General features: G+C 38.3%; 4 protein-coding genes, 1 long non-coding RNA gene and 1 other non-coding gene across 18 annotated transcripts; 3 read left to right on the top strand and 3 right to left on the bottom strand.

Moving 5' to 3' along the window:
• Positions 1–44,101: 44,101 nt before the first annotated feature.
• On the bottom strand, positions 44,102–126,239 carry TRAPPC8 (trafficking protein particle complex subunit 8). Of its 5 annotated transcripts, none has more exons than XM_053902531.1 (30): positions 125,743–126,239; positions 117,401–117,595; positions 113,330–113,419; positions 111,647–111,821; positions 108,963–109,116; positions 106,356–106,449; positions 104,794–105,053; positions 104,326–104,441; positions 103,482–103,632; positions 98,677–98,777; positions 92,873–92,978; positions 86,445–86,462; positions 85,204–85,335; positions 81,280–81,504; positions 80,358–80,466; positions 78,140–78,334; positions 77,591–77,721; positions 75,151–75,225; positions 74,467–74,593; positions 73,887–74,041; positions 68,400–68,842; positions 64,254–64,401; positions 62,820–62,916; positions 61,597–61,665; positions 61,450–61,508; positions 59,074–59,247; positions 56,148–56,249; positions 51,711–51,856; positions 46,080–46,169; positions 44,102–45,144 (listed from the first exon to the last, which is right to left on the bottom strand). In XM_053902531.1, the coding sequence occupies exons 1-30, from the start codon at positions 125,897–125,899 to the stop codon at positions 44,910–44,912; spliced, it is 4,329 nt and encodes a 1,442-aa protein (XP_053758506.1). In that variant the 5' UTR covers positions 125,900–126,239; the 3' UTR covers positions 44,102–44,909. The 5 variants fall into 5 exon arrangements, with proteins under 5 accessions (XP_053758506.1, XP_053758504.1, XP_053758505.1 ...); XM_053902529.1 differs by having other exon boundaries at positions 86,445–86,465; XM_053902530.1 differs by having other exon boundaries at positions 86,445–86,465; positions 104,794–105,050; positions 125,743–126,238.
• LOC109276436 (uncharacterized) lies at positions 126,180–181,586 on the top strand. 4 transcript variants are annotated; one of them, XR_008422258.1, is made up of 3 exons: positions 126,180–126,291; positions 127,470–127,530; positions 181,428–181,586. It is a non-coding gene; the product is annotated as an uncharacterized LOC109276436 (long non-coding RNA). The 4 variants fall into 4 exon arrangements; XR_008422255.1 differs by lacking the exon at positions 181,428–181,586 and adding an exon at positions 176,848–181,426; XR_008422257.1 differs by lacking the exon at positions 181,428–181,586 and adding an exon at positions 145,705–146,776.
• A 41-nt stretch (positions 181,587–181,627) lies between these two features.
• Positions 181,628–233,982, top strand: RNF125 (ring finger protein 125). Of its 2 annotated transcripts, none has more exons than XM_053902535.1 (6): positions 181,628–182,433; positions 198,290–198,443; positions 202,089–202,183; positions 204,267–204,357; positions 214,316–214,423; positions 233,879–233,982. In XM_053902535.1, exons 1-6 carry the CDS (start codon positions 182,270–182,272, stop codon positions 233,900–233,902), a joined length of 636 nt encoding a protein of 211 aa, XP_053758510.1. In that variant the 5' UTR covers positions 181,628–182,269; the 3' UTR covers positions 233,903–233,982. The 2 variants fall into 2 exon arrangements, with proteins under 2 accessions (XP_053758510.1, XP_019321012.1); XM_019465467.2 differs by lacking the exon at positions 233,879–233,982 and adding an exon at positions 217,546–219,082 and having other exon boundaries at positions 181,632–182,433.
• Positions 230,577–230,686, bottom strand: LOC128777189 (U6 spliceosomal RNA). The gene has a single exon (XR_008422375.1). It is a non-coding gene; the product is annotated as a U6 spliceosomal RNA (small nuclear RNA).
• A 2,719-nt stretch (positions 233,983–236,701) lies between the features above and the next one.
• On the top strand, positions 236,702–271,333 carry RNF138 (ring finger protein 138). 5 transcript variants are annotated; one of them, XM_053902537.1, is made up of 8 exons: positions 236,702–236,801; positions 238,234–238,427; positions 250,054–250,219; positions 251,398–251,513; positions 264,616–264,666; positions 265,507–265,618; positions 267,153–267,260; positions 269,062–271,333. In XM_053902537.1, the coding sequence occupies exons 1-8, from the start codon at positions 236,799–236,801 to the stop codon at positions 269,128–269,130; spliced, it is 819 nt and encodes a 272-aa protein (XP_053758512.1). In that variant the 5' UTR covers positions 236,702–236,798; the 3' UTR covers positions 269,131–271,333. The 5 variants fall into 5 exon arrangements, with proteins under 5 accessions (XP_053758512.1, XP_053758515.1, XP_053758513.1 ...); XM_053902538.1 differs by lacking the exon at positions 236,702–236,801 and adding an exon at positions 237,431–237,707 and having other exon boundaries at positions 264,610–264,666; XM_019465459.2 differs by lacking the exon at positions 236,702–236,801 and adding an exon at positions 237,846–237,914 and having other exon boundaries at positions 264,610–264,666.
• On the bottom strand, positions 258,134–259,580 carry LOC109276430 (dnaJ homolog subfamily A member 1). Its single transcript, XM_053902536.1, has one exon. The coding sequence runs from the start codon at positions 259,479–259,481 to the stop codon at positions 258,288–258,290; it is 1,194 nt and encodes a 397-aa protein (XP_053758511.1). The 5' UTR covers positions 259,482–259,580; the 3' UTR covers positions 258,134–258,287.
• Positions 271,334–288,358: the final 17,025 nt, after the last annotated feature.

A 288,358-nucleotide genomic window follows, 5' to 3' on the forward strand; every position in this document is an offset into this window, starting at 1 on the left:
ACTCAGTTGGACACCAACTGAACCACCCAGGCACCCCCACATCTAGATATTTCTAGTGAGTCTGCCTTTTCCCTCTTTCAGTTCTTCTTGAAATCACCACATGGTTTGCTCCCAAAATGTGACTTGGCTGCAGATATTTTGACAAAGGATACATTTTGCCATTTTGCCAAATCAAGGGTCATAAAACATAAAATCATTTTAAAAACATTGCTCTGTGCTAAGTACAGAACTTTACCAAGCATTCCTGGCCCCAGTCCATACCTAATCTTCAACAAAGTAGGATCAGTCCTATCCCAGCTGTGGCCCCTATTCCCTTTTCTGACCCATTAGTATCTGTAGCTCCTTCCCTAATTCCATCAGGAGGCACCTCATTCCTCACTTCATCACTGATCCCCCCCAGCCCGCCCCAGAGATACAAATCAGCACTGGTTTGGGGCTCGGGGCTAGGGTGAGGATTGATAGTCTGCAGATTACCTGGTGACCTAAAAGGTTGGGATTTTACTGACTTTTTCTTCCCTGGATCACACTAAAATCTCTTCACCCACGAGGTTTGGACTCCACTGCTCTATCAAAACCATCTGTAGCTCAAGGAATAATTCCAGATGGCATTTCTGCCACTCTTTGGGGCACAAATTGAGCCATGGGATTGGGTATATCTGGTTGCAGGAGTTGAAAGGGACATTTTCAAGGGAGAAAAGGCTGGTGGAGCATGGGAATTCAAGCTGGCCCTTGCTACAGAAGGCTGTGTCACTGATAGCTCATTGCAAAGGACTTGCTTGGGCGTTGTCACCGTGGGGAGCCCTGTGCTCTTGTGGGCCTCCCACTCTGGTCCAGCAGCTTCCGGGTGCTGATCCAATGTCTCCATCACCCTGGCTGCCCCTTTACTTTTCAGACTTGCACCCCCATTCCATGCAAACTCCCTGTAGGACGTGATGTCTTATTTCCCTTGAGTAGTGAGTGGCCTTCTCTGCTTCTTCTCCGCTTATTTCTTTTAGCACACAGAAATTGCCCAGTTGCAAGATTGCTATATTTTCTGCCCTCGTGTGCACCTATCCCCCCATCATTTCCTTCTGCAAAAGCCTTCCCACTATGTCCTTGAATTAATATTTTCTGATCTGCATTCTCCCCCAAATTTCTTCACTGCTTTGCTTAGTCTTGGCAGAGTTATCTGTATAATAAGACGGATGGAACCTAGTAGTCTCTCCTACACTGATTTGGATTGTATGATTGAAGCACATTTTATCAATTTCACTTCATCTGCTGACAAGATACAAATTCTGTCAGTAAGTGACTGAGAAGAGCAAACAGTCTGTTCTCTTATAATAAAAACATATTATACAGCATTTCATACCATAGTTCAATTTTGCAAATATAGCATATATTCTGTATGCACAGGCAGGAAGAGAAGTATATTTTTATCTAAAGTAAGTCGATACTATTTCCAAAGTACTTTTCACGGCTTATAAACCTCCAAAATCATCATCAAGATCGACCGCAACATATCTGTCATTGAGAAATTTCTCCATTACAAATGAAGTTCATTATTAGATCCCACAATAATTGCCCTCTGGCATTTTATCATTCAGGGGCACAGAGGAGGAGAATATGGAGCCAGAGTGTTAGATGTTAATTCTTTCTTGGGTACACTGCTGTAATTTCGGACCCTAACAACTTAAATTGACATGCAGTTGAAATGACACTGCAGGTTTCTTGAAAAATATAATGATCCCTAACAATGTTCATCTCTTAATGAGCATTCATTCATCTCTTAATGAACATTTTTCTCTTAGAGAAAAAAGAATGAACCATCTTCCATTGTTGGTGCCCAGTACACTTAATAATTATTTATCACACAATGTGTTGAAGCTTGATGCTTGCCTTAGGGTCATGCCATTGTCCCTAGAATAGTCACATGAGCCTCACCTCTTTCTGGGACTAAAACCTAACTCTTCAAGGACAGAGAAATACAGGCAATGGGAAATCATAGAAAAAGAGAGTAAGACAGTGGTTGCCAGGGGCTAGGGGCAGGGGGGGAGGATAGGTAGAGGTTCATAAAAGAGCACAAGCTTTCAGTTACAAGATGGATAAAGTCTGAGGATCTAATGTATAAATAACATTGCATTGCTTAATTGAAATGTGATGACAGTAGAACTTAAATGTACTCACCAAAAAATAAATATGTGAGGTGAAGGATGTGTTCATTAATTTCATGGGAGAAATCTTCTCACAGCGTATCTGTGTATCAAACCACCACATTGTCTGCTTTAAATATCTGACAGTTTTACTTGTCATTTTACCTCAATAAGCCTGGTGGGAAATGTAACACATGAGAAAAACCATCATATTGAATATGAGGGACAAAAAAAAAACTTAAATAAAGCATTTACAGAAAACTATTTTAAAATTAAAAATAAAAGCAATAAAGCTTGCAAGTCACCCTAAGTCATCCTTCAATAAAAATGTGTGATTTTTGTAGCATTGACTTTCATTAGAAATTAAATTTCTGTGTACAAATAGTAGCACTGTTTGGGCTAGAAGAATATATTTTGTTTTCTTTTGTTTTGCTTTGATTGTTCCCTAATGTTAATAGGGATTTCTCGCTTTTACTGTAACCCTTTTTTTTTTTTTTTTAATGTTTTTATTTATTTTCGAGACAGAGCGACAGAGCGTGAGCAGGGAAGGGAGAGAGAGAGGGAGACACAGAATCCGAAGCAGGCTCCAGGCTCTGAGCTGTCAGCACAGAGCCTGACACGGGGCTTGAACTCACAGACTGTGAGGTCAAGATCTGAGCTGAAGTCGGACGCTTAACCGACTGAGCCACCCAGGCGCTCCTTACCATAACCCTCTGTTGAAGTATTTGGCAATTGGAATGTTGTGAAAAACAAAATGACTTTTCTAGCATTTATTTTCTTAAAAAAATTTTTTTTAATGTTTATTTTTTTGAGAGAGACAGAGGGACAGGCACGAGCAGAGGGACAAAGGCACAGGGAGACACAGAATCTGAAGCAGGCTCCAGGCTCTGAGCTGTCAGCACAGAGCTGTCTGCGGGGCTCAAACTCACAAGCTGTGAGATCATGACCTGAGCGGAAGTCAGATGTTTACATGACTGAGCCACCAGCTGCCCCTCTAGCATTTATTAAAGAGAAATTCTCACAGCCCCATGAGTATGATAACATTGCCCCTTCTCAATCTATCCTCCTCACTGGAGCCAAAGCAATCATCTTATTAAGGAATCTGACCACATTTTCCTCCTATTTAAAATTTTAATTTTTTTTTTGCATTTATTTATTTTTGAGAAACAGAGTGAGACAAAGAGTGAGCGGGGGAGGGGCAGAGAGAGAAGGAGACACAGAATCTGAAGCAGGCTCCAGGCTCTGAGCAAGCAGTCAGCACAGAGCCTGATGCAGGGCTCAAACCCTCGAACTGTGAAATCATGACCTGAGCCGAAGTTGGACTGAGCCATCCAGGCGCCTCACCCCTATTTAAATGTTTAAATGATTTTCCACCTGAAGGATAAAGGTCCCTCATGATCTGACATCTTATTACCCTTGGGCCTACCTGCCAACTGTTCTCCAAAGGCACTCCCTGCCCCAGCCACATGAAACTACCTGTGGTCTGCACAATTAAGGATACTTCCAGGTCAAAAATATTAGACTTTGATTTGGGGAAGTTTGTCAAAAATATCAACAAGGTTTTAAACCATTCGATTCGATAGGATCATAGGTCACTGTGAAACAATACTTAGTTATCCATTTAACCAAAGTGACAAAGACTTCCAGGAAAATACAGAAAGTTACATAGTTGGGAGGGGGGGGGCCCAAAACACCTTAGCTCTTTAAATAGAGAAGACTCGGTCTTCCTAAGTAATCAAAGACCTGATAAAGAGCAAGCACAGAAAATTATTTTGATGAAACATAGAATCTTCATTTTCTAGGCAGATTACATAAAAGGCAAAGAAAAACCTTTCATAATCTCTTATCAGGCGCACATGAATAGTCCAAGAAAACTTTGTCCTTTCAACAAATGAAAGGGAATTAAGTTCTGGTTTTACACAAGTACCACTACTGATCTTAAAGCTTATTTCTAAAACCTTGATGGTAACCGGTCAACTCTAGCCAGCTCAATTATACAAGGTGAAATTTTCTCCCTCTGTCTCTTCTCCCAACTTTCTGTTTCCATAATTTGTCCTTTATTTTCATCCTTCCCTTCCTGAAGGATGGGACAAAATTACTTTCTTTTCCCTTAACAAAAATGCATTTCCATACCTCAAGCCTTTTATTAGTGAAAAATACCTTTTATTTCTTTGCATACAGAGTTGCTTCCCTTATTATTCCTAGTAGCTTTAATTATATATATTAATTAAAATTCTTAAACCTTAGAAATCTTACTTTCTAGTGAAAACTGATAATGGACCAGAAGGCAAGCTGAGGGCCAAGCACACGCTAGCACAACCATCCCCCTCTAAGGGGGGGGTGTGATATTTCGCAGGCATTCCTGGCTGCCCAAGGACAAAGGAAAGGACAGGAAACAAATGGTTAAACTGATAGTCACCATCAGTTTACAAATATCTCAACAGTCTAATCAGGAACTCCCTAGTATCTTAATGATAATGCTTCGCTAGAGGGAAAAACCACCTTAGCTTGACAATAGCTAGGCCTCTAGTAATCTATAAATCCTCCTTAGCATATGGAAATCCCTTTAAGAAACTTCCTCTTGACTTTACCTCCCCAAACTCCACAGTATGTAAGCAGTCACTCTGCACAACCCCAGTGCAGCTCTTCCTGCCCACGGGTCCTGTCCCTGTGCCTTAATAAAATCACCTTTGTGAATTATTATACTAGCATTCTTTTTTTTTCTAATAAACTTTCTGTATTTTAATTTTGAGAGAGAGAATGAGAACACGTGAAGGGGGAGAGCAGAGAGAGAGAGAGAGTGAGAGAGAGAATCCCAAGCAGACTTCATGCTGTTGGCACAGAGCCTGACATAGGGCTCAAACCCATGAACCATGAGATCATGATTTGAGCCAAAACCGAGAGTCAGACGCTCAACCGACTAAGCCACGCAGATGCCCCATTCTACTAGCATTCTTTACATTGACAAACTGATGAATACACTTCATGACTTCTAGAAGCATTATGCTTTCTCATTGTACTATCTTTTTAAAAAAAAATTTTTTTTAACGTTTATTTTTGAGACAGAGAGAGACAGAGCATGAACGGGGGAGGGTCACAGAGAGAAGGAGACACAGAATCCGAAACAGGCTCCAGGCTCTGAGCTGTCAGCACAGAGCCCGACGCGGGGCTCAAACCCACGGACCGTGAGATCATGACCTGAGCCGAAGTCGGCCACTTAACCGACTGAGCCACCCAGGCGCCCCTGTGCTATCTTTTTTAATGTGACACAAGACAGCAGCTTTACACCTTTTGGACAACGAAACAATACATTTATGAAGAACTGACAAGACAAAGAAGTTTGGACTTGTGGTAGCAAATTAATGAGGAAGTAACAAGGTTTGTTTATACAGCCTTCTCAGCCTTGAAGTCCCTATCTCTGGTGATAAGGATGCCTTTACCCTCTTGGTAAAGAGGTAAAGAATGCCTTCACATGGGAGATTTATTTCCTGCTTTCAGGGGGACAGAGGAGAGTCAGACTGTCCTTCTTACATAAGTTGTTTCTCAGGGAACTTTAATTTAAAATAATTAATATGCCAAAGTGGCAAATTTTGGGGTGGCATTTTCTACTCCCCTTCATCAGCATAGCTTCAGCTTGGCATTTATTTAATTAAAACCATGTTTTTTGGGGATTCCTGGGTGGGTCAGTCAGTTAAGTGTCCAACTGTTGGTTTCAGCTCAGGCAATGATCTCACGGTACATGAGTTTGAGCCCCACATCAGGCTCAGTGCTGCTGGTGCAGAGCCTGCTTGGGATTCTCTCTCTCCCGCGCTCTCTGCCCCTCCCCTGCTCTCTCTCTCTCAAAAATAAACTTTTAGAAAACATGTTTTTAATTAATTTCAAAGCTAAACAAAGTCACCAATGGTGCAATATTTTATTTGAAGCACTAAAAATCTCTCTCAAACTGGATTTCCTGGTCATCCATCCTTAGGATTGTCAATATTTAAATTTTTTGAATTTTAAATTTCAGTATAATTCCACACATCACCCAGTGCTCATCACAAGTGCACTCCTTAATCCCCATCACCTATTTCACCCGTCCTCCCACCTACCCCCCCTCTGGTAACCAGTTTGTTCTCTACAACTGGGAGTCTGTTTCTTGATTTCTCTCTCTCTTTTTTCCTCCTTTGACATTTGTCTGGTTCTTTCTTTCTTAAATTCTACGTGAGTGAAATCACCTGGTGTTTGTCTTTCCAACCGACTTGTTTTGATTAGCATTATACTCTCTAGCTCCATTCACGTTGCTGCAAATGGCAAAATTTCATTCTTTTTATGGCTGAATAATATTCCATTGTGTATATATACCACATCATCTTTAGCCATTCATCAGCCAATGGACACTTGAAAATATTTACATTTTTTAAAAAAATGTTTATTTATTTATTTTGAGAGAAAGAGAGAGAGAGCACATGAGCAGGGTTGGGGCACAGAGAAGGAGAGAGAGAGAATCCCAAGCAGACTCTGCACTGTTAGCACGGAGCTTGATGCAGGGCTCAATCTCATGAACAGTGAGATCATGACCTGAGCCAAAATTAAGAGTCAGTGCTCACTCAACCAAATGGGCCACGCAGCTGCTCCAGAAATATTTGCATTTTTAATAGAATCCCAATTTGGGAAAATGACATCTTTGTGAATGTGAAAGGGTGAACCTCTCAGCCCCTCCTCTAGGAGAATGGGTTGACGGTGTTACAGGGACACATTTAGATCTGTAGAATGGGAAACCCTGTTCACACTTCAGATCCTGATGAAAGTTATTCTTTCCCACAAAGACATAATGAGACTTAGAAATAGAAGAAAAAGTTAGCACAGGCACAAGAAGACTGTGACCTTGAGCCTCCTTGAGTAGTTAAGAAAGCGGATAACTAGAATTTTGAAAAGCGTATTGGAAAGAAGCAAAGACTTCTAGGTAAAAATAAGATAAAGATTCAACTCCTAAAGTAAATATTAGTGTTTGCAGATGTCAAGGCTAAGAACTGACTGCAAATACAAATCCATAATCTCTTATTTGAAACCCTGGGGGTAGTTGAGTTTCAGGATTCAGAATTTTTCAGATTTTACAAAGGAATACAGTGAAAACCCAACTAATATAGAACATTCCTAGCAGGATCCATAGCAATGTCTCATATTAAAACACATTAAAACTTGCACCGTGAATTATTATTGCTCTTTGCACTAACTGGTAAGGCATGTACAGACCCTCCCCTGTGCTCAAGCACGGTTGTGCAGTCACGTTAGGTCAGGATAGGGCAGTTTTGTTGCCAGATGGGTTTTGTTTTAAGAGTGTTTTGGACTTTGGAGTTACGGATAGTGGACTGTTTACCTCTGTCATGGAGAGACCTAATACAAGAAAGTGATAAATTAGTGTAGCCGAGAGTAGGGAAGGATGATGTGAGAAACAGAAAAATATTAGTAGAGTCAAAAAGAGGAATGCAGACCAGAATGAAAACCTGACCATTTTCTTAGCCACAGTGGCTGAGTTTTCATGATGTGGAACTGAAAGTTGGTTTCAGGGGTGCCTGGGTGGCTCAGTGGTTTAAGCGTCTGACTCTTGATTATGACTCAGGTCATGATTTCACGGCTGGTGAGTTTGAGCCCCGAGCTGGGCTCTGCACTGACGGTGTTGAGCCTGCTTAGGATTTTCTCTCTCCCTCTGTCTCTCTACCCACCCCCCCCCCACTCTCTCTCTCCCTCTAAAAACAAACTAAAAAAGAAAAGAAAAGAAAATTGGTTTCAGAAACAACTGCATTTCCTTAAAATTACTTTACAACATGAAGATGAAAATCAAGCCCTCTCTCACACATGTGGGGGCCTGACGTTAATAGACGTCCACCCCAGCTTTCTTGCTTTTACAGAGCTTACCCTAAAAATTGCATGAGCGTTTGACAAAACCCCCCAAAATAGAAAAACAAAAACACCCTTTCATTTTAGAACATCTCCTGGGCGTTTGATGAGCTTACGAGTGAGCATAACTAGATGCTTTGCTCTTGAATATAGTCCAAGGCAGAGTCTGAAAATAGCAAGTAGAACAAAGGGACATAACCTCCATTGCTTACTCTTTCATGACTCTATTGTGGGCTGGAGCCAACATTCTGAGTATTTTGCAGATAGGAGAAGGTGTATGGATTCATACTGACATATCTGTGAGAATCTGTTTGTCCTTGGGAGCATGGTGTGTGCGTGAAAGAAATATATTTCCTAGTTACCCACTGGAAGGTCTGGAAGGATGAGACCTATATCAGTGTCTACCTAGCATAGAGACCACAGAGGGGACCTGATCTGAGGTGACAAAACCCACAACTGACAGTTCTGCAGGGCTGAGGGTTGCAGAGTATGCCTCGGCTTGTGTTGCTCAAATTCCAATTCCTCCACTCCATCCCATCACCGGTGCCCCTGAAGAGTGAATAGGTTGACTTGAGAAATCTGCTGATAATCAGGATTATCACATCCTGCAGTATGCTCTGGAGGGCAAGGCGAGGGTCAATTAGGGTGCCTGGCTGGCCCAGTCAGTAGAGCATGCAATTCTTGATCTCAGGATCATGAGTTCAAGCCCCGCATTGGATTAGAGTTTACATTAAAAAAAATACTTATAAGACACCTTGGTGGCTCAGTTGATTAAGTGTCCAGCTTCAGCTCATGATCTCATGGTTCGTGAGTTCAAGCTCTGCATCGGGCTCTGTGCTGACAGCTGCTTCAGATCCTCTGTCCCCCTCTCTCTCTGCCCTCTCCCTGCTCTCTCATGTACAAATGCACAGGCGCAATCTCTCTCTCTCTCAAAAAAAAATATGTTAAAAAATTCTTATTACACTAAGAATTGACACTAATATAAAACTATCATAGCACAACAATCATAAAATCCAAATGTCACTCTACTTTCAAAGATTTAGACAAAATTAGCTGAAATCTACTTTCCCACAATTGTGAGAGGTCTAATGGTCTCCATGTGTTCCTGCAAATTCTCCAGGGCATATATTCTCATGGGAAATTCTGGCTCATGGTTCCTGTTCTTTCAGGACTTGTGAATCTCAAAGATATCTCCTGTGTGCCAGTCTACATGTCAAATTCAGCTTCTTGCCCCTGGTTTAGACACACACACACACACACACACACACACACACACACACACACAAACAGGGCATTCGTGTGTCTAAGAGTTTACTGACATTTGGAGTCGACAGAGGTATTGACAAGACAGTAATTCCAAAACCTAACAATTAAACAAAACTTGTTCTTAAAATTCCTCTCACTACCCAGGCACCTGGGTGGCTCAGTCGGTTAAGTGTCTGACTTCAGCTCAGGTCATGATCTCACAGTTCATGAATTCGAGCCCCACGTCAGGCTCTGTGCTGACAGCTCAGAGTCTGGAGCCTGCTACAGATTCTCTCTCTCTCTCTCTCTCTCTCTCTTTCCACCCCTCTCCCACTTGTGCTCTCTCTCTCTCTCTCTCAAAAGTAAATAAACATTAAAAAAAATTTTTTTTAAATCCTTTTGCTACCTTGACCTGTTGTTCACCTGCCTCATTCTTCCGCCATTCTCTCTTCAGAGGAGGCATCCTTCCTCAGATAATCCACACTTTATTTAAAACAAGTAAACTCTCCCATGCTCTTTGATGGCATCAAAGGGAAGAAAATAGTCCCCAAACTAGGAAATGGAAGAACTGTGTATTCTGCATCTTTGTTTGGCTCCTGGATGAAGAAAATCATTACGGGCAATAGCCTGTTTAACATTCAACTGCATTCCTCAGTGCCCCACATCCGTCCGCTCTCTGGCTGACCCCAGTTCACCTTTTCAGGTGGATTGGACTAACCAGCACCTCTGGTGGGGGTGACATTGTGTTATTCCAGGGATTAGCAGCACAGATGTATCTTCCTCATTTGCTTGGAGATGGCTTTTCTTTCTTGTCTGGCAGGCAGCATATCTGGCATCTGGAAACACATTGTCACAGACATTTTGGGGAACCACTGACAGGGTCATGATGTGAAATAAAACTGCAAACTATTTTTCACTTGAAAAAACATTAGCTCCTTGTGTATTCATTCTCTTTCCCATCTATTTAATACCTCTATTTCCATTTTCTCTCTCTCTCGCTCTCTCTCTTTTGAACTTTACTGGCTCCTTTGCCCCTAGCAAGTTTATGAATTTTGACATAAACTCAGGATTAGATTTGTCTAGGAAATTTTGTTTTGTTTTGTTTTGTTTTGTTTTGTTTTGTTTTTATTTTTTTATTTTTTTTTTTTAATTTTTTCTTTACATTTATTTATTTTTGAGACAGAGAGAGACAGAGCATGAACGGGGGAGGGGCAGAGAGAGAGGGAGACACAGAATCGGAAGCAGGCTCCAGGCTCCGAGCCATCAGCCCAGAGCCCGACATGGGGCTCGAACTCACGGACCGCGAGATCGTGACCTGGGCTGAAGTCGGACGCTCAACCGACTGAGCCACCCAGGCGCCCCTGTCTAGGAAATTTTGTTTCATCACCAGTTTTTTCTAAATGAATGACCAAAAGGCACCAGAAAAGATGCTGGATGTCATTATTTATGAAGGAGATACAACTGAAATCCATGGTGAGTCACTACACCACACCAATCAGAATGGCTAAATTTAAAAAACTGACCATACTAAGTGTTGGTGAGGATGTGGAGAAACTGGACCTTTCATCCACTGCTGGTGGCAATATAAAATGGTGCAGATACTTTGGAAGACCCTTTGGTAGTTTCTTAAGTGGTTAAACTTATACTATTATGTGATCCAGCCACTCTCCTCCTAGGCATTTTACCGAAAGAAATGAAAACATATGCCCATAGAAAGACTTATACACAAAAGTTCATAGCTAATTAGATATGTGCATTATAATAGCCAAAATCCAGAAAGGACTTAAATGTCCATCTACAGGTAAATGGGTAAACTATAGTATATCCAAAAATCAGAATACTATTCAGCAATAAGAAGAAATGCACTATTGATACAGACGACAACATGGATGAATCTCAATATAATTCTGCTGAGTGAAAGAAGCCGGACAAAAAAGAACACATACTTATGATTCCATGTGTATAAAAGTATAAGAATGCAGGGGTGCCTGAGTGACTCAGTCAGTTCAGGCCATGATCTCAGGGGCCCGTGAGTTCAAACCCTGTGTCAGGCTCTGTCCTGCCGGCTCAGAGCCTGGAGCCTGCTTCGGATTCTGTGTCTCCATCTCTCTCTGCCCCTTCCCTGCTCATGCTCTGTCTCTCTTTCAAAAATAAATAAACGTTTAAAAAAATAATAAAGTTTTAAAAAATTATAGGAAATGCAAACTAGTTATGATGACAGAAAGCAGATCAGTGGTTGTCTTGGGGATGGATGGGTTGAGGAGGAACAGAAAGGAGAATTGACAAAGGGGCCTGGGGAAATCTTGGTGGAAGGGGGAAAAGATATGTTCATTATCTTGATTCTGGTGATAGTTTCATGGCTTCTGTAGACATATGTCAGAGTCAAAAATTTATCAATTGTACACTTTAAACATAAACTTCTTTTTAAGTTTATTTTGAGAAAGACAGAGAGCAGGGAAGGGGCAGGGAGAGAGAGAATCCCAATCAGACTCTGTGCTGTCAGCACTGAGCCCAACAGAAGGGCTCACTCTCACAAACTGTGGAATCATGGCCTGAGCTGAAATCGAGAGTCCGAAGCTCAACTGACTGAGTCACCCAGGTGCCTCTAAACACAAACTTTTCAGGTATGAACAGGTGTTGGGCTCTGTAAGAGTTCTCAGGAAGTTTAGAAACTAACACTTGTTATCAGTTGAATTGTGTCTGCTCCATTCATATGTTGAAATCTTAACCCCAGTAACTCAGAAAGTCAGCTTTGTAGATAGGGTCTTTACAGAGGTAATCAAGTTAAAATGATGTCATTAGGTTGGCCTCTAATTCAGTACGGCTAGTGTCTTTATAAAAAGGAGAAATTTGGGGGTGGCTGGGTGGCTCAGTCGGTTAAGCGTCCGACTTCAGCTCAGGTCACAATCTCACGGACCGTGAGTTCGAGCCCCGCGTTGGGCTCTGGGCTGTTGGCTCAGAGTCTGGAGCCTGCTTCCGATTCTGTGTCTCCCTCTCTCTCTGCCCCTCCCCCGTTCATGCTCTGTCTCTCTCTGTCTCAAAAATAAACGTTAAAAAAAATTTTTTTTAAAGGGAGAAATTTGAAGTCAGCTAGATACACACACACACACACACACACACACACACACACACACACACACACACGGAGAGGCCATGTGACATGAAGACAGCCATCTACAAACCAAGGAGGAAAGCCAAAAACAGATTCTTCTCACAGCCCTCAGAAAGAACTAACCTTGCCAACGCCTCGATTTCAGATTACTAGCCTCCAGAATTGTGAGACAACAGATTTTAGTTTTTGAGCCACATTGTTCGTGATCCTTTATTCCAGCAGCCCTAGCATACAAGTACAACACTATTGTGTGATAGAGAGACAACATTCTCACCTGGAACTTATGACCAGTAACGGCGTTTTTTAAAGAATCTGTGAGGAAAATATCACTTGGACCAACTAATTGTAACAAAAAAGAATATATTTGGCCTACGGAGATTAACAGCACCTCAACTAAGTCATAAGGCAAAGGTCAGCGAAGAGTAGCTGATCCTCTGGGTCTTGTTGGTAGTTTCTCAAGACACTACCAGGGAAAGAGGCACTGGAAAAGAGAGAAGGAAGAGCACCAGCGGACAGAACTTTGACTTATAAAGAAACGTTTTTTAAAAAGTTATTTTTTAACAATGTGAGTGCGTTAGATAGATAATGCTAGTGAAGTTTTTTTCAGGGGGTTATTTTTTTTTTAAGTCTGTTTATTTTAGTAATCTCCACACCCAGTGTGGGGCTCAAACTCAAGATCCTGAGAGCAAGAATCGTATGTTCTTTCAAATGAGCCAGCCAGGATCCCCAGTATTAGCTAAGTATTTTTTTAATGTTTATTTAGTTTTGAGAGAGAGAGAGAGAGACATAGAGTGTGAGTGGGGGAGGCGCAGAGAGAGAGGGAGACAGGGGATCTGAAGCTGGCTCTATACTGTCAGCACAGAGCCCAACGCGGGGCTCAAACTCACAAACTGTGAGATCATGATCTGAGCCGAAGTTGGACACTTAACTGACTGAGCCACCCAGGCACCCCTGATAGCTAAGTTTTAATTTGATTTGTTCTCTGTATTTCATATAACATTATATTACTTGTTTATAAATACTGTAATGTATATTAATGTAAAAAAGTGTAATTTAAAGTAAATTGAAATTAAAATTACAACTAATTAAAAATTACTGATTAGCAAAGGCCAAATTGCATTGTATTTCTAACACAAGAACAGTCAAAGAAATAAAAACAAAAATTTTAACTTACAAAAAAGGCTTTTCTATCCATTAGTATTACTCTTTAATATTTAAAATAATTAGCCCAAATAGATAAAATTATTAAAATAAAAAAACTCAACACAGATGACAATAGTAAATCATAAATGGAGAGCTTCATGACAGCTGGCTTTTTTTTTTTAAGTTTATTTTATTTATTTTGAGAGGAGGGGAGGGGCAGAGAGAGAGAGGGAGTGAGAGAAGGAAGCCCAAGCAGGCTCCGTGCTCTCAGCACAGGGCTCCATCCTACAACCCTGAGATCATGACCTGAGCTGAAATCAAGAGCTGGAACCTTAACCGCATGAGCCACCCAGGTGCCCCTGGCAGCTGGCTTTTGAGACAAATGTTCTTCTCTGCGTGTTTATTCCACTTTCAGTGGTACCAGGGAGCTATCTGAATGCTAAGCATGGCTCTCTTTGACACGAGAAATTCAGCCTCATGGCAGTCTCAACACCAGAAAATCTATCAGGTAGTTCAAAACAATAGCCATTAAATTTATGAGACACTTAATGTAACATCTTTACAATACACTTCTGTGAATCTCATCTTCTTTGTTTCAGTCAATGACTTTTGTTTGGAAAATAAAACAGAATATTTCAAAGTACCTGCCACTTCCTCGCACCCCCAGCTTATATCTGTTGTTGAATTATGGCTCTGAAAGGGAACAAATAAAACCCGGAAACATCCAAACCCTTCTCTAATCAGGTGGCCACTTAGTCACTCCCCACACTCATAAGGATATTCAAAAATAAAAGAAAGTGAAATTTTCTAATCTTGCGTTTTCTCTGGTCATTCCCAGAAGCTAGTGTGGTTTGGACACAGACTAGGTTTTTCAAGAAGTCTGAATGCATTAAGATTTGATGAATCCCAGGAAAGAGTCATACCCAAATTTTCTCCTACATGGGTCTGCTATTGATGAATTAATTTTCCACTACTAAAGAAAAACTATTTTGGCTAAAACAATGCCCTTTTGGGGGCACCTGGGTGGCTCAGTCGGTTGGGTGTCCGACTTCAGCTCAGGTCATGATCTCACAGTCCGTGAGTTCGAGCCCTCTGTCAGGCTCTGTGCTGCCAGCTCAGAGCCTGGAGCAATCTTCGGATTCTGTGTCTCCCTCTCTCTCTACCCCTCCCCTGCTCATGCTCTGTCTCTGTCTCAAAAATCAAAACATTTTAAAAAATTAAAAAAAAAACAATGCCCTTTTTAAAATGTAAAACAAAACACCCAAGAAGACTAACTAAACGAAGATCCGTATTTAATGCCTTAGTTGATCATTGATGGCTGACAGAAGACATTGATTGGATGGAAGGACAAATGATATTTTATATCTGGCCAAAGCAGGGTTTCTCAACGTCACAACTATTGACATTGGAGTTGGATGATTCTTTGTAGTAAGGAGTGGGGAGCGAGCTGTCCTCTGCACGATAAAATGTTTAAAAGCATACCTGGCCTCTAACCACTAAATGCTTGCAGCAATCCCACCCGTCCCCCCAAAACCAGCTGTGACAACTAGAAATGTCTCCAGACATTGTTAAATGTCTCCTGAGGCCCACTGGACTACAGTTTCATTTATAGTAAAGCCACTAATACGTGCAACAACATGGACATATCTCAAAAACATTATGACAAAAGCCTTGCATGAAAGAGCACATACTGTGTGATTCCATTTATATGACATTCTAGAACAGGCCAAAGTAGTCTATTTGGGGGGAGGGGCGCAACAGTGGTCACCTAGGGAGGGGGTACAGGGGTTGATGGGACGCCACATGGGGTGGTGGTAATATTCTATATCTTGATCAAAATTTGGGTTCTGTGAATATATGCATTTGTCAAAAATCAGCAAATGTACACATAACATTTGTGCATTTCATTTTACTTTCAGGAAAAATAAACTAAAAAAAAATTGAACGTATGTATATGGAAGTATTTAGGGCAAAGTATTCTAAAGTCTTCAATGTACTCTGAAATGCTCAAAAATAAATAAATTAATTAAATGACTTGATGGACGAATAGAGGATGCGCAGAGAGATGCGCCGTAAAGGAAAATGCTTACGGTAGAGTGTAGGTGGTGGTATTTGGTGCTCATTGTAAAATTCTTTCAGCTTTTCCAAATGTTTATTTTTTTTTTTTTTGGTAGTAAGATATTAGGGGAAAAATTACGTGGCTGGTTAGTGGTGTCATATCCAGAGCCAACAGCTTCATAAACATTCGTGCTGATAAAGCCAGGCCTCTGTTCCCTCACCTCACCTGGGTCTCCATCAAATATCACCTTATCAGAGCTGTCTCTGACCCCTTCCTGTAAAATAATGCACCCCCTCTCAAGTCCCTAACACTGTCTTCTGCATTATTTTTCTTTATAGTTCATATTATAACCTGACATACATTTCCTAATTGTTCATCTCCTTCCACTAGAACGTAGGCTCTATTTGATCGGATTCATTGTTTTATACACTACTCACTCCCAGAACAATGTCTGGCACATAGTAGCAGCTAATAAATTTGTGTTGGATGAAAAAAGTGCCTCAAGAATCAAGTGAATTCCTTATGTGCAAAGTGCTAGGCCAGGCAAATAAAGTAAGCTTGGATATAATCTCTGTTCTCAAGGGACCTTGTGTCTACTTTAGTTGTCACAGGACAGTAATACATAAGACGATAACAATGCATAGTAGCATATGGTAAGTGCCAAGGAGAGCTAAACAACAAAGCAGAAAAAGCCTCATGGAAGAGATGAGATTTGAGCTTTGTCTCAAAGGAACAGTAATGACTACTTGGCTCCCTTGGAAGTGGTGCTTGTCACTGTATATGGATACATTGGGATGCCACTTTTCAGGGCTGGGTGATACATCAGCTATCGTGAGCTTACTCAACTGGACGGGTGCTGACACAATTGGGCTCTGGGGACTTCCAAAGCTGGAAAGAGCCAATGAGAGGAAGAATTTGAAGGCAGGGAAAAACTGAGAGAAGCAGGTCTCAGAGGAAGGAATATGACTTACAGCTCAGGTGGAAGAATTTACCTGGGACAAGAGAAAAAGCATCTCTCGGGGCACCTGGGTGGCTCAGTTGGTTAAGTGTCCGACCTCGGCTCAGGTCATGATCTTGCACTCGGTGAGTTCGAACCCCACATGGGGCTCTACGCTGATAGCTCAGAGCCTGGAGCCTGCTTCAGATTCTCTCTCTCTCTCTCTCTCTCTCTCTCTCTGTGTCCCTCCCCTACTCATGCTCTGTCACTCTCTGTCTCTCAAAAATAAATAAATAAACTTGAAAAAAAAAGAAAAGAAAAAAGCATTTCTCTCTCTGAGCCTAGAGAGAAAGATTAGGATTAAGTATGTGGAAGACAAGAACACAATGCCATTTATGCCTTCACTTTCTCTCTGAAAGGGTAAGGACCTTGGTGAAAGCCTAAGCATCCTGGAAGCAATATCACAGAGTGGCTCAGAGGTTCTGCAGACAGGATGCTTGCCTTCTGTCTAGTATCTAGGTCTAGTACTTAGTAGCTGTGGAAACCATAAGCAGGTTCTATAACTTCTCTGTGCCTTAATCTCCATCTATTCAATGGAGGGCAGAGATGAATAATAGTATCTACCTCACAGGGGTGTTAGGAGAATTAGATTTAAGTGAACTAATACATGAGATGTGTGGGGAATGGGGAATGTGCGTTCATATTTGGAGGCCTAAGAAGAACAAGGTAGTTTGTCAGAGCTGCTGCAAGAAACCAGACAGAGAGGAAGGTCAGATAGATTTCCACTGATGCCCAAATGAGCTGGCCGACTAAGGATTGATTGTTGTACTAAAGACTTTTAAATTGTTTCCTAGAAGCCTCCTGGTGTTGGAGAAGAAAACTGGACTCTAGTAGAACATTTTTAAGGTTGAGGGCCTACAAAGTGAGTCGGGTGGAACCAGTGTAGGTCTACAAGCTGAGAATTCTGGGAAGAGAATAGTTCAGTGGGTTGGCGTGAGCACACAGGTCGAATGGGGGAGCTTGTAAAGATGTGAGTTCAGGGTGCTGAGCCCCACACCCACTGAAGTCACCCAGGGTGACAGCAGGAAGAAGAGGGAGAGGAATCCAGGGGTGAGAGTCAACCTGTGGAGGGCCATTCATGATAGTCAATAGCAACAATAAGGAAAGTATGGGGAGGTGATGAGGTTGGTGGAGAGGGGTCAATAGAAAAGTCACCTGGGGAGAGCAGTTGGATCTTTGGGCCTCACAGAGCGGTAGTGTTGGGATCAGGGGAGAAAGGAGGGAGGATATTGTGGACTGAACTCTGTCCCCCCAAATTTGCATTGAAGCCCTAACACCCAAGGTGACCTCTGGAGATAGGGCTTTTAAAAAGGTAATTAAGGTTAAATGAGGTTATACGGATGGGGCCCTAACCCAAAATGACTTGCATCCTTACGAGAAGAGGAAGAGATGCCAGGGATGGGTGGACAGAGAAAAGTCCACATGAGGACACAGCAAGAAGAGCGCCCTCCGCAAGCCAAGGAACGCAGCCTCAGGAAAAACCAAACTTGATAAAACCTTGACCTTAGACTCCCCTTTAGAAGATCAATTTCTGGGGGCACCAGAATTAAGTGTCTGACTCTTGATTTCAGCTCGGGTCATGAGTTTGAGCCCCACATCGGGCTCTGTGCTAAGAGCATGGAGCCTGCTTGAGATTCCTTCTCTCCTGCTCTTCCCGTCCCCCCTCCCACTCGCTCTCTCTCGAAAATAAATAAACTTAAAATTTTTCTTTTAGAATATAAATTTCTGTTTATTGTGAGAAAACACATTCCTATCGTTGACTCCACCCCGTCTGTGGGACTCTACCACAGCTCTAGCAAACTACTGCAGAGACTATAGCCTAAGACCTCACCCTCAGCTCTGCAGGCCCCCGAATCTGATGTTGTTCTTGGGAGCACTAGGTAATCATTTAAGGACTAACGGACATGTGCCAAACTCCCAGAAGGTTGCTTTGTGGACAGGAAGAGTCATACTGATTAATGAAGCAAAACAAAGCTTGCTGAACCACTGAACGACTGGCCGCTGCCAGTATATTCTCTCCTGCTGGCAACTGTTTGGGAAGCTGAATCCTTATTTGAAGGCCACTTGGCGAGCATAGTTTTAGAAGAAAGGGAAGTGGGGAATATTTAAAGAATTGCTGTAATTCACGTCGCCAGTGGCACACGTCCCACGGCGAGCTTACGTCCCCTTTGTCCATTCGACTTACTGGGACGCTATCACCCACGGGCCTATTTCCTTCCAAGGGCCTTCCGCCTCTTTCCAGCCTTTCCGAGGACCTGCCTCAGGAGAAGTGTAGCACAGGTCCCTGTTTCTTCCAGTGAGCCTTGCAACCTAGCCCTCTGTTGGGGTCAGCTGTCCCCATGATGACCACTCTGATGCTCCTGCCTTGTCCTCACCTGGAGTGTGCTGAGGCCACTAATTGCCCAGAAGACAGCTGAGACCAGACGGTGGCTTTTATTCCTTTTTAGTAAGGTAGGAGTCAGAAAATGGGACAACTACTGTGCAACAGCTATTAACCTACCCCGAGAAGTCCTGAGCAGACTGCAACACACCGCCATGCAGAGGGACGCGCTCCACCCCCCGGTGGGGACCCCGGGCACCCCTAGGCACCTCACGAGTCCAGACCCAACCGCCCCAGAGGATGTCCCCGAATCCATCCCGTCCTACCTCAGGATGACTGACAGAAGAAACATGTACCGTCTTTGTAGGGAAAGCCCCGCGCACTACAATGTGGTGTGGGCTCCATGACTCAGAACAGCAATCAAACAGACAAGTTTGACAAAGTCCAAAACCCACCTTTCTTCCCGAAGTCCCGCCTCTGACAATGCCATATATATGGCCGTGACTGTGAAACAGCCCCTAATGCATTTTAAGGAGATACATATTGCCCTCTGAGTGTTAAACCAGTAAACCACAACATAGCAGACATGATTCATTCAAGAGTTCTGTTAGAGGTTGTGCTTCCTCCCAGGCTGGAAGACAAGCAGGAGGCAACTGACGATTGGCTGGAAACAAAAGGAAACCAACGTTCTCACTACCGTGGATGCACAGAAGGCAGAACAGGTGAGCAGACGATGCTGTCTGCATGGAAAGGAAGAAATGGGGATCGGTGATGAGAAGGGTTGCTTCAGGGCTCAGGCGGGAAGAAGAAACATTGGCTCTGAGGGACTCAGTCATCAGAAAGTACTTTTCTGGAAGCTACAGCTTACAGAATATCCGGGATGCAGGCTGGAAAAAACAAGAAGGGATTGCAGAGGAAAGCAGTCTCCCCAATTCTAGGTGGGACGCCCTCTTCCGCCTGTGACTCCTGTTAAGTTAGACAAGGAGGCCCCTGGACTGAGGTGGCTCTGATGGCCGACCGCCTGTGAGCAAACCAAAATGGAACCCTGTGAATGCCTCAGAGTTACAAAATCAGATCACTAGGGACAGCCAATCCCAATGTGAGCTCTGAGCAGTAGCATTCAAATAATCCCGTCCCTTTGCTTCCTTTCCCTTGGCTCCTGTCAGTGGACCGCTCCTACCACTCCCAGTGCAGCACTACCTGATTCCAATCAGTTTTGCTCAAATTTAAGTTCTTAAAATGTTTAATGTGCCTCAATTTATCTGTAATGTTCTTGAGACCTCATACTTATTTGCCTTCTGCTTTACAGCTCACAGAGGATTTCATTTGCAGCTTCTCTGTTGCCATTCCCTGTGAGGGCGGCAGAGACGGCCCTGGACGCTTCTTGGGGCCCCTAGTGCCAGAACTGGTGGGAAAACCAGTTAGGACCTTTGGTCCAAAATCGATGCTTGTCTCACCAGATCTGCCCTTTCTTCTCAAGCTTCGGCTTGTCGTCTCTCTTTCCTGCTTGCTTCTGGATCCTTCCCCTTGCATTCCTTCCAGTTGGGCTCAGTTCTTCCTGGTGCTGTGCCTGGATCATTGTGGGGAATACACAGCAACCTCACAATGTTGTTCTCTCCCTTCACCCTTTGTGATACAAGCACTCTTGGTCTTGCGGCTTTTTCATTTCAGGCAATAACTGAACTACAGAATTACAGCACCTGTTTCTTGCCTCTTTGGTTGTTGTTGTTGTTATAAACGATTGTATAAAATAGTTTAGGTAACAATATAACATTTCAAAATAATATGAAGTACATGATTGTCCCTGTTTCCACTTTATTTTATTAATTGAAGTGTAGTTGATGCACAGTGTCATGTTAGTTTCAGGTGTACAACACGTTTCTTTCCTCTTTTAGCCAAAGAGTCTTCAGGAGAGATAACACTGTAAGCTGGGGCGCAGGAGTGCCTGAGCCCCTGACCCCGGGGGTCCCAAACAGACCAGATTTGGCCACTCACCTCTGACAAAAGCCAAAAGCAGAGAAAGGAATTTTGGAAAATAAGAAAGGAACTCATTTCAGTGAGGCCAATACCAGGAAGACAGCAGACTAGCACCTCAAAGACTCACTCCAAAGTGCCAAAAATACTTCCAGGGTTCTATAAGGAAAATGTGGGGCAAAGGTAGGTGGGTACGTGCAGGTGGGAAGTGAAGGTCAAATCGATCCTGGTCTTGGATTCAATCATAGCGGGGTCCTGGGCTCCCGGCAGTCCTGACTGCTGAGGGGGCTGTTTCAGTTCCCACCAGGGGATGCTTTCCCCTCAGCGTCTTTCACCTGAGCCAAGAGACAAGCTGGAAAGAAGAACCCCACTGGAAAGCTTGAGGTCAAAATGGAGGCAACCAAAGTTCTCTTTCAACACTAAACCAGTCCAGGTCTTAGGGAGAGAAGAAGGAGAAAGAGGAATCACAGCCATTGGTCATGATCCATTGAGCAATGAGGAGACAATGGATCCACTTTCTCGGCAAACACGCATTGTAGTTCATACGATGTAAAATAGGTAGGAAATGGACTATGCTTTTCAAAGATGATTTTCCTTGCTTTTTTCTTGGGTCTCCTTGACCATGTAACTTAAGGGGGAAAAAAACCATCAAAGTTCAGAAGAAAGATACTGGATCCTGAGAAACTTAACAGAAGACCATGGGGGAAGGGAAGGAAAAAAAAAGTTAGAGAGGGAGGGAGCCAAACCATAAGAGACTCTTAAAAACTGAGAATAAACTGAGGGTTGATGGGGGGTGGGAGGGAGGGGTGGGTGGGTGATGGGTATTGAGGTGGGCACCTGTTGGGATGAGCACTGGGTGTTGTATGGAAACCAATTTGACAATAAATTTCATAAAAAAAAAAAAAAAGAAGAAGAAGAAGAAGAAAGATACTGAGAGGAGGAGAGCAAACCAGCATGTGAAATGGACATCATTTCCATCAGAAATCAGCTGCTGGTCTTTGCTGTTCAGCAAAATTTGTCAGCCTGGTGGAACAAGGACAGCCTGGGTCTTAATCTGGTGAATTGTGCTGAAAGAAAACATGACGCATTCATCTTCCCTTCTTTTGGGTCTGAAACAGGTTTTGACATTATTTATGCGAGGAAGACCGGCATTTGATGGCTCTGTATTTGCATAATGACTACCCTTTTGTAGCTTCTGCTGTCCCAGCTAATTGCTTTAGAATATTTCTGCTACATCTGTTGGGTTTTACCGCTTCCTAATAGGATCAAAATCCTCAATCTCAGCCAAATCCACATGACTTAAATAAATTTTGAAACATGGGGTTTTAGGAAACATCCAGAATTCCCATGATTTGCCTGGGGACATATGTGATGTTCTACCAGAAAGAAGGGAACAATCCAGAAAAGACACATAGTCATAAAAAACATTCTGAGTTTCTATGCCCTCTGTACATCTCTGGGATGAGCTTTCAAACATAGTTTTGTTCCCTGGTGGTAGAAGCATCTTTCTATAGATAGAAGCTAAAAATCTGCATGCCACAATGGTCTCAAACATGTCCAGGTAACCCTGACAGCTGTCCCAGACTACTGGGAGGAAGGGTTTTGATAACTACAAGAAAATTCAAATTCTGGACTAATCATGGTCTTTTCCATTTGCCATTTTGCTCTGTCCCTGGAGCAGTGTGTGCACAGAGCCCTAAGCCCCACATAGACTGGGTTGGTGCTATTCCATGACCAGTCAATTTCCCCATTAGGTGGAACTGGGGCTTGTCTCAGGAACCGACAGGAAAAAAATTGTATCTTTTCTATCATATTATTCCATTCCAGAAAAAAATGAAAGAACTAAAAATACTATAAAATATGAGAGTTGTGATATTTCCATTATAAGTAAGCGACTAAAGGTAAAGCTACTTTAGCTGCAAGAATTTAAATTCTCTATAATATCACACCATCTCACATGGGGGAAGAGTCACCTAAATATAGAACATTTTGTTTGTTTGTTTTTTATTTTTTTTTTAATTTTTTTTTTAATGTTTATTTATTTTTGAGACTGAGAGAGACAGAGCATGAATGGGGGAGGGGCAGAGAGAGAGGGAGACACAGAAACGGAAGCAGGCTCCAGGCTCTGAGCCATCAGCCCAGAGCCCGATGCGGGGCTCGAACTCACGGACCGCGAGATCGTGACCTGAGCTGAAGTCGGAAGCTTAACCGACTGAGCCACCCAGGCGCCCCTAAATATAGAACATTTTGAATGCATACAAAGCCAAAATAGGAAATAAGAAAAAGGAAATAGTAAGCTGTCAACTTCCCCAAATGGAAAAGTTTGTGTGAGCATTGGGAACCCCGGAATTGCATTATCTGTCATTTGAGAACATACAGTCTACAGAACAATGGCCTTCATCTGCAAAGGATTTCTGATTATCATCAATCGAGCTGTGATACCAAGAAATAAACGGCTAACACAGATTTTATGATGTAACATGAGAGGCTACAAATATCGTTTCCAAGGCTATCCATATTCCTAGTATCTTGGCTAGCAATCCTAATAATTCCTTGATATAACACTTCCTTTTTTCTTTAAGATTATATGCTATGGATTATTTTCCAGGTGGAGTACATTTTAGAAGTGTTTTACTACTCTTAACGTTACTTAAGAAAGCTTCTTACATGTTCAGTGGTATCTCCAAGGGACATAACGGCCTTCTGTTGGGAGACAGTTTTCCATGGGTCTCGTATTTCTGCAGGTCTTATGAGCATTAGGGGCCTTTTGTTTCAGACCATCTTCTCCAGAATAGCTGTATAGTGAACAGCCTTTGAAGCCTGCATTCAGGATAACAAAGCTAATGTCCCTGTCTGCAGTGAAGGTCAGGTGGGTTTGCTTAAAGCCCGTTACAAAAGATATAAATATTTTATGAACGGAAGTTTGAATCTAAGTTACCCCACAGTCAGTAAAAAGCCCACTGAGACAAATCCATTGGTAAAGGCTGGACTTTGTTCAGCATCTGGGCAATTTTACTCTGTTTAGAAAACAGATTCTAGTTGGTGGTCTTGTTTTGCTTTAATTTTAATTTTTTTTAATGTTTATTTATTTTTGAGAAAGAGATAGAGGACAAGCAGGGGAGGTGCAGAGAGAGAGGGAGACACAGAATCTGAATCAGGCTCCAGGCTCTGAGCTGCCAGCACAGAACCTGATGCCAGGCTCGAACCCACAAACTGTGTGATCGTGACCTGAGCTGAAGTCAGATGCTTAACCGACTGAGCCACCCAGATGCCCCTAATTGGTGTTCTTGTTACCAGCAAACCTTCAGTTAATTCTTGTTCCAGTGCTATAGCTTAGTATAGCTAAGGGCCAAGTAGCATGGAAGAAGCTGCAGCCAGAGAAGTGTGTTACTTGCCCAATGGCCAGAGGTGTCCCCAGAAGTGAGAGCAGCAGCTATCCAGACAAGCAAAGCCAGGATGGACTTAATAGTGGAATGAACCTGCTCAAAGACTAGACTTTAAAAAACTGAATATGGGGATGGCGCCTGGGTGGCTCAGTCGGTTAAGTGTCCAACTGTTGATGTTGGCTCAGGTAATGATCTTGCAGTTTGTGAGATTGACCCCCAAGTCAGGCTCTGTGCTGTTAATGAGGAGCCTGCTTGGGATTCTCTCTCTGTTTCTCTCTGTCTCTCTCTCTCTCTCTCTCTGCCCCTCCCTCTCTCTCTCTCAAAATAAATAAAACACATTTAGGGGTGCCTGGGTGACTCACTCGGTTGAGCGTCCAACATGGTCTCACTCATGGGTTCTAGCCCCACGTCGGGCTCTGTGGTGACAGCTCAGAGCCTGGAGCCTGCTCTGGATTCTGTGTCTCCCTCTCTCTCTGCCCCTACCCTGCTCACTCTCTGTCTCTCTCTCTCTCAAAATAAATAAACATTTAGAAAATCTTTTAAAAAATACTTCATTAAATAAATAAATAAGTATGGGAGATGGAGAATTTGGAGGAATAATTGGTCAATAAGAACAATGCTAACCCCAACCAAATTAACTGCTATATTAGAAATTGGGCATAAACAATAAAATATGGCATGCCAAACCAGCCTGACTGGCAATGGCTATACAGTTTTATTAGGGTTATGTTCAGTAAAAATACCAATGGCTTAAATAAAAATAAAGTTTATTTCTTTTTCACAAAACTCTTTTGTAGACTACTATGTAGATGCTGCAGTCATTAGAACTATGGACTTCTCTAACTTGTTGATCCATTCTCAATACGTGGCTTCTACCTCGTGGCTGAAGACGGCTTCTCTGGCCCCAGCCATCCAGTCATACATCCTGGCCTTCCACCAGAATAATGAGAGAAGGAAGGCATATCCCCTCCCTTTAAGGACACTTCTCAGACATTATACATAACACTTCCAGTAACTTGATCAGATTTGCACTTTAGAAGGAAACTCTGGATGTAATTTGGAAACTAGATTGCATGAAGGATGACATGAGGATTAAACCCATTAGGTAACTCTTGTAGTAAACCAGACTAGTCTCACAGAAGCCCAGACTCTGGAAGTAGCAATAGAAAAGGAGAAAAGTAGACGAATTCATGTGATTGGTGATAGTATTAACAAGACATGACAATTTATTGGCTGTGGAGGATGAGGGAGAGGAAGAAGTTAGGGACAAATCTCTTGTGTCTTGGCTTTGGTATGTGGCTGAACTTCAGTCAACTGAGATAAGGAAGTTGGTAGCAGCATCAAGGCAGGGGAAGGTGGGATAGCTTAGAACATGCGGAGTTTAAATGTCCAGGGCTAAAGTTCAGAGAGAAATTTTGGTTGGAGATATAAATTTGTAAATGATCAATCATCATGTTCAAATGGTGTATCTAAGCTTACATGTAAAAATAATTATAACTGGGGCACCTGGGTGGCTCAGTCGGTTGAGCCTCTGACTTCGACTCAGGTCATGATCTCGCAGTTCATGAGTTTGAGCCCCACATCGGGCTCTGTGCTGACAGCTAGAGCCTGGACCCTGCTTCGGATTCTGTGTCTCCCTCTCTCTGCCCCTTCCCTGCTCGTGCTCTGTCTCTCTGTCTCTCAAAAATGAATAAACGTTAAAAAAATTTTTTTAATAAATAAAAATAAAAATAATTATAACTGACAAATGTGTTTGTGAAAAGTATCCAATTCCAAATTCCTATATGGTAGATCTAAATTTACATTTTAAAATAACTATAATAGGCACTTGAGTGTTTGTATAAAATAGCCACTCCCAAGTTCCTATATATAAGAACATAAGAATTGTTACATTAGTTATATTACATTATTACATCAGCAGTAATCATTTATTTTACATATAATAAGTGACTTGCAATTATCCAATTTTCTGATTGATTCAATACATTAATGTGAAATATGAAGTGTAAAAAATTTACTAGAAAGACAGTCCTAATTTTTAAAATATTAAACTTATCAAGGAGTTTTGCATCTCCCCAAACTACAATTCATTTTAGGCTAACAGTTCCAGATTTTAATTACTTTTCCTTGAGTTGACAATTCTATTTTTTATAACAGAGGAATAGCTTTCTAAAGAATGGCATCAGGCTTACCTTTCATTTATTATGTAAGAATATTTTAAAAATTTATTTCACCTTGTTACTCTGGAATTTTTTTTTATCATAAAGCCATTTCTGTGTTGTCCTATTTATTAATTCATCTAGTCCTGAGCACTGTTAATTTTTAAATGCTTAATTATGCATCCCAAAAATTCAGGAGAAAAGTCACTTTCCCTATAATTGTTTATGATTACTAACCCAAGATTCCATGGAAGTGCAGAAAATAAAAATAGGAGTAGAATCAAGCCTCTCTCTCTCTCTTTTTTTTTTTGTTAATTTTTTAATATTTATTTACTTATTTTGAGAGAGAGAGAGAGCAAGTGGGGGCGGGAGAGAGAGGGAGACAGAGGATCCAAAGCAGGCTCCAGGCTCTGAGATGTCAGCACAGAGCCTGACATGGGGCTTGAACTCACAAACTGTGAAATCATGACCTGAGCCAAAGTCGATGCTTAACTGACTGAGCCACGAGGAGCCCCAAGTCTCTCCTTTTAGTTGAAACCTCATGCTTTGCCAAAACTAGTCCACCCTTCAACAAACAATTAGACCCAACTGTTGATGGTTGAATAAAGACAAAGGAGCTTAAAAAGGAGTATCAAAGGGAGCATGGAAGGTATTGGAGAACAACCAGAAGTGTATTCTGCCGTGAAAGTCAAGATGAGAGTCTCTCTAGTTTGAGTTTGAACATGAGAAAAACAGAGAAGGCAGGGTGGGACTAGAAATACATGGATAAGCCTTTTTTGTAAGAAAAAAATCTTTCAATGAGGCAGAGTGAAGCAAATATTCACAAGGAACTTCTACAGCTATTCATTGTGGTTGGCAAAAAACTAGCAAAGGCTAAAATTACTCATATATATAACCCTCGATTATAAGGAAAATTATTGGAACACACACACCAAATTATTGCAAGCCAGCATTATCAAACAAACACAAACCTCTTGCAACCTGGTTGGTTAAGGAACTCATTTCTTTTGAGGGTGACTTTAGAAACCAGACCAGAATATATATAAAAAATACTATATGGAAAAAGGAAAAACAATAAAAAGTATTGAATAAGGTTGCCATAGAGAAGACAGAAAAGGTGACCAGAGATCTATTCATCAAATTAGAAAAGAAATACTTAATGAAGCAATCCCCTCGAGGATCGACATGAGCACGAGGCCAAGAGATATAAGATCACAAGAACAAGATGAGAATGACATGAAAGAAGAAAAATATATATACTTTTACGTATATAAAAATATATAAGTGAAGTCTATTTTGGAAGCAGCACAAAAATGAGACACTGCTGAAAATACAAGGTTATTGAGAACAAAATTGAAAAAAGTCAAGAGAAATGAAATAGAAATGAATAGAGCCAAACTCTATGAACAACAACGTCAAAAACTTTGCCAGGTCATTTTGGTTGTATCACCTTTTGGAAATGGCCAATATACAAGAATAATGACACACAGAAACCTAAATTGTCCCATACGATGAATGAAATGGGTTTTTAAATGGGACTCCTTCTGTTTTCGTTTTCACTGGTATCCCAAATTCTGAGAATAGCACAAAAGGTGTAAAGTACTCCCATATTCCTAAGTAAGGCACCAAAACAGCCTGTGCAGGGTTCACAGTCCAGTTGACTCGACATCCACCTCAAAAGTGTAAAAAGAGGTAAGTCTAGAGGGCCTTGGTGGAACTTCTCAGACAGTTTGACCTGGGTCTCATGGAGACAGTGGGGATGAGAAGTGAGTGTCGGGCCCATGGACGGAAAAGCCTAAATGCAAGAAACTGTGGCTTGTTCCTCCGGTAGAAGAGCCAAGAGAGGTGGCTGCATTAGGAACAGTCCGTCTTTGCAGTTTGTTGGCATGAAGTACCAGATGTGGGCCATGGTCAAGAGACAGACCACCTGCAGCTGTAATTAAAGGGGTTCAAGAGAGGGAAGTGGGAGCCCAAGGGAGGAAGCAAGCCATAAACAACCACCCATGGAGGTATGCCCACATTCGAGGAACTTTAGATGAGAGATCTCCAGCAATGGCAGTTCTCCCAAAAACACAAACATTCCCTGATAGGGTCTGTGTTAAACAGCTACCGAGAGCAGAGAGCCGGGAGGACATCAATGCCAAATGACCACAGTACCAGTGAGGGGAGACCTTCCTTAACCCTTGTGTCTCCTACCTCTCACCAAATCCTGGAAGACTCGGAGGCAGCCAGGTATACCAAGACAGAAGGGAAGACTCAATAGAAAACAGGGTAAGTTGGCCATGTTCCTCCCCATTTTAAGGCTTCTTAGTAGAGAAACAAAGGTTTAACTTTGTGAAATTCAGCCTGCTAGTTATCAAAGTGCTTGGAATAGCATTGTTGAGTCAGTATATTGTACACCTGGAACTAATATAACACTGAATGTTAACTGTACTTGAATTAAAATAAAAAATTTAACTTAAATAAATAAGGTTCTTGGAAATTTTAATTATTTTTTTTAAGGCCATGTTCACCAAGACAGTTTTTGTTTTTTTTTAATTTTAAGTAAGCTCTGCATCCAAAGTGGGGCTTGAACTCCCAACCCAGAGATCAAGAGCCACATTCTCTACTGACTGAGCCAGCCAGGCACCCTGGAAATTTTAATTGTTGGAATTAAATCTGTTCTTGAGATTTAAGGTGAATGGCAGGCATTGACTGAAAGCAGTATGGTGCCCGAATTTCATTCCATTCTCCGGTTTTGGTGCATGTATTGGGGAAGGGAAGGAAAAGAAGAAGAATTGTTTTCTGCTGCATCCTATGGAGTCCATAAGTACATAAGACATGAATACTGCATTCCAGGAGGCAGATGGGAAAAGGGAGAGAGCGAGGTTTGGTGGCCAGATGATGGGAAACTGGGAAAACAGGTCAGCAGAAAATGATGCCTGGGGTAAAGGTCATCAAAGGACTGCTGCCTGGATGTCTGGTGTTGAGTTTCCAGTTTCTGTTGTGTTGGGGTGTGCTCCAGTGTAACAACGCTCCATTGCCACAGACCTTTGAGCTTCCGTGAAACATAGAGTTTGGGTCACTGGCACTTCAGAAAGTGAAACGATTGGTGGAATTTAAATTTTTTTTTTTTTTTCAACGTTTTTTTTTTATTTATTTTTGGGACAGAGAGAGACAGAGCATGAATGGGGGAGGGGCAGAGAGAGAGGGAGACACAGAATCGGAAACAGGCTCCAGGCTCCGAGCCATCGGCCCAGAGCCTGATGCGGGGCTCGAACTCACGGACCGCGCGAGATCGTGACCTGGCTGAAGTCGGACGCTTAACCGACTGCGCCACCCAGGCGCCCCTAATTGGTGGAATTTAAAATAGGTAAGAATCCCTTTCTGCAGAGATAAAAGAAGTAAAAAATAGCCAGAATGAAATTAAAAATGCTATAACTGAGCCACAATCACGGATGGATGCAACGGCGGCAAGGATGGACGAGGCAAAACAGAGAATCAGCGATATAGAGGACAAATGTACAGAGAATAACGAAGCAGAAAAAAAGAGGGAGAGTAAGGCAAAAGGGCACGATTTAAGAATTAGAGAAATCAGTGATTCATTAAAAAGAAACATCAGAATCATAGGAGTCCCAGAAGAGGAAGAGAGAGAAATAGGGGTAGAAGGGTTATGTGAGCAAATCATAGCGGAAAACTTTCCTAACCTGGGGAAAGACACAGACATCAAAATCCAGGAAGCACAGAGGACCCCCATTAGGTTAAAAAAAACCCAACCATCAACAAGGCACATCACAGTCAAGTGCACAAAATACTCAGGCAAGGAGAGAATCATGAAAGCAGCAAGGGAAAAAAAGTCCTTACCCTACAAGGGAAGACAGATCAGGTTTGCAGCAGACCTATCCACAGAAACGTGGCAGGCCAGAAAGGAGTGGTGGGACATATTCAGTGTGCTGAATCAGAAAAATATGTAGCCAAGAATTCTTTGTCCAGCAAGGCTGTCATTCAAAATAGAAGGAGAGATAAAAAGTTTCCCAGACCAACAAAAATTAAAGGAGTTTATGACCACTAAACCAGCCCTGTAAGAAATTTTAAGGGGGACTTTCTGAGGGGAGAAAAGATGAAAAAAATATATATATATATATATATATATATAAATAAATAAATACCAAAAGCAACAAAGATTAGAAAGGACCAGAGAACACCACCAGAAACACCAACTCTACAAGCATCATAATGGCAATCAATTCATATCTTTCAGTAATCACTCTAAACATCAATGGACTCAATGCTCCAATCAAAAGACATAGGGTAACAGAATGGATAAGAAAACAAGACCCATCTATATGTTGTTTACAAGAGACACCTTCATATTTAAAATAAGGGGATGGAGAACCATCTATCATGTTAATGGTCAACAAAAGAAAGCCGGAGTAGCCATACTCATATCAGACAATCTAGATTTTAAAATAAAGACTGTATCAAGAGATGCAGAAGGGCATTATATCATAATCAAGGGGTCTATCCACCAAGAAGACCTAATTGTAAACATTTATGTGCCAAAGGTGGGAGCACCCAAATATATCAATCAATTAATCACAAACATAAAGAAACTCATCGATAGTAATACCATAATAGTAGGAGACTTCAACACCCCACTCACAACAATGGACAGATCTAATCCAAAAATCAACAAGGAAACAATGGCTTTGAATGACACACTGGACCAGGTGGACTTAACAGATATATCAGAACATTTAATACTAAAGCAGCAGAATATACATTCTTCTCCAGTGCACATGGAATGTTCTCCAGAATAGACCACATACTGGGACACAAATCAGCCCTAAGTAAATACAAAAAGATTGAGATCATACTGTGCATATTTTCAGACCACAAAGCTATGAAACTTGAAATTAACCACAAGAAAAAATTTGGAAAGGTAACAAATACTTGGAGACTGAAGAACATCCTATAAAGAATGAATGGGCTAACCAAGAAGTTAAAGAGGAAATTAAAAAGTATATGGAAGTCAATGAAAATGATAACACCACAACCCAAAACCTCTGGGACACAGCAAAGGCAGTCATAAGAGGAAAGTATACAGCAATCCAGGCCTTCCTAAAGAAGGAAGAAAAATCTCAGATACACATCCTAACCTTACGCCTTAAGGAGCTGGAAAAAGAACAGCAAATAAAACCCCAAACCAGCAGAAGACAGGAAATAATCAAGATTAGAGCAGAAATTAATGCTATTGAAACCAACAAAACAGAACAGACCAATGAAACCAGAAGCTGGTTTTTTGAAACAATTAACAAAATTGATAAACCACTAGCCAGTTTGATCAAAAAGAAAAAGGAAAGGACCCAAACAAATAAAATCAAGAATGAAAGAGGAGAGATCACAACCAACACGGCAGAAATAAAAACAATAATAAGAGAATATTATGAGCAATTATATGCCAATAAATTGGGCAATCTGGAAGAAATGGACAAATTCCTAGAAACACATACACTACCAAAACTGAAACAGGAAGAAATAGAAAATTTGAACAGACCCATACCCAGTAAGGAAATCGAATTAGTAATCAAAAATCTGCCAAAACACAAGAGTCCAGGGCCAGATGGCTTTCTAGGGGAATCCTATCAAACACTTAAGGAAGAGTTAACACCTATTCTCTTGAAACTGTTCCAAAAAATAGAAATGGAAGGAAAACTTCCAAACTCTTTCTATGAAGCCAGCATTACCTTGATTCCAAAACCAGACAGAGACCCCACTAAAAAGGAGAACTACAGGGGCGCCTGGGTGGCGCAGGTTAAGCGTCTGACTTCAGCCAGGTCTCGATCTCGCGGTCTGTGAGTTCGAGCCCCGCGTCAGGCTCTGGGCTGATGGCTCGGAGCCTGGAGCCTGTTTCCGATTCTGTGTCTCCCTCTCTCTCTGCCCCTCCCCCGTTCATGCTCTGTCTCTCTCTGTCCCAAAAATAAATAAAAAAACGTTGAAAAAAATAAAAAATAAATAAAATAAAAAATAAAAAATAAAAAGGAGAACTACAGACCAATTTCCCTGATGAACATGGATGCAAAAATCTTCAACAAGATATTAGCCAACCGGATCCAACAATACATTAAAAAAATTATTCACCACGACCAAGCAGGATTTATACCTGGGATGCAGGGCTGGTTCAATATCCGCAAAACAATTAACATGATTCATTACATCAGTAAAAGGACAAGAACCATATGACCCTCTCAATAGATGCAGAGAAAGCATTTGACAAAATACAACATCCTTTCTTGATAAAAGTCCTCAAGAAAGTAGGGATAGAAGGAGCATACCTCGAGATCAAAAAAGCCATATATGAACGACCCAATGCTAAGATCATCCTCAATGGGGAAAAACTGAGAGCTTTCCCCCTAAGGTCAGGAACAAGACAGGGATGTCCACTCTCACCACTGTTATTCAACATAGTATTGGAAGTCTTAGCCTCTGCAATCAGACAACACAAAGAAATAAAAGGCATCCACATCGGCCAGGAGGAGGTCAAACTTTCACTCTTCGCAGATAACATGATACTCTATATGGAAAACCCAAAAGAGCCCACCAAAAAACTGCTAGAATTGACTCATGAATTCAGCAAAGTTGCAGGATATAAAATCAATGCACAGAAATTGGTTGCATTCCTATACACCAACAATGAAGCGACAGAAAGAGAAATCAAGGAATCGATTGCCTTTACAGTTGCACAAAAAACCATAAAATACCTAGGAATAAATCTAACCAAAGAGGTGAAAAATCTATACACTGAAAACTATAGAAAGCTTATGAGGGAACTTGAAGAAGACACAAAGAAATGGAAAAAGATTCCATGCTCCTGGATAGTAAGAACAAATATTGTTAAAATGTCAATACTACCTGAAGCAATCTACATATTCAATACAATCCCTATCAACATAACACCAGCATTCTTCACAGAGCTAGAACAAATAATCCTAAAATTTTATGGAACCAGGAAAGACCCCGAATATCCAAAGCGATCTTGAAAACCAAAGAAAACCAAAGCAGGAGGCATCACAATCCCAGACTACAAACTGTATTACAAAGCTGTAATCATCAAGACAGTATGGTACTGGCACAAGAACAGACACTCAGATCAATGGAACAGAATAGAGAACCCAGAAATGGCCCCACAAACATATGGCCAACTAATCTTTGACAAAGCAGGAAAGAATATCCAGTGGAATAAATACAGTCTCTTCAGCAAGTGGTGTTGGGAAAACTGGACAGCGACATGCAGAAAAATGATGCTGGACCACTTTCTTACACCATACACAAAAATAAACTCAAAATGGATGAAAGACCTAAATGTAAGACAGGAAGCCATCAAAATCCTCGAGGAGAGAGCAGGCAAAACCTCTTTGATCTTGGCTGCAGCAACTTCTCACTCAACACGTCTCTGGAGGCAAGGGAAACAAAAGCAAAAATGAACTATTGGGACCTCATCAAAATAAAAAGCTTCTGCACAGTGAAGGAAACAATCAGCAAAACTAAAAGGCAACCAACAGAATGGGAGAAGATATTTGTCAACAACATATCAGATAAAGGGTTAGGATCCAAAATCTATAAAGAACTTCTCAAACTCAACACCCAAAAAACAAATAATCCAGTGAAGAAATGGGCAAAAGACATGAATAGACACTTCTCCAAGACATCCAGATGGCCAACCGACACATGAAAAAATGCTCAACATTACTCATCATCAGGGGAATACAAATCAAAACCACAATGAGATACCACCTCACACCTGTCAGAATGGCTAACATTAACAACTCAGGCAACAACAGATGTTGGTGAGGATGCAGAGAGAACAAGGATCTCTTTTGCATTGTTGGTGGCAATGCAAGCTGGTGCTGCCACTCTGGAAAACAGTATGGAGGTTCCTCAGAAAACTAAAAATAGAACTACCCTATGACCCAGCAGTTGCATTACTGGGCATTTATCCATGGGATATGGGTGTGCTGTTTCGAAGGGACCCATGCACCCCCATGTTAATGGCAGCACTATCAACAATAGCCAAAGTATGGAAAGAGCCCAAATGTCCATCGATGGATGAATGGATAAAGAAGATATGGTATATATATATAAACAATGGAGTATACCTCGGCAATCAAAAAGAATGAAATCTTGCCATTTGCAACTACGTGGATGGAACTGGAAGGTATTATGCTAAGTGAAATTAGTCAGAGAAAGATGAAAATCCTATGACTTCACTCATATGAGAACTTTAAGAGACAGAACAGATGAACATAAGGGAAGGGAAACAAAAATAATATAAAAACAGGGAGGGGGACAAAACAGAAGAGACTCATAAATATGGAGAACAAACTGAGGGTTATGGGAGGGGTTGTGGGAGGGGGGATGGGCTAAATGGGTAACAGGCACTAAGGAATCTACTCCTGAAATCATTGTTTCACTATATGCTAATTTGGATGTAAATTTTAAAAAATAAAAAATAAAATTAAAAAAGAAAAGAAAGTGAAACGATTGGCATTGCATGAGCAAATGGCACATGTTTTGTCCATAAGTCATATATGAGTGATGTAAAATAATTCCTGAAAAACAAAACAAAACAAAACTCACATAGATACAGAGAACAGCTTGGTGGTTGCCAGAAAGGAGGGGGTTGGGGTGGGTGAAATGAGTGAAGGGGATCAGGAGGTACAAAGTTTCAGTTGCTGAATAAATAAGTCATGGGGATGTAATATACATCATGGTGAGTAGTCAGTAATATCGTATTGCATATTTGAAAGTTGCTAAAAGAATACAGTGCAAAAGTTCTCATCACAAGAAAAACATTTGTATAATTTTGTATGGTGACAGATAGTAACTAGACTTACTGTGATCATTTTGCAATGTATACAGATTTTTTTATTGAAGTATAGTTGGCACACGATGTTACGATGTTACATTAGTCTCACATGTACAACATAATGATTTGACAGACAAGTTTATACATTGACCTGTGCTCACCACAAGTGTAGCTACCATCTGTCACCATAAAACGCTATCTCGATAACCATTGACTATATTCCTTTTGTTGTACCTTTTATCCCTGTGACTTATTCATTCCTTAACTGGAAGCCTGTAGGTCCCACTCCCACACGTATACAAATATTGAATCAGTATGTTGTATACCTGAAACATAATGTTACATGTTAATTATACCTCAATAAATAATTCCTGAGAATCTCTGTGAGAATACTCTAGTTCCTTGTTATCAAGGGGAATGGATCCAAAATGTCACTTATAATGTGAAGACTATGGTACTTACCAGCAACAAATGGTAAATACTGATACTATACATTCATTCAGGAAATAATTCTAAATTCTATCATTATACTCATAAAAATGTCACATTCCCGAGAAACCTAAGACATGAACATTTTTGCTGTTAAATACGTACATTCATGGTTCCTATTCAGATCTGTCTAGGCATAGGGGTTGGAAATTAGTTTTTAAAGTTATTTGTTTTGGGGTGCCTTGGTGAGTCGGTCGGTTAAGCCTCTAGCTTTGGCTTGGGTCGTGATCTCATGGTCCGTGGATTTGAGCCCTGCATCGGGCTCCCTGGTGTCAGCACAGAGCCCACTTGGGATTCTCTCTCTCTCTCTCTCTCTCTCTCTCTCTCTCTCTGCTACTTTCCCACTTGCACATGCTCTCTCTCTCAAAAATAAACATTAAAAAAATAATTTTGTTTTTAACTATTGTAATTTTTAAGTAAAGGTATTTCCATGGTTAGATGTATAAATGGTAACAAAGAATATCAAGTAAAAGGAAGCCTGCCCCCTGCTCCTGTCCCACAAGCATCCACTTTCCAGTCCAGAGACAACCATCATTATTACCAGGTTCTTCTGTTACCTTCCAGAAATACAACCCCAATAAGCAAACATTTTCCCAAACATGTACTTTTGGGCAACCGTGAGATAACTCAGAAAGCTGCCCCAATGACTGAATCCAGCTCGTAAGTTTTCCTGTTCTCCCCAACAGCCTGGGGGGACTTCCAGTTTCAGTCATCTCACCCTATGGTATCATATCCCACTGGGAGGACTTCTACAGGTACACTGAAACTCCAACACATAGCCTACCCAAATATGACTTAGCAAATTATGTATTGGACACCAACCATGTTTCAAACACCTTATTTTTTGGTTTGTTTATTTATTAATTTTGAGAGACAGAGAGAGCAATTGGGGGAGGGGGCATAGAGAGAGGGAGAGAGAGAATCTGAAGCAGGCTCCCCACTGTCAGCAAGGAGTCCAATGTAGGGCTCGAACTCACATCCATGAGATCACGACCTGAGCGGAAACCAGAAGTTGGATGCTTAACTGACTGAGCCACTCAGGTGCCCCATTTCAAATGCTTTAAAACTCATTATCTCACTTAAATATACCATAAAAGAATACCACGTTACAAGGAAATAAAGAGGTTAAGAGATTTGTCCATGACCAACAAGTGGGGGTGGAGGAATTTTTTTTCTAAAATTTTATTTTTTAAGTAATCTCTACACCCAACATGGGGCTTGAACTCACAACTTTAAGATCAAGAATCACACACTCCGTGACTGAGCCAGCCAGGTGCCCCAAGATGGAGGAATTCTTACCATCATCGTTTTGTTGATTTAACAATTTCCCAATGTAGCCTCCATTTTAGATTGCACTATGACAAATTAAAATGACTTTCTGATCAGTAAAACTTGTTTTATTTTCAGTGCCTTAAGGCAACTTTCAGTGCCTTAAGTTATTAAAAGTTTCAAGAAAATCCATCCATCTTGATTCTCTGGATGAGGTAAAGGCTACTAGAAAGTCAATTAAGTTTTAATTATGAAGTATATACTGGCTTAATATCGTTAATGTTAGGTTGGTAAATTATTAATTTGCCTGATTCTAATTCTCTGTAGCAGAAGGAAGAAGGAAAATGCTAACCTAAACTCCACTAAGTGCTACCTCATAAAATGATAAATTTCAACATTGTAAAAGCAAATGGGAAGGATGACACCAATGTAAAATTGCAGTCCTGGTGCCCTCTAGTGGACATGGTTGGTTTCAGGAATCACTTGCTAAATTCTAGCGAAACCTGCCAAAGAGGAATGAAGCATTTCTTCTCACTATGCTTTGTCCTCTCCCCTTTCTCCTCCTTTATTCTCTGGTCTTGTCCAGGTTCCCCAAATATACTGATGATATCACTCAGTGTCAAAACTAATAAAACTTTACTTACAGAAACAGGTGTTTACAAAAATAGCCACACCTTTTCATTTACATCCCATGTTTGGCAGCCAGAGACTGTATGATCCCCAACACATGAAAGGCTTACTGTCTGCTACTGAACAGAAAAAGTTTGCTGATCTCTGGTCTGTAAGCATTATCACTAGCTCTGAAAAACGCTTGGCGAGGAAGGGCTGTTCCTCGTCGAAAATGTCTGGGAAACCCCCATGAATGCACATGAGCAGTAAAGAAACCTCTAATTTTAATTCCCTCATTCCCTAATTTGTTCAGTCAGGGAACTCTTTTTTTCATCTAATACCTATTTACATCCTATTCAGTGGAAAACATTTTGGGAAATACTATTTTATAATATTGTGCTTAAAGCATTAAGTCTTATTACAGTTCTTATCAGTCTAAGAGGAAATATTCCATCTTGGTGCATCTGTACTCATTTCTTAAGTTATAATTAAATGTTATATTGAGTGTAATTTACTTTAAAATAGTTCACCAACGGGGCGCCTGGGTGGCTCAGTTGGTTAAGCGTCCGACTTCGGCTCAGGTCATGATCTCCCGGTCCATGGGTTCAAGCCCCGCGTCGGGCTCTGTGCTGACAGGTCGGAGCCTGGAGCCTGCTTCCGATTCGGTGTCTCCCTCTCTCTCTGCCCCTCCCCTGCTCATGCTCTGTCTCTGCCTCAAAAATAAATAAAAACATTTAAAAAATTAAAAAAAAATAGTTCACCAACATAGGGGATATATAAATTAAGTTCGTTTTAACCACCTAGGAGTAGTTAAAAAACACTTGAAGTACCTAACCCAGGAATGGTTATTTAGCCATTGAAAATATCTCCTCAGTCCATAATCCAAAAATGTCTACCAAAACCTTTCAAATTTTTTTTTTTTTTAACGTTTATTTATTTTTGAGACAGAGAGAGACAGAGCATGAACAGGGGAGGGGCAGAGAGAGAGGGAGACACAGAATCTGAAACAGGCTCCAGGCTCTGAGCTGTCAGCACAGAGCCCGACGCGGGGCTCGAACTCACAGATCGTGAGATCATGACCTGAGCCGAAGTCGGACGCTTAACCGACCAAGCCACCCAGGCGCCCCCCAAAACCTTTCAAATATCAGTTATCTCACTTAGCAGTAGTGAGTTTAATCAATGTAAGGTGACTGATATAAGTGGTGTTCAAGATATGCATATTGGCCAGAGATATTCTACAAGGTCCTCCATGCTTACATGAAGACGGTTTAAGGAACTAGATAGGCCAGTAGCCGATTCCCCTTGGAGGGCTAAAATTCAGTCCTGGTTCTGGCCACTAAGTATCAAGAAATTCTGTCACTTGATTCCAATCTGAAGATTAGCTGAATCTTTGCCACTCACCATCACATCTGAATTGAGTAAACATCTTAATTTTTTTTTTTTTAACATTTATTAACTTTCGAGAGACTAGGCGTGAGTGGGGGAGGGGCAGAGTGAGGGAGACACAGAATCTGCAGGCTCCAGGCTCTGAGCTGTCAGCACAGAGCCCAACGTGGGGCTCGAACTTACTGACCAAAGAGATCATGACCTGAGCTGAAGTCAGACGCCCAACTGACTGAGCCACCCAGGTACCCCAAGAATTGAGTAAACATTTCTGCCAAAATGCAGGGAGCTAGAACTTCTCCAGCATCTAGGAAGGAGTCTTTATGGCTGCTTTGTGAATTGCAGTACTTATGTGTAGCAGAATTCACTGTAACATGTCAACCAGCAAATAACCCGAGAGGAAGGAAAGCTGAGGCTGATATGAACACACATCCCGGTGAGCCTGGAACAGACCCAGTTTATGCCTGTTTGTCCCACTGAAATTAACAGCGCCCCCTTTCACTCTCAAAATACCTCATTTTCAGTGAAAACCCATGTGGCTATCCTATTTATAGCTCTCATCTACCTATGCCTAGTATTTGTGAATGGCAAAACTGACAACGTCAAAAGCTACTAAGAGTTAATAGTTATGGATGATCAATGGCCAAGAAATAGTGAAGTTGACAGGCAAGCTGGGATTGAACATCAACCACAGCCTAATTGTTTACTTTAACTAATTGAGCATAAGAGCTATTGTAAACTGAATTTTTATTTCAATATCCTTAAGTAGAAAACTAATCTTTGAACAATTTGCCATATTTTAGGGGCTTATGGTTAAAAAAACTGGCCTAGCCACCTAGAACTTTTAAAGAATAATATTTCTATGATGTGACTAAAAATTAGATAGAAACAAACTTGATAAAAAAACAGTGCTTTGCAGGCTCCCTACGGCAATGTTTCCTAAAGTGTGGTGGACAGGCCCCCTCATTAGCTTCAGGACTTGTTAAAAACCACAAGATTAAAAAAAATTTTTTTAATGTTTATTTATTTTTGAGAGAGAGAGAGAGAGAGAGAGAGAGAGAGAGAGAGAGAGAGACGAACAGGGGAGGGGCGGAGAGAGAGGGAGACACAGAATCTGAAGCAGGCTCCAGGCTCTGAGCTGTCAGCACAGAGCCCAATGTGGGGTTCAAACTCATAAACTGTGAGATCATGACCTGAGCAGATGCTTAACTGAATGAGCCACCCACATGCCCAAAACCACAAGATTTAAAAACAATAAACAAACAAACCTCAACAACAAAAACAAGATTCCACACTCAAACCAAACCAACAAAATTGGTCTAGGCAGGTAGACCATCGATTTCTGGGGAAGTAGTGTATGGAATTCCATTTTTAGTAGTGACCAATGATTATGCCCATACACTTTGAGAACTGTTGCCCTATTGAGTCCTAAAGTCTGGAATATTCCATAAGACACCTTAGCTCTTGGCTAACTACAATATAGAACTTCTTTATGTCTATGCCCATACCCAGAGGTCTGCTGGTAAATGTTTATCAACTTACAGGAAAAAAGTTTCTAAGCAGATATTAAGTCTTTGCAGCACAATTTACAATTAATAAAATATGTAATATTCTGTATTATAAATTCTATATAGCTCACTGATCCTCACAGAAGGCTTTTGTTGAGTTTTGCCAAACTCTTACACAACCAACTTATGTTGCAATCAACAAATGAGAATAATTCCAATGAGTGTTGGTTGATATTTTTGTTTACGTTGAGGAAGAGGAAAGTGAGAAGACATGCCATGCCGGGTCCTCACCTGATGCTGTTCGTCAATGACATGAGCAACTTCTTTGCTGATCTGGATAATAGTTTTCAGATTCTGGAGGGATATTTCCTCAAATATTTGTGCTATTCATAATGTAACAGCTACCTGAATGCAACACTTTTAACCTACATTATTATATTCCCCATTGTTCTCTGAGAACTAAACAGCAAAAATCAATACAGCAAGTCCTAATGTGTAGCATCTGATGCCTCTGGGGTAAATATTCCCACTACGGATAATTTCAAACTTCACCAGAGCAAGACAACATTGAATGCAGAGTCAGGAACAGATGAGCAGTAGCCTAAGACCCAGAAGTGCTTTGTTTTGTTTTGTTTTGGGAGAGAGGGAGCATGTGCTCGACTGGAGAGGGGCAGGAGAGAGAGAATCTCAAGCAGGCTTCACATTCCGTGCGGAACCCAACATGTGGCTTGATCCTACAACCCTGGGATCTTGACCTGAGCCTAAATCAAGAGTCAGGTGCTCGACTGACTAAGCCACCCAGGCGCCCCCCTGCAACCCTAACAGAAATTGCTCTGTGGCCAGGTTTTGAATCTTCAAAGTTATTGAATCTGGAAAATGAGGTATTTTGATCTCTCCTCACTTTTGTGCAGTTCCCCCTAGAAGGTTGCCGGGATACATACTAGAATAAACTGTGGCAACCGCCGAAAGCACAGGGGCTGAGGTTCCACCTGTTTCAGACTTGGCTGAGCCTGGCTCCCTCTGACCCACACCACAGCCCGTCCTCCTTCAATTACAGAGGCCAGCCTTGGAAAGAGCTCCTCCTCTTCCTTTACTGCATGTATCAGGGTTTTGTGGTAAAATTCTGGGAGTTGCCGGTCCCAGTCAAATGAGCCTCTCTGGTTAGTAAGTTATTTTGAAACCAGACTTTCTAATCAACAGATAATAGCCTTGAAATAATCCTCCTGGAATGTTTGCTGAACTAACACATACCATTCAAATGCAAAAAACGAACTGGGGAGGGGGGTGCCTTTCACAAAAGCATCTAATTCTCAGATGTGTCCCTTCCTCCCACCAAGTACAGCATAATTAATTCAACAGCTAAGGAAGTGTAAACTGTTGGTTAGTAAAGCTGACTTCTATCACAGCTTAAAGATCAAAACAGAAACCTGGGGAGGAGGGGGGAAACACAGGCATGCAAACTCTTCTGAGGCCCAAAACTACAGCCCAATAACCCTGGAAACAAGCAATGGGATATTATCAAACAGCGCTGACCCTAGCAAAAGCATCAGATGGATCAAGTTTCTCTTTGGCTCCTCCAATCCCTGCCCCCACCCCTGCACCTCCCACCAGCACTCCTCACCTTCCTTCTAGGCACTGTTCCTGTGTCCCCTGCCACCGGGAGCCGAGACCTGCTCTTACAAGCAGCCTGACGAATCTTATCGATTTGGTTATTACGGCACTCACAGGTTATTTGCATTTTAATGGAGTCTTCTGGAAATCAGGCCTAAGGGTGTGAAACTTAATGAAAAAATTTCTGTTGAGATTGAAAGTTCTTTGAGCTGCACAAGCCTCATAATACTCAATACTCTCCTAAGTAGCCAACTGATAAGGTTATTCCCGTTTCCTTAGCTGCCTGATGAATGGACCCTGTTTCTTGCTGCTCCTAAGAGGCCCCACTGCAAAGCCTGTCATCAGAGCTCCATCTGCCAGATCTCCTGTTAAAAAAAATTTTTTTAACGTTTATTTTTGAGAGAGACAGTGCGTGAGCAGGGGAGTGGCAGAGAAAGAGGGAGATACAGAACCTCAAGCAGGCTCCAGGCTGTCTGCACAGAGCCTGATGCGTGGCTCAAACTCAAGAACTGTGAGATCACGACCTGAGCCGAAGTCGGGACACTTAACCGCCTGAGCCACCCAGGTGCCCCTCTTGCTGAGTACTTTTGCAGTGAGGGTAGACATTGTTTGAAAGTGACTTCCGCTGGCCCTTAACCCCTGTGTTCTCTTGGCTCCTTTCCACAGTTCCTTCTGGATTCCTGTCTTCCCCACCTCCTCTCTACAAAGGCTTGTAGTAGATGCTTGAGACAGTTTGCTGCAATTCAGTGCTAGATTCTCCATGTACAGATAATTTCAAGTTAGTAGTATTCTCTGTCTAGTTATGCTAAAAGTAGGAGTTGGGTGCGGCTTCACTTGCTCTTCTTGATTTGTATACTTAATTGCAGAATGAAGGGAAAGGTGAAGATTTAGGTAGACATCATTATCCTAGGGCCACCTGGAAATAAACTCTCTGGTTTTGTCTTAAAATATGTTTCATTTCCATTCTTGAAAGTATTCTTGCTGAGTTTAAATTCTGGCTTAGCAGTTAGTTTCTTTCAGCCCTTTGAAGATACCCCCCCCCCCTTTTCTGATTTCCATTATTTTTATTCCGAGGTATGCTATCAGTTATGCTACCAATTGTCTTCTGTATTCAAGATTGTATTCCCCTTTTCTTTAATTCCCAGCATTTTCACTACGTGGCATCCAGATATAGGCTTCTTTATATTTCTGTTGTTTGGGATTTACTAAACCACTTGAATCTGTAATTTGGTGTTCATCTTGGAAAATTCTCAGAGATTCTCTTCAAATACCACTTCTGCCCTACCCTCTCTCTCCTCCTTCTGAGACTCCAGATAAACATAAAATTTTCTCACTGAACCCAGTAGGTCCCTTAGTTTCTTGTGCCTATTTTCCAAATACTGTCTCCTTGCTTCAGAAGTTCCGATGATTTCTCCTGACCTGTATTTGTTTCAAAATATGTCAAACATAAGGCTCTGTGCATCGGCTGCTTCTTCCTAAGTAGATAAACACTCCCAAGGCAAAGTAGCCTCAAATGTTGGTCTCTCCCCTCTAGACTTTCTTCTAGATTTTGGTCCACTAATAACTGACTATACTGTTAACACTTTGTTTTTTGTAAGAGGTTTTCATCTCTTTTGTCTAGAGTCTACTTTTCTTCAGCAGGAAGGCTAATCACCTCGTCTACCATACCCAGCATCAGAGTCTGCAATGTGGTTATTTTCAATAGTTCAGTAGGCATGATCTTCCTTTCTCCCAGGATATTAAAGAATTCTCCAAATTTGTAACTGGGTGTCAGACATGACATATTTAAAGACAAAATTTGTTTGCTCATGTAAACATGGCCACCAAGGACTACTGGAACAAAGCCTTGTACTTCATGTTTGGAAACAAGGCTTTCTCAGGAAACTAGTTTCTCCTGCTATAATTAATATGGTTAGCATTCATTTTAAATAAAGAATATATTATGTCCTCAGAATTAAAAAAAGGCATCTAATAAATCTATACAGTGAATAGCATGTCTTTATTCTATTTACATTTGTTATAAATATAATACATTTTTGAAAAGCTTATTTTTAATTAACTTGAGATTCATATTTTAAACAGATCAACTCAAATGTTAAAGTTACATAATAAAGAATATGATAATTTAAATGACAAAAAATCTCATATTGTGAAATAGTGCACCCTATACTGAGATGAATGAGGAAAAAAAAGTCAAACTCCTTTCAAAACTATATTCAAAGCATCAGAAAAAATTTTTTTCTTTTTACAAAGTTATGTATAAGCCATAGGAACCACCAGATACTGAAGTATGAAGACTCTATAACCAAAGTTCAAAATGTATTTTAGAGAATTGTGTGAAGCAAGACAGGAAAATCCGTATTTAACACTCTATAGAACTTCACAGTAAAGCTGGAATTTATAGACTAATGGCTTAACAGGAGTATCACCAACAAGGCCTTTCCTTCCTCAAAATCATCTGGTAATATTCATATACCATCAATATGTTGTAACAGCAGACTTAGACACTGGTTTTTAAGACAGGGCTTAATAAGGTGCGTGGCTATGTTGAAATTCCGTATTATGAGCATGTAAATTATTACCAGGGTTTAAAGAAATACAAAAAAAGAATATGAGTATTCTCAGTCCAACGTGCTTTGCATCATCAACAGATTGACAAGTCGAAAGTATTTTGCAGTGACCCGACACCAACCTCCATAACAAGTTAGGTATAACAAATACTGCTGTTAAAACCCATTCAGTAAAATAAAACTGATTCTTGTGGATTTCAGTACAAATTTGCAAGTCATCACACATTATTGATGATGATCAGGGCAGGCATGGAGTTCTGCTGACTCGTTTCAAACACTGTAACTTGGTCCGATAACTTGGCAAATACCCTAGGTGTTCCAAGGTTATAAACACCTGTATGGACAAAGCATGCCTTCAGCTGCAAACTGTGAATCTCCTGGCTTTTAAGCTGAAGTTTATATTGTGTTTGTCCAAGCCATGTGAATGATCCATGGATTTCCAATGCTTCTGGACTATGTGGGAGAAGGAAAATGGTAAGTTGAAGGGTTTTATAAAAATTTTCCCCAAGTCTCAGTAACACATCCCTTTCATCTAGCAATTCTACTTCTAGAAACTTTTTCATGAAGCCAACTGTTTCTTAATAACAACAATGACAACAGCTACTATTACTATTGCTCTAATAGTCAACATTTATTAATAGTTACTATGTTGTAGGCACAAGCATTATTGCATTTAATGCTCACAACAGCAGGTGGGAAATAATGGAACCTGATTTCAAACCTCAGCTTTTAACCAATTGGTTATCTGTACCTAAAAAAAATTCATATACAGGAATGCTTATAATACTGAAACCATTTATAATGCTGAAAAATGGAACCCAGTATCTACCAATAAGGCATCAATTTATGACACACATAATCATACATAGGACGTGTCTGGATTCCATACAGCTGCCCCAGATCCTATTTGGAGTTAGTTTATACAGTAGTAATCCATTCACGTTTCATATTACTTTTCCAAAAATCCAAAAATTTCTGAATTCCAAAAAGCATCTAGCCTTGAGGTATCAGATATGGAAGTATGTACCTGTATTTTTGGGGTATTATTTTACAATCATACACGCACAAAAAAAAAAAAAAACTTAAAAAAACTTCTATCACAAACTTGCTGATATTCAATTTTAGAGTTTTTTATCACCAACAAACTTTTCTGAAAAATTCTGTCTCCAATCAAAACAATTTGCTGCTTTTGGAAACTGCTTGTTATTTTATCACTATTGTAATGCTGAGACAACCCTCTGTAAGTCTTCTGTAACATTTCTGTAAAACCAAACACCCAGGGCACGCCTGAATAAACTTTCTCTATCCACATTAGGTAATTATATCCATAAATTGTTCTCAAATCAATCTTAAGCCACAAAACAATCTTGCACTAAATACATCTTTACCTTGTTGTTTTATGCCGAAGATCAACTATTACATCAACATCAGCCTTAGAACAATTGGAAAGTAAAAGGGTGACTGGTACTAAACAAAGGCTGTGGAAGAAAAATGAAAAGGTTAAGCTGTGTATTTTCTTTTTTAAACCAGCTATCTTGAAAATAACACTTAAGAATACCTAACAGTCTCCTTAAAACTAATTAGATTCAAGTAGGGAAAAAAACTGAGTTCCAAAATCACTCAAGACAAATTATTTGTGTATATAAGAAAAACCTGTTACTACAATACTTGCATACTAAATCCCAGAATATATGCATCCACAAAACCATCTTATTTCCATTTATTATAGCTACTACTAAAAAAAAAACAAAAAACAAAAAAAAAAACCACAACAACAACAACAACAAAAAAAAACACCCAAGTGTTTCTAAGTGGTTATTTCTCAAAATGAAAAACAAAAGTAAAACTCAGATCAATGAAGAAAAAAATAAATCATGAAAATGCCAACAACTAATCCTGTTCTCTTTACGTTTCTTGAAAGTTACTTTATTTTGGGAACTTGGACTAGATTGACATTTGCTTTTCTACCAAATTTACATAAAAGCCATTGTGTTACAGAGAATATGAAAATTCTTTCTATAGAACAAATTATGAGGAAAGCCTTTTTAAGTGGACACATTTTCTCAGGTAACCTAGTTTCTCCTATCACTTTAGAATTAATAAATTACTAAAGTATTACTAAGCACAGAAAGGACAGGCAGTGACAGAAGAGGATATATGAATAGACTGGTGTTATGTTCAAATCAAGAATATAATAAATGGACATAACCTGGGCACAAATGAAGCCTGCTTACATACTAGTATTAATATTTTATTCTATAAACACAAAGAATAAAGAGATAGTAAAAACTAGGTGTGCCTGGGTGGCTCAGTTGGTTAAGTGTCCAATTCTTTTTTTTTTTTTTTTTAATGTTTATTTATTTTTTAGAGAGACAAATGCAGAATGCAAGTGGGCTGGGGTTGGGGCAGAGAGAGAGGGAGGCACAGAATCCGAAGCAGGCTCCAGGCTCCGAGCTGTCAGCACGGAGCCTGACGCGGGGCTCGAACTCATGAGCTGTGAGATCATGACCTGAGTTGAAGTCGGCACTCAACTGACTGAGCCACCCAGGCGCCCCAAGTGTCCAACTCTTGAGTTCGGCTCAGGTCATGATCTCATGGTCTCTCTCATGCAGAGCCTGCTTCGAATTCTCTCTCTCCTCTCTCTCTCTGCCCCTCTCCCTGCTCCCTTTCTCTCAAAATTAATTAATTAAAAAAAAAAAAAACACTTTATACTAATAGTCTTTGAAAAATGCTAATCTGATGAGGCACAAACAGTCCCTAGAGACCAAACTGCTGACAACTATCCCCCCACCACCAAATTTAGCATTAATAAAAGCATACTACAGTTTGACTAAGGTTCAAATATCTACTCAATAATTCTGTACTCAGTTTTCTCAACTGCAAACTAGGAACAATAATTGTACCTACCTCTTGGGTTTGTTACGATGATTAGGTGAGATCAAATATGCTAAGTGCTGAGAATAATGCTCAAAAGCTCCATAAACAATGTCTAATGTGACTTCTTATTTTGAAAACTATGGCAGCTAAACCCAGTGTTTCACCTCTGTTATCTCTGGTCAAATATTCTTCCTCATATACTTGTTCCTGTATGATCCGTGTGCTACTGCCATAACCAAACCTCCTGCTGTCGCATTCCCTCCCACATTTCTATGTTACATTAAGAACACTCCCCTAGACCCTTAATCTCTATGTTTCTATATCTTGCTTTAACTGAAATTTGGCTGAATACACGGCTTCCTCTACAGTCCTCTCAACATTAGATGCTGTGTTTCTTCCAACAGCTTCCATATCTCGGGTCAGAATGTATCATTAATGTAGTTCTCAATGCCACTTCTTGACGATTTCTTCCTCCTACCCCTTCTGTCAAAACATCCATTTTTTGGTCATATTACTCCATGGTTTTTAATCTTTTTTTATGTCCTCATACTAAAATACTAAAACCAAAAATAGTAACTCAGTACAGCAGATTCTTTGGGGGAGGGAGAAAGGATGAGTATTTTGAAATATCTGAGGTAAAGATGAGGGAACCATCTGCTTGACCTCCCACCTCCCATTCATCTTACACGTCTGGGAAGCAGAGGCATACCACCTACGTGAGAGACACTGCCCGAAGGCTTCTCTTCCAGATCATCTACTGGCTTCAGTTAAAAGCTTCAGCAGGAATTTGCTTTCTTCTTTTCAATCCTGACAACTTTACTAAGTAGATAACTCATTCGACACCTTCCCAAATTCTTACCACCTCATAACCATCAGTACTATTCAAAACTCATCCATCTACCTTCCTTAACCATATTGTAATTTTTTTTAGTCACCTAAAATAGCTACCTCTGAAATAATACTGTCACTCCACTCTCTGACAACCATCTCCCATTTCTCTAGCTCTCTCACTCAAGTACACTTCTATTCTTAGTTTTGTAAGGATGACCAACCACTCTGGCCCTCTACATCAGTGCGTCTTCATCTTGGTGGCTGCGGTGTAACTATAATTACTGTTTAGCCATTATTTACTCCCCTCACTTCATTATTTACTCCCCTAGCCATTATTTACTTCCCACTGTGGGACTAGGAGTCATTCTTGTTGATGTGAAGGTGAGGCTAATTGGCCAATGGAATATTAATGTCTTTGACGCAAACAAAAACCTTAAATGTGCTATCTCAGTATAACTCACCTTTGTACTCCAGAGATATGCCATAAGAAGAACATATCCAAGTAGCTGCTGCCCATTGCACTGAGCCCAAAATATATGTGGTACAGACATGAACCCAACCAACCACAGCTTGAAGGTGAGCTGCAGCCAAACGGTAAGCTGATCTGCGGATCCATGAGTATAAGAATGCCTTATAAGCAACTAAATTCTGGAGTGGTTTGTTGTGAAGCATTTCTGTGGCAACAGTGATGGATACAGGTGCATGCTGGTATCATCTGAGGACATTTAAATTATACAGATGCCTGGGACCTACTCCCAAGAGATTCTGATTTAACTGGCACTGGAATCTTTAAAAATTCCCCAGGTAATTCTAATGGGCAGCAAGGGCTGCAAAAAACTGCCACATTTCATCCTTATCTAGCCTGCCTTGTTTTCACATACTTTGTGTACAGTTTTAATTCTGTGATGTTTTATTTTTAACCCACCACTCTACTCTAGTTTGATCAAACCTGCCCTGCTTCACATAATTCCATGCTAGATTCCCAGATTCTGTGATGCTTTTTAGCTCCAATTGAATCATGTGGACAATTCCTAAATATCCTTACCTCTAAAGTACAGCCAAGGTTTTAACTGCTACGGTTAAAAAGAAACACCATGGAATCTAAGATATGAAGCAGGATAGGTCTGATAAAGTAGAACAATGGGTTACAATGAAACATCGGGGCGGGGTGGGGGGGGGGCCCTGGGTGGCTCAGTTATTAAGTGTCTGACTCTTGGTTTTGACTCAGGTCATGATCTCACAGTTCATGAGTTCAGGCCCTGCATCAGGCTTTGCACTGACAGCGTGGAGCCTGCTTGGGATTCTCTCCCTCTCTCCCTCTCCCTTTTTGTCCCTCCTCCACTCTCTCAAAAATAAGTAAATAAACATTAAAAAAGAAAAAAAAAAGAAACATCAGGGAATCCAAATTTCCCATGAAAGTACATGAAGTCATGACAGACTTGATAGGGATAAAACATACCATCTTCCCCCTCAACTACAGCTGCATATTAGAGCAACATTAAGACCTGGGCAAAAAGAATTTTATAAATAATTTAAATGGTTAAAATTTTTAAAAATCTGACAACAGTGGTGGTAAAGATATGAAGCAAAGGGAACTGCTGGTGAGTTGTACAAGATGGTCAAACTATTTGGAAAAATTCCTAGATAAGCATGCAAAAATAAGGGGGGCTGGGCAAGTTCACATAAACCAAGAGATTATACACAAGATTATTCACAGCAGAATTCAAAATAGCTCAAATATGAAAATAATCCCAAAGTCCATCAAGAGAGTAAATTATTCCAGTGCATTCAAACATATTCATATGGCAATGAAAATGCTATAGCTTCATGCAGTGGCTGACAATTACTAACATAATATTAAATGAAAGCAGCTGGACATAAAAAGAAGATACTCTGTATAATTCCACTTATATAATAAAGTTCAAAAAATGCCCCATGAAAATCAAAATTAGAGATGCATATAAACTTAGTTGGGAAAATTATAAAAAGCAGCAAAGAAATGACTACCAATATGGGGGGGGGGGGGGTGCAGGGTAGTGACTGTGAGGGAGTACCAGCGGGCTTCTGTGATGCTAGCAATATTTTATTTCCTGAATACAGGTAGTTTGGTTATTTGGGTGTTAATTTTGTGGGGGGTGGGGAGGAAATGACTGTAGTCACTCATTGTCAGATCCAATAAGTAACCTTTTCATCCTTTTACTATTTGACATTTTTGCAGCATTTTAAACAGTTAACCCATTTCTCTCTCACTGAACTTTTGAGATATCACTTTCTCATTGATCTTTTCTTCCTAATTACTTCTCAACCAGTCTTTTTCACGGATTTCTTTTTCCTTAGCTTTTCTCTCAGATGTCACTGTTCTGTAGGTCACTGTTCTCTTTTTGTTCTATCCCACCTCATCCCCACCCTACCCAGGGTGACTTCACCAAAATTCATACCTTCAATTTTCACTTATAGACTGATTCTAATAGACTTCTCTCCATGTTTTTATACCTGCAAACCAGCAACTTTTTGAAGTGTCATCTGATTTAGGACTTTTTATTTACAGAACCTTAAGTTTATATAATCAACCTACTTACCAAAATTGCAAATACAGATGCCCCTTGAACAATACAGGGGTTAGGGGTACAAACGCCCACACGATCGGAAATCATATACACCTTCTGACTACCTTAACACTTAACTACTAATAGCCTACTGTTGACCCAAAGCCTTACCAATAACATAAACTGTCTATTAATGCATATTTTGTATGGTATATGAATTATATACTATATTCTTATAATAAAAGAAGCTGAAGAAAAGAAAATATTAAGAAAACCCTTAAGAGAAAACACATTTACAATAAAAAAGATCATGTATAAGTAGACCCACACAGTTTGAACTTCATCGTTCAACTGAACTGAACATCATTCCCCAAGAAGTTTGGCACTTAGTAAATCTTAAGTAAATGATGCTATTAAAGCTTGAACTGTTTGATGAGTCTATACTATAGTCATTTCTTACAATTAATTTGTGTCCAACACAAAAACAAATAACATATTTTTTCCTTGTTTTTGACTTAGTGATGAACTTGCCCACCAGAAACTTTTGGCAATTGAGGTGTCTAAGGCAAATAGCCATCTCTAACCACAGGTGCAACATACAGTAATCAGAGTAAAGGGTAAAATATTTAAGAGCACTTTACAGATACTCAATATTATTCTAAATTTCTTCATCAATATTTGGGTTAATGCTATAGTTTAAATAAATAAGAGTCTCTGCGTGGGTGTGCGCATGTAGAAAAATTTTAACAAAAATAAGCCTCAGACCTTTTTTGATGAAATGGATGATTAAATGATTCTGGATAGTGAAGACTCGTTTTAATGAGATTAGAAAGCTGCTCTACTGACGGTCTTAAAGGAACTGTAGTGTTTTCTGGCCTGAAAAATTTTAATAGTTCCATTTCTGGTGGTTCCTGAGAAAAGAAAAAAATATACATATGACAATAAAAACACTGTCTTGTTAAAATATAGCATAAACAAAAGTAGTAAAAAACAGCTGAGATAACGGAAAGCATGAACAATACTTTCTGCTGTTATTTAAACCAATAGAATCATCTGCGATATAATCTAGGATAAAGAATTTAGACTCAGGGGCGCCTGGGTGGCTCAGTCGGTTAAGTGTGTGATTCTTGATCTCAGCTCAGGTCATGATCTCGCAGTTTGTGAGTTGGAGCCCCATGTCAGGCTCTGCACGGACAGTGTGGAGCCTGCCTGGGATTCTGTCTCTCCCTCTCTCTGTCCCTCCCCTGCTCATGCTCTCTCCCTTTCTCTCTCAAAATAAATAAATAAACTTAAAAAAAAAAAAAAAAAAGAATCTAGGATCAGAATCATTTATTCATTCCTTATTTATTATGTGCTGGAGTTAGACTTGAATTCCAACAACTTCACATATTAGCTCTGTGATCTTGGATAAGGCATTTAATGTCTTAAGACTTAATTTCCTCATTTATAAAAAAGTCTCATAATAATTTCAAAATCTGTTGTGGGTCTCATCTAGTAAATTCCTTATTACTTAGTACTTAAGCTACAGACATTCAATTGTATAGCATCTGTTTTAATAAAAAACTAAAGTTGCCTTAAAATTTCATTTTGAAAATAGACTGCTGTGTTTTATAGATTGTAATCCTTCATCTGTATTAACTGAAGGTTAACACACATGTAAAAGTCTCAATATAGCCAATGTCAGGCATACTGTAAACATTTCAATATCATTATCATCTAAATGAAAACAGAGAGTATTGTCCCCTTTCTAGTGGTATTTTTTTCTTAGCCATTTTTTCTCCATTTCCCTTTACCATCCAGGAAAATTTTGATTTTTAATTTCTTGCTAGCCTAGCTGGACATTGATCTACACCAGGGATTGGCAAACTACAGCCCATGGACCAAATTCAGCCTGCCTCCTGGGTTTTTTGTTTGTTTGTTTGTTTTTTGGAAAGAAAGTTTTATTGACCCATAGCCATATCCATTTGTTTACATACTGTCATACGGTTACTTCTGGACTTCACCAACAGAGATGAGTAATTAAGACAAAGACCTTCTGGCCAGTAAAGCCTAAAATATTACCTACCATCTGCTTATTCTTAGAAAAAGTTTGCTGATCCCTGATCTATATAGCTGTAAAAGTAAGACCTAAATTTGCTTTTGATTTGTAAGTCAGAGAAAAGTGACTAGAGGTTTACGCTGGAAGAAAGAAGAGAACGGAAGCAGAATTTCTGGGGTGCTGGTTATGTTCTATTTCTTTATCTGGGTCCTGGTTATACTGGAGTATTCAATTTGTGAAATTCAATGAGCTATTCAACTGTTCTGTATTTATCTTACACTTCAATTGAAAGTTCAAAAAATGTATTTTTTAATATATTCCAATCATCGAAAAATAAGCTATTATTTGAGACTTCTAAGTTATACTAAATAAATTTCTATATGCCACTTATTAGGAGGAAAATACATGAACAACAGCCATGAAAAGGATACCAAAGGCCCAAGCTAATTTACTAAGAGAATACTTAAAAGAGTTTCCCCCTCTCGCAGCTTTAGAGTAGCAAAAAGTATTTTCACAATCAGCACTAAATATTTGTGCAGCAGTTTGGTAATAAGGATTTGATTCTACCTTATGACATTTCTACCACAAGACAGACAAGGTGTAAAGAATTATCATCCTGGTTTTACAAGTGAGTAGTAAGCTAAAGTTCATTAAGTTATGCAAGTAATTTATACTAGATCATCAATCTGAAAGTTTTGGGGCTCCAAATCTATCATTCACAGTATGATGAAACCGCTTTATGTCCCAAGCTCAGTTAACCATATAAAGAGAATATAAAATATTTCAAAAGTGAAATACGGAGAAATAAAAAGGATATGCTATTCATGGTACATAAAATGAAAATATCACTTTTTTTTTAAATGTTTATTTATTTTTGAGAGAGAGAGAGAGAGAGAGAGCAGGGGAGGGGCAGAAAGAGAGGGGGACAGAGGATCTGAAATGGGCTCTGCATTAACAGCACAGAGTCTGATGTGGGGCTCAAACTCAGGAACTGAGAGATCATGACCTGAGACAAAGTCTGATGTTTAACTGACTGAACCACCCAGGTGCCCCAAGAATAGAAATATATTTTATATAAATCATTTCTGGGGTACCTGGGTAGCTCAGTCAGTTGAGCATCTGACTTCAGCTCAGGTCATGATCTCACGGTCTGTGAGTTCAAGCCCCGCGTCAGGCTCTGTGCTGACAGCTCAGAGCCTGGAGCCTGCTTTAGATTTGTGTCTCCCTCTCTCTCTGACCCTCCCCCACTCATGCTCTGTCTCTCTCTCTCTCTCTCTCTCTCTGTCAAAAATAAACAAACATTAAAAAAAATTTTTTTTAATCACTTCTTCCTTTTCTAAATACTTATTCTGCCTATGTTTGAGATATTCTAAATTATCAAAAGTTTGTAACATAGACAACCAAAACTTGGGACTTCAAAGGGGAAAAAACAATTTTCTTATATTAAGAAATAGATCCAGGGTTAAATTTGATATCTTCATTAAACCTAATGGAATATTACCATTAGTAATCATCAAAGTAAAAACTGATTCAAGTTGTAGAACAACCAGTGAATGCTAAAACTAGTGGAACTAGGTTTAACAAGAAATCAGACATTTACATAGGCCCAAATTATTTCTCCACAAATTACTTATTAGAAACAACAGTAATTTTACTGTAGAGAAATAAGGTGGACCTTATCAGTGTGACCCATCACTGATAATGAAACAAATTAATATCAAGAGCTTTCTGATGTAATTCACTGGCAGGGACATAACATCACTTCTGTAGTATCCCTGCCAAAAATGTATAACCTTAATCTAGTCCTGAGGAAACAAGAAAAAACCAAAGAGGTATTATTTTACATTAAAATAACTTGCCCATGCTCTTCAAAGATATCATATGACACAGGACAAATGAAGGCTCAGAAACTGTCCCAAATTAAAGGAGACTAGAGAAACAGGACAAGTAAATGCAATGTATGATCTTGGACTGGATCCTGGTAAGAAAACACAAACTGTTACAAAGATAAAATGGAGAACTCTGATGGCATTTGAATATGGACTATACAGGAGTACTGCATCAATGTGAAACTTCGTGAATTTAATAATGGTTTTTGTGATTATTTGAGAGATTATTCTTTTTTTTTTTATGATTTGGGAGAGGATTTTTTTTTTTTTAAATGTTTATTTTTGAGAGACAGAGAGAGACAGAGTGCAAGCAGGGGAGGGCAGAGAGAGAAGGAGACACAGAATCCGAAGCAGGCTCCAGGCTCTGAGCTGTCGGCACAGAGCCTGATGCGGGGCTCAAACCCACCATCCGATCCGTGAGATCATGACCTGAGCTGAAGTCGGACACTTAACTGACTGAGTCACCCAGGCACCCCTATTTAAGAGATTATTCTTATTCATTGCAATACTCAATGAAGTAAATAGGGGCAGAGGAGAAGGATGTCTGCAAATTTACTTGAGAGTAATTACTTAAGAATAATTAAGAAAAAAATCAATGTGTACATAAACAGAGGAAGAATGATAAAGCAAAGAAGGTAAAATGCTAACCACTGGTGAACCTTGGTAAAAGGTGTAAGAGAGTCACTCTTTACACAATTCTTGCAGCTTTTCTGCAAGTTTGAAAATTATTTCAAAATAAGTTTTCAAAAATAATGTAAGAAAGCTTGAAATTAAGATTCATTATTTAGAAATGCAATACAAGGTCATGGTTCAAATTACTGGAAATTTTGTTCATATATACGAGAACTTTTTGGTAAGATGAAATAGTATTTTATGAGAAATGAGAAAACATATTAAATACTATTCCCAGCTGCTGCACAACTCCAGGGGCCATCTTTACATTTCACGATATGCCTCCTCTGGAGTTCTGCAGTGGCAAGGGCATGTTTCCCTTCCTCTCAAGCAAATCAATTCTTTTTGTAACTATGAATTCTAGATTCAATACAGAATATTAGGAAACCTCAAGATCACAAGTGTATCTAATACTCTTACAAGATGCTAATGAATTTTATTTATGTTCATTTCTCATTCTAATTAGTTGTCTGCCACCAACCCCCCACTCAAATCTCAATATAAAAGCCTGCATATACCAGCAGATCCCTTTAAAAACCCAAAAACCAACCAAACAAAAAACCCCAAGTTCACAAGAAGACCCAAAGCAAACATTACTATTACCTGTTTCTGAGGACATGAAAACGCTTCTTTTCCTATAGTGCGAAGAATAACATGATGCTGACCTTCCAAAATTAGTTGCTTACTATCTTCCACTACATAAGCCTAAGACATACAAAGCACAAAAATGTTACCTTGCTTGGCAATACCTCAAAAGTAATGAATGCAATTATTTGATGGAAGGTAGAAATATCATGGCTGTTTATCAATTATCAACACGATGGCTATGTCAGCATTTCTACTTTTATTTACTCATTCAATCAATAAAGAATCTGTCAAAATCTGTTTGCCTCAGTATAATACAGTTGGGCCTGGATATTTGAAGGATACATCTTAAAATCTTTCTTCAGTTTTCTCTAGAGCTCTTAAGAAACTAGTGCTATAACACAAGTCTTTTTGTGATTGAACTACCAAAATACAGGCAAAACGTACATGCTTCTGAAATGCCACAGGGTTTATCACCTAGAAGAACATAATCGTGAAAACAATCATAAATCTTGTAAGTGGAAATGTCACACCCTTGGAGATATCTTAAACATAAGTACATATACTTTAAAAAAAAAAAAAAAGGCCAATTTCATCTATATCAAAACACTGGTTCCAGCATATAACTCATCTCCCTCTTGAACCGCTTCTGTCCCAGAGAAAATATAATACGTAAATGGCTCTGATACGCTGTTATTGCCACATTATGCAAATACAAAGGTTTAAAAATTTTTTAACAAGCCCAATTTTTTTACTATTAGATTCAACAGACACCAAATTTCTCAGCCAAAATGCTATAGAAGTTTCTAAATGTTTATGTTCAATTTTTGTACTCATTTTATCATGACCAGTGACAGCATGTCATCTGCAGACCAACTTGGGAGTAGTGCACTAAGGCATTGGACAGCCCAGGACCTGCTCGTGTGAACCAATACATAACCCAAAATGCTGGACTTAAACACCTGACGGGGTGGACCTTTGATAGGTTGAATACAAGGTTGGGAGACATGTCACGTTTTTTCCAATGGTCTCATGGGATCGAACAAAAATCACCCCTAGCCATGTCTAATTCTATAAATAACATTCTCCTTTCTGCACAAAGGCTTCGCTTTTTAAAACAAACATTTATACTTGGTTAAAACTGCTGAGTTGTTCTGTGCCTCTTTTCCAATTATTTTTCACAAAGATGTTGTCTGAGCTCGGTTTTTCTCCTGAATTATATTTTATTAAAAGAGTCCTAGGCATCCTGTGTTTCCTCCTCCACAGCTTAAATGACTTTTCAAATTTCATTTCATTCAGTGTGTCATTTCTGCATTATCCAGAGACCTCACTAAAGGAACTCTACCACTTTCTCAAATGAGTATGTGATAAACACAAATACGAGCCACTACCAACTTCATATCCCATTCTTCATTCTATTCCAATTTCCATTTTCTAGCCACGGAGCATCACAATCTTAGTTTTCTTCTTCATGTGATCAGCAGTACTACTAGTAGTGGGATTTTATTCCGGGCTGTTTTTTAAAAGGTAACACTTTCACCCCCAGCCAAAGTTACTGTGGACTTAACAATGAATACAGAGTACAGATTACTCAAAATCTTGTCTCAGTAATATTACAAAGTGTTACACGGCAGGAATCTGTGGAGTGACAGCCACATACGCCACGGTTATAGTATATATTTAATGACTGGTTGGTTTACATTAAGAGGAAAATACTGCTAAGCCTGAAAATAGAATCCTCTTGATTCTAAGCCCCAAGAACATCTGATTTCAAGCTAAAAATGTGTAACTGACCTTTTAAATATTAAACATCTATAGTCAACAAAAGTACCAATTTGTTTAAGCAGTTTTATTAAAACTCATGCAAAAAAATAAAAAACTCATGCCAGCTTAGTTTCAAGAAAGTTTATTTAAAAATGTGTGATTTAGTAAAAATAATAGTCTAGAATATCTGAACCAATTTAAAAATACATATATTGATCATCTACTATGAAAATACCTCTATGTGAGAGAGCTCTTGTATCAGACAACACAAAATGAAACCTTTCCACACAGTGCAGGTGAATATCCTTAGGCAAGATCCTTAATTTCACTGTAGAATTGTTTTTTAAAAAGTAATATATAATTGTATCATATATTCTATGTAATGTATACAATTTATATGCAATTATAAATTTCTAAGATACAGAGGGTACACTGTGCGAAACAAGCCTGCTCTGTATAACAGGTAACTCTAAGGAAGACTAATGCCTAAGCAATCTCATTTTGCTCTGTCGTGTGTGGATCTTATTTGGATATGATTTTTAAAAAATTAAAATATTTTAAAATAATCTGGAAAAACAAAAACAGACCAACAAATAGATCATAATTAAGAAGTACTGTTAATTTGGTTGGATGAGATAACAATATTTTGGAGATGTTAAAGAAAGTCTTCATCTGCTAGAATACAGAGCATTTACACGTAAAATATTATGTCACTAAAAAAAAAATACTATAGCAAATAATAAAGGAAAGTAAAAATAAAAGAAAACAAAGGAGAGGGGCTAATGGAATAGATGAAAGATGAATAGCAACAAATTAGTGACTGTGGAGTCTGAGTAATGGGTACCTGAAGGTTCACAGTGCTATTTTTTTCCATTTTCAGTTTCTGAAAATGCCAATAATAAAGAATTTAATAATAACAGTTGTTTTCATGGAGGTTAACAAATCTAATATTCTCAGTACCACTTAGAAGTAACAATAACAAAGAAGAAAGCTATCTAATTTGAATTCTTTAAGTAAAAAAGTCATTATAGAACTATTAAATAAAATTATAAAACAACTTTAATATTGAAACTGAAAAACTTAAGCAGAAAAAATGCAAATACCAGCTTACATTTGTTCTTTAGCTTGAGGCTCAAGTATCCGTAAGCAAGGCTTGCTGAAATAATTTAGTAACACATACCTTCCATAATACGACAATATTCAAATCCACCTCACTGCACTTCTGAATCAATCTCACAGCATCCTCTAATGACTGTTTTTCAGTATGCACGGACGGCTGGGCTTGTGGTTTCTTTAATTCAGAAGATAAGCTTCGATAAAAGAAGTCTGCACATGGACTTGCTGAACTTATTATCTGTCAAAAGAAAATCACTTATCTACATAAATGTTTTCAATTAAATGCACCCTACCAAAATTTGTATTTCTCTATATATTTCTGTATAACCAAAATGCTTATTAAAAAATTTCTGGTCAAGTATCCAGGGAAGATGATGGGTAGCTCTAAGAAAATGAATAAAAAATAAATTATTGAAAAGTAATATTTTTTGTGCTATTAAAATAACAGAAATAGTTCTCATTCGAATACTTAGAATACTAGACAACATCTAGTGAAACAGAATGCAAACTGAGTAATTGGTCTTAATGTGGCTCTTCTACTTGAAGGAAGAGAACATGAGAAAAGAATTTTTTAAAAACTTCTTAATGGAATCAGAAGTACAGGATTTCCTTTAATGGGATATTATGTTTCACGGTAAACTGTCTACACTTAGGATTCCCTTCATTATAGGCTATATTATATAGATGCTAAGTTTCAAGTTAATTATTAAATATTAATAAATACACACATTTTCCCTTTAAGAATAAACTATTTTCTGGTAAGCAACTGTCCCCATAGTTTTCTCATTAATCTGTAGTGCTTGGGGAGTTCTATTTACTCAACCAGATTCATCAAAAGGGAAAATGTCCTTTTTTGTTTTTACTTTCTTCAGTACTCCTATACAAAATTATTTGCTAATAAATACAATAAAAATTATACACTTAATACGATTTAAGGGTCTTGATTATGTCTCTAGGGATTTTAAATTTAAAAAAGAAGTGAAAAGGACAAACAACTGAAATCATGAAACCTAAATTCAGTCATTCAGGAGGCATGGCATTGCTAAAAGTATACTTGTTTTGGAATTACTGGGCTTTTGGTACTCTGAGATATTTCTAAATAACTGCTTCTTCAAATAGTCAAAAGATAGCCACAAAGAGTGAGTCAGATGAAGGCCAATGATAAGAGAAATACAAAAGCATAAGAATGTCTAGAATTATCAAATCAAAAAACACAAAGAAGAAACAATAACACAAACAGTAACATTGTTAACAGTACCAGGGCATGCCTACGTGGAAGTTTACACCCTTGGTCCAGCATTTCTCAAAGCAAATCACCACATCACCTCGTCAGATTATATGCAGAGCTGGTTGAAAATGCATATTCCTGGGGTTAAGCTTCCAACTCTCTGATTTCAGCTTGGGTCATGATCTCACAGTTTGTGAGTTCTAGCCCCACATCGGACTCTGTGCTGACAGTGTGGAACCTGCTTAGGATTCTCTCTCTCTCCCTCTCTGCCCCTCCCCGACTCACGTTGTCCCTGTCTCTGTGTCTCTCTCAAAATAAATAAATAGGAAGGGAGGGAGGGAGGGAAGGAAAAAATGCATATTCCCAAACAAATGCATACTCCCAAATTCCCCCCAAGACATAACAAATCAAAGTTTTGGAGGCGGGAAAGCAAAATTTTCATTTTTACAAAATTCTCAGATCAAAAAGCGGGTCTGAAAAAAAAAAAAAAAAAGAGACTAATAACCTTAACATCATCTAGGAGTAATTTACACAAATTTACAGTAATTTAGTATACATATTTTTTATTAAGTAAACTATGCCCCATGCAGGGCATGAATTCACAACCCCCAAATCAAGAGTCACATATTCTACCAAATGTGCCAACCAGATGCTCCAGCTTATAGCAATTTAGAATCTCAGGTCCCACCCTAGTCCTACTGAAATAGAATTTGCATTTAACAAGAGCCCCACATGTTGTGAAAGTTTGAAAACCTACTCTAAGTGATTCTTACAAATAATTAACTTGAAATACCACTGTTTTGGAAAATACATTTAAAACTACAAAAGAGCTTGTTAGTTTGGTCTCAGAACCATATGATACACCAAAATCCAGAGAATTATCATCTTTATGTTCCACTGTAACCACTTTCCCTAATAAATTGGTTCCCTTGTATAATCTGGTTTCTTTCTTTAATACCAAGGTTTATACTTTTTTCCTGTGATACCCTCAAAAGAAAGTTAGTTTTGAATAACTAACTAAAAGGGCATAATCCACATAGTATTTCTGGTCTGTTTTAGAGCATGAAGGGAAGCAGCAAAACCCAACGATATTGACATATTCACCCACTAAAGATTTTGAGGATTACTAAAGCAATAGTTTTGCCAAAATAGATATTCAAGAACTGTGACTTTGATCCAGAAGATCAAATGCTATTGTGCTTATTTTCATACCTGTTCATTTCCAAAGATGATATCTGCAAAGGTGTATTTTTCTGAGGACTGTGTGGCAACTAAAAAACAGGGGAAAACAAACTAATCATATCGTTGGAATGAAATATAAAATACCATTAAGAAAGTCTGAAAATAAAATGAATTTACCTTCTTTTTCCTTACATCGTATTGCCTTAAAACAAAATTTTCCCTTCTCCCTGCTGGCAAGTTTGGCATCTAGAAAGAAAAGAAAGAAAAAATTTCAAAGATCTTTCTCAGCTTCTGACATGGTAAAACCTAATTTATTCTTCAGACTTCCTTAACAATACTGGAAAATAATTCATAATTATAAATAATGTTTAATGAAAAACATCTTTGTTTTCATCTCAATAAAGCAAATTTCACTCAGCCCATAAAAAGGATGAAATTCAATTTTCTTGAAATACATGGTCACACATGTGCTTGTGTGTGTGTGTGTGTGAATAAATAATACTCATTTTATATTTATATTTATGTGTGTGTGTGTGTGTGTGTGTGTGTGTGTGTGTGTGAAATTACAGATAAAAGTTTAAAAGATCCGAACCTGGGAACCAGGGAGCCCACAACCAGGGAGCCCACTATTTTTTAGTGACTAAAAAATAGTCTGTTATAATTTACATTAAAGCCACACTGAATTTCTCCCTGTTAAACACAACTTTGCAATTAACTGCCCTGCTCTCAGTATACAGATTTTCCTATGTTTTGAATTAATTCCTTTGTACAAATTCCAAAAATAAGGATTACTGAAAGGCTAAGTATGAGTTTAAATATTTTTATAGCTTCTGAAATAATACTGTACAATTTTTCTCCAGAAAGAGCAAATATTTTGTCGGCTTCCCTCCACTCTTAAAAGCACTGGCATTCTCATATTACTACCAGGATAACTGACAGAAATATTCTGGAAAACAATCTGTCAATATATATCACAAGTATGTATATTCTTTTAAGTGTTATATGGGTATAAAGTCAGTCACTACAGAGGTATGGTTATACACAGAAAAAACAGCCTACCAATGGCAAAGGACACAAAAAGAACCTTCCACATTCTAGTCTATATGTTTCTGTACTGTTTGAAATTTTGAAAGTGATCATCTACTCAGGCACTGATTTCCCAATTGAATAAAGAAAATGCAAATAGAAATATGTGGAAGGGAATAAAAAGATGGGAAAGAACGGATTAAGATAGGTAATTTGATTCAGTCACTTGCACTAATGAAAACACAACTTAATGCTTAAAAAACTTAATTATAAAAAAGGTACCAACAATCTTCTGATATTATAGTACTATTCTGAAAAATATCAAGCAATGAAGATTTGAAAATTTACTATGAAAAGGAAAATAAAGCACAAACCTTTGTTTTCAGAGAGATTTACAGATTTCTGGAATTTCCAGTGTTTGCTACTACTCGATACTTGTACTATATGGAATTCCTTAACACCTGCTTCACTCTATCAAAAAGAAATAAAAGAGTCATTTAAGATTTAGGGGCATGAACTTAGAATATTCTAATGTAAATAATATTCTGACTCTTCTACCAAAGTAAGTATTAATTAACATAAGATTAAATTTTTATTTTGAAATAAATAATATACATTTCAGAATGCTTACGTTATTTAAATCCCTCCTTAAACTTACTTAGAGAAGTCAACATTTTATATGAGAACTGTATTTAATATGATGTACTCCCACTGGAGTATTCAGTCATTAGAACCTATCATAATGAGTTACTGATAGTATTTAATCAAACAGTATTTGTTGTCAATTTTGAATCAAAACTGTAGCATTTTTTTTTATTCCTTCTCATCTTTCTGAGATATCTCATTGTCATTAAGGCAAAAATAAACAAAAATTGAACAAATCAGAATCTCCATACACAGCCAATGTACATAAAGTTAATCTGTACACAATTTTTTATTTACCTGGAAAAGAGCTAATTTGAAATTATTACAATTTTCTTACTTTTACAAATGTTATTTTCTTTAAAGATCACCAAAGTATTAAGCACATAAATCCTAAATATCCTAAAAGGCAACCTTACAAATTTATGAAGCTAAAAAAAAGGACATTACAGAATTCATTACAGAATAAGCAACACTTCATGTAAGTATCTGAACTGAATCAATCTGATGCTAAGATGCTATCTTATTATTATTAAGTAGGCTTCACGCCCAGAGTGGAGTGCAACGCAGGGCTCGAACTCACAACCCTGAGACCAAGACCTGAGCTGAGATCAATGGTCAGATGCCTTACCAACTGAGCCCCCCAGGTGCCCCACTAAGATGTTATTTTAATAATGAGATCACATTTCCTTCTTTAATACTCATTTTTATATATTTAGAGTATATAAATAAACAGGAATGATAAAATGTTTGAAATGCTTTATATAAGGAAAATGGTACTCTCAGAAATATGTAAGTGACGATTATCAAGTTAATAATACTGAATGGGAAATCCTAATACAGAACTTTGTAAATTTAATTACATCAACAGATTCTGAATGGTGAGACTAGAAAGCACTCTATCAGATCTCTTTTGGGTTTAATTACTCACGTATAGGGCTACCCTTTCATATGATATGTACCATATTAATGCCACCAGGTCATTTTATTTGAAGAGACTTAAAATCACAAAGCTGATAGAAAATTAAGATGTTTTCACACTGTTGTATATGAATATTCCTAAATTCCTAGCTTATGCTATCTTGTGAAAAAAGAATCCTTTACTAAAAACAAAGGAAACACTTCCACTATAATTAAAAATAAAATTTAGTTTTAAACCAACTTACAGTATTGGTATTTTCCACATCCACAAAGACTAACATATTGCCCCCTCTGCCCTCCTCATCTTCAAGAGAATTACTTCTGCAGACAGTGGCCCGTACATTCAAAGATCGGCTGGTACAAATGACTGCAGTGTGTCTTAATATTCTGTGACTAAAGAAATAAAAAATAGCAAGTTTAATGTAAGAATCTCTCCATGTGTTATGATTCTCTAATTCCAAATAAAGCTTTTAAAACCTAATTGCTCTCAGGACCATTTATACTCAGAAAACAAAACAAAAACAGAATAATAAAGTAAAATTATGTAGTGTAACTTCAGTTCAATTCTTCTCAGTTCAGAAGGAAACTAATAGTCACCTTGACTCTAGGCATGTCTGCTTACCAAACTCATCAGTCTAGCACAGGAAAATAATTTTCATGCAGCAATGTCCTAATTATGCTTCTTCTCTGACAGTGGTTCCAAAGTAACTGATCCCCTATCAAGTAAACTTCAAACTTTAACTTGGCATTTAAAGCCCTCCACAATACAGCTATTTACATTTCCATGTTAATTCCCCTTTACTTTTTTTTTAACATTACCTCCTAAATTTTTTTTTAAATGTTTTCACATTTACTTATTTTTTTAATTTTTTTTTTCAACATTTATTTTTTTTTGAGACAGAGAGAGACAGAGCATGAACAGGGGAGGGGCAGAGAGAGAGGGAGACACAGAATCTGAAACAGGCTCCAGGCTCTGAGCTGTCAGCACAGAGCCCGATGCGGGGCTCGAACTCACGGACTGTGAGATCATGACCTGAGCCAAAGTCAGACGCTTAACCGACCAAGCCACCCAGGCGCCCCCACATTTACTTATTTTTGAGAGACAGAGAGAGACAGAGTGTGAGTGGGGGAGGGGCAGAGAGAGAGGGAGACACAGAATCCAAAGCAGGATCCAGGTTCTGAGCTGTTAGCACATAGCCCAACGCGGGGTTAGAACTCACGAACTATGAGATCATGGCCTGAGCCGAAGTCAGACGCTTAACTGACTGAGCCACCCAGGCACCCCATAATTTTATTTTTTTTTAAGTGCAATTGAAATACAATATCCTATTAGTTTCAGGGATAAATCATAGTGATTCAGTATTTTTATATATTATGAAATGATCCCTTTCATAAATCTAGTGACCACCTATCATACAAAGCTATTGTAATATTACTGACTATATTCCCTACACTGTACATTGCATCCTCATGACTTCTTTTATAATTGAAAATTTGTACCTCTTAATCCCCTTCACCTATTTCGCCTACTCCACCAACTCCTCCCTACTCTGGTAACCAACAGCTTCTTTCTTCTATGAGTCTGTTTCTGTTTTTTTTGGATTCCACATATAGGTGAAATAATGCGGTCTGTCTTATTTTACATAGCATAATACCCGTCCAGGTCTCCACCCATGTAATCACAAATGGCAAGATTCATTCCTTTTTATGGCTGAGTAATGTTCCTCTGAGTGTGTTTGTGTACACATGCGCATTGCACATCTTCTTTATCCTTATCAACAGGACACCTAGGTTGCCTCCACAACTTGGCTAATATTATAAATAATACAGCAGTGAACAAAGGAATGTATGTATCTCTTTGGATTGGTGATTTTGTTTTCTCCAGATGAATACCAGAATTGAAATTGCTTTATATGGTAGTTCCATTTTAATTTTTTGAGAAACTTCCATACTGTTTTTCTAAGTGGCTGTACCAATTCACATATCCACTAACAGTGTATATGTGGGTTCCTTTTTCTTCACATCCTCACCAATATATATTACTTTGTGTCTTTGATAACAGCCAATCTGACAAGTGTGAAGTAATATCTCATTGTGGTTTTGATGTGCATTTCCTTGATTAGTGATGCTGAGCATCTTCTCTTGTGCCTGTTGGCCATCGGTAGGTCTTCGGAAAAATGTCTACTTAGATCCCCTGCCCATTTTTAAATTGGGATTTTTTTTATTTTTAAAATTTTTTTTAAAGTTTATTTATTTTGAGTAAGTGGGGAAGGGGCAGAGAGAAAGGGAGAGAGAATCCCAAGCGGGCTCTGTACCATCAGTGAGGAGCCCAACGTGGGGCTCGAACTCACAAACTGAAATTCATGACCTGAGCCAAAACCAAGAGTTGACACTTAACCGACTGAGCCAACCAGGCGCCCCTAAATTGGGGTGTTCTTAATATTAATTGTGTAAGTTATTTATATTTTTGGATATTAACCCCTTGTTGGGTACATGATCTGCAAATACTTTGTCCCATTCAGTAGGATGCCTTTTTGTTTTGCTGATGGTTTCTTTGTGCAAAAGCTTTCAAGTTTGATGTGATCCATTTGTATTCACTTTTGCTGCCCTTGCCTGAAAACACTAGTCCAAAAGAATATTGCTAAGATCAGTGTCAAAGAGCTCACTGCCTATGTTTTCTTCTAGGAGTTTTATGGTTTAAAATCTTGCATTCTAGTCTCTACTCCGTTGTGAATTATCTTTGTTTATGGTGTAAGGTAATGGTCCAGGTTCATTCTTTTATATGCAGTTGTCCCATTTTCCCACCGTCATTTATTGAAGAAACTATCTTCTCCATTGTATATTCTTGCCTCCCTGGTCAAGATTAATTGACCACATATGCATGCATTTATTTCTGGGTTTTCTATTGTGTTCCACTGATGTGTGTCTATTTTCGTCCCAGTATCATACTGTATTGATTACTATAGCTTTGTAGTATAGTTTGAAATCAGGTAGCATGACAGTTCCAGCTTTATTCTTCTTTCTCCAGAATGCTTTGGCTATTTGGGGTCTTTTGTGGTTCAACACAAATTTTAGGATTCTTTGTTCTCATTCTGTAAAAAATGCCAATCGTATTCTGATGGGGCTTGAACTGAATCTGTCGATTGCTTTGGGAAGTATGAACATATTAACAATATTCATTCTTCCAATCCATGAACACAGTGTATCTTTCCATTTATTTATGTCATCTTCAATTTCTTTCATCAATGTCTTACAGTTTTCAGAGTACAGGTCTTTTATCTCCTTGGTTAAATTTATTCCTAGGTATTTTATTCTGTTTTACGCAATTGTAAATAGGACTGGTTTCTTAACTTCTTTTTCTGATAGTTCATTATTAGCATCTAGAAATGCAATCAATCTCTGTATGTTAATTTTGGATCCTACGACTTTACTGAATTCATTACTTCTAACAATTTTCCCTTCTTTTACACATATTTTACACTGTGACCAAACTAACTATATTCAGTTTATATTTTCTAATTTGCAAATCTTCATTCATATATACAGCCACTCCCTGGAACACCCACTACTCTCTTGCCTATCCCCCTTGATATCCAAATTTTGAAATCTTTCCTTTCCTTGGAAGGTCATTTCACCACTACTATATTCTACAAAGCCTTCTCTGACTGCCTTGGCCAGAGTATGCTCTATTGTACTCTGAAGGAGAATATTATTGAGTATCTAATATGTCCCCGTTATAAATACTGTATCATTTTGTCCTCAGAAGTCTTAGATATTTTAGATATTCTATTAATAAATGGAGTAATACAATTATTCCTAGTTAATTTTATAAAAATGACAGCAGCATTATCACAAATAAAATAACCTGTTGTTTAATGATTTATAGGCCACAGACCCTTGTGAGTGCCAAGGTAAATTTCTTCAGTGACCCTTATTATAACACCACTCTAATCATCTGTTCTGCAAATATATATCTTCCCCCCATACATTCCCAGGAGTCAGGAGAGGGCACAGGGAAAAGGAAAGGTAAAACAAAGTAATTTTCTTGAAACAGGATGACTATCGACAGGTTGTTTTCACATACAAATGGTACCTGTGAACTTCATTATTATGTGGTAACTTTGGCCCTGGTACTTGGTCGAATCAGAGAATCATGAAGTTAACAGACAGAAGCCACTAAGAAGATTATAGTAGCCTAATTTTTTTTCACTTTTGGCTACTTAGAACTTAGATTAGGGACAAACTCAATTATAAACATCATGCATAATATAGAAGGGGGTAATTTTTTAAATAAACAATGACAGATGTTAACAAATATCAAAATGTTTATTTGAATTTGTGCACATACATTAAACACAGAGCTTAAATCAAGAAAGTTTTATAATACTCACCGGATCTTAGGCTGCTTTTTAACACTTTCATAGTAAAACAAAAAGTTAATTTCATGGACACCTTCTTCATCTGGCCCACGTAACCACATTGGTAGCTGGACTGAAGCTCCAGGTAGAAGAACAGTGTCAGGAAGGGGAACAGGAATCACCTCTGGCTGACTCCCTATGCCAATGCCAAAGTCTACAGAGGAAGCCGATGATATGAGTGCTGTACACACAGCGGTAGAGTCTGTCGCAACAGTCTTGTAAGCACTACAGTTCTCAGAAGCTGAAGGACTTAGTGGTGTTAGAACAGCTGTGTTACCACCAAAAGTAAAGAACTCTGGACGTTTAGAAACAACCTTCAATCCAGTAAGAGGACTTTTGCTGACATTGACAAACTCTACATATGCTTTTCGGATTTCTCCACAGAGGAGCCCTGTAGGGAAATGTATAAAGAATACCTGCATTGGAGGGAAAAAATATTATTTTATTGTCTGTTAAAAATTCTGAACCTCTAATGAATAATAAGTTAAGATGTTATATTTCTTTATAAAGAGAATTTCATTAATTCTCTTTGATATCTCCCTGAATATGTGGCAATTAACAATACCATTTTAGAAAATGTTATTCAACAGCAGATGTCAGAAGTATGAATTAAAGACAAAACATCAGTGACAAGTGAGTATCAGCAAAACTCTGACGACTGTGTAGACTATGGGTAAGAGAAGTTATAAGAAATTTAACATGACTATGTGAATTAAATAATTGTCAGTTGAAAAGCCCTTATCAATGTCAACTTGAAAAGTAGCTCAACTATTTATTTACACATCAAGATGAAAAGATACCCCATAAGTCTTAAATGGGAGGAATGTACAGATCCATGATTCCATATCCATAATTTTAAAACCAAAAAGCTCCAAACGACCTCAAACGTTTAGTAACTCACATGGGAACAAAACCCGATCTAACAGAGGCTTTTTATACCCTTTCCCATTTAGTGTGATAGTCCCATGGTTCAGTCACACAATATTAATTTGCTTGATTTCCAGATGCTACCACAAACCCAACAGGGGTTACATAACACTTTATATAAAAAACCACACACACACACACACACACACACACACACACACACACAATTTCTAAAAATTAAAGGAGAAACAGATTTCCAACACACATCTGGCCTCAGGATTTCAGATAAGGGAATGTGAACCTGTATTACAGAGGTAGAAATATGGGCTACCAACCATCTAGTAAGTTATCTGCATTTCCCCTTAAGTCAGGCGCCTGGGTGGCTGGGCATTTGACTCTTGCTTTCTCCTCAGGTCATGGTATCATGGTTTGTTAGTTTGAGCCCCATATCAGGCTCTGTACTGGCAGTGCAGAGCCTGCTTGGGATTCTCTCTCCCCCTCTCTCTGCCCGTCCTCCGTGCATATGCGCACTCTCTCTCAAAATAGATAAAGTTAAATAAAATTTAAGAAAATAAATAAAAGATCCTTAAGTGTAAATATCAGAGGTACACTGAAAGTATCCAAGAAAAGAGGAACATAAAGGTAAAAGTGTAAGAAAAAATGTTCTAATGAAGTTATGACTAGTAGTCCCAGAGGAGTTATAAAAATCCAGTGGAAAAACCTGTTTCTTAATCTAAGTTTGAAAGGAATTTCACTATGGCCATAGTCTTAAGGAAAGCAGATAAATTCTGTGGATGTCAGAAGCTTTAAAAGTGGGTATGAAAATGGGGTATGTGGATGGCTCAGTTGGTTAATTAAGTGTTCAACTTCAGCTCAGGTCATGATCTCACAGTTCACGAGTTTGAGCCCCACAGTGGGCTCTGTGCTGACAGCTCGAGCCTGGAGCCTGCTCCAGATTCTATGTCTCCCTCTCTCTCTGCCCCTCCCCTGCTCATGCATGTTCTCTCTCTTTCTCTCTCTCAAAATAAACAAACATTAAAAAAAATTTAAAGAAAAGAAAAGGCCTCTGACCTAAATCCTCCCCCCACCCAAGGTAAGAGGATGGCAAGACAGTGAATAAATGTACATTTGTGTATTTTCTTAAGGCAAAATATTTATGATATGGATCTATTGTGGGGTTTTTTTGTTATTCACTACAAGCTTTTTTGTTTAATCAACCAAACACCAGTTGTTACTATGTAGAATAAGAGGTCCTCTACATATTCTACCTTCTGCAAGGAAAATTACATCTATAACAATAAAGTTTTTTTTTAAACCACCATGGTATGCAAGAAGAAAACTTAAATACAGAATGAGCAATATCAAAAACAAAATAATTTTAAAGACTACTCAGTTTAACATTTAAAATTAAACATCATCTGGTTCAATTTTCCTCATTTCATAAGAGAAGAAACTGTCCAAGTTCAGATAATTAGAGATGGAGCTTAGAAAAAAGTCTAAAAGAAAGGCTCTATACGTAATAATCTATCATCTGAGAAGTACCGCACTTAAAAACCATTTGTACTTTTACCAATCTTAGTAACAAAGAACATCTTAATCATCAGATACAATGAAAAGTATAAGCTGGGTGGCTCAGTCAGTTAAGCATCCAACTCTTGATCTTGGTTAAGGTCGTGATCTCATGGTTCAGTTCCTGAGATCAAGCCCTGAGTCAGGCTCTACACTAACAGTGCAGGGCCTGCTTGGGATTCATTCTCTCTCCCCCTCTCTCTCCTCTCTCTCATTCTCTCTGCCCCTCTCCTACTCATGCTCTCTCACACTCTCAAAATAAATAAATAAGCTTAAAAAAAAAAAAGGGTAAGCTATAAAAACTGAGTATTCTGGTGTCCTCAATGGACTGATTTCAATTAACCAGAGGGGTCAGAATCTTCCCTTTCAAAAGTAAGCTCTAGGAAATTCTTATGTATAGAATTCCAAGCAAACTGTATAAATTAGTGACTTCTAAACTATAATGATGGGGGGCACCTGGATGGCTTAGTCGATTATGCATCCAACTCCTGATTTCAGCTCAGGTCATGATCTCACACTTGTGAGATTGAGTCCTGTGTGCCTCTGTGTGGACAGTGCACAGCCTGCTTGGGATTCTCTCCCTCCCTCTCTCTCTCTCTGACCTTTCTTTCCCTGCTCACACGTGCACTCTCTCTCTCAATACATATAAACTGAAAAACAATAAATAAATAAATAAATAAATAAATAAATAAATAGCTAGCTAGCTAGCTAGCTATAATGATGAATAGCCCTAAAATAAAATTTGGATCCCAACTCATTTCAATCCATCTTCAGCCTTAGATTCAGCCTAGGTGTAGCAATGCAAATCCTAATAAAAATCCAATGCATTACTACGGGAACTTGACAGGCTTACACAAAAATGGCACAAGTATAAGAAAAAAGAAAAAAATTAAAGATTAATTTTTAATCTGGTTTGTCAGATTCAAAAAATTATAAAGCAAGAATATAGTATTGACAAAGAAAGATGAGGAATTATTATCGGCAAGAATAGGTAACCACAGAAAAAAATAAAAATAGGTATACACACTTTAAGGATATTAGTATATTAGAAAGATGGTATAATGAGTTGCCAATATTCAATTAACGGTAAAAATAAAGTTTGACTCGCTACCCCTTGACATTCGGAAGAGTATTATTCCCTTGGATTTAAAACAGAACACAGACATTAAAAAATAAAACAGTAAAAGTTTTGACTATAGAAGTCTCTTAAAAGTGTTTGTAAAACTCAGACGCAACAAAGGACAATCAGGCCTTCATATATGTTAAAAGCCTTAACATGGTGAAAGACACCAAATCAAAGTTAAAATATATAAAATATTTATCAAGCAGAAGCTAGCACTGAAGTCAGTCCCTAAGTCTTTTTTTTTTGCCCTACATAACTCTTTAAGTGAACCATAATTAACCAAGTGTAAAACTTGGGCAGAATACATGTGGCTCAGCAATACGCTCCCTCAAACACAACCCTCCCCTTCACTTTTTTAATGAGTATAACTCCCCCTCCCCATACAGGCAAAGGATTAGTGCCCATAAAAACCATCCAATGAGAAAAGGGAAATGGTACCCAATTCAAAGGGTATCAACAGGTAATCATATAAACATATAGAAGAAAAAAAATCATATGAACAAAAAAACGTATGAAGATTGATCAATCTTATCAGACATCAGAGAAATGTAAATAAAAAGAATGTCATTTTTCACCAACCTGATTTGCAAAAGTAAAAAAAAAAAAAAAAAAAGCGATAATACCCAGTATGTCATAAATGTGAGACAACGGATATTCTCATACTCAAGTAAGTGCAAATTGCTATAGCCTTGCTGAAGGTAATTCTGTAGTATGTTACAAAACATTTTATTTATATATCCTTTGACCCAGCAATTCCACTTTAGTCTAAACTAGAACACAGAGTATATACATAATGTGATTTACTGCAGAACTATCAGTAATGATGAAAAACCAGAACCACACTCAACAACAGACAAATGGTTAAAATACATTATGGTATCTAAATAAAGGAATACCATATACAGCTGTAAAATAAGGAATTTTTACTGAATGAAAACAAGACCAAGTTATGTTGTTAAAGACAAAAAGTAAGGATAAAATGTGCAGTATGATTCCATTTATAATTACTAAAACTATACATAAGTGTTCAGTGAAAGGTCTGAAAGGAGAAAACGCCAATTTAGTATCATGAGCACTTGTAGAAGGTAAGTGGCTAAGCTTCTAACTCCCCTACTAAGAAAACTTGAGGATGCAGGAGGAAAGACCTTCTGCCAGTGTCTGTAATACTATACAACCCTGCCACTGGTCTGCCTCTCAGGTAGACAACTGATCCAAGGTAGGCCAGACTTCTCTCCTAGAAACTTGAAACTAGTAATAAAGTGGCACAAAGACTGGAAAAGTTGTTAAACTAAGGTCATATCAAAAGCAATGCTTTCTAAAGGCTCACAAACATTTGCTGCTAAATTTCCTGGAGGTGCCAAGTCCTTATTTTTCTGAGACTTACTGTTCTAGAATACTTCAGTTTCCAAGAGATGTTCCAATATCCTTTAACTAAATAATACATTTTCTCTTTTTTGGCTTATGCTCCCTAGCATCAGTTTCTATCTTCTGCAACTAAAAAAGCTGGAACTTATATGGCATAAAAGTAGGTTGGGGTAGGAAAACAGAGAGAATAAAGGGAATATTGTTTCTTACGAATATATTTATCTATTTTGTGTAAACTTTTTACAACCATTAATTCCTATATTATTTGTGTACCTTATCAAAAAAGAGCCACTGATTTTAATAAAGTGTTCTTTAAATGCATTTTCTCAATTTCCATCAATATTTTGAGGTTTATATTTTATAACCTGGCTGTGACTTATCTTTGTAAATTAGACCTATTTAACCCTAGCTTAGCAATAATTAAAAAGTATGGTTCAATGTAACATCAGTACCTTCAAAGTCTACAATTAATTTACTGAAAATATTATCTGACCTTATAATTTATTAAGTCCATGAAATTTTAAAAAGTGAAATACCTCCAACAGTGGCATTTCCTCCGTGATAATGGGATCTAAACGTCGATCAGGACCATATTTGATAGATGTTTTCTCTTCTTTTGTATTGTTAAGTCGAGGACCTTGAATTTCTAAATCTTGTCTCCCTCTGACTGACATACTCAAGGAATGTTTTCCTGAAACAAAAAATAATCAACGCCCTAAAATAATTTGATATGTTAAGTGACATAAATTTAGCTTGAATACTGTAACTTTCATATTATTTCTAGAAAAATTCTAGACAATTACTGAGTAGCATGATTAATCAAAGAATTAGGCATATTTTACTTTTATGTTTAACCATACCTACTGTATGCTGCTCAATTTCTCATTTAGGAGAAATGAGACTTACTTACTTTGCAAATACAAAATACATTAGAAAGGAATACAGTTGTTTATTTTTGAAGCAATGGCAGAGTTTAAAATAATCCAAATAATCTGACTAACTGCCTTTGTTAAAGGTACATTAGACCTATTTTTCAAACATGCTATTTTCATTCATTTTATTTTATAAAGATTTAACTACTAGTTTTGTATCTGTTTAGCAATGCTATGGTTTTACCTGTGTGACATCCAGGAAGAGAACCAATGCCATCTACTGTCATGCAGCCCTGAATAGTGCCAAGATTATAAACAACTCCGAGAATATGCAGCTCCCCTATGTGATGGGGAAAGAGCTTTAGTCTTGCCTGTGGAGATATTTAAGTCACTCTTATTATCTGTTTTCATAATATCTTAAATAGTGCAATACCTAAATTCTGCAATATTGCAGAAATTGAAAGTCATGACCTAAGCTTTTGAATAATGAATTAATTTATTAGACTGGAAAGCATTTGCTTCAAAAGAAAAATCTGTAAATTCTGTAAATTCTACAATTACAAGCACAGATCTTAACTAATACTTCAAAGTCAACAAAAACCAAAATATTCTGGTCAACCAAATGTCATATGAAATTACCATACTGACCACCCCACAAAAAAAAAAAAAAAACAAAAAAAAACAAAAAAACCACAAAAAACCAAAAACATTGCACCAGGCTTCTTTGAAAATTAACAAGCCAAATTAACAAACCAGACTACTCTTCTCCCACCAATTTCCTCTTGTGCAATTCCTGTTTCCAAATCTTCCAAATTTTAGCTTTTAAGAAAATTAAAATATAAAATAAACCTAACAAACTGGTTTTTTAAATTTGTTTCCAACTTACTTTTTTGAAAGGCTTAAGACATAAAAATAAGAAAATAATTACCACTTTAGATTCTTCACTATTAATTAAAAATTCTGAAATAACTTCAGTTCCAATCATTTTAGGTTCACCTGTTACCTGAAAAATATTTTGTAAAATACATATTCTAATGAAAAGTATCAGAAGAATATTAACATTCCTATACATCAATATTTAAGAACAATAACAATAATTACAGTTAGCATTTACCAGGTTCTTACTATGTGCTAATCAATATACAAAGTTGTTTTTTTTTTTTTTTACTTTCACACCTGGAGTGATCTAACATGTGATATATTTTTCTATTTCATTCAGTCCAATTCAAGTGAGGAGGATAAGTGATCTACTCAAAGTTGCAGCCACCAAGAGGATAAAACTTCAAGACATAAAGTTCAGCTACTAATTGTCAACAATGGCCAAAATGGCCGCTTAGTTTAATTTTGCAGTAAGAGCAAATTTCTCCATCTTTTACTCTGACTGGTCTCTTTTTCCACATTGTCCAATTGTATCGAGTAATGGCAGCCTAAGCAACATGCATAAAAGACTGGTGGACAATATGGGCAGTAGGAGAGGACAAAAAAAAAAAAAAGGCCTCCTCCAAATCAATGACTTCTGTAAGAGACTATAATCTTTGGTCATGTAACAAAGCACAGTTAACTGGCTCACACTTGGGGTAAAGCTGGTCCTCATAAACACTGTTTTACTTTTACCATGAAGTTAGTTATTTCATACAATAAATTAAAATTACATTTCCCTAAATTTCAGTTCAGTATCTTAATCCATCAGCAGCAGAAAGTTATGAAGAAATCCAAAGAGTTTGAAATTTACAGGATAAAGTATAACTTAATTATACACAAAGAAAAATCTCACTTTAATAAACCTCCTTTAAAATTTAATATATTAAACAGACTAATATACTAAAAAGCTAATGGATCTTTTAAAAAACTCTACCAAGAGTGAACCATTCATAAGCTTCTTATTTGTATTCCAGGCATCAGAAAAAAAAAATTAGAAAAATTCATGGAGTTGCTAAAATTCAAGTCAGAATAGAGCCTACAAAATCTCAATCTTTGGAACTATCCACAATGAGTTTAATCACAACACGTCTTCAATGAATTTAACCAACAAGACTTTACAGAAGGAAATCTTTAAAAATCAAAACACTCCAAGAGAAATAATTTAATAGTAAAGTTTAGTACAACATACATCTCTTTCCAGTTCTCCCTTCATAAATCAATGCCAAAATGTTGGGATATTTCCCAGTTCCAAAATAATGATTAAAGCATATATCAAGGTAGTACAAAGAAGTAAAAGTTATATAGTAGGTAGTGGTGAATAGCCCAGTAAGTGGAAAAAAATATTATTTCCCAGTTATTTCTGTTACAATCAGCTTGGTAATAAAGATTATTTGTTCAAGTCATTCCAACTTCAATAATAACTATCTTAGGGGTGGGTGCCTGGGTGGCTCAGTCAGTTAAGTGTTCAACTCTTGATTTTAGCTCAGGTCATGATCTCATGGTTCGTGAGCACAGAGCCTGCTTGGGATTCTATCTCCGCTCCTCCTTGACACGTGTGTGTGTGCTCTCTCAAAATAAAAAAAAAAAAAAAACAAAACTATCTTAGATAAAGAGCTTATTACAGACACGAGTAAGAAAAAGATAAAATACATATAAAGATAATCCAAAAAAAGGAAATCCAAGATCTTCAACTTCACCAGAAATTAATGAATGAGATGGAAAATAATAAAGTAAAACAGCATTTTTCATACCTAGTAAATCAATTAAGATGCTTTTTTATAAATAAGAATGCTTAATGTTGCAAAGATGAGATATCCAATCCCATGTGTTGCTGGTAAAAAGCTTTGGTATGACCTCTTGGGAAACCAAAAGAGCACTAACATACTTATTCCCTAAAATTTTTTAACTTCATGCCTAGGAATCATTACTACAGAAATTATCAGGATGAAAAAAGTATACACCCAAATTTAACCATTGAATTATGAGGATAGTAAACAAATGGAAACTTCTAAAACAACTATCAATGGAGACACAGAAGAGCTTATAGATCATCCATGATGGAATAATTACACAGAAATGAAATATTAAGACATGTTAATATCAAGATACACATACAAATCAACAGAATGAAAAAAAAACAACACACACAATATTTTTAAAATCCCATATATGAGAGAAAACATACAAATAGAAATTACTGGAAAGATATATAGAAAAGTGTTAAAGTGGTTATTTCTAAATACTGAGAAGACAGATTTATCTTTATTCTGTATGTTCTTTGTATTCTCTATTTTCAACAATATGCATATATCATACTTTTTATAACTACGGAAAACAGGCATAAAAAAGAATAAGTGTAGTTCACTGAACAGAAAATATTGAAATGTTATGTATCTGCTAGGCTATTACTGAAACATGCTTATTACAAATACCTTTTAATAACTTACTAGTTCTTTAACTTCTTCATTATCCTTTCCACTAGTATCTTTAGGTTGAAACTTCCATAGCAATGACAAATCAGTCAACAAAAGTGGAACCTTCAAAGGATTTCTAAAAGCCACTTCCACTGTTATTGGTTCTACAAAAAGAAAGGCCTAAATTAGTAACTTCAATAAATCCCACCTATCATCCTATGCTTCAATTCTCTGAACACACCTTACTTTCACAGCTCTGCATTTCTGCCTAGACTGTCCTTTACCAGCTTATAAATGTCCATTTATTCAGGATTCAGTTTTAAAACTACTTCCTCTAGAAGATTTCCCCAATTCCTATGTGCTAACGAATGTCACTCTCTCTTCTATATTCCAATAGCACACTTATATACTAGTATTACATCTCATACATAGTGCCTGGTTTTATACATACAGCTCACTAAGTTATGATTCCTAATTTATTTTTTGCATGCCTGGCTTCCAGTAATTTTTGGCACATAGAAAATTATCTTGCATCTACTGTAGGTAAACAAAAAACCATGAATAAAAATTCAAGTATATCACCTTCTACAACTGCCAGTGGAAATCTTGAGTTATCTGAATAACTATTCAAACAATATTGTGTGGGGTAGAAATTGGATGGAACTACTCCTCTGTTAACCACAGCTACAACTTGTTCCTCAAGTTCTCGCCACTGCTGAGAGGATTCAGAGTCATATTCCTGATCGAGACTTACATGAGTAGCTGCTTGCTTTTCACCTAAAAAAAAAAAGTGTCACAATTAAACACGTTTATTAACACCTGCCTTCAATGAGACATATTATTATTATTATTATTTATTATTGTATTTGAGAGAGAAACAGAATGTGCACGCAAGCAGGGGACAAGGGCAGAGGGAGAAGAGGTGGGGGTGTGGGGCGAAAGAGAAAGAGAGAGAGAGAGAGTGAGAGTGAGAGAGAGTGAGAGAGAGAGAGAGAGAGAGAGAGACAGAGAGAGAGAGTCAGTCTTAAGCAGGCTCCACGTTCAGCACAGAGCCCGACACCGAGCTCAATCCCACAACCCCGGGATCATGACCTGAGCCAAAATTGAGTCGGACACTCAATCGACTGAACCACCCAGGCACCCCCGAAACTTATTTTAAATAAAAATATGAGGTATCCGAATAAATACATATACATATACACTCTTGCCTATAATTATCTGAGAGAAGAATATCCTCTTATTAACCCTAGTCTAACTGGAACTTGGCTTATAACATTGATGTTCTTTTCCTCTTGACTCTGAAAGAATATATTTTTCCTAATATTCCAAATAATTTTATATGAAATACTTCAAACATACAGAAACACATGGGGAATAACAAATATTTATATATTAAAATTTAACAAATGCCAATGTTTGTTGTAAGATCCCAAATACTCTTCATAAAATAAATGTTACAGATAGAATTATTGCCCTCTGTGTAACCCTCCCAAATCCTACTGCTCTCCTTCATGTCCACTAGCCCTTCTTCCCAGGGCTATTCCAAAGCTGAAATATAATGTTTTCATCCATATTTGCTTTTTACTTGATCACATGAATGTATACATAAACAATGCATAGAATTGGCTTATATGTTTGAAATTTATAGAAATGGAATTACATTTGACTGACTGTTGTGTAACTGTTTTCACTCAACATTATGGTGTATTATCCATGTAGAAACATACAGAACTATTTCTACAGCATGAATCCATTGTATAAATATGCCAAAATTTATCAATTCATTTCCTGCTACTGTTTCACTTTTTTTTTTGCTGTTAACATCAATGTTGCCATAAACATCTTGATAAATATTTTTAAATAAAATACTAAATTAAATCTCAAGGAGAAATATAGTAAGCTTAAATATAAGAATACACAGAATCACAAATTTTACTCTAACATACATCAGTATATTTATACTCTTGGCCCAGTATACCATTCTAAGGTTCAATCCTAAGAAAATAAGCCTATATTTTAAAAAGTCTTACAACAAGGACAGCAGAATATTGGCAATTGTTCTCTGCTTCTGTGTACATTTGAAATTTCCATAATAAATTTAGTAAATTAATAAATTATAAATTAATAAATAATAAATTTCCATAATAAAAAGTTAACAAGTTTTATCCACAAGAACATCCATCACAATGTTTATATAAGAAAAAGAAGAAAATAGTCCAACTATATAAGACGCGAACATTACAGTACTTTGCAAGTACTGAATAAAGTATCTTACAGCCATTAACATTGTTCATTAAGATTACATAATAACATGGGAATGCCTGGGTGGCTCAGTTGGTTAAATATCTGATTTCGGCTCAGGTCACGATCTAATGATCTCATGGTTTGTGGATTCGAGACCCACGTCAGGCTCTGTACTCAGAGTTCTGAGCCTGGAGCCTCCTTCGGATTCTGTGTCTTTCTCTTTCTGCCCCTCTACTGCTTGTGCTCCCTCGCTCTCTCAAAAATAAAAAAACATTAAAAAAAAATTTTTTTTTAAGGTATGTAATAACATGGGCATTTTTCCTATTATGTGAGAAAACCCATTATAATTATAGCTATTTTGTTATTTTTAGCTTTTAGAGCCGGAAGAAAAACCACTGAAGTAGTGGTTATCTTCAAGGTGGCAGGATGGTGACATGGTACAGAGTTATTTATCTTCAAACATTCTTTAACAATTACAACATCATTTCTTAAATAAAGAAAAAAGCACTTAAAAAAATAGTCACTAGGTAAAAAGGCAAAATAAAATTTTACGAACCATCTGCTGGTCGTCTGTCGTGGCCAAAGAAAACCCGTGTGGCTGAACTGTTAATATACGGTAAAGGTAGCTGCGGTAAAGGGCCATCTGGTGACAGCTGACTTACGTTCTAGGAGAAATACAAAAGAAAAAAGTTTTTTTGAGAAAATTCCATTTCCTTCATATTTGCCTCCTCATTTTTTAATATGCAAGGTATTAAAAACATGTTAAGCAAGAATATTAAGGTTAACAATTAATAGTTTCACTTAATACATCAGTCATAAAATTTTAGGTCTCATTTATTCTGGCCCAAGAGAATCTTCCTAAAGTTACTCAGCTAGCTATTAGCTCTCTTTGGAAGTTAAAACTTCCAAATATTATTTTGGTGCACTTTACTTCCTGTGACTCATTACAGCATCCTATCTGCCAAAATTCTAACCCATATGATCTCAAATTAATAAAGTTTCTTAGAAAGAGGTATTTTTCTGCAGGACAGATAAAATATTCATTATCCATAGGTCTTGAGAAAAAAATTCACAACTTTCCACTTTTTCCGTAAAACAATGTTTTGTATTTTCTACCCTCTTGTCTCAGTGAAGTATTTTCTCACCAAGGGATGGTATGAGGACCCAATATAAAAAAATTTGCATGATTCAAAAAAAAGAAATAATGAAGAAATAGTCCAGAATGTTTTTAATTCCAATATAAATCAAATGCTTAATGAAATATTAAAATCCTCTTTTAAAGAAGTGTAGAAGAGCAATGCAACTCAGTTCTATGACCCAAGAGCATAGCCTGCCACACTTTATTATGGCAGATAAGTACATAAATTCTAAGAAAGCCATTTTATTAAACTCCTACTAGACACCACTGAATATGCTTTTTGCTGAAAGTAATAACTTAAATATAATTTTAATATCTAGTCCTGAAAATAAGTATTCACCTTGTAAACATAAAGATACTCTCTGAGGAAGGCCCCTTGTTGAGCAGCAGATTGTTTACTTTCATTGATTAAAATATGCCTAAAAGCAGACACAGCATTGTCCAGTTGCCTAAGGGTATAGGACTGGCGCCCAATAGTGAAGTTAATGTGATCCTCTGCCAGAGACCAGCCTTTTCCTTTGTAAACCTGCATGGCTTGACAATAACAGCGTAAAGCATGCTTTTTCTGTAAAAAAAAATAAACAAAGTATTACAATCTGAATTTCTCTTGGACTAGAAAAAACAAATACACACACGCATAATCACGTAACTGTTAATTGGTACTTCCTCTAACAGAGACTGGAATGATGAGGAAAATGAAACTAACATTTATGAAAACCCCGTTGCAATTATTACTAAAAACCAAGAGATCCTGAAGCAGGCAAGTTAATTGCTTTGTCCAAGGGCAGGAAGTCTAAGAAGTCAGAAATAATAAGGACTTTATAAAAAACCATCTGGGAGTTCTCAGAACGGCAGTATATGCAGTCATGAATCAGAGGCTTGGTTGTTAATGTTTTTTTTTTAATGTTTATTTATTTTTGAGAGAGACAGAGACAGAATGAGAGTGGGTTAGGGGCAGAGAGAGAGGGAGACACAGAATCCAAAGCAGGCTCCAGGCTCCAGCTGTCAGCACACAGCCCGAAGCGGGGCTTGAACTCACAAGCTGTGAGATCATCACCTGAGCTGAAGTCGGCCACTCAACTGACTGAGCCACCCAGGCGCCCCGGTTGTTATTTTATAACTGAGAACTATCTTACTAATTTTGTTATGATCATCTCTATACCACTGCATTGGGCTGAATGGATACCCCATATGTGTGTATATATGTATTTATATGTGTATACACATTTTTTAACTACTGTTTCACTTGGGAGTAAGAGTATGATATATTCTTTTTTTTTTTTTTTTTTTTTTTTTTTTTTTTGCCCACTGCTGCATCCTGCCACACCCGTGAGCAATTATTTGGCATTAATTACCTATCACTGCCACACTCTGAACTCAGACAACCTTTATCTTAAAACCTGGATTTGGTACCAAGGAAGAGGCTTCTCCCCACTCAACCTTTTGCTTCAGAGTATACTCTTATACCTCCTCTCCTCTCCAGGGTGGATTACAAACTTTTAGTATGTATATCCAAGACTGCTCGTTTTTTAAAAGAAATGTTTCCTTGTAAATAATTAAAACAAATCAAAATCATCTGCCACTTAATACCATAGAATTTAAGAACTCAGTATCTCTTTTGTGATATTCCTACAGAGATACCCAATTTGAATCTCATCATGAGGAAACACCAAACAAACCTAAATTGAGGGATACTCCACTAAAATAACTGGACTGTAATCTTCAAAACTATCAAGGTGATCAAGTCAAAGTATCTTTCTGAACAGGATCCTTATGCTATAAAGGACCATTTTTATGGGACAACTGTCAAAACCCACATGGGGTCTAAGGATGGGTGGTACTGTATTAGTACTAAGTTCTTGATTTGATGGTTGTATTATGGTTATATAGTAGAAAAAGTCTTGTTTCTAGGAAACAGGAAATAATGTCCTAAAGTATTTGGAGGTAATGAGGTACCAGGGAGACAACTATCAAACACTCAGGTAAAGTTTCTGAACTGTACTTGTAACATTTTTATAAGTTTGAGACTATTTCAAAATAATTTTAAAGTGATGTTTCTTGAAAACACCCCTAATCTCCATACTGCATTTAGTAAAAAGGAATACAAACAAGTCTTACAAACTAAGAGATACAGAGAAAAAATTGAATATGTCAAAATGCTGAGTTCAAGTACATTTTTAGGATTTCTTGGAAAAACACCCAACGAGATTTAAAAGGTAAAAAGGATTTAAAGTCTGCTTTTTAAAGTAAGAATTGAAAGACTGTCTAGGGGTATACTTGGACACATATACATATACCCTCCCCAGCAATTTTTTTTAAGTGTATTTATTATTCTGAGAGAGTGAGAGCAGGAGGGGCAGAGAGAGAACTGGAGAGAGAGAGTCTCAAGCAGGTTCCACACTGTCAGCGTGAAGCCTGAAGCCAAGGCTCGAACTCACAAACCCATGAGATCATGACCTGAGATGAAATCAAGAGTCGGACACAACTGATTGAGCCACCCAGGCACCCTCTCCCCAGCACTTCCTTAAAAATTTTTTTTTTACTAATTATCATAAAAAAAATTTACTAATTTTAATCTTTGGTAATGCCAGTTCCTTTTTTTTAAATGCCTTTCACTAGTTGATAATCATAATGGAAATCTAATGGGAAAAAAAACCTATAAAAAATTTCTAGGGGCGCCTGGGTGGCTCAGTCAGTTGAGTATACAACTCTTGATTTCAGCTCAGTTCATGTTCTTGCAGTTGTGAGATCAAGCCCCACGTCAGGCTCTGCAATGGGCATGGAGCCTGCTTGAGATTCTCTCCCTCCCTCCCTTTCTACCTCTCCCCAGCTTGCGCTCTCATGCATAGGCTCTCTCTCTCTTAAAAAATAAAAAAAAAGGAAAAAGGAAAAATTTCTAGGGACAAGATAAGCAATCCAGCACAAATTCTCAGGGAGGACTGAGAAATGGCATTACTATACACACATACCTCCTCTACTGTCCTCTCATCCTTGCCAACAACACACATTTTAATGGAAATGTCATGAAAAGTTGGTGCTTCTCAGAAACAATTTGGCCTCAGTCACAACTGTTTGTGTTCTACGTCCTACCTTCCCAGGAAGATACTGTTCTTGACCAACTTCAATAGGATATGTATTTGCTTTTCCAACAGAAAAGCATTTCTAGTCATGCTTTCAGCTGCTACATACTGTCTGAGAAAGAGGTTCAGGGTCTATATAGAATGTTCTCAAAATACAAAACCGGGTACCCTGGAATCATTAACTCCACGATATAACTATAGTTAGATTACTGAGCCAAATAGTAAATGTATGTCAACCTACCACAAATGTAGCCATTTTTAATTTGCTATGCATTTCCTAGAAGCAATATGCCCTACAATTTCAGAAGATGAAATATGTGTGGCTATTTCCAGTTCCAATGACATCATCATGTTCACAAATGAAACCATTCACAAAAGTGGACAAAGATGTGGAAAAAGAATGACTTGTTTTTAATAAGAGACAATGGACCATTCCCAATGAGGTATATAATTTTCCTCCCAAGCAAAGGGAACCACATACTTTATACATTTTGTAAATTTTTTAACTTTTAACTTTTTTATTTTGAAAGAGAGACAGAGACAGAGACAGACAGGAACACAGGGAGGATTCTTCAATCCACATTTCTATCCACCATTTACTACTGCTACCACTCTGCCTCCAGCAAAGTCCCTCCAACTAATGCTTAAAGAGGCAACTGGGGCTGGAGAAACTGCTCTAAATTAATCGATCTAAATTAAAGATCTCTCCAACCCAACTGCTTCCAGGTACGAGAGAGAGATGATTTCTACTCATTAAATATTTAGTAAATATCATTATAAGGCACTTTGAGAGGTAACAGGAGACTAGAGCTGAAGTAGGGACAGTCCAACCACTGTGAAGGATAATTAAAACTGGTTGAATACATTCAGTATATTGGAACTTTCACATATATACTTTGATTTAAGCTCACAAAACTTTGGGAGAATTTTCAAATTTTATAAATACAAAACCTGAGGCTCAGAGAAGTAACCCAGGTCATGTTGTGAGTAGAAGATCAAGACTGAAGCCCACATTTACCTAAATCCAAATCTCATGCCCTTACCAATATAACAAAATTTACTTCCATTTTTAGGATTAATTTTAAATCATAAAAAATTGACAAATGACATATATTTATAAAATACATAACAAACTGTAACAAAAATTAAAATAATAATTTATTTGTTAAATAAAATGCACTCACTTGCCCTGCTTTACTAAACCGATGTCCTGCCAGTATCATATGAAATGCGTATTTTCTAACCATGGGGCTCTTCATGTTTATAAAGCAATGTGCCGCCTGTTCCAAAAGAAGTGCACTTCGAAGATCAGAATCCTATTGAATGTTTAAGAGAAAATAAGGTTAGTTTCACAAAATTAAAAGTAAAAAGATAACTGGTAAAAAAATATTTACTTTCTAAAAACAATATAAGCATATGCACTTTAACTTAAGAGTATCTGAGGGTAGAGATCAAGGGGCAATCTAATCTTGATGATTCTTTCTTCCAATAAGCATGAACTTTTCTTAAAATCGTTCAAAACATTCTCTACCATGAAATATTTTCTTTTGTTTTTCATAAAGCCAAATGTGTGGTTATGATATGTACCCTGTAATAAATCTCTGAAGAAATGTAATCCCTTTTCGGGGCGCCTGGGTGGCTCAGTCAGTTAAGCGTCCGACTTCAGCTCAGGTCATGATCTCACACTCCGTGAGTTCGAGCCCCACGTCAGGCTCTGTGCTGACAGCTCAGAGCCTGGAGCCTGCTTTGGATTCTGTGTCTCCCTCCCCCTCTGCCCTTCCCCTGCTCATGCTCTCTCTCTGTCTCAAAAATATACAAAAGAAATGTAATCCTTTTTCAAATGGCAAAGAAAAAAGTATATAAACTGAGAATTTAATACAGGTATACTGAATAAAGATAAACCAGAAAAGAGAATGCAGAAAACAATAGATTCACAATTATCTAATTTCTTCCGGAAACTGATCTGTGACATCCAATAGCCTATTTCCATCCAAGAAAAAAAGGAAAGATAAAAAGAGAATGTGTATAGATTATGAAATAATCCAATCTACTACTTTATCCTCTATTAACTTTACTGGATTTAAAAGCAATTCTCAATTTTTGCTTAATTCAAGAATGTCAAAATGACTGCTTTTCATTAAAAAATTTAGAAGGCTTTTCCCTTCAAAGATTATCACCTACTATTAGTATTATTAGTAAATGGTACAACTCAAATTAGTTTCCGCTTCAACAGACTCTTACAACAGTGTCTACAAAAACCACATACCGCATTTACATCCTCACCCATAAGGACAACCTTTCAAATGAAAGAGCCATCATCACTTTACAAATAACTGAGAAAGTAGTGAAGGTTGCTGATCAAGCATCAACAACATTTTCACCAAAACTTTCTCTAGGTTTTCAGCTGTTCTCAAGCTGAACTTACCATGCCCTTCCATGTGTTCTGCTGCCATTATTTTCCCCAGGGAAAGTTGAAAACAGAAAACATTTACTTTAAATGCAATAATGTCAACAAATTATAGTTACATCAAATAGTGCTCATAATCAGTGTAATCAGTGATTATAACTATCTCTGCAGCAATCACAAAATTAGAGTGGAAACAGATCTGAGGGAAAAATCTAGAAAGCATCCAGTAAATGGCAGATATTATTTCAACCCCCTTGTGACAAAAACTAAGTATCTGATCAGGTGTTTTTTTCTAAGTAAGATCCCAAAGCTAGTAAGTGGGAAAATCAGGAACGTACAATTAACAAGCAGTTCTTATCCAAGGGTTTACATCAGAATTACTTAAGGCAGCTAGGGAGTATACTTTTTTTATTTTTTAGGAAAATGTTTTCTTTAAAAATACTTTTTTCTAAAAGAATAAATGTTCAGAAAAAAAAAAAGTGAACATCTTTCTTTCCTACCCCATGCCTCATCTGACTTTCCAGAGGTACCTACACAGTTACCAGCTTGGTGTTGGTGTTTGTCATTTCTCTCGCTCCATATTTGTTTTTATGTAATACATAGTTTTCTAAAAATGCAATACTTTTTTATACATAAATGGTATTATACAGAATATTCTTTATCTCGTTTTTTGACTTACAATAATATCACGGACATTTTTCCAAGACACCTACATCTCTTATTTCTTTTAAAGCTACATTGTATCCTGTTATATAAATACACCATAATTTTATTAATACAGTGTCCAACTGATTTAATATTGCTTCAGAATTTTGTTACTACAAAAAAATACTTTGATAAACATCTTTACAAAATCATTTTTGAGTAATTATACATTTTTATTAGACACATTTCCGGAAGTAGAACTGGTTAGTTAATGAAAGCTATGTATATAGTTCAAATTCTAGCCAACAGAACCAAACTACTACAAAAAAAAGTAATACCAACATATAGTCATCTCAACAGAGAATGAGTGTATGTTTTCTATTCCACTCAGCCAAAAATCATTTAAGTTTTTTTTTACCTCTTTAATTAAAAAAAAAAAAAAAAAAACACTTTGCTCAACATACATTGACTACTAAGGCTGGTAATCTTTTCATACGTTTAAGGATCTTTGTATTTTTTCTGTGAATTACCCATTTATACTCTTTTTGTGAATGGGTTTTTGTGATTATGGGGTTTCTAAAAGCCCTTTGTATGCTTAATCAATATTAGGTCTTTGTCATACATTTGCATTAATATTTCCCAGTTTTTACATGAAAGAGTTTATTTAGTAGTCAAGCATACTATCTTTTGCCTTTATAGCTTCAAAATACTGCATCAAACTAAGAAAGGATGGTATCATTCCTAGATTAAAAAAAAAATGTTTTCCTACATATTCTGTTAGGTTGTTTTTCTATATTATAACTTAATCAAGCTATAATTATATTATCATGTAACAAGTAAGACAGGAATCCAACCTCAAACAGTTAGATGTCACAATACTATTTGGTGAATAACCTAACATTCCCCACTAGTTTTAATGATACCTAATCATATGTTGTATTTAAATTCTCATTCTATTCCATTACTCTGTCTCTTTTTATCACTGTAAAAAGTTTCAATTTCTGTAGCTTTGTAACATTTTAATATCTGGAAAAGCAATTCCCTCTAATTACTTCTTCTATTTCAGAATTTTATTTAGGCTTCTCAATAGTATTTCACAGGTTTTTTTAAGTGCTATAAATTAAGTCTATACCTAGTAATGTGCAAGTGAACACACGCTGGCACATACAAACATACAGCATAAATACATATATATGTTTTTTAATTGCCTATGAGGCTTCATTAAACTCAAAAACTTGGAAGGGCAGCAATCCTGGACATTTTGATTAAGATAAGGAACACGCCTTAGAATCTTTGATGGTATGTAAATGATTCTAATGTATAACCCAATTGAGACCAGGACAGTAAACCCTCAGCACAGTCAAAATTAATACTCAAGGGCTGACCAATTTAGAAGAGACCTGGAAGTCCATGGCATATTATTAATTTAGTTGAAGCAAAATTTGACTCTTGAATCCAGTATGGCAGTTGTCTGAAAAAGAATCAGTCTGCTGTGCTGAATGCCCTACACTCATGACTCACTGCAACTTTGTTCTTTAGTAGTCCCTATCGCTTACAGTGACACCTAAAGGAGAAAAAACATTCCCCTGAAACCAAAAAAATAGCCCCGCAAAGAATCACAACTGCCATCAGTGTTGATGGAAGAAAAATGAAAGGATTTCACAGAGTGACAGTTTTATCTAGAAAGCAGAGGCTTTGAATGAATTGAATAAAATTTTATTTCAGTGGTAGTTCACATCTATGATATGAACAAGTCTATTACATACGCTCCATAAGGAACTAAGAAAAAAATATCTGATACTACAGAACTGATACAGGTACTGGTGGCACAAACTTAAAGGAATCAAATCTCAAGGATGGCTTTCAGATTTTTTCTTTGGGTAACTATGAAGTTAGTAGGAAAGGTGCTATAAGCTGATGAGTTTACCACAGGAACAGTTCCTGCCAAGGTGAAGAACCTTGTAAAAACTATTAACTATCCCAGATAGTAAAAAAACAAAAAAACAAAAAACTGATTTACTGTGTTTAAATGCAGTAACAGACAAAGGGGCTATTAAGACCAGAATAAATGTTCAGCACAGAAACAAAGACATAAGTAGAAGAAAAGCATCATATCTTAAGCACCAAATTCAGACACGCTGTCCTGTGTGGTGGTAAATGTGGCATATTATATCATTAGCTGGGTTTGCTCTGTCATCCTGAGAATCCCAGGGCATAACAATAGTAAGATCCACTTGCCCATAAATTTGCAGTCCAAAAAATAAAGCCAGAAGAATTTTCGCTAGATAATTTTTATTCAAGCTCCTAAAGCATAAATTCCCTTTATATTCACTGATAATTCCTAGACTGAAAAACAGCAACATATTCAAACCCACATTAAGATTATTTATTACAATACAGAACATCATCGCCCTCAAGCGTCTACATGTTCAGCTCTACCAAATAATTTATGTCTAGCAACTATTCATATTGATCAGTTGTCAATGCAATATCAATTACTCAACATCGTTAATATCATCCCTTAACCTAATTAGTTAACCTTTTTAGAGTAATTAATGGTTCAGCTCAACAAATACAGGTAAATTATATACCATGTGCCAAGGCCAGTGCTAGGCACAAAAGACAAAAATGTAGAAGACAACACAGTTCCCTACCCTCAGGAACTTAAATATGATTTCCAGTATTACATGACAAGTCAGGTCTTCCAGCATTATATGAGAGGGGAGGATAGAGACACAGGATAACCTGGGGCACTGCAGATAACTATCTTTAGGACAAGACTGATATAAGGACTTGTAGACAAGGTGAACAAAGAGGAAAAGGGCCACAGTCCAGAAGGACATCAAGGACATGAACCAAGACAGCAGTAGGAAGGACTTAAAGTAGAGGGAGTATATTATTTGGAGATACGGAAAGAAAATAACAAAAACAAAAAACACCCAACTGGATTAGTGATAGGACAGGAGAATACAGGCACCTCTCAGTTTCTGTGCTGAGCAAACAAGGACTAGATGGTTATACCATAATTTTAAATCATGATCAACAAGGTAAGAAGGTTTCTGTGTTTAGATATGTTAACTTAAGGTGTTTTAGAAACATCCAAGTAGGTAAGTCTAAAAGGCAGCTGGCATTACAAATCTATAAACCTCAAAGAGATCAGTGTTGAAGACAGATTTAAGAGTAAAAATCATCACTAAGAACTGACCACACCCAAAAATGTGTAGAGTAAAAAGTACAGCAGTCCAAGGATTAAAACCATAGGGTATATTAACATTTAAAAGGCAAACAAAGGAGGTGCTTGATTTTGTTCTTTTGCTCTTAAGCATTCATCTAAAAAAAAAAGCCTATCTTTAACCATACTCACAAAATCACTACCATTGTACTTTACAAGCCAGGAGTCAATGCAACTTAATAATATCTGTTGTAAACCTTCACCAGCAACTATAAATGGATTACTTTTTCTGTCTTTTGAAATATTCATAATATAGATTATTTTCAGTGCTTAAGATTATTGTTTTTAAAAGTTCATACTAGTGAAAACAAGATTAAAAAGTCCTCAGTGATTACTCATTTTAAGTATCAACTGTATATGAGAATGATGCACATGTATGTTGCTTTAAATATTGTTATACATAAGAAAACAATTCCATTTACAACTGCACCAAAAAGAATAAAATACCTAGGAATAAACTTAACCAAAGAGGTGAAAGACCTGTACTCTGAAAACTGTAAAATACTGATGAAAGAAACTGAAGATGACACAAACGAATGGAAAGTTAATCCATGCTCATATACTGGAAGAATTACTGTTGTTAAAATTACCATACTTCCCAAAGCAATCTACAGATTCAATGCAATTCCCATCAAAACACCAATAGCATTTTTCACAGAAATAGAACAAACAATACTAAAATTTGTGGAACCACAGAAGACCCTGAATAGCCAAAGCAATCTTGAGAAAAAAGAACAAAGCTGGAGGTATCACAATCCCAGATTTCAAGATACACTACAAAGCTTTAAAAATCAAAACAGCACGGTACTGGCACAAAAATGAGATATACAGACCAATGGAATAGAATAGACATCTCCAAAATAAAAGCCATCCTTATATGATCAATGATCTATCTATTTAATCTATGATAAAGGAGGCAATAAAATACAATGGGGAAAAGTCTCTTAAATAAATGCTGCTGGGAAAACTGGACAGCTACATGCAAAAAGAATGAAACTGGACCACTTTCTTTACACCACTCAAAAATAAACTCAAAATAGATTAAAGACCTAAATGTGAGATCTGAAACCATAAAAATCCTAGAAGAGAATGCAGTAATTTCTCTGTCATCGACCATGACAAGGTTTTTCTAGATATGTCTCTTTTTTTGTATAGGGCAAGGGAAACAAAAGCAAAAATAAACTATTGGGACTGTTATCAAAATAAAAAGTTTTGCACAGTGAAAAAACTGTCAACAAAAAGGCAAGCTACTGAATGGGAGAAGATATCTGCGAATAATATAACCAATAAGAGGATAATAGCCAAAATATATAAAGAACTTACACTAACTCAACATCAAAAAATAAACAATCCCATTGAAAGTGGTGTAGAGGACCTGAACAGACATTTATCCAAAGAAGACATACAGATGGTCAACAGATACTTGAAATGATACTCAACATCACTCATCATTAAGGAAATGCAAATCACAATTACAACGAGACATCACCTGTCAGAATGGCTAAACTCAATAACACAAGAAACAACAAGTGTTGGTGAGGATGTGGAAAAAAGGGAAACCTTGTGCACTGTTGAGAATGCAAACTGGTACAGCCACTGCGGAAAATAATATGGAGTTCCTCAGAAAGTTAAAAATGGAACTACCCTATGATCCACTAATCACACTACTGGGTATTTATTTTCCCAAAGAATACAAAAACACTAATTTGAAAGGATATATGCACCCCTTGTTTATTGCAGCTTTACAACAGCTAAGGTACGGAAGCAACCCAAGCGTCCACTAGTAGACAAATGGATACTTATATACAAAAGGGAATATTACACAGCCATAAAAAAGAATGAACTCTTGCCATCTGCAACAACATATAGATGGACCTAGAGGATATTATGTGAAGTGAAAAAAGTCAGACTGAGAAAATCAAATACCATATAACTTCATTCATATGTAGAAACTTAAAACAAATGAATAAATAAAAAGCAGAATCAGAGCTATAAATACAGAGAACAAATTGATGGCTGCCAGAGGGAAAGGGTTGGGGAAATGGGCAAAAATGGATCAAAAGGGATGGGCGATACAGGCTTCCAGTTATGGAATAAGTCATATCATAGGGAATAGTCAATGATACTGTAATAGTGCTGTATGTGACAGATGGTAACTACACTTGTGGTGAGCACAGTATAATGTATAGAGAAGTTGAATCCTGTGTTGTATATCTGAAATTAATGTAACATTGTATGTCAGCTATACTCAAAGTAAAAAATTTTAAAAGAAAAATAATCTAAATAAATAAATAGTAATACATAAGTCAGAATCTAATTCACAGAAGATGGACAATATATGTTTGTGGTTAATAATAGCATAGACTTAAAATTTAGAAATAAAATAAATTCTCAAAATATTTATGAAATATCACATTTAAAATTAATTCAACAAATAGCTAAAGTAGCATAGTGTAAATTCCCAAAAGGAAATTCCCCTCTACTTTTATGTTTTGCACACCCTTTCAAGAAAAAAGACACACTTTTTAAAATTTATAAAGTGTTATTAAAGTAAATACATTTTCAGTACCTCACTGGTCAACCGTATTAGGAGAGCTGCGGCCTCTGAATATTTGCTTTGGCTTTTTAAGATTTCAGCACTAAGCAATACACATCTTTCAGCCAATACCATATTCCTAAAGAAAAAAAGACAAGAAAAATATAATTAGCACTACAATAATATCTTAATACATCATAGTAACCATGTGTTAAATAAAAGTTCCAATTCTAGTTTTTGAGTAAAAAGAAATCCATGTTCTTGTTTTCCACTTACCAAAAGGTTAAAAAGAAAACTTCAAAGAATTCTCATAAGTATTCAAAACTTTTGATCATCATATAATTTCATGGTAAGAATACAGTGCAAAGTCACATTTTCTATACACAAAACACTAGAACCTAAATGGTATATTTGAACCAGCTGCTGGTTAACAAATAAAACTTGCTATGAACACAAAAGAATACATACATTTCACCATATTTCTTTCTCTTTCCTCATTGCAAACTGTGGTTATGTGTGTTTTAATTTACGGCTACTTCTGGGAATACTTAAGTGTTTTCCATCTAGTAGTACCATTGAGATATTTCAATTGGAGATAACACGAGGGGCAGTGATGCCTAATTGATTCTTAAGCAAAATCTTTGTAAAAACACACAATCAGCTGATTTTTCGTCATGGACTACTATCATCAATAATTAAAAATAATAAAATATCATTATTAAAAATAATAAAATAGAGGCGTATGAGTGGCTCCATTGGTTAGGCGTCTGACCCTTGATTTCGGCTCAGGTTATAATCTCATAGTCATGAAATTGAGCCCTGTGTTGGCCTCTGCAGCAGGCGTGGAGCCTGCTTTTAAGATTCTCTCTATCCCTCACACTCTGCCCCTCCTTCTCTGTCTCTAAAAAAAAAATAATAATAAATTAAAATATTCTTACTATGAAATTATAAGATGGAATGCTTCTGCTGGGAAATAGCAAAGTTTTTTATTTTAATTTTCTAATCCTTATATCAAAATTGGCCTTAAAATTGCACAGATTACTAACTTGAAGGTCATTCTGAACAGTGATATTTTAAAAATACAATTTTCTACTTCCAAAAGTTATCTGCCTTAAGCTTACTACAAATCATGTTTTCTTAGGTATTTATAAACATCTAAGGTTATTTTAATGAACACAAAAGACTAACTCCTAATTAGTAACATCTACTCATATATAATATGCTCTCTTCTTTTTTTTTAAGTATATTGATTTTGAGAGAGAGAGAAAGAGAGTGGGAGGGGGGCAGAGAGAGAGAGAGGAAGACAGAGAATTCCAAGCAGGCTACACACCATCAGCACACAGCCCCATGTGGGGCCAGAACTCACAAACCATGACATCATGACCTGAGCCGAAGTCCAATGCTTAACCTACTGAGCCACCCAGGCACCCCTTAAATATGCTCATTTCTTAACCAGTTTTAAGTAAACTTTATAAACACTCTTACATCTTACACTATTGTTTTACTTATTTTTGTTTGATTCCTCACCTATGTTCTCCATGTGGTCAGTTATTAGGTTACAACGCTACCAAGTCCAAGATTTGATTAATTTGTTTATTCAAGCAACATTTAAAAAAATCATTTTGGGGGTGCCTGAGTGGCTCAGTCGGTTGAGCGTCTGAGTTCGGCTCAGGTCATGATCTCGCAGCTTGTGAGTTCGAGCCCCACGTCAGGCTCTGTGCTGACAGCTCAGAGTCTTGAGCCTGCTTCAGATTCTGTGTCTCTCCATCTCTTGGCCCCTCCCCTGCTCATGCTCTGTGTCTCTCTGTCTCTCGATAATAAACGTTACAAAAAAATTTTTTTCTTTAATCATTTGTGTTCATATTTGCAAATCAATCAATGTGATACATCACATCAACAAAAGGTATAAAAACCATGTGATCATTTCAATAGATGCAGAACAAGCATCTGACAAAGTAAAACGTCCAGTCACGATAAAAACCCTCAAACAAAGTAAGTTTAGAGGAACATACCTCAACATAATAAAGTCCTTATATGAAAACCAACAGCAAACATCACACTCAGTGTATGAGTTTTTTTCCTAAGGTCAGGAACAATACAAGGATGTCCACTCTCACCACCTTTATTCAACACAGCAGTGGAAGTCCTAACCTCAACACTCACACAACAAAAAGGAATAAAGGGCATCCAAATAGGCAAGGAAGAAGTAAAACTTTCACTATTTGCAGATGACATGATACTATACATAGAAAACCTGAAAGACTCCACCAAAAAACTACTAGAACGATGAATGAATTCAGTACAGTTGCAGGATATAAATCCACTGCATTTCTATACACCAATAATGAAATAGCAGAAAGACAAATAAAAAAAAAATCCATTTACAACTGTCACAAAAATAATAAAATACCTAGGAATAAACTTACCCAGAGAGATAAAAGACCTGTATTCTAAAAACTGTAAAACACTGATGAAAGAAAGTGAAGACAACACAAACAAACGAAAAGACAATCCATACTCATGGATTGAAAGAACAAATACTGTTAAAATGTCTATACTATCCAAATCAATCTACAGATTTAATGCAATCCCTTTCAAAATACCCACAGCATTTTTCATAGAACTGGAATAAATAATCCTAAAATTTATATGGAACAGAACCTGAATAGCCAAAGCAAGCTTGAATAAAGAGGAATAAAACTGGAGATATCACAATTCCAGAGTTCAAGTTTTATTATAAAGCTGCAGTAATCAGGGTGGCTGCAGCCTGGGTGACTCAGTCGGTTAAGTGTCTGACTCTTGATCTCGGCTCAGGTCATGATCTCACGGTTCATGTGTTCAAGTCCCATGTTGCACTACGCACTGTCAGCGCAGAGCCTGTTTGGGATTCACTCTCTCCCTCTCTCTGTCCCTCCCCAACTCACACTCACTCCCTCTCTAAATAAATAAATAAATAAATAAATAAATAAATAAATAAATAAATAAATAAATAAGAAAGAAAGAAAGAAAGACTGAAAAAAAAATAAAGCTGTAGTAATCAAAACAGTATGGCACTGGCACAAAAACAGACACATGGATCACTGGAACACAACAGAAAGCCCAGAAATAAACTCACAATTACATGGTCAACGAATCTTTGATAAACGAGGCACGAATATGCAATGGGAAAAAGTCTCTTCAACAAATGGTATTGGGAAAATTGAACAACTACCTGCAAAAGATTGAAACTGGACCACTTTCTTATACCACACACAAAAATAAACTCAAAATGGATTAAGGACCTAAATGTAAGTCCTGAAACTATAAAAATCCAAGAAGAGAGCATAGGCAGTAACTTCTCTGACACTGGCCACAGGAACATCTTTGTAGATATCTCCCAAGGCAAGGGAAACAAAAGCAAAAATACAATATTGAGACTACATCAAAATAAAAAGCTTCTGTACAGCAAAGGAAACCAACCACACTAAAAAACAATCTACTGAATGGAAGATATTTGCAAATGACCTGATAAAGGATTAGTACCTAAAATATATAAAGAACATATATAACTCAACACCAAATACAATTAAGCATCAATCCAATTAAAAAATGGGCAGGAGACATGAACATTTCTCCAAAGAAGACATCCAGATGGCCAAAAGACACATGAAAAGATGCTCAACATCACTCATCACCAGGGAAATGCAAATCAAAATCGCAATGAGATATCTCCTCACACCTGTCAGAATAGCCAAAATTTTGAATTTTTAACAAAAATATCTACATTTTTTAAATAAATAATTTTTTAAAAAATCATTTGGTTCAGGCATTGGAAGTGCTACGAACTCAAGTATTTCCATGACACAATCCCTAACTAAAAAAGGAAAGTGGTATAAAACAGGTAATGGACACCTGGGTGGCTTAGTCAGTTAAGCATCCAGCTCTTGATTTCAGCTCACATCATGATCTCAGTCATAGATAACCAACAGGGAATACTTGATATTTACTATGATTTGGGGAGAGAAAGGGAATGGATGGCATCATAAAAGAATATTTAAGAAAATCTTTTAAGGATAAACAGGATCTCATCAGTTAAAAGGTGAAGCATGGTATTCTAAGAGGAGAGCATTGTAAAAGTAATATTGCATTTCCTGTACTTTAAGAAAATTTATTTACATTTTAATATTTCTGAGATCAGGGAGCTTCTTAAAATGCACATGTATAATGAATGTAGTGTTTCTCATTTATCCCAAAATATATATTAAATTGATGATAAATCTTATCAATTATGATAACTTAAAATGAAGATTATAAAGTAAATTTTTTGCAAAACAATAAGTGTAGACTTAGAAAAAGATGATAGTCTATTGCAAACAGGAGGACAAAATTGGATTGCCAGACATATCTGGCTATCTGAGTCACTAGGTATTATGCCTTCTCTTTTGCATCATTCCATGTGCCTCTCACCGAAAGCTATGTACCTTGTGAAAACAAGAAAATCTTCTCAGAGAAAGAATATTCAAACTTCTTGAAAGTTTTTTACTACTCTAGTTTCTATGACACCTCACTCTCCTAGTTCTTCTACCTTCTGAACCTCACCTTTTCACAATCCTTCAATGTGTCCTCCTTCACACAGGGCATATCTCCTGCCAAACTCTCCAAACATATACATATATATGTTTTTTTGTTTTTTTTTTTTAAATATAGTTTCGAACAGACTGTAAAAGGTAAGAGGTGGGATCCAAAATTGGCTCCACCACTTATTAGCTGCGGCCCTAGAGCAAGTTAAACTCTAAGTTTCATTCTTCTAATCTATAAGTGAGGATAATGATAGTAACCACCATTTCACAGATTTGTTGTAAAGATTCAATGAGCATGTAAATTACTTTGGCATAGTGGCAAATGCTGGGCACACACAAAAAAGTTAATGCTTATTAGTGCTGTTAAAACACTAAAAAACACACTGCTATTACTAATCCTTAAACAACATTATAAGAGACAAGACTGCCTCTTTATCTGTCTTCCAACCCATTCATTCTACATAGAACAGTCAGATCAATCTTCCTGAAAAATCACTTTTATTATGTCAAGGTTCTATGTGAATATTCAGGAACTCTCCATTGCTAATACATAAATCTTAACTACAGCTTAAGAATAACAATAATAAGTGAGAGTGAAGGCCCCCCCACACCAATGTCTCTCAAAACACCTTTTCATGTACACCTTCTAACCTAGCCAAGGCTCCATTTCCTTTCACCAGTGATGTTCAACCAAAACATTATTCCTGCCAATCACAATTCCTGAAATATATTCATGGCTGTCAAATCCCCACTACCTTTCTTCTAGATTCATTCTTTAAAAATACTACGAAACCTCCTCTGAACACTTTCTGCACCGGTTCATAGTCTCCTTACAGGTGGTGAGTTCTAACTACTATAGAGTTCCAAGAGAACTCATTATGTGTGAAGAAAACACTTCTCATTTTCTTCCCTGGACTACTATTTAATTCTCTGTGTTCTGCCTATTTAACAAGAAAAATTCAAAATGGCTAACCCCTGGCTTAACAATAGTTTAGGTTAGAGCTATCCTCACAATAAAATCATCCAATGTAACATATAACCCCAATTTTACATGTAACAAATTCTTAACCACAAATCCAAACAAAAGAGGAAAATAAGGGATGTAAGAAAACACGGACTTTTAAAAAAATCACCTCATCTTATCTGAGTATACTGAGTTGATTTGGGAGCTTGTTTAAGTTTAAAGCCTGAAAAACAAAGAACCATTTACATCTAATAATGATGTAAGTGTTAAATTTACCTCTAAATGGACAGAACATAAACATTCTAGTCACCTACTTGCAGATATCCCTGTATGTCTGGATTGCTGTATCCATGTAATGCGCAGGGTATGGCCTAGGCGCTCCTGGCTGAAGGAAAGCTGACACTGCTGCCATTTCCTAAAGAAAAAGATATTTATACTATTTCAAAAAGAGGAATATTCTTATAGTTTAGCATTTGGAAACCTAAAAATTGGACTGAAGTTTGCTGGGGCTTTTTATGTAGGATATAGAAATTTCATGGGTTAATGCAGGCTTGAAAAATATATTTATATGCTTTTTGTTTTTCAATTCTACAGTCAAATACCAAAGTCTGTCATTCAGAATTTAAATGAGATTTTCAAGAAGACCTGAGAAGCATTTTGAATTATGGTGTATATATACAACTACCAAGTACACCTAGCTTAAGATTCTGCTACCACTTCCTCTCTGTTTTTCCCTATTCCTCAATGAGGAAACAGACCAATGATAAGACCATATAAAGCAAGACAAAATAAAGCACGTCTCTTTCTAATTACTGGCATCAGAACAGGCGAAGAGAGCTCTCAACAACTTGAACTATATATATTTTCAGCTATTTACACACTCTAATGTATATCCTATACCATACAAAAGGCACAAAGACCTTATTTCTTAGACTTAAATTACTGTCAGTTTTCTAGATCTTTGTATTTCATTTTTAAAAGCCAATCTATTGTCAATGTGTATGCTTTCAGTTAATAATGCAAAAAATATACAATAGTCCTAATGAATTTAGAAATGATGATCCAAATATGGGTTTTGGCTTTCTTAGTAAAATATCCTATGTCCTTTTATAGACCAAGTTTTAATAAAAACTAAAAATAAATGAAACCTTCATAAATTGGGAAGGAAAACTGTTAATGCCAACACTTTTAGGATGAACATATGTATTTATCTGCAACTTTTAAAATAGAAAAAAATACAAATAATTACCTAAAAATCAGAGAATAACTAAAACCTTTAACGTGACAGACTATAGGTTTCATGACAATATAAAATGTATCTGTTTCAGAATGTCTTTCCATCCTCAGTACCCAGCAGTGTTTGCTCCAAAATTTACTGAAAAGCTGAATGAAAATACATTATATCCAGGGGCACCTGGGTGGCTCAGTCAATTAGGTTAAGTGTCTGACTCTTGATTTTAGCTCAGGTCATGATCTCGGTTTGTGAGTTTGAGCCCCACGTAGGGCTTTGCACTGACAGTGCAGAGCCTGCTTGGGATTCTCCCTCTTCTTTCTCTGCCCCTCCCCTGTTCTCTCTCTTTCTCTGTCTCTCTCTCTGTCTCTCTCTCTCTCCCTCCCTCTCTCTAAATATAAATAAACTTAAAGAAAAAGCATTATACCCATGTGACAAAGTATACTACAGCTCTGAAACATGGTTTCTTAACTACTTTATATTTTAACTAATGTAATGAATACACATATGCTTCTATATTATACAAAAAAGCAAATATGCATTGAACATATGGTATAATACTATATTGTACAAAATACCTATTTACTACATACAAACAATATATATTACATATATTAAAGGGTACTAAGAAAAAATCCTGTGAGAAAAATATGCCCCCAAATTCTAAGTTATTTTCTAATTCTGCAAGTATTAAATCAATATACATTCAAACAAAACCGACATAATTTTTACAGATCTGGTGAGAACATTCAGAATGATCACCCCCAGCTATTATATCAAACCATTAAATCATTTCTTATAGTCATCAATAACAGATCAATACTTTTTACAAAAATTTTCATCAAGAACCACAGTGATCTACTTACCCTTCAGTTAGTTAAGGTAGTTATATAACTGAACTACAAAAAAACAGTATTAAGAATTCCTATTACTGGTTTTGCTATGATACTTAATTTTAAAGATAGCATAACTAAATACCTTCTACAATTTTCAGCTAAAAAGGCAAGCAATATAGTCTGTTCTACTACAACATATTTTGACCTTATCAATTAGCTAAATATGTGAATGGTAAATAGGAAAGTGGTATCAACACAAATAAAATTTGTATTCATTTATAAACAATTTTTCTTGGGCAAGGGGATCAAAAATAGCAAATATAAAATTATAACCTTCAGCACGAAAGGAGCAAGCCCTAAGCTCAGCTGTTGCACAAGCAGGAGCTCCCTTTATCTGTATTTTACAGAAAACGAATGCCTGAGTTTTGGTGCTCACTGACTCTCTCTCTAGAGAAGTACATGCCCAGTGTAAATGCACAGTTCTTGGCTCAAGACAGCTTCACTTCCCTCCACGCTCCCCATCATGGCACCATAACGGATTAGGAGCTCTTCTTCTCCCAGCCAGTACTGATATACTGGTTTTGTGTGTGTGTGTTTTTTAATGCCTTTAAGTAACTTCTAGGCATGATGGAGCAGCCTCACTAGATTACATATATCATCTCTCAAGGTATAAATTTTGTGTTCTTATTTGTACTTTGTTTTCAAAGATACATACATAGGTTTTGAGAAGACTTCCCGACCCTATTTTTCTCCATGGCCTATTATTTTTAGGACAGTTTTATAGACAAGGATTTTCAGGTATACATATATTATGTTATAGCAGATATACCTTTATTTTCCATTGCTAAACTGTTTTTTCTCATATAGTTGCTATTAATACCACCACCTAAATGGCTTAAATACAGTATTTATCAGATTATAGATAAAAATGAAAAAGCTTACACACCATAAAACCACTGACATTTTTTTGCCATACCTTTATAAAGACCTACCTAAATACAAGCAATGCATTAGCAAGTACATAATGTAAAATTTTATCAATTCATAAATATGTTATATTTATGAAATAACATTATTTATTATTTCATATCCATATAGTCGTCATTTTAGATGACTATAATAAAAGATTACAGAATGTCTGGCCAAGGACAATTCATGTAAGTTTTCAAACACTTCAATTTATAAAGATAGCATATTTTAAGTTCCTGAACAAGGTTTTCAAAAGTTAGATGTTTTTCATTAAAAATATTACAGGAAGGGGCACCTGGGTGGATCAGTCAATTAAGCATCTGACTCATGATTTTGGCTCAGGTCATGATCTCACAGTTCATGGAATTGAGCCTGCACTGTCAGCACAGAGCCTGGTTGGAATTCTCTCTCTCTCTCTCTCTCTCTCTCTCTCTCTCTCTCTCTCAAAATAAATAAATATTTTTTTCGCTCTCTCAGAAATAAAGAAACTTTAAAATTTTTTTTTTTTTTTTTTTTTTTTTTTTTTAAAAAGGGGTGCCTGGGTGGCTCCATCGGTTAAGCGTCCGACTTTGGCTCAGGTCATGATCTCGCAGTTTGCTAATTCGAGCCCTGCGTCAGGCTCTGTGCTGACAGCTCAGAGCCTGGAGCCTGCTTTGGATTCTGTGTCTCCCTCTCTCTGCTCCTCTCCCGCTCATGCTTGCACTCTCTCTCTCTCTCTCTCTCAGAAATAAAGAAACTTAAAAAAAAATGTTTTTTTTAACATTACAAGGGCACCTGGGTAGCTCAGTCGGTTTAGCATCCAACTTCACTCAGGTCATGATCTCAGAGTTCATGAGTTTGAGCCCCACATCAGGCTCTCTGCTGTCAATGCAGAGCCCGCTGCAGATCCTCTGTCCCTCTCTCTCTCTGCACCTCTCTGCTCATGCTCTCTCTCTCAAAAGTAAACATTTAAAATTACAGAAGTGAAAAGGAAAAGTAATATAATTTTGCAATTTTAGCTTTACATTTTTAACTTGCCTATTTTAGTTTTATACACACATAATATTAAAATAAATGCAAAATAAGTGGCAATTTCTAACAAGCACCTACATGATAATTCCCAATGAAATATTTATTCTCATACTTTTTTGTTCTTCGCACTTTGTTTACAAGCTTACATACTTTTAAAGTGATTATGTAGAATGCAACAGTGCTGATTTTACTCTTTTCTACACACAGAAAGCAAATTACGCATATACATACGACAACTTTAAAAGAACATGAAAATGTTATAAGGCAACAAGTATATTAAATTCTCTCTGGGGATGCCTGGGTGGCTCAGTCAGTTAAGCGTCCGACTCTGGGTTTCGGCTCAGGTCATGATCTCGCAATTTGTGGGTCTGAGCCCCGCATCTGGTTCTGCACTGACAGCCTGCTTGGGATTCTCTCTCTCTCTGCCCCTCCCCTGCTCATGCTCACTCTCTCTCCCTTTCAAAATAAATCTCTGACACACCAAGGTTTACATATCAATTATAAAAACTAACATAGCTGATGCTTACTGACAGCTTATAACATACAAGGCAGTGTGCTAGGCACATCACATGCCCTTATACCTCTTCATCCAACCCTATGCCGTAAGGGTTCACACTATACAGGCGAAAAAACTGAGGCTTAGAGATGTTCAATACATGCCTAAGATGACAGTTTGTCTCACACCAAAGTACATGTTCTTAACCAATGTATAGTCGTACATCAGAAAAAAACATTTAAGCAATTTTAAAATATTTTTCAGTAGATCTAAAAGCATCTGCTAAAAAAAATTTACTCAATATAATAACAGAAACTCAAATTAAATTTTGAAAGCATGCACAAAAATTAGGTACTAGACAAAGCTAAGACATCAACCATTATATCTGACCACGTTTAAACCAGTTTGAGGAAAATCCATCAATTCAGCATAAACTAATTCAAAACCCATAAAGCATTATGTCCTCTTTGAGTACAACTTTATCTCTAGGTTTTTTGTTTTCCATTTCATAAAGAGAGATTTCTAAATCATTTATGACAGTAGAAATAAGAAATTGTAATATTACAGAATACCAACCAATGCACCAGCTGCATAAAGCATTGCTTGATCATTAAGAAAATCTTTCTTTGCAGTATGATAGCAACTATAAGCCAAATCATAATGCTGCACCAAAAAGCATAAGTCAGCCATTTTTCGGATTTGAAGCTCTGGTGCTTCCGGCGGATACCTATAAATATAAAATGAATTAAGAAAGGAATTTGTAATTTATAACCCCTGAACCATCAAATATTATAAAATGTCTAACAAGCTAGACAACTGAGTCTAAAATATTAGGAAAACTAATCTGATTCAACAAGAATTCTGTCTCCAGTGGGAGACTGTCATTTCTCAAAGACATTTGGAAGCATTTATATTTATATAATTTATAGCCCTATACTGAGAACTTCTCAACAAGAGGCAAGAAATTTTTCCATGGTCAAATTATGAGGCAAATGGTCAATTCTAGGTAACTCACTATACATACAACCACAAAAAACATAAAAACCCAAAATGAACTTTATTTTCCCTTGAAACAAAATTTTCTAGATATATGCCATGGCTCAGAACCACTAGACCACAATATTTTATTTAGATGAGTTATTAATGAATATTTGTTCTAATTCCATCTTTTTACAAATAGGGAAAGAAACCCAAAGTAAGGGACTTTCTCCATTGTTATTTATTTTTAGATACCCAATTCCCTAATGGTTTAAAAACATTTTTTAATATAATTAACTTATAGTCACTGTTCTTATCTACTGAAGTTTTAACCAATATGAAACTAAAAAACTAAGGAGATCATTTTTTGCAGGACATCACACAGTCACACACCAATCAGAGTTAAACAGAGGAAAAACAAAAACAATAATATTTTACTCACAGCAATCCAGATGTATTTTTCAGCTCATTAATGCTTTTTTCTGGAACTTTACTGCCACTAAACCATTTTTTAGTTGCAGAAAATAGAGATCGACTTAAACCTTTTCTTGATATTAGCTACCAAAAAAAAGAGTATACGTTACAAATATGAGATTTAGTATTTTACTTTTATATACAATATATTCTAAATAACTAAAAAGCTTTAACAGTGAGCAAATATTCATTTTAACAACACTGATTTAAAGAAAATTGTCCAATATGCTGGCAAAATTGCTAATGTAAATAAGTATCTTCTAGGATTTAAGAGAATTTCATCACTGACAGTGATGCCAATAAATACTGGCATTAGTCTATCTTAAAAAAAAAAACAAAACAACTTCAAGTACTTTAAATAACTTATACTACTATATTCCCAAATTTACTCTTTACTGAAAATTTAAAAGTACTAATCCGAACAATTAAATCTTACCTGATCATTTAATTGCCGAATTGTTTTCTCTATATGTGGCAAAAGGCCCCGAAAAGTGAACTCTTGTATAAACTGTCGAATTCTATCATGATCAGTAAGGGTTAAACATGCACCATGAATAATTCCAGTATTTGCTTTCTTTGTTTCATGTAATGATGAAGCAGATTTTACATGATCTGGGCCATCAATGCTGTTAGAAGCGTCACTGGATGAATCCAACTGAAGTGGGTGAGCTCTAAAGTTATTTGGTAAGCCATCTACTGAAAAACAGATCTTTCTTTTACTTTCAGAATGCAACAGAAAATTGTGATATTACTACCATACTGCTAAAGAAAAAAAAAAAGAATGTTGGAACCCTTCATCTTTCTGTATATCTCAGAAGTCTAAGATACAATAACATTAACATTTTCCCTCCTAAAACTACAGGACTTGAGTTAATATTTGTTACATGTAATAGCAATTTAAAGATTTTAAATAGGGGAGCCTGGGTGGCCCAGTCAGTTAAGCATCCAATTCTTCATTTCGACTCAGGGCATGATCTCAGGGTTTGGACAGCACAGAGCCTGCTTGGGATTCTCTCCCACCTCTCTCTCTGCGCCTCCCTCTCCCCACCCCTGGCTGGCATGTGAATGCATATGCTCTTTCTCTCAAACTTAAAAAAAATTAGATTCATATAAATAAATGAAGAAAATTACAGTGTTAAAATAATATAACGAATAAATTTAAATAACACAACTAAGCAATAACAAAAATTTTAACAAAACAATTTTAGAGGGACGCCTGGGTAGCTCAGTCTGTCGAGCATCTGACTTCGGCTCAGGTCATAATCTCAAGATTTGTAAGTTTGAGTCCCGTGTCAAGCTCTGTGCAGACAGCTCAGAGCCTAGAGCCTACTTTGGATTCTGTGTCTCCCTCTCTCTCCACCCTCCTCTGCTCGTGCACTCTCTCTCTCAAAATTAAACATTAAAAAATTTTAAAAAACATTTGTAGAACTATCACCATCAAAAACTGTAATTTAGGGGCGCCTGGGTGGCTCAGTCAGTTAAGCGCCTGACTTCAGCTCAGGTCATGATCTCGCAGTCCGTGAGTTCAAGCCCCACATCAAGCTCTGTGCTGACCGCTCAGAGCCTGGAGCCTGTTTCAGATTCTGTGTCTCCCTCTCACTCTGACCCTCCCCCATTCATGCTCTGTCTCTCTCTGTCTCAAAAATAAATAAAAGTTAAAAAAAAAAAAATTAAAAGAAAACAACTGTAATTTAAAATACAGAAATAAAGCTCTCAAAATCATGTCAACTTTGGGAATAATTAATGCTGCACACAGTATCTTTCCCCTTGCCTCCTAAAAAATTTTTAAAAGAAATAGTATATATTACTCTCGGTAAACAAATTTTTAAATGTCAAAAAACGTCAAACTCAAATGACTCAAAAAACTCTTCAAAGGAGAAGCCCATTTTATTTTTATTATGAAAATTTCCCCCATCTTTTATCTATGAAGATTAGCATGCTTTGACAACAGTGCAGATTTTCAACTAAAAGAGAAACTTAGAGAAAGTATATCAAGACCTTTGACTTCGTTATCTAATCCATCCAATGAAAGCAAGTTACTATCAGAATTCTTATTTGAAGTTATAGTACAAGGGCCATCTTCATATGATTCCTATCAAAATAAAATAAAAAAAGCATTAGCGGTTAGTTAATTAATCATGTTTAAGATATCACCAAATCCATCAACAACTGTGGTTTTTCTGCTGACTATAAGCCTCATTTATTTGTTTTAGCAAGACACTTTCTTTTTAGTCCTCCAAATTCTTAATTTCTTTCATATATTTTACCATTCTAATCCACATCTACTATATTCCTAAACGCCCTTTCACGTTCAATCTACTATCCTAATTCTTCTGAATTCAAATGATCTCTACCTCAGTTTACCTGTTTATATGTAATAAGTACATGAATACCTGCAGAGTTGTCTGAAGTAAGAAATAAATGCCAAGAGAGAAGGACTACTAGAGTCAGGCAGGGGAAAATAAGAGGATGGTATGAAATTTCCTGGGTTATGGACATGTGTTAACAGGTTGGAGTAAATTCTGAATATATCACAGTGCATTAGAAATATATCCAATGCAGTGTTTATTTGTACAAAGGCTCTGGTTTCTCAGTCACAAAACAAACTTAAAAATACCCAGACTACTCTGCGAGAGCAATAATTTGAGGTATTATTCTGAGTGTCATGCTTTGAGGGAAATTACAAACTAGTACTTTATAAGATAAAAGCGATCAGGACAAGAAACTGCCACTCAAGAAAGAGTTGAAAAAAGTGGTTATATTTAGCCTGGTAAATACAGAAGGGGACACAAAAACTATCCTTCTATATTTTGAAAGGTGACTTAATGAAAAACTGGTCCCAAAGGACCAAGGAGTATAAGCTAAGGGACATAATTTTTGGTTGATCCTCCAGCTGTTCAGACATGAAGAGAGTACTAGATGAGGTTATTCACAGGTAAAGGAAATTAAAATAGATTAGGGGTTAGGTTTGATAAGCTTTAAAACTATCCTCCAGGAGTGCCTGGATGACTCAATCTGTTAAGCGTCCGACTACTGATTTTGGTTCAGGTCAAAATCTCACAGTCATGGGATTGAGCCCTGCATCAGGCTCCATGTAGAACCTGCTTGAGAGTGTCTCTCTCTCTCTCTCTTGCTCTCTGCCCCTCTCCCCTGCTTGCTCTCTCAAAATAAAAAATAAAAACAATAATAAAAAATAAAAAAGCTATCCTCCAATCCTGGCTATCTAGCTATAGAATTTCTGATACCTCTGTCTTCTTTAAAAGTTCTCAAACTGGTCAATTTGACTTATGTTTCCCTTCCTTAGAATGATTGGACTCTAAATTCCATTTTTGGGGGGCACCTGGGTGGCTCACTTAGTTAAACATCTGACTCTTAATTTCAGCTCAGGTCATGATGTCACAGTTTGTAAGATTCAGCCCCACATCGGGCTCAGCACTGACAGTATGGAGCCTGCTTGGGATTCTCTCTCTCCCTCTCTCTCTCACTGCCCGTCCCCTGCTTGCTCACACACCCTTTCTCAAATAAACACTAAAAATAATAATAAATTCCATTTTTCAATATTGCCCCTATTCTGAGTGTGGCCCTGAAAGACCATTTTTTTTAATAAAACTCCTTCATATGCAACTGGTTTTTCTTTTTTCTCACTTTTTCCCAGCATTTTCTTAAAGTGAGTAAATATCAGTATAACACTATATTTGGACCAAAAATTCCATATATTAGATAGAAAAATAAGGCAAACAGATTATTAAACAATATTTATATTAAGACATCAAAAATTACAAACTTTATAATTGTTATTTTAAAAAGAATATCACAGAGTACCCAATGTAATTCAAATGTACAGAACACAACTATATTTTCATTTACTTACAAAATCCCCCTTCTACACACACACACAGAAAAGTCAACTCCTGATTATCTGAACTAAACATGGGAACTTCACATTTGACTACTACCAAGTGGCATACAATTCTATCTTAGAAGTTCAACAGACCATGAAACCTTATACCTACCCACTTCAACTAATAGGCAATTAACATTAGACTAGGACTCTAGATTAAGAAAGGAGAAAATTAGGAAGAAATAACACTTCCTGAAAATTCAGAAGGAAAGGAAATCAAAGGAAAGTTAGGGAAAAAAGCCCACCCACCTAAAAAGTATGAGCTCCAAAAGGTGGCCATAAGAACAGCATGTTGAAAATGAAGGAAGGCAACCCCAGAGCATGTGGATAATAAAGAATTGACTGTAAGCATTCATAAGGAATTATATGTACAAGTAAAAACTTCTATTCTCTACATGTCTAGCCAATCTCATTCAATTCTTATGTAATTCACTTTTCATTTTTTTAAGAAAAGATCAATTAATACGGATATTATATACCTGAATGGAATACATATAAGGGATTATGTGTTAGTTAAAAACAGTTTTAAACCACTGAATTAAGAGCTCACATGTTGATAGATCAGAACTAGCTAGATTCCACAAAATAAATAAACAATTCTACTAGTTAAATGAAGACTTAAAAAATTCTACAATGATGCCATTATGTCATAAAACTGAAATACAGCTTTTGTGGTTTGCTTCATGGTTGTTTTTTACATATACCTGGTTTTGAATACTATTTTTCTGAAGATACTGACTCCAAGGATCTGGTATCTGTTCATCTGATGCTCGATTAGATGTTCGAGAATTAATTTTAAGTAAATAGCAACCCTGAGTTCCATATTTCTGTTTCATTTCTTCATAAATTGATTCAGCTCTAAAATAAAAAATGGAAAAAAAGTTTGTAGTAAATGGAGAGCATACCTTAGGCAATAACAGATATTAAAATAATGCAAAAATAATTCCCAAAAAAGGCAGAACAGAAAATCAGATATAAAATAGTAAAAAAATTAAAACAAAGATCATGATCCTAACTGAAATTTAGCTAGCTTGGATATCACCTTAAAGCAGAGTTAACAAAATGTGCTTCAACGGTCAAAGAGACCATTCTGGTGGTCAAACTAGTTGAACTACAGTAAACAAAACCAGCAGACCACCTCCAAGCCTTCCATTTACTCATGTGCACTGTAAATTTCCAAAGAATGGCTTCAAACTTCTAGATCAAGAACTCTTTCAACTGTAAGTACCAGGCTTTAGGGAAGAAGATTTTGGAAATTCCATCTGAGAAAACAAACATTTATCAAAAAACGTAAGCGCCGAAACAGAAAAGTATAGCACCCCAAAACTTACAAAACATCTTTCACTGCTACAGTTTATCCTTCCCTTAGCTGTCTTCAAAGGGACACAGTTCAAAGACAGAAAAGGAAAGAAAACTCAAGAAGAGCAGCTGACTTATTTATTACATGAAATCAACCCTTTTTTCTTGCAAAATTTATAATAGCTGAATCCATGAGTTACATCTTAGATGCAATAAAAAGTAGTTTTATTGCCATAGTTTAAGTTAACTAAGCTATGCTAGCTGGTAGGTGAAAAAATAATTCAAGTGATAACACAGCCTAGGAAGCAAACAGCATATTCTAATGAAAACTGAAATTTTAGTACATAGGGCTAACCTAATTTAAATGGTATCTTTTTAAGTCAATCAGCCATCTGGGGGGGTGGGGGGGGGAACAAAAAATTTTGTATTATATATAAATGCAAGATAATACTATACAAGTAACATGCCTGCCAGACTACCAAATCATATTTACACACTATAAAATTAAGGCTGGATTAATAAAAGTTATAAATGTATACAAGCAGATATAAGTATATGTATGTGTATATACACTCAAGTACAATAAAATAAACTGCTCACTTTACCAGTGATACTGCTAAAGATATGAACCACTGATCTAATACCTGAATTACCACTTAAATATCCTAGTTACAACCCTTCAATATGAAGGATACATATCATATTCTATAGATAGAAACTAATTTTAATAGCCAGTTCAAATTATTTCTATTTACATAGTATACTTCATCCACAGGCTACAGACTGTTTATGATTTCAAAAAAAATCCTAAATATTAATTATTCCTCAGAAAAGTTCTTTGGTTATAAAGGAAAATTTATGGGGTGCCTAGCTAGTTCAGTCAGTGGAGCATACGACTCTTGACATTGGGGTTGTAAGTTCAAGCCCCAAGTTGGGTGTAGAGACTACTTAAAAATAAAATCTTTCAAATAAATTAATTAAAATAATAAATACATAAAAGGAAAATTTATTTAAAAGATAATGATATGTGCTCAAAACAATGGCAAGAAATGATTATTTGTATATCCTAAATGGCACTGATTTATCAGACTGACAATTTTAAACAAAAAATTAATTTGATCCACATCCCAAATCAAAAGTCAAAATAAACTCCAAAATCATAAAAATAAAATTGCTTTTTATGTTATCTTATTTTTTAAGAACTTACTATATTTTTAAAGATAAGTTAATCATTTGTTCCAAAGATAAAAGGACTATGGCAAATCACTAATAATGAATATTAAAGGACATGTAAGAAATGTCTGGGGACACCTGGGTGGCTCAGTCACTAAGCATCTGACTTCAGCTCAAGTCATGATCTCATAGTTTCTGAGTTCAAGTCCCGCTTTGGGTGAGCTCGAGCACCACTTCAGGTGAGCATAAGGGGAGCACAAAACCCTGCTTCAAGGTGAGTTCGAGCCCCAAGTGAGGCCCGCTTCTCTCTCTCTCTGCCCTTCGCTCACGCTGTGCCCATTCTCAGAAGGAAAGACAGAAAGACAGACAGAAAGGAAGGAAGGAAGGAAGGAAGGAAGGAAGACAGAAAGAGAGAATGAAAGAAAGAAAGAAAGAAAGAAAGAAAGAAAGAAAGAAAGAAAGAGGAGAAGAGTAGAGAAAATAAAGAAATGTCTGCATGTTTTTGAGACTATGAAAACATCAAGGCTAAAAATACAAAGTGACAATAGGGTAAAGAGTGGAAACAGAAATGCCCTTAAAAAAAGTCAAGAAGTGAAAAGTTAAAAGGAAAACTGAGAAAAGAAAAAAAAATGAGAAAGTAAGAAATAACAGCTAAGACCTACAAGTGTAAAATGGCAGGCACTTTGGTACAAAGATTGTAGTAACAGATATATATTGAAAGCAAAGTTTGGATAAGCATATGAAATCAAACATAAAATAACTTAGCTGTTGAACATAACAAAGATATAGTTAAATGTTTTATTAGTATTTTTACTTTCTTAGATAAAAAAATACATCTAAAATTTAAATAAAACATGCAAACTAATATCTAATCATATAACAGGGAAACATTTTTAGTTAAAAAAATAAAGCTTACCTCTGTTCATCTCCTGCACTTACATCATGTAAAAGTACATAATATTTAAGTGTATTTGGTATAAACCACTTGGGGTAGGAATAGTCACTGTTGTGCTGAATTCGATGCTGTTCTTGTGATAACTTTGAAAACTGTTCCACAGGTTCAGCTTCACTAGATGATGCTACCAACATACCTTGTAAACCATATTAAGGTAATTATCACTTATCACTAAATGATACATATTATCCTATTAAAATAAACTTTGAGGAAATTTTCTAAGCTAAAAAATCTGATTTCATAGATTTTCACTGCAAACACAAAATAATTTCTCCAGCATTTCCAAATAACTCAAGGTTTTAAATCTCAAATACTTTTTTGACAATGGCTTTTAGGTCATTTACATACATAAGGAAATCCATGAACATAAAAATGGACAATATCAAAGTTACACATCAACACAATGAACAATTCTGCTGAATCTTGCTCCTCTCCATTCCATCTCACTGCGGCTTCATACTCTATCCTACCTCTTAACTTTCTCTGCAACCTCATTAAGAAAACTAAAAAGTCATAAGCATCAAAAGAGGTTAACAGCTATAAAACAGGTTACTAAAATAATGGAAATCTGCTTTTATATATGAGATCTTGCATAAGAAACTAATCTTGAGGCAATTAGCAAAAGCAGTTAACAATGACAGTTCACATTTACTCTTTGGTTCAGAAACTTACTAAACATGAAATATTTGAGCTGGAGAAAAAAGAAAAACAGTAAGTAAGCCATCAGTATTCTTACTCTGTAATAAAAATTAATTTATTAAAACCAGTCTTGTCTAGGATGTCATTTAACAAAAACAACAGTTACAAAAACTTGAAGCATCATCAATGAAAAATAATTTTTCTATTCTCCCATGTCCTCTCAAAAAATTTGCCTTCATAGGGGACACCTGGGTAGCTCAGTTGGTTAAGGGTCTGACTTCAGCTCAGGTCATGACCTCGCAGTCTGTGACTTTGAGCCCCGCGTTGGGCTCTGTGCTGACAGCACAGAGCTTGGAGCCTGCTTCAGATTCTGTGTCTCCCTCTCTCTCTCTGCCCTTCTCCCGCTTGCACTCTCTTTCTCAGAAATATACATTAAAAAAAAAATTAAAAATTTGCCTTCATAGAACTATTTCTGAGATTACTAATTTCCAAAACATTTGATTTTAAGAAAACACAAAGGTCAGGGGGCGCCCAGGTGGCTCAGTCAGTTAAGTGTCCGACTTCGGCTCAGGTCATGACCTCATGATTTGTGAGTTCAAGCCCTGTATCAGGCTCTGTGCTGACAGCTCAGAGCCTGGAGCCTGCTTTGGATTCTGTGTCTCCCCCTCTCTCTGCCCCTCCCACATTCATGCTCTCTCTATCTCTCAATAATAAATAAACGTTAAAAAATTTAAAAAAAAAAAAAAGGAAAGGAAAGAAAACACAAAGGTCAGGCACCCGGGTGGCTCAGTCGGCTAAGTATCTAACTCTTGATTTCAGTTTGGGTCAAGATCTCACCGTCATTAGATCAAGCCCTGCTTCGGGCTCTGCACTAAGGGAGGAACCTGCTTAAGATTCTCTCCCTCCTTCTCCCTCTGTCCCTTCCCTACTTGTGTACTAGTGCGCTCTCTGTCAAAAAATAAAAATAAATTAAAGAAAAAAGAAAACACAAAGGTCAAAGGATACATGCTAAATAGTGGTTCAGAAATTCATGATCTGATGCTGGCATCGACTGAAGAAAGGTCTCTCTGTAAGACTCAAACCATGGAGTGGTAGCTAAAATAAACAAGATATACAACAGTTAAAATTCCTCAACAGAATCAATTTACAACAAAAAAAATGTCAAGTCCATACTCCTAAAAGGTGTGAAATAAGCATTTTTCACTTGTACTTAAAGATATAAACAAGCATTTTCTACCTCTGCTTTAAAATTAGTGTCTGTGCCATACACACAAATATATTCAAATATAGGAATATACATTTGCAAAAATAAAACTGACTTATTCCTAAACCTACACAATGATCCACAACCTACTTACCTATTAATCCTTTAAATATTACCTACATGAGTAAAAAGATTCTGAAACTAAAGTTTTGTGCTCCTCTCCTCTTCATAAACATCATTTCAAAACAATGGTTTCTTAACCAACAGTGATTTTGACCTCCAGGAAATATTTGGCAATGTCTGGAGATACTTTGGGTTGTCACAGTAGGGATGGGGTTGTGTGCTACTGACTTCTAGGCAAATACGTCCAGAACAGTGCAAAACATCCTACAATGAACAGAAGACAGCTCCCCACAAAAAAGAATTATGTGGCTCAGAATGTCAATAGTGGTAAGGTTGACAAGATCTACTTTATAATTTGATTACTTGAGTATGACAATAACAAAACTTCTTTAAATGAAATTTCAAAGTATATTTACCTTGTAATCAAATATAAGGAGGTGTGTTTTCACATTTTTATAAATGTATATAATGTAATTCTTAAAATGTCAAACCTCTCTTGCTCCATGCTAAGCATTTTACAACTATTCTTTATTTGTTTTTAAACTAACTTACAGTTAAGTCATTAGACAGGTCATTTCACAAGGTTTAAACAGATTATATAAATCACAGTTTTACTAAAGGACATTCTATTCCTAGCTATTTATGCCGACTACCAAACCTTTCACCTCAATCACTGAAAAACCTAATATACTTTGTTCACATTATAATACTACATTAACCAACTGGAAGGTAAAGGGGAAAAAAAACCATTCAATCTTGGCCAAATAGTAGTATCTAACCTGGTGCCATATATAAATATATAAAATTTTAATTCCAACAAATACCTTATGAGAATAACCCATATATTGTTTAGGAGGGCTATCAATGTAACAATTTCATGTTCATTGCTATATGAGAGGAAAAGCTTTCTTAGAAATATCATAATCTATATGAAAAGTGACAAAAATTGGAGAATAAATGACAATACTAGCCAATGTTATAACCCATTTTCTTTCTAACCAACCAATAACCTATATCTTCCCCCCAAATCAGTCAAAATCAGTCTAGCTAGAAAATTAATATGTATTTTCACTCAGCACCAAGGACAAGAAAATAAAAGATAATGAAAATTTGGTTAAATAGGAAGGAATCTTCACAGACTTGGGGAAATGATGTTCTCTATCTACCAAACTACTTTAATAGACTGTTAAAAAACAAACAGTCATAAAACAGCCCCCCCCCCCCCCCCATTTTACAGATAGTCAGACATCAGACTTGAGCATCTTTCTCTGGAGAAATGAAATGGCCCCAAATAAAAGAACCATAAGTACTGGGCAAATCTAAAGCCTATTCACAGCCTCACCACCCAGTACAGAAGTCCACTAGATAACAAGAGTTTATTATGCCCAGCGGGGCTTTTAATTCTCAGTTTGAAATAGAAAATAATGCCACGGGCTCAGCAGATATGTGAGAAAAGTTTCCAATGTGAAAAAGTGACCAAAACAAACTGAAAAAAGTAATACAAATGAGAGGAAAACACAGGATAAAAGAAAACTTAAATACTAAAAGAAGCCAACAACAATTTATTAATTTCCTGAATTAAAATACCACATGACACAAGAACTGCCCAGTACAAATAGGAAAACAAAGAGAGCAAGGCAAAGTTTCAAAAAAAAAAAAAAAAAAAAAACCACATACACACACAATAAACATTAAAATTTCAACGGAAGGTTAGGAAAATAAAGCCAGAGATAAAGATATCACCCAGAAAGTAAAACAAAAAGACACAGAGCTGTAAATGAACAATATTTATAAAAAAAGGAAAGAACACTAAAGGAGCAACTGAGAAGTTCTACATCCAATTAACAAGTAGTTCCAGAAAGAACAGGGAAAAACAATGAGGAAGAAATTAACCAAGAAACAGTATAAAAAAATTTGTCAAGTTTAAGAGTATGTATGCCCAGGGCACCTGGGTGGCTCAGTCAGTTGGGCGGCCAACTTCGGCTCAGGTCATGATCTCACTGCTGGTTCGAGCCCCGCCTGCATAGGGCTGCGCTGACAGCTGACAGCCTGGACCCTGCTTCGGATTCTGTGTCTCCCTCTCTCTCTCCACCCCTCCCCTGCTCATGCTCTGTTTCTGTTTCTCTCTCTCTCTCTCAAAAATAATAAATCATTAAAAAAAAATTTTTTTAATAAAAGAGTATGTATGCCCAAATTATCAAAAGGGGCTGCTGATACGAGTGAAAAAAAAAAAGTTAAATTAGGCCCAAAATGAAACTTCAAAACAGAGATAAAGAGGCTCTAAAAGCTTCTGAAGGCTGGAGGGAATGAGGGGATAGGTATCCTAATGTCATCCAGCTTCTTTACAGCAATACCAGAAACTGAAAGTGGAATAAATCTGAAGGAAATTATTTCTAACAATATATATAGCCAAACTATCAAATATAAAAGCTAAAAGCATTTTCAGACATTAATTGGCTCAAAAACTTTACCTTCCAAGTGACCTTTCTCAGGAAGCTACTGGAGATGTCCTTCACCAAATTAAGAAAATATACCAAAAAAGATAAAACTGAGAGTCTACAGAGAAGAGAAAGGAAGGAAATCCCCAGGCTGACAGCTGTGGAACAGACCTTGAAAAGTAACTAGTCCAACGTGCAGCAGAACAGTGTTTTGCAACTTTTATTTTGTAATCTCCCCTATGAGCCTTTTAGACATTTCTAATTAGTCTTCACAGATACATACATGTACCGTGCACCTATTTATGTACCATGGTCCTTTGGAGAGTCACAAACCATTGTAATATCTAGGATTTTTGCACCACTGAGAACCAAATTTTCTCCCCCACTGACAGATGATATCATTCCTCACTAAGAATGCAGAGAGAAAACTTCAGGAAGGAGATCCTGATAAACAGATTATCTGATAAATTAATGTCAATCATGAAATCTTATCAAGAGGCTATTGGAAGTTTAAAAGACTAGGAAGAGATACAAAGAACTCTAAGCAAGTTTGCTTTTTAAAAAGGCAATTGGGGGAGCGCCTCCTAGGTGGCTCAGTTATGCATCCAACTTCGGCTCAGGTCATGATCTTGCAGTCTGTGAGTTCGAGCCCCGCGTTGGGCTCTTTGCTGACAGCTCAGAGCCTGGAGCCTGCTTCGGATTCTGTGTCTCCCTCTCTCTCTGCTCCTCCCCGCTCATGCTCTGTCTCTCTCTCTCAAAAATAAAATAAACATTAAAAACAATCTTTTTAATAAAAAATTAAAAAATAAGCTCTTACAAAAAATTAAATATTTACTCATATATTAGAAAAATGTCTTCAACTTAACACCAAGCAGGATAAAAAGTAAAATAAACTTAATTCTTTTTATTTTAGTATCACTTATGTCACAAAAGAATATATTGCTTTTTATCTACTGCTAGTTCTTTCACTCTAGATTTATCATGCATAAGTTTTAGGCATTACTTTAAGTACTGGAAAGAAAATAAAGAGCCAAAGTTCCTGTCCTCATGGAGCCTTCTATTAACTTTACAATTAGAACTATAAAAACATTTTCATTATAAAAAAATAAAATGAAATGATGTAATTCATAGTTGGCTGCCTACTTGACTATAATCTCTGTAAAAGCAAGGATTGGTTTTTTACAATACTGTATTCCCAGGCTCTAGCACCCAGTAGGCATTTAAATATTGAATGATTTCCAAGATACAGAATTACTTTTTCTAACAAAAGAAAATTTCATTTAAATAGTAGTAATAAAACTTACTACATACCACTGATGTTGAGGTCATAATCTCCTGCTGTAATCACATTAGCTACTAATCCTTCCGCAGGCTGACTGCCAGAAACAACATCATTCAAAAGCTTCCGAATGGCTCCGGGTTGAGGTGGTTGGGTGATAATGTTGCTTACTGCTATCTTCAGATTTTTGATTATGTGAAGTTGATTATTAGGATCTCTCATATGTACTTTAAAAAAAAAAAGGAAAAAAACTTGAAATTAATCCTACACAATAACAATCCAACAATAAACAATTGGGTTAATAGTTTACAAAAAGAATGCACAAATCAAAAACCAGGAATTCCAAGTGGAAGTCTTCCAGAAGTACAACACAACTGACTTACTTATATACCAAGAGGGCTAGGTAGAGTCTAACCTTCTCCCTCAATGCTACTACTCACAACTTTGCTATTTGTAGGTCCTTTCCTTCCCCCTATTTTCTGGAGTTGCCAGGAACCAATCCCCATCTATATCAAATCCCTAATTCTCACTCACCCTAAGGGCAATCCCCAGGCAGTGTGACCTGTGAGATCTGTAGTAGCAATGCTGAAAATAGTAAAGGGGAAGAAAGGGGAATTAAGTGCTGCATGTGGGTTTCCTCTGCTTCTCCTAGTATACTGCCTGCATTCTCAGCCCTATTCTACCATCACAAAACTCAGTGCCCACCCCGGAGAAAGATGTTGATAGTAGTAAGGCTATGTTCTGGAACATAAGGTATATGAAAACTCTGTATTCTCTGCTCAACTTCACTATGAACCTAAAAAAGAAAGTCTGCTCTAAAAAAGAAAGTCTACTTTAAAAAAAAAAAACAAGAAGAAAATGCCCAGATCCCTTCCCCCACCCCAAAACCCTGACTCCACCCTGCTATAGGCCTTGCCAAGGCGACAGGATTTATAACCAGTGTTTCAGAACTTTAGGTCAGGGGATAGGTTTGCAGGGGACTGTAACAAGACGGTGTCCACAGTGCACAGCAGGAAATGTGAACATATTCTTTTCACATAAATATAATCAAAGAAGATCATTAGTTTCCATAACAGTATTAAAAGCAGTCCATTATATTAAGGACTCAACTTTTATTTTTATTTTTTTTTTAATTTTTTTTTAACGTTTATTTATTTTTGAGACAGAGAGAGACAGAGTATGAACGGGGGAGGGTCAGAGAGAGAGGGAGACACAGAATCTGAAACAGGCTCCAGGCTCTGAGCCATCAGCACAGATGCCCGACGCGGGGCTTGAACTCATGAACCGCGAGATCATGACCTGAGCTGAAGTCAGACGCTTAACCGACTGGGCCACCCAGGCGCCCCTGGACTCAACTTTTAAAGTCAGACTTTACTTTAAATCCTAGCCCACCACATGTTATCCTAAAAACTTTTCAACTTTTCTATGCTTCAATTTCCTCATCTATAACATGTAATTAATGCCTTCTTCAAAGGGTTACTTTAAGAATTTAGATGAGATATCGTTAGATGAGACAATTAAGTGAAAAGCACTGAGCACCAAACCTGACATATACATAACTATATAGTTAGGTGCTTAAGAAAAAATGAAAGCAGCAGGTATCACACACATTCAAGTACAGCATGGATCATCATTTTTAAATAAGAGGCAAATTGGAAAACTGGCTTTGGATACCTACCCATTAAAAAAAAAAAAAACAAACACTTTTTTTCCTCAGAGGAGAATCTTTACATCAAACTTTTTTTTTAAGTTTACTTATTTATTTTGAGAGTGTGTGTGTGTGTGTGTGTGTGTGAGAGAGAGAGAGCAGGAAAAGGGCAGAGACAGGGAGACAGAGAATCCCAAGCAGGTTCCGCACTGTTAGCATGGAGCCAGACGTGGGACTCAAACCCACCAACCGTGAGATCATGATCTGAGCCAAAATCAAGATTCAGACACTTCACTGACTGAGCCTCTATATGAAGCCCATATTTTAGAATAAAGTTACATCAAATGTCTTCCTAAAATTTCCTATGTGTCCTCTCTGTTGACTTCTCAAGTTTTAATTAACAAACATAAGACGATAATCTTTTAAAAATACTATATATGGCATAAATATGTACACTTGTATTATAAAAATAAATATATGTATAGAAAGTATACATGCAGGGGCACCTGGGTGGCTCAGTCAGTTAAGCGCTCGACTTTGGCTCAGGTCACGATCTTGCGGTTCATGAGTTCGAGACCCACGTCAGGCTCTATGCTAACACCTCAAAGCCTGAAGCCTGCTTTGGAATCTGTCTCCCTCTCTCTCTCCCCCTCCCCTGCTCACGCTCTGTCTCTCTAGCTCTCTCAAAAATAAACATTAAAAAAATTAAAATAAAAAAAATTTTTAATTAAAAAAAAAGAAAGTATACATATAAGTTCCATTATGACTGGCTATGATTAAAAAAGGAAGAAAGGAAAGGGAAACTCAAATGTATAATATTTGATTTCTTTTTAAAGAAAAGGAAGAAATACAATGTAAATGTAATAAGATTAATATTAGTTGGTTCTGGGTAGTGGGAAGCTTAGTAGGAAATTCTCTGAATTCTTCAATAATTGTTTGTTTTCTAATTTAAATAAACACACACAAGCCTTTTTCCCTAATTAAATTTCCCAGCTGGTCTAACTATGAAATAGAGAAAATGAAAAGCATGAAAATACTATGCTGCATTTCTGATATCTTTTAGAAAATACTGTACAAGTATTCTCCCTAAAGTTGGTCTCTAATTGTCAAAAAACATAAAAGTGTCTCTCAAAATTTTAAACTGGCTAATTACTGTTAGTATCAACACAAAAAAGTGTCAACACAAAAAAGACATTCTAGGGTCGCCTGACTGGCTTAGTCTGTAAAGCACATGACTCCTGGTCTCAGAGGTCATGAGTTTAAGCCACACGTTTGGGGTAGAGGTTACTTTAAAAAAATAAAATAAAATAAATAAAGACATTCTAGTTTTGCCCATATTCAGAATGAGTTTATCATTTATTAGGTAATCCTACTAATACATCCAGAAATGAGTTAACAGATGTGACAGCCAGCCTCTGAAACAGTCTCCAATAATCCTGTATTTTGAGTTATGCACACACTTGTGTAATCCCTTCCCACCCAGGGTTGTTATATGTGCCCAACAGAACACAGCAAAAGCAAGAGTACATCACTTCTGAAATAAGGTTATGAAAGAGTACAGGGTCTATCTTGGGTTCACTTTCATCACTCCCTCTTAGCGAAACTAACTGCCGTGCCATGGGGATACTCAAGGAGCCTATGGAAAAGCCTACACTGCACACAACAGAGATCTCAGGAAAACATCTAGTGAGGAAGTGAGACTTGCCAACAACCACATGAGTGAGCTTGGAAGCAGATCCTCCAGCCCTGATGACTACGGTCTAGGCTGACAGTACCACTGCAACCTCAAGAGAGACCCTGTCCAAGAGAGACCCTGGGACAGAACTACCCAGCTGAGCTACTCCCAGATTCCTGACAAACTGAGAGACAAGATAATGCTTTTGTCCCCCCTAAAGTGCTTAATTTTGGAGTAATTTGTTATGCAACAACAGAGAAGTAAAACACTGGAATATCCCAAAACTAACCTAATAAAGAGGAAGATAAGAGCTAAGAACGATTTAAAAAAATACTCTGAAAAAACTCACACAGTTCTAAAGCTTGGCCTCATTAAGAGTATATCACAAAAGGTGACATCATAATCACATGACATCTCAATTTCAAAATGAATTCAGCTCTACCATTGTCTTACTTTTACAAGTTACCATATAAATATAATTTTTTTGTTGTTTTATATAAGTAACCTCTACCCCCAACATGGGGCTCGAACTCACGACCCAGAGATGAAGACTTGCATGCTTTTCCAACTGAACCAGCCAGGTAGCCTCATAAATATAATTTCTTGAATATTGTATTATGAAGTAAAATTTCCCAGTATGTGCAGGTCCACAGACTACTGTTTTCTCAAGCTAATTAAGAGTTGTTTCAGAAAAATCAATTTCATGTTCAAATAAATTTGAGAAACATAGGATTAAGTTTTTAAAAAGTCTCTTTATACCAGGTCTTCCCAGAGCCTTTAATGTGCTCAGTGACACTGTAATTCTTCCAAACACATGCTATTTGAAGCAAACTTATTTGATCATAAAACTCATTTGCAGGGCATGTATAACACATTGGGTGTCCTATGGAATATATTTTTAAAAATGATAATATCTTCTATGTTTTTACCTAGCACACGAGACTTTACTATATACAGGAAACCTGAATTGCTGGAAAAATAATCATAACTTGTACAAAAATGACACAAACAACATATGTATCTAAATTTTAAGGGGTGCCTCGGTGGCACAGTTGGTTAGGCCATCTGACTTCGGCTCAGGTCATGATCTCACAGTTTGTGAGTTCGAGGCCTGCATCAGGCTCTATGCTAACAGCGTGGAGCCTGGAGCTTGCTTCGGATTCTGTGTCTCCCTCTCTCTCTGCCCCTCCCCCGCTCACACTCTGTCTCTCAAAAATAAAAACACTAAAAACAAATTTTAATTTTGAAACTTGACTTGAATTCATCCAAAGTTTGGTACTTGAAAAATTTGTAGGTTAATTATCTAGTCACACTAACATGGTAGTTAAAATTAATGAAATATTTCCTTTTAAAGAAAACTAGAGGCAATAAGTTTCCTTCAAAGGTCCTTTAGAAAATACTCAAGATTTACACTGAAGATTTACATTCTGTTCTTTTTAAACCCTTAATTTACTCCAGTTAAAAATAATACTTTTTGAAAGTGACAGTCAAGTACTTTCAAAAGTTGATGTTTAAGTGAAATTTTCTTAAGTCTTATAAATGTCTAAATGATATGTTGAAATACTATTTAAAATTACTGAAGAACTATCACTATGACAGCAAAAACAGTGAAGTCTGATTAAGTAATACTACCACCACTATTCTTTGAAATAAATGGCCAGTAGAAATTTCTCAAGCAATATTAAGATTACAAACTTTGTGTTGAAATGACGAATATATATTCTTTTAGGTCTCAAACATCTATCTAGCATAACGATAAGAAAAATATATATACTCATCATTACTTAATATAAAGAAATACTTGTTGGATTTTAAAACATGTATCCAAGAAATCTAGAATGGCTCTCCACTGACTAATACAACAAGTCTAAACTTTTATTATTTTTATTTAAACTCTATTTTTAAGGCCCTACACATGCATGGTATTCAAATTTGTTTTATCAACCCTCCCTCACTATTCACTATAGCTTTAAACCATGGGTTTTTCTACTGAAATTGGAAAAAAAGTGCACTGTACATTGGTATCTCAATAGTCAAAGCAAGTTTTGACCTCAAATAACAATATACCCGCAGGCCAGAATGGAGTCCAATTATTTTTTTTTAACACTCCTTTCTCCTTTTAAGGAAATTTTAGCTGTTTTAGTTAGTTGTGTTCTTAAACTATGTGCCTGAAGTTATATTCTCATGCCTCAGTGCCTAAAGATACGCTATCTTTGAGGAATCCCCACACTTGAGACAAAAAACAAAAACAAAAACAAAAACAGTAGCCTTTTCTGGATGGCTAAGAACCCCAAAATTTATTTATCAGCAAAAAATTAAACTACAGAAAATTATGTCCTTTTCACCAAATTTCTAATGCCACCACCAAAGTCCAATGTCCTAATCACCTTAAACTTTGAAATGTTTATCAACTCTTATTTATCATTATAAACCATACAATTCTAATCTCCCCAACTTGATACCCTTGCTCAAGAATCTATGACTACCACGCATTTTTACCATTAGATATGAAATCCAAAATCCCATTCCCAGAATTCAAGATCCTTCCTTACCTAGGAATCATCTTCCCTTACTATACTGTACTCTGATGGGGCAGTTTCCTCACTGCTCAGAAAGCACTCAATCTTAACTTCTAGCTTTTGCCATTCTCACCTCATCCCCATCCTCAACGGGAATGCTGGCACTCTTCCTTTCCATCAACTCTCTACCTAACCATGAAAGTCCAATTCATTTTGTTTCTTCCTAAATCTTTCGCAGTTTACAGAAGGAAATCAGAAAAATCCTGAGGTGGGCCCCTATTCACTGCACTATTCAATACAGAAAGCACCAGCCAGATGAAGCTATTGGGTTGGGCACTTGAAATGTCTAATCCAAACTAAAATGTAAACCTTATAAATGTCTAAATGCATACCAAAGTTCAAAGACTTAGCCATAAGAACATAAAATACTAAGATGTTTTATACTGATTACATGTTGAAATAGTAACATTTTGGAAATATTGGGTTAACTACAATACTAAAACTAATTTCACCTGCTTTTTACTTTTTTTATAGTGTGACTTCTAAATAATTTTAAATTATATATGTAACTCACATCATATTTCTGCTGGACAGCACTGCTCTCTGGTGTGAATAACAATCCTACTGCCAAGAGATAAGATGACTTAAGAATACTTTGAGTCACATTGCCTGTTTTTAAATCTTTCCCACATATAGGACTGTAGACAAGTTAACATCTTTATGACTCAATGTTCTCAAATTTAAAATGGTGAGAAGAGTTATCTACTCTATAGGATTCAACGAGAACTAGAAGAGAAGAGCTAAATAAAGCAGGTATCAAGTAGTAGCATTATTCCTCATCAACAAAGCAGGAAAGAGCATACACATCAAAGTCAAACTGATTCTCACACTTTTTTTTTAAGAACGTAAGAATGTAGGGCACTTTAAGGGCCCCTGGGTGGCTCAGTCAGTTAAGTATCAGACACTGGATTTCCACTCAGGTCATGATCACAGTTTGGTTCGTGAGTTCAAGCCCCGCGCAGGACTCTGCACCCACAGCATGGAGCCTACTTGGGATATTCTCTCTCTCTCTCTCTCTCTCTCTCTCTCTCTCTCTCTGTCTCTTCCTCTCTGCCCCTCCCCTACTCTCTCTTTCAAAATAAATAAACATTTTAAAAACAAAACAAAAACAGAATGTAGGGCACTTTGTTGTTCTTGATTTAGTAGAACATTGGAGGAGCTGAGCTTGATGGCTAAAGTACAAGCTGAAGAAAATCCAAAGGTTCCCAAACTTTGTTTTTTTGGACAGCTCCCACTCTCATTTAAATAATAAAGTGAACTTACGGAGCTATTCTCTCAAAGAATACCACCTGTGGCACATAAATACATACATGTATAGCACAGCACTTTCTGTGAAGAAATCATCATAACCAAATAAACATCATAGTCATTTGCTTGATACAACCTCATCATAGAACCCTTCATTTTATTCGGACCTTAAGAAGAAAGAACTTTATTTATACTTTGCTATGTTCTATTTGCAAAGGTAAATATATTGGTTAAATACTCGGGAGTTTTATTATGCTTATTTTTCACTAATAAAGAATGTAAAGGTGATGAAAACAGGCGGCTCTTCAATTAAAGACACATTTCTCCTGTTGATTAAACTTTTATCTGAAAAACTGAATCTTACGACTTTTCCATTCCTATAAATCTATTTAATTCCAACCATCCAAATTACAACTTGTCCTTACTTCTTCATCCATCAGGCAAAAGGCTGTTGCAAGTTTTATTATTTTTATAACATTTTTTTTCACAAGAGGTTAAATAAAATACTATATGCCTAAGAAAATGTTTACATTTTCAAAGAAAAAACATAACTAAATAGAAGCTTAGAAAGAGGCCCCAGGAGGGCACCCGGGTGGCTCATTTGATTGAGCATCCAACTCTAGATTTCCGCTCAGGTTCATGAGATCAAGTCCAGCAGCAGGCTCTGTGCTGACAGTGCAGAGCCTCCTTGGGATTTTCTCTCTCTCTCTCTCTCTCTCTCTCTCTGCCCCGCCCCTGCTCTCTCACTCTCAAAATAAATAAACTTAAAAAGAGACAGAGCTAGGCCCCACTACCAGAAGAATACTACTCAAAACAACTTTGAAAGTCCAGTTTAACACCCAGGAGAAGATGATTCGCCTTCTTCATTAAGACTTCAGCATCTTCCTACCCTTACCTGCCTTGCAACTTCCTAATTCCCTCCCTATGGTCGTTGAAAACAGTCTCAACGCCCTTCTCTGGGGCTCTCCCCCCCCCCCCTCCCCCAATTACCCAGCAGCCCGGCTGGTCCGGGGAAGAAGGAAAGTGCCTAGAGAAACTAGAGGTTAGGACCGCGCTGTCTTGACAACCTCACTCATGGCCCCTCCCCCAGCCGCCAGTGGAGACACCCCGGGGCCCCAGCCGCGGACGCCACTCTACCGGCTCCGAGATGTAAACATCGCCCTTTTCTTCCCTTCCCGGCCCGGCTTTGAGGAAGCACAGTGAAAAAGGGAGGAGACCACATACCCTCCGAAGTGAGGCGAGAGAAGGGCTTAAGCAACTCCGCGAAGCTAAGGTGATTGAGGCGAGTGAGCCGCTCGGCTTCGTCGCTGCACAGCGCGGCGACACAGGGGACGAAGGAGTCCGGGATTAGCTCCTGCACTGATTGTACACACTGGGCCATCGCCGCGGCACAAGCAGCGGCGGCGCCCGCCCTCCGGCCCGCTCTCAGAGACTGATCCTGCGGCTGCAGCAGCTACTGCCGCCGCCCGCCGGCCTAGCCCGGCCGGGCGGGGCCCCACACTGAAGCCTTGAGACCAACAGAAGGAACAGACGCCGCTGCCTCGGCTCCCAGGCACACACCACGGACCCCTCCCCTGCACCGCCGCTCCTCAGGGCTCGCCCCGGCGTCCTCGCATTCCACCGTGATGGGTGGAGACGCCGACAATCGCCAGTTAACCCTCCAGACGGTAAAACCTTGGTCACTGCTCGACCGGAACCGCCATGTTGAGGCCGAACCCTGACCCACCGGCAGTACCCGTCCCAGCAGGCCCCGCGCTCGCCCCTCACGTGACGGTATTAAAGGAGGCGATGGGGCGGGGAAAGAGCAGAGGAGAGGGAAGTGAAGAGCGACGGAGGCCGGTTGGGAGGCTGGCGCCGGAAGTGGTGCGATGGGTGGGCCCCTACGGAGTGAGGCGGGGCTACAAGCGCGGTGGGCGGAGCCAAACGAGACGCGCGACTTTAGGCCTGATTCTCACACAAGCCTTTCGCAAGCCGAGCGCGGTGCAGGCGCCGAGCGTGTGCGAGATCCGTGCTGTCACAGTGGTGCGGGAACTCGCTCGCTTTCCACGCGGGTCGGGCCTATTTGGAGCCCCAAAGCCTCTCCCTGGAAACAGTAGGCAAAATAATGTGGCTGTTCGCGCTGTTTCCCACGCTCCCCGTAGAGCAGCAAGGGACACCTGCTCAAGGAAAAGTGTGCTGCCCGTGCGATGTGTGCTTGTTTCTCGTGGCGCGGGCCTAAGCAGACCTTGTATCGTTTAAATACAGCCATGCTTTTAGAAATGGACTACCACAAACGTGGACCCAACCAGTGAGCAGAAATGTGTGGTCTTGTGGGTACTGGAATTAACACGCGTGTAAGGGGAAACTCCTGGCGCTACTGTATGTTTGTTGGTCGCAGGGAAGTGGTGTGCTTGCAAACATCTGAGTCGTTCGCCGCCACGTTCGTTTCTCCACTATGCTTGGATGTTTTCTTCACAGTGATGGAGTTGCGGGAAGCCAGTAATTCCTTACCAAATGAAGTCCTAAACTGGCTTCCGTTCTTAGTTTGCCTTTTTAAAGATTGTTCGGTTACGTAAGTAGAGGTGAATGAAAGGGATTCTATTACAGTGTCACTCAATTGTTTGAATTCCTTCTGAATTATAAGCCAAAGATACAAGGCAAGGAAAACTGCAATGCTCTATCATGCTTTTATGGTACCTTAATTTAAAGGAGGCATCACCAACACCAGTATCTCAAATTGTCGGATTCTTTGGCACCCTGAGGTTTTTACCTTGTAAAAATTTATGACAGGCAAGAGGTATGCCTTTCTCCTGTAAATTGATGGAAGGTAGGAAAGGACGACAGGACCTAATGACGTGACATTTTAGCCACAAATCAATTTAGAACACATAACATGCAAGTTGAGGATCTGGGAATTCATTTCCTTAAAACTGTGCCTGAGCATCTCTTGGAAATTCTTCTTGTATCCCCAGGAGTACACATCCCCTTTTGAATACCTTGGACCTCAATCCCTTATGTGAGAATCCTATAAAAGTGAGTATGACTCAAGTTATACATTTTTTTTTTTTTTTTTTTTGGTAACAGGGCTCCTCAATGCAAGCATACAACTATATTTAGTACTCAAAGTAATTAAAAAGGCAACATATTTTTTACACTAAAATTAAAACTATTTGCATTAACCTCTCTGAGGACTCTTATTTTTTTCACTTTTTTAAAAAGTTTGTTTGTTTATTTATTTATTTATTTATTTTGAGAGAGAGAATGAGTAGGGGAGGGGCAGAGAGAGAGAGAGAGAGAATCCCAAGCCAAGCAGGCTTGCCAACACCAACCCAAAGCCTTACACAGGGCTTGAACCCATGAACCTCAAGATCATGACCTGAGCTGAAATGACGAGTCAGACACTTAAGCAACTGAGCCACCCAGGCACCCCTGAGGAGGACTTTCAAATATTTTAGCCTGAATGAATTTTTTGAGATATTCACATTCCATAAAATTCACCCCTTTAAAGTATACATTTCTGTGGCTTTTAGTGTATTCAAAGTGGTACAACCATTACTACTATCTAATTCCAGGACATTTTCATCACCCTAAAAAGAAGCTTGGTACACATTAGCAGACACTCTCTACCCCTATACCTTCTCCAGCCCCTGGCAATCACTAATCTACTTTCTGTCTCGATAAGATTTACTTATTCTGAACATTACATATGAATGGAATCATAGAAGATGTGACTTTCTGTGTTTGGCTTCCTTCACTTAGCGTGTTTTCAAGGTTTATTCATGTTATAGCATATTATAAGTACTTAATTCCTCTTTATGGCTGAACCTCAATGGATTTGTGTCTTATGCACTGACTTTACAATCTAACACCACATCCACAGAGTGGGTGAGTAATTCACTGTAAAAATCTATTTCTTTCTTCGTCTATCCTGATCTTCTAAGGTGTCCTCATCTAAAGGTTAAAGCTGAGTCACTGCTTTCCAGGCTACAAGAGTAGACAAAAGAATGGAAAAGCACATGATTAATAGTTTAAGTTCAAATTGTATTAATGGCACTCAATAATCTCACTCACATACTACTGGCTTTAATGAGTCTCACAATCTCATGTATCTCTCCAAAAGAGACTGAAAAACATAGTCTTCTGTTGTTAAATGAAGAGGAGGAGAGGGAATATGGGATGGAAGTCAAGGTGTCCACTACATTTCATTATTTATTATTAATGAGATACCCTGCAGAATGTATTTGTATGTAACTGAATGTATTATATAGGGTCCAAGATATCACACATCTCTCATTTCTCTGATTCCTCTGGACACCGGAGCTTTTTGTATCTCATGTCCTTGAGACTATTCACTGTGTCCAGGAAAAATGAGTTGCTATGATTGGCAGGCTTTGGTCATGTGCCCAACCTCAAAGTCAAGAGGATAGGGTCTATCACTAAAAGAGGAAACTTGCTGGACAAAATAGTAACAATAACACAAACAACTAAGAACCTCTTTTCCAGTATTAAATATGAGGACTATCTTCCTTCTCTCCCCAAAATCAAAGAATGACATAAAACTTCTGCTAAGCCAATGGGCTTATATTTTGGTATACTGTGCTATCAAACGTTCATTGATTATTTTATTTGGTGTGTATGGTATTGCTGATCTCTTCTGATGGCTGGTGAAGTCAAGTTTAAAGAACAGAGACACTGGAGTCAGAGAGGCCTGGGTGAAAAAGTGGTTCTACCACTTGTGAATAGAAATAATATCATGATTATTGGTCACTATCCACCAGGCATCATGCTTTACATTCTCTACTACTTTTGCTTGTCAACAAACCCTTAGAAGTATTTGCATCGCCAATTTTTAGATGTAGAAACTGAAACACAGAACAGTTAATTAACTTGCCCAAAGATAATCAGCAATGGAGCATGGAACAGGACCAGTACAGTTTAACCTAGAGACTTGATCACTAGGGTAAATTGCTTTTCCACGTCTCCTTGCTTTGAAAGCACCTATAGAAATTTTCATTTGCATAGTTTCGTATGCATAGTTTTAGTAAGAAATCTGTGGCTTTTGACAAGTCACTTATCTTTCCTGAGCCTCACATTCTTTATCTGTGAGCTTAGAAAGTTGAGACTAGAAGATTTGCTGCATTCATCTGAAGGTGAAGATCTGAGAATCTATTCTTTCCACTATTATTAAATTTCATTGTGTAAACAGTAGATGGTGCTATTGAGTATTGGCTTTTAAAACCCAGTAAAAGCAGTTCTAATTCCTGGATACATAGTTTTCATTAGGAGACACTTACCTGTATATCAGAGCATTGGAGATCAGGGGATGACCAGAAAATTCATACACGAAAAGTTTCTTAAGCTCAAAGATTTTACATTATGTTGCTTTGAAACGCTAGGGGGGAAAAAGACTTAAATATATAACCCATATGTTGGCCCATATTTTCTATTTTATTTACTGCACTGGATGTTTTAAGATTATTTATTAACATTCTAAAACACATGACATCCATTTTCTAATTATTTTAAGGATGAATCATAACCACAGTTTTGTACTCCAAAGCTCATAATTCTATTTTATACTTATTACAGGTATTTACACTCCATATAAATCTTCTCTAATTAAATCTGCAGGTAAAAATCTTTTGTAAATATTTTTCTCCTTTATGCTTCTAAAATAAGAGATTGTATCAATGCTTGATTTAATTTTTTTTTAATGCTTGGTTTTAGGAGCACCTGGGTGGCTCAGTCAGTTGACCATCTAATTCTTGATTTTGGCTCAGGTCATGATCCCAGAGTCATGGGATCAAGCCCTGAATCAGGCTCCACAGTGAGCGTGGAGCTTGCTTGGGATTCTCTCTCTCTCTCTCTCTCTCTCTCTCTCTCTCTCTCTCTGCCTCCCTCCCTCTGCCCCTCACCCCTGCTTGTGTATTCTCTCTCACTAAAATTTAAAAAATATAGTAAGGGGCACCTGTTTGGCTCAGTTTGTTAAGTGTCCAACTTTGGCTCAGGTCATGATCTTGCAGTTCATGGGTTCAAGCCCCACGTCAGGCTCTGTGTTGACAGCTCAGAGCCTGGATGCTGCTTCGGATTCTGTGTCTCCCCTCTCTCTCTCTGCCCCTCCCCCACTTACGCATACTCTCTCTCTCAAAAACAAACATTAAAAATAATAATGATTTAAATGCTTGCTTTTCAGTTATATATAAATACTTCCCAAAACTGGATAAAAATGTAGCAAAAATCCATAATATTATGCCCAATGGTGAAATATAAGAAGCATTTACTTTAAAGTCAGAATAAAACAGGATTATCACTGTTGCTATTCAATACTTTTCTAGCTTCCTACAAAAGCAGCTAGAAAAGAAAAATAAGCAAAATTTATAGGCTTTCAAAAGGAAGAAACAAAGCTGTACTTGGTTGGAGATGATATAGTGGAGTAAATATCCAGTGCACCTTCATCATATTCATGTGGCTGTTCATCTTCTCTTCAGTTGCTCTCTCACAAGTGGAAGGCAGAACTCATATTTTCAGCTCTTAGAGTTAAGGCATCATCATTTGACTTGGCTTTGGTCAGCTAGGCGTATACTTGCAAAAATCCTATCTGAAAGTGAATTACATGAGAAGATATGCTTTTGGAGAACTTTAACTTCTGCTCTCCCTGGTAGTGGCAGAGGCACCACAAAGATGTCAATTCTACTGAAATTAATCTACAGGTTCAATGCAATTTCCATCAAAATACCCACAGAGATTTTATGGAATTTGACAAACTAATTCAGAAATCAACATTTAAGAACAAAGGTCTAAGAATAGATAATTTTGAAGACAAATTCCAAGGTATTTACTCTACCAGAAAGCCAGCCATACCAAGGTCATAATACAGTTGTCAAAAGACAGCTGTAGACAAATAGGCCAATGGAATAGAATAGAGAGCTGCAAGATAGACCAACTTGAAACAAAGCAATATAGAAAGGATGGAGTATTCAATAAATGGCGCTTTAATAATCAGTTATCTCTTTGAAACAAAAATCCAATTCATTAAAAAAGTTTAGGTAGGGGCACCTGGGTGGCTCAGTCCGTTAAGCTTCTGACTTTAGCTCAGGTCATAACCTCGTGGTCCGTGAGTTCGAGCCCCACATCAGGCTCTGTACTGACAGTTCAGAGCCTGGAGCCTGCTTGAGATTCTGTGCTCTCTTCCCCTCCCCCACTCACACTCTGTCTCTCAAAAATGAATAAATGTTAAAAAAGATTAAAAAAAATAGTTTAGATAGAATAAAGATGCAAATAACAATAGCAAACACTTACTTGATGCCTATTAAAAAGCTGGTATTTTAAGCCTTTTACGTATGCCACTTATTTATTCCTCATAAGAACCCTATCAAATAGGTACTGTTAATATCATCTCATTTTATAAATGAGGAAACTGAGGCAAAAGAAGTTAATTAAATTGTCTCAAAGCCACTAAGTAGAAGAACTGTGATTTGAACTTAGGTAATCTGCCTCTTGAGACCATTTTAATATGCCATATGTTAATGCATTATATTGTCTCCCTTTCGGACAGAGGAGGGACAGATTTCTTAAACAAAATTCCAAAAGTGCATATCCTGACAGAAAATATTGATAATTAAATTTAAGATCTTCTAGGGGCGCCTGGGTGGCTCAGTCGGTTGAGCGACCGACTTTGGCTCAGGTCGTGATCTCACAGTTTGTGAGTTTGAGCCCCACATCAGGCTCTGTGCTGACAGCTCAGAGCCTGGAGCCTGCTTCGGATTCTGTGTCTCCCTCTCTCTCTGCCCCCTCCCCCCAACTCATGCTCTGTCTCTCTCTGTCTCAGAAATAAATAAACATTAAAAAAAATTTTTTAACAAAAAACCAAAATAAATAAATAAATAAATAAAATTTAAGATCTTTTCATCAGAAGACCACAAAGATAGCAGAAATACAAGCTACAGATGTGAAAAGATATGTATCTACACTAAGGAATTATGTTTAATAAGGAAAAGGGGAAACAATACAATGGAAAAATGGACTAATGACAGAAAGTCATTTCACAGAAAAGGAAACTTGAACTGTCAATAAACATTTAAATATTCTCATAGTTAAAAAAAAATGGGCAAAGGATACAAATAGATGATTCTCCAAAGAAAGATAATAAATAGGCAATAAGCACATAAAAAGATGTTCAACATCATTAACCATCACAGAAATGAAAATCAAAACCATAATGAAATACGACATCACACCCACTAGGATGGCTGTAATCAAAAGAACAAAGAATAACAAATGAGACAAGGATGTGGAGAAATTTGAGCCTTCCTCTCCTGCTGGTGCGAAGGTTAAAGGGGTGCAGCAGTTTGGAAAACAGCTTGTTAAACAGAGTTTCTCAACTATTAAACATGGAGTTGCCAGGATGCCTGGGTGGCTCAGTAGGTTAGGTGTCAGACTTTGGGTCATGATCTTGCAGTTCACAAGTTTGAGCCCCACATTGGGCTCTCTGTTGTTCGCACCAAGCCCGTTTCAGGTCCTCTGCCCCTCTCCAGCTTGTGTTTTCTCTCTCTCTCAAAAAGAAATAAACATTTTTTTAAAAAGTAAAAAAACAAAAAACAAAAAAACATAGAGTTACCATATGATTCAGCACTTTTACCCTTAGGAGAGATGAAAATGTGTGTCCACACAAAAAGTGGTATGTGAACCTTCATAATGATATTATTCATAATAGCCCAAAAGTGGAAACAGTCCAAATGTTCATCAACTAATGAACGAATAAGTAAGTATATACCATGCGACAAAATATTATTACTGTTAATATTACTGATACATGTTACAACATGGATGAACCTTGAAAACATGCTGAGTGAAAGAAGTCAGTCACAAAGGACCACATATAATTCCATTTATATGAAATATCCAGAATACATTCATAGAGATACAAAATAGGTTAGGGTTGGGGGGAGTGAGGAGGAGGAGTGGCAGAGTTGGAAGCTTATGGCTAAGGGCTGCCAGGCTTCTTTTGGGGTGATAAAAATATTCTAAAATAATTATGATGATGATGCCCAACTCTGTGAATGTGCTAAAAAGCCACTGAATTGTGTAATTTAAGTGGGTGAAATTGTATGGTATGTGAATTATATCTCAATAAACTTGTTACTCAAAAAGTGCAATTGCAATAATTTGCAATTAAAAAAGATCAGAGATGAGGAAAAGCATTACAATTTGTGTTGTAATGTTTGGTAACAACAAAACCATAAATGGAAAGAAATTCTAGTCATGGTTTTTCCACTGCCTAGTTGTAAGACCTTGGAACACTAGTCACTTAACCTTTGTGATCTCAAGAATCATCATCTGTAGATTAAGGATTGTACAAATGCTAAGAACTTAGGATTCTAGGGGAGCCTGGGTGGCTCAGTCAATTAAGCGTTTGACTTTGGCTCAGATCATGATCTTGCGGTTCTTGGGTTCAAGCCCTGCGTTGGGCTCTGTGCTGACAGCTCAGAACCTGGAGCCTGGAGCCTCCTTCAGATTCTGTGTCTCCCTCTCTCTCTGCCCTTCCCCCCCTCACCCCCGCCATGCTCTGCCTCTCTCTCTCAAAAATAAGTACACGTTAAAAAAAATTTTTTTTTTTAAAGAACTTATGATTCTAAACAATGGTTCTTAATTTTTAGGATCACAGATCTCTTTGAGAAGTTGATAAACATCAGGGGCATTCTGGTATAAATCATAAGGCACTGTTAATTATTATTAATGTTTAATATTGTTTTGAAATTTGGACAAATGAAATAAAAATAACTGGTATAAATATTGAAAAAGGAAAAACAGGCTGTTATATATTCAGAAAACCCGGACAAATTTAGAAAAAAAATCATGAGAACTAATAAAAATTATTCAACAAAGTGTCCTAAATTCATAAAAATCAATAGAAATGAACAAGAATAACCTAATTGGAAAATACAATTTTTTTAAAAAAAGATGTCACATTCAAATCTATACTCCTGAATTGGAAGGTTATCTCAATCAATGAAAATTTCAGTTATTTTTCAAATATTGAGGACTTTCCAGATATGTTTCTATTATTGATTCATAATTTAATGCCTTTGTGATCAAACATACTTTGTATGACTGAATAATTTTAAATTAGTGAGAGTTGGTTTAAGGCTCAGAATATGGTCTATCTTGGTAAATGTTCTGTGCATACTTGAAAAAAAATTATGCATTCTGCTCTTGTTGGAAGGTTGTTCTCTAAATGTTAATTAGGTAACATTGATTGGTCATGATCTTCAATTGCCTTGTACTCTTACATCTATCTATTATATTTATCTTTTACCTTATTAATATCTTTTTAAAAAATTTTTTAATGTTGATTTATTTATTTTGAGAGAGAGAGCACTCAAGAGCGAGGGGCAGAGAGAGAGGGAGAGATAGAATCCCAAGCAGGCTTAGCACTGTCAGTGCAGAGCCTCACGTGGGGCTCAATCTCATGATGATGAGATCCTGACCTAAGCCTAAATCAAGAGTCAGACACTTAACCTACTGAGCCACCCAGGCGCCTCTATTATCTGTTTATTCTTAGGGCTGCTGTAGCAAAAATTGCCACAAACTGAGTGGCTTAAAATAACAGAAAATTATTTATTCACAGCTTTGGAATCTAGAAGTCCAAAGTCATGGTGTCAGCAGGGCCGTGCTCCCTTAGAAGACTCTAAAGAAGAATCCTCTTCCTTTTCCCTCTTCTAGCTTATGGTGAATATTGACAATCCTTGGCATTCCTTGGCTTGTGGCAAATCTAATCTCTGACTTTGTTGTCACTTGGATTGCTTTCCTATGTCTCTGTCTCCAAATTTCCCCCTCTTTATAAAGACACCAGTGATTGGATTTAGGTCCCACCCTCATCTAACTTGATTACATCTGCAAAATCCTTTTTCAAATAAAGTCATATTTATACATATGGGGGTTAGGAATTCAGTACACCTCTTTCGTAGATGCAGTTGAACCCACAACACTATTCTTATATCTATTCTTATATCCCTATATCTATCCTCATAGAAAGATATGTCATTCTGTATCTTTAGACTTACAGTGGATTTTTTGATGTACATCTATTCATTGAGAGAGAAGTATGGAAATCTCTGTCTATAATTGTAGATTGGCCTATTTCTCATTTCAGTTCGATGAATTTTTGCTTCATATAATCTGAAGCTCTCAATTTGGTGCAATAATGTTTAGTATTGCTAAGTCTTCTTGAAGAATTGGCTTTTTTAGTGAAGAATGAACACTATCATTCTCCCATGCAGCATAATACTGAAGGTCTTAGTTTGCATAATATGGCAAGAAAGAAATATATGGTCTATGGATCAGAAAGAAAAATAAGTAAGTCTCTCATTATTTGACAGATGATATTACTTAAGGAGAAAATTTACTTTATTGTCATAGAAAAGTTATTTACAACAGAGAGTTCTAGAGAATTTCTAGATAAAAGATCAAAAAACCAATTGTGCTATTACATATCAGCAACAGATACCCAGAAAATAGACATTTAAAAAGATAATTCTTCAACAGCAATTAAATATTTGACCTGATTGGAATATATATAATGTATTTTTATATGTATGATATACATGTAAATTTTTTTTAGCTTTTTGAAATTTTATTTTTTGTATTATTTTTTAATATGAAATTTATTACATGTAAATTTTAAACATGAAATTATTTTGTGGAGAAAACCTTAAAACTTTATTGAAAAAGTAATTTTTTTTAAAAACTAAAAAATTTAAAATAATACTTAAGTAAATAGATACACTTTGTTTATGGACTCAACACTGTAAGGATGGCAGTTCTTCTCAAATTAATCTGTAAATTCAATTCTAAATTTAATAATATGAGGAATCAGGGGCGCCTGGTTGGCTCAGTTGATTAAGCATCCGACTCTTGATTTTGGCTTAGGTCATGATCTTCTGGTTCATGAGTTTGACCTCTGCACTGGGCTCTATGCTATCTCTCTCAAGATAAATAAATAAACTTAAAAAAAAAAAAGAATATGAGGAATTACAAAAGCAGAAATAAGTAAATTTTACTACTTCAAAATTTAAAACTATTATTTACAAAAAAAGGGATAATCAGAAAATAACCAAACAGGAGGAAAGGTATATCATAAATATAACAAAAATAAAATGTTTTTCATATACAGAGTTTCCTTTCTAGGAGAAACATATTTGCTTTTTGTTATATTTATGATAAATCTTTGCTCATATCTTTTTGTTCTTATGCATCTCTCAAATTAGTCCCACTTCTTTCTATCCTCAGGTATTTCCTGCCTTTACTGTTTTATTATACCTCACCTCAATTTTTCAATAGCCCATTAATTGCTCTTTCAGCCTCCAATCTTGTTCAGCTTCAATGCCATTCTCTAGAGTGAACTCTCTAAAATGCATATCTAAACATGTTATTCACTTCTGTAAAAATTTTCAGTGACTCTCCATAGCCCAAATCCCTAACATGACATGTTAGGATATATTTTTACCCAGCCATTGTCCTCTCCCCAGCCTCTTCCTCCACAAATGCATTCTGCTCAAATTTCATCTTCTCGTGAGATAGAATTCTCTTTCAAGTTTAGCAATGTCGTGTACTTCTACGTGTCTCATAGCAAAACTTAATATAGACTGTCCCATTGTAATATAATCATTTGCTTTCTTATTTGTTCTCACATATAAATTTTGAGTTTTTTGAGAGCAAGTACACAGTAGGCACTCATTTCATCACCCGTGTAAGATAAATGAAAGAAAGATATAAAGAGAGAGGTCATAGAAGTTTTACTTGGCAGCTCTGTAAATTAATGTCTCGCTTTTCAAAAGCAATTTGGTGGCATGTATCAAGGGCTATGGAAGTGTTCATAGCCCTGCCCCAATTGGTTTACAACAAGGCATACAATCCTTCTATAATAATATCTTAACTGCTAAAAGTTTAAACCATATGGGCTGCTCTCCATGGTTCTGAACTATACTTGACAATCAAGACACTAATTTAGTTCACTAATATCTCCTGTGTAATTTTTCCCCCAGATATGTGAAGCAGAGTAGGGAAGAGAGGGTTATTAGAAAGAAATGTAAAAGAGGAAGAGAGATTATTCCAAAGGTTAGAGTTTCAGGTGGAAAAGGAGATTCATTTTGAGATTATTTTCAGGTGGTTTCAGCTGCAAAATTCCACAGCAAAGGAATCAATAGAATGAAAAGGCAACATACAAGATGGGAGAACATATTTGCAAATCATATATCTAATATATCCTACAACTCAATAGCAAAGAAACTAATAACCAATAAAATGGGCCGAGGACGTGATAGACATTTCTCAAAAAAATATATAAATGATCAACAGGCATATGAAAAAAAATGCTGACTGTTACAAATCATCAGGGAAATGCAAATCGAAACCGAAATGAGGTAACATCTCACACTTGTCAGGATGGCAATTATCAAAAAAATAAAAGATAACTGTTGGCAAGGATATGAAGAAGTTGGAGCTCTGTACATTGTTGGTGGGAATGCAAAATGGTGCAGCCACTATGGAAGACAGTATGATGTTCCTCAGAAAATTAAAAACAATTACAATATGATCCAACAATCCCACTTCTGAAAAATTCTACAAAAAAATTAAAATTGGAATCTTGAAGAAATGTTAGGACACTAATGTCCCACACAGCACTATTCATAATAGCCAAGATGTAGAAACAAACTAAATGTCCGTTGACTGATGAATGAATAAAGAAAATGTGGTATATACATACATGCAGCAGAATATAATTCAGTCCTTTTTTTTTTAATTTTTTTTAACGTTTATTTATTTTTGAGACAGAGAGAGACAGAGCATGAACAGGGGAGGGGCAGAGAGAGGGAGACACAGAATCTGAAACAGGCTCCAGGCTCTGAGCTGTCAGCACAGAGCCTGACGTGGGGCTCGAACTCACGGACCGCGAGATCATGACCTGAGCCGAAGTCGGCCACTTAACCGACTGAGCCACCCAGGCGCCCCTATAATTCAGTCTTAAAAAGAAGAAAATTCTGCAATCTGCAACAACATGGATGAATCTTGAGGACATTTTGGTCAATGAAATAAGCCCAACACAGAAAGATAAAAACTGGATGATCTCTCTTACAAGAAATATCTAAATGTTCATACAAGCACAGAGTGAAGTGGTGGTTGACACGGGCTGAAGGGAGGAGGAAATGGAAAGTTACAAATAAATGGGCATATCGTTTCAGTCAAGCAGGATGAATACGCTCTAGAGATCTGCACATATGGTCATCAATTGTATATTGCACATTTAAAAATAGGTTAAGAGGATAGATCTCATGTTAAATGCTCTTAATATAAAATTCAATTTAAAAATAAAATCAAAATGTAGTTTGCCTAATAATATAATCTCAGAATATACAAAGCTAATATTTAAAGGATTAGGGGAAAAAGCAGACAAATCTTTTTAATAATTGATAAACAAGCAGAAAAGAGTCCATAAGGTTATTTGAATAACACACTTAACAAAATTGACCTAATCATTATATAAAATATAGTTCAACAAGTGTAGAAAACACATAATTTTCAAATACACATGGAACAATTATTCAAATAAATCATATGCTAAGTCATAAATCAAGACTAATCAAATATCCAAGATTACAATCAGAGAGAGTATGTTCTCTAACTATAAAGAAATTAAGCTAGAAATAAATAACACGTAACTAGTAAATCCACAAATGCATGGAAATTTCATACTTCTAAATAACTCTTGGCTAAATAAGAAATCAGAATGAAATTAGAAAAATTCTGAACTAAATGCTAATGAAAACATATCATTTAAAGTCATGGAACTCAGTGAAAGTAGTGCATAGAGGAAAATCTAAGACTTAAATATTTATGAATAAAAAGAAATGGTATCAGTTAACTGTTTATGCAATAAGAGAAAATTAGCAAATTAAATCTAAAGAAAATAAGAAGGAAATAATACAGATAAGATCAGAAATCAAAGAAATAGAAAACAAATTGAGATAATTCAACAAGGCAAAATACTTTTTCTTTGAAGTTTTTATTAAACCCTTTGTAAGGCTTAACAGGAAAAAGGTAGAAGTTTCAAAGACAGGCATGAAAAAGAAGACAAAAAGATGCCAAAGACATTAAAAGGATAATAAGAGAATGAACTATTTATGTCAATACATTTGAATATTTAGATGAAGCCGACAAATCCCTCACAAAAAGGAAACCAAAAGAAATAGGATAGGTGAATAATACTATACTATTAAAGAAATTGCATCTATAATTAAAAAAAAAAAATTCTCACAGAGCAAACTCCAGTCCCAAGGGGTGTCATTAGTAAATTCTATCAAACATGTAAAAAAAAAAAAAAAAAAAAAAGTATCCTAAACTCTTCCAGATAGGCAAGGGAATACTTCCCAACTCATTTTACCTAACCACCATAACATTGATATCAAAACTTAACAGTAAATTACAAAAACAAGTTATAGGTTTACTCATAAACATAGGTACAAATATTATAAATAAAATATTAATAAATTAAATTCATACAGATATACGTGTTACATAATGACCAAGATGCTTTTATTCCAGGGAATATAAAATTCATTTAAACATTTGAAAAACCAATCATTGTAACCTACCACAATAACAAAACAAAGGAGAGAAATCATTTAATAATTTCAATTGATGCCAAAAAGCATTTGGTAAAATTTAATATCCCTTCATATGAAAATACCTACTGATCTAAAAATTCTCAGCAAATAAAGAAAAATAATACAGTCTATCTGAAAAGAGGTATCTACAAAACTCATACAGAAAATACCTTTGATGATGAAATCTCCAAAGCCTTCCTGGGGAAAAAAAAAGGATATCCACTATCACCACTTTTATTCAACATTTTATTTGATATAAACTATGCAATTAAGCAAAAAAAAAAAAAGTAAATCTACAAAGAATGGAAAGAAAGAGATAAAACAGTCATTATTCACAGATGATACAATTGCGCACATGAAAATCAGGAAGAACTTTGCATCAGCCAGTAGAATTAATAAGTAATTTTAGCAAGGTCACTGGATATAAGGTCAGTATATATAAAAATCAGTTGTATTTCTATAAGCTAGGAAAAAAACTACATAACAAAATCTAAAAAATTAGATAATAAAATATTAAAACAGTGTAACTTAACATTGCATCAAAAGACATCAAATACCTAAGGGAAAAAATTAATAAAAAATATCCAAGACCTATATTCAGAAAACAACAAAACATCACAGAGAAAAATTAAAGAAGACCCAAATAAATCAAGGTTGTGTTATCTTCACGGATTTGAGAAGTCCATATTTTAAAGATGACAATTCTTTCCATATCAAAGAATATTTTTGGGGGGAAAGGAATAGAAAATTTAGTAAAACTGATTCTAAAATTTGTATCAAAATCTAAAGGATAACAAATTCCATATTGAAGAAAAAGGACAAAATTGAGAATTTACACTATCAAATATCAAAAATTATTTTTAAATACAGGTATAAAAACAGCATGGTATTGATTCAAATGTAGCAAATGGATCAGTGGATCAGAAAACAAATTTCAAAAACAGACATCAAAAATCTATGCCAGATGCTCATACACTTAAGTGTCTAAGAAAAAAACTTTTGTTTTCAGTTTCTTTATCTTTTAGAGACAGAGAGAGAGAGAGAGCTGAAGCATGAGCAGGGGAGGGGCAGCGAAAGATGGAGAGAATCCCAAACAGGCTCCGTGCTGTCAGCACAGAACCCAACGTGGGGCTTGATCTTGTGAACTGGGAGATCATGACCAGCGCCGAAATCAAGTCAGATGCTTAACCAACTGAGCCACTCCAGTGCCCCAAAAACTTTTTTAGATATAACATAGGAGAATATGCCCATGACTTTAGGATATGCAAAGATTTCCTAAACATAACACAAGACACATAATGAAAGAGATTGCTAAATTGGACTTGACTAAAATTAAAATTTCTGTACAACAAATGTACTATTAAGAGAATGAAAATGCAAGCTACAGAATAGGAGATGATATTCACAATATACATATTTGACAAGAAAAAATTTGTATCCAGATTCTACAAATCAGTAAGAAAGACAGACACTGCAATTTTTAAATAGGCAAATGATTTGAACTGGTACTTGACAAAAGAGGACATCCAAATGCCTGATAAGCAAATGAAAGGGTGCTCCATATCATTTGTCACACACCATAATGGCGAAAGTTATGGCATGGCCAATACTCAGTGTTCACAATAGCGTAGAGTAACTGGAACTCTCATATTCTGCTATGGGAGTTTAAGTTGATTCAGTCCCATTGGCTTCAGCTGCTCTTTACATTTAGAATTGTGGAAACTAAATAAATCCACTACTGTCCTGCTTATCTGGACCAGATCCCTCTGAGAAACACAAATTATATCTCATTTATCTAATAAAGCCAAGCATACTTTAACAGACCCAGTAATTCCATTCAGATATTTAACACATAGGCATATATGCTCCAAAAGATTTGTATAAGAAAGTTCATAGGAGTTTGTTGATAATAGCTCTAAATTCGACAAACTCAAAATGACTATTGACAGTAGAGTGGATAAATTGGGGCATATTCCTATGATAGAATATATACAAAAGTGATGAACCAATACTACATGTACAAAGACATCCTATATGAGTCCACATTTATGGAATAAAAAATAAGTAAAATTAACTATAATGACAGATGTCAGAAAAGTGGTAAACTTTGGTGGAGAAATATTGACTAGAAAGGGGCATGAGATAGGTTTCTGGGGTGTTGGTAATGTTCTTGATCCTGATATAGGGAGTGGTTGCATAGATATATTCGCTTATAGGAATTTAGTGATCTATAAACTTAAATTTGTATATTTTCCTTGATATTTTATAATTTTGATTTTTTTAATTTACCACCCCCAAACATACCAAGGTGACATAAGTTTTTTCCAAGGTTTTCCCTTCAAGTTTTATAGTTTTTAGCTTTTATGTTTACATTTATGATCCATTTCAAGTTAATTTTGTAAATGGTTTGAGAAAGAGTCAACACTAACTTTTTTTCATAAGGATATCAAGTTATTACAGCATCATTTGTTAAAAGTATTTTCATTCCTATTGAATTGCCTTGACACCTTTGTAGAAAACCAATTTACCATGTATCTGAAGTCCTAATTCTGGATTCTTTATTCTACATCTATCCTTTTTTTTTTTTTTTTAACGTTTATTTATTTTTGAGACAGAGAGAGACAGAGCATGAACAGGGGAGGGGCAGAGAGAGAGGGAGACACAGAATCTGAAACAGGCTCCAGGCTCTGAGCTGTCAGCACAGAGCCCGACGCGGGGCTCGAACTCACGGACCGTGAGATCATGACCTGAGCCGAAGTCGGACGCTTAACTGACCAAGCCACCCAGGCACCCCTCTACATCTATCCTTATACCAGTAATACATCATCTTTTTGTTTTGTTTTGCTTTGCTCTGTTTATTTATTTTTATTTATTTACTTATTTTTAATGTTTATTTTTGAGAGACAGAGACAGAGACAGAGACAAAACATGAGCAGGGGAGGGGCAGAGAGAGAGGGAGACACAGAATCTGAAACAGGTTCCAGGCTCAGCTGTCAGCACAGAGCCTGATGCAGGGCTCAGACTCATGGACCATGAGATCATGACCTGAGCCGAAGTCAGATGCTCAACTGACTGAGCCACCCAGGCACCCCTTGTTTTGTTTTGTTTTGTGTTGTTTTGTTTGTTTGTTTTGTTTGTTTGTGGTTTTTTCTCCTTCATACTACACCTCTTGATTACTATAACTTTATAGTAAGTCTTGAAATCAGGTTGCTTAAGTCCTTCAATTTTTGGTGTTTTTGCTTTGAAATTACTTTGTTTCAGGGGCGCCTGGGTGGCCCAGTCGGTTGAGCATCTCACTCTTGATTTTGGCTCAGGTCGAGATCCCAGAGTCATGGAATTGAGCCCTGTGTCTATGCCTAGCATGGAGCCTACTTGAGATTCTCTCTCTCTCTCTCTCTCTCTCTCTCTCTCTCTCTCTCTCTCCCCCTCTCCCCTGCTCATGCATGCTCTATCTCTAAAATTTTTTTTAAAAACACATAAATAAATAATAAGAAAAAAGGGTAAATACAATAAGATATTTTGGGAGAGACCACATTCATAAAACTTATGATATCATTGTAATTGTTCTACTTTATTATTAGCATTGTTATTAATATCTTACTGTGCCTAATTTATAAATTAAACTTTATCATAGGTGTGTGTGTATAGGAAAAAACAGGATACGTAGAGCTTGGTACTATGATCAGTTTCAGGCATCCACTAGGATCTATGGTAATAATTCCTGTATCATTCTTGTTAACTGGCGATATGTATTATTTTTTTCCCTTGATTCCTCTTCTAAGGCTTGACTATTTATGCTAATATTTTTGTATTTTTTTCTAATATCTTGTCTTTTTCTTTAATGTTTATTTATTTTTGAGAGAGAGAGAGTGCAGGGGAGGGGCAAAGAGAGAGGGAGATGGATTATCCGAAGCACGATCCACACTGTCAGCACAGAGTCCATGAGATCACGACCTGAGCCAAAGTTGGACACTTAACCAACTGAGCCACCCAGGTGCCCCATATGCTAATCTTTTTAGCATTACTAGTGAATAATGTAAAATCAACTCTTATATTTACTAATTTTCTCTATTGTTTGCTGTTTCCTATTACACTGATTTCTGCTCTTTGCTTTATTTCCTGCCTTCTACAATTTGAGTTTGCTTTGCTCTTCTGTTTTTAAGTTTTTTAAGGTAGAATCTTAGATAATTGATGTAAGACCTTTCTTTTATTTATTTATTTTTTTAAAGTAAACTCTACCCCTAACATGGGGCTTGAACTTACCATCTAGAGATCAAGAGTTGCATGCTCTACTGACTGAGCCAACCAGGTGCCCTAGGCCTTGCTTCTATTTAATATAAGAATTTAAAGCTATAAAGTTTTCTCTGAGCACTGCCTTAGTTGCATCCTCCCCAAAATGGATATCTAGTATTTTCATTGTTATTCAGTTTGAAATAGTTTCCAATTTCTCCTGTCATTTCTTATTGATCTATGGATCGCTTAGAAGTTTGTTGCTTAACTTCTAAATATTTGAACTTTTCCACGTGTTATGGATTGAATGTTTGTGTCCTTCCAAAATTCGTATGTTGAAGCCCTAACCTCCAGTGTAGTTACATTTGAAGATGGGACTCTAGGAAATTAATTAAAATTAAATAAGGTCATAAGGGTGGGGCACTGAGCCGATAGGATTAGCATGTCCTTATAAGAGACATCAGAGAGCCCTTTCACATCTCTCTTTCTTCATGTACCCATGTGAAGACATAGCAAGAAGTTGGCTATGTACTAGACAAGAAGAAAGCACTCACCAGAAATTCACTGGCACCTTAAATCTTTAAGCCACCTAGTCTGTGGTACTTTGTTGTAGCAGCCTGAGGAGCCTAATATATCAAGATATCTTGTTTGTAACTTCTAATTTAATACTGCTATAGTCAGGCAACATATTCTACATGATTATGATTTTTTTCATTAGGTATTTTTAATGAGTCAACATCTTTGAGTCAAAATTCATGAGTAAGCATGAATTTGAAAAGAAATTTGAAAATTTGGAAGGTGCAATCAAAGGGGACAACTCTATAGTTGTTAAGTGTAGAGTTCTGTCAATATCAGTTAAGGTAGTTGATAGTTTAATTCACATCAACTATGATGACAAATACTTTTAGAGGTTTCTAATATTTTTAGATAGTAGCAACTGATAATTGATTTTGCTCTAGCTTTTTCATTTCTATTTTTTAAATTTTTTTAATGTTTATTTATTTTTGATAGAGACAGAGTGCAAGTAGGGGAGGGGCAGAGAGAGGGAGACAGAATCTGAAGCAGGCTCCAGGCTCTGAGTTGTCAGCACAGAGCCTGACGCGGGGCTCAAACCCACAAACCGTGAGATCATGACCTGAGTTGAAGTTGCACGCTTAACCAACTGAGCCACCCAGGCTTCCCTTTCATTTCTATTTTTTAACTATTTTTTAAAATTTATTTATTTTGAGAGAGAGAGTGCATGTGTGTGAGTGGGGGAAGGGCAGAGAGAGAAGGAGAGAGAGAATCCCAAGCAGCCTCTGCTCTGTCATTGCAGAGCCTGGCATGGGACTGGACCCCATTTGAGATCATGACCTGAGCTGAGATCAAGAGCCGAACACTTAACCAACTGAGCCACCCAGGTGCCCTGCTTTTTCGTTTCTATGTGTAATAACTCAATTCATACTGATAGGTGATCCCGGGGTTTACATTTTAGACTAAATCCAAGTCATGCATATTGGAAAACTGAGTCCTCATGTCTAAGACCTTTTCTTCTCCAAGACAAATATTTAGAAACCAATGTGCTAACCTTGCTTTCTGCTGATGGGCAGTGGCGACACTGCACTATCAGGTTTTGGCCGAGAGCAGCTTAGAGTAAACATCTTAATAACAGCAATGCTTTTTAAACATAAAATTTAAATAGAAATTATGCATAATAGTGAAATGACAGGATCTAGGGTTCTTATTTTAGGGCAAAACACTTTCATAGCACGTCCTGTTATCTATTTTAAGGGTCCACAGTGACTGTCCCTGAGTAGAAAATTGAGACAATTGTTTGGATAATTCAGTTCTTTCTACATCTACTTTTTTGCTGATCCTCCAGTTTCCAAAATGAAGTAAATAAAAAAACAAAAAAATAACCACATTGTTTATAGTCATAGTTATTTGGATAGTTCAGACCAAAGGGGTCATTTGGTTTGAATTATACGGTTTGCTTTCCCAGTTAATCTTTCTACCTTGCCTATGTATAGATAATTGTCTTAAGGTTGCTAGCATGGAAAAACAAATGAGTACATTTTCCAGAAGGTAAGATGACTCAACTCACTCATTTCAACTCACCTTGGAATAAGTCACCTTGCATTTAAAGCTGTGTACATAAAACACCGAAGGGTACAAGTGTTAATAGTATCTGTGAACCAGAGTTGGCTCTGGGTATTCATTTACTTTTGCTTGCAATGCTCTAAAGATTATAAGAAGACTGAATTCCTAATATAATCTTTGCCTTTCACATCTTGGGCAAGTCCCTTAATCTACATATATCTAAATTCTCTCACTTTTTTAAATGAAATTCTTTCATTTTAAATATCTAAACAATACTATATTTACATTTATTCATTGATTTGGAATCCCGAAACAGTAAAGTGTATAATTTCTTCAAAGGTCTAAGATCTTTTTTTTTTTTTTTTAAGATTTTATTTTGTAAGTAATCTCTATATCTGATGTAGGGCTCAAACTTACAACCCTGAGATCAAGAGTCACATGCTATATCGACTGAGCCAGCTGGGCACTCCCAAAGCTCTAAGATATAAAATTCTTTCCCAATACTTCTAAATACATGGTAAGATTAAGGAAACTTTTGCTTGAATTCTTAGAACTTCAAGTAGAAATCTCTGACTAATGGTAGCTACCACTTACAGAGCATTTGCCAAAGGCTAGACACTGTTCAGAGTATTCTATATATATTAGTCCATTGAAAACTTTCAGCAATTCTAAGAAGTGAATCCTATTATTAGCCTCACTTCACAACTGAGGAAACCAAGTCACAGAGAAATTGACTCACCCAGGAAGTCCCATGTAGTAAGTGGTAGGGTTAGAATCTAAACTCTGACAGACTCTGACTCCACATTCTTATCTATTATATGCTGTACCCCTTCTATTGCCCTGACTCTTTATAATGTCATAACTTGTATTTCAAGTTTCTCCTCAAAAAATACTCAATAAATGGATGTGAGTAGAATTCTTAATATTGTACTTGAGAAATAATAGAGTTGGCATTTTCTTAAAAAAGACCACAAAGTATGAAGAATATTGATTTGAAAATAATACTCAACATTTCTGCTTTAGTTTGAGGAATCACTGGTACAAGCCTTAAAACCATATGAACATAAGGTTTATTAGAATAAACCAGAATAAACTTATAAAATGCATCTTGGATCTGTTGTCCATGCTTTTAAGCAATCGAGTCAATGTCCTGGCCCAGTTTCCCTCTGGACAGTATTTTGCATCACAAAAATAATTCTAACCTTCCGAAATATACAATGGACCAGAATGTGAAGTTGAAGACATGATCTTTGTATTAGTTACTACAAAAATAAAATGCAGAAGTTATTATTGATACCCACAAAATTCACTGGCCTTACAGAGACATTCGATAGCCTGAATTTTGCAGTCATTAAGCCGGTTTGGAACTCCAAAAATATCAAGCATATTTTAAAGTTTCTACAGTGTTATATCTGGTTCCATTAAATGAAAAGAACTTTGGAAAATAATATTTCAAATACTCTTCAAAATCCTATACTATTCAAAATAGTATTTCAAAGATAGTATGCAAATATAAAGTAGTACTTTTACCATCAGAATCTGTAGGCTTCTCTATTCTTCAACACCAATGCATTGAAATCTGAGAGTATACAATTCTCCTTTCATCCATCTGAGTGACCTTCTGGAAAGGAAAGGGGACTCTTACTCTTTCCAGCAGCCTTGAATGGATCTGTGCTTAATCTCATCTGCTTTGCTAAATGCTGAAACCCCTGACTGCAGTGGCCCTACCAGTCCTTCCTGTTTTCTCCTGCAGAGCCTCGTTCTTATGTCATGGCCGCCCCCTCTCCCACCTCAGGCTACATGCATTCCTCGGCTTTGTTCTGTCACCCATTTCCCAACCCCTCACTCAGGGCACGCCTCTATGAGTGACACTTTATAGAGCCACTTTACCCACACACAGGATGTGATACCCATGGGATATGATTTTCATCCTACTTCTGAAAGTCAGAGAGCACTTTCCAGGATGGTTCTCTGAAAATTGATAACAGGTTTTCTTCCACAAAATTGCAGGGCAAGTTCAACTCATTCTATTTTAAGAAAATTCTCTTAAAGTTTCAATTTTTAAAAAGCCAGAAGACTACATTTCTGGCTCTGCAAGTTATACATATCTTGAAATTGTGTCCATGAAGTCATTGTATGAGATATTTTATACTACTTATGCTTGGAAAATACACATCAAAAATATGAATGAGATCACGCACTACATTGCAGTCAGTTTAGAGCTGTGAGTAACACAGTTCCAAAAAAACCCACCTAGGTTCTGTATCAACTTGTACCAGCTAAAGCTTTTCAAATATATTGTAGAATTGTGCAGTGTGGCTTAGTTCCTTCATCAGATTCTGGGTTTCACACCGAGTGATCAAAGGACAAGAAGGGACATAAAATCTAATATTCAAACTAGAATTAAAAGCTACAATATTCCAGTCAGGTGATAGTCTAGCCTCTACTTGGTTGCTTCTGATGACTGAATACCAAAGCCAATGTCTAAGCCACATCTTAGCCTGAACTGAAACATGCTTCCTCATGACTTTTACCCTTTGTCTGGATTTTGCTCTCTAGAGCATTATATAACAAAAATACTATCTCCTTTTACATATATGAAGAGAGCCAGCTAAGTACCATGTGCCTTTATAATCTGCTCTTCTCTAGACTAAAAATATACACATCTTTAACAGTTCCATTCAGGCATGGTTTTTAGTTCCTTTTCCATTTTCCCTTCACTTCTCTGAGAATACTTTCATTTGTCTGTGTTTCTCTAAAATCTATAAAGAAGTTACCAAATTCAACACCCAAAAAACAAATAATCCAGTGAAGAAATGGGCAGAAGACATTAATAGACATTTTTCCAAAGAAGACATCCAGATGGCCAACAGACACATGAAAAAAATGCTCAACATCACTCATCAGGGAAATACAAATCAAAGCCACACTGAGATACCACCTCACACTAGTCAGAGTGGCTAAAATTAACAATCAGGAAACAACAGATGCTAGCGAGGATGTGCAGAAACGGGAACCCTCTTGCACTGTTGGTGGGAAGGCAAACAGGTACAGCCACTCTGGAAAACAGTGTGGAGGTTCCTCAAAAAATTAAAAATAGAACTACCCTATGACCCAGCAATAGCACTACTAGGAATTTATCCAAAGGATACAGGAGTGCTGATGCATAGGGGCACATGCACCCCAATGTTTATAGCAGCACTTTCAACAATAGCCAAATCATGGAAAGAGATTTTCAAAATATCCATCGAACAATGAAGAGATAAAGAAGATGTGGTTTATATATACAATGGAATACTACTTGGCAATGAGAAATCCTGCCATTTGCAACAACATGGATGGAACTGGAGGGTATTATGCTAAGTGAATTAAGTCAGAGAAAGACAGCTATCATATGTTTTCACTCATATGTGGAACTTTAGAAACTTAACAGAAGACCATGGGGAAGGGGAAGGGGAAAAATAGTTTCAAAGAGAGAGGGAGGCAAACCCATAAGAGACTCTTGAATACAGAGAACAAACTGAGGGTTGATTGGGGGGTGGAGGAAGAGGGGGAAATGGGTGATGGGCATTGAGGAGGGCACTTGTTGGGATGAGTACTGGATGTTGTACATAAGCGATGAATCACAGGAATCTGCCTCCGAAACCAAGAGCACATCGTATACACTGTATGTTAGCTAACCTGACAATAAGTTATATTAAACAATAAAAAAATAAAAATAAAAATGCAGTAATTAGAATCAAACAGTGTTCCAGATATGATCTGATGAGTACAAAGTAAAATGCGATGATTATCTTCCATCATGTGGAGAGTACACCTTATTTTTTTTACTTTTTAGTTATTTATTTTTAAAGTTTATTTATTTTTTAACTTTATTAATTTTTTTTAGTAATCTCTACATCCAATATGGGGCTCTACCTCACAACTCTGAGATCAAGAGTTTCATGCTCCTATGACTGAGTCAGACAAGCACCCTTGGAAAATATACCTTTTAAATGTCAACTAACAGGGGCGCTGGGATAGCTCAGTCAGTTAAGTGTCTGACTTAGGCTCATGTTGTGATCTTATAGCTCATGAGTTGAAGTCCCGCGTGGGGCTCTGTGCTGACAGCTCAGAGCCTGGAGCCTGCTTCGGATTCTGTGTCTCCCTCTCTTCTGCCCCTTCCCTGCTCACACTCTGTTTCTGTCTCCTTCAAAACTAAATAAACATTAGAAAAATTTTTAAATGTCAACTAACAAGTAGGAAGTTTTCTAAAAATAAAGTTTACGGTGACTGTCATGTATGTGGCAGGTATTTCTGAGGGCCGTTAACGGAATAGCCCTCATATTTTGCTTATTTTGTTTATGTATGTTTTATTATTTTTTTAAGTTTATTTATTTACTTTGAGAGAAAGAGAGAGAGAGAGAGAGAGAGAGAGAGCAGGGAGGAGCAGAGAGAGAGGGAGAGGGACTCTCAAGCAGACTCCGAACTTCCAACACAGAGCCAGATGTGGGGCTCAAACTCATGAACTGTGAGATCATGACCTGAGCTAAAATCAAGGGTCTGACACTTAGCTGACTGAGCCACCCAGGTTCCCCATATATATGTGTGTTTTAAAGAAAACTTGCAGAAGATAAAGGTTATGGGACATTTAATTTTGTGTCCACCTTGATGCTTAGGTTTAAGTCAGTCTGTCAGCTGCTCAGAAATGATTCTTGCCTGAACTAATTTCCACTGGATAGGGCTTGTTTAGAACATGAACATAAGAACTGAGACCAGCTGTTGTATGGTGGCAGCACTTATAGATATTATGGCCCTTCTCCAAGGGAACAAGGAGGATAGTATTGGGGAAGCATCCCAAATAGAAAACTGGCATGATCAATTTTCTAATGTAAATATGAGTCATATATTTATTTATTTTTGAGCAGAATAGATGTTTCAGTAAAATGAAGAAATGTTTTCTGTAGTAATGATAATGATCAGACACAAGACTATCCTTCTCAAAATTCACTTGGGACGAAGTTAGAGAGAGTTAGGAATTATCATTTTGTCCAAGCAGGTAATTGCTGGGTACGGGATGTAAAAATTTGTTCACCATGTCTCCAACAGTTGATACAATGCTTGGCAAAGAGCAGGCTCTCAAAACAACTTTTGAAAGTAAGTCGAGAAAGAAGGAAAGGAGGGGCACCTGAGTAGCTCAGTCGGTTAAGCATCCAACTCGTGATTTAGGCTCAGGTCATGATCTCACGATTCAGGAGATCGAGCCCTGGGTCAGGCTCTGTGCTGACAGAGTGGGGCCTGCTTAGGATTCTCCCTCTCCCTCTCTCTCTGGCTCTCTCTCTCTCTCTCTCTCTTTCTCTCTCTCCCCCCCTCAAAATAAATAAGTAAACTTTAAGAAAAAAATAAAGAAGGAAGCAAAGGCTGGAGGGAAGAAGTTTCAGAATTACTGTAAAGATTTAAGAACACCAGTTAAAGACCCAGGGGCACCTGGGTGGTTCAGTAGGTTAAGTGTCCAACTTCAGCTCAGGTCATGATCTCATGGTTGATGGGTTCAATCCCCATATCAGGCTCTGTGCTGAAAGCTCAGAGCCTGGAGCCTGCTTCAGATTCTATGCCTCCCTCTCTCTTTGTCCCTCTCCCACTCACACTCTGTCTCTCAAAAATAAATAAACGTTAAAAAAAAAAAAAAAAGAACACCAGATAAAGACCCAAATATTGGTGCAAAATGGGACCTCCAAAATCAGTGTGCAACCTCCTTATTTTAGATATGATAACTGGCAACATAAAGGACGTATGTAACTTGTCCAAGGTGATAGTATCTTAATCTGGTTAGTTACTGCATCACTCCTAGATGTTAGGACTCTTGGCGCTTAAGCCAGTGCTCCTTGTTATACCATCGGAGCTGCAAAAGGAATTATTAAGAGAAGGCCCTGGGTTCTCACACTCTGGCCCCAGACTAGTTGCCTTAGCATGCCCGGATTGGAGGAAGCTTGAGAAGAGGTCTTAGCCCTCTTTGTAACATTCTGGGTGAGACAGAAGTAGATCGGATTTGGGGACAGGACTTAGCACTCTCAAAGAAAACAGCCTGCCAGTAGAAATTGAAGGCCATGACAGCACAGATGAAATTGTGCTTCTTCTCACACCCCTGATGGAGGATGTTAATGCTATCTCTGGAATACCGAGAAAAGTTCTGCAGCCAATCTTTGGGAAATGTTTGGTTAAACAAGCTTCTTCACTGTAAGACTATAAAGGGCTTTTCATATACTAACCTGAGTTCTGAATCTCCAAAAGGCAAATTGGTTCTCAGACATATTTCAAACTTATTTGACCGCACACCTCTAACTTTTTCTTAAGTTTTAATGGACTTACTTTCCCAAGGAGCGCATGTGGGGACAATGTTTTTTTTCTGTTGTTTTTTCTTTTTTCCTGTGACTTCAGTTAGGGATATATTTCATGTCAGAAACCAGTACACATACATGCTTGTGAATGTAAAACTGAAACAAATGTTTTATCAAATACTACTTACCTCTTCTATACGTGCTGTATCTATTTTCTATTCTACGTTTATTACATTCTAATGTATCCTGGATTTTAAAACCCAATAAGTGGATTTCACAACCTATCTGTGGGTCACAATCGACAGTTGAAAACTACTGCCCTAGCAAATACATAGTGTGTGATTCAGCAATTTCTCCTATTCTGCATCCTTTTTAACTTCCTCTTATCTGTAAGCTGTGCGATATTGTTGACTGAATCTAAGATCAGCCTAGGATGAACCCAAATAACAGAGTGCAATTGAATAATCCACAGCCACCTCATTACAGTTATACTGAAGGATGCCTTGAAGGAAGCATAATTTGGAAAGCCTAGAAACAGAATGAGCATAGCATTGAAGAGATCTCGGTATCATCTTTTGACCCATGAAGTGACAAAAGAGGATCTATTCAATGAAAAAAGGAAGCCATAGAATGTTGTGTATAGTATGCTCCCATTTGTGTACAAAAAGGGGTTTATATGTATATCTGTATGCTTGATGTGCATAAAGCATCCTTGGAGAATACCTCATAAACTGGCCACAGGAGTATGTCATTGGTGGGTGTTACTGGGGGCGGGGGGGTACTTATTTTTCACTGTGTATCCTTTTGCATTGTTTTAATTTTTTGCCATAAGCATGTATTACTTTTAAGGATAGCTCTAGGTTTGGGGCGCCTGGGTGGCTCAGTCGATTAAGCGTCCAACTTCAGCTCAGGTCATGATCTCACGGTTTGTGAGTTTGAGCCCCGCGTCGGGCTCTGTGCTGACAGCTCAGAGCCTGGAACCTGTCTTCAGATTCTGTGTCTCCCTCTCTCTCTGCCCCTCCCCTGCTCGCTCTCTCTCTCAAAAATAAATAAAACATTTAAGAAAAATTTATAAAAAAAGAAAACACAAGGATAGCTCTAGTTTCAAATCTTGATGGTGTATGTGTGTACTATAGTGATTGATCTTATTAACAAAACCATCTCTGCCTAGGGTGTGTGTTCTCTATTCTACCTCTTCCCCAACATTCGGCATTAAGAAAAAAAAAATACAGGAAGAGGGCTCCAACTATATTTTCTCAGGATGAGGCAAGTTTTCCATTTTGCCTGCAACAGTAGAAGCACCAGTGACAGAGAAAAAGCAAGAAACTGAAGAAGAGGAATACCCTGAGAGGGTAGGACTCCAAAAGGAGAGGGGCTACCTGTGTTTTGAGAAATTCAATAGCGATAACAGCAGCGGGTTTCAAAACTTCAATATCCATGCAAATCATTGGGGACACTGCTAAAGCACTCTGCCTCCAGAGATTCTGATACAAGTGAGTCTTAAGAGTCTTGGAATCAATTGCCTTTTCTGAAGCTTCTGAGACAGGCTCAAATAAAGGGAAGCATGACAATCCCCTTGAGAAACACACACGAAAAACCTAAGACAAAACAAAAACAAAAATCCAAAGAAGATTTCTGCTATGTGTATCACTGACACATGTACTGCTTATAAAAGAAAAAGGTCTATTGAATGTAAATTAAAAAAATAAAAAATAAAATAAAATGAATAAAAAGCTTCTGATACTAATTCCAGTGTTGGACTGGGGTGTTTCTCCACACCAACGAGCAATTCATGGGACACCAGTTAGATGTCAACTCAATTCAACTCAATTCTGGCACATCTACAGAGATAGCATCAGATCCCACAGGGTAGAGGCTTAGTCCTATAGACTCTCTCTCCCCTTCACCCACTTTAGACACCAATCACAAGTCCAGGGTGTCACCCATCCTTCTGACCAACCAACTACAGACTGGAGGTTCCCATGACCTCCTCCTTGGACTTCAGATGCCAGTCACAAGTCCTGGTTTTTTCCTGTACTTCTGACTGGCTGTAAATCAGAGGGTCCCAAGACCCTCCTCAGATTTGACTAATTTGCCAGAGTGGCTCACAGAACTCAGAGAGACATCTTACTAGATCACTGGTTTACTATACAAGGATCTAATTCAGGAATAGCCAGATAGAAGAGATGCACAGGACAAGGACATGGAGCTTCCAAGCCCTTTACAGGCACGCCATTCTTCCTGAATTTCCATGTGTTCACCAACCCAGAGGCTCTCTGAATCCTGTCCTTTTCATTTTTTATGGAGGCTTCATTACACAGATATTAGTGATTAACTCAGTGGCCATTGGTGATTGATTCCACCCTAGCTTCTCTCTCCTCCCTCAAGGTTGAGGGGTGGGATTAAAAACTCAAACCTTCATACAGTGAGATTGGCTCGTTTCCTTAGGTGCTTTCCAAAGTCGTTTCATTAACATAACCAAAGATACTTTTATTACTCTCATCACCTAGAACATTCCAAGCATTTTAGGAGCTCTGTGTGAACAAGGGGGATAAAGACCAAATACGCATTTCTTACTATAAATCACAGTTTCATTGTGACCAGTTTTTTCAAATTAATGATACAGCCCTTTCTAAAACAGTTATGAAGGAATTGTGCAATTGGTTTAAAACTTGTATCTAAATTGTCATCGATGGCACATTACAAGGAGCAACATTAAAAGTACATCTTCACAAACAGGCAAATGTACCTATGACTTTTTTCCTTCCTTACTTAATATCAACAGATTTTTTTCAATTTTATTTTGTTTTTATTCGCAAAGTTGATGAATACCCAGGCACTGATCCCAGTTTGGGTTTAAACTTTGTTCTAAATTCTTGAATAATGTCCCAGATTCTGTCTCTTTTTTAAAGCAATAGCCTTTCAGCTTCAAGTGGGTCACTCCTCAAACAGAGGTGAGTTTATAAGTTGACAAAACCTGGGGACCCAATCATCACTCCTAGTTTCCTTGAGAGTTTCCAAATCTGCGTAAGATAATATTGTGTTTTATCAAGCTCCTTCCATTCCCAAGAAAAGAGGTTCATTCAATAAATACGCCCTACTCATATTTTAGAAAAAAGGCGGCCTTCAAAATGTTCAGTGCCATTCAAACCGGCCCAGCATCCTTCGGGGGTCCCTCCTTCCCTCCCTTGAGTATAGCCCATAGAGGCCTCAGTAAAAAATAAAGGCATCTTCATGTTTATAGCATCCCTTTCAACAGGTTGTCTAGCTTCAACTTTATTTTAAAATTTTTTTTAACGTTTATTTATTATTGAGAGACAGAGAGAAACAGAGCATGAGCATGGGAGGGGCAGAGAGAGAGGAAGACACAGAATCCGAAGCAGGCTCCAGGCTCTGACCTGTCAGCACAAAGCCCAACGTGGGACTCGAACTCACCAACAGCAAGATCATGACCTGAGCCGAAGTCAGATACTTAACCCACTGAGCTACCCAAGGGTCTCTAGCTTCAACTTTATTTAAAGCTAGTGAAAAAGAACTCACTATCTCTAGGAAACTCTTTGTATTTTTAGGAAATTTAGTAATTAGAAGACTTTTGCTAATGTTCCTCCTAAATGTGCCCAGAGATGCTTACCCGGACCCATGTGTCTTTTGAAGAAAACCAGAGTGAGCACATCTCCCGTGCAGGTTGCAGCTTTTCAGTTTTATGAAGACAGCCATCATACTCCATTCCACCATCTTTGTCTTTCCTCTGGCTCCTACAGGTGGGAAGGCACCATGCACTGGGATTTACTGTAAATGTGAATCTAGTTGTATTTAATCTACTTTAGACATACAGACTCAACAATTAAAAAAACAAACCTTTAGAAGTCATAGAGAATTAGAATACATTTGCAATCTAATGGGAAATTTTCCTTAAAAGAGACATGTCTAATGTATTCTTTTTCAGCAGGTATACATGAGTGGTGGATCATTTTTAGCGCAATTGTTTTGTTTTTCTAATAATTGTGTGTGTGTGTGTGTGTGCGCGCGCACGTGTAATTTTTAAATGAAGTAAAACAACATGTTGGGGCTGAATTTTTGACTAAATGAAGGCAGATAGTAAGTTTTATGGGATATATAATTCTCTTTTGAATGGCCCACCAAGTTTTGAGTTTCTTCAAGGCCAGGCCCCTGTCTTATTCTCCTTGGTGTCACCAGTGCCTAGTACAATACCATGCACAAAGTTGGCCTCAATAAATGCTCATTGAATTGAGTTGACCTGAATTTCCAGAATTGGAGAGATCACCAAAGGGAGATACAGACCAGGAAAAGGGGACTGAGCTTACTTGAAGGAAGATCTTTTAACTGGACTCTTCCGATCTTGTCTTCCTATTTAACGGAAATACCTTCAAGGAGATGAAACTATACTGATAAACCCTTTGGCAAATACGTCTAGGACACCCTCCCCACCTTTAAAAGCTCTGCCTTCTGAATTATCATTATTCTGATAACCCAAAAGCAATGACATCTTATATGTCATAATTAGCATTCTTTCCCTTCAAGGGAATGTGCATTTTTATTTATTTTTTGAAAAAACTTCCAATGTTTTTTTTTTTTTCAGGTGGGGGAGGGGCAGAGAGAGAGGGAGACAGGATCCGAAGCAGGCTGGGCACTGTCAGTGCAAGCCGGACACAGGGCTCAAACCCAGGAACCGTGAGATCCTGACCTGAACCAAAGTCGTCCCGCTCCACCAACTGAACCACTCAGACACCATGAATGTACACTTTTGATATGGCCTTCTAGGGAAAGTGCTTTTTACTCAAGGAGGAATTGTAATGACAGGCAGAGATGACTTGAGAAGTTTGGTGTCAAGTGGTGCCTAAAACCCAAGTTCATGACTTGGCAGAAAGTCGGAGAGAGCCCCCAGGAGAAAAGCTGGGGGTGAGAGGGAAGCTGCTTGGGAGTCACAGCCAAGGTGACATAGGTTTGCTGGAACTTCCAAAAGCACTCTGACCCATTGACCTACTTGGTGCAGGGCTGGGAGTGCGATAGATTACAGCACACGTGGTACTGGCAGAGTGCTCTACGTGCAAAGCACCTTGTGTCTATGTGCCCTTATTTGAGCACTGCTTGTACTTTAACCAGATAATTGGCTAACAGCAGCACTTGCCCAATCACACGAAAACATGGCTATTTTCTCAGAGTAAAGCAGGCACTCATCTTGGGACTTGGCCCAACTCATTCCCCTAGGAAGGGGATGGGAGACTTTGTCTCAGCTGAGAGCAGGAGTTCATACACAAGGGCAAAAGACACTGTCCTCAGGTAGGGCAGTCTGTGTGTGGGAGATCCACTCATCAACCAAACTGGATTTCAGGGACAGGCTCTTAGTCTTCAAAGGAAGAAGAAGCAAATGTAAGACAAAGCTCCAGTACCAGGAGAAGGATGGATAGTTGGCCTAGAATAGTACTGTGTGATGCCTTAATATAAGTGAGTCTTAATAGAAATATGAATAACATTCCTTTTCATCCTCAAGAGATTCCTACTTAGGACAATACATCCTGTCATTCTTGGGGGGGGGGGGTGGTGCTCAGAAGGATACCAGGAAAACAACTTTTGCAACAGGAACCAAGGCAGAAGCCATCTTTATAAATTGGGATAAAGGGTATTAAAATGGGAACTGTGGTCTAGGACCACGTGTGGGGACTTGAGTGAACTACCCTTGGAGTGACTGGGAATCTCAAAGTCGGTACTAACCACATCCACATCAGAACACAACGTGGGGGCACCTGCATGGCTCAGTTGGTTAAGCGTCCTACTCTTAAATTTTTTTTTAATATTTTTATTTTTGAAAGAGAGAGAGAGAGAGAGAGAGAATGCAAATGGGTGAGGGGCAGAGAGAAAGGGAGACACAGAATCCGAAGCAGACTCCAGGCTCTGAGCTGTCAGCACAGAGCCCGACACAGGTCTCGAACTCATGAGCTGTGAGATCATGACCTGAGCTAAAGTCGGACGCTCAACCGACTGAGCCACCCAGGCACCCCAACGTCCTACTCTTGATTTTGGCTCAGGTTGTGATCTCATGGTTAGTGAGATCAATCATGGCATCAGTCTCTGCACTGAGGGTGGAGCCTGCTTGGGATTCTCTCGCTCCCTCTCTCTGCCCTCCTCTGCTCACACCCACTCTCTCCTCCCCACTCTCAAAAAAAAAAAAAAAAAAAAGAGAGAGAAAAAATAGTACTAATAAGAGTCTGTGTCCTTATTCACAATGACCCCTGCAATCTTTCAAAATGCAGGGGGACATAGTCTTCCTAGGTCAGGTCTCTACTGTCAGCTTCATAGTTAAGAATGACTGGTATTAGTTTAGCATATTGAAGTAGTGTTAACCATGCCTGAAGAAGAGAAAGTTTTGCACTGGGTATTCTTTCCAGATATGGGCAAAACACTATGCTGCATAATACAGAGATGGCAACATGTTTATAATCCAACTGGAAAGTTAAATAGTTATGAGTTTTCAAATGAAGTCTAAGACCGCAACAGGAGAATTATCACAATATAGCACCTGGTTAATAGTCAAACCAGTTGTGTTAGCTGTGGTTTTTATGACAGTTCAGAGAGAGAGTAGCCACTTCAGATCAAGAAGATGAAAGACAACTTATGAAGGAAGTGAGACTTTCCATTTATTAAGTAATTTATTACTTATTTACTTATTACTCGTTACGGTATTTTCACAGACAAATTCCGATTCCTCAGATTAACCTCATGAAATGGGTATTAGTATCCATAATCTACAAAGGAAGAAACTGAGGCTCCAAAGGTTTAAGCAACTTCTCCTTAGTCACTCAGCCAGGGAACAGAAGAGAGGGCTTGAGCCCACGTGTCTGTAAAGGACAAAAAGTATACCCCATCGGTGTCTCCCCTACTCTCAATACTCGATGACAATAATACCTCACTTTTGACACACCAAGCAATTCTGGGATCCCAGCTGGGCGCCCCACAATTTTACTCAATTTTGACAGTATCGACCTGGGAATAGTGTCAGATCCCACAGGTTAGGCACTCTCAATTGACAAAAATAAAGCAATTTAATAAGAAGTTCGATGTCCTTTATGCATTGGAAAGCAATCCATGGTTGGGGGAGTCCAGTGCCTCACAGGCAGTGGGGCATTCTTCCAAAGGGCTGTTTGGGAAAGAGCGAGGTTTATAAAATGTTAGAAGAGGCAATATGGAAACAGGACGTGATTGGCTAGGAGGTCGAGGATTTCCTTATAAGGCGGGCAGGTCAATCAGAATAAGGAAAAGGTATTTTTCAGTTGATTGGCTGAAGTTGCATATCGGACCTTATTTACTTATTTATTCATTTATTTATTCATTATTTATTTATTTATTTAATGTTTTATTTATTTTTGAGAGAGAGAGAGACAGAGTATGAGCTGAGGAGGGGCAGAGAGAGAGGGAGACAGACAGAATCCACGAAGCAGACTCCAGGCTCTGAGCTGTCAGCACAGAGCCCAACATGGGGCTCGAACCCATGAAGCGCAAGATCATGACCCAATCCAGAGTCGGGCTCTTAACCAACTGAGCCCCCCAGGCACCCCATATCTGACCTTATTTAGAACAGGGAAATAATTACAGATTCTTGGCAGTTGGGGACTGGCTGGCTGGATATACTGAGATTCTAGTCAAGTGAGCATTTACAGGGATGCCGACATTATCTAAGTTTTAGTTTGCTGATGTGGAACCCTAAGCAGCTCCATCTTGGGCCTAGAAATGTATTTCAACAGGACTCAGTCCCACATGACTGCCCACCGCCACCACTTTACCTGCCCGTCACAGGTCTGGGTTGCCACCTTTGCTTCTGACTGACCAAGTATAAATTGGAAGTTCCCACAACCCCTCCTCAGCTTTGATTAGTTTGCCAGAGCGGCTCACAGAACTCAGGAAAACAATTTATTTACTAGATTCCTGGTTTATTTCAAAAAGATATAACTCAGTAAAAGCCAGATGGAAGAGATGCATAGGACAGGGCATCTGGGAAGGGGCGTGGAGCTTCCTTGCCCTCTCTGAACACACCCTTACCCTCAACCTCCACGCGTTTACCCGCCCCAAAGCTCTCCAAACCCTGTCCTTTTAAGCTTTTATGGAGAGTTCATGACATAGACAAAGTTGATTAAGTCACTGGCCGCTGGCAACTGATTCAACCTTCAGCCCCTCTTCCCTTCCTGGAGGTTGGAGGGTGGGACTGAAAGTGCCATCTTGTGATCATGGTTGGTTCCCCTGGCAACCAGCTCCCATCCTTAGAGGAACCTGTGTTTATGTCACCTCGGTAAGATAAACTCGTGTGTAGTTGAAAGGGGCTTGTTCTAAATAACAAGACAATCCTTTCAGCTTTACGGCTCTGAAGCTATTTCAGGAGCCAAGAATAAGAGACCAAATGCTATAGCAAAAGTTGCTGCCGGTGCTCCTATCACTCAAGAAATTCCAAGAGTTTTTGGAGGTCTGTGAAACAGAAACAAGGATGAAGACCAAATCTATATTTCCCACTATAAATCACAGTATCATGGTATCTTACTTCAATATTTCTATTTTTTCCATTGGGGGGGCACACAGCGTAATCAGGGGCCTCCAGTCAGGTTGAGCAGTGTGCACAAGTATGAGGAGATCAGACAATGGAAGGCCTGTTTGGAGTTCTGCAAGCAGCGGGTTGGACAAGAGGGGGCATTTCAGGAAAGTACAGGGGTGGCATCCCACCAAAGAAGGTAAGAAGGAGCACTTAAAAGGCCCTTAGGAAGCAAGGACTTTGTAAAAAAAAAAAAATTTTTTTTAGTTTTCTTTTTTACATTTATTTATTTTTGAGAAACAGAGTGAGACAAAGCGTGAGCAGGGAAGGGGCAAAGAGAGGAGACACAGAATCAGAAGCAGGCTCCAGGCTCCAGGCTCTGAGCAAGCGGTCAACACAGAGCCCAACGCAGGGCTCGAACCCACAAACCATGAGATCATGGCCTGAGCCGAAGTCGGACGCTCAACCGACTGAGCCACCCAGGCGCCCCTGTAAAAAGTTTTTAAATAGCGGTCCAAAGAGCATCAGGAACCTTCCCATTTGGGTCTGGCCCTCCGTGCCTGCAGCCCGAGGTGGGAACATGGAGCTCAGGGTCCTGGGTTATCCGCTCCGGTTGCAAGGCCAGGGCAGGGTATCTGCTAGGGAAAGAGAAAACAGCCTCAAGTGACAAAGAACTGGGGCGCCTGGGTGGCTCAGCTGGTTAGGCATCCAACTTTGGCTCAGGTCATGATCTCATGGTTTGTGGGGTCCAGCCCTGCGTCAGGCTCTGTGCTGACAGCTCAGAGCCTGCAGCCTGCTTTGGATTCTGTCTCCCTTTCTCTCTGAGCCACACCCCCCCCCGCCCCCAACATTCTGTCTCTCTCTCTGTCTCAAAAATAAATAAACATTAAAAAACATTAAAAAAATAAAACCAGAAGGAACAGATAAACTGCAAACTGGAAGAGCAAACGAGACACTAGTGTCACGGGGTACAAAGAACAAGGGCTTCACAGTCAGCTGAGTTTAAATCTTGACTCTCCCACTAGTTATATACACGACCTTCGCTGGTCATTTAACATCTCTTAAATTCAGTTTCCTCATTTGTACCTACTTTTCATACACTTTCTAGTTGACTTCCCCAAATTCCTTTTACTTCAGCTGATCCACCTAAGACAATCACAAGAATCTCATTCTCCTTGCTAATGATTAAACCTGGGATGGCTAAGGAGCTAGGAAAGACTGTGGACTGAATGGTGTCCCCACAAAATTCATATGTCGGAGCCCTACCTCAACAGTGTTTCAAAAAGCAAAAATGTAGTGCCCACTACCACCAGCACCCATTCCATTTAACCAGGGAGTTTAGCTTCAGAACACAGCAGATATATAAAATTGAACAGAATTCCAGGGAAATGGAAACAGTACCCTGATCAAACTTTGCCTGAAGCCAATATTGAACTTTTTTTTTTTTTAAATATGAACCCATACAATTTCCTACTGTTTCAGCAAGCGTGAGCCAGATATCTGTTAGACTAGAACAACCTAGGTTTATTGTGAGGGTAAAATCAAATAATGGGGAAGTGCATGGTACATATGAATAATAGCTACTATTATTTTAGGCAAGCGACTACTTTGTAAGTCACCCCATGTAGTGTCACAACTGGGAGATCTATGTGGATATAGAGAAATTTCCTCTCGGTGAGTAAAGGTTATGGTGAACAGAACCACTCTGGAAAAAGGAAGAAGACTGGAATAAGAGGTACATGATTGACCTGGGATTTGCCCCTGGCAAACCAGATTCAGATGCTGGTTGACAGCGAAGAAGCCAGCAGAAGGAACAAAGCAGAACTAACATAAATGGTGAGACCTGCTGTCTCCTTCCTAATCTCCATTTTTCAGCTAGTTTTCCTATGCTTCCTGGCAAATCAAACAGCCAGGTCTGCTTTAGAAATTTCCTGAAGCCCTTTCTTTGCCCTCACTAGAGTTCCCCTTATTAGCTTCTCCCGAATGTACTGTTCTAAAACTCTACTTCTCCTGTTTCAATGTTTATATGACTCAAACAGGTAAAAAACGGTCAAGTTAAAGGAGCTCATTTAGTTCTTATTCTGTTGTACTTTTCTTTAGCTTCAAATGCCTTCATTACATGTTTAAAGCAAAAGCAATAAAACGTCTGAAAATTCTTTCAAAACCACATTGTTTACTTGATGGTAAGCAGCATTTACACAAAACCAAAGTAGCCAGGAAGATACTAGCTCTAGGCCACTGGACAGCTCTTCCTTGAATTGTTGTAGCTGGTAATTAAGCTGGTAGACACAGTACGTTTGTTAGTGTTTTCTATTTTTATCAGCTGCTCCTCTAAATTCTGAAAACTATTCGGTCCTTGAACTACTTACGAAATCATTGCCTCGTTTTTAAGAAGCATGTAAAACAGATTAAATTTGCTATTGTGATCCTAAAGCAAAAATTATGGAAATGTACAGGTATGACTGCAAGGACGGTCACTGCAGCATTATTTATAATAGCAAAAAAGAAACTAACCAAATGTCCAATACTAGGGGATTAGTTCAATCAATTAGGGTACATGGATAAATGCCACGAAAATATGCAGTAAAACTATATAAATTATCATGTGTCCATAAATGACAATATAAGCAAATGAAAATATTTTATATATTTCACATCTTCTATATTAATATAGAATCAGTGATAAGAGCCAACAGAGACAGGGGTGCCTATTAAAAACCTAGGTAGGGGCGCCTGGGTGGCTTAGTTGGTTAATTGTCTGACTTCAGCTCAGGTCACGATCTTGTGGTCCATGGGTTTGAGCCCCTCATTGGGCTCTCTGCTTTCGGCACAGAGCTTGCTTTGGATCGTCTGTCCCCCCATCTCTCTTTCCCTCCCCTGCTTACACTCTCTCTCTCTCAAAAATGAATAAACATTTAAAAAAAATTAAACAATAAAAAAAGCATAGGTAAAGGGGCACCTGGGTGGCTCTGTTGGTTGAGGGTCCAACTCTTTTTCTTATTTATTTTTATTTTAACATTTATTCATTTTTTTGATAGACAGAGAGAGAGTAAGCAGGGGAAGGGCAGAGAGAGAGAGAGAGACCTACACACTCAGAATCTGAAGCAGGCTCCAGGCTCTGAGCTGTCAGCACAGAGCCCAATGCAGGGCTTGAACTCACAAACCGTGAGGTCAACTTGAGCTGAAGTCAGCCCCTTAACGGTCTGAGCCACCCAGATGCCCCTCCAACTCTTGATTTTGGCTCAGGTTACGTTCTCACGGTTCATGAGTTTGAGCCCCACATTAGGCTGTATACTCACAGCTCAAAGCCTGCTTGGGATTCTCTCTCTCTCTCTCTCTCTCTCTCTCTCTCTCTGTCTGCCCCTCCCTGCTCATACTTGCTGTCTCTCTCTCTCTCTCAAAATAAAAAAACTTCAAAAAAAAAAAAAAAAACAGGTAAGGATACCAGGCAAAAAAACCTGTGTTAGGCAGAGAATTGGGGCAGCCCTGCAAAGGTACAAAGCAGCAGCCAGCCAGGGGTGGTGTGATCTGACCAAGAAGGTACTGTGAAGCAGTGAGAGTGCCCAATGGGAACAGGCCCTGCTGCATATGTGGGAAACATGTGATAAATCCCAGAAGTACTGATGCTCATGGAGGACTGGGGTGGAAGAGCTCCTGCATCACTGAGAATCTGTGAAATTGTTAGTATGTTTCCATGTGTTCTATAAACAGATGTGGCTTTGGAAAACCAGACACATTTCCACTTTTCCCATAAGGAACAGTTTTCCCTGCAGGACATAGCTGACATATTTATACGCTCTCAAAAGCAAATTGTTTTCAACCACTTTCAAATAATTTAGAAGACTTCATTTGCTTATAAAGGTATATTGACATTAATAATAATGATTCCATTTCTCGAAAATGTACTATATTCCTGCATTTTGTGCTAAGTATATAGAGAGGTGAGAGAAGAAAAAGTTCCATTCCAAGTAGAGCTCATTTTAAAAGTAACAGTATGGGTGTTGAGCACCTGGGTGGCTCAATCAGTTGAACGTCCAACTCTTTAATTTCAGCTCGGGTCATGATCCCAGGATCATGGGATCCAGCCCCATGTCAGGCTCAGCACCGAGCATGGAGCCTGCTTAAGATTGTCTCTCTTGCCCTCTGCCCTTCCTCCCCATTTCTGCGTGCTCTCTCTCTCTAAAAAATAAAAATGCCAGTAAATGTGGAGTACATGACTAGTTACAAGGAACTTCCACTTGCCATTTAACAAACATTCATCATGTTCTTACCATGTTTAAGACCTTCTGCTAGATGTTAGGTCTATAAGGTTGAATAAGATTGGGTCCCTAACTGGGAGACAGACAAGTCGATCACAAATTACATTTTAGTCAGAATCAGAATTTCTTTTTTTTAACTTCTTTTTTTTTAGAATTTTTAAAAAATCTTCAAAACTCTTTATTTTATTTTACTTTATTTTAAAATTTTATTTATTTAGATTCAAGTTAGTTAACATACAGTGTACTTCGGTTTCACGAATAGAACCCAGTGATTCATCACTTACATATAACACCCAGTGGTCATCCCAACAACTGCCCTCCTTAATGCCTATCACCTATTTAGCCCATCCCCCCCCCCCACCCACCTCCCCTCCAGCAACCCTCAGTTTGTTCTCTGTATTTAAGAGTCCCTTAGGGTTTGTCTCCCTCTCTGCTTTTATATTATTTTACCTTCCTTTCCCTTATGTTCATCTGTTGTGTTTCTTTAATTCCACATATGAGTGAAATCATATATATGTCTTTCTCTGACTGACTTAGTTTACTTAGCATAATACACTCTAGTTCCATCCACATTGTTGCAAATGGCAAGATTTCATTCTTTTTGATCACTGGGTAGTACTCCATTAGTACTCCATTTTGTGTGTGTGTGTGTGTGTGTGTGTGTGTGTATACATTCCTTATCTTTATCATTCTTATCCATTCATCAGTTGATGCACATTTGGGATCTTTCCATAATTTGGCTATTGTTTTGGTAGTGCTGCTATAAACATTGGGGTGCATGTGCCCCTTCAAATCAGCATTTTTGTATCCTTTGGATAAATACCTGGTAGTACGAGTCCTGGGTCATAGGTCAAAATCAGAATTCCTGAAATGAACAATACAGTGATATAAGTAAGGCCAAATAATTGATATGCTAATTGTTCCTCTCTGCTGCTGACATAATCCCTTGTTAAGCCTTTACCTCAACCTTATTCTGGAATAGATGGTCTCCCTTAAGCAATTCTTTAGGCTAGAAGTACAATTGGGGATTCTTGAGTGTGACTGAAGGAGATTAGCCTGCAAATTTTTTTGAATTCATTACTGCTTTATGTATCTTGCCTCTTCCACCAGCTGGTCCAGTTAAATTGCTAATGGGGCAATATGTGGATCGCTCACCAACATCTATTATTTCTCTTTCCCATCGGATAGCAGCCAAAGGGTTGAGAAACTGATGGCCTCTATAGAGGTATGCCCAACCTCTATGGGATAAACCCATCCCCTTCCCCAATTATTAATTCAGGATCCCAGGCCTAAGTCATTTAGACCTTTCTTACTTTAAATTTGGATATGACTTAATTCAAGCCAATAAGAAAAGTCTGTTGTGGGCTTTTTTGCAAGTGTTTTTAAATATCTTATGCCCATTCAATCTCCAAGCAGTTCCATGACCTGGAAAGCCTACCATTAGGAAATAGGTTGCTTAACAGATGTAGTCCTTAGGAGAGGCTTCTGAGTTGATGCTCACCCTGGATATAGCCAAAGAGGACACTGGACAGACTAGATCTTCCCAGAGGACAGAACTAGGGCACAACAAAGGCAATAGAAAGGGCAACCCTCTTGGGGGCACAGGCTTAGGCTGGCAATGTGGTTAACCAAGAACCTCACCTCTCTGCATGACAGGGAGCTCTTGTTATTCCTGTCTAACAGGATAGGATATGTTTTTGGAACGGTGTGTTGTTGTCCAGCCTTCTGTTTTACCATTTTTTAATCAGTTGTCTGGTTCTTTGTATACTGGGGAGCTGGGGGTGATTTATCATTCAGACACAGGCCCCCTGAGGAGCTATAGCTGGGATTGATAAAGATGACAACACAGTGCCCAGATGGTGGAAGCTGCTGCTGATCCCACAACTGCACGTCTTTGTGTTGACTCCTGGGTGAATGCATCTCAGAAGTGGGTCATGTAGGATGATGTATGTTGTGGATGCTGCAGTGCACTACCCAGATCACCCCTCCATGACCAAAGCACTCATTCCAAGCGTGATGTCTGTTAGGGGCTCACAGCCAGGTCTCACCCTGGAAATTGCCCCACCTCCTTATTACGTCTGTCCTCAGGGGAAGCCGGCAGCCAACATTATTCATAGCGGGGTAGGGAGGCAGGCGAAGTGAGAGGTGGTACAAAGGCTTCAAAGAAGGACAACTCCCTGCCCACCTCTCCCTATGGGCTCCGTTACAACTGCATCACAGGTAAATTCCTCCCTCTGCCCAATCCCAATCTCACTCACAGTGGTCGATCCCAAAGTACTGCCCGATAACTTTACTGTACCTAAATTCCTATCCCAGAACCTACTTCCTGGGAATTCAACCTCAGATAATAAATGACAATAACAATATTGTCAGGAAATACTTCGGGCTTATTATGTACCAGACACTCTTCAAAAGGATTCACATATATTAACTCACTTAATTCTCACAACCCATCATTAACCCCGTTCTACAGATGAAGAGAATGGGGGGCAGAGAGATCAAGTAGCCTGTCCAAGGTCATACAGCTGGTAAGCTTCCAAGCTGGGATCCAAGCCTAGGCATTCCGTTTTGAGAGTTCTGTTCTGCCTCTCAACCACTAGGGTAGTACTCATTTCATGCCAACTACCTTCATACCCAGTATCACTGCTGAGAAATTCAGGGCCAAGAAAAACATCAAGTTACTACAAGAAGCAGATCAGCCCAGATAAAGCTTGGCAGCGGGCTCAGCTTGCACATGGCCAAGAGGATCCCTGACTCTGGGAGCTCCCTGGCTCATCCTTGGCCTCCCCGGCTATCTCAGAAGGGGCAGTCAGCAGCCATATCAGGGTCAGTGGGGAGCAAAGGCTCCTCAGTGCAGACCAAAGACCTCAGCGTTTTCTTTAAGCAAGAATCATGACAGGGGCAGCTGCTGCTGAAGACAGGAACAGGACTCAGAGGAAAGCCAGAAATCTGAAAAATCTCAGGCAGTCTGCCTTTACAGCCAGTGCTGTTCATAACTCTTGCTTCTCAACAAGGAAGAGGAAGGAGTGCATTTAAGGATGCCAGCGAGCCCAAGGGACGTTGAGCAGATTGTGGAAGAAACTCCATCATCTGTCCCACCCCTGCCCTACAAGAGCAGCCATAATCTTAGGGATGAATCTTTGTCCTGCATCCAACATTCCAGATGCTGGTTCAGGACCTCGGGCCCCACCTCAGCACACGACACTGCCCTGGCCACAGGAATGGTAGCAAGAATTAAGGGCCGTGAAAACGCACTGGGGACAGTAGGAGAGTTTCCTTGAAGTCGTACGTGGTAGTTATCTCACCACCCGCCTGAGAGGGAGAGGTCGTGGAGGAGGAGGCAAGGCAAAAGGAAATGGTGCTGCTACCTCCGGATTAAGTCACCCCACAGCCTGCACTTGCTCTGGGCTTGTAGCCACATGAGCCAGTGAGTCTCCTGACTGGTTAAGCCAGCGTGACTCAGATTGTCTTTGCTCGCAGCTGATGGCAGGGACATCTGCAGACCTGACTCACACTGTCTTCCTTCCAGACCTATCGATATGTTTATGAGACAGACAACTGGGGAAATGCCTAGAGAATTTTTTTTTTTTTTGTAAAATATTCATTCAGATTCTTTTGTGGCAAATGACAACAGCCAACTGTAGCTATCTTAAGCAAAAGAGAACTTTTTGGAAAACTGACACATTTCACAGAATCCAAGGACAGAGTCACAGCTGGGCCTCAGGAAGAGAGAAAGCCTGAAATGCTGTAGAGAACCCAAGAGTCCTCATTCTCTGTCTCTCTCTGGTGCTTCTGCCTTTTTGTCACTCCCCAAAGGCTTTCTTCTCTATCCTGCAGTCCAAAAAGTGGAATATGACTACGTGTAGCTTCTGAATTTTACATGTTCTAGCTAAAGCAGAGAGAAATGGATTCATTTTCTCTCCTCCCTCCATTGCTCTCTCCTTCCCTAGCTTTTGAAATCTTTCTGCCTAAATTTCAAAATTCCTACAGAACAAACTTCTCAACCCAGCTTGGGTCAGGCAGCCATCTTTGAACTAATAAACAGCGACTGGTGGCTGGGGAAGGCGTGTTGGGTGCAAGGTCATTTCTAGGAAAACAGTTACTCCTGCTGACCCAAAAGGAGAGAGACAGTGGGGCAACAATAAACCGAAAAGAAGTTTGCAGCAATATTCATATGAGCGACAATACAAGGAAATGAAAGCAGTTTTACCAGCGGCTCAGTTGGTTCAGCCTCCAACTTCAGCTCAGGTCATGATCTCACAGTTTGGGAGTTTGAGCCCCATGTCAGGCTCTTTGCTGACAGCTCAGAGCCTGGAGCCTGCTTTGGATTCTGTGTATCCCTCTCTCTTTGACCTCCCCTGCTCACACTCTGTCTCTCCCTCTGTCTCTCTCAAAAATAAATATTTTAAAAAATTTTTTAAAAAACAACAGAGACTTGAGTTTCAGTTCAGAAACTTCAGCCACACAAGCTGTGTCTACACTCCAGCTCTACCACTTACAGGCTGCCTGGCCTCATGCCACTTCTTCCACTTAAAATGGTGAAAATGCCATCCAAGAGTGAAGGATGAATGAGTTACAATAACAAGAAAACAATCCAATTTTTAAAAGGGGCAGAGGATCTGAATAGACATTTTCCCAAAGAAGCTGTGCAGACGGCCAATGGACACATGAGAAGAGGCTCAACATCACTCACCATCAGGGAAATGCAAATCAAAACCACAGGGAGAGATCACCTCACACCTGTCAGAATGGCTATTATCAAAGAGACAAAGACATTACAAGTGTTGCTGAGGATGTGGAGAAAAAGGAACCTTTGTCCCCTGTGGGTGGGAATGTAAACTGGTGCAGTTGCTATGGAAAATGGGGTGGAAGTTCCTGAAAAAATTTAAAATAGAACTACTATAAAAGCCAGCAACTCCACTTCTGGGTATTTATCCAAAGAAAATGAAAACACTAATTTGAAAAGATACATGCACCCCTGTGTTCATCGCAGCATTATTTACGATAGCCAAGATATGGAAACAACCTAAGGGTCCACTGAGGGATGAATGGATAAAGAAAACATGGTGTATACATACACAATGGAGTACTAGTCAGCCATAAAAAGGAAAGTAATCTTGCCATTTGCAACAACATGGACTTAGAGGGTATTATGCTAAGTGGCATAAGTCAGAGCAAGACAACGCCTGTATGATTTCACTAATATGTGGAATCTAAAATAAACAAACCAAATGAACAGACAAAACGAAGCCCATAGATACAGAGAATAGATGGGAGTAGATGGGAAATGGGTGAAGGAAGTCAAGAGGTATAAACTTCCAGTTATAAAATAAATAAGTAATGTACAGCATGGGGACTATAATCAATAATATTGTATTGCAGATTTGGAAGTTGCTAAGAGGGGAGCCTGGCTGATCCAGTCCTAGAGCATACAGTTCTTGTTGGGGTCATGAATTCAAACCGCACATTGGGCAGAGAGCTTACATTAAAAAAAAAAAAAAAGTTGCTAGGAAAGCAAATCCTAAAAGTTCTCATCTCAAGAAAAACATTTTTTGTAACTTTGTGTAGTGACAGAAAATCAACTTACTGGGGTGATTGTTCCATAATGTATACAAATGTTGAATCATTATATTATACATATGAAACTAATAAATTGTTGTATGTTGATTATGCCTCAATAGAAAAAGTAATGCACTGGCAATATTAGTGCCTTATAAGTAGTATCTAATATCATTTACAAAGTTTCTTTAATTGCTTAAAATACCATTTCAACAACAAATAAAAAGGGAAAAGGGGAAATTTTCTGCTGCTTTGTCTGAACCAAGTCATAAATCATTGGCACTGTGAGCAATGGTCTTCGCTAGGGCCTGCAGGAATGAGACCGAGCAGGGTGCCTTCCTCTCCTGGGGAGATCAGCAATTCACAGGATATGAGGTTTCCAGAGCTGCATTGCTCTATCGATTAACTGCAAAGGAATTTTTTTTTCACAGATGAGTTGACAATAGCAGAACCATTAGTAGCGTCTCCTTGAGAGCCATCTAGCATCGATTTTTCCACTGTCTCCTGAAAGAGGATTCTCCAGAGCCTTACAGTGAAGAAAACAATGATTTTTCCCTTACCTCTGCAACTGCTGACCTAGAATCACTTGAGTTTTCTGTATTCACTTTAATACTACGGAGACAAGCTAGATGGAGGGTCCCGCTATGCCATGGAAAAGGCCATTATTTCTGAGTCAGGCCTTATATGTGCCAGGGGCATGGGGGTTCAGTTTAGATTTTTTGTTTAGGTTTTACTCCTACAGTTCTTGTTTATGGCAGAATTAATCTTTGATTAATGTCAATTTTATATTACTCTAACATGAACTTCATTCCATGTAAAGTCTTCTTGTCTTTTATATTATTGCTACTCTACAGGTCACCATTAATAACTTCAGTTTTTGACCAGTCTTTTGTCTCTCCATTCTTATTTGGCAATGGAGTTCCAGATAATTCTCTAAAGCAAACCTAATACAACAATACTGTCATAAGTCTACTGAGTTTGTTAGTTTATGTATTATGGTTAGCAATTGCACATAAAGGTTAACTAGAGGGCAAACTTAGAGCTGCTTATTTTTCTTTAAGTGGAATGATCTTTGATTAGACTCATATGTAAACTAAAAAATTAATAGCTTCAAATCTGACAGACTGTATTGATGTGTTTTTGATCACAAAATTCCTCACTATATGCATATTGGCATTTAAAAACTTACCAATTTATTTGGAGAGAGAGCCAGAGGGGCAGAGAGAGAGAATCCAAAACAGGCTCTGCACTGTCAGCTCAGAGCCTGATGTGGGGCTTGGACCCACAAACCATGGGATCATGACCTGAACCAAAACCAAGAGTCAGACACTTAACTGCCTGAGCCACCCATATGCCCCTATGCATGGTAGCATTTTAATAACAGCTGGTTTCATGTTGGAAGAGTAGCCAGTTTTATATTAGAATCAATAAAAGGAGGAAATGGCCAATATAAACATACATATGCTAAAAAACAATTGTGGCAAATTCCTAACACACTGTATCCAATTGCCCAGTGCCTTGAAGAAGGACTTATGGATTTAAGTTAATTCCCTTTGAATGATCTTTTCTATAATCTTGGATATTGTGCTTATAATAAACTCTTGATTACCAGCGATGATATGTTGTTTTGGTATATCGCACTGAAGTTGGAGAAATCCTACACTTCTAGCAATCCAGTTGAAGTGTGAAATTAATAAGACTAATCCAGCATCCACCGATTCATAACATCTGTTCCTTCAACAATTTTGCTAATTGTACAGGGACAGAGAGTGACCCCATCCAGCCATCACCCCACCTGACCTGGCTGGGCACCTGCTGTGAGAAGGCTCTGTGCACCTAGCATGGCATCTGGAGAATTGCCTCACCACATATCATCATCCCACCTGGTCCATGGGTGTGCACCTAATACCTACATGGACCATGTCTCTCCACCCTGTCCCACTTTTCCAATTGTTTATTTATTTTTTCTTAAAATTTTTTTATTTAAAAAATTGTTCAATGTTTATCTTTGAGAGACAGAGAGACGGAGCATGCATGAGGGAGGGGCAGAGAGAGGGAGACACAGAACCCAAAGCAGCCTCCAGGCCCTGAGCTGTCAGCCCAGAGCGCGACATGGGGCTTGAACTCACCAACTGTGAGATCATCACCTGTGCCAACTTAATAGACTGAGACACTCAGGCGCCCCCCAGGCGCCTCCCTCTTAAATTTTTTTAAATGTTTATTTATTTTTGAGAGAGACAGAGACAGAGACAGAGCATGAGCGGGGGAAGGGCAGAGAGAGAGGGAGACACTGAACCCAAAGCAGGCTCCAGGTTCTGAGCTGTCAGCATAGAGTCCGATACGGGGCTTGAACCCACAAACTAAGATCATGACCTGAGCCAAAGTCAGAGGCTTAGCTGCCTAAGCCACACAGGCACCCCTCCAACTGTTTAAATAAAAGACCAAATATAAAGAGGGAGGGAGGAAGAGGAGCACAAACAACACACAAAATGTATTTGTTCTAACCCTTTCTTATAGGCAAATTGCTGTTTACTTCAACATCTGAGGACACTGTGGCTCTTTCACATGGTGCAACTGATACCAGTTTTGATATAATGTCAAAAAATGACACCCACAACTCTTACCGCTATGCTAGTTGTTTGTTTTTGTTTTTGTTTTTGTTTTTGTTTTTGTTTTTTTTGAGAGAAGGCACAAGTGAGCGAGGGGCAAAGACAGAGAGAGAGTGGGGCGGGGGGAGAAGCGAGGCTTGAGCTCACCCAATGTGGAGCTGGAACTCATGAACCTTGAGGTCATGACCTGAGCAGAAGTCAGATAATTAATCAACTGAGCCACCAAGGCGCCCCCCAAACCCCACACCACTGCTATGCTATTTTTTAAGAGAAGAAATTGATCTTTTAGCTTGAGGCACAGAGGAATAGCTCTTACCACTAAAGCTTCCCAGGAATTTCTGCATAAAATCTATACTCTAGTTGTTGTTGCCACGCCAGATCATTGGAATTTAACCTCTACCATAATTTCTGTGTGTTTATTTCTCAACTGACCTATGTTTCCAATTCTGAGGGCATCAGCTAGAAGTAAACAGTGTGTTAGCCCTCTTTATATGCTTGACTTTTCCATTTGTAAAATCAGTACAGTAAAATGTACATCTGCTTTATTCCAGGGACATCTTTAATATTTTAAGATACTTTAAGTTACCTATATTGTGCCTTAAAAAAATCAAGTCTGCCTGTTTTCACCAATTCCTATGTTATTTTCTGGATTTAGAAGTTAAACTTCTAACACATTAAAAAGAACAAGCAGCAAAAACAGAACAGACTCAGTCCTACCTCTATATCTGATGGTAGGATGGAAAAAATTGGTGCTGTAGACCAATGTTTGTATAGTGTCAGAAGTATGGACCTTTAGGAGGCTGAAACAATATGGTTTCAAACTCTGGCTCTACTATATAGAGATTGTTTGGCTTTGGGCCAGTTTCTCTCTGAGCTTAAATTTTGCAAAGGGGATGAGAAAGAAGTGTTGTCATAAACATTAAACTATATACACACATATGTATAGAAATTTGCATGTATACATATGTATATATAAATGGTCTAATTTTTATAACACTGACACATACATATATGTCTATATACATATATATGTGTTTGTGTGTGTGTGTGTGTGTGTGTGTGTGTGTGTATACAGCAATAAACATTGTGCATGATCCATAGTAATGAATCAAAACAGTATCTGTTGTTCCTTTAATTATTATCTGCTAGGTTAAAGAGGCCTTCCATAATGGGAACATATTTACATATACTCAGTATATACCGATATGTATGTCCAATGGCAAACTATATCATTGTTGGTGTCGGGCAAAATCACAAAAAGATTGTATATTTGTATACAAATACATTGGGTGTAGAGATTTAAAAAACTGTAATTAAAAAATAAACTATTATTTACATCATTTATCATTACTTACCTTTTTACCATTTGTGATCTTACTTCCCCAAATAGATTACATCTCTTATAAATACGCCAGTTCTTCCCAAGTACTATAGGGACTTAATTTTTCATTCGAATGTATCCATTTGAAATGGTGAAGGGTGAAATGCAAACGCTTTCACCTTGTTGGGAATGCTTCCTTATCTGCAAAATGAGAGGATTAGGTCAGATGCTTCCTGTGACCCTTTCCCCTTCTAAACATGCCATGACTTCACGGTCATTGAAGTAAAACACCCGAATGTGGATTTGGTTCAATCATTACGGAGTTGTGCTACCGGCTAAAAGTTACAGAATACAGAAGTATTTACTGAGCTATTCCTGGAGTAAACACATGCTTTGAGTATATGCTGTAGTACGACTGTTCACAACTGCAGTAAAGTGCAACTGTCAGGGTGGCATGGGAATAGCTGCCCCCAACATGCTACCTGGGAAACCTAGCAACATCTGGGAGCGAGATTGGCTACCAGGGAAACTGAGGACAATATTCAGATTGTAAAAACCAGTTATGCTGAAACCAAGGCCAAAGATCCAGGTCCTTGACTGTCCGGACCTGGAGATTCAGATTCAGATTGACTGGTCAATCTCCTGGGTCTTTCATTCAATAGAGCTTCATTTGTGATGATGTCCTTCTCCCTTTAAGAAGAGAATAGTCCTTCATTTTATTATCAAACAACACTTCAGATGGTGGAGGTGTGCTGAACACTATTCAAGATCATTTCTGGGATATTTAGATTTCTGTAGAACACTAGGGATCTTTATTATGTTCCATTGGTTAATGGATAGGAAGTTTTTTAATTCTCTTTATAAGTTCAGAAGCATGTATGTTTCAGTGCCAGGATATTAACCAGTGTAGTGTTGCCATTGTTGAGGAGGCAGGCTCATGGTCATGGACGGATTACATTAGGAATGAATGTAAGTCTCTTCCCACCTGACATCCCTGCTGTTGTCAAAGTAACTGGAAGGGTCTGCTGCTTGCCCATCGTATACAATCTTGTTTCTCAAAGAATGGCCCATTGAACCTTGCATCAGAACCAGCTGGGCAAATGTTAAAAATGCAGCTTCTGGGGTGCCTGGCTGGCTCAGATGGTAGAGCATGCAATTCTTGATCTGGGGGTTGTGAGTTCCAGCCCCACATTGGGCGTGGAGACTACTTTTTAAAAAAATGTAACTTCTGTAGCTCACCCTGGGCCATAAATTCAAATATCTTGGAATGGGACCATTTTAACAAGCTACTCAGGTGATTCTGATGCTAGATAAAGTTAGACGACTCTTGACATAGACAGAGTGACTTGTCAAAATTGCAGATTTCGCCATGTCATTCTTCTACCTAAACTCTTAATTGGCTCCACAATGTCACAAAGCAAGTTGAAGATCTTTAACCTGCCAATACATCTTTCATACATACAGTCTCTGCCCAAGTCTCCAGTTTTTTCTCTCCCCATCACCCACCCTGTGCTGCAAACTCCAACCACCAAGGAACTGTTTGTAGATACTCCAAACTTTCTTCTTTTCTATACTCACCAGGTCCCTTCTTTTTAGAATGCTCTGCCTTTCTTTCCTTCATTCCAGTTTCCTTCTATCTGGAATGTTCTTTGTTTCCTCTCCTCTTCATTATATCCCCCTGGGATAAGTTAGCACCATTGCTGTTTCTCTGTCTACACATGGGTCTTATATCAAGTGATAAATGCAATGCCATTTTTCTTGTCCATCTTACCTACTAGGTCATGAAAGTCCTTGAGGACACAGGACAAAAACATCAGTAAGTTTGGTTGCAAGCAACAAAACTCAACTTTGAGGAAATTAATCAAGAAGAAAAAGGAAGTACTGGTAAGATGCTACATAGTTAGAAGATAAAAAAGGAAGTGCATCAGCTTAGGAAGGACAGACACCAGAGAAGCTGCAGACCACAGCAACAGGAACTTCTACCCAAGCCAAGGGAGGCCCATGACAGGTAAAAGGCAGAGCCTATGATAGGCAGCCCCACGAAGTCTTGTGGGATGATGGAAAGAAAATTCCTCTAAATGAAGAGTGTCTGGTGTCATTAGGGAAGAAGTGGAGATGCTTGGCGGAACAAAAACAACAGCTGTCCACTTCACTGGGTCTTGCTCCCAGTTGCGCCCCCCCCCCCACCCCCGTGTCTGGTGCAGACCTGGACACATAGTAGGCTCTTCCTGAATGGGAAATGAACGGTGTCAGAGAGAGAACTAACACTACCTGCCAGACAGTGAGCAAACGTTTCAATGTTATTGCAGTCAGTCTCTCGCAATTCTACAAGTACATGTTATCTGTGTTTTTCAAATGAGGAAACTAAGACCAAAGAAGTAACTTGCCAAGGTTACTCAGCGAGCAAGAGAAACAGCTAGGATCTTGAAAATAGACTGTACTGCTTTCCTTCAGTGAGAAACATAATGCTTTTCTCCATGAGAAGCGTACCTTATGTTGAGTTTTGTTTTATTTAATAACATCCCTTTCTTCCATAGCATGCTTTTTTAGGTAACAGTGTCTTAGAGATACCTCCATGTTATCCACAGTAGAGGACGACCAGTATTGCATGAAGTTCATAGACATTAAGAACCAGATTTCTTGAGGGGTACCTGGATGGCCCAATTGGTTGAGTGTCCGACTTCGGCTCAGGTCATGATCTCACAGTTCATGGGTTTGAGCCCTGCTTCAGGCTCTGTGCTGACATCTCAGAGCCTGGAGCCTGCTTCGGATTCTGTGTCTCCCCCTCTCTCTCTCTGCTCCTCCCCGACTTGTGCTCTCTGTCTCTCACTCTCATAAATAAATAAATAAATAGGAACCAGATTTCCTGGGTTGGACTCTGAACTCTGTTTTTTACCATAAATGTGATCTAAGGTAAGTTTTTAAGCTATCTGTACCTCTCTTTCTTGGAAGCAAGGATGATATTAGTTACCTATGTCCTAGGGTTAATATGAGGATTAAATTAGTGAACACATAAAAGTACTTAGACTAATATCTGATATGTAGTTAAGTGCTATAACAAAAGAACATTACTTGTTCTTTTTTAACTATTGCATTGCCCTCCACAGTATGTATGGACTATAATATATGTAATCATTCCTGTATGAATAGAAATTTTGTTGGTCGCAAGGTTTTGGTATTATAGACAATGCTACAAAGAACATTCCTGTTGTGCTTCCTTGTGCACATGTTTGTCCACATATTGGTTCAAGGAGTAGAACTGCTGAGTTAAAGGACATTTGTATGTAAAAGTTCTAATTTTTATCTATTGCAATGGATATCCACAGTACAAATGTCAAAATGTGCAAAAGGTCATATAGTAAAAGTCTTTCTTCCCACTACATGTGATATCAGAGATGTTGATTATAAGGCTTTTAAATTTCCTTTATACTAATTTATACTTCTGATGCTAGCCAGGACCTAGAATCTGAATCCTAAATTTATTCTCTGGCTGACACCATCATCGTCATCATCATCATCGTCGTCGTCATTGTCACCTTTATAAATTTATTAGGAACCTTATAAATGATATTAGATACTTCATTTTACCTAGCCTTCCCTATTCCATTTTCCTGCTTTATATTACTTAATTTTGTCTTATTCTTTTTCTAAGATTCTAAGTGCTTCTTATTTTTACACAAGTCCCTTAGTAAAGAGCACATAGATTTTTAAAACAAAAGATCTAGAATAAAAACACTGTTTTGTCACTTATTTGCATTATGTAGCCTTTGCTAAGTTAAATTCTCTGAGCCTATAAAATGGGAACAATAATGTCTACCTATGAGATTAGTATTGAGTTACATATATAAATATAAATATATGTGTCACTCCCTACATGTCAGGTACTTTACATGCACTATCTCTAACTCTTGAAGTAGTCACAAGCAAGATTAATAGGAAGGCAAATGCAGCAGACTATGAGAAAATCAAGGAGATAGTAAGAGATGGACGCGGTGTAGAAAATCACCAAACTAAGACCTGAACTTTGAGTTGGAAGAAGTTGAGAGTGGTGGGTATTGGCAGGAAGCGTTTAGGCAGAGCCAAAAAAGCATGTGTAGAGGTCCTGAGGTTAGAGAAAACTTAGTTACTCAAGGAACTGAAAGAAATAGAGAAATTTAGGACCATGGAAAATAAGGGAGAGAGTGATAGCAGATGGGGCCAAAAATAATTATTTTGAATTCCCGTCTTTCCTTTCTGGTTTTGGAGAGTGTTTTGTGTAGACGTGATTGTTGGAGCTGTTCTCGCCATCTTTCTGCCCTGAGAAAGACACTGGGATGGCAAGAGGCTGGACACTTGAAGACATCACTGAACTACTGAGCCAACTCTGGAAGTGCTCACCTCTGGACTAATTTATCTTATTAGATAATAAATATCCTTATTGATTAAGGCAATTTTAGTTGAATATCCCGACCACTGAAGGCATCTTAACTGATTATATTTAATGAAAGAGGAAGATCACACAGGGCTTTGTAGATCCTATTAAAGATCTGGAATTTAATTCTAAGGGTTATGGAGAGCCATTAAATGCTTTTAAGCATGTGGTGAATTTTGCTTTTCAAGAGATCACTTTAGCTGCAATGTGGATAATAGATTGAACAGTGGCAATAGTGGAGGCAAGTGTAGGAGATACAAACTATTGCAACAGGTAACACAAGAGAATGCAATGATTTAAAACATGTGGTTGCCATGGGAATAGAGAAAAATGAACCTGTTCAAGAGATACTGAGAGATACATTGGAGGCAGAATTATGAATTGGGATTGTGATTGATTCGATGTGAATGAGGAAGAGGAAGAAATCAAGATGGCTCCCAGGCATCTGGATTGAGCAACCAGCTAGACTGTAGTGCCATTTACTAAGACAGGGATAAACAACTGGAAGTAGAACAGGTGGGAGATTACTATAATGAGTTCATTATTGGACTTGTTGAACTGAAGGTGCCTGAAGCAACGAGGTGGTTACGTCAAGTAAGCAGTTGGACATCTGAGTGGCTCAGAATAGAGATAAAGACTTAAGAGTCTCTGGAACCCAGATGGTAACAGAATCTATGTGATCTTTGAGATTCTTAGGGAGAGGGTGAGGAATGAGAAAAGGCCCTACAACAGAATCCTAGGGCCTCCAGCACTTAGTTTTTCCATGGAAAAGAAGAAGCCAGTGAAGGAGACTGAGAAGAACAGTCAGAAAGAAAGAGGGAAAGTCAAAGAGTTTCTACAAAGAAGGCGTGCTCGACAAAGAAGGTGTGCTCAACACCTACAAATGCAGTTGAGAAGTCAAGGAAGAAAAAGACTGAAAAGATTCTGTTGGATTTAGCCACATGAAGGCCACAGGTGACTGGTGAAGAAGCAACTTTTAGACAGATGGAAGTGGAGTGGTTCAGTTCAGAACCCAGTTTGGCCTGGATAAAGAGAGGAAAATTCAGAAATGGAGACAGATGGCAAAGAAGCAGGTCAAGAAATTTGGCCTTTAAGAGGACATAGGGCAGGAGCTGAGGGACAAGTGGAATCAAGGGAGGGTTTTGTTTTTCTTTTAAAGATAAAGATGGCTATCTTTCCTTTACCTCTATATCCAATTCATTAGCAAGCCGCTTTAGGTCTTTCTCTTAAATGTATCCCAAGTCTGTCCATCTCTCACCTTCAACCCAGATAACTCACTGGTTTCAGCCACCATCATCCTCACCTGGATTAATTCAGTAGTCTCCAACTGGTTTCTCTGCTTCCATTTTTATTTTGTTCTTGTCTTTTTGAAATCATAAGGTAGTCATGGTAAATGAAATCACGGTTTTGAAATATAATCCAAACTCTTGGTCTTGGCTTATGAGATTGAGTATATATGATCAGACTCTTCTCCTATCTTACATGCCATCTACCCCACTGTCCCCCTGTGTTCTGGCTCCACGGGCCTCTTTCTGCTCTTTGTTGCTTTCTCACTTACTGGTCTCAGTGCTTAGCAAGCTTCTTCCTACATCTTTGAATGGCTGACCCCCTTTCATTATTCATGATTGCTCAAATGACTTTTTTGCCTCATCCAAATAGTCTTCTCTGACCTTCTTATCCTCCCCATCCCCATCCTCAGTCCTGTTTTACCCTATTCATGGCTCTTATCATCTGAAATGATCTTGTTCATTTATTTGTTGATTATATCTTCTCATTAAAATTAAAGTCTGGGGGAAACTGGGTAAGGTTTATAGGATTAATATGTATTACATGTATTACTGCATGATATATGTGTGTATTATATATTACTATGTGTTATGTGTAAATGATAAGCATGTGAATCTGATTATCTCAAAATAAATGTTTTCGGTTTTGTTTTTTTTTAAGTAAGTTCTGTGAAAACTGGCATTTTGTCTCCTTGTTGGGAACTGTGTCACCATCACCAGAATGAAGTCTGGCATACAGTGGGCACTAAAGAAGTCTTATTAAATGTGTGACTTAATAAATGATATATTTGGTCATGTCTAAAAGAGAATGGGGCGAAGAGTACCAACAATAGCAGGAGACCCTGAGCCAAGGAAACCCGGGTCGTAGAATTTAGCACTAAAATCCTTGTCTTACAGTTGAAATTCGAATCCGGGTTTCCAGAACCCTTTCACCGCCCCATACTACCTCTCCATTAGTGGAGTGTTGATTAGATGACTGAAGTCCTGGCGACACTCGATCAAATTTCGTCTTTGTAGCCTATGGTGATTCCCACAGTGCAGGGCAGATAGGACCAGCACCTTACGTGTGGGGTCTGGTTCCCATAAAGCATGACCAGGCCCGCACTCTCTGTAACTTGCAGGACTGGGTAAGGAGGCTGTGTGCAATAGCCTGGAAGGCTCACTGAAGCGCAGGTCCTCAGCTCTGCAGTTGAGGTTTCAGGTTTCAGTTCTCCCAGGAGCACGAGATGTCGCAGCGTGCACGGTGCGGCTGCCGCCTCCGCCTCCCCGTCTCCGCTAAGGCTGCGCTCGAAAGCCAGTTCCAGGCGCGGCCGCGCACTCTCTTCTGCCCTAGACGAAGGTTGGGCGCCGTGGCTGAGGCTGCTGCTAAGCTGCCGTAGCTGGGCGCGCTGGGAGGCGGCGAGCACAGCTGGGCCGGGACTTCCTTCCTCTACCGCAGGACAACAAAACAACCCGGCAGCAGGCACTGAACTCTTGGCAGCTGTCTGGGCGAGAGGCGCAGCCATGGGCTCCGTGCTTAGCAGTGATAGCGGCAAATCCGCCGCCGCCTCGGCCGCCCCGCGGGCCCTGGAGCGCAGGGGGGACCCGGAGCTGCCCGTCACGTCCTTCGACTGCTCCGTGTGCCTCGAGGTGTTGCACCAGCCCGTCCGGACCCGCTGTGGCCACGTGTAAGTGCCGGGGGAGCTCGGCTGGCGCGCCCACCCTGGGGAGGGAGAGGTTGGGGGAAGGCATGGGGGATTTCAGGAGCCAGCGCTCGAATGAAGCTACCGCAGGGAGACACCTGGACCCGTCGAGTGCGGGCCGCGGGAAAAATGACCAGTCGGAAGGTGACACAGGATTTCAGGAGGCGAAAACATTAACAAGCGGGCTCTGCAGCGCCTCCCCCCATCACCCCAGCTGCTTGTTCCCGGAGCCCAAGTGCAGAGCCCCAGGGATGGGGATCCCAGGAGCGGGACCCTCCGGGAGCCGGGGCTTGCCAAGTGGGGAAAGTGCTGTTGGCTGGAGAGCCAGATCCCGCTTCGGCACAAGGCAGTGAGCTCCTGCAGAACATTTCTCCCGCTGAACTCAGTTAATCGGGCCGTGCTTCCCCCTCGCCCTCCCCGCAGAACCCAGGTCGGTTTTGTTTTGCTGGCTTGTGCACATGTTCTAGAACGCCCACTGAGGCTAGCCTCTTGAGCAAACAAAGATCTGAGCAAACTGTCGTTCCACCCCCACCTCCCTTTCCTAACACGGACATTCAGGCCCCTGAAAGATCAACCCTAACTGCAACGCCCAAGTGACTCTGTAGTCCTAACAGTTTAAGTACCTGTCAGGGCGGGGCTGGGATTTGAACGTTAGCACGGAGCCCTGGAGTGTAGCCGTTTAAAAACCCAGCCACAAAGTGACGGGAGCTTACAGACTACCCTCCCTTACGCAGCGCTTCCCTAAATCGCCGGAAAGTATAGATAAAAATAACTGTCTTAAAAACCAGGTACCATGGAACTAAAACTTGCTGTTAGTTTCTAAGAAGAGTTTAAAAACAAAATCCCTATGTAAAACGTGTGCTTGAGTAACTAGTAATAGGAGTTGGATCTGTGGATTCGTTCACTCTGTTTACATAGAAGCTTGCTTTCCGTGGCTGCCTGGGTGTGTGGCCGAGTGTGTGCCTGTTGGGATCGGGGTGCGGGGATGGGGGGTGGTTGCATAGAGAGCGGAAGCCCGCTTAATGTCTTTGGCCGGCCGTTTATAGTTTGATGAAGCTCCAAGGCAGTAATACCGCAATGGCTAGTTAAGTGTTTTTGGCTTACCAGGAAAAAAGTTACCATATTATAAATGCACGTGCACAAAATGTTTTTAAAAGGACTGAGGTGGTCCTTGACACCTATAGACCAGTAACTGAGAAGCAGTTTTCACCACTGAAAAGCCCAGTAGTGAGCCAAGGAAGAAAAATGCAGCCCACACAGTGTTTTAAATAAAGAGTGCCCTGGGCATTATTTTGTGGCTGCATTTTCAGGGCCTGTTGTTTCAGCTTTGTACTTTAAACTCAAGTCTAATTGACCTCCTGTCTGATTACTGATGTTGTTTCTCAGCTGTCCAGATATAGTTCATTGACATAAACCCCAAAGCCAAGATGGAAGCCAAGATATTGTTGTGTGACAGTATAATATATTGATTAGCTCAGGGCAGTAATAACCTTGTGGTAACTACATTTAAATTTAGCCTGAATGAGCATTAAAACTTTAAAGTTGCCCCAAAGATACACAGCGGGTGTCACGTCTTGATGGTGTCTTTTGTAGAACTGAATGGAATTGGGTGACTTTGGTATTGGAGATTGTTATCTGATTGGGGATTGTTTTCTATCCACCCCCGCTCCTTTTGGAGTTTGAATACTATAACTTACTGTTCGCAGGGTTTTGGTTCTGCTGAAGGATAATACATAGGTGTAAAAAGTTAAATCTTTTGTTTAATCTTTTTCTTTGTTAGAGTTTGAATAGGAAACCAGCAACTGGAAAAATAGTCATGAAGTAGCACAACAAGGGCTGGAGGAATGGCCTTCCCTCACTTTTACTGTTCTTTGTTTTGACAAATCTATGTCCATTGTTCTGGCTGTGGGCAGAATTTCCATATTCCTCCCTTTGGCAAATTTACTTGGGCCCCTTCCACTTTCTAAATGTTAACTCCAATTCCCTCTGCACTGGAGGCTGTGAGCGCTGTTAACACCATTTGTATTTCTGAAATGAATTACTCTCTTCCATTGACCTTTGGGAAATGAAGAAATGCAGATGAAACCTGTCTATATTATCCCATATGGAAGCTAATTTCCAAACTTTTTGAACTTGTTTGTGTATGCTGATTTCTGTTTCTAAACTGATTTCATAGAGGGTGCCTGGGTGGCTCAGTCCTTGAAGGGTGCCACTCTTGATTTCAGCTCAGGTCTTGATCTCAGGGTGTGAGTTCAAGCCCCACATGGGGCTCCGTGCTGGGTGTGGAAGCCTACTTAAAAAAAAAAATAATAATGAGTAAAATAAAATAAACCTATTTCAAGTCAAGCAAGATATTAATAATGGCAAAAATACATTGAATGAATATGTACATAGCACTTTATAAATCGTATTGTGATGCAGTAGAAACAGTGGGCTTGATTTGAAATTCAGCCCTGCCACTGACCAGCAGTCTGACCACCACGTTGCTGAATCTCTTTGACTCTGTTTCTTCATTTGTAAAATAGGGTGAATAATGGAATTTTTATGAATTTTTAAGAAATGTAAAAGTAGCTCATCATAAGGGCTCAATACAGGATTTCTATTTCCTTTAAAGTCATTCCACAAAGCAAGAACCCACAAACAGTATTATTTCTTATCTTTATATTTCTTTTGGAATAAAATCGGGCCATAAAAGATTGATCTATGACATTTTCAAGATGTCCCAGATAGCCTTTCTTTTAGCTTAGTTCTTTTTCCTTTGGTGGCCTTGAATTTACGAAGTTCTATTTTAATGCTCTGTCATTTCAAATTGACTCTATTCATATCTCTGTATCAGTTGTTAAAACATATTTTGGGGGAAAGGTTTCCTACCTCTACTTTATCTTCTACTATCAGTGGGTGAGGGGGAGGGGGTAGATGAGGAGGGGGCAGATAAGTTGAAGCTGTATAAAGGAAACTGAAAGGGAGTCTGATTTATATTTAAAGTAAGTATTCAAGGAAATTTGTTGCCCAGTTGGATATGATAAAGGGGGGAGAAAGGAGTGGAAGGCAACTCCTTAGCAAGTAACAGATAAAAGGGGACAGAGTTCAGCTCAGGAGGTTGTTAATGAACAGGTGATGGGGCTTGTTGAGCGTACAGTGGTCTGAGAGGGAAATATCCAAATAGAAATATCCCAAAGGCACTAGGACAATGGGTTCGGGGAAGGGTCAGAGCTGGAGCTAAGGGAGTTATCTAAAAGAATCAAGAGGTTGAGGGGTGCCTGGGTGGCTCAGTTGGTTAAGCGTCCGACTTCTTCCGCTCAGGTCATGATCTCACAGCTCAGCTCGTGGGTTCGAGCCTCACATCAGGCTCTGTGCTGACAGCTCAGAGCCTGGAGCCTGCTTCGGATTCTGTGGTCTCCCTCTCTCTCTCTGCCCACTACCCCTTACTTGTGCTCTGTCTCTGTCTCTCTCAAAAATAAATAAAAGCATTTAAAAAAATTTTTTTTAAGTATATCCCTTGTCATATAGAGATAGGTGTTAAGGATAAAAAAAAAATAGGCGAGGAAATGGGATGGGAAGTATGTGGGAGAGATGCAATTTTAAAGATATTTAGAGCAGTGCTTCTCAAATTATCTGCTGTAAAGAACCACTGAGGTTTTGTTTGTTTTGTTGTGTTTTTCAGCCCATCACTGACCAATACTTTTATAAAATAAAAAATGTATTATGGGAAACTGAAATTAAAAAATACCAAAGATACATAAAACACAAGCCCTCGTTTTAAACGTTATTAAATATACTCAACAGACATAAAATTACTCTGTCAGATTTCTATACAAGCTTCTGAAAATAGTTCTCTCAATTTCTATACTTAATTCAGCATGAACTATTAATAAACAGGGTCTCAACAACCTTTTTCTGGAGGAAGTTAGAAGGTGAGGAAGGTAGTTCAGCTCGAGAAAAATGTAAGGGGCAGTTGCATGGGGTGTGGGACATTTATTTTATTTTATTTCTTAAATGTTTACTTATTTTTGAGAAAGAGAGAGTGCAAACAGGGGAGGTGCAGAGAGAAAAGGGGGGACAGAGGATCCAAAGCAGGCTCCGTGCTGACAGCAGACAGCCCAATGCCGGGCTTGAACTCCTGAACCGTGAGATCATGACCTGAGCTAAAGTTTGATGCTCAACCAATTGAGCCACCCAGGCGCCCCTAAATGAGGATTTTGAACAGAGTCATGGCATGAGCTGATTTAAAAGGATGACTCTGGCTGCTATGTTGAGAATGGACTGCAGTGGGAAGAGCAGGACCAGGAGAGTGAGTTAGGAGGCCACTGTAACAATCCAGCAAAGAGACCAGGACCAACCAGCAAGGGAACAGTGGAGGTGGTGAATGGTAGAATTTTAGATCAGTATGAAGGTGTAGCTAACAAGATGGATTCAATGTGGAGTGTGGGAGGAAGTGAGGAGTCAAGGCTGAGTGTAAGGCGCTTGGCTTGAGCAAAGGTTGGGGTTGCCCTAATCGAGATAGGAAAGACTGGGAAGGTGGAATGAGGAACAAGGTCAGGTCAGGCGTTCCATAACTGACAGGCCAAGTTTGGGACAACCAAGAGATGTTGGATAGGCGATTGGATACGTGAGTCTAGAGTTCAGGGGAAGATCTGAGCTGTAGATAAATGAAACTGGGAATCATAAACATATCCTTGATATAAATCCATGGGACTGGATGAATTTATTGAGGAGTAAGTGTAGTCAGAAAAGAATAGAGGTCCAAGGACTGAGCAGTGGTACATACCAACATTTAGAAGCTGAGACATGAAAACCTGAAAATCGGGGGCACATAGGTGGCTCAGTCGGTTAAGCATCCAACTCTTGGTCTCAGCTCAGGTCACGAGCGCATGGTTCATGGGATTGAGCCCCACGTTGGGCTCTGCACTGACAGGGAGGAGCCTGCTTGGGATTCTCTTTCTCCTTCCCTCTCTGCCCCTTCCTTGCTTGTGCATGTTCTCTCTCTCTCTCTCTCTCTCTCTCAAAATAAATACATAAACATTAAAAAAGAGAGAGAGAGAAAAAACTTGTAAAAGAAGTAGCCATAGGGGTAGGAAGGAAACCATCTGGTGTCCTGGAGGCCAAGTGAGTGCAAGAAGCACTTTGGAGGGAAGAGGGATCCATTGAATCTAGTGATGCTTGAAGGTCTGGTGGATGAAGATTGAGAATTGATCACTGGATTTAGTAATGTGGAGGCTATTGGTGACCTTGAGAAGAACAGTTTCAGTGGAATGGTAGGTGCCAAAGCCTAATTAGAGTGGTTTGGTGATCGATCACAGGCGCTAGAGGAAAGAAGCATAGGAATTCCTTTGATGTAGTTGGGAGGCAAGCGAAAGAGAGAAATTGGGACAATAACAGGAAGGAGAAGTGGGATCAAGAGAGTTTTCTTATAAGAGAAGAAAAATGGTGTATGCCACATGGTTATGGAAATGAATCAATAGTGAGGGGGAAACTCATTCATGGGAGAGGAGAGAATTTCAGAAGCAATGCCCTGGAGTGGGAGGAAGGTGCTGGAATTTACAAGCCAGGATTGAGGAGTGGAGGGAGGATTGGCCTTAGCTAGGAGAATGGACAGTTTATTCATTTCACAGGATGTGGAGCATTAAATGGGCGCAGATGCAGGTGAATTGAAGAAGTGGAAGATTGTGGAAGTTCCTAACTGATTGCCAATTATCATTGACATATTATTTGACCTGTGATTTGACTTCAAGATGAAACTTGGAAGTTTAAATATGAGCATCCAGACCCCTGATGTTAAAGCAAGTGTATACAGAATGACTCCTCTTCCCCGTGTGCTTGGGTTAAGCATCACTTAAATTCAGGTGATTAGAATCTCTTGTACCATCAAGGTCCAAACACTCTGGAGAGCCATTGCTCTAAAAAAAGAATGCTACTTCCTACATTGCTGTTCCTTAAAAGTCTGGCACTTAGTAGATGTTTAATATTAGTTCAATTAATGAATGAGTCTAAAATGCAGATTGAATACTTTGGTGAATGTCCCTCAGGCAGGAACAACCACTCTATAGTGACAGCCAACGGATGCTATGTAGTTGAGTAACAGATAGCAGTTCCATCATAGTTTTGGAACTCCATTATTTTTATGAGGTTACTCATCTGTCCCTGTATTACTGAGAATTTCAGAAAGATGTGATTAAGCTGGCCTGAAATATGCCTCCTCTGGTGGTTGGATTGCTCTGTGTTTACTTAGCAACATTAGTATTGTCATAGGCAAATTAAATATTAGTGATCTGTTAAATTATGTATTCTCTAACAAACAAAACCTAAATAATGTAGCAGATTGAGTTTTATGCCGAGAGTTTCCTCAGAACTTGGCTGCGGGCCCGTGGACCAGGAGCATTGCAGAATCTTGGGTCCCATCTCACATCTACTGAATTGGGAACTGTTTTAATAGGATGTTTAGGTGATTGATAGCCATGTTAAAGTTTGAAGCATGGCTTTAGCCAACCCTATTTAATTGACAGTAAAATACAGCAAGTTGAGGACAGCATTTGAAGGTTAAAGAGAGGCACCCCTCTAAGATTTTAAGTTAAAAAAAATAGAATTTTTCTTTAGGGGGTTAAATTTTATTTATTTATATTTTAATGTTTATTTATTTTTGAGAGAGAGAGACAGAGCACAAGTTGGGAAGGGGCCGAGAGAGAGGGAGACGCAGAATCCAAAGCAGTCTCCAGGCAGTAAGCACAGAGCCCGACTCAGGGCTTGAACCCACAAACTGTGAGATCACAACCTGATCAGAAGTCAGTTGCTTCACCGTCTAAGCCACCCAGGCTCCCCTAGGGGATTAAATTTTAAATCAACACATAATGTGGTATAGAGATATGCAGAGTCAGGTTTTGGAAGCTGAACCATTCCCGGGATGGACTTTGAGTGGAACCTAATTGAATACATAAATACATCGAAGGAAATCTTAGGGGCAGTGGGTGGCTGGAGGGTTTATGCTCTAAGAATAGCTGTACTCAGGCCTGTCCAGGCTGATGCATGTAGGTGAAGAGGGAGTGGGGTGTGTGTGGGTGTGTGTACGTGTTTATTGCCCTACACTGGAATGTTTTAGCCTAAGATTCTTATCACCTTGAATAACAATAGCAATTCCCCTTATTCTATTCACATTTTCAAGCTTACCAAGCCCGCTCAAGATTTTCATTCAGCTTCCCATTGGCATGCCCACAGTGAGGCAGCCTCTTCTTGAGAACAGAAATAAAATGTTAGATCTACCTCAATGTTGCCAGTGGCTCTTCCAGAGTCCTATTTGGGACGATGTCTGGATACTTCTTTTGCCTGTTTAGCCTTAGACCCCATGGAGTCCCTAATGCATCCCTTCCCTCCTTACTATACATAGGGTTCAGTTTTATCTCTTGAGATTGGGTACATAATTGTACCCGGTGTCCTCAGCAAGACTTTCCTTAGTTTTCTACAATGCTTTGCTGACCTCTTCATTATAAGGGTCTTATTGATAATCACGTAATTTCAGGAAACAGCAAGGAGTTAATAAAATAACTCTTGGGAGCAGGGTATTTAAGTTTCCATCTGGTTTCAAAGATCTTAGAGTCATTTCCATATGAATGAATCCATAATTCATTTCTTCAGGAGCTGCAAACAACAAGTGATGTAAATGAATGTGGAGGGTGAGTACTCCACAGGATGGGGGCATTAGCCCACATGACCACAGGGGAATTGAGTCCAGACTTGGAGGAGACTAGCTTTTCATGAAAAGTCAGAAATTTGGGTTTAGTTGTAAGATCTGATTTTAAAGCAATGGCAACTCCCTCAGAATTTTTAAAAAATATTTATTTATTTTTAGGAGAGCGCAAATGGGGAGGGTCAGAGGGAAGGGGACAGAGGATCCCAAGCAGGCTCTGCACTGACAGGCTGACAACAGCGAGCCCTATGTGGGGCTTGAACTCACAAACTGTGAGATCATGAACTGAGCCCAAGTCGGATGCTCAACTGGCTGAGCCACCCAGGCGCCCCTCACTCAGAATTTTTGAAAACATTGAAGTAGTTTTAAAAAAAATACAATGCCTTCTATCCTTAGCTTCTGTCTTTCATCCAATTTCTCTTCATTCTGATTATGTCTTTTATGATTGATCATTCTCAACCACCTTATGAAGGTGAGGAGGGGGCAGACAAATAGGAATCGCTTATTGTGTTCATTTCTATCCCTTGGGTTCTTTCAGAAGGATACAACAGTGTTATTGATGGGAATGTTGGGCCCTGCCCAGAAAATTCTCCTTTGATCCATTCCTCATAAGTGATTTAGTTATTTCAGTTTACTGAGTAGCTACTATGTGCCTGGGGTGGGGTAGGAAGGAGGCCTGCAAGATTCTGAATGGTTCTGGGGCGCCTGGGTGGCTCAGTCGGTTGAGCGTCCAACTTCGGCTCGGGTCATGATCTCACAGTTTGTGAATTCGAGCCCCGCATCAGGCTCTGTGCTGACCGCTTGCTCAGAGCCTGGAACCTGCTTCAGATTCTGTGTCTCCTCCTCTCTCTGCCCCTTCCCCGCTCACGCTTTGTCTCACTCTGTTTCTCAAAAATAAATCAATGTAAAAAAAAATTTTTTTAAAAAAGGATTCTGAATGGTTCTGAGCTGTATATATTTCGGTGCTCTTCTTCATGCAATGTTGTTGTTTCCAGTCTATTGTCCCTGGGGCATTTAAAAAAAAATTTTTTTAATGTTTATTTATTCTTTGAGAAAGAGAGAGAGCATGAGCAGGGGAGGGACAGAGAGAGGGAGACACAGAAGCAGGCTCCAGGCTCCCAGCTGTCGGCACAGAGTCCGACGCGGGGCTCAAACCCATGAAACACGAGATCATGACCCAAGCCAAAGTCAGAAGCCCAACCGACTGAGCCACCCAGGCGTGCCATCACTGGGGCATTTTTGTTTTGTTGTGTTGTTTTTCAGTTTTATTGAGGTGATACAGTACAATTCACACAGTGTACAAGTTGATGGATTTTGGTAGTTATCTATAATCCTATAACTACCTCCACAAACAAGACCTAGTACAGTTAATTACATTACCCTAAAAAGTTCCTTCAAATTCTTTTTTTTAAAACATTTTTGTTAAAATTTTTATTTATTTTTGAGAGAGAGAGAGAGAGAGAGAGAGAGTGCAAGCAGGGGAGGGGCAGAGAGAAGAAGACAGAGGATCTGAAGGACTCCAAGATGGCAGCAGAGAGCCCAAGGTGGGGCTCGAACTCATGAACTGTAAGATCATGACTTGAGCTGAAGTCGGATACTTAGCTGACTGAGTCACCCACGTCCCCCTCCTTCACCTTGTTTGTAGACAACTCCCTTCCCAAACCCCTGGCTCCAACAACCCCGTCTGCTTTCTGTAACTACGTTTTGGGATCCTACAATAGGTAGTCTTTTGTGTTTGACTCATTTTACTTATTATAATAGGGCATATGTTTGTTGTCATTTGGTATGTCATAAGTCCCTTTGCCTCACTTCCAAAATAAATCCTAAATCTGTCTGTCCGCTTACACTGTCTATTGCCTCTTTGCTGGTCTTAAGCCATCCCCCGCTCTTGAACTTACTCTTCCAATGACTTAAACCTAAGCTCCTCACTCTTAGGAGGCTCTTGTACCTCTGTAATCTGTTCTTCAGGGACCCCAAGTGATCTATATAATGTAAGTCAAATTGCATCACCCTCCTTCTTAAAACCCTCCAGTGCCTTCCGATGACCCTTAGTTATGGCTTTATGGTCTGTCTCCTGACCCTTTACTCCCCTTTCCCATATCTCCAGGTATTCTCCCTGGGACCTCCTGCCTTTCAAGCATGCTGGCTTTCTATACCTCAGCAACGTCGTCCCTGTCTTTTGTACTCTTTGTTTTCAGCTTGGAAAACCATTCCCAGATCTTCCTTAGAGTGGTGCCTTCAAGTATCATCTCAGGGACCACCCATCTAAATGCTCTCTCTGCCCCACTCAATTTTTATTGTCAACTGTTTTCTTCTCGAAGCATTTATCATTTGCCGGTCTATTTGTTTACCTGCTTATTGCCTCTCTGCCATTTCTAGAACTCTGAGAGCAGGGACCTTCGGCACTGCCACGATTTCATCTCGAACACTAACTGACAATAGTAAGCAATTACTAAAAATGTCACCAGTGCATGAATGTTTGTATGGGTGGGTCTAAGGAGGTTTGTGCAGATTTATGCATTCTCTCGTAAAGTCTTCTCTATAACCATGGATTAACTTTTCTTGCTAAAAGCGATGGTTATAAAAATTCCTTATGGAATTTTCTCTCTTCAACCTTTTATTGTATTCCAAATTGTTTTGCGCTCTTTAAATTTATTTAAGTAGGACGCCTGGGTGGCTCAGTTGGTTAAGCGTCCAACTCTTGATTTTGGCTCAGGTCATGATCTCACAGTTCGTGAGACTGAGCCCCATATCAGGCTCTAAGCTAGTAGCAAGGAGCCTGTGAGCCTGCTTGGGATTCACTCTCCCTCTCTCTCTGCTCCTCCTCCCCTGCTCATGTGCATTTGTGCACGCACACACGTACTCTCAAAATAAATAAATAAACTTAAAGAAATTTATTTAAGTAAGCATAAATGCAGCATAATCTTTTCTTCAGATGGAATTTGGATGTCCTTAAAAAAATATTTTTAAAAATGTTTTTTTCGGGGCACCTGGGTGGCTCAGTCGGTTGGGCATCTGACTTCGGCTCAGGCTGTGATCTCATGGTCTGTGAGTTCGAGCCCCGCATCAGGCTCTGTGCTGTCAGTTCGGATCCTGGAGCCTGCTTCAGATTCTGTGTCTCCCTCTCTCTCTGCCCCTCCCCACTCGTGCTCTGTCTCTCTCTGTCAAAAAAAAAAAGAATAAACGTTAAAAAAAATTTTTTTTAAATGTTTTTCTCTTCATGTTCCATTAAACATTTCAGGTTTCTCATCCTCCAAAAATTTCCCTTCCTAAATTTACAGCTAACTTTTTCTCAGGAGTAAACAAACTTTAAGTCATAGTAAGATGGTTAATTTTCCCTAACGTTTTTTCCCCTAACGTTTTATTATGAAGAACTTCACTACAACTAAATTGGAAGAAATTGTGCAGTGAACACCTAGATATTCACCAACTAGATTCTACAATTGTTAATTTTGCTATATTGCTTTTATCTCATTTTATCGCGTACCTATCCATCATTGATCCACCTTACTTTTGGATACATTTCAGAGTAGATTACAATAATCAGCACACTCAATTCCTTCTTCTCTCAACATACATAGTACTAACCAGACTTCAGTATTTGTTTATGTTTTTTCGGGGTAAATTACACCTGTAGTGAAATGAATACCTCCTAGATATAACCCCTATTGAGGTACAGAAATTTTCGTTACCTCCAGATAGTTCCCTCATGTCCGCATATCGCCAGCCAATCCCTGTCCATGTCTCCCCCATGGGCAACCATTGTTGTGAGTTTTTTCCTATCCCATAGGTCAGTTTTGCCAGTTTTAAGACTTCATATAAGAGTTTATACAGGATGTGCTCTGTTGTGTCAGGCTTCTTTCGCTCAGTATATCTTTTTTTTTTTTTTAATGTTTATTTATTTTGAGAGAGAGTGAGTATGCGCACGGGGAGGGCCAGAGAGAGAGGGAGACAGAGAATCCCAAGTAAGCTCCATACTGTCGGCACAGAGCCCACCTCGGGACTGGATCCCACAAACTGTGAGATCATCACCGGAGCTGAAATCAAGAGTCAGACGCTTAACCCACTGAGCCACCCGGGCACTCCTCATTTGGTATGTCTTTGAGATTCATCCATATTGCTGTGTGTATTGTAATTTGTTGTTGTGTAGTACTCCATTGGGGGAATATGCCTCAGTTTGTTTATTCATTTTCTTGTTGCTGACACCTGGGTTATTTCAAGTTTGGGGCTGTTAGGAAAACATTCCTTATTAATATTCTTGTACAAATAGGCATATGTTTTCACTTCTCTTGAGTGAAAACATGGGCTTGGTATTGCAGGACCAAAGGGTGCCTATATATTTTGTTTTATAAAAAACTACCAGACCATTTATCCTGAATGATTATAATTGATTAACTTTTTTAAAGAATCATTTATTGTGTAGGTAATATGGTTATAGGGTTAAACTTGAAATTCGACGATGAAAATCTCCTCCTTCTACCACATACCCACCTCTTCTTTCCAGTTCCCATTTCTCCAAAGGGTAGGTAAATGTTCTTTTTTTTTTTTTTTTAATCCTTCTAGATGCTTTTATACATCTACAAATTATAAATAGCTTATACTATATACATAGTTCTACACTTTGCTTTCCAAGACGTTGTATTTTTGAGTTACCTTGCTTTCGTACCTTGTTACATAGCTTATATATATACACACATTACCTAAACCTGAATACCCCCATATGGATTCTAATTAGATAACTCATATAATGCTTGATCACTTGTATACTTCTTATGCTAATGTACTAGAGTAAGGACATTAAATTCTCCAGTTCACAAGATTTGAATTTGATAACTGTACCTTTAAGGGGAGAATTTTAACCTCAGATTAAAAAAAATTTTTTTTTAAGTTTTTATTTATCTTAGAGAGAGAATGAGAATGCTTCTGGGGAGCTGGGGATGGACTGGGGAAGGGCAGAGAAAGAGGGAGAGAAAGAATCCGAAGCGGGCTCCAAGCTGTCAGCGCAGAGCCCAATGGCTAACTAACCGCTAACCTCAGACTTTTTTGAACTAAGTAGTTCTGCAATCTTATTTCTGCACTCTAAAACATGAGACTTAAGTTGCAGTGGGATCAAGTTCATTTCCTTATTGGTAACACTTTAAAGACTCGTGGTTTTTATGTACTCAAAACCAGCAAGGTCAGTTTGTTCCAAAACACTTTAGCCTTGATGTGTGTTCTCCATTTAATAATCACGTTTGTTAAGCTGAGGACAACTAATTGACTGATCTACCAGAATCGCAACGAATATTCTCTCATATAATGCAATAACGTCGATGTATGCTCATTTGAGAGTTTCCTGCCACGTCTATCATTGTGTAAACAATGTACGGGAATTATAGTTGAGGGACTTGGTTTCTTTTAATGCCTGAAGTGTGCTACTTTTCATGAAAACTCCTGGGCATTTCCATTGTAGTTATCAGTTGTAGTTACAAAAACACTTGCAAGACCCACAAAATGACCATAGAAATGTACTCTGTAAAACCCACTGGTTTATACGAGTACACCCACAGTCTCAAAGTGTTGCTGCTTCTGCTGGTCACTGGGAGGAACTGAGATGACTTAAAAAGGACTACAGCTCTTTATTGACTCACATGGGGTTTGTTCTGGTAAAGCCATCCTAAATTAAAGTAAGTCGAAAATGCATTTAATACACCTGACGTACTAAACCTCATAGCTTAGCCTAGCCTGTAGCCTACCCAAATATGATCAGAACGCTTACATTAGCCTACAGTTGGGCAAAATCGTCTAATACAAAGCCTGTTTCATAAGTGTTGAATATTTCCTATGATTATTGACTGCTGTACTAAAAGTGCAAAACAGAATGGTCATATGGGTGTAGGATGGTTTTAAGTGTATTGGTTGTTTCCCTGAGTGACTGACTGGGAGGGCCCGGCATTGTAAGAGAGCATCATACTGCATATTCCTAGCCCAGGAAAAGATCAAAATTCGAAATCTGAAGTATAGTTTCTCCTGAATGAGTATCGCCTTTGCATCACTATAGTCAAAGAACCGTAAGTGGGACCACTGTAAGTTGAAGACCTTCTACACAGACTTTTGAGCCCCGACCAAAACTACCTGGGGTTCAGGGTGTGTAAACTTGGCAAGTTCTTACACCTCTGTGAACAACCTCAGTTTGCCTCCAGTCAAGTGAGGAAAAGGCAGAGCAGCATTTAAGGGTTACTCTGGGAGCTGGATGAGATCATGTCCATTAGGGTCCACCACAGGGCAGGGCATCAATATTAGTCTTCTGTTTGTCTTGGTATAAAACTCAAGTAAGTTGTGAGGAAAGGGGAAGATTTTTAGTTGACTAAAAACAAAAACAAAGTATCATCCGCTTGTTCCTAAATTAAACGAACCGAAGGTATTGTGTCAGAAGTATAATTTGAGCATATGGACCACTTGAAATAAATACCCTTCAAAAGTACACCCTGAGAACCACTTGTTAGGAACTCAAAGAAGTGCGAGGGCAGAATGTGCCTTACAACTTGCAGTTAATCACCTGTTAATCACCTGAAGCACAGAGAAGGAAAATACAGCAGAGGACTTCGATCTCTTGATTCTGGTAGGAATTTCTCTTGAAAGAACGGTTACTGAATTCTGAGTCGGAAAATCCAGCTTAAGACCAACCAAGTTCAGGTACTTTCTACAGTTGTGACCTTGCAGAAGTAATTTAACCCTGATGTACCTCAATTTCCTCTTCTAGAAGTGGCAATAATGATCTTTCCTAGGGGTTTGTTAAGGTCAAATGAATTAAGGCACTTGGAAGTGTTTTAAAGTTTGTTAAAAATAAAAAACAAAAGGGGCGCCTGGGTGGCTCAGTTGGTTAAGTGTTTGACTTCGGCTCAGGTCATGATCTCACTGTTCGTAGGTCCAAGCCCTGTGTCGGGCTCTGTGCTGACCGCTCAGAGCCTGCAACCTGCTTCAGATTTTGTGTCTCCCTCTCTCTGTGCCCCTTCCCCGCTCGTGCTCTGTCTCTCTCTGTCTCAAAAATAAATAAAACATTAAAAAATTAAAAAAAAAAAACACCAGTGTACGAAGTTTAAAGTTACTTCAAATAAAAAGTTACTAAACAACAATAAAAGCAAAACATCTAGGAAAAAAGAAAGGGTAAGGATCTAGACAGATCTGGGATTCCAAATAAAGAGCAGGACAATCCCATCAAGTTGTTGCTGAACCGGTCTTTATGTCAGTCTGTTTAGTGTTCATCTTCTAGAGAGAGGGTTTACTGAGTCTGGCCCATTCCAGGTGCTCTTGTCTTCAGCAGGGGATTGTGGGCACCTTGACTGAGGTCCCACCAGATTGTGTCTCATATAAGAGGTGTAGTTCCTACAGAGCAAAATCAGGATGCTATTGCAAGAAAGAGGAAATGGATGTTGGGCAGGCATAAACATCAAGCAAATGCCTCAAGAACAATGCAAATGTCAGCATCCTTTGTGCGCATATAACAATTAAAAAAATATTTTTAAATGTTTATTTATTTTTGAGAGAGAGAGAGAGAGAAAGCGAGCGGCAGAGAGAGGGTCAGAGAGCAAGGGAGACACAGAGTCCGAAGCAGGCTCCAGGCTCTGAGTTGTCAGCAGAGAGCTGGACACGGGGCTCAAACTCGCAACCTGCAATATCATGACCTGAGCCAAAGTTGGACACTCAACCGACTGAGCCACCCAGGTGCCCAGACATTACGATTAGTTTATCAGAATAATAACAACATGTGTGGTATTTTGCCTCCTTGACTTCTTGCTACTTTCTTCTCTAACGTACAAAATCCCACAGAGCAAAGACCTATTTTCTCCCTGAATTCCCCCCAGAATTAAAGAAAAGAAAGAACACATTAAGTATCCTTTGGGTTATGGTTTTCATTCTGTTTATGGGAATTCTATTCCACTACTTTGTGTTCTTTTGTTTCAGTGCATGCAGTGCATGAAGTGAGTTGTGACTCCAAAGAAGTCTCATGTGAAAGCAAGAGACTGTCTGCCAAGCAGGGGATGCAAATGCACATTGCATTTGGTAGTACAGCTCCTAGCGTGCAAGGTGCCGTGAAAATACAGTGTGCACAAACAAACACAGAGTGGTGGCTCCTTTATACCTTTTCAGGAGAGTGATGTATTCTTGGTTTCTTCTGGGCAGATTCTGCCGTTCCTGTATCGCTACCAGTCTAAAGAACAATAAATGGACCTGCCCTTATTGCCGGGCATATCTTCCTTCAGAAGGAGTTCCAGCAACTGATGTAGCCAGAAGAATGAAATCAGAGTACCAGAACTGCGCTGAGTGTGACAGCCTGGTAAGTGGCCCTCTGCCTGTGCTCACGGTTCCCGGCTTGGACTGCTGAGGAAATTGTTATGCAGCTGATCATTTCACCCATGCCTTTGTCTTCATCCTACCCTGACTTTCTAAAGTTTATTGTCTCTGCCTCTCCCCTTCCTTCTCTCTGTTCTCATATGTGTAGGCTGTGGTGCAATTGGCCCCTGACTCCTACCATCACCTAATTTTTCAGACAAATGCTTTCACCCACCGCTTCCATTTCCTCCCTTCCCGTCGGTCCTGTGACCTCCCCCGCCCCCATCACGTTGCCTACTGGCCTAATTCCAGTGGCATATTTCCTCCTGTATTCTGGACTTTGCAGTGTTTCTCTCCGTTGATCACATCTTTCTGCGGGTTTCCTACTAGCCTGGTTAGATCATGTGAGGTGTCAAAGACCATGGGAAGATTCTAGATTTTATCCTAAATGCAGTAGTGAGTCACTGAGTGTAAGCTTTCGATCAGGTTTATATTTTTAAGATACTGCTCTGGCATGTGAGCGCAGAATGATTTGGAGGGGGCACATCAGGATTGATGAAGCCAGTTCAGTGGCTATTGGGATGGCTAAGGTAAGAAAGGTGGGTTAGGGCGAGAGCGTTAGACAAGGATAAAGGATTGTTTCGAGGGGTATTTAGGAGAGGCAGTGGAAGGAAATCGGTAACTGACTGGATGTGGGGGTGAGTGAGAATATAAAGTGTCAGAAGAATCCTCCCAGGTTTCTGACATGCGTAGGTGAAGGTGCTGTTATAGGGAGCAAATTTGGAGAAGAATCCACAGAGTTTTAAATATGTTACATTTGAACTGCTGAGGGGGGGATAATTATTATATGAAGTCTAGAGATCAAAAGAGAGATTACGTGCTGAGGATCTGAATTTTTTAGAGAACCTTTCTTGATTGTTAATCTATGTTATGTTTTCTTAGTACCCTATGCTTTCTCTTCGTACTATTCATCACCATTTGGAATTATGCTTTTGGGATTTTTTAATATAATGTCAGTTATCCCCACCAGATTTGATTTCCATGAGGGTAAAGGACTGTCTATTTTATTGGCAACTGCGTACCCAGCACTTTGAAAAGTGGCTGGTGCACAGTGCTTAATATATTTTTTTGAATATTTATGTAAGACTCCATAATCTGTTCATGGCTGTCTGACTACAGAATGTATGCATGGTCTTTGGAGTCAGACATCCTGGGATCAAACACGAATTCTGTCATTCATTGTTTGTGATTTGGGGACGTTATCATCTAAGTATTAGTTCATCTTTTTGTAAAATGAGGGAAAAGATAGTGTTCATGAGGTGCCTAGGTGGCTCAGTCAGTTAAGGGTCCTACTCTTGATCTCAGCTTAGGTCTTCTTGACCTCAGGGTTATGAGTTTGAGCCCCTCATTGGGCTCTGTGCTGGGTATGAATCCTACTTTAAAAAAGAAAAAAAGATAGTGTTCATGCCATGGGATGGTTGTAAGGGAAAATGATAAAACATGTATGGCTTTTAACACTGTCTGGATCATGGTAAATGCTCAAAATCAATAGCTTTTAATATTTATAATAATAGATTATTGCTTATTTTTACTTTGATATGTTTTGTCATTATATAAAATTCAACATGCACAAATCCAAATCACTGTAGTATTCTGTCATCTAGTTTTTATCCCACCTTTGGTGTCTATCAGAAACAAGAATATTCTCTCAATTATCCTGGATAGAAATCCCCTTCCTTTTTTCACCCCTTATATCTGATTATTCACAAGTATTTTGATTTTTCCTTTGAGGTATTTGTTACAACTGTCACTTCTTTTTTTTTTTTTAATTTTTTTTAATGTGTTTTCATTTTTTTGAGAGACAGAGCACAAGCAGGGGAGGGGCAGAGAGAGTGGGAAACACAGAATCTGAAGCAGGCTCCATGCTGACAGCACAGAGCCCAATGCGGGACTCGAACCTATGAACCATGAGATTATGACTTGAGCCAAAGTCAGACACTCAACCAACTGAGACACCCAAGTGCCCCTCTGTCTCTTCCTTTTTATGTTATTCCTCTTGCCAGGAATATTGCCATTCCTTCTTTAAAGTTTATTCTTTACTTTGAAAGAGAGAGAGAGAAAACCAGCTGGGGAGGGGCAGAAAGAGGTGGGGGACAGAGGATTCGAAGCAGAGATCTCAATGCTGAGCTTGAACTCACGAGTTACCAGATTGACCTGAGCCAAAGTCAGACACTTAACTGACTGAGCCACCCAGGCGCCCCACCTTCTAGAGCCATTTTAGACTCTACCTATTCTTCAGAGTCACGGCCAGATTTCCATTTCAGAGGCCTGGCCTTAGTATTGGAGTTCCCAGTATCAAACAGTTTCCTATCTACTTGTCTACATGTGGTTTTGCCCCCCTCTATTAGATTATAAGCACCTATAGAGCAAGCGCAGTGGCTTGCCATCTCTTACAATGTCTTCTACAATTTTGTGTCTAGAGTAGACACTCCATGAATTTATCAATTCATTTGTCAGTATACAGTCCCCAAATTTCTAATTTGTATGAAGAATGTTTATCTTTGTTTTTCAAGAAATACAAAGGAAGAACTTTTAACAAAAGTAATAACGAGATGTGAAAGAATTGACGTATAAAGTTGGTTGTTAAAAGTTGGAAAACAGTGTTTTGACAGCTACCTCAATCGGTCCTACTTTGTACATCTTTTAGGTGGATATGTGTAAAACAAGGATATGTTTTCACTTTTCCACTTGCTTTTGTTTTTGTCTTTTGTTAAGCAATTATAACAGTTTCCTTACACGTTAGATTTCATGTTTGAGGTTTAACTTCCGTAGTTTGAGTGAAACGAAGCAGGGTGGGTCGACCACCTTACCACAGCAGTACAAAGCTTCTTTTAGCACAAGATCTTATCAGTTTCTAATGAAACATTTAGTAGAATATGTGTTATTTAGCCACAGACAGCCTCATGGTTAGGATCTCTGAATGTATATCTGGAGGAACAAGGGCTCTTTATTCTGCCTTGGTAAAAATGGACTGTAAGAACTGTCTTTTATGTTTGCTCTTAATGGGGCCATTAAGTATACTGTGTATTGTGAATTCATGTAATACCATTGGATATATTATAAAACCGTGGTATTTATATCTTTCCCTGAGGGACAGGATTTCCTTTACTTACTATGACCGTCTTTAAAATTAAAATCCATCTATTGGCTCTTTTTATCTGTCATTGTTTTCCTTTCCCTCTGTCTCTTTTTACTGTTTTCTTTTTTCTTTCCTCCACCTTGCTCTCTTTGTCCTCTCCCCTTTTTCTTTCTTACTTCTTAACCGTCACCAGATTAGGTAATGGCATCCAAAAAAAGTAAATTTGAGTTAATAAATGTCTTTCCACTTTAAAAAACATATGCTTTCTGGAAGAACCAAATTCAAGAACTCAACATTTGGGTCTTTGAAGTATTAGAGAAATTTCTAAAGTGTTATTTGTGATAATCCCTTAACTTTGTTGTGCTGTTGTCATGAATGCATCCTTTTAATCAACTGACCCCACACTATATATGATCTTATTTGAAATAATGAAAGTAATAAAGCTGGATCATAAGACTTCATTGAGCCCCTTTGCAACAGGCAATTTATTTTGAATTTGCTTTTATATAGGTTTGCCTCAGCGAAATGAGGGCACACATAAGATCTTGTCAGAAGTATATAGATAAGTATGGACCACTGCAAGAACTTGGGGAGACGGCAACAAGGTTTGTTTCAGCACAACATAGTTGAATGCTAAATTTGATATGCTTGGGAGAGAAGTTAATAGACTGGAACAGTTAACTGTTTTATTGTGAAAATATGTATGGAGTTGTGTTTAGGCTCTGAACCATAACACCTACTATTGGTAATCATTTTACAAAAGAATTTTGCTTTCTGTACTTGAAAAACTTTGCATGGGGGTACCAACCAAGCGCTGCAGAGATTGGAAGAACTTCCTCAGACAAGTTTGTATTAAGGAAGATCCAAAACTAAAACATGAAACTGTTCAAGTTCCTCACGGCTCTATTTTCTGACTAATAGATTGACGTAGATCCTGGATTCTTTTTCACTCTTCCACTGCCATTGCTCAGTGCCCCAGCTCGTTTCCTCTTGTGTTGCTGGTTTGTCTTTAGAAGGGAGGAAGTGACACCTCAGTATATAGTCTAACAAGGAAGAACAGGTCTGGGGCAGGCGTCTTTTTTGTGGGTAATCTTATGGGGCTGGAGGAAGGATGGAAATGGTTAGTAGGGGCAATGAAGAATAGTGATCATTATTATTTTTTCCTTTAAAAAAAGAGAAATGAATCTGAGCCATTACTCTCTTGATGGCCAGAGTAATTACAAAGGTTGGAGTCTCTCCCTACCAAAAAAATATGGAAATGATTTGTGTTTTCCTGCATGGGCTGATGGCTTTGAAACCATTAATCTAAGTATGAGCTCAGTTATGAATAGTGATATTCAGTAGGAGTGTGACTTTTTTTCCCTCTCCTGAAGGAAAATGTAGTTTTACTTATTTTAAGAAAATGCACTGAAAGCTCAAATTTCCTAACCTGAAAGTCTAGATGATTGCCCCCTTCCTTTGTTTTACTAGAGATTGCTTTGCAAATGTATCCATTTATTGTAGGGTTAGTTTTATACCATGATGTTATAAATTTTAAATGAGTATTTTAGCTCAAAGAAGAGTATGAATTCTATTAGCTTGGTTGCAAGGACCAGTAGGAAGGAAGGACAATAAATGGGTTAGGAAAATGTATGTGTTTGATTGTAAGGTTGTTAGCCTTTATAAAAATATAAAAATATATCCAGGCTAATTTAAATCCTAATTTCTTCTGCTAGTTAGAATTAAGTAATAAACAAAATAATAGAAAATGAGGAGGGTTGTTGATTAATCAGTCTTCTAGGATGGAGTAAGATTTGCAATTAAGATAGAGATCTTTGCTTCATAGAAGAACTTAACTGCTGCATGATTCAAATTTTTAAAATTCTTAAGGGTATAAGTCTTAGGGAACAGGAAGTTATATCTATGATAGCGAGCAAAAAATTTCAAGCCTCCATATTGTACCTATGCGTTTAAGGCAGCACTGTCCAATAGAACACATATGTGAGTTTATGTTTTCTAATAACCACACTAAAAAGGCAATAAGAAACAGCGAAATTAATTTTTAGTGTATTTTATTTAACCAAAGGTAGCTTAAGTGTTACCATTTGAACATGTAATCAATATAAATATTTTTGAGATATTTTGCTTTTTTTTATATTAAGCGTTTGAAACTCACAGTGCATTTTGTACTTCCAGCATCACTCAATTTCAATAGCCACATTTTAAGTGACAACAGACGTATATGGCTAATAGCTACTGTACTGGACAGCACGGACGTAAAGGTCAAATACTCCTTATAGTCACCTGTAGTAATATGCTGGTGGGGCTGAAGAACAAACAACACCCAGTTATGTTTCCTGAATTAGGAGAGGGAGGAAGAGAAAGAGAAAAAGTAACCCAGGGACAGCTGGGTGACGTGGTCCCGGTTTGTCAGTAAATGGGTGCTCAGACTGCACTTCGCTTCCAAAGAGAATAAAGTGCTTCACGTGCTGCTCTAGCCGTTTCTCCACGGTGGCCCTGGGAGGATACTTAACTTTTCTCCATGAGAAAAGGCATAGGCATCTGACCATTATCAGGATCAGAAAAATAATGTCAAATCTGGAAGTTTCCAGAACAAGGGCTGGAAACTAGATCCGCCTACGTTCTATTGCTTAGCTCTAGTTAAATGCTAGCAATTTTAGTCGCTTTTGTATTCTGTGCAATTTCCAGGTGTGTATGTCCATTTTGTCAGAGGGAACTGGATGAAGACAGCTTGCTGGATCACTGTATCACTCATCACAGATCAGAAAGGAGATCTGTGGTAAGGAATTTTGTTACTATATACTTCTGCAAAGTCTAAGTTCGGTATACACTAGAAATCCATTCAATAGGCTTCTGCTTGTAGATATATTATGAAAGATAGTTTATGTCAAGGTTGTGGTAATTCTGTGACTGTTAACAATATGTGAGTGGTAAGAATTACTAATGTGCAATCACTCGGTCATTTATGAACTTAGACATTATCTCTTACAGATAATTATGGGCATAATCAACTAAGACGATCAAAACTACACAGCTAAAATCGAACTTGAGTATACTAACTGTGGTCACGTCCTAAGTTAAAAACATTTTTTAATAATGCAAATAAGGTTATCACAATAATTCACTAGAAATGAGCAGTAGGAAGTTATTCATCTTCAATCTGTTGTTTTATTTCACAGTCTGAGTATTTATCCATATGCGTGCACAATAAATATACATATTGCTTATCATTTCCTAGGTTCACTGCGATGCTTCCTTTTTTCTTTTCAGCCTGGCATTTTAGTTCTACTTTGCAGTGTAACTTTTATGATTTTCATTTTGGTATAGTTGTGAGGGAAAGCAGGGTGGTGATGGGTACATTACTTAGCCATTTTACTATTTTTGTACCCTTGTTACCAATTTTAGGATGTGAATTCATATTGTACATTTGAACTCTTCCTTCTATTGGATTTTTTTTCCTGAGAGGAAATCCTTAGATTTATCTTTCTGGGACCAAGAGAGCAAACTTTATAATAGTTCTTGAAATATACTTCTAAAATGCATTCCAGAAAGGTTGAGTCAATTTATATTTGTGTAAGCGATTGATGAGTAAACCACCTTCATCTTAACCTGGCCAACAGTGGGTACATTTACTTTAAAATTAAAATAAAAGGGTCGCCTGGGTGGCTCAGTTGGTTAAGCATCTGACTCTTGATTTGGGCTGAGGCCATGATCTCGCAGTTGTGAGATCCAGCCCCGTGTTGGGCTCTGAGCTGACAGAGTGGAGCCTGCTTGGGATTCTCTCCCTCTCTCTCTGCCCCTCCCCGCCCTCTCTCTCTCTCTCTCTCTCTCAAAATAAGTAAATAAACTTTACTTTATTTTTTTTAAGTTTATTTATCTTGAGAGTGACAGAGACAGCACGAGTGGGGGAGAGGCAGAGAGAAGAGAGAGAGAAAATCCTAAACAGGCTCCACACTGCCAGTGCACAGCCCGACACAGGGGGAGCTCTAACGCACAAAGCTGTGGGATGGTGACCTGAGCAGAAACCAAGAGTGGGACGCTCAACTGACCGAGCCACCCAGACACCCCTAAATAAATAAACTTTTAGAAAGAAAGAAAGAAAGAAAGAAAGAATGAAAGAAAGAAAGAAAGAAAATTAAAGGTCTAGCAGATATAAAATGATACCTCGAAGATTATTTTGAGTTTTATTTTAGTTTTATGTTATATATATATGTGTGTGTGTGTGTATACACACACAGACATATATGTATGTGTATCATTTATATAGATATGAGTTTTGTTTTGTTTTTTAATTTGAATTTTAAGGTTATTTTGCTCCATAAAATCCTTTTGGAAAGTGATGAGATTGAAACATAGGTATATTAGATAGATAGGTGATAGATAGATAGATAGATAGATAGACAGATAGATAGATAGATACAAGGATAGTTCTCTCAACAATCCTAGAAGATAGGTGTGATTACCTCCATTTTACAAATGATAAGTTGAGGCTCAGAGAAGTTAACTAAGTCTTACAAGGTCACACAGCTGTTAAGTAGCAGAGCCACAACTTGAACACAGTAGTCTAATTTCCAGAGCATGGTCGACCCCAATGATCTATTAACAGGTTCACAAGAAAAGCCACACAATATGATCAAAGATATTTGTTATTGATCCTAATGGCTTAGGCATTTTGGTTCTTGGAATGGCTTGATATGTGTTGGGAGAGCAGGGGAGACTGTCACGGGCTTTTACGGCTTGTAAGTTGCTCTGTGGGAGGAACTGGGCTAAGGAGCTATGTTATGATAGGTCCCTGGGGAGCTAGAAGAAGTTAGAAGAAAGAGTTAGGATGGCATAATAATAGCTACCATGTACTGAGTTCTAAGTGCTTCCTTGTCTGCTGACTACCCTGTGGAGGTATTATCACACAGCCTGAGTCCTAACCACTAGTACCCAAGTGCTACTCTGACTGGAGGAACACCAGGTGCCTTGGGCCTTGGTCTTAGGCTGCATCACAGGAGTAATCTGGGGCAGGCCGTGTACTGGTCTGTCCATTGGTACTGTGTACGTGGCTCCAACAGAAGCCCAGTCCTCGTGCTCCTCAGTTTGCCTATCAGATTAAAGGTGCCCATGGAAGCTAGGTCTTCCTTGATTTAGAGGTCGCAGACATCATTGAAGAAAGCCGACCCAAGGGCAGAAATAAACCAGAAATGGTGGGATCAGATTGCCCATAGAATTAATAGCTGAAACCTAGCTTTATAGGAGATCATCTTTGGTGAAAATCCCATTAATGTCTTCACCTCTGTGTCATCATTCCTAAAATGGGGATGATGATGATAATGATGCCCTTTTCACCGGGTGGTAGTAAGTGAGTCAGGTGATAATGGTGGGCTGCTACCGCTTTTGCAACTACATAAAACCAAGGCCAGTGGAGATTTCAAGGAAGCCGTGTACCCTCACTGTTGGGGAACCCAAGCTGGGAGGGGTGTGAAGTAATGAATTTCACAAGACCAGGATGCAATTGTGGCCTTGAGGCAGGAGCAGATTGTTCACAAAATCCATGGTTCAGTAATAACACGAGGGCCGTCTAGGTGGCTTCTAGCACAGAAGACCTTCAGCTTCCTATGTTAATGTTCCATGCTTGAATAGGAAATCAAGACAGGTGTCACTCTGAAGGATCTAGAGCCACTAGAATTCAGGAGATATGCTTTGATTATGAAAAGGCTGGAAGCAGGTACTGTGGCATAGTTGAGGTTCACATGCTTAGGGATCCCCAGTCGGGGAAACACCTCTCGGAGAAGTCCTATGTCCAAGGCTGATTCTGGACTGGTTTGGAAGTTAGCAAGGAATCATTGCTTTCAGGGGCAGGGTTGCTGGGTTTGCTTGCAGATAAGATCAGTGACATCATCTGACCTATCTGGCATAAGAAGTTTCATGGCAGTTAGAGATTTGAGCAAATGATTCTGCCTTCTAGATAAAATTAGATAATTCAGAGATGGAACCCCAAGCAACTAATCTTTTCTTTCTTTTCGTAAGACTGGGGTAGTGGGTTAAGAACATCAGGGAATTTTGAATTTTCTCACATGCAGCTTTAAGAACCAACAGCTCCTTGGGGTGCCCGGATGGCTCAGTCAGGCAAGCGTCTGACTCTTAGTTTCAGCTCGGGTTGGGCCCTGCACTGACAGCATGGAGTCTGCTTGGGATTTTTGCTCTCTCCCTCTCTGCCCCTCCCACGCTTGTTCTCTGTCTCTCAAAATAAATAAACTTAGAAACAACAACAACAACCAACAGCTCCTTTTTGCCACACAGTAGTAATATTCTGCAATGTTTTATTAAAATTTTTTTTAACGTTTATTCATTTACGAGAGACAGCACAAGCAGGGTAGGGGCAGAGAGAGAGGGAGACACAGAATCCGAAGCAGGCTCCAGGCTCTGAGCTGTCAGCACAGAGCCCGACGTGGGGCTCGAACTCACAAGCTGTGAGATCATGACCTGAGCCGAAGTCAGATGCTTACATGACTGAGCCACCAGGTGCCCCATCTGCAATGTTTTATTTAAAAAAATTTCTGGAATATTAAACTCAAAGGAGGCCAATGACATAAACAGCTTGCTTCAGATTGAATTGTGAGACCGCTTTTGAGACAAATTTGGTATTTTGTCCTCTAAAGGGAAGATGTTTCAACAAGAGCCACACTTTCTGGCTATTCTTTTTCTTTCAGTGGTTGGCTCTTATTTATCCTTTAGAACTCCTCTTAAATCTCACTTCCTCAGGGAAGCCCTCCTTGACCCCCAAATTACTTGTAGCTCTTGCTTTTCTCTCCTCTTTTTTTCTTATTCATCACAATTTGTAATTGTGTATTGATTTCATGTCTGTCTTTCCCTGTAAGTTATTCAGTTCATGAAGTCATGGAACCTCTTGGTTCAACACTGCTTGGCCAACTGTTGGAAGACAACCTAGCACATAGAAGGATATAGTGATTACGAAAAATAAGATATTAAAGAAAACATCATTTCATTCAAAGGATGCAGTAGTCTCTTAATTTCTGCCTTGCTCCTGAGATTCATTCCTTAAGGGAAGGGACGGGACTTTTATTGGTTTGGAACATAAATTGTGGTGACTAGAGCCTGAGCCACCTGCCCACAGAGGTTTATTTCTGTGGATATTTAGAATATCTGTGACTCGACTGGGTAGTGGGAGAATATGTTTTGGAAGGAAGAAAAATCTGTATTAAATTTGCTTTCAAACTCTTACTAAATTAGATGTGCAGTCTGGTACCTTAATTTTGGTTACATATTTGTCTGTAATTATTTTCGGTGCATGTCTCTTTTCTCTTTTTTTTTTTTTTTTGACTCAGGAATTTTAAATTTCTTCCCCAAATGGCGCTTGGCATCAGATGGTTGCTGTGGAAAAGTTAACCTAAACCACAGATCTGGGTGTCCATTGTAATAGATGTTCCGAAGGATTGAAGTTGGTTGTAGCTTCTAATCTGGAGGCTGTTTTTCACCTGTGCCGTTCACCATCAGATAAAGTCCATACTGGGATGAGGCCAACATCTGTTGAATGCACACTGCACAATGGTTGATTCCTAATCTGAGTAGCGTGGCCCAGGAGCACTGAGTAGAGGCAAATAATAAAGGATGAGCTGATATTAGCCATTGGCAGCGGTAGGGAGAGTATAGGTGAACACTTAGGTACTTGGTAATGATTAGTAACTCTCGTACCATTTCCTTCCCCTTCCTATTCTTACCCTCTCCTCCTTCAGGTCAGATCCTTCAATGTAAGACACACAAAAAATCTTTAGAGTACTATAGCTGTTGGCCTGTTTTATAATGTCCTTCTGGTAGATGTACAGCAGAAGACTGAAGTCTCATCTCCACTAGTTCCTATTAAAATCAGACGAAAAACAAAAGCTACTTAAAGTTCCAGGCTTTCTGTATCTTTCTCCTTCGCTAGATCTCAAAGCTCCTTAATCATTGGGCCAGGGGTTAGCATCTCTGTACCTCTGACTCTTGACATGGGGCCTCCAGAAACCAGAATAGGTGCTCAAATGAACCATCTATTGAGCAGAACTGGTCCCAGTGTATCCTTCCAGGCTCATGTCCTACTACTTCCTGCCACATGCCCTGTCTTCAGCCTCCTACAGCTTTTCCCATTGCCTAAGCAGGCCTGTCCTTTTAGATCTCCTGCCGTTTCCCACATTGATTTTTCTGCCTGTTGATGTTCCTCACTGTGGCATTGCTGGCTCGTTCTTCCAGACTCATTTCAGTTACCAGCAGCTTGGCTGAAGCTTTTGCTGATTTCCTGGGCAAAATTAATGATTCCCTTTTTAGGTCTTGAACTGTTGTTTTGAGTATAACATTTGAACATATAGTGTAACGTCTCAGGTATAGCACTTGCTATGCAGTAGTAAAAGTATTTGCTTCAATGATAACAATAGCAGCCATTTAATATTTGTGCCAAGGACTGAGCTCATATAATGACTGAGCTTCAGAATGTTAAATGATGTGTTTTAAATACACAAACAGCCCTGCAAAGCAGAGATAGTTCTCATTTTGCAGGATAAGATTAGTTACTTGCCAAGGTTAAGTCAGTGAGAGGTAGAGATGAAATGGGAAACAATTTTCCAGGTACTGGGAATGCAGGAGTGAACAGGACACATGTAGTTGCTTCCATCATGGAGCTCCAACTCTTCAAGAACAAGGATCAAATAGTAGTAAATATATGGTGTTTACTGAGTGCCTAGTGTGTACCTGGCACATTAAGGACATTATCTCTAAACATCATAACTGCTCTACAAGGTAGGTGGTAGGATCTCCACTTCACAGAAGAGGGAAACTCATGTGCTGAAGGTCACATAACGAGCAAGAATCTGCAGGGATTTGAACCCAAGGCTCTCTGATTTCACAGGCCATGCAACACAACCCTATCTTTACTGGTTCCCGTATTCCAGGTTCCTAGCACATAGTAGAGGCACAAGAAAGAGTATTGAGTGAACATACTTCTATAACTAGTCTCCCTTCCTTCACACCACAAAAAATTAATGTTGCTTTTCCTTAAAATATTTCTTGGTCTCAGCTGTGTTCTCATTACTACATAGGGGTCTCAGGGTAGATTAAGTGCTATCTTGGGATAGCATTTTGTGATTAGAAAATCGGAAATGATTATAAAGCAATAGTAACTTAAACGATGTAATTTTATTAAAAATAAGGCAAATATTGGGGCGCCTGGGTCACTCAGTTGGTTAAGCATCCGACTTTGGCTCAAGTCATGATCTCCCACTCTGTGAGTTCGAGCTCCGTACGGGACTCTGTGCTGACAGCTCAGAACCTGGAGCCTGCTTGAGATTCTGTCTCTGTCTCTCTCAGCCCTTCTCCCACTCACACTGTCTCTCGCTCTCAAAAATAAACATCAAAAAAAAATAAATAAATAAAAATAAGACAAATATTAACGGAGTAGCGCAAAATTCAGAAGTATATGTTTAGATATTGAGCATACTGAAACCAAGACCTCCATAAAACAGTAAGAAAAAATTGCATAAAGCCCTCATTGAAATGTAAAGAAAAATGTTATCATCCAAGCAGATAAATTAAACACTGTTATATGAAAAGAATGTCGAATTGCCTATTAGGAGGCCTAGATTCCCATTCTGATACTTCAAGTGGTATAAATTTAAGTTAATTTTTTTCCTTTCTGAAATTGGGTTCCTGAAGGGAATAGGATAATAAATTAATCGGGGCGCCTGGGTGGCTCAGTCGGTTGGACTCAGGTCATGATCTCGAGGTTCACGAGCTCGAGCCCCACACCAGGCTCTGTGCTGACAGCTCTGTGCTGATGGCTCAGAGACTGGAGACTGCTTCAATTCTGTGTCTCTTTCTCTTTCTGTCCCTGCCCCGCTCACAATCTGTCTCTCTCTCCCTCAAAAATATAAATAAACATAGAAAAAAATTAAAAAAAATTAGGTTGTGAGGATCAAATAAGAATAGTACCTAATTTAATGCCTAACACATACCTTGCATTCAGTAATGATTCTGCATCTCATATTTATTTATTTATTTATTTATTTATTTATTTATTTATTTAGAGAGTGAGAGCAGGAGAAGGACAGAGAGAGAGGGAGAGAGAGAGAAAATTCCAAGCAGACTCCACACCATCAATGCAGAGCCCAACTCAGGGCTCAAACTCATGAACAGCAAGATCATGACCTGAGCCAAAATCAAGAGTTGGATGCTTAAACAAATGAGCCACCCAGGCACCACTGCATCTCATATTTTAAAATGAATGCATGAGGAAATGGAATTTTTAAAAAGAAACCTAAGTTAAAACATAATAAAGTAGTGTCTGTTAAAGAAAGTCATTTAAATTAGCCATTAGGGATATACAAATTAAAATCATGATGAAATACCACTGCACACCTATCAAAATGATTAAAATTTAAAAAAATACACACACACACACACACACACACACACACACACACACACACACGGGGTAAGGTTAAGCATCCGACTTCGGCTCAGGTCATAATCTCACCGTTTGTGAGTTCAAGCCTTGTACTAGGCTCTGCGCTGGCAATGAGGAGCCTGCTTGGGATTCTGTCTCTCCCTCTCTCTTCCCCTCCTCCACTCGTGCTTTCTCCCTCAAAATAAATAAACTACAACACAATACAGTTAAATTTTAAAAATATAGACAGTACCAAATGCTGGTGATAATTCAACATTGCTAGTAGGAATGTAGAATGGTACAAGCACTCTGGAAAATAGTTTGGCAGTGTTTTACAAAGTTAACCGGAAACCTCACCATATGACCCAGATATCACACTCCTGGAAACTTATTCTAGAGAAATGAAAACATGTTTATGCAAGCATCTGTATACCAATATTCACCGCAGCTTCATTTATAACAGCCAAGAACTGAAAACAACAAATGTCCTTCAGAAAGTAAATGGATAAATTGGCACATCCACATCATGGAGATCTACTCGGCCATAAAAAAGAAGGAACTTTTGATGCATTCAGCAACCTGGGTGAATCTCAGGGCCATTATGCTCAGTGAAAAAAGCCAATCTCAAAAGATTAATCCTATTTATATAACATTCTCAAAATGATGAAGTTCTAGACGTAGAGAACAGATCAGTGGATACCAGGGTTTAGGGAGAAAAGACAAAGTAAAGAGGAAGCCCAAGGAAGTTCCTTTGTAATGACATGGCAGTTCTGTATCTTGATTGTGTTTGTGGTTATATAAATCTATACATGTGATAAAATTTCATACAACTACACAGGCACACCGAAAAAACTGAGTTCATGCAAAAATTGGTGGACTCTAAGTAAGGTTTGTTGTTAATTGCCAATTTACTGGTTTTGATAATGTACTACAGTTACGTAAGATGTTGCCATTGGGACGGGGCGCTTGGTGGCTAAATCAGTTAAGCAGTTAAGTGACCGACTTTGGCTTAGGTCATGATCTGATGGCTTGTGGGTTTGAGCTCCACATCAGGCTCTCTGCTGTTGGCATGGAGCCTGCTTCGGATCCTCTGTCTCTCCCTGTCTCTGCCCCCACCCCGCTCATGCTTGCTCTCTCTCAAAAATAAGTAAGCATTAAAAAAAAAAAGATTTGGGGGTATCTGGGTGGCTCAGTCAGTTAAGTGTCCAACTTTGGCTCAGGTCATGATCTCACCACTTAGGAGTTTGAGCCCTGCATTGGCCTCTGTGCTGACAGCTCAGAGCCTGGAGCCTGCTTGGGATTCTGTGTCTCCCCCTCTCTCTGCCCATCCCCCACTCGCACTCTGTCGCTCTCAAAAATAAACAAACATTAAAAAAAAAAAAGATGTTGCCATTGGGGAAGCTAGGTGATGGGGTCATAGGACCTCTGACATTATCTTTGGAATTTCTCATGAGTTTATAAATGTTTGAAAATGAAGAAGGTTATTTTTTAAAGCCATTACTGCTATTAAATTAGGAAAATATGTGTAAATACTAATTGATGCTAGTGGGTTGTAATCTATATTGCTGGTGGAAATAAAAAACTTTAGGGCAATAGATATTAGGAACTACAAATGGTCATAGTTGTTGACTTGCTAATCTCCATTGTTCTATGAGAATTGTTCTATGGTGTTCTATGAGAATAATTCCCAAAAGGTGAACACTATAGATTACATCATTTGTAATAACAAAATATCTGCATACCAAAAAAATCTTATATATTTCAAGAGCGAGGCAATTAATTGATCTGCTAACTGCAGTATTGTTTAAATAATAAGTTGATAAATATGTACAGAAGTGCCTATGAAGAAATAAATGCAATTTTACTTAGTATTATTAATATTTATGCAGTTTTAAAATATTATGCTGAGGGGGCGCCTGGGTGGCTCAGTCGGTTGGTTAAGTGGGTTAAGCGTCCGACCCGTGATTTCAGCTTAGGTAATGAACTCATGATCATGGAATCGAGCCCTGTGGCAGGCTCTGCACTGAGAGTGAAGCCTGCTTAAAATTCTCTCTCTCTCTCTCTCTCTCTCCCTTTGCCTCTCCCCTGCTTGCGTGCACATGCCCATGCTCACTGTCTCTCAAAAAATAGATAGATGATAGATAGATAGATAGATAGATAGATAGATAAAAAATAAAATATTATGGTGAGGAGTGGCCAATAGATTCATAAAGCTAAAATTCACTTTGCTGAATAGTTTTTTTAAATTTTGTAAAAATTCTGACACTAATGATTATTTTTAATTCTTTCTTGAACTGTTGGTTTTCTTCATTTCCAGTTCTGTCCACTCTGCCGATTACTACCTAATGAAAATCCAGGCAGCTTCAGTGGCAGTTTAATAAGACATTTGCAAGTCAATCACACTTTGTTTTATGATGATTTCATAGTAAGTATATTTTCTTACTTTTACATTGTTTCTATGTGGTGTGTGTTAACCTTACCTTTTTAAATTCAAGCAAATAAAATTATGGTGGAAAAAATGTGTATAGACCTGAAGTTAAGTAATAGCATTAAGTAGGAAATTATAAAATATAGTGTTTTATAAACTTGACTATTAATATGAGTTATCTGCCTTAGACAAAATTATTTTCTCTGTGATTGAGATAATTGCTCCTTGTATAAGGTACTAAAGTTCACTTTCAAATTATTTTAATTTTTACTCTAGTCCCTCTGTGTGTCTAGTTTTAATATTTATGAAGTTGAAAACGTAGGTACCTGAGATGAAATTAAATCACATGAGTAATGAAATGGCTCAGAGTTTATTCTGCATGCAGTTGATAATACATTGAATGGCTAATAACAGATATGGTGTTATCAGTGTAGTGAGACACACAGGTCATGTTTTATTTAAATTCCATAAAACACAAAAGTCATGTTTATTGAACTTTTACAAAACTGAAAAATTTTTATTAGGAAAAATTATAAACATGTACAAAGGTAGCCAAAACAGCACCATGAACTCCCACAGGTCATCAATAACTACCCATCAGTAACTACCAACTCATGGCCAGTCTCATTGTATTAAGAATTTTTCGGGGGGCACCTGGGTGGCTCAGTCAGTTGAGCATCTGACTCTTGATTTTGTCTCAGGTCATGATCTCATGGTCGTGGGATCAAGTCCCGTATCGGGGTCTGTGGTGGGTGTGGGGCCTGTTAACATTGTCACTCTCACTCTTCCTTTGCCCCTCCCTGCTCACATGCGCTCATGCATACTCTCAAAAAAATAAAAATTTAAAAATTTAAAAAATTTAAAAAGAATTTTTTTCTTTCAGTATTATTAGTAATTGACTTACAGCACTGTGTAAGTTTAAGGTATACAGTATAATGACTTGTTTATGTATTGTGAAATGATTACCACCAATAATTTTACTTAACATCCATCATCTCATATAGATGCAAAATAAAAAATTTTTCTTTGTGATGAGAACTTTTAGCTTCCAAATACACCATACATTGGTGGTAACTATAGCCTTCATGTTGCGCATTACGTCCCCAGTATTTATTTATCTTATAAGTGGAAGCTTGTACCTTTCAACCACCTTCATCCAATTCCCTCTCCCCCACCCAAGAATTTTTTTTTTTTTTTTTTTTTAGGATGGAAGAAAAGTTAGATGTAGTATGAATAGTTCTAACTTATGACTGTATTTCCCATGATCAGGAATGAGAACAACAAGCCAGAAGTTAATGTAGCCTTTGTTCTACTTTGCTCCATGTGTTGCCATGTGAGGGTAATGTGTTATCCTCTGAGTCCCTTTCAGCAAAGGGAGTATTGCCTATTATGGGAGGAAATCCCTCATAGCCATGTTCTGAAATAGTATATTTTATTGTTCCCTCTATCTAAATACATGAAATATTAAGAACTAAATTTAACTTTGCATACAATTTTCACATGATTTTTTTTTTACTGCTTTCTTTTTATGCAATTTTTTAAATGCAATTTCAAAAAAAAAAAATAAAAAAAAATAAATGCAATTTCAAGATAGAATTCAATAATTGTTGAAGATTGTCACTTGAAAATTTTCTCCCTGCTTTCTGATCTGCCCACTATGGTTACAACACAAGGAGCTTGGGTTCTGACCTGGGTTTAAGTAACAACTCGGTCACAGCTCTGTGACCTTGGGCAAGGTATTTAACCACTGAGCCTGTCTGTTCACTTGATAAGTGAGGAGAGTAAAACCACTTTGTCCCATAAGCTCTTGAGAGGCTTAAATTTGATAGTGCATGTAAAGTGATATGCACAGTTTGGGCAAGGGCGTTAGGCAAGTTGGAGATGGGGAGAGGATAAATGGGGGTACTAGGACCACTTGAAGAATTGAACAGGCTACACAACAGAGGCTTCATGTTCTCAGCTCCAGCACTCAAATAATGTCTTTTCTGGCTGCTGAAGCTCACAGGGCCTCAACAGAGGCTGGTTCCGGTCTATATGTTCTCGTGTTTTACAACACATAGGGCTTCCTCTTTCCCTTAGTTCTGTTAGGTGTTTTAAAAACTAGGTTGATTTCATATCTGTTCTGGCTATTCATAGTCACTCCATTCTTCTCGATATTTTTCAAAGTATGATTCAGGGCTGGTCAGGAGGAAGCGACTTTGATGAGAGTACTTTCAACCCACTCAAAACCATATTCTTGGATGTGGAAATAAGGTACAAGCAGTATTGTTTGTTTTGACTTTTTGGTTTCCCAAGCTACCAAGTACTATACTAAGCACTTTAAGCATATTATCTCATTTTATTCCTTACAGCAGCTTCTATGAAGTGAGTATTGTGTTACTGTCGTCACTAGCTATGAAACATCTGAAGCTCAAAAGTTAATAAATTGCCTAAGAAAAAACCAGGATTGGTCCAAATCTTGTTCTCACCTAGGCCTTGTGGCTTTCCTTTGGATTTTGTTGATTTGCATTTATGCTTTTATGTTTTAGAATAGATTTCCAATAGAGACTTTACCTTATTATTATTATTATTATTATTATTATTATAGAAGAGGAGATGAATTGCACAGGATAGGGCTCTTAATAGTTTTTGTTTTATTTACAGCACGTGCTAACTTAAAGGTTCGAAAGCCATTTTGACCATCGGGAGGCAAGGAGAAAGAGTTTTGTGTTCAATATATTTTTCAGAGATAGATATTCAGTAGAAGTCCTGGGATTGGTTAATTCTAGGGGAATGTCTTGACTTTACTCCATATTAGAAGTTTACTTGGAACATAGCACCCTGACCATGATTTATAATGTTGACTAAAGATTACTAGTGTAAACTCCAAATCAAGGCTATTCTACTATGACAATAACAAGTAAATTGTTATGCATTAAGAAGAACTAGAAAAATGTACTAGCCCCAAAGCAAAAGTTCTGGGATAAGTTTATGAGAGTTTCTGTGGAAACGTGGGACAGGTCACTAAATTCAGAGCTCTACTTTCCTGCAAAATGAGGCATTGCCTTGACCTTTATCCTCCAGTTGCTGAAAACTATCATCTCTGATTCTGTGTTTCTAATTATTTTTCTTTATTGTAGGATTTTAATATAATTGAGGAAGCTCTTATCCGAAGGGTTTTAGACCGGTCACTTCTGGAATATGTGAATCACTCAAACACCACATAATTTTATTCAAAGGAAAGGAGAGGAGACCATTCAATTGCACCATTTGTTAAGATGCTGCTCGAACAATTGGAGGGAAATTGTCAATGTTCGATGGGCAAAAATGTACAACACAGTTATATGTTTGTCTATGTTTATTGTTATATTGCATTTTAAAACTGCTTTCATTGGGATGGCTTAAATCTGTTTTACATTCTTGACTTTCTTAGACACTTAACAAAAAATAGTCTCCATCAGCCACCAAGGTATAGAAGAGAACATGAGGCAGGATATGTGGGTGAACGATCTTTACTTGCAAATTGGATGATACTATGTGTAATGCTATAGATTAATAACTATCATCATAGTTGGGCAAGATAACTTATATTTGTTCTATGTAAAAATATGGAGAATGAAACCAAGTATGGACATTCAAGGAAACCTGAAATCTGCTCTAGTGCTTATCTAATCTCTAATAGAATAATATGGGTAGCCTTGTATCAAAGTAGGAAAGGAAAATCTTGGAAGTCAACAAAGTCCGCTTAACCAAATTATAAAACATAATACTGTAAACAAAGTAAATGTTGTGTTAACAATGTATACTTAATCCTTTGACTTTTTATAACTATGCACAATAAGAATTTAGTATTATATTTTTCAAATATTTGTAGCTTATTATTTAGAAATATTTCTATAATATAGGTAATTTCTTAAGGACCTTTAGCTGATATTTATAGAAGTGTTCATATTCATAATTTTTAGTGGAAAATCCTAAGGGCTTTGATTTTTTTTTTTACTTTTATCTTTTAGAAAAAATAAAATAAAATATAAATACTGAAAACCAAACAGAAAATGTAGGAAACAGTTTTAGAACTCTGCCAGCCACTCTGGATGTCCTCTGTGTATCCACTCACAGTTATTAGCTGTCTTCCACAGGAGTAACCACTACAGTGCTATCAATACCTAAGTGTGTATTTTTAATCTGTAGGTTTTTTCTTTTCCTTAAAATGTATTATTAGTTAAGAACTTGGTCTGGATAGAGTTATCCACAGCCTGTATTTTACTGTTTGCATACTCATGGTGCAATTCAGCATGTTCCTCTTTCCTCTGAATATTGACACATGGATCCAAATATAATAGACTCAGGTTCAATCCTTTTTGGCAAGATTATAGGTCATGGTGTGTTCTTTCATCAGAGGGCACACAATGTCTGGTTCTCTCTTTTCGTGATGTCAGCTGAAATTGATACTCAATGCCTTGATCCATTGATTTATTGTGAGTTGGAGGATATTCTAACCCTATCATTTCTCTTTCATTTATTAGTTGGAACATTTTTATAAAGAGATGTTTCCCCACATCTACTATTTGGTTGACCAACGGTCAGATTTGTATAGGAAAGGGAAAGTAAATGTTTGTATTTTCCCTTTATTTACTAATTTTCAAGATAATAAACTTGTTTCCTATTTCTTCCAGAGATCACTTTTTCTTTTTTTTTTTTTTTCAGTGTTATGAACTCATGGATTCAAACATGTTTGATAGGCCTCAACCCATTTTAAATATTACCTTATTGAAGTTCAAACTGTCCCATATCTGGCTATTGGGAGCCACCCCAAGTTGGTGCTGAGTCGTTTTGACACTACACTAGCCATCTTTAATAGTTTCCTTGCTATCTCAGAAGATCCAGGCTCAACCTGTGTGTTATTTGCCCCAGACCTGGAATCAGCCATCTCTCTAAAAAGCTTGGTTACTTTCAGTGAGAAATGGCATTTCAAAATCATAATCAGGACTCTATGCATGCTCATTGCTAGTAGCTTAGCCATGGTTTCTAGGAGAGAGCTAGGAAATACCTATTTTTTTTCACAAGATAAGACACTTTCTGAGTTTATTGTAAAACCTCCAAGTCAAGTTGAGTACTACAGGGATTTTACTTAATCCTTCCTGTTACTACTATATCTCCATTTTCTACACCGAGAATCTTGGTTTTCAAGGACACAGGGCATGATAGAGTTAGACTATCCCACAATTATTCACTTCCTTTATTTACCTTACACATGCAGCAGCCTCAGAATAACAACGCTAAAACCACCATCACCAATATGGTAACTGAAACAATTAAAATTTTTTCATTTGCTCTACCCATTCTCTATTTTTAAAAGTCATACTATGTCAGCATTTCCAGAACATATTGGTATAACATACTGTACTGTCTCCCTTCTATCCCCCATTTAGTCTTACTTCTTCAAATAACTATATATATAGTGCTTGTCACTGGTGGTTACCTGATGACTCTGTTTTTTCATATCTGGATCTTTAATGATGAATCCAGGACATAGAATGATGTTTCTGTATTGAAAGGAAGAAAAGGAAGCTATGAAGACTAGTGATAACAACTGAGGATAAAATATTTGGCTATACTTAGCTTTTAAATTGTAATCATTATAAACTTTGTTTCTTACACATAAATGTAGTCATAATCACGCTGCCCCAAATGTTTTATAATTATCCATTCCTTCTTTAAAGTCTTGCTTACTATTCTGCCATCCTCTGTGAGGTAATTAGAAAAACATAAAACCGGATGAAATCTAGAGGGCCTTATTTCCTCTCTTTTAGATACTGGCTTCAAGCTTGCTTTTTACAGCTGCAAACAAGTAGGAAGAGATTTTTAGTTTCACAAGCTCTTGTCCTGCAATTTGGATGGACCATCCAATAAAGCAAAACCTGCTAGACGACAAGTACAAAAAGAGAGGCATTGGGGCGCCTGGGTGGCTCAGTTGGTTAAGCGCCAACTTTGGCTCAGGTCATGATCTCGCAGTTCGTGAGTTCGAGCCCCGCATCGAGCTCTGTGCTCACAGCTCAGAGGCTAGAGCTCACTTCAGATTCTGTGTCTCCCTCTCTCTCTGCTCCTTCCCCACTTGTGCTCTGTCTCTCTCTCTGTCTTTCAAAAATAAATAAACATTAAAAAAAAAAAGAGGCATTTTTCAAAGATAACCAGACTGAAAACCTAGTCCCTAAAAATAATAATAATAGTAATAATTTATTTCTGAGCATTAGTACTGATTATCCAGAAAAATAAAGCTTTATTCAGAGCAACACAAAGGGCATCTTTAAATCTGTAAAACAAAAAAACTTCAAAACGTTGAAAACCATATTTTAAGGCAAGCTTTAAATCCTTTACCACTATTAACTTCAGCACAGCAATTCGGCATCCTGTCCCTGGATTCCTCTTAGGATAATTTTGCCACCTACAGGACAAACGAGGTGCTGGCCGCCTGAATTATTTTGCCTTCTGAATTAATTATCTTGAGGTCTAACATGGTGAAGTGCAAATACTCATTGTTTCACTGTGCCTTTAACCTTTTATAAAAAGGAATTGACAATTCATTGTTTCAAAAAAATGAAAACCGTAAATCAAACTGTCATACTGTACATCTTAAACATAAGTATACAGTGATGTATGTCCGTTATTTCTCAATCAAACCAGGGGGTTGGGGGGGGTGGGTGGGATGAGAACCAGTATTTGAAGCTGTTGACTATTAACAAAATATTTTACTTTCTCTATAGTGCTTCAAGATGCAATTTTTTCAAGGCCTTATAAAGGAAAAACTGGTTCACGTGTTACTGTTTAAAGATCAAATTCTTCTAACCCAACACAAACCTACGGAGATTTTCCTTTGTGGGCTTTTTAACCCAAGTTTCTAAATTGTAGCTTGAAAAATTGGATTGTGAATCTAGGATAAAGAGAGTTTCAGATCAGATCTCCTAAGAGAGATCTGCTTTGTTTCTTTACCTGGTGTTAGGTGTCTTTCATTTCGAAGTGAGTGTACTCCAGTTATTCAATGTTTATCATATCATTTGTACCTTTAAACATTGATTTAGGGATTTTAAAAAGTCACTGAGAAATTCGTTCCTTTATTACTCAACTACAACAACAAATCTGTATAGTGACCAGAATTTAAAATGTACAATTCTTTTCCTTCTGTAAATATGTATTATTGTTAGAAATAAAGAATGGCAGGACCATTGCTTTCATTAAAATATCTACTGTGTCTGCTTTTTTTTTTAATGCTTATTTATTTTGAGAGAGAGAGAGAGAGCAGGGAAGGGGCAGAGAGAGAGAATCCCAAAAGGCTCAGTACCTGCAACGAGGAGGCTGACGCAGGGCTCGATGTGGGGCTCAATCTCACGAACTGCGAGATCGTGACCTGAGCCAACATCAAGGCAGTCAACTGACTGAGCCACCCAGGCTCCCCTACTGTGTCTGTTCTTAAATACGGATATTGATAAATTTTTACACAAACTTGATTAGCTTTTTAAATTGTCATTCTTCAGGAATATCTATCGCAAACATATACCTTCCTTTAGGCCAGTAGTTAGGTCATTTTGCCTCCCGGGAGACATTTGGCAATGCCTAGGGACATTTTTGGTTGTCATAGCTCGGGTGTGCTGTTGGCCAGGGATGTGGCTACATAGAGAGAGGCCAGGGATGCTGTTCAATGTCTACAATGTATAGGTCAACTCTCCACAGCAAAGAATTACCCTGTCCAAAAGGTCATAGTGCTGAGGTTTAGAAACCCAGATTTAGGCCAAGGTAATGCTGAGCATCATGGAGTTATTACTGGTTCTGTTTCCAAAGGGCCTCATTGAAATTTAAAAGGTAAGATGTAAATGAACTCTATAAATCCTACTCCTTGCTAAATACATTCTATGTTTTGGGTAACAATCATGTGTACTTCAGATGTGAATATATTCAAACAGACGAAAGCTTTTTGGGTTTTCCACAAGAGGTACAGGACAGAACACAGGTGCTATTGACGTGACCTCTGATGACTGTTTACTGAGTGCATCCTAAAAGATAGAAGCAGTCCAGAATGGGTTGAGAAGACTTACCTTAATCATCTAGATTATCATTACTGAAGATGACAATATATGGCAGAGGGACACCTATGTCTGAGATCTTTGAGGCTAAGATATGTTTAAGTTTCTAGCTTATTACTGGAAAATCATCTGGTATTTTAATCTTGGAGGTTCCAGAGAAGGCCACAGATGGGTCTTGATTAAGGCTAATCATTGCCACAGAGCAGCCGTGTGAGAGTCCAATGAAGGTGAACCCCCAGGAACTCCCCCAGGAAGAGATTGATCAAGGTAGAGTAGGTCATGCTGCAATTACAAACAACCCCAGACCCCAGGCTCACTCAGTCAACTGTGGATCCTGCCCATTCTCTTGACAGCTGTTCTCCAGTCTCAGAATCCCAGACTGTTTTGGTCTCATGGCATTTGTGTATTACCATGGGCTTCCCCAGTCATCCCTCATCACAGTGGGCTAAAGAGTTGATTACACAGGTCATTTGCACTCACATTGCATTTGCCAAAGCAAGTCATGGCCATATGTGATATCAAGGCATTGGGGAAATGCAATTGCCTTAGGTAGGAGAGAACTGGATATTGGAATGCTAACCATGGAAGCACAAGCCGGGAGGCAGACATCGGGAGGTCCCCAGGGAAAAGGTATTAAAAATACTTGTGGAAAGGGGCACTGGGTGGCTCGGCTGGTGAAGCCTCTGACTCTCCATTTCAGCTCAGGTCATGATCTCAGAGGTTCATGTCCCACATCAGGCTCTGTGCTGACAGTGCAGAGCCTGCTTCGGATTTTCTCTCCATCCCTCTCTCTCTGCCCTTCCTTTGTTCTCCCTCTCTCACTCTTTCAAAATAAATTAATAAAACCAAAAACAACAACATGTGGAGGGGCACCTTGTTGGTTCAGTCAGTAGAGTATGCCACTCTTGATCTCAGGGTCATGAGTTTGAGACCCACCTTGGGGGTAGAGTTTACTTAAAAAAAAATACATATGGAAAAGAGAGGCAAAAAGTTAAAACGAGACCAGCTTTTTAGAAACATGAACTGATACTCATTTTGCTATGGTAATTTTTGCTTAATTTTACTCAAAGTTTGGGATTAATTCACCAAATGAAAGATCTTATAGTTTCTCAAACATAAAACAATAATTTCATTTTTTAGATCACTTTTTCCTTTTCATTAAAAGAAATGTCAGGTGTGTTCTCAGTTCCTTACAAATATATTTTCTCAGTATACTTCATCAGAGCCACTTGTGTTTCCTGTTACTGCATTTTTCTGGGCCCTTCCCAGGTGTACAGAATTAGAATGTCTGAAATTCTGATGAATTCATCAGCAACTTATCAAAATGTATTTAAATCCATCCATTTCTCACCATCGATTACAATTTTAGTCGAAATCATCTTCATCGTGTGCCTGGATTCCTGCAGTAGACAGGACTTCCTGTCTCCACTTACGACATTATGGTCCGTTATCCATACAGCAGTGAGAAGGATCTCCAAAAGCAGAAGTCTGATTATGTCCTTTCCCTGTCCGCTGCTTAAACTGTTCCCAAGGCTTCCCCTTATTACTAGAATAAAACCCAAATGCCTTCCCATTCTCCTCAAAAGACTTTCATGATCTGGCCCCTACCTACCTCTCCAATTTCACTTCACTACACTCTTCTTCCCCTTGATCCTGACACCCCAACCACACTGGTCTCTAGGTTCACTAAACACACCAAGGTTAAGGTGGTCCCTGTGCCAAGGTACTTTCTATTCCTGTTGTTTGAAGGCTCTTTCTCTGGAGTTTGGTGTGTCTGCCTCTGAATCATTCAAACTCTCAGCTCAAATGTCATTTCTCACCAGATATTTCCTCATAATTCTAGCCAAAAACTCTTCCCCGTTTTGTCATTTGCCTACTATAGTTTCTTCTTAACTGTTATTAGAATTTGAAATTACCTTACGTGTTTATTTTCATTTTTATTCAGTGTCCTCTTTAGAATATAAATCCCTTGAATGCAGGCATCACTAAACTACCCAACATCTTTAAATTTTTTTTTAATGTTTATTTATTTATTTTGAGCGGGAGGGGCAGAGAGAGAGAAAATCTCAAGCAGGCTCCCCCTGACATGGGTCTCAGTCTTATAATCTGTGAGATCATGTCCTGAGCCAAAATCAAGAGTCGGATGCTTAACTGACTGAGCCATCCATCCAAGCTCCCCTACCCAACATCTTAATGTGCATTTTATTTTTTAATTTTTTTAAACTAATTTATTTATTTTGATGGCGCGCCTGGGTGGCTCAGCTGGTGAAGCGTCTGACTTCGGCTCAAGTCATGAACTCACAATTCGTGAATTCAAGCCCTGTATTGGGCTCTGTACTGACAGCTCAGACCCTGGAACCTGCTTTGGATTCTGTGTCTCCCTCTCTCTCTGTTTCTCGCGCGCTCTCTCTCAAAAATAAATAAACATTAGAAAAAATTATTTACTTATTTTGAGTGAGTGAGAGAACACGGGGGAGAGGCAGAGAGGGAAAGACAGAAAGTCCCAAGCAGGCTTCATGATGTCTGTGCAGAGCCGGATGCAGGGCTCGAACTCATGAATTGTGAGGTCATGGCCTGAGCTGAAATCAAGAGTTGGACGCTTAACTGACTAAGCCACCCAGGGGTCCCTGGAATTAGTAAGCTCAGGTCATGATCTTAGAATTAGTAAGAATACCTCAATAGGTGTCTTAGCTCAGGCTGTTATAACAAAATACCATAGACCGGGTGACTTACACAACAGACATTTATTTCTTACAGTTCTGGAGGCTGGGAAGTTCAAGATCAAGGTGTCAGCAGATTCAGTTCTTGGGGAGACCCCTATTCCTGCCCTGTAGATAGCCACCTTCACATAGCACAGGCACAGCAAACTCTGTTCTCTTCCTCTTTCTATAAAAGAATTAATCATATCATGGGGAGGGGTCCACCCTTATGAACTCATCTAAACCTAGTTACTTCTCAAAGTAGTAACTCCAAATGCCATCACATTGGGGGTTAGGACTTCAACATGAATTTTGGGAGATAACATTCAGCCATAACAATAAATATGCAATGAATGCAAAAATATAGTTAACAATGAAGAAACATCGTAAAGCACATATATATAAAACATGAAACTATTACTATTTATCAAGGATTAAACAAAAAAAATTATAATGATAACCATTTTTCTCTCTTAACACAATGTCTGGCATAGTGTGATCTCTCAATAGATATTTTTTTCAATCAGTCTATCAGCAAAATTTCTCAATTAATAGTTCTTCACACAAAGATGTGGTGGAACTGGCACTTTGTAGAAGCATTAATGGTATAATTTACACATTCTAAAGCAATTTGGTGGTGGCATTTTACCTCTGGACACAATATTCTACTTCTGGAAATATTTCCTGGCACTCTAATCCAAAATGGAACCTATGTGCAGGATTATATTTATTGCACTGCCATTCATATTAACAAAAAAAGGGAGGACATAAATTAGAGTCCAATATTTTTTTATTTTTTTAAAGACCTCTTTTTCTTTGTTGTTGTTTTTTTAAATGTTTATTTATATTTGAGACAGAGAGAGACAGAGCGTGAGCAGGGGAGGGCAGAGAGAGGGGGAGACACAGAATCCAAAGCAGGCTCCAGGCTCTGAGCTGTCAGCACAGAGCCCGACGCAGGGCTCGAACTCATGAACTGCGAGATCACGACCTGAGCTGAAGTCAGATGCTTAACCAACTAAGCCACCCAGGAGCCCCTATTTTTTTTTAAAAGTAATCTCTATGCCCAGTATGGGGCTCAAACTCATGACCCAGATGTCAAGAGTTGCAGGCTCTACCAACTGAGCCAGCCAGACGTCCCAAGTCCAATACTTTGTAAAATGTGGCCTTTTGGTTGACACTGTCATTAAATACGTTAATACATTTTTCAGTTTACTGTCAGGTCAGCCTGGAAATAATTTTATCTCTAAATTATCACATTTAAACTCTGGCATTTATGGTTAGTTTTAATTTAACTCCCAGAGGGCAATCCTACTCACTATTTCCAAATTCTTAGGAAATATTTTATTGTTGCTCTAGTCCTCCTACCCCCAATAAATCATATTGTTTCATGCCTCTGCAATTTTGGATACTTCCTTAGCCTAAAATAAGTTTCACGATTTCTCTGAAAAGACTTTTGTCAGCCATCCAAAGTAGAGTCAACAGCACCATCCTTTATATATGATCACTATCCCTCGGCCACACCTCCATTGCTACATTTATCATATTTCTTTGTTTATATACCTGATACTCATGAGACTGGAATTTCCTTGAGGGCCAGGCATGGCATTTATCTTTACCTTCACAGAGGCTTACTATAAACTCAATACATGTGTCTTAGTCTGCTAGGGCTGTCGAATAAAATACCACATACTGGGTGGGTTACACAACAGAAATTTACTTTGTCATAGTTCTGTAGGCTGAAAAGTCCAACATCAAGGTCTATCAGGGTTTGGTTTCTAGTGAGAGCTCTCTGGCTTTCAGATGGCCACCTTCTTGCTGTGTCCTCACATGACAGAGACAACATAAGAAAACTCTCTCTTGTAAGGGCATTAATTCCATCATGAGGGCACCTTCATGATCTCATCTGACCCTAATTACCTCCCCCAGGCCCTATCTCCAAATACTATCACATGGGAGGTTAGGGTTTCAGTACATGAATTTGGGGGGGAAGATAGTTTATTGTAACATGTTTGTTGGATGGAAAAATGAATAGCTGATAAATTGATTAGAATACTCATGTTAGCTCCTTAGCATATTTTTTTCTTACTAGTAAAGTATATATGGGGAGCGAAATTATAATAAAGAGAGCAGCATTATCTCTGAATTTGCTCAATATTTTTTCCCTAGAACTTAGCACAATGCCACGCATCTTTAGGCACTCAATAAATATCTGGGGAAAAATTGGTAAATAAATTCTAGTTTGAGGAGTATAGGCAAGATATTCCTTTAATGAGTAAAGCCTTTGACCTAGATGCATCTCTTTTCTCTAGATGTACAACTGCCGGTCAAGTGAGCCAATCTACTATACAGATTCTCTCATAGACAGGATTCTAAAGCAGCAATTCAGGCCACTGGTATAGCTCTTATAGGAGAAGCAGTATTATTTCGCCTTCATTCAGTACGATTGGAGGTATGGTGCTAATTCTGAGAGACCATTGTACATTATATATTACAGTTGCTGATTTTGATTTGCTCCACATTACACAGTGTAGTAATTTGCTAGAGTTCACTTAGGCAACCAAATAAAATTGCCTAGCCCAGGTAATCAGATAAAATGAAGAAAATGTTTAAAAGACTATTATATGTTTTGACATATAATATATATATTTTACTATACCTCTAAGTGTATTTAACCTTGTTCCTTTGACACATTCTTAAACAATGTATGGAAGAAGGTCAAAATTCTGTAAGTAAAATCATACTGTCCTTTGACAGTATTTCAAAAATGTGTTCTCCAAATATTCATTCAGTCTTAAGGCACACTGGTTGGAAAACTATCTTAAAGAGAAATAATAACTTTCTAATAAAAAGTTTTCAATAATGTAGTCAAACTCTTAGGAACAGAAAATAGAATGGTGGCAGTCAGGGCAAGAGGGAAGGGGAAAAGGGGAGTTGTTGGTCAACAAATATAGAACTTCAGTTTCAAAAGATGAAAAAGTTCACTTGTTACATAACAAGGCGCATATAGTTAACACTAGACTATGCACTTAAAGATGGTTAAAATGAGGGGCCCCTGGCTGGCTCAGTTGGTGGAGTATGCAACTCTTGATCCTGGGGTTATGAGTTTGAGCCCCATGTTGGGTGTAGAGATTACTTAAAAATAAAATCTTAAAAAAATGGTTAAAATGGTAAATTTTATATATTTTTTATCACAACAAACAAACAAACAAACAAACAAAATTGGTATGTGGGTAAACCAAATACCATGGTGTAAATATAATTCTATGCCAGTTTGGGAAATTATAATTGTCAGTGAAATTTAGGAAAGAGGTATCATCTCACTGGTAACGTTCTTGAGATTTCAAAAATAAAGTATTTAAATATAGAGACTGAACAACACTCCTCCCTGTTGCTATTTTTTCCACCCACTGGTCTCTCTCCAGACTTGGGATAAAGTTTAAGGCTTTAAGAAGCTTTAGAAAGCTTTTAGAAGAAGATTTGCTTGCTTGTTTTCCCCTATTAGTAATGGTTGTACATTCTCTTAGATATTTATTGTTTTGAGCCACCAATCTGCATTAGTATCACTTAATTATAAGACTTTTGATGGAATTCTTAAGAAGACAGTTTTTGTTTTTGTTGTGGTGCTGTTGTTATTGTTATTTCTCACACTGAGTATCTTCAGCTCAAATAATTTAGCATTTGGGGACCACTATGAGGGAAGAATCTGCCTGAGACCGAAAGGAATCCAAGGAAAGCAGAGCCAAGAGAAAGTGAAAAAACTAAATCATGAGGTATCTTTTGTGCCTCTGCTTTCAAATATGCATCATCTCAGCTTTACCATGGAATCAAGTGAACTAGAGAATTCTATTTATTGCTTAAGCCATTAAAAGAAAATTTTATTTATTTATTTATTTAGAGAGACAGAGAGAACAGAGGAGGGACAGAGAGAGAGGGAGAGAATCCCAAGCAGGCTCCATGCTGTCAGTGTGGAGCCCAACTCAGGGCTCGAACTTATAAGCCATGAGGTCATGACCTGAGCTGAAACCAAGAGTCAGATGCTTCACTGACTGAGCCACTCACGTGCCCCAGCTTAAGCCATTTTAATACTTGGTTTTCTATTACTTGCAGGGCAAAGAAACTTGACCAATAGGGATTCCATGCAATATTTCTGCATTCTTTTTTTTAATTATTTTTTAATGTTTATTTATTTTTGAGAGGGAGAGAGCAAGCGAGCTGGGGAGGAGCAGAGAGAGAGAGGAGAAGAATCTGAAGCAGGCTCCACGCTTTGAGCTGTCAGCACAGAGCCCGACATAGGGCTCGAACTCACACCGTGAGATCGTGACCTGAGCCAAAGTCGGATGCTTAGCCGACTGAGTCACTCAGCTGCCCCAATATTTCTGCATTCTTAAAATGCATTTCTCCCACGGGTGCTGGGTGGCTCAGTCGGTTAAGTGTCTGACTTCGGCTCAGGTCATGATCTCAGGGTCCGTGGCCACATTGTGCTCTGTGCTGACAGCTTAGAGCCTGCAGCCTGCTTCGGATTCTGTGTCTCCCTCTCTCTCTGCCCCTCTCCCGCTCATGTTCTCTCTCTCTCTCTCTCTCAAAAATAAATAAACACTTAAAAAAAATTTAAAAATGCATCTCCCCCATTACCTAGTTCAAATTGGTAATGTACAACCTTAGAGTCCTAAGTGATATAGACATCAATACCAGAAGTGGGATTACTGTTTCAGATCATCAGAGAAAATGCAGAACTAGCTGAGCTGTGGCTAGCTTGAGGGTTGGGGTAGTAAATATTGCTGCACTGTAGGGTGAGAAACTTAAGATTTTGTAGGTAGATACAAAGCAATTGCTTACACTATATGCTTAAGTTTATTGGGCCTAAAGCATATGGCCATGAAGGGTTAAAGCCTTAGAAAACTTAGTAGCAAATCATTAGTGGGTCAGTATTCCAGTTATCAGTCTATTAATTCTAAGTTCCAAATTTATTATTTTTGCTTGCTGTGTGAAAACAGATCTGGGCCCTTAAATATTTTTCCTTTGCCAGCAGGCACGATAATACTTTTTTCCAACAGAGGGCACTAGAGAGAAGCTGCAGGAGGAAAGGCGTTTTGTTCCCCATTCTGGTAGATCCTTGCTTCCCATAGTGCACAGAGCCAACCCCAGCTTCTGCAGTGCACAGTGGCCAGCAGCACCCAGCAGACAGCATCTGCCTCCACACCCCCTGGATGGTTTGTGACAGAATGCCTCCAGGGGACACGTCTCTGTAAACAGCTTTCCCTTGCACCCCGCATGCTTCTACCAGCATGATGCCACAGAGACTTCTCTGCCATCCAGTGAACCCCAGCTGGGTCTTCCCCAGCTGTGGAGAGGGGTGGGGCCCTTCTCTGGGTACTCCGTTTCAACGTTTTGATGTTTCATATGGAATGCTTCATGAATTTGTGTGTCATCCTTGTGCAAGGGCCATGCGAATCTTCTCTCTGTATGGTTCCAATTTTTAGTACATGTGCTGCTAAAACAAGCATTCAAGCCTATATTCTTTACAGTCCTCTGTACTTATACCAATCCCCTATTAGAGTTAAAAAGGTTTTTATATTAAACTTTCTCTGTTCAAGTTACTGTGATTTCCCTCCCCTGATTGCACCCAGACTGATAAATCAGACTGATTTTTCCTGAGTACCTTCAGTAAGGCATAACAACAAATTTGCAATGTTTTCCTGGATGTGAGCAGAAAAAAAAGAGGAGCTGGGAACTCCTCTGAGGTCCAAATCAAAACAGTCCAAAGTACAAAGGTCAAGTGCTCTGACTCACTTTACTTTCTCTGTGTAAGATTAAAATGCTGATTGAGAAAGTGAGTATCCTGTCACCTACAACAGGGAGGAACGAATGAAGGATGTGAGTTACCCTGATACCCTGGGCCACACCACAGCACCTCACACTGGCTCCCCTCCTGACAAACAGGATGACATTGGTGTTGCAAACTACACTGGACTGGAATTCAGTCTGGGGGCAGGGTGCTATTATAGAAGAGAAAGAAGACTTCTCTGCCGGCTCTGCCAGTTTCTTCACCCACACTGTCCTAAGACAAAGTTTGTCAAACTGGGTACATGTTGACCCCAGAGCTGCTGCTAACAAACAGAAAATCTATGACGATAGCCCAGCCTTGGGTCTTCAACTTAGCAACCATGCTGACCTGATAAAGTTTTTGGTGTTTAATCTTAGGAAATTGCCATAAAATGAAACTGATAGGTGACTATGGTTTTATTAAAATTGTAGCACCAGCAAAATCCCGTCTGTATAACAGGCCTGTGATTCACTGAAATCAATGGGATAGGATAGAATGTTCTAATTCTTTAGACAGCCTCAGGCCATTCTTGTACCCGGTACCATTAACAAGTGAATTGCAAATGAAATATACCCCTTCCCTCTCCCTAAAAAAGGTTATTTACTTTAATGTCCTTTTTGGTGTTCCCTTGGCAATAGGAATGATTCCAGAAGGCAACACTAGACTGCCACATTAGTTGACAATAGAATTCTCACCACTGCCAAGTCAACCAAATGATACCCATGAGACTCAGTGGTTTTCTGCTTTGCTTCATTAACTCTGTCCAGCAGCAAATGGTACATATCCTGTGATTTCTTCCCTTCTCTTCATGTTTTAAATGTTAAGTTTTCATAATAGTTGTATTTGTTCTACATTGTGGTACACAAGAGGTGGTTGATAGGGACTACATTTATGATTTAGTCTGAGGCTGTAGGATCATGAGATATTAAAAGTAGATCAGATTAAGATTCAACTAAAGGGATAAATTATTTGGAGACTGGAAAAATAGCAGTCTTGTGACATTGCCTCTTGGAGCACAGCTGGAAGGTACTTTGGATTGTCTCCTTTAGAAGCAGTATATGCAATATGTATTGAGGGAGAATGGGTGGAATAACTGAAATTTATGTATAGAAAGAAGGGTGTGTATTTCTGCTGGAGGGTTCTTCTACTTCTCTAAAATTTAGGCTTTGTTTGCTTTTTAAAACTGGTGTCAGGCTTTTGCCTCTATTGTTATACTGGAACTAATCTTGTTATGGTTGTCTTTATCTAAGCCATGCGCCCAGAGAATGTCGATACATGTGTGAAGTAAAGGGGGCCCGGGAAGGAAAAGGAAAAACAAGGTGGAGGAGAAAAGAAAGATGTTTAGATGCTTTAGCTTTAAATTTACATATTTCTCTCAAAGATTAAAAAAAAAACAAAACACCAAAGAAAAGTTGAAATGAGTTAATTTGTTGGAATCTATTGGCATTTCTGGTCTAATTTATGGTTCTGCTTCTTAGGATGGCATATTTGATTCCTGAAACAATTTCAGCTGCATTCAAAATGTCTGTTTCATTTTTGGTTTGGTCTCTCTACTGATTGGCTTTCTCTTTTCGGACAAAGGAAGAGGCTACTGTCCCTTAGATGATGTTAACATACCTTCCAAGTTAGGCACTAATAGAAATTGACTAAACTATCAGGATCTCAATTCTACCTTCTTGAGAGAGTATAACCGGCACAAGTTGGGTCTATATACCCTCTATTTTAATCAATTTTAACATGAAAGCTGGATTCTAAATAGGGCCACTAGGGCTACTGGTAGGAATACTAGTAAAAATGATAACTGTACAATAGCACATAAAATACTGCTGATAGGAAATTAAACATTATTAAATAGCACGAAAAATGCATATTCATAGTGACACTTATGAAAGAGTTGAAACTTAACTGTCCCAAACTAGGGTGGACTAAAAAAGGGTAAATTCCTTTATTTTCTATACTTAAGTTAATCTCACTTTTGTGTTTCCATTTGTGCTAATTTGCAGAGTTATGAAGAGAGACTCTAAACTCACAATGACAAGTAACTCAGTTCCTTCTCTTTGGGGAAGAGGAACCACTTTTGCAGTGTTTCATTCTCCTCTGCCTTCCTATTTCCTCCTAAAGTGTTGATTCAATTAGGAAAATGGGTTGGAATCTAGTCAGGAAAGAGAGCTCTCAATAAGTAGTTCAAAAGAGGATGTTTAATATGGAAAACAATTACAAAGATGTCAGGAGAGCTGAAAGACCATGTGTGACAGTGAGGCAAACACAGAAGCTGCTGAGAAAAGGCAGGGACTGCCCAGCAGGCTCGAGGCTCCTGAACCGTAGAGCAAAGGGTGGTCTTCCAGAAGTTAAAACCATGGCAGAAACAAAGCCACAGCCAGAAGCAGAGACGAGAAATGTTTTGGCTTCTTCCTTCCAGTCTCTCATCAGTGTCTCCCATTGGCTGAATATAGACAGAAGTCACTTAGCTGGCAAGGGAGAATGAGAAAACCTGCAAGGGTCAGCTCTAGCAATATAGACCAAAATGGGTGACAGGTAGGGAGGCAGATCTGATAGTCAACAAGCAAATGTCTGGCGTAGACGCTTTCTACTACAAGTAACGAAACAGCCAACTGACAATGGTTTAAACTAGAAGGTCTTAACAGGAGACGGACAGTTTCAGGGTTGATTAGATTATTAGAATGGCTCAACTACCTAAGGACCTATATCCCTTCCATCTTTCAGCTCTGCCATCGGTCAGCATATTGGCTTATTCTTTGGCTTGTCCTTTTCACAGTTTCATCATGGTTGCAGAGTCCCAGGCAGCACAGGTTGACAAGAAAACATTCAGATGTAACAGGGTATTATTTATTCCTATTTGTTTGTTTTTCAGTCAGCAAAGAAAGGCACTTGTTGAAGCCCCTCAGAAGAATCCCTCTCATACTTCCTTGGTCATAACTGCATCACATGCCCAGGCTTAAACCACTGGTAAGAAGAAAGGGCCCGTCCAGACTGGCTCATCTCAGTCATGGTGACTATGGTTTTATTAGAATCTCCTTGAGCTGGAAATGTCCTCCTGAAGGGCATAGCCAGGAAAAAGAAAAGGTACCCGAACAAAACTGATGATTTGTTAGAATGAGGGATGGGAATAGGGTTTATAAATGTTTGTTGATGGGAACATGGTGCCCTGTATGGTTTCCCTTCCACGTTTTTATTCACTTGACCTCCTTCTTACTCAGCCTGAGTGTGGGATGAGGTGGGGAAAAGAATTAGGATTAATGCATCAGGAATGTAAAGAATGTTTTTTTTTTTAAAAGAACATTTCCCAAACAGGCTTAATAATTAAATGATATGCCTTCAGGAAATAGGTTATTTATGTACATGATCAGGACTAATGTTAAAAATATTTAGCCACTGGAACCAAATGGGCATTGGCCATTCAGGACAGACTATTTATTGCCCAATCAGAATGGGCAAGCTGAGAATGGGCACCAGAGCTGTGCTGGTGCAAACCAGCTGAATGTTGACACGGTCGACAATTAAAAAAGATACCAAAGGGTGGACAGTGAAACGTGAGCCTCACTCCCATTCCATCCCCCAGCTTCCCAGTTCACTTCCCCAAAAGCAACCACTCTTACCAGAAAAACAGACTTTTGAGGCTCTGTGGTAAGACAAAGCGAGGCTTTGTGAAGACAGAAATTAATTTTCTGAATTCACTTATCTCCTCCTTTTAGTACATTAATTGCATGGCCTAGTGGACTTGGTTGGAGAGTTTTGCCTATGGGAGGGCCCAGAAGGCAGTAAGTGGCAAGGGGGAAAGGTCCACATCCAGTCCAAGGGATTGTGGTTGGAAAAGAAAGGAGGAGTAGGGAAAAGGTTAGGTTGAGGGGAGTGCTGAGGGCCTGGGAGCTGAAAGCACATTACCTTATAGGTTGTGCAGAAGCAAACTAGGGGTCAGCACTACATGCAAAGTCAGGGACACAGAATGGCTAGATGAAATGATTCTCCCTCCCAGGCTGGGAGAGAAGAGGGCCCCAAGGGATGCCACGGATGGTAGCTATGTTGAGAGCAGAGCCTGAGGGGCCTTCCGTGTTGAGGGTCAAGGAATTAGAAGAGAATTGTGACAGAGCTACAGAGGGCTCTACGGTGTTGGTGAGGCTGAGTCAACCAGGGTACACACGACCGCGCCTTCGCCCAGCTGAGTCAGGCAGAAGTAGTCTTTACCAACAGCTACCAGCAGCAGAATGTCCGGAACACAGCGCATCTCAGAGTGGAGCCAAAATTAGCCTTCCTGCAGAACAGTCCAGCAAGAATTCAAAGGAGACCTTGCAGATGTCAGGACCGGGGTTCTCCAATAGTGTCTCAAGTTTATGTCAGCTACCCCTTGTCCTCCGTCTTATCCTCCCAGATGCCATTTCGAGGGGAGCAGACTGAGAGAGATGGGATATTAAAAGCTTAAGTGTTTTAACCTAAATGTAAAGAAACTGATTAAATTATGGCAAGAGAGTTTAAACTAAACTAAAAAACATTTAGAGTTTTTCCCTTACTGCCCAAAGGCTGTATTTTATTTACACAGCTGAATGTATTTTGAGTAAATCTGTGACACTGCCATAAAAATATCATGTACTTTTTCATGTGAAATGCTGCCAAGAGAGAAAATTATGTCTTTTGGCCATTATGGTTTATTTGTCTAAGCTTAACACTCAGAGGGTAACTACATTTTCCTTATACCCACATTTGTGGAGGATTTCTACATACTATCAACTATATGTATGTAGAAATCCACCAAATAGTATGTAGAAATTCACCAAAAATGTGGGTATAATGACTTCTTAGAATATATGAGAAGCAATGCAAACACGTTTGGATTAGGGCATGGGTAAAGCTGACATTGTAGAGGAAGAATGAAGCAAATAAAATTAAACTCACAAAATTAATGTTCTGGTTAAAGATTCCCAGTGAGTAAAGGGAAACATTCTTTTTAATAGAAAATACGCTTTCCTGGGTGCTTGGGTGGCTCAGTCAGTTAAGCATCTGACTTCGGCTCAGGTCATGATCTCACAGTTTGTGAGTTTGGGCCCCGCATCGGGCTCTGAACTGACAGCTCAGAGCTTGGAGCCTGCTTCAGGATCTGTGTCTCCCTCTCTCTGTCCCTTCCCTGCTCTCACTCTGTCTCTCTCTCTCTAAAATAAACAAACATTAAAAAGTTTAAAAAAAAAGAAAAAGAAAATACACTTTACTTCCTAAAGTGGTCAAAATCAGCAAAATATGATTGGAAATACATCAAAAACATGAAGTTTGAAATCCAAGAACCATTTTATAAGTAAATTTGAAAAGTACCTGGACTAATGCTATTTGGTGTCTCTCCTGTCAACACCTGTTTGGTGTTTCTCCTCCCAGGAAATCTGAAGCTAAAATTAGCTTTCCTGCTCTGCTTCCACTGTTCCTGGTAGGGAGGAAAATGTTGTAGTCTGGTAAAGGGAATTAGCTGTTCATTGGGCAATTCAGTAAATATTATTCTATGAATTGTCATTTTAAGATGCATAGTGAGACCCACTTCCTCCATAAGGTTTTCTCTAAGTCCATACACATCCAGTCATCCCACTTCCTATCCTCATTATAGTCACTGTTTATGAAAAACAATACTTCGGCAAATACCATTTTTTTGGTCCTTTTATTTCATCAGACACCCAAGAGTGTAAACTAGTCAAGAGCAAAGTTCAAGACACCAGCATAATAACATCTAACAGTTCCAAGGACAATGGCTTCAGTTTATGATTCACTTAGACTGTAGTGGAGAGCCTTAACAAAGCATGGTAAGGATAATTTTCTTTTCTTTTCTGAAACTAATTGAGGATGCTCTATAATGTTCCAGATTTTCCTTAGCTCCTTTCATGCGGTTGTGATCCCATCCAGATGTATCTGGCCCGTAAACAAAAATATAAACATTTAAACTAGTGAATAATGATGAAATGTTTAGATCCATGTTTCTACCTCACTTTTCTTCAAAGCCATCAGAAAACAAGGTGTTGGGTGGTGGAAGAATGCATCTGCGAGAGTAACCCGTCAGGCTGTGTTAAGGGGGAAAGTTCAAACCCTCTCAGGGGAGCTTATTATTTAATTTTTCCTCCTCAAAGGATCGAAATTGCAGAACGGATATTTACTTGTTTCATAACACATCTCGACATGATCAAAACATTTTGTCAGGGACAAATAGTAAGGTCCATACCTTTAACATTAGGGAATATTTTTTGAGGAAAAATTCCTGGAAAACCCAATATATTTGATAGAAGCGGCGAGAAATGGTGTCCCGGCTAGGGGGAGACGGGGGGGGGGGGGGGGCGGTGTACAGGTGGGCACCCAGCTGTTTATGTCACAACCAGCTGCGGGCGCGACGCGCTGGTTGCTATGGAGGCCGCTCTCCCCACCCCGCCCTCTCCCCACTCCTCGGTCAGGTGTTCGCCGCCCCCTGGTGTTCGGCAACCCGCCAGGCTGGCTGCAGGCAGAGCAATGCCACGGGAGGGCTGCTGGAGGGGGCGGTGGGATCCCGGTGCACCATGAGCCTCGGGCCCGGCCCCCTTTCCGGCCGATAAATGCTAAGCACGCTTCTCGCCAGTCCCCTCCCGGCCTCGGCTGCCAAGGCAGCAGCGGCCGGACTAGAAGACCGAGGACGGCGCAGGGCCACTTCTCCACCAACCCGCGCGCGTCTCCCGGGCTCCTAAGTGAGTGGCTACGCAAGCAGAGTGGAGGGGCAGAGCGGAGCGGGGCGGGGGCGGTGTGGGCGGGGCAGGCAGCCTTGGAACTGGCTAGGTAGCGGCGCGCAGCTAGACGGCTGTGCGGGCGGGGCCAGGGGGTGGGGGTGGGGGGAAAAGGAGTCAGGAGGCGGAGAAGAGGGCGGGCGCGGAACCGCGGCCGCCTCGTGGAGCCAGGTAAGGGAGCGGCCTCGGGCGGGAGGCAGCTGCCTGGGTGCGGCCTTCGTTCTCGCGCGGAGGGGCGGCGTCCCGCGTACTCCGAGCCAGGGTGGAAGCGAAAGTGAAGCCGCTGACCGGTTTCTCCACCGTGGCCTCCAGCCAAGCACCTTGCCCCACCTTTCCGCCGGGAGGAGCAGCCCTAAAGGCCGGCCCCCGCCCGGCGCGTGCGGCCGTAGCGTCTTAGCGTTCGGCCCCGCCCGGTCCCGCCCTGCCCCGCCCCCTTCCTGGCGCGAGCCGCTTCCTGACGCGATTCCCCTCCCCCTTCGGGTTCGCGTAGGGAGTCGGGCCCCGGGCCGCCACCGCCAGCTCGGCCGCTGTCGCCGCCGCTGCCGCCATCGCCTTGATTCCCCCATCCCCCGCCATGGCCGAGGAGCTCTCTGCGGCCACGTCCTACACCGAAGATGATTTCTACTGCCCTGTCTGTCAGGAGGTGCTCAAAACGCCCGTGAGGACCGCGGCCTGTCAGCACGTGTGAGTAGACGCCTCCTCCCCCGCTGGGAGCCGGGTGGTAGTTTAGGCCCGGCATCCAGCCCCGGACCCTCGCCTGCGGCCTGGCAGGAGCGGAGCCCACTGCGACCTGGCCGAGCTCCCCTCGGCGCGGAGGGCCTGTTGCCTCCCGCCCTCCTCCTGAGCTCCGGGCCAGCTTCCTGCGCCGGTCCCGGTGCCCGAGCCCCCGGCCCCCGGGTATCCATCGCTTGCTTTCGCGCCCCCGGGGTAGTGGCCAAGCTTGTCTCGGTCTTGTCTTCAGGCCCCGGAGGCCCCCTCTCCTCCAGGCCCGGGAGGAATTGCAGGGAACGTGGAGCCTTTTTGTTTCCTAGCAACCCGAGTGAGGGCTGGGGTGTCGAGTGTCAAAACCGGCCGAAGGTGCCCGCACCGGCGCGCTCGCCTTCCTCGCCCCACTACCCCCCACTCTATGACCTGCCTTGCTTTAAAGTTTCTCCTTCTTTCGGAACCTTGGTCCATTCTTTCCAGATCCAAGAACGCTTATCTAACTTAACCTTTCAACCCTGCTTCACAGACCACTCTTGAAAATGTTCTCTCTCCTTTAAAATACAGTACATGTTAGAATGATCTAGAACGGGGTTTCTTCTCTCACGTTAGAACTGACAGGATTTCCGGGTATTGAAGTGATAGTTTCCTTTTGTTTTACCCTTCTGCTTATTACTTGGTTACTGTGAAGGTGGAGATAGGAAAGGAAGATTGCTGTTTCGTGGAATGAACTGAAGATAAGGCAGTAACTCCAGGAGTGAGGGAGAACACAAAGGGATTAGATGAGGTGGCATGGTGCTGTTCGATTTGGCATACTTACAGGAAGAACTTCGATCATCCTACAGATAATTTTGGTAGAGTGTCAATAAGAGTTGGAAGAAGCCCTTCTTGTAAAGATATGTAGCACATCTGACAAACCTGGCTGCTGATCAGAGTCCTTGAGGAACTTTGTAAGTAAACATACCAATACCTAGGCTCCATTCCAAATTCGCAAGAGAATTTCTGGCAGGTGAAGCTTGGAAATCTTTATTTGAAGAAAGACACTCAGATTTGAAAGTTCTGTGTGCTTGCAAATAGCTGAAAAGAATGGGACACATTTATTTATAAATATATTTCTTTTTCCTTCAACCTTTTTTTTTTTTTTAATTTTGAGAGACAGGTTTTGTAATTTCATAAAGAATGGAATGAATTTTGGGTTCTTAATCAGAGATTTTATTACAGTTATTTGATACCCATTTTTCTCACTCTGATCCTCAACCTTGACTGCACTGTCTACCTTACTCCTATTATGCGGTCATTGTGTGAGCCAGGAGTATGTGACTTTATAGGAGTTGTGCCAGTTAAGTTTTGTTGTTATGGGACATGAATGACCATCTGAAATTGCTTTATTTGGTGCAACAAATGCAGATTGTTGGAGAAATATTTTGAGATGTTATGTTAAGGGCACAATGTATGCTTTATTGCCTTTAATCTGTCAGTGCTCATTATTATAATTTGATGCCTTTCCTGTGCTTGTGCTGGCAGTGGGTGGACAAAAGGGAAGGTAGGAGGAGGTCAAAGAGGAAGTGTTTCTGGACAGAATCCTTACCCTTTGGGTCATTGACCTCATAGAACTCATTGTAATCTGCAGCTCTCCTCAAAATTCCATGCAGTTTGCTCTAGTTCGCTTCCCTTGTGGGACATTTAAAAAAAATATTTTTTAATGTTTATTTAGTTTTGACAGAGACAGAGACGGAGCATGAGTGGGGGGGGGGGCAGAGAGAGAGGGAGACACAGAATCTGAAACAGGCTGCAGGCTCTGAGCTGTCAGCATAGAGCCCCACGCGGGGCTCGAACTCAGGAACCGTGAGATCATGACCTGAGCAGAAGTTGGACGCCCAACGGATTGAGACACCCAGGCGCCCCTCCTTGTGGGACATTTTAAATCAGACTAATTTGGCTTGACATCTAGGGTATGGAAAAGAGAGCGGAGATGGTTGTTGAGGATCTTTTTCTAATCATCTCATTGAACTTGGAGATGACTGTTACATTTACTAGACTAAATGTAAAAATGAAATGTAGGGTAGATTTTATTGGTAAGAAGAATGAACATTTACTGCTTTATCACCCCATCTCCTCCCTCCCCGCCCACAGACACACATGCTCTAAGGTTCTGCCTGAACAATGAATTAAAGTAGGTGGTGGTGGGGGTGGGGGGAGTTTTATTTGGAAAGGATGGTAATGGTGGAACAGGGCCTTGATTGACTAGGAGTTTGGTGGGGAAATGCAATTGTTTTAAATAATCTAGTTTACCATGTCATTTGCTCTTTCCTTTTCACAAAAGGCAAACCTATGCCTTTAAAAGTGCTTATTATATTTAGCTACAAAATCAGTTTTTGATTCATTGATAGTAAGAAATGAGTGATAAGAATTTTGGATGGCTGTGGATCTGTTAGAAAGTAAAAAATTGTCACTGCCATTTCAATGACAGCAAAGGATTTGCACACTGCCTATTCTAATCAAAGGAGCAGGTTCATTATCATTAGAATAATTGCACCAAAATATAAATTCCTGTATAATCCTCTTTAGTTCCTTCAAACAGGAGATGTTGAATGTTTTCTGTATGTCAGATAGAAAGAATACAAAGTGCTCTTTTCCTGGGGACTGTGAATAGACTAGTGGAGAAGACCTAAGCATGAATATGATCTGGAAGCGATTTAAGAGGAAAATTTTATGTGAGCATTGAGAGCAGGTGTCAAAATCAGCCTATGACTAAATGAGAGATTTCCTCGATGATGCAGTATTTTAGGTCAGAATTGATTATTCAGGGCTTATTGGGGAATACCCTGATTAGGTTTATGGTATATTCAGAGGCAAGGAGGAGTTCTAGAGAATGACTATTTCCAGACTACAAATTTTGGCTGGAGCCAAAGGATGAGTGTAGTAGAGATAGAGTTTAGAGGTATTGGCAGGAACTTTCTGTATAAGCCAATTTGAACTTTTTCCTGAAAGCCAAAGAGATCTGTTCAATAATTTTTGGCAGAGGAATAGCATGATCACATTTCACATGATTACTTTAGTAGCAGGATCCAGCTTTGGTGTGGTGGTGAGACTAGTGAAGAGGTCAAGCACTGATGTGTCAGAGAAAAAAAATGGTTAGAACCTGAACCAAGGTAATGATAGTACGAATGGACAGAAGAGATTGCTGACATTTTAAGGAAACCCATGTAAGATGTCATGATGTCCCATAGTTAAGTGTATGTATGTGAATGTGGAATACATGGAACTAAAGCTATGAGTATGGATGGTAGCCACTGAGGGAGGTCTGTAAGTTGGAAGATAGCAGAGGACCTAGATACGACAAAGTGCTAGAGAATATGTATTTACATCTGGAGTAGAGAAAAGTGCAGCTTGAGAAGGAATGGACAGGATAGGAAGAAAACCAGGATAGAGTGTGACATGGAAACTGAGAAGAAATACAAGGAGACAGTAGTCAGCAGTGTTAGTTGCCTTAGAGTGGTCAGATGTAATATTTTAAAAAGCAAGTAAACATAAATTAAGAATATTAAAGTTGAGCAGGTATTCAAAGTAAGGTTTAAGAAGAAGGTACCGTGCTCGCTTCGGCCGCACATATACTAAAATTAAGAAGGCACAGACTGGCATAGTAGTAAGGTATTTCTTTTGGTGTTTTCATTTGTAATCTTCAAAGGCTCTTTGAACCAAACCTCTCTTCTTTCCTGTTTTGAATGGTCAAGGGAATAACGTTTGTGCATGGTTAGAAAGTAAGCTTCATTGTGGTGAAAATTACATATAATATGTTGATGCCTTGCCATACTCTTGAAGTTGGAAACCTAATGTTTGTTTTTGTGCATCTTTGTAAGGAGGCATCTCTAAAACTGAGATAAGGGGAGCTTAGATGGCTCAGTTGGTTAAGCATTTGACTTTGGCTCAGGTCATGATCTTGCAGTTTGTGGGTTCGAGCCATGCATCAGAGAGGCTCTCTCTCAAAATAAATAAACTTATAAAAAATGATAATATAGGGGCACCTGGTGGTTTAGTGGGTTAAGTGTCTGACTCTTGATTTTGGCTCAGGTCACTGTCTCATGGTTCGTGGGCTCCAGTCCGCGCTGGGCTCTGTGCTGACGGTGAGGAGCCTGCTTGGGATTCTCTCTCCCACTCCCTGCCGCTCCCCTGCTCTCTTTCCCTCAAAATAAATAAACTTTTAAAAAATGAGTTAATGTAAATCAGCTTTTACTTCTCATTAAGCACGTACTTGTATGATTCCTTATTGACCTGCTTTGTATTGTCCAGTTCCTGAATTTTTAGTTTATATTTCTCATAATTTTAACAACTTTATTTTGTTTGAGCAGTCATACTCTAAATATATACTTTAAACTTTTCTTCTTTCCTACAGACTTATTATAATTCTGAAAGGTAGACTTGTATAGGTTTTTGCTGACTTAATGAATGCTGCTGTAAACCATCTTTTTTCTTTATTTTTTTAAAGATTTTATTTTTAGGTAATCTCTCTACCCAGCATGGGGCTTGAATTTACAACCCCCAAGATCAATAGTCACATGCTCTACCAACTGTATTTATAAAATGACATAATTAGAAAACAACTATGCTATTTAATTATGTAATAGAAGGTTGACTTAATTTAAAGTCCTGAAGACTAACTTAAAATGTCTGATGTTTTTTTTTAGTTTAAGTTGTTATGGGGAATGATTTTGACTATAGACTAGGAAGATACAGGGTACTAGATTTTTAAATAAGATGTGGTGTATGTATGCATAAATACTAGAATGTGTGTGTATATGTATGTGTATATATATATATATATATGTATATAAAAAGTACACACACATACACACATACATGGAATACTACTCAGCCATAAAAAAGGATGAGATCTTGCCATTTGCTACAACATGGATGGATCTAGAGGGTATTATGCTAAGTGAAATAAGTCAGAGAAAGACAAATACCATATGATTTTACTTAACATGTACAATCTAAAAAATGAAACAAATGAACAAATAAATGATGAACAAATACAAAACAACTCATAAATACAGAGAATAAACTCCTTGTTGCCAGAGGGGAAGGGTTAGGGGATGGGCTAAAAAGTGAAGAGGGATTTAAGAGGAATAAACTTCCAGTTACAATATAAGTCATGAGGATGAAAAGTACAGCATAGGGAAGTCAATAATATTGTAATAACATCCCATGGTGACTGATGGTGACTCTTCTTACTGAGGTAGGCATTGACTAATGTATAGAATTGTCCAGTCATGATATTGTACACCTTAAATTAATATAGCATTGTACGTCAGCTATACTTCAGTAGTAAAAATAAAAAATCCATTCTCGAGAATACCGAAAACTTACTTTGACAATTGCAGCTTTATTTCTTTTGAAAATTAAAATAGTTTTATTTTTCTGTTTATAAAAGTGACATAATTTATAGTGCAAAAAGATACAAGGAATGAAGTGAAACTCACAGTGCCAGCACCCTGATTGTAGTTGAGAACAGTATGCTGTATCTGTTCCAAAGGGTGGCTGGCTAACTGATGGCTTTAACTGATTTATGTATCTTTATCTTTCTATCATCTATCTATTAGTATTTGATTGACTAAATGGGATTTAGTGATTTAGTAATTTAGATTTGCATCTTTTTCCCTCCCCCTTCTACTTTGTTTTGAAACCAGTTCTATTTAGCAAATTCAAATAGTCCAGCCAAAGGGAGATGAGGAATAAGCAAACAAGTTCTATTAACTTATTTAGTTAGTTTGTTTATTTATTTATTTTGAGAGAGAGAGAGAGAGAGAGAGAGAGAGAGAGAGAGAGGAAAGAACAGATAGAGAGTCCCAAGCAGGCTCCTCACTGTCAATGCTGAGCTGGACGCGGGGCTGGAACTCACGAACCCCAAGATCGTGACCTGAGCTGAAGTTAGACGCTTAACTGACTGAGCCACCCGGGTGCCCCAAGAATAAGGAAGTTTTGTATCTGAGGAAGCTTGTTGCTTGGTGGTACAGAAGAAGGAACAGTAGAATTGGATATAAAAGACTTGAATAACTTTGTACTTATAACATTTTTGGAATCAGCTGATTTGACTAATGTCCTCACTGTAAGCTCTCTTTTAAAGGCAGCTACCTAAGTCTCCTTTTACTTAATGAAGCCTACTATACACATTCAGTATTGAGTAAAGGAACGAATGGGCTCCAGGCTCTGAGCTGTCAGCACAGATCCCAATATGGGGCTTGAACTCACAAACGGTCCTATCAGACCTGAGCCAAAGTCAGACGCCCAATGGATTGAGCCACCCAGGCACCCCTAATTCACAATTCTAAAGGTACGAAAGGAAATATGTCTTCCCAAATCACTATTACCTTATACATTCTTTCAGAGATACGTATATAAACAAGGTTACAAATATTATTTTTTGTTGTTCACAGAGCATTCTATATGCAATCTTTTGTGTCGTACTATTTTCATGTTACTATTTTGAGGATCTTTCTTTTCTCTTTTCTCTTCTCTTCTTTCTCTTCTCTTCTCTTCTCTTCTCTTCTCTTCTCTTCTCTCTTCTCTTCTCTTCTCTTCTCTTGTCTTCTCTTCTCTTCTCTTCTCTTCTCTTCTCTTCTCTTTTGAGAGAGAGAGAGAGAGAGAGCGCGCACATGAGCAGGGAGGAAGGGCACAGAGGATCCGAAGTAGGCTCTGCCCTGATAGCAGCAAGCCCCGTGCAGGGCTTGAACTCACAAACCATAAGATTGTGACCTGTGCTAAAGTCGGACTGAGCCACCCAGGCACCCCTGGAGATCATTTTATATCAGTACATGTGTACATATTATGGTTGTAGAGTTTTCTTCATTTATTCAACCAACATGAAGTATCCATTATGTGCTAGTAGTATTATAGATACTAGGTCTGTAATATTCAACAAACCAGATAAAAATCCCTGACCTCATGGAACATATTTAGTGTTCTAGTATTCCATTGTTTGATGTATCCTTATTTAACCAATTTCATATTGATGAACATTTAGGTTGTTTCTAATCTTTTACTGTTTTAAATAATGCTGCAGTGATTAAATTTGTATAAATGCCATTTCACATGTGAAAGTTTTTTCTGTAAGATCAATTCTCACAAATGAAATTGCTGGGTCAAAGTGTAAATACAAGGGAATTTGTCAGCTCAGTCACTCACGGAAGATGGCCACTCTAGAGTCTTTTGCATAGCAAGTGTTTTATAATTTTTATGAAGTCCACTATATCATTTTTTTCTATTTAGAATGTGCTTTTAACATCAAATCTGTGTAGCTCTGTATTGTGAATATTTTCTCCTCTTTTTTTCCCTAAGAGTTTTGTAGTTTACTATTTTACATTTACTTCTGTATATTAGTTTCCTAGGGCTGCTGTAACACATTCCACAACCTTGGTGGCTTATAATAACATTTATTTTCACGTAGTTTTGGAGGCTAGAAGTCTGAAACCAATTTCTGTGGACCACAATCAAGGTGCTGGCTAAGGCCTGAGGCCCTTCAGAGACACTGCTCCAGTCTCTGCTCATCTGAACTCTGTATGTATGTCTGTGCCAGATCTCTCTTTGCCTCTCTTACAGAGATGCTTGTAATGGCATTTAGGACCCACCTGGATAAGCCCAGCTAATTTCCCCATCCCCAAATCCTTAACTTTAATCAGGTCTGTTGTAATATAAGGTAATATTCACTTGTTCTGGGCATTAGAAAGTGAATATATCTTTAAAAGTTTCTTTTTTCTTAATGTTTTATTTATTTTTAAGAGAGAAACAGAGAGAGAGACAGATTGTGAGTGGGTGAGGGGCAGAGAAGGAAACACAGAATCCGAAGCAGGCTCCAGGCCTGTCAGCACAGAGCCTCTGAGCTATCAGCACAGAGCCTAACACGGGGTCAAACCCACGAGCTGTGAGATCATGACCTGAGCCGAAGTTGGACGTTTAGCCGACTGAGCCACCCAGGCACCCCTAAAGTGAATATATCTTTATATGGCAATTTCCCAGTTTACAATCCAGGATCTGTTTTAATTTTTGTATAAGGTGGCAGACTTAGATTGGGGTTCATTTCTGTGCCTATGGATGTCCAGTTGCTCTAACATCATTCACTTGTTGCACCTTTGTTAAAACACTTTTGCTTTTTTTTTTTTTTTTTTTTTTTAATTTTAAATAAACTCTATGCCACCCACACACACATGGGCCTTGTACTCACAACCCCGAGATCAAGAGACACATGCTCTGCCTACTGAGCCAGCCAGGAGCCCCAGTCATTTTTGCTTTTTAAGATCTATTTTTGCCAGTCTTTAAGAAGTTTCAGTATTTATTTAATAAAACTCTGTTTTGCCTTTATTACTTTATAATGTGCATTTCTACTAAAAATCTTTATTTATGTCTATATTTTGAATAAAGTTCTAAGTTAATTTGAAACCTGATTACTTTGTTTAGTTTTTTATATGAATATTTTTCACTGTTTTTGACACTATCAGTAATCTTTAGTAATGTTCTTACTATTTGGAGAGTTTATATTGTACAGTTGTTATGTGTTGTAATTTTGGAGGTTAATCGAAGATTTTCTAACCAAACATTTTGTCATCCAAAGTGATTTTTATTTCTTGCTTTTCTGTATTTTATGCCTTTAAATCTTGCATTTGTAGCCATGTCCATATTTTTGAAAGTAGTAATTACTGTATTTGTTTCTACTTTTTAGTAAAACTTCATTCAGCATTGAAACATGTTTTATACTTTATAAAAATAGAATCATGCAGTTGTACTCTCTTGCATCTGGCTTCTTGAGCTGAACGTTATGTTCATCCATATTCATTCTTATTACAGTATCCTATAGTTTTAATTTTGTGAATATGCTATAATTTGTTTATTCATTCTTCTGTTGATGGACATTTGTGTAATTTTCAGCTTTTGGTTATTACCAGTAGTGTGGCTATGAACTTTCTAGGAAATTTCTTCAGATCGTATTTGAAGTTCTGTTGGGGATAAACTTTGGAATGGAATTACTAGTGGGTACCGTCAGTTTTCCAAATGGTTGTATTCTATCAGTTTACACTCTTACAGATTGAATGGGAGTTTAGGTTGGCTCACATCTTCCCCAACACTTGGTATCTTTCATCTTCTCCTAAAATTTTAGTTATTCTGTTATGTATATAATGTTATCACATTTTTATTATTTTAGTTATTTAGTTAATAAGTGGGCTTTGAAATTTTACTTTATTTTATCCCCTCCCTCTAAATATAGCATTTTTGCATCTTGGTTAAGATCTTGTAATGTTCTGTGTTTATATTTTATTTATAATTGTTAAATTAGCATATTGACTAATTTACCTTTAATTGTTAACTGTTCTACTTGATTTCTTTCACTCAAGCATCATCATTCAATGATGATACATGATTATCTCTTGTAATGAATTTTGCTGGTATGAACTTTGACAGTTTTCAATTCTTTATTTAGAAAGTTAGCTTAATAGTTTGATGACAGTTTTGCTTTCATCTTTTTATTATTTCTCTTTGGTAGCTTATTAGACTTGGCTTCTCTAATATTACTTATCAGTCTCTTCTTTTTCTCTCTTTTTCTCTGAACACTCCTTTAAATGTTTATATTTCTCTAGATTGTTTCTTTAGTGCTCTTTTGCACTTTATCTGCTCTCCATATTTTTCTCCCTAATTTCCAGATCCTTATTTCCAGGTCTTTACTGGATATCATGCATTGAGATTTTTGTAGGCACTTTGTACCTTTCCTCTGTCAAACCAACTCTTACAATATTTTTTAACTTGGTTAATATAGTCACCTTTTACTCAAGTCTTCTGGTTATAAATACTTATTTTTCTCATTCTCCCACAAGTTATTCTCAAAAAATTCTGTTGATTTTATTTGTTAACATAGGAAGCTCCCTGATAACTGTGTCTCTAAAATAGAAATCCCATTTCTCCTATTCCTGCCTTAGTGCAGACCTTATCATGGTCTAGACTATGGCTCCAGTTAGTCTTGTTTTTTTGTTTTGTTTTGTTTTTTGCTTTTTAGTCTTGCTTTTTTGGTTTGTTTCTGATTCATCCTCCCTTCTTTTTTTTCTCTTTTATGGTCCCTTTGATTAAAGAGTGCAAACACTGAAACAAAGAATTTAAGTTAAAAGTTTATTAAAAATTTACAAAATATATAGACCATTAAATTTTAGTTTTTAAACAATTGAACTTACAAGTGATGGTTTTGTAACTTTGTAGTTTTTATGCTTTCTGAAACTACTAAAGCTTGAGACAGCACTCAGGCTTTGGGGATGCCCTTTCTTTAAAAATGATTTTGATAAGTATTGACAAATTGTTACCCAGAAATGTAGAGCACTCATTTCCTTTTATCTTCTAACACTGGTTATTATTTCTAAAACTAGTTTTTAGTTTGACGGCTGAAAGATGGTATCTTGGTCGTGTTTACTTTGCATTTTTTGACTCCAGGTTATAATGAATATTTTTAATAATTTATGGTCTTAATTGGTAATCATATCAAATGCTATGTTAGTGACATTAACTACTATTTATGGAGTACTTTCATAACTGTCAAAAATACTGTGATAAGCATTTTATTGTATTATCTATTTTAATCCTCTGAATAACTGTATCAACTGTAGATACTTTTCATTTTGTGGGTGAGGGAACAGATCGTGGGGGAGAAAAGTGACTTGTTCAATGCTGCATAGTTAGGAAACTTATTTCCTATGATCTGTTACACAAGTCGCTCTCAACTTTAGTTAGATGAGGAAGATTGAATATTTGTACTTATAGGGGATTGGATTAAATGTATATGGACTTTGGACCCCATATATGATGGCTATGATTTATCTAGTTTTTTTAAAAGCAAAATGATCAAGTTGGGTATTTGGCTAGGTTAGGAGAGGAGAAATAAAAATTTTAGTGAGTTTGGTTCTAATTAGAATGTTGAGAGATGGTTAGAGCAGGATGGGTCCTTAAATATTTCTCAAACTAAGTTTCATTGCTCACTACTGTGGGAAGTTTTCCTATTTCCTGACAACACAAGTTTGGGTAATACGTTTTCCCAAGCAGAGAAACTTTAACTTTGTTTATCCTAGAATTTCCCAAATTTGTGCACTGTTTTCTGGTAGACCTATTCATATTCATGTCTTATGGAATATCTTGAAATACATCAACTTGAGATAAAAGTTGATGTAGTCTATTCTTTCATTTTATTAGGGGAGGAAATGGAAATCCATTGTGGCCAAACATGTTGCTTGAGATCACACTGCTAGTAAATCACACAGTTAGGATAAGCCAGTCATTCCTTTGTACCATGCTTCCTTTAATAATTAATATAATGTTAATATTTATTTTTCATATATTATGTTAAAAAGTTTAAAGCATAATCGAGTGTAGTTTCTTTTATATTTCCATCTAGTTCAGTTGTTAGCCTTATACTCTGAGAAATACATGTACAGTTTTTAAAATTCTGCAGTTTATGTACATATGAATAACCTAACTCATTTAGCATGAATATATATCCATAACCACTTGCTTGTGTTTAATCATAGAAATGGAAAGAGTCTTTTTTCTGTAGTTAACATGTCACAAATGTTTGGTTTAGTTTCTGTAGAAAATGTTTCCTGACTGCAATGAGAGAAAGCGGAATACATTGTCCCCTCTGTCGTGGAAATGTGACTAGAAGAGAGAGAGCATGTCCTGAACGGGCCTTAGACCTTGAAAATATCATGAGGAAGTTTTCTGGTAGCTGCAGATGCTGTGCAAAACAGGTAGAGTAACTGTGACATAGCTCTTTGAAAATGAAGGTTCTACTCTACTTTGAAAATGAAATTCCTGTTTGAGTTTGCTTGGTAGGTGCTGGTTTGAAGAGAAAGAAGTTACTTAAATTAGGTAGAAAGGTGAAAAAACCACCTGATTATAGATTTTACTAGATTATAAATGTATTGAGAACAGAGACTGAGAGATACAATCTGTGAATTTGTCATAATTTTTAGCATGTTATCTTTCTCAAAGTAATTGCTTAATGATTATCTACTAAGTAAACTAAATGAACAAACTGGCATTTAACTCATTTAAACCCCATTCTGGTACAAATTGTGATGGTAACATCGTTATTACAATTTTGTACATAGAAATGGGCCACATAGAGGAAGTCTCTGGTTGCCCACTTTACCTGTGTATTTATGTGTGTAAGAAATTACAAAATATTTTGCAAAGACTAATTAATTTTTAAGGAACAGGTGAGAACATCAGGTGTTGGCAAATAACTGGCATTAATTCCCCAGTCTGGATTTTATTCTATCACTTGGAGAGGGAGTGAAATAGGGGTGGTTAGGCTTTGAGTATATCCATGTGTCTATGGATTTATTGCAGCCACTTTTTCAAACAGCTAATAAAGTCAGTGAGCAAAACCAGTTGCTATTTCATGCATTCACACAAGTCAGATCTGCTTTTCCATCTCTTTGAGGGAGGTGTTAACTGACAGGGCAATGAAGCGAAGCTGGAAAATACACTTGAGAGATTCTGGCTCTACTCCTCAGTGAGAAACTGAAAAATGTTCCAAGTGTTAACCTGGGAACCTAATTTTTTTTTAAAGCACTTTCTAACTCTGCCAAGTTGCAGTGAAGAATAAAGATATGCCCAATACTTTCAGGCAGTGTATTACTGCTTTTAATGTATTTTTTTTGTCTATTATTAGTAGTAGAGTTTCAAATGTAAATTTATTTGCTAACATTTTTTGCAGTAAGTTCACATCTGCATCTAACAAACTTATTACTTATTTTCAGCTTCTACTTAAGAATTAAATCATTTACTAAAAAAATCTTGTTTAAATGGAATACTAAGTTGGTAATGTTATATTTTGGTTTTTGGCTATTGATAATATCTCAAATTTATGACTTCTATTTAAAATTAAAAGTCACATTACATTTTGATCAATAATTTACAGATTAAATTCTATCGCATGAGACATCATTACAAATCTTGTAAGAAGTATCAAGATGAATATGGTGTTTCCTCTATCATTCCAAACTTTCAGATCTCTCAAGATTCAGTAGGGAACAGGTAAGCAATATTTATTCTTAAAAAGAGAATTTTTATAGTTAAAATGGGATTGTTTGGGGTAACTGTGTGATAAGGTGTTTTTTGTTTTGGGGGGTGTGTGTGTTTAAATTCCCAAGTAACAGAAATATATTTGTCTTCAAGCTTGTTTAACTTCTCTAAGCTTGCATCGGGGAGAGTGACTTCATGTCTAAGATTGCATCGGGGAGAGTGACTTCATGGTATACTTAAGCTTATGTTATTCAAAAATAATTCTTAAAAAAAAAATCTACATTTCTTTGAATAAAAAACAAACATGAGGGTTGAAGGCTGTTTTCTTTTGCAATTGAAATTACTTGAAAACTAAAAATCCCTTTCAACTAAAATCTTTTTTATTTGCTATTGAGCAATAGAGTTGTTTGAAATTTTAATTTTCATAGTAAAATGTCATATAAAAGTGAAACTTGGTACTATTAAATTCTTAGCCCTATTTTAGTTCCCCTCTTTTTTTAAAGTAGATTTTGTTTTTATGTTTTATTGTCTCTGATGTGTGTATATTAAACATTTTTATGAAATGTATTTTACACAGAATAATGGCTGAAATGTACATGTGTGATTTTAATAGCATTAAGACAAATATCCAGTTACTCCTAACACAAATTAAAAAATAGAACATTCTTTAGGGTCTTAGAATCTTCTTGGGACCCCATGTCCTTTTGAACTGCATATTCCCTGACGTAACCACTCTCCTCTTTTTTAGGTTATTTATTCCCTTGCCTTTCTTTATAATATTACCACCTATGCATATCCTTGTGTAAGGAAAGGCAGTATTGGCAGTAGTCTAGAAAGGCTCCCAGGAGACAATGTGTTAAGCAGTCTCTCTCAAGATTTTATTTGAGTAGCATTTCATTTCATGTGTTGCTAATTTTCAGTGATTAACTACTCTTAAGCACTCATACTGTATGTAGCCTTCTCTACTCCTTATTTGAAACTGTTCTAGTGTTTAGTAATTTTCTGATTGCCTAGTCGACAATTTTTTTAATTTTTTTTTTTAAGTTTACTTATTTATTTTGAGAGAGAGCAAGCGGAGGAGGGGCAGAGAAAGAGAGGGTGAGAGAGAATACCAAGCAGACTCCACACCTCCCCACTGTCAGTGCAGACAGAGCCTGACATGGGACTCAATCCCATGAACTGTGAGATCATGACCTGAGCCCAAATCGGGAGTCAGATGCTTAAAAGACTAAGCCACCCAGGCGGCACCCCCCCACACCCGTTTTTTAAGTAGGCTCTGTGCCCAATGTGGGCCTTGAACTCTTGACCCTGAGATCAAGAGTCACATGCTCAAAGCTCCACTGACTGAGCCAGCCAGGCGCCCTTGCAAGATTCTTTTTAGATTCTCATTTTACTTGACTTAGTGTCATTAGATGAGATGGGTCACTCCTATTTTACAATTTTTTAAAAAAAATCTCAGGTTCCTTCATCCCTGTGCTTTCTTTGTTATTGTACCTCTGCTATATTGAAATTACTCAACAATTTGTTATTAACCTAATAGATTATTCTTAAGTGTGAGGTGGTTTGTCTTGTTTAACATTGTCTCTCCAGTGCTTAGCAAAGTTCCTAGTATGTATGATTTTTGCAGTCACTGCTTGTTAAAGAACCAAAGTTTCTTCTCAGGAGTCTTGCCTTCTTCTGTCTTACTTCTCAGATCCAGTTTGATTCCTGATAGCAGTGTTCCTCTTCTGTGCCTTTCTTCTAAAAGTAGTGTCACTTCCCTAGCTCAAGCCCTCATCATCTCTCACTTGAACTATTGCAACAGTCTTTTTGTGGGTGGTCCTCCTCGAATGTGTTTTACATTGCCAAATTGTTATTTCAGAAGTGCAATTCTGATCTCTTTCTCCCTGTCCTTAAACCTGCCTCCTTGTACCTTGTCAGTAACTTAACCATGCATGACCTGATAGCATTGTTTCTCATCCTGGGTTCCAAGGGCCACCAAGGACTCTGTGAACTACATAAACTACCAAATGTTTTGTGTATGTGCATTGTTCTGGAGAAAGGATGTTGAGATTCTCAAGAAGTTCCATGATCTAAAATCCAACAACTGGTTTATAAGACAGAATTCTTTATTCTAAAGCCCTTTTTGATCTGGCACTTGCCTTGCCCTTTTTGGCCTTTCTCTTTCTTGGTTAGCCATCATTGCATCATATGCTTTAGCCATGTTGAATTATTCGTACCATATCCTTGTCATCCTTGAGAAGCAGTATAAGTTAGTGATATAAAAAAAATGAACCCTTGGAGAGACTGCCTGGGTCCCAGGCTCTGTCACTTAGTAATTGTATGATTTTGGCAGGAAACTATACTTCAGTTTTCTCATCTGTTTTAAAAAAGTGGATGGTAATGATACTATTAGTACCTCGTTGGGTTGGAAGCCAATAAATAGGTCAATAAAGGCAAAGCATATTGAATAGTAGTACCTTGTTTGGTAAATGTTAGTTTTTAAATATCACCCTCATTATTCCCTCATCTATGTAGTTTTACCAGTAGTAGTCCCTTTTCCCACCACTCCAACTCACACTTTGCCAGTCAATGGACTTTTTCTTCTCTTTGAAGATTTAGACCAAGTGTTAGATCTGTAGAATCTTTCTGACCTCTAGAATTTCTTCCTTTCTTTGTTCTCCAACTAGACCCTCTAACACTTTATTTATTTGTTTATTCTGTCTTTTTAAAATCTTGAATGGGCTTCTTGGTATTATTCATTTTTATATCCTGTGCAAATTCTAATTGCAGTGGAAAAATTGGGTTTGTGTATTGTTAGTAAGGAAAGTGGTGATGGAAGGAAAAGAAGGTTTTTTTTGTTTTGGGGTTTTTTTTTTTTTTGTTTTTAATGGCAGGGAATAGAAGATATGATGCCAGGATATAGTAAAGGTCTTGGGAGGAAAGAAACAGTATGTTCAAATTAGGTAGTTTGAGGAGAATTTAGTAAAGGGACTGTTTTCAAAGAGTAGGGTGTTGGGTGAGCAGCTAAATCACAAGGAGTGGTGAGTGATGTACTCTGGGTCAGGGGAGGGGAGGAAGTAAATACCAGAACTCGGAGACAGAAAGCTATAAAGCTATATGGAGAGGACAGTTAGTGAGGGATGCAGCCAGCTGAGGCAGTTTTGCTGGGAAGGAGTCTGGGAAATAAGTGTCCTAGCTCTCCTGTTTTACCTTCCCAGTTGCCTGCTGGGCTGAACTCAACTGGGAAGCAGAGAGGGGAGCCTGTTGATGCAGGTTAGTCTCTCAGTACACAAAGCATGGTGCACAATGGAGAGAAGATCTGGAGGGGCAAAAGATACCCAGTATATAAGGATTTCAGTTGGTAGCCAAATATATTGTAATATCCTATACACTATATTTCTTCAGCTTCCAAGTAGCTAGGACAAAGAAGAAAACATCCATTAAGTTATTGACATTATCAATGATATTGTAAACAAAGTAGTTTCTAATAAGAAACACAGCTATTTCTGATACTAAAAAAGTGATACTGAAATGATTTTGCCCATAGCATCCTCAAAAGAAGAAACTATGCAGTTAAATACCATCTTTCCTGTGGCAAATACAAAACACGTTACATAGGAGTCTAATTTAAAGACCTTCATGGTAGCATATGATAATGCCTTATTGCAGTGTATTAAAACTTTCCTTCCAGGGGCTTTTCTCTGAATTTCTGATATTCTGGCTTAATCTAGGGGTGGTGGTCGAATGGACAGGATCTATATATTCATGCAGTTCTCCATGAAGATTATTTGCTAGCTGCTAAGTTTTTAATAAACATCTCAGTTTGGAGAATTTAGGTCTTACTCTCTGTCAAGTAAGTACTCTCTGTCTGGAGAGAGGATACATTTTATATTGCTGATAAAGAGCAGAGCCATGTAATTAATAGCTGAGGATTTGGTGGCATTTTATGAAAATTCATTGCCTTTTTTTTTTTTTTTTTTTTTAAGTTTATTTGAGAGAGAGAAAATGCACCTGTGGGAGAGAGCAGGAAGGGACACAGAAAGAGAGAGAGAATCCCAAGCAGGCTCTGAGCTCAGCACAGAGCTCAATGCAGGGCTCCATCTCACAAACCATGACATCATGACCTGAGCCAAAATCAAGAGTCGGATGCGTGGGGTGCCTGGGTGACTCACTTGGTTAAGCATCCTACTCTTGATTTTGGCTCAGGCCATGATCTCATGGTTTGTGAGTTTGAGCCCTACGTCTGGCTCTGTGCTGATAGCTTGGAGCCTGCTTGGAATTCTCTCTCTCCCTCTCTCTCTCTGCCCTTCCCCCGTGTGTGTGTGTGTGTGTGTGTGTGTGTGTGTGTGTGTGTGTGTGCGGGCATGTGCATGCTCTCTCTCTCTCTCTCTCTCTCACTCTCAAAATAAATAAGTAAACATTAAAAAAAAAAAAAAGAGACATTTAACCGACTGGGCCACCAGGCACCCTGAAAATTCATTACTTTATTAATAAAGACCTCTCCATGGCAAAGTCAAGGGACTCCCTAAGAGTAGAGCACATATGTTTTCTCAGGGTACAGTTCACAGTATTCCTTCATAAGTACAAATGGATGATTTAAACTCTGACTCCATGACTGTGGAAATTCTTTTTTTTTTAATTTTAATATTTTTTTTTGCATTTATTCATTTTTCGAAAGACAGAGTGTGAGTGGGGGAGGGGCAGAGAGAGAGGGAGACATAGAATCCGATGCAAGCTCCAGGCTCTGAACTGACAGCACAGAGCCCGATGTGGGGCTCGAGCTCATAGACCGTGAGATCATGAGCTGAGCTGAAATCGGACGCTTAACTGACTGAGCCACCCAGGTGCCCCTTGACTGTGGAAATTCTTAAAGTGGTGTTTGCATGTACCTATCTCAGTAGTAACGAAATTTCAAAATAAATCCATAGATCATTTTATTAATTCAACACAGATTTATTATACTTTCTGAACTACTGGGCATACTCTACATGTTATAGAATGTACAGGGATGAGCAAAACAGACACAGTCCCCTTTTCTGTGTATGTAGTAGCATAACTTCCAGTTGAGTAATCCGAAATAAACTAGCCCACTAGTTTCAGTCAAATCATTCAGGGTAAAACTATGTACTATGGAGCAATAAATATTGGAGGATGTTTAACAAAATTATTGCATTAGTATGGGGTAGTTCATCATAATAACTATATAGCAGTGCTAGTTAAGGCCATTTGTAGCTCACAACAATAAAATTCTCATTTTAGTATATAAGACTGCACGCTTTCTGTTTTCTTTAGCCTCTAGAAGTGAGGATGAGGAGGAGTGGGAAGGAAGATGAATGTAATCATTAAGATACCAGACACATTTTATCTTCCTTGGAAATTGTTTGGTCTGTTTGTAGGCTTTTCCTACTAATTTTGACTTCTTGTAAACATTAATAAGTAGGTATCAGTGGATTCATACAGTTTAGTCCAAATATAGCTCTTCACAAAGACTGAATTAAAGTTGAAGGCAATCTTACATTGTCATCTTTTCTCCAAGATGTTGAACATTTTTAGTGGCTAAATCTTTATTAAAGAATCTGGTACAAGTATTATATGAAATGGGTTTTCATTATTCATAAGCCTTCTTTATATAATATGGATGATAATCCTTTATTATATGCATTACAAATATATATATATATATATATATATATTTTTACTCAGAACTAAATTTTTTTTTGCCATTTTGTAAAACACATAAACATAGAACTTGAGGTTTTTCTTTATATTTTTAAAAGACTAGAAATGGGATACTGTAGTATTTTGAAAACTTTGCTTTAAGGACTATCACAGTTTAATTTAGCATTAAATGGCATAGTTATACATAATTTTAATTCTTTTTTTTCCTTTTTAAAAAAAGTTTTATTTAAGTAATCTCTACTCCCAACATGGGGCTCAAACTCACAACCCTGAGATCAATAATCGCACGCTCTTCTTACTGAACCAGTCAGGCACCCCCTTACCTTTTTTTAAAATTTGGAAAACAAACTTAATATGAGCTAGCTAGCTATCCTCTTAACTGACTTTTAAGTGTATAAAATAGTATTGTTATCTGTAGGCACAATGTTGTACCCCAAATCTCTAGAACCTGCCTTGCGTAACTTATGTTTTATACATGTTGATTAGTAACTCCCTATTTCATCCTCTTGTAGCCTCTGGCAACCACCATTCTATTCTTTGCTTTTATGAGTTTGGCTAGTCTACTTAACTTCATGTAACTGAAATCATGCAACTGAAATTGTACTGTGACTGGCCTTATTTAACTTAGCATAACATGAGGTTCATTCATGTTGTCATCTGCAGGATTCATTCATTTGCAGGATTTCCTTTTAAGGGTGAATAATCCATTGTATGTATATACCACATTTTCTTTATCCATTCACATCTTTGTTTCTTTATGCATTCACAAGATTGTTTCTGCCTTTTGGCTATTATGAATAGCACTACAGTGAACATGGGAATGCTAATATTTCTTTACTGTCCTGATTTCAGTTGTTTTGGATAAAGACCCACAGGTGAGATTGCTGAATCATATGGTAGTTTTGCTTGTTTTTTTTGTGGGGGAACCTCCGTACTGTTTTCTTTTTTTCTTTTTTTTTTTTTTTTTGAGCTTTTATATTTTTTATTCTTCATTTAACTTTTAAAACACTACTATAGTTGAATATTAAAACAAAAACAATAATAGCAAGTAGTGAGCTATGATTATAGTCCTTCATTCGTTCACTACTGCATATAAAATGCCAGCAGTGTTCTTCACTGGCCCCATTAAGAGGTCTGACACTGAACACCTCCCCTAGGGTGATGTTCATCATCCTCATATGCTTCTCCATTGTAATGGCGCCTTCTTTCTTGATTTGGATCAAAGTCCACCAGTTCTACCTGGTCCATTTCATCAGTCTCTTCTACTTCCTTCCTCTCAGGTAGGAGCTTTTCCAGCAAAGACAGTTTATCAGGAGAGAGAAAGCCATTCTCAGGGAAGTTTACCTTAAATTCGATGATTAGGCGACCCTTTTCGTATGGTCTACGATAAATTGGCATGCCTTCATTCAGCACACACTTGATATCTCCATGCTTGACAATCTGACCTGGATGAGAGGTAATGACAATGGTTCTGTTGTCTAGAGTAGATATTGGCTTTTGAAAGCCGCACAGTGCTTCAACCAGCTGTATGTCCATACACATGAAAAGATCCTCTCCTCGCCTAGTAAAAACAGCATGGTCCTTCTGATCTAAAACAATGATAATATCTCCTGGTTCCAGTCCAGGTTCTTGGTCTCCTTCACCATGGAATGTTATCTTCTGGCCATCTTTCATGCCTTTGTCAATATGAACTTCTAGAATCTTCTTTTCTCGAACTATCTTCCTTCCATTGCAGCTTTTACATCTATCTTTAGGACTGATCCGTTCCCCATGGCCCTGGCACTCCATGCACACAGATTGAATTTGCTGAACCATTCCAGGTCCTATCTGATGAATTCTTATTTGCATTCCAGTACCTCGGCAATTGGGACAACATTCTACCGCTCCTTTCTTACCACCTCGGCCTTCACATTTGTCGCAAATCACATTCTTTTGCAGAGCTAGTTTTCTTGTTGCACCATTATATAAATCTTCTAAGGTTACAGAGAGCTGATGCACAACATTTTTACCTCTCCTCTCTCTCTGCATCCTTCCTCCTCCTCCAAAAAACATATCAAAGATGTCCATGGGGGAGCCAAAACCACCACCTGCTCCACCTTCTTTAATTGCCTGTTCTCCTCCTTTGTCATATAATTCCCTTTTCTTCGCATCAGAGAGCACTTCATAAGCTTGAGAAATCTGTTTAAACTTCTCTCCTTCATTTGGATTCTTGTCAGGGTGGTACTTCAAAGCCAATTTCCTGTAAGCCTTTTTCAATTCTTCCTGGGTGGCATTGGGTTTGACCCCCAAAACATCATAGTAAGTAGTTTCTTTCACCATTTTCTACAGCCGGTGAGGGGGCCGAGGCCGGTGTGGGGGAGCGGGAAGGAGCGCGTTGCTGGGCGCAGCTCGGGCAGCCGCCGCTCCTCCCGCTTTTCAGCGAGCGTTCTGGAAAGTTCCCTCCGTACTGTTTTCTATAGTGGCTGCACCATTTTTGCATTCCCACCTACAATATACAGTTTCTCCATACTCTCACTAACACTTGTCTTTTGTTCTTTTGATAATGGCTATCATAACAGGTATGAAGTGATAGCTCATTGTGGTTTTGATTTGCATTTCCCTGATGATTAGTGACCTTGAGCATCTTTCCATATACCTGTTGGCCATTTGTAGATTATCTTTGGAGAATTATTTATTCAAGTTTTTAGCCCATTTTGTAATTGGGTTGGTAGTGTCTGCTGTTGAGTTGTAGGAGTTTCTTATATATTTTGTAAATTCACTGTTTATCAGGTACATGGTTTACAGATATTTTCTTCCATTCTGTAGGTCATGTTTTCACTTCTTGTTTCCTTTGCTGTGCAGAAGCTTTTTAATTTGAGACAGTCCTGCTTGTCTGTTTTTGCTTTTGTTTCCTGATTGCAAATGCGTTTGTTCAGTTTTTGGCTAGTCTTGTTATGGTGTCTTTTGACATACTAAAATATATATTATATTTCTGTATGTATATATAGAAATATAGTTATTTTCTTTATGATTTTTGCTTTTTGTGTCATGCTTGAGAAATCTTTTCCTACATCAGGTTATAAGATATTTTTTCTTTAACATTTTAAAATTATGCTTTTCACATTTATTTTGGATGTATAATGTGACAGGAAAAATTTTCCCCACATGATTAGTCATTTGTCCCAGTACCATTCATTGGGTCCATTTTTTCTCACTGATTTACAATGCCATTTCAGTCCTACACATCTCTATTCTGTTCTATTGGTCTATTTGTTTATTGTCTAGTATCAGGCTATCTTAATTACTATGACTTTAACAGTGAGTCTTAATGTCAGGTAAGGAAAGTTTCCCACCTTGTTTTACTTACAAAACACTCTCTGCTGTTACTGATCCTTTGCTATTCCATATGAATTTTAGGATCAGACTTTTGAGTCTCCTGAAAATCTCTGTAGAGATTTTGATCAGAGGCGATATAGAGGTTGAATTTATTGAAAATACATTAATTTGGAGAGAATTGACATCATATGGTACTGATTTTTCCCACCTCTCTCTCCCATTTTTAAAAAAATATGCTGGAAGAGGGGCGCCTGAGTGGCTCAGTTGGTTGTGCGTCCGACTTTGGCTCAGGTCATGATCTCACAGTTCTTGGGTTCGAGCCCTGGGTTGGGCTTTGAGCCCATAGCTCTAAGCCTGGAGCCTGCTGCACATTGTGTCTCTCTTTCTGCACCTCCCTGCATTGTGTATGCGCTCTCTCAAAAATAAATAAACATTTAAAAAATATGCTAAAAGAAATCTGTTTAGAGCATGTGTAAATATGTTTTATTGTATCTTTTCCGAAAAGTGTATAGTTTTTGTTAATATACAAATGGAGTTTTTTCCTGTTTCATAATCTAAGTGGTTATTCCTAGTGATTAGGATTAGTACAGATTTATACATTAAGGTTGTATTTTGCAACTGTTGATTTATTAGTTCTAAGAGTTCCAAATAATGGTAGATTTTTTTAGATTTATTAAATGGAAAATTATTTTGTTTTTTATACAGTTTTGTCTCTTAGTGCTTCATGTCATAATTTATTGCATTAACTAAGATCTCTATCTGATATTAAATAGGAGGCACCTTTTTCTTGTTCTTCATTTTAAGTGGGAATGCATCTAGAATTTTCTATTATGTTTACAGTGTTGTTTTTTTTTTTAACCTAACATAGTTATTCTTTATCTGTGTCACGATGCTATCACTCTCAACTTAAGATTTCCTCCTTAAATGGTTCTATTCAAATCAGAATCTTTAATGGAATTAAAAAAAAAAAATATATATATATATACACACACATATATATATATATATATATATATATATATATATATATATATATACATCTGGCTCCATTCCCAGATATTGTGATATCTAGAGTCTAGGCATTTGTATTTATTTTTTAATGTTTATTTATTTTGAGAGAGAGAGAGAGTGCAAGCAGGAGAAAGGACAGAGAGAGTATGAGGGGAAAGAGGGAGAGAGAGAGGAATCCCAAGTAGGCTCCAGGCTGCCAGGGCCGAGGCCTGCGTGGGGTTCCAACCCACGAACCATGAAATCATGAACTGAGCTGAAGTCAGGAGTTGGATGCTTAACTGATTGAGCCAGGTTCCCCTAGGCGTTTGTACTTTTAAAAGCTTTGTGAATGATCAGAGGGTTTTTTTTTGTTTTTGTTTACATTATAGAGATTGAATTTTATTGGATGATATTTTTCTGCATCAAATGAAATTATCTTTTTTAATTTTAATTGTTAATATACTGTCAGTGATAGATTTTCTGTTATTGAACCCATTGATGCATTTCTGGAGTAAATGAGTAGGCTACCAGTAATAGACATGATACAAATGACTAGAAAGGGCTGGAATGATGATAATGAGAGTTGTAATGGAAAACAGAACTATATGGGCAATGGAAGAGAGAGAAAGCATTTTAAAAGAGCGTTAAATTTGATATTAAAATGTTTTAAATCACTTTTGTGATTTCATATCTCATCAGTGAAAAAAATCAGGCATGCATTCCTACTGTGTGTATGTTTATTTAAAAACTATGCATGTATTTTTACAGTACTGATACTTTATGTTATAAAGCATGCAAAATTTAAGTGAGATAAAGACGAAATCGTTACTTTAAAATAAGTTTTGCTTTATTTAATGGTATAAAATATTTTATTGTTAAAGTTTTATTAATACTTTCACTAAAACCAGTGTTGTTGACTGTACTTCCTAAAATTTTTTTTAATCTTAAACACTGTGACATAATCAGAGATTTGGAACTATGTTCACTTTACGTTGATACTTGATTTTGATGACTGTCATAGCTGAAAAATATACCTACCATACAAAAAAGATACAGATCTGAATGGAAGGAGTATGTCATAGGTTGAGATTACTAAAATTTTCAGTTTCACTCACTAAATGTCAAAAGAGCTTTTGTTGAAATTTTCATCTTCCTTAATGATGTTATAGTTGTTATTACAAAGCAATCAGAAGTTGTAACAATGCTTTTATTTTTTTTAAGTTTATTTATTTATTTCGAAAGAAATAGAGACAATACGAGTAGGGGAGGGGAAGAGAGAGGAGAGAAAGAGGATCCCAAGCAGGCTCTGTGCTGCCAGCACAGAACCCGAGACAGGGCTTGAACTCACAAAACTGTGAGATCGTGACCTGAGCTGAAACCAAGAGTTGGACACTTAACTGACTGAGCCACCCAGGCGCCCCTGTTAAACTGTTTTTAAAAGGCACCTTCAAAACCCCGTGATTGTGTTGATTTGGAAGATATTTTTAATGTTCTTATTTTATTTTTTAATTTTATGTGAGAGAGAGCCCAAGTTGGGGAGGGGCAGAGAGAGGAGGGAAACAGAGGATCTGAAGTGGGCTCTGTGCTGACAGGCTGACAGCAGCGAGCCCCATGTGGAGTTTGAACTCATGAACCGTGAAATCATGATCTGAGCTGAAGTCAGATGCACACCTGACTGAGCCATGCAGGAGCCCCTTTATTTGGAAGATTTTGTTTACTTTTTAATTTTTAAATTTTTAAAAAAGTAAACTCAGTGCCCACTGTGGGGCTTGAACTCATAACCCTGAGATCAAGATGTATGCTGTACTGACTGAGCCAGCTAGGTGCCCTTATTTGGAAGATTTTTAAAGCAATTAGAAAAATTTGTTACAAAGTTTAAAAATATTGATATGATATTTTTTAAGATAAGTGATACATACTGTTTTTGGTGACAAAATCATAACATCTCTTTAATAAATGCAGTCTCTGACTGAGTTATTTTAAAAAGGTGTTTAGTCTCCATCCACATTGTTAAAATACCACCTTTACCTGAAGAGACAGAGGAGATCTGCTGGAAAGGTGCAGAAAATAGTGGTTTAATAGTCTCTTTGGGTGTAGAAACTGGGAAGCTTGCTTGCTCGCTCAGCATAAGATCTGTGTGGAGAGCTAACATGGTTATCTTCATAGAAGGAGCTGTCGTTGGAAGGGTGCCTACAGTATATACACAACTTTCTTGTATATAGCTTTATTATGAAAAACAAATTTTAAAAAATCAAAAAGAAAATAACATCTGTTATTGAGATGGTATAGTAGTACTGCTTGTTTTTTATTTTTGTTTTTGTAAAAATATGAATAACCAGTTTTCTAAGTTTAACAACTCTCTTAACTGTGGTGTTGAGATATAAGAGAAAATCTCTGTAGGGTACAGTTTTCTTGCCCGCTTCTTGTTTCATTTCTGTTTTAATGTTTCTGCTATTGAAAGGCCTTGTTTCTATAAAATTGACCACACTGATGAAGTTCTGTAATGCCTAAGTGACAGTTCCCATTTAGAATATACCCACTCTTTCCTCTGGATTTCTCTAATGCTGCATATGACATTTGGCTCTGGCACAGGGTCCAAGTGAGGATGTCAAATGGTTCTGTATATTAAATGTTGGAAAGCCTAGTTCCTTTTTGGAAAATATGAACATAATGATTTTCTTAAATATTTTCAAAAATATTTTCTTATGCCTACTCCACGTTGGAGGCCATAGCTTTAAACCATATCCTAGTTACAAGTCAAAAAGTTCACAAATTCTTGCCTCAGCCCCAGCATTCAGTAACTTAGTAGATTAGGTAGAAGAGTCTCTTACTGTGAAAGCCTGAAGGACCTGGGGAAATATTACCATGCTATGGATTTAAGATAATCCTGAAAAATTCTATATTATTTATTTGCAATTGCATAAATTAATTTTAAAGGACATAAGGACTTAATAAACAGTCGTCTTACTCAAACTTATTTAAAAAGTAAATGATGCCATAATTGTTTCATAGTTCAGGACTATTTGAAGTTCAGGCTTTAAAACAAATTCGGACTAGTCATTTTCATTAGCAATTCAAGTTAATGAATCTGTAATGTGCTTTATTACTTGAAGTATTAACTATTCCCCCTCTGTTTCTTAAGTAATAGGAGTGAAACATCTACGTCTGATAACACAGAAACTTATCAAGAGAATACAAGGTAAGCTTTTGAAAATTCTGCTACTTTAGTAAATTATATCTATCACTTTATAAAAATAGATTTTTTAAATTAAATTTTCTTAGTGAATTCATCAGATAATGCTAAAAGTTGGGAATTTAGAAATAAATGCTGCAGGTGCTTTTACAGATCACATTAAATTAGAATAGCTCTCCTTTTTAGCTCTCCTTTTTCACTGTGGTCAGGTTTCTTCCATGCATAATTTAGGTAGAGTTGTCAATATTGAACTGTCTCTTGTTGAAATTCTGGGGTATTAAACATCATTGATGTGTGATCCTCAAAATGTTTTGAAATGTTGATCATTCTGATGATTGATGCTTTTGTTTTTCACTTTTCTTATGAATTTTGTATGTTTGATTGCTAGAGACTGGGATAAGCTAAAGATATGATCTTGATGGGAGTCTTTTAAAAGTTTTGAGTTCTTAGATAACGGGGGTGTCCAAACTGGGACACCACAGGATATGTACAACTTTCAGGGGAGTTATAGTGACATCTGTTGGCCTTACACAAACGATTACACTTAAGTTGTTTGGACCTAACTGTTTCATAAGTGGGACAGCTAGATTTGTTTTGTTTTAGGCCTTGAGGCACCATGAAAAAAATGTACTGAGACATTTTAAGGGTTAAGGGTACGTAAACTGAGATTGTTTGGGAACATCTGTTGTAGATGATTTATTGAAGATAGTTTTTTCAAAATTTTAAATAGTCTAATAAGTATAACTTTTTTAAAAAGAAACTTACAGTAATTGGTCAGAATAGGAAAGCATCATTTTTATGTTACAATTTCAAATTAAGTACAATTCATTTAAAATTGTTTTATAGCTCTTCTGGGCATCCTACCTTTAAGTGTCCCTTGTGTCAAGAATCAAATTTTACCAGGCAGCGTTTACTGGATCACTGTAACAGTAATCACTTATTTCAGATAGTTCCTGTGGTAAGTACATATGTTTAAGATGTTCTTCTGCATTTTTAAATACACTGTTTCATTTATTTCATTTCATGTGTACAAGGGAAAGGAGTTGATTTAAATTTGGATGGGGCATTATCATTAAGGTAGGTTTAGGTCAACAAAAAATTGATGACTGTGAAGCAAAATGAGATATTTAAAATTCCAGTAACTCACTTATAAAAAGGGAGATGCTTATTGTAAGGGTAATGTAGGAGAATAGCCCGGAGGAGAGTGAAATAATGAAAGGTGAGCTGGGGATTCATTTGAGGAGTGGCAGAACCAAACTTTATTGGGGCTTCTCGGTTTCTTAGTCTAGAGAATGCAAACGACTGGGTCTGATCTGGTGGATCTGCTGCAGGTGAAAACGCTTATAAATAAGTATAAAGTCAGTAGGTATTTTTAATTGTATCCTTGCAGAATCTAGTGTATGAATGCATAAAGTAAGGAAGGAAAAGAATTATACTTTCTTTTTGATGCATACATATCTTTTTGATGCCATTTTGAGGCTGTGTAAGAAAGGGGTGAGACCTTTTTGATGAATGAGGGAGACAGAGTGGAGTGCGGGATTCCAAGATTGTGGTAATGGTCCTACAAGTCCTCTTTTGGAACATGAGTTACATAGGTAAGTGATTTCACCTGTGGATGGAACAGGAGAAACTGAACTGGAAGAGATACTTCCTTTTCAGCTGTACATTTTGATACATAAATATTTTCTTCAGAAATAAGAGTAGAAGGAAAATTTTATAAATTAAGGATTATAGATATTTCTAAGCAGTTTTAGTGGATGTACTAGAAAAAAGCGTGAAAGAATACACCTCAGTAACTGTTGAGGCCGCCCTTAAACTCTCACATAGCACTAAGGGAGATACCACCTACTTTGCTCATTAGGAGAGGGTCAGTTACTGTTAAATAAACATACAATTGCCAGAGATATCTCCAGGAAAAATCTCACATTTAAGAGATTTCATTTGTTTTATATCACACTAGCAGATTTTTGTTTCTGCATTGTATTTAACACAGCACAGACTTTGGCTGGAGTCCAATTACCAAAAGTTTCTTCTTATTTCATTTCAGTACATTCACTTTTTAGTATGTCCTCATTAAAACCTTGATACAATTTAAAGTTTACTTCATTTTCATTTTACTTATAAAAAAGTCATAATAATTATAGTTCTTTGTGGCTCAAGTGAGATTACGTACTTGTTAATGATAGCAACTATGATTGGTATTATTAATTAGCAATTAAGATTGGGTGTGTTGTTTCTATTCAAACAGTTGTGTAATCAGAGTTTAAAGTAATAGAATGTATAAGATCTTTTTATTGTGTTGAATTATATTACTATAATTTATCTGAGGTAATTTGGTCCAGAAGTGATCTTTTCCTAAAATTTGGATCTTAGAAATGGTTTTCATGTAAATGTTTTCGGTAACATAAGCCTATGTTATTTTAATACTTTCAATAATTTGTATGTTGGGTTATTTTCATTATTTTTTATTTAAAACATTCTGTTTCTTATAGACGTGTCCTATTTGTGTGTCTCTTCCTTGGGGAGATCCTAGCCAGATTACTAGAAATTTCGTTAGTCATCTAAATCAGAGACATCAGTTTGATTATGGAGAATTTGTGGTAAGTGAAATTCTTTAAGCTTAAGAAAATACTGCTTAAATATTCAAGTTAAGTTAACTTTTTCAATCTAGACTTGAGTTTTGAGACCAGCTGTTGTATCATACTGGATGGTTATAGAGCAGGTTCTGTTGTTTTTGTAATCTAGGTGAACTTTGGTTTGTGGGAGTGATAAAAGGTGAATTTACTATTCACATCCTATACTAGAGAGATAATATAAGAAGAGCAGACTCCCAGATTGTCCAGATGATGACTTATATGAAAACTGTCTAGATTTAAGGGATAACTGTACCTGCTTAGAGAAGTAAAAATGGTTCAACAGATGGAGAGTGTATTTCTCAACTTATACTAAGTTGCTTATTATAATAGATTTCTTGTATCCACATGAGGTACAGTCTTTTTTAAAAGTGAGGGAGCTTAATTATTAAGTGGAGCCAGGTTGAGTAGATTCTGGTCTTAGTTGATGGCTTTTAACAGGGTGCACAAGGGAAGTTACATAATGTAAAAATGCATCCCTAAAGCAAAACATGTGGTTACTTTCTACCTTCTAAATGTGTCATAATTTTTTTAAAAAATTAGATGATTTGTTGTATTGTGAAATTACATTTTATTCAACTTCAGTGAATTAAAACCTTACCTAATTCAATATTGATCCTGACAAAGAATGGCTGATACTTGTTTTCCAGTTTAGGAAATAAGCACAGGTATGTGCAGTTCTGACAATGGAATGAACAGAATTTACACTTTGCTCTCCAATGTTGCAGTTATATCATTCTTGATAAATGTTTCTTTATTTTGTGGAATTTGCATATTTAGTCATATTGTTTTAAAATAACTCAAATGTATGTAAAATTCAGATGTACTTATAATTTTAGCATTTTTATGAAATAATTATAGATTCTTAAATTCTCATTTTAAATAAATGTTTACTGTGGAGAACTATGATTTGAAAAAACAAAAATCTATCTTGTGAACCACTTTTGATCTAATTGTCAGATTGGGGTTTTTTTTGCCACAGAAGAGTATGTAATTTTAATTATTAGGACTGTCAAGTGGAAGCCTATTAAAGCAAACCAATAGGACATAATTGATAGTAAGCAGAATTGTTTAAGTGAAAGTAGCGATATAACTAAGATTGAGCAATAGTTTTTAGCTTTGTGTTATTATTAAGAAGCTGCTATTTGGGGTGCCTGGGTGGCTCAGTCAGTTAAACATCTGACTTCAGCTCAGGTCATGATCTCACGGTTTGTGGGTTCATGCCTCGTGTCAGGCTCTGTGCTGACAGTGCAGAGCCTGCTTGGGATTCTCTCTGGCTCTCGCTCTTTCTCTCTCTCTGCCCCTCCCGGACTCACACTTTGTCTCTCTCTCAAAATAAATAAACTTAAAACAAACAAACAAACAAAAAAACACTGCCATTCAGTGCTCTTAATTCAGTAAATGCTCATTTTCTTTAAAATGAATTTATTTTTAGACATTTGGCATTCTTTTCTAGAGATGACAGAATTTATCACTTATGATTGTGGGTTACCTTTAACTGTACTTTTAATTAATGGCCTTATCATAAGGTCATTATAACTTTGAAATTTCATTCTCTGCTGATCCTATGTATTTACCAATTATTCTTAAATAATTACAACTGAAATTAATTACTTATTAAAGTTCAAGTATTTAAATCTTATATTTTAAAGGAGAGTATATATTATAGTATAAACATAAACCATTTCAAGTATGTGTAATGTATTGGGCAAAGTATTGAGTAGTGAGTATGTTTTTCCTTTTGACATGTTAATGTCATTGTTTTTAGAATCTTCAGCTAGATGAGGAAACCCAATATCAAACTGCTGTTGAGGAATCTTTTCAAGTAAACATCTGAAGGCTGTAGACATCTCTGCATCTTTGTGCCTGCAAGTGCCATCTTTAAGGGGAAAACTACATGAAGTCACCGTTTCAATAACTTGATGTGTGTATTAATAAAAGTAATTCAGTCTTTTGATTTAGTTTTTCAATTAAAAAATAAAGGTGAACCATCTAAAAAGTGAAAGTTAGGACATATTCTTTAAAAATATCGAAAGGATTATATTTCATTAATGGAAAAAAGGGATTCCCTGTTGTACTTAACTTTTTTATATTATACATTCTTGACTTTTTCCTTATGTTGCTTTTGGAATTTGGTGCAGTTCTCCCATTGATGTTCTTGTACACAGGTAACACCCAGTAGCACATCCTGAAAGATGTGATTGATATAAACCTACCAAATCTGAGCCAGTTATCAGAGTTGCAGAATGGAGACTTGAAGTGCTAAATGAAACAATCCAAAGGAAACTTTTTTAATACAGATTCTAGCTGAAGAATTCAACTATAAGAAAATTGTATTTATATAATGTTTAGTATTTTTGAAGACTAGTGAGATTTCTTTAATAATTATAACTCTTTAAAAAGTGAAAGTTCATTGTAAAGATATTTCCTTTTTGCTCTAGAAGGAAATATTAAGAGAAAAATTTCTTTGGTGGGCAGTTGGTCATTTCAAATCCTGTTTGTTTGGCTGACTAATTTGTAAACCTAAAGTATATTAAGCTGAAGTACAGCTCTTTGGCCTCAGAGTTTTCAATTGCCAGTATTTCTCTTTAGCTAAGATGAAACTTTCATGAGAAACTTTCAGTTGGTGATATCATATTCTACGTCTATGAGGTTTGGCTTCATCTCAGTTTAGAAATTCATTCAAAGCTAAAGATGTATATGTATATATGCATACGCTTTTGTATGTATATATACACACATATGCATGCAGTTTGTCAGGTTATCTACAGAATTTCTATTAAGGTTTTTTAAATATACAAGCAATATGGGATTGACGTATTTATCTGATTTGATTAAAATTTTGTATATCACCCAACTTTTAAAAGGTAACAGTCAAATGCTAAGTGGTCTAGTTGGCTACTATTACACCTTAAAATTGAATTTACACACGTACATAATTACCTTGTTTATATGGTGCTCATTTGTTATTCTCAAAGATAATGCATGACTATGAAGTAATGAGATGGATGCTACCAGCTATTCTGTTTCACTACTTTTTAGTCAAAACTGGGTTTGTTCTTCATATTTATTAATGAGAATCATAAAATAACTTGTACTAGAAGGCCTAAATCACAGAATGAAAGATAAAGAGTGTTACTAGTTGACATTCCATACTAACATGCATTGTTTATGCTCTCTTTAAAATAACTAAAAGAACATAAAAGAAAATCTCAGAAGTAGTTTGCTGCTAATATATACATATATTGTATGAAAGGGTATATTTTGGTTTTGTTAAAACCCTTGTTGACTTTTCTACAGTGAACATTTTTTTTAAACTTGATTTAATAAAAATGTTAATTTTGGAAGTGGAGTTTTGTAAAAACCTTTTTCAGTCAAACAGTAATGACTATGGGTAGTAATAACAATCACCAAAAAAAGCCATACATCTTAATAACATATGCCTTTGTTCTGTCATTCGAAAGAGTGATGTTTACTATGTGCTTGAACATTTTCTCTGCAGTTACAAGAGTGTAATTGGAAGAATAGCTGTTTAATGAACTCTTTTAAAAAGATTTTTGACCATAGGTTTTTCCAGTTTAAAGCAATAACTTTAGTACTTTCTTTCAAAGTTAATACTTCCAGTATATCAAGTTAAACCGTTCTGAGATTTGAGAACTTCTTTAAAGGAAAATTGTAATAGAGATCACCTTGATGAAATTGTGTTTTGAAGTTTGTGGATTAGTTAAAATATCAATAATAGTCTTGTGTGTCTTTCCTATAAGCATTTTCAGAAGGAAAATATTGACTGCTATTATCTGGGAACTCCTCAGTATGGAAATGTTTGTTTGAAATCTCACCTTTTGTCAGTGGATTAGAAATAGGGACAGGCTTTACAGATTTACAGCTAAAATTCAAGGAGGGAAACTATTGATACTCTGATACCTTAAATTTCACAATACCACTTATATTTCCCTCAGCAAATTACAGTTTATGTTGTTAAACAGAGTCTTATTTGAGATGTATTACTTTATTTTTCAATTAAAAGTGGTTTTCTCCTACTTGTGTGTCTAATTAAAATTTTGTCTAGAGGCAAACATGATAACATTTAATTCTCATAACTCACCCTAGAAGACATGTAGGAGATAACCCACCATTTTGCACTTAAAAAAGTGGCTAGGAGAAGGCTATGCTGATGGAGTATGTTGGATTTAACTTGATAACCCCATTTTATTTCAAGTGGTAAGTCAATTTAGAAGGCTATTCTGTCAAGTGTTTTTTTTTTTTTTTTAAATTTTTTTTCAACGTTTTTTATTTATTTTTGGGACAGAGAGAGACAGAGCATGAACGGGGGAGGGGCAGAGAGAGAGGGAGACACAGAATCGGAAACAGGCTCCAGGCTCCGAGCCATCAGCCCAGAGCCTGACGCGGGGCTCGAACTCACAGACCGCGAGATCGTGACCTGGCTGAAGTCGGACGCTTAACCGACTGCGCCACCCAGGCGCCCCTTTTTTTTTTTTTTTTTTTTTTTAAATTTTTTTTCTGTCAAGTGTTTATGCAGCAAGATTTCCAAGCCCTGTTAGCAACCAGGCAGAAAGCTAGTTAACTGGTTAATAAACACTTTTATATGGAGAAATTACCCTTAAGTAAGATATCAGGGCTGTAAGAACATATTGCCAAGTACAATGTCAGGTATCTTTTGGGCTGCTGTTACAAGTATCAGTTATCTTCATTGAATCATAACTTTTATAGAAATCCAATAGGGCTGCTACTCAAAGAATAAACCCTTTGAGGAGGTGATGACATTTTAGCCTTTGTAGAAGGTGTGACCCAGAAAACATGTAAATACATGTAGTATAAAACTCATAATAGAAATATGAATAAAGTACTCATTCCATGATACCACTTAGTGTCAATATAATTTTCTATTATGCAATACAATTTTGAAAAAAGGTGTGGAATGGAGAGGAGTTAAGCAATTAGAATACAGGAGCCTCAAGAAAATGGGTATTACCACCTGATTCCCTCCTAATCCAACATCAGTTGTCCAATCCTGGGGCTGAGAGAAGGGACAGTCAACGCACTCACATCCCTGAAATTAAAAAAAAATATTGCATTATGTACGTTAACTTACAAACTTGCATTAAACTATACTGTACAGTTTCCTGTATTAATAGGAACCCTTGAGAGTACAATGGTGAGGGATCTACCATTACAGAATTCAAGATGATCAGGGAAAGGGAGTGAATGTGGAGGAGACCTAATCAGATGAGTTACAGCCACTCTGTGCAAGGGAAGAAGAAACACCTGAAACGTGAATGAAGACATTTCCTGTCAAATGCAAAACAACGCATGATAATGTGCACAAAGTGAACAATTGCCTGTTGTAATTGGAGCTTAGATCAAGAGAAAACATGACTAGAATCCCAGAAATCCCCTAATTTCTACTTGCAGTCACAACTGGCCACCACCACTAACTTCTAATACCACAGATTCTGCCTGCTTTTATGCTTTATAGGAAAGGACACACAGTAAAAATCTGACTACTTTTGCTCAACATTGTTTTGAGATTTTTATATGTAGGTTTTAATTTAGTCAAAAGCAGCCTACAGTAACTTGTCTTTTGTCCACAACAAAAAAGCTAAAAAGTAGCTTCTCAAGCTACTTTTTAATATGTGTGAATGTTAGATGCATTGCAAGTGGTTCTTTCATGTATGCTGGCACTTGTAGGTGCCAGATCTAGGTAAAAGCTGAAAACTGGCTGGCCTTCCCCGCATGATAGCTGCGGAAAGACAGGTGGACAGGGTAACCAATGACCTTCCACAGCTTTTGCCTGACCTTTCTCATAAGCTATGTGTGGGATGTTCTTTTTTCCAAGGCATTTTGTAGGCAGTGGATTTTAATAAGTGTAGGGACTATTTTCCCTGGGAGTTGAGTCTAATGCTACCAACAGAAACTAAAAAGGGGAGTTACTGTGAATACACAAGAAGAGATACTGAAAGTGTTTAAAACAACCAAGACTAGTTTCTCAGGTTAGCCTGGTTTTGATGATTCTGCAGGCTGATCCATGGTTTTGGACAAATTACTTAGCCTCTCACATTTGTGGGTCTGAGGATTGAGTGAGTTTATACACAGAATTCTTGGAACACAGCCTGTTATCTTACTGTTACTGTGTATTCAGTACACCTCTACCAATTATGTTTATATCTGTCAGGTTCTCTCAAATCCTACTAGGAAAGTCTGGCATAATGTTTCTTTCCTTTTAGCATACAGGTTCTAAAAGGTTAGTAGTCTTTGTTATCTGCAACTTTTGCAGGAACATCTGAGTCCTTGTGTTTGTCTCCAGGAAGTACAAATACTTCAGGTAATGAGGACTTCTAAGTAAAAATATCTTTGGGGTGCCTGGGTGGCTCAGTTGGTTGGGCACCTGACTCTTGATCTCAGCTCAGGTCAGATCTCAGGGTCGTGAGTTCTGGTCCTGTGTTGGGCTTCACGCTGGACAGAAGCCTACTTTAAAAGGGGGGGCGGAGGGGGGGGGCACGTGGGTGGCTCAGTCGGTGAAGCGTCCCACTCTCCGTTTTGGCTCAGGTCATGATCTGGTTTCGTGTGTTTGAGCCCCACATCAGGCTCTTAGCTGACAGTTCAGAGCCTGCTTGGGATTCTCTCTTTCCCTCTCTCTCCACCCCTCCCCCACTCATGCTGTCTCTGTCTCTCAAATAAAACTTAAAAATATATATTTTTTAAAGTATAATCCTTATAAAGAATAATCAGCTCATAATCCTACTGAGCAATCAGATATATGTCCAGGATTTCTTTATTGATGAGAAACTTAACCCCCTACACTCCTCCCCGGTTTTATTGAGATATAGTTGATGTACAGCACTGTGTAAGTTTAAGGTATACAGCAAAATGACCTACATTGTGAAATGATTACCACAGTAAGTTTAGTTAACCTCCGTCATCTCCTGTAGATACAAAAAACAGGGTTTTTTTTCCCCTCTTGTGATGAGAATGCTTGTGATTTACTCTCCCCACTTTCAAAGATACCATACTGCAGTGTTAACTATAATCCTCATGTGCATTATGACCCACTTTATTTTTAACTGCCTGGTTCTTAGCCAGCAATTAACTTGAAGAAACCACTGTCTAGGAGAAAACTTACTTTGAAACATTAACAGATCACTTGAATAACTTATATAAGTTTGGGTTATTCAGTAGTATTGAGAATATTACTTCATCTAACTTTGTTTTCCTGTTTCTAGATACAATTGATATAATACACTTTTGAAGCTTTTTTTTTTTTTTTTAATGTTTATAAAGTGATTTTAGGTTCATTAGACCAACAATTCTCAAACTTTTTGGTCACAGGACCCCATTACACTCAAATTATTGGTGTAAAAAAATTCTGCCATAATTATGATCCTAAATATAAGAAAACAGTTTTCTTATATTTAGAACAAAATATTCATAGAAAATGTTTTTGTAGAACTGACACACTTCCTACCTGTTATCTATTCCTCCACCTAAGCAAGAGGTTTCCTAACACAAATTTATGTATTTATTAATTTATTCCTTTAAAAAAAAAAAAGCTTCCAACAAACATCCTACTAAGGTAGCATCCTTAGGCAACTTGGTATGCAGTTTCTTTTAAAAACTTTGTACTTAAAGTCTTGATTATCAATCCACACATGCTTCCACTCTCTACCTGTTTGTTGTGGGGGACTTCATTTCTGTCTCCTAGCTGGAGCTTTTTGAAATTTAGATACCTCAAGAAGGTGCTTTAGGGATTCTGCAGAAAAACAAGTATTGTATACCAGATTAGGGAGATATAAGTTCCCAAGAACTTCCTTTCTTCCTCCCTCCGTCCCTTCTTTCCTTCCTTCCTTCCTTCCTTCCTTCCTTCCTTCCTTCCCTCCTTCCTTCCTTCCTTCCTCCGTCCCTCCCTCCCTCTCTCCCTCCCTCCCAACCTCCCTTTTGGAACTTAAGCTATGTCTTTAGTTGGCAACCTGCAGAACTCCAGCAGTTTATGGGGAAGACTAAGCTGAACAGAGATGATGATTTAGCAAAAAGAAAATAGGAATTAAGTCTGTGAAGGTAGTGCTGCGGGGCTGAGTGGAAGAGCACTTTTCTGAGCTACTGAGATTTTCCAGAATGTTTTCAGGCTATGGCATATCACATCCAAGCAATCTCCACAAGACAACATCGTGATTCTATATTTTAGTCTGATCAAAGGTAACAGGATCACCACCTGTGATTATGTGTTTTTGAGATATAATTGACATAACATTAGTTTCAGGTGTAGTCATGAAATATTTGTATATATTGTGAAATGATCACCACAATAAGTCTAGTTAACATCCGTCACCACACACAGTTGCGTTTTTTTCTTATGATGAGAACTTCTAAGATGAATTCTTTTAACAAAGTTCAAACATACAATACAATATTAACTATAGTCACCATACTGTACATTACATCCCCATGAATTACCCATTTTATTTTTAGCATTTATTTATTTTGAGAGAGAGCGGGGGAGGGGCAGAGGGGGAGAGAGAGAGAATCCCAAGCAGTCTCCACACTGTCAGTGCAGAGCCCAACATGAGGCTCAATCCCATGAACCGTGAGGTCTTGACCTGAGCTGAAATCAGGAGTCAGACGCCTCACCGACTGGGCCACCCAGGCGCGCCCCGACTTACTCATTTTATAACTGGAAGTTTGTACTGTTTGACCACCTTCATCTGTTTTGCCCATCTCCCCCTCTTCTGGCAAACACCAGTCTGTTCTCAATTTATAAGTTTGGTTTTTGGTTCGTTTGATTGTTTATGTTCATTTTGAGAAAGAAACGGGGAGAGAGGGAAAGAGAGAATCCAAGCAGGCTCCACACTGTCAGCACAGAGCCTGACCCAGCACTGGAACTCACGAACCATGAGACCATGACTTGAGGCAAAATCAAGAGTTGGATGCTTAACCAACTGAGCCACCCAGGCACCCCTGGCTTTTGTTTAGATTCCACCTAGAAGTGAGATTATGTAGCATTTGTCTCTCTCTGACCTATTTCACTTAGCATAATGCCCTCAAGTTCCATCCCTGTTACAAATGGCAAGATTTTCTTCTTTTTTGTGGCTGAATAATTCCTGTGTGTGTGTGTGTGTGTGTGTGTGTGTAAACACTTAAGTTGTCCCATGTCTTGGCCACTATAATAATGTTGCAATGACATGGGAGCGCAGATATATCTTTGGGATCCTGATTTTATTTTCTTTGGATATATACCCAGAAGTGGAGTTGCTGGGTCATATGGCAGTTCTGTTTTAATTTTTTGAGGAAACTCCATACTGTTTTTCACAGTGGCTGCTCTGATTTACATTCCCACCAACAGTGCACAAGAGTTCCCTTTTCTGCACATCTCACCAACACCTACCTGTCTAATTTTTTAAAAATCTTTTAAGTTTATTTTTTTATGTTGAGAGAGAGAGAGAGAGAGCATGAGTAAGGTAGGAGCAGAGAGAGAGAGAGTGAGAGAGAGAGAGAATTGCAAGCAGGCTCCACACTGTCATCTCAGAGCCCGATGCGGGGCTCAAACTCACGAACTGTGAGACCATGACCTGAGCCAAGATCAAGAATTAGATGCTTCACTGATTGAGCCATCCAGGCACCCCTTTTTAATTTTTTTTAATTGAAGTATAGTTGACTACAATATTAGTTTCAGGTGTACAACATCAGGAGTTGATAATTACATACATTATGAAATGCTCATCATGATAGGTCACAATATACTTGTTACTTTTTTTATATATATATATAATAGTCATTCTAACACATATGAGGTGATGTTTCATTGTGGCTTTGATTTGCCTGATGATTAGAGAGCATCTTTTCACCTACCCATTGGCTACTTTCTTGTCTTTGTCTTTGGAAAAACATCTATTCAGATCTGCTTATTTTTTAATTGGATTTTTTTTTTTTTTTTTTTTTTTTTGCTATTGAGTTCTATGAGTTCTTCATATCTTTTGGATGTTAAATTTTTATCAGATACATGGTTTGTAAATATTTTCTCCCAGTAGGTTGCCTTTTCATTTTATTAATAGTTTCCTTTGCTGTATGGGAGTTTTGTTTTAATCCCACTTACTTTTTGCTTTTGTTACCTTTGCATTTGGTATCAAATAAAAGAAATTATCACCAAGACAAATATCAAGGAACTTTCCATTTATGGTTTCTTGCAGGAGATTTATGGTTTCAGGTCTTATGTTCAAGTGCTTTAAATTTTGAGTTAATATTTGTGTATGGTGTAAGATAGTGGTCCGGTTTCCCCAACACCATTTATGTATTTTTTATTTTTATTTTTTTAGTGTTTATTTTTTGAGAGAGAGAGACAGAATGTGAGTGGGAGAGGGGCAGAGAGAGGGAGACACAGAATTTGAAGCAAGCTCCAGGCTCTGAGCTTGGTCAGCACAGAGCCTGATGCGAGGCTGGAACTCATGAACCATGAAATCATGACCTGAGACGAAGTCAGACACTCCACCGACTGAGCCACCCAGGCGCCCCTCCCCAACACCATTTATTGAAGAGCCTGTCCTTTCCCCACGATATATTCTTGGCTCCTTCGTTGTAAATTAACTGACCATGTATGTGGGTTTGTTTCTGGGCTTTCTATTCTGTTCCATTGTTCTATGTCTCTGTTTCCATGCCAATACTATATTATTTTGATTACTATTGTTTTGTGATATAGTTTGAAATTGGAGTGTGATGCCTCCAGCTTTGTTCTTTCTTAAGATTGTTTTGGCTGTTCAGGTTCTTTTGTGATTCCATGTAGATTTTAGGATTGTTTCTATTTCTGTGGAAAATGCCATTGGAATTTCAATAAGGATAGCATTGAGTATGTAGGTGCCTCTGCTTTTGAATTCATAAAATAAGAAACTCTTGCAATATCAGGAAGATTTTGACTTCATCTCAAGTTAAACTTCATCGTTTTCTTCAGTCATTCCTCATGACCTGGTTTTAGTGTCACTTACCTTTTTGGTCTTCATTAGCTGATCCCAGTTCAGTTTTTTTAATGCTCTGAATTATTGGCTCCATGACTGGGATATAGTGCTTTAAATTTTTTCTTTTTTCTTTTCTTTTTAAGTTTATTTATTTATTTTGAGAGAAAGAGAGAGGGAGAGCATGAGCTGGGGAGGGGAACAAGGAGAGGGAGAGAAAGAATCCCAAGCAGGCTCCACACTCAGCAAGGAGCCTGATGTGGGGCTTGATCCCATGACCTTGGAATCATGACCTGAGCAGAAACCAAGAGTTGGCCGCCCAACTGACTGAGCCACCTAGGTGCCCCTTAAGTTTTTTTCTGACCAATGCAGAACGATTTGGTACTGTTGTATGATTATATTAGAAACCATATTTTAATCAGAATTGCTCAATGTATCAACAATAGCCAAATTGGAAAGAACCCAAATGTCCATCAACTGATGAAGATGTGGTATATATGTATACATATAGTAGTATTCCATTATATATATATATTTATATATATATACATTCTTTTTCATCACCAAGCAGTATTCCATTTTATATATTTTATTTTATTCATATATATATATATATATATATATATATATATAATGGAATACTATATAATGGAATTCTTTTTCATCGCCTAGTATTCCATTTTATATATTTTATTTTATTCATATATATATAATGGAATACTACTTGGCGATGAAAAAGAATGAAATCTTGCCATTTGCAACAGCATGGATGGAACTGGAGGGTATTATGCTAGGCAAAATAAGTCAGAGAAAGACAGATATCATATGATTTCACTCATATGTGGAATTTGAGAAACTTAACAGATGATCATAGGGAAAAATAAGATAAAAACAGAGGGGAGGGGCGCCTGGGTAACTCAGTTGGTTAAGTGTTCGTCTTCGGCTCGGGTCATGATCTCGCAGTCCGTGGGTTGGGGCACCGTGTCCAGCTCTGTGCTGACAGCTCAGAACTTGGAATCTGCTTGGGATTCTGTGTCTCCCCCTCTCTCTGCCCCTCCCTGTTCTCTTTCTCTCTCTCTCTCTCAAAAATAATAAAACCAGAGTGGGGGGTGAACCATAAGATCTCTCTCTCTCTCTCTCCTCAAAAATAAATGAATGTCAAAAAAAAAAAAAAACCCAGAGAGTGGGGCAAACCATAAAAGACTCTTAAATACAGAGAACAAACTGAGGGTTGATGGGGGTGGGGAAAATGGGTGATGAGCATTAAGGAGGGCAATTGTTGGGACGAGAACTGGGTGTTATATGTAAGTGATGAATCTCTGGAATCTACTCCTGAAGCCAAGACTACACTGTATGTTAGCCAACTTAAGAATAAATTAAAGAAAACCAAATTGCTCAGGTATACGAACATTGATAGCAATTTATATCAGTTATAACCTCTAAAATGTTTTTCATAATTTAGGACCTTCCATTTATGACTAGTGAATTTTCTTTTTCAGTTTTGGCTCCTTGTTGCTGCATACATGTTTTGAATTTTAATTTTGGCATTCAACATATTAGCTATCACTCCAAGATGTATTTGCAAATTGGATAAATGAGGCCTTGACCTTGTTGCACAGGACAAAACCAGCCCAGGAGCAAACCATTAAAGACGGCTTTAGTCAGGTTTCATCCATTAATAATAGAGTATGGTTATCAAACCACTTATGAATACATTTAAATCGTCTAGTCTCCAGCTCTTGCACATTGTTCACAAGCCTAACAGTTCTCAATCTACTGGTCCAGTAAATGTGTTCAAAAAAGAAACGTATTCAGTTCAATTTGACTTAGTGACTATACAGTGGGTCCTTTATTGTACCATTTTCTAATTGCTTACAAGCCAGCTACTCTAGAATTTTGTCAAGCAACATAATTCTCACTGGTAATTTCCAGAGAACTCTGCCTCTGTCTTTGGAAAGTTGGTTCTATTAAGAATACTTAAAGGTGTCTGCATGTGGGATGTTGTATCCTCTTCATTAGTGATAGGTGTATGATTTCAATAGAGCTGGAGGTTTTTATTTCTTCTGTTTGTTATATTCTTGAATATTAGGGAGGGGGCGCCTGGGTGGCTCAGTCGGTTGAGCGCCGACTGCGCTCAGGTCACGATCTCACGGTCCGTGAGTTCGAGCCCCGCATCGGGCCCCTGTGCTGACAGCTCAGAGCCCGGAGCCTGTTTCAATTCTGTGTCTCCCTCTCTCTGACCCTCCCCCATTCATGCTCTGTCTCTCTCTGTCTCAAAAATAAATAAACGTTAAAAAAAAAAAATTAAAAAAAAAAAAGAATATTAGGGAGGACATTCTGGTTCTGAAGAAGTATTTCTTGCACAAAATTCAGCAGTTTGATCCAGATAGGGTTTCTTAGGTACTGAGTGGTTGGTGCTTATTGAGGGCCTATGATATCATGAGTACAACACTTTTCAGTGCAAGCATGTCTAAACAGAAGTGAAGTTCAATGTCAGGCTTATTCCTTTCAGATTTCTGATAAATGACCCTGCAGCTTACTATGTGATGTAGCCAAATATGATGTTAAGGAGGTAAGTTGATCTGAGGTTAATGAAAGCTAGAATACAGGAAAGGTTATATTTATTTCATAACAGTTTGAGTTGGGTTTAAGACATCGCATTATTTAATCCAGGGATGGAAATGTACACATGAAATCAAGGCCTGTCCCTTTGTTATTCTAAACCTGGGACTTACTGGGGGCACCTGGCTGCCTCAGTTGTTGGAGCACGTGACCTTTGATCTCTGGGTCGTGAGTTCAAACCCCACGCTGGGCATGGGGCGCCTAGGTGGTTCAGTCGGTTAAGTGTCTGGCAGGTCATGATCTCACGGTTTGTGAGTTTGAGCCCCTAGGTTCTCTGCTGTCAGCACAGAGCTCCCTTCGGATCTCCTGCCTCCCTCTCTCTCTGCTCCTCCCCGACTCACACTCTCTCTCTCAAAAATAAAATAAAAACATTAAAATAAAATTTAAGCCCCATGGGTTGGGCATAGAGATCACTTAAAAACAATAAAAGAAACCTGGGACTTACAGGCTTGTCTCTTGTCTTGCCCTTATCATTGCTCAAGGATTATTTGTGGTAGTTCCTTGATAACATCACAAATTTAAAAGTGATTATTGTCACGATCGTCATAGATTGATATTCAACCCACCTTGGGAACATGACAGGGCTGGGCCCTCGGCGTTGTCTATCTTGGGTTATCTGTGGAGCCAGGTCCAAAAATCAAAATCTTGAGGTGAAGCCAGAGGTCAGTTCATGTATGACCAGTTCAAAAGCACTGAGCCAAGAGGGAAGAGATGAACTGCAGTGCTGTGGTTCGGCGACGGACATGTTAGTCCCGGAAGCAGACCCAGAGCAAGAAAAGAAGGAATGAGGTCTGAGCACGCGGTGCTGTGGAGTTGGCTCGGTGAACCTTAGCAGAAGTGGATTCTCAGAGCTTGGGCATCCCTTTCATTGTTTTCATGCCACCTGATGATTGGATATGAAGCTTTCACATGGGAGGCTCTCAGCCAACAGCTGTCCTTGTCACCATTGTCATGGGGTTGTCCCTCTTATACTGAGACTCAGTTATCTGGAACTAGAGATATGAATACACATGAAATATTATTTACTTGTATTCATGTATCTTGAGCTTCAATTTCTCTAGTAACTAAGTGTATATTAAGTATTATTTTCCTTAGTAGAAAAGATGGAAGTCAGGGTTTATATCCTGAGAATCTTAATTCTGAAAAGTCCCTTATTTCCTAGATGGCGGTCTCGGAGCTAGTTAGTACTTGTTTTATTTTACTGTGTTGAATTACTGCTTTCTCTCGGCCTATGTGACACTCAACTCTCCTTGGTTTTCCTTAGATTCCCCTCCTACTCCTTCCCTGCTGGCTCACCGTCTTCGACCAGGCACTTACTTACATGCTAGAGTTCTGGAAGGCTCAGTCCGATCCCCTCCTCTTTTCTCGCTGCATTCTTTGTCCCTAATCAGAGATCTCATCTTTGCACATCAGTGATCATATTTGTGCAGGTTTCAGGTACCATCTTTATGTTAACCGATCTCAAATTTTCCTCTGTGCCTCTCCTCTGAGCACCGGCCCTGTATGTCTATTTGCTTAGCATCTCTGATTGTCTTGCAGGCACCGTAAGTTCACGATAGCTATCTTCTCCTCACACTGAGGTTTCCGTGTTCCAGAACCCAGAATCATAGTACCTTCTAGCACTTGCCTAAGCCGAAAAAGCCTGGGAGTCATCCTTGGAACTTGTCTTTTCCTTACGTCACATATCCAATTCATTATCAAATGCTGTTTATTTTATCTCCTAAATAGTTCTTTGCTTTTCTTCCTGTCTACTCTCCTCCCACTACCCAAAGACATCATCCCTACTTGTGGACCGCAATCAGTCTTCCTGAATCTGCTTTTGCTCCCCTTAGTATACATATCCTCCAGGTGGTCATCATTTGCTGGTTAAAATCATCCAGTGTTCTCATGAGAAAAAGAAAAAAAGTTCTTAACGTGGCTGCAGACTTCCCCGGTTTGCTTCTTCTTTAACCTTCCCAGCCTCATCTAACACCACCCTCCTTACTAGAGAGCAGGGTGGGAGAGCCACAGATTCCCATCCCCTGAAGTTGCCACATGCATCCCCAACACAGTCTTCACACATGCTGTTTCCTCAACATAGGACACCTCCCCCCTCATGCCCTTCCCCGGCTAGCTACCTACGATCTAATCATCTGAAAGCTCACTTCTCACCTTATTTGTTCACGGGCGTCCTGACATCCCTATGCTCTCAGAGCACTCACGTCCCACCTCCCCGACAGCTGTTTTCTGTGCTTCCCAATTAAACTAAGTACTAACACTTGAGTCCTTGGATCAGCGTCTACTTCTTATGAACCTCAAACCAAGATATGCAATAAATCTCACAGTGTGTCTCAGAGTGTGGTGCCTGGCCTCGCGGTCTCAACATTATCTGGAAATCTGTTAGAAAAGCAAATTCTTTTTTGGAATACAATTTTTTTTAAGTTTATTTATTTATTTTGAGAGAGAGAGAGAGAGATAGCGTGAGTAGGGGAGGGACAGAGAGAGAGAATCCCAAGCAAGCTCCACGCTGTCAACACAGAACCCAACGCAGGGCGCTTGAACCCACGAACCATGAGATCGTGAGCTGAGCTGAAACCAAGAGTCAGATGCTTAACCAACCGAGCCACCCAGGCTCCCTAGAAAAGCAAAGTTTTAACCCAGACTTCTGATACAGTAGCTCTGAAGTTGGGGTTAGCAATCTGTGTTTTAACAAAGCCTTGAGGTGATTCCCATGCACCTTGAAGTATAGAACCACTGGAGTAAGTGATACTTTGTGTCCCAAACAGAAAACCCATCTCTTTCCCCCTTGTTCCAAATATATCTCTAAAAAGTTAAAAAACAAAAACAAAAACGGGGGGGGGGGGTGCCTGGGTGGCTCAGTCAGTTAAACATCTGACTCCTGATTGTAGCTCAGATCGTGATCTCATGGTTTCAGAGTTCAAGCCTGGCGTTGGGCTCCGTGCACTGACCCTGCGGAGTCTGCTTGGGATTCTCTGTCTCTCCCTCTCTCTCTGTCCCTCCCCCACTAGCACTCTTTCTGTCTCTCTCAAAATAAATAAATAACTTAAAAAAAATAAAAATAAAAAGTTAAAAAATATAATATTCAGAATTTTTAAAATAATCTTAGCTATTTGGGGGCACTAACCATCTTGAAAGGATTCTTAAGAGTTTTAGACCATCACTGCTTTTTATTCTTCTATACATTCCATATACAAGACTGATCCCATTAAAAAAAATTGATGTTATTCAGACATGCTGGTACTTTGATTTCTTTAACTATTTCCCACTTTCCTTTCTTACTGAGATCGGTTTATGATAACATTATTAAAATTTCCTTTCTAATACCTTTTTTGTTTTTAATGTCTTTGGTCTGGGGATCATGCTACCTTTATCTGAACTCTTGAAATCTGATTCTGTCCCCCACTAATTCATGAGTAATTTTCCTTTAAAGATTTTTTTCCCAATCTATTAACACATTCCATTCAAAGTTCTTTTCAGTTGTACCTTGATAATTTGACAATCTGTCTTTTTTTAGGAGATATTTATTCCCAACAATGTTACATATTTTCACTGTCTTCCAATATTGAATCTCTAACTGAATCTCTGTTCATATCTTGTGCTTCTGTAATGAAGCCAGACACTTGCGAGTTTAGCTTCTCTGGTCCAAATATTAGTGAAGTTTTGAACACAGGAAGATTAATTTCATCAACTTTCTTCCACTATAAAAATGGTGGCAGACCGTTTTCTTGTCCATAGGAATGCAAGAACATAAGGAGAAATATTTGATAATCTTAGAATTTGAGTGTTATTTTTGAAAACTATAAATTGTGTGTACTGTTTTGTTCTTTTGTTCTTTGGAATTTACCAATTTCTGCACACTCTAAAAATAATGAATTCCTTAGCATGGAAATCAATGCAATTTTCCACTAGTCTCCATTACACAATCTACAATCTGGTTTAAGTTAACTGTTTGAAATTCTCCCCAAATACTCTTCACTTAGTCTCTTTTCTTTTTTCTTTATAGTACCTCTCCTTTAAGTTTTTTTTTTTTTTTTACATTTATTTATTTTTGAGAGACAGAGAGAGAGAGCGCGAGTGAAGGAGGGGCAGAGACAGAAGGAGACACGGAATCTGAAGCAGGCTCCAAGCTCTGAGCAAGCTGTCAGCACAGAGCCCGAGGCGGGGCTTGAACCCATAAACCATGAGATCATGACCTGAGCCGAAGTTGGATGCTCAACCGACTGAGCCACCCAAGTGCCCCTATAGTATCTCTCCTTTAAGTTCTTTTCCCATACCTCATTTCGAAATTTGATTCATTCATAGCTCAACAATATAAATTAAATGACTAACCTAGATATGTTCTAGTGCTTATGATGTATCAATGAAAAAAACAAAAATCTCTGCCTTCATGAAGCTTATATTCTGCTTGATCTTTAGGCAGAATTTATTACTCAATAGCAATTTATTTATACCTCTAATGGAACATTACAATTAATTTGTATTAAGTCTCTTTCCCAACTAGACCAGTTGTTTTCAACACTGCCTGCTCACTAGGACCACCTGGGACCTTTGGAAAAACAATCATACTCAGATTCCATCTCCAGAGGTTTTTATTTATTTGGTTTGGCAGGGGGGTGGGGGGGGTGGGGGGTGGGGAGGGACGCCCACATGATTCTAATATACAGCCGGGGGTTGAGAACTAACCACTGCACCAGAATAGACTATGAAGTTTTTGAGGGTATGATAATGTTGCTCATTTGTTATTGCCCAACCTAACACACAGTGGGCAATCAACACGTGTTTGTTGAACTGTTTTGTGGCAGTAAGGAGAAATGGCACCGCTCTCCCTTCACTGAGGGACTACGATGTTGAGATAATACTCTCTAAGGGGACTTGAAGGAATTGGATTCATTTTAGGTAATGATTATGATGCATAATCAATAAAAATTAACAGGCAATATCCAGCTCTTCCTGTAAGTGGCCTGAGGTCATCTCTGGAAATGGTTTGCTACTCACTTGACCAGAAGACCCTGCAAAATGATTCAAATCAAGAGATTCAAGTCTTCGTGTTCACCTTGAGAACACACATGAAGCTGTCCAGGCCATCAAGGGTATGCATATCTGAAAAGCCACCAAGTATCCAAAGGATGTCACTTTACAGAAGCACTGTGTGCCATTCATCACTACAACGGTAGAGTTGGTACATGTGCCCAGGCAAACAGTGGGGCTGGACACAGGGTCGGTGGCCCAAAAAGAGTGCAGAATTTTTACTGCAAGTGCTTAAAAATGCAGAGAGTAATGCTGAACTTAAGGGTTTAGATGTAGATTCTGTGGTCATTGAGCACATCCAGGTGACAAAGCCCCTAAGGTGAGACGTAGAACTTACAGGGCTGGCTCCTGGTCGGATTAACCCTACATGAGCTCTCTGTGCCACAGTGAGATGATGCTTGCTGAAGAAGGGCAGATTGTTCCTAAACCAGAAGAAGAAGTTGCACAAAAGAAAAAGATATCCCAGTGGCGCACGGGTGGTTCAGTTAAATGTTCGAATCAATTTCAGCTCAGGTCATGATCTCACAGTTTGTGGGTTTGAGCCCAGCATTGGGCTCTGCAGTGATGTGGAGCCTGCTTGGGATTCTCTCTTCCTCTCTCTCTGCCCCATACCCCACTCGTGCTTGCTCTCTCTCTCTCTCTCGCAGAATAAACTTAAAAAAAAATTTTTTTTGAAAACCTGTTATATTGGGATGAGCACTGGGTGTTGTATGGAAACCAATTTGACAGTAAATTTCATATATTAAAAAATTAAAAAAAAAAAATAAATAAAAAAAAAAAAAGAAAACCTGTTATAAAAAAAAAAAAAAGATACCCAGAAGAAACTGCCCGTCCCCAACTCGTGCACACACACACTCTCTCAAAATAAATAAATAAACATTAAAATAAAATAAAGATTACATGGCAACTGGGGATAGAGGAGAACTCTAATTATGTGTAGACTCCAAAAAAACTGTGCAACCCTGCCATGATTTTAAGTTTTGGGGACAGTTATTATCCTGAAGGATACAAAGTGTTGTGATACATTTTCATGATTCTGTGACAGGAAAACTGGCAGCTCTGGGGGAAGGAAGCACGCATTTCTACTTTTTATCTGTCACGTAAGTAACGTCTTGTTCCTAAATACCAGGTGGAGTTAGCTGTAGCGACGAACATGCAGAAGGTAAGCGGAATGGCGTCTAATTAAGGGTGTAGGCAAGCGGCACACAGAACAGGCCGGCTAAAGCACATCCACTTAATAGCCACAAGGTGGCAGCCTAGAACTAGGACATGACGGCTGAAAGGTTCGAAGACCGAACACCTTGAACACTCTCCAGAGCGGAGAATGGAGAGCAGGTCTATTGAGGCAATCCAAAAGGAAAAGAGGGAAAGAGATTGTAGTACTTACAGCATTCATCTTTAGAATTTTGTGTCCCCTAGAATAAAAGCCAGCCAGACACACACATACACCCAGACACGGCAAAGTCTCATCGAATGCACGCTTAACTTGCCTCGCTCTCTGAGATTCTTTTATTTATTTATTTTATTATTATTATTTTTTTAAGTTTACATCCAAGTTAGCTAGCATATAGTGCAACAATGACTTCAGGAGTAGATTCCTTAATGCCCCTTACTCATTTAGCCCATCTCCCCTCCCGCACCCCCTCCAGTAACCCTCCGTTTGTTCTCCATATTTAAGAGTCTCTTATCCCCCTCCCTGTTTTATATTATTTTTGCTTCTCTTCCCTTGTGTTCATATGTTCTGTGTCTTAAAGTCCTCATATGAGTGATAACTTGCCTCACTCTCAAGAAGCCCTACATGAGTTTGAGATGTTTCATGCATGAGTTGGCTGTTTCCTCACGTGTTTTCTCAGGTGGACGTCACTTCCTTTGTACCATTTAGGGTATGATTTTTCTTTTTCTTTTTTTTTTTTTAATATATGAAATTTATTGTCAAATTGGTTTCCATACAACACCCAGTGCTCATCCCAAAAGGTGCCCTCCTCAATACCCATCACCCAACCTCCCCTCCCTCCCACCCCCCATCAACCCTCAGTTTGTTCTCAGTTTTTAACAGTCTCTTATGCTTTGGCTCTCTCCCACTCTAACCTCTTTTTTTTTTTTTTTTTTCCCTTCCCCTCCCCCATGGGTTTCTGTTAAGTTTCTCAGGATCCACATAAGAGTGAAACCATATGGTATCTGTCTTTCTCTGTATGGCTTATTTCACTTAGCATCACACTCTCCAGTTCCATCCATGTTGCTACAAAAGGCCATATTTCATTCTTTCTCATTGCCACGTAGTATTCCATTGTGTATATAAACCACAATTTCTTTATCCATTCTAGGGTATGATTTTTCAAGACTATTTAAGGACTTCCTGAGAGAAGTTGTGCTTTTATTTGATTTTCACCTAACATATTTATTTTCTTTTTTTTTTTTTTTTTTTTTTTTTTTTTAGTTTGAGAGAGAAAGAGAGAGAGA

Source organism: Panthera pardus, unplaced genomic scaffold, assembly GCF_024362965.1.
Source record: "Panthera pardus isolate Hobbes unplaced genomic scaffold, ASM2436296v1 HiC_scaffold_15, whole genome shotgun sequence".
Taxonomy (NCBI): domain Eukaryota; kingdom Metazoa; phylum Chordata; class Mammalia; order Carnivora; family Felidae; genus Panthera; species Panthera pardus.

Coding starts and splice junctions, on each gene's coding strand:
- RNF125 (XM_019465467.2), top strand. CDS start 182,270: ATGGGCTCCGTGCTTAGCAGTGATAGCGGCAAATCCGCCGCCGCCTCG. Junction 202,184..204,266: donor CTTGGGGAGACGGCAACAAG/GTTTGTTTCAGC, acceptor TGCAATTTCCAG/GTGTGTATGTCCATTTTGTC. Junction 204,358..214,315: donor GATCAGAAAGGAGATCTGTG/GTAAGGAATTTT, acceptor CTTCATTTCCAG/TTCTGTCCACTCTGCCGATT.
- RNF138 (XM_053902537.1), top strand. Junction 264,667..265,506: donor ACTTATCAAGAGAATACAAG/GTAAGCTTTTGA, acceptor ATTGTTTTATAG/CTCTTCTGGGCATCCTACCT. Junction 267,261..269,061: donor TTGATTATGGAGAATTTGTG/GTAAGTGAAATT, acceptor CATTGTTTTTAG/AATCTTCAGCTAGATGAGGA.
- TRAPPC8 (XM_053902529.1), bottom strand. CDS start 125,899: ATGGCCCAGTGTGTACAATCAGTGCAGGAGCTAATCCCGGACTCCTTC. Junction 78,335..80,357: donor CGACAGACGACCAGCAGATG/GTTCGTAAAATT, acceptor TTTTTTTTTTAG/GTGAAAAGCAAGCAGCTACT. Junction 75,226..77,590: donor ATGAAGAAGTTAAAGAACTA/GTAAGTTATTAA, acceptor AATATTTTTCAG/GTAACAGGTGAACCTAAAAT.
- LOC109276430 (XM_053902536.1), bottom strand. CDS start 259,481: ATGGTGAAAGAAACTACTTACTATGATGTTTTGGGGGTCAAACCCAAT.